The sequence below is a fragment of the Phascolarctos cinereus genome, unplaced genomic scaffold (assembly GCF_003287225.1).
Source record: "Phascolarctos cinereus isolate Bilbo 61053 unplaced genomic scaffold, phaCin_HiC Scaffold_1;HRSCAF=81, whole genome shotgun sequence".
Taxonomy (NCBI): Eukaryota; Metazoa; Chordata; class Mammalia; order Diprotodontia; family Phascolarctidae; genus Phascolarctos; species Phascolarctos cinereus.
Genome location: NW_027555514.1, coordinates 205,891,787 through 206,135,579, shown reverse-complemented (window position 1 = coordinate 206,135,579; position 243,793 = coordinate 205,891,787). Strand labels below are relative to the sequence as shown.

General features: G+C 36.4%; 2 protein-coding genes, 1 long non-coding RNA gene and 2 pseudogenes across 12 annotated transcripts; 2 read left to right on the top strand and 3 right to left on the bottom strand.

Moving 5' to 3' along the window:
* Positions 1–583: 583 nt before the first annotated feature.
* Positions 584–149,755, bottom strand: IPO8 (importin 8). Of its 6 annotated transcripts, XM_020975801.2 has the most exons (25): positions 149,485–149,748; positions 131,173–131,254; positions 120,281–120,437; positions 116,863–117,021; positions 114,396–114,552; positions 102,371–102,460; positions 96,255–96,349; positions 92,766–92,850; positions 79,656–79,790; positions 78,027–78,126; positions 73,669–73,745; positions 73,246–73,362; positions 72,088–72,177; positions 67,880–68,045; positions 65,842–66,002; positions 64,713–64,838; positions 62,546–62,612; positions 52,079–52,204; positions 51,516–51,613; positions 48,716–48,811; positions 33,547–33,767; positions 9,832–10,037; positions 5,410–5,616; positions 3,709–3,825; positions 584–2,626 (listed from the first exon to the last, which is right to left on the bottom strand). In XM_020975801.2, the coding sequence occupies exons 1-25, from the start codon at positions 149,566–149,568 to the stop codon at positions 2,535–2,537; spliced, it is 3,111 nt and encodes a 1,036-aa protein (XP_020831460.1). In that variant the 5' UTR covers positions 149,569–149,748; the 3' UTR covers positions 584–2,534. The 6 variants fall into 6 exon arrangements, 5 of the variants coding, with proteins under 5 accessions (XP_020831460.1, XP_020831463.1, XP_020831464.1 ...); XM_020975804.2 differs by lacking the exon at positions 116,863–117,021; XM_020975805.1 differs by lacking the exon at positions 149,485–149,748 and having other exon boundaries at positions 120,281–120,456; positions 131,173–131,257.
* LOC110200461 (AP-1 complex subunit sigma-1A pseudogene) lies at positions 29,440–29,796 on the top strand (annotated as a pseudogene).
* A 156-nt stretch (positions 149,756–149,911) lies between the features above and the next one.
* LOC144457871 (uncharacterized) lies at positions 149,912–154,157 on the top strand. The gene is made up of 3 exons (XR_013487461.1): positions 149,912–150,298; positions 151,294–151,396; positions 152,747–154,157. It is a non-coding gene; the product is annotated as an uncharacterized LOC144457871 (long non-coding RNA).
* Positions 154,158–167,814: 13,657 nt separating this feature from the next.
* On the bottom strand, positions 167,815–231,126 carry CAPRIN2 (caprin family member 2). 5 transcript variants are annotated; one of them, XM_078156643.1, is made up of 19 exons: positions 230,892–231,126; positions 229,438–229,703; positions 224,496–224,558; positions 219,192–219,278; positions 216,439–216,677; positions 214,927–215,009; positions 209,651–209,818; positions 204,328–204,371; positions 193,386–194,060; positions 191,260–191,382; positions 190,157–190,238; positions 184,710–184,765; positions 184,090–184,182; positions 179,345–179,455; positions 177,710–177,881; positions 176,125–176,307; positions 174,799–174,899; positions 169,999–170,065; positions 167,815–168,754 (listed from the first exon to the last, which is right to left on the bottom strand). In XM_078156643.1, the coding sequence occupies exons 2-19, from the start codon at positions 229,687–229,689 to the stop codon at positions 168,189–168,191; spliced, it is 3,165 nt and encodes a 1,054-aa protein (XP_078012769.1). In that variant the 5' UTR covers positions 229,690–229,703; positions 230,892–231,126; the 3' UTR covers positions 167,815–168,188. The 5 variants fall into 5 exon arrangements, with proteins under 5 accessions (XP_078012769.1, XP_078012773.1, XP_020831486.1 ...); XM_078156647.1 differs by having other exon boundaries at positions 167,815–168,757; positions 176,137–176,307; XM_020975827.2 differs by having other exon boundaries at positions 167,815–168,757; positions 230,892–231,125.
* A 4,115-nt stretch (positions 231,127–235,241) lies between these two features.
* The window catches only part of LOC110200447 (importin subunit alpha-1-like), a 12,503-nt pseudogene continuing 3,951 nt past the window's right edge, over positions 235,242–243,793 (bottom strand).

Sequence of the window (243,793 nt, the reverse complement as noted above, 5' to 3'; positions counted from 1 at the left end):
TTTTTTTCCCCATGGGATTTTTTTTTGGTTTGTGTTTTCTTTCATAACATGAACAATATAGAAACATGATTGTACATGTATTATAACCTATATCAAATTACTTACCATGCCAGGGAAGATTTAGGGAAGGGAGGGGAGGAACAGAATCTGGTGCTTGACATTTTAAAAAAAGAATGTTAAAAATTGTTTTTACATGTAATTGGAAAAAATGAAATATTCAAAAAATAAAATTTAGAAATGAGCTAATAATAATTGACCCTTTACAGTACTTTAAACTTTGTAAAACACTTTACATATTTTCTCATTTGAGCCTCAAAGTATCCCTTTAACATAGGTATTACAGCTATTATATTCATTTTTCAGATAAGTAAACTGAGGTTCTAAAAGATTAAATGGTATGCTCTTAGCTAGTGAGAGTCAGAAGCAGAATTTGAATTTGAACTCTCCATAATCCTAAGTCCAACACTCTATCCCCAATGCTATGTCTATAGAAAAACAAGATAGAATTTTATAAGTAAATGGAGTTTTGAGAACCTACCAAGATCACCTCACATTTAAGAAAATGCTTCGTGTAGAAAAAAGATTTCTGGTTATCAGTCTTCATTTTATTTTACAGTACATTCATAGGTTTCTGCATTTCCAAGGGTAATCAGATGACACTGAATTTATCTCTACTAGTATCTAAATTCCATAACTACCCTGGCTTCAAAAACAAGACAAAGTGATGCACATTTATACACATCTCCCTCCACTATAGTATAGACAAAATACAGCATAGGAAAATTCTGAAATCTCTTGCCCTTTTTGATAATTTATGAAGTCATATTTCTATTAAAAGAGAATTATATTATTGGAAGTAAATAGGATGGAGGGAAGGAATTAAAACACAATAAGAAATCCTTAAAAATATCACTAGTGGAGTCCCCTTTTAAATGATATGAAATACTTTATGTTTATTTCCTGTGAGTAGAAACATTTCCTTTAATCCCTTGAAAAGAGAAGGGTTAAGGAAATAAGAGGGTCATTTAACTCTTTGTACACTACCCTCAAGATATTTCTGTCTGTGACTATAGAATAACAGTAGATTAAAAAAAAAAACTAAAATGCCAAAAAGGCTGTATTTAAAAGTGACAGTAATCAAGAAAAAATACCCTTGATAACTGATGGGAAAGCAAATGTTTCACACAGACAGAAGTTCTGAAAATAGTAGTCAAACAAGAGTTTCCATGTCAATGAATGAAAAAGTCTTCACAGTACTGTCCAGAACTAACTTGTGTTAGAGAGAGAAAACATATATATAGAAAACTCACTGTGGTTATGAGGCCCACTTGTACTTGTCTCTATGGGACACAGATATGTTAGAACATAAGACTACAGTTGACCAATACAGCTAACTCTAGAAAAATATTAACACACATAAAACTAGATTACAGAAAACTGGCTGACATCTGGAACCACATGGAGTTAAGAAGATTGAAGAAAGGTGATGTGAGAAAGAGAAACAGGAGAGAAAATTTAGACTTTTTCTGGCTTTTTTTTTTTAAAGTTAAAAAGTTGTTTCAAAATGTTTTGGACCCTACTACTCTCATAATACAGTTGGAATGATAACGGATTTTTTAAAAGAAATTCCTTATATCCAGAAGACAGTACGCCCAAATAGCATATATTTCTTCTTGGATTTCAATGTGCTTTAAATATAGTAACCAATTAATATAATTAAAACCACATGACTAAATATACACACCTCCTTTACTGTTCACAACACCTGCTACTATCAGCAGCAGTGTTATTACTTTCTGCCAGTAAAATGTTGAGTCCTGAAGCTACCAGGATAATTCTCAGATTGACTGTCCCTGAAAGAAAAATCTTAACCTTCTGAAGCAGAAAAGGGTTGGGGGGAGAGGAGAGTGTAGAGGAAACTGAAACATTCTTTAAAAAGAAACATATAAACTTTTTCACAAATGAAACTTTTATCAGTGCCATGCATATTTTACAAGTCCTGAAGAAATTTCCCAGAGACATCTCTGAGTAGGGCAGCAATTATGTTTTTGAAACCAGAGTGAATTACAACTAAACACCAAACAATAAATTCATGTAGTAAAATGCAGAACAGGAAAACACATAACCAAATCTTACAGTATATGCTTAAAAAACTGCAATGCACTCCATTTTTTTTTTTGCAGGCAATCCATGTACAACAGAAGGCACTGTTATCCAGATATAAATCAACCAATTCTGCATGGCAAAAACCTGAGAAGTGCAATTCGATTCAAACCCACCTTAGTCAATCATCCTTTGGAGTATATAGTTGGGTTTTCTAAATCCAACAATTTTCTTTGATAAAATTTCATACATTACTGTGGCTGTTTAAAATACTAGGAGCAGAGTAAGGAGATAAAAGTGCTGCTTAAGGAAACTGGTAGAGCAGGACACTTAAAAAAGAAAACTCCTCTCATTTCTTCCCCTTAACTCTCAAAAGTCAATAACCACTGTGAAATAAAATCTAATGAAATTCAGTCCTTGCATTTCTTTCTTCAATTGTTGTTAGAAACAGTCCCAAAGTTAAATGCTGAGAGGATGCCTTTATTTTCAAAGGTGAAGGCTCCTTGTTCAATCTTCTTTGTCTCTAGAGTTGACAAAAAAGAGAAAGTAAAAAACAAAGTTGTAAAAATTGAAAATAACCTCCAAATATCCCCTCCTCTTTTTAAAAATATATTTTGAATATTATTTTTTTCCAATTACATGGAAGTCATGAGGACTTCAAATGTTCTGGTGAATTTGACCTCTTTTTTAAAAAAAAAAAAGTCTTATGCCAAAAAATTACCTATATGCTGCTGAACCTTGTAAAAAATATTTACTAAATGATGAGAAAAGTAAAAGCAAGTTTCAAAGCTGTTACATTAGATTTACTCTTTCTATCGTGGTGAAGAATAACAGTAATAATGAACTACTGCTTACATATTTTAGGGATCAATGATTTACAAAGCACTTTCCTCATATGGTCGATAAAGCACAACTATCATTAATGTCTACTAGATTCTAAGTTGTTATAAAAGCAAGGATTGTGTATTACACTTTCAAATTCATCACTACTACCACATATAACACCTTACACATACTATATATCCAATAAATGTTTATTTGAATGAATATGACACTTTCCAAAAAACTTTATAAGATTAATAGGCTTCTAGTCTCACTGAATAATTTAGTAAAAGAGGTACTTCTGTTCAGACTAAAAAAAAATTAGTTTCCTAACACTAAAGGCAAAGTTCCTATTTTCCTTTATGTTCCAAATATTGAAGGAGCATGCTTGTAGCTTGACTATTGTGCTTTTTTGCTATAAAACAGTTCAGTAAAATAGTATTACTTATTACTAACATTTTAGAATTATACTCTAACAATCTCCCTATATATTTAATTTCTCCAGCTCAAACATCTATTTGTCAAGAAAACAACAAAAATTAAGCCCTGAGAACTAGACCATGTTCTTGCACGATAAGATCCTGCACTTAGAGTAATAAAAGTACTCTATCAACACACATATACTACCAGAAATAACTTGTTACCCAGAGTTAACCTCCAGAACATCTAGCTCAGATTCTATCAGTTTTATTCACAAAACAGAATGCAAATTTTTTTTCCAAATCAGAATTAATCAGTCCACCACCAATCTCATACACACTTAAAAATAATTAAACAGCTTACCTGCAGCATTTCTCCGGTGTTCTGCCAATGTGTAAATTTCCTGTAATGCTTTCTTCTGTTCTTCACTGAGTGGTGCTGTCAACAAATGATACCAGGCAGCATCCCGCTGCTGCACATCTGTGAAATGGTGCGGTGGGGAAGGGGAAGCAGCCCCAAAAAACAAAGTGATAAGTTATGTAACAGACAAATACTATTTCATGACTATAGCACTAAAAGAAAATTATGATAGGAAATGTTCTATAAAGAAGTTAAAAGATGCTAAACAACTACATGTTGGTGGCATTCAGGAAAACAATAAACCAGTAAGTACTTTATACGTATCTAATCCATACCTAAATAATAGAAGGGGATATAGGATAAGACTTTCCTAACTTACTTTTCCTCCCCTAACCCTATGTCCCCCTTTGCTGGCTCTACTTCTTCCCTCTTAAATGGCAATGTTCCTCTAAGGTCTAGTACTTAGTCTTCTGTTCTTCTCTACTCTCACCCTCAAAGATCTCACACCCAAAGCTTCAACCATAATCTCTACATAAAATAATTTGTAAATCTAAATTTCTACCCCAAACCTCTAGTCTCACTGTCTCCAATGCTTTTTCTGCTTAGATGTTTTTACATTATCTCAAACTCAGTTTACCTATATTCAAATTCATCACCTTCCCAATCTAAGTTGTAGTCAATGAATTCTCTATTTTTGTCCATACCATTACTTTCTCAATCACCTTCTCTCAAATAACTAGGATAATTTTCAACTTTTCCTTCTCCTTTGGATTTCACACCTAATTCACACTGTTCTTCCTCTAATGTTTCTTATTCCAAAGTTTAGTACTTGATTAATCCATTAACAAGCATTTATTAAGTGCTTATTATGGGCCAAGTACTGTGCTAAGTGCTGAGAATACAAAGAAAAGCAAAAACATAATCCCTAGCCTGAAGGAGCCCACATTCTAATGGAGGAAACAATATGTAAATAACTATGCACATAGAGGATATATACAGTGTATATGGAAGGTAATCTTAGAGGAAGTGTACTAGCAATGAGGATGACCAAGAAAGGCCTCTTGTATCAGGTGGGATTCAAACTAAGTTTGGATGGAGGCCAGAAAATTGAAGAGGTAGAGATGAAGGAGAACATTTTAGGTATAAGGAATGGCCTCAGAAAAGTCTGGGAGATGGAGTGTCATATCTGAGGAGCAAGCAACGGTATCATTGAAATTTAGAGTAAACAGAAGGGGAAAAAGCATAAAAAGACTGGAAAGGCAAGAGAGGGCCAGTGTGTGAAGGTATTTAAATGCCAAATAGGGCATTTCATGTTTGATCTTGGAGACAATAGTGAGCCACTGGATATAATACCGAGTAAGGGGTGATATGGTCAGACCAGAGTTTTAGGAAAATCATAATGCCAACTGAATCAAGACTATGTGAGTACAGATACAAATTTCGATTCTCAGTAAATAAAAAAGGGTAACATTTTTACTATATGCCTTTAAAAATCCAATAGGACATTTTACTACAGAAATGAAAAGTTTTGAAAAGCTTTTAATTGTAAAAGAATCACATACTCCTTGAAAACTGTGGTCTTAGTATAAATGCTCTATACAATGTTTACCATTTAATGGTAAATTATCTTTAAACATCTTTATGACAATCAACTTAAAATTAATACATATTATTTTCCTAATGATTCAAAACATGAGGACATACTTAATAGAGCCTGTGTGAAAAACTGATATTCATCCACACTATCTTCAACATCAAGTGGAGTGCTGAATCCTTCAAGGGCAGTTTCTTCCAAAACATCTTCATCCCAATCATCATCTTCTTCTTCCTCTTCTTCATCTCGTCCTTCATTATTCTCCTGCATTGCTTGACTAGTTTCATTTGTGTCTTCCTCATCGCTTGGAATTTCCTCTGTAAACCCATTCAGTATTTAAAACAAAGTTCGCCCAAAATAAATGCATAACACATTGAACAATCTGAATAATGATGATTATAATAACAACAACAATAATAATTAACATTTATGTAGTACTTTAAAGTCTGCAAAGCACTTTATTATCTCATTTGAACCAAATAACAATTTCAATAAATCAAACCCAGGGAGCCACTGTTCCATGAGGGCTTATAGTAAAAATAATAAAAAACAATTTTTCAAGGAATGGGAATGAGAACATCACATAGCTTGTTAAAACTATACACAGGAAATTATATAATTAATCTCTTAGCGAATATTAAAAATAACTTTTCCCTCCTCCCCCAAATTGTTTCCAACAATTCCTAAATCAGTGATCTATCTAGTTTGATGTTTCTATTTTTAACTCCCTACTTCCTCATACTGATTACTGTAGGATTTCTTTTTAACAAGAGATTCTTTAATGAACTTCATTTGTCTTAAAAGAAACATGAAATGCTTGTGTTGCGTACTTTAAAGAATTAAGTAATAATAACCACCATTTTTTAACTGCATGCTATTTAACTACTAGCTAAGTTGTTCATGAACTGCCTGAAAATATTCAAATTAGAAGGTCACTACTACTACTAGAATGGTGAAAATACAAAAATGCAAAGAAAAAATAAAGTAGTTACCTTTGCGTGGGTTGAAAAGTTAAAAGCTGAATTGCATGTTACCATGGATTGGTTTCTGTTTTCAGTACCAGTCTGTTCATAGCAGTTAGACCAGTACTGTAACTAATAGGAAAGCAGCACTTCAGTCTCAACCTTCCATAAGGTATATAAAATACATATATGCAGTAAATGAACAACATGGACTATTGAAAAAAAAGCCCCACAATGAAAAAAAACCTGGAGATAACCCAAGCTTCAAAGTACCAATTCTGAACCTAGCTCTAAAAATACCACAGGGAAATACCCATGATATTTAATAAACTTAAGTGTAATTTTTGGTGTGAAGAAATCAGCCAAAATAAGCTTGAGCCAAATAGTTAAAAATATGACACAGACACTAAAGAGTTTACAATCAATACCTTCAACTATAATTCCTATTATCTAAGAATATAAAATTAAGAAAAAGAAGCTTAAAAGGTACAAGTTACAGTGGCTGCAAAGAATTAATTGTAAAGAGGCTAAAAAATCAGATTCAGAGAACTGTATACTGTACTAAAAATAGCATTCTCTAGCTTATAATGGCCTGCAATATTACTAAACTCAAAATATACTTTAAAGTAAAACTAATTAATCATTTAATAAGCATTTATTAAGCAAATGTTTTCCTAGAAATGTCAGTCATTGTGGTAGGTACTGGGAAACAACAACAAAAATGGAATACTTCTTGCCCTCAAGGAGCTTGCATTCTATCAAAGGGAATAAGACTTTTGAGGGGAAACATATATATGTAGATACAAAGACTTTTTCTGCATGTGGAAGATAATGCAAAAAAGTCTCCTTTAGGGAGTGGTACTTGACCTGAGCTTTGAAGGAGCTAGGGATTCTAAAAAGATGTTCCTAAAGAAGAGCTTTATAGGCATGAGGGAGATGTGCCAAGGTACAGAGACAGTAAATGAAACTGGTTCGGACAGTTCTCACTTTCCATAAGTGGACCATTGCTCAGAACTCTACAAAACGTGATTTTCACAAAATGTGAATTTGATGGGGAAGGTGGGGTGGGGGAAAGTAGGAAGGAAACTGAGCACCTGCAGAGGGAGGAAGCCAGCACACAGACCAAACACATGCTGGGGGCCAGGGACAGAGAAGAAAGAGCAGAAAGAGGAATATGCTGGAATGGGGCCAACCACCTGGGGGTCTGGCTGGAACCAAGAGGTAGAGGAGTGGGGCTGGAAACATGTGGGGACCAGACGTGATGGGTGAAGAGGGCAAAGATCTTCTACACTAGAAGTATCAAGGCAAACCCAGATCCAGATGCAGTCTCTCCCACTCATCTGTTCTTCTGCTTTCACGTGGAGGGATTTTTTTAAAAAAAGGTTTCTTTTTGGTGGGGAGGAGGGAATAGGAAGCTACAGAGTACTGAGACGAAGGGCAGGAGCTAAGAGAAAAAGCACAGTACTATACAGTAAAGTTAACATACGTGGTTTTCTGGAATGGGGTTTTCTTTCAGAATTCTTTATATAAAGTCAAATTTACATAATATGAATTTACATAAAGCAAGAACTGTCTACATGAAGAATAGCAAGTAGATTAGACTGGAATGTAGAGGGTATGAAGGGGAGACAAAATCAAGCATGAAAAATAGGCTGCAACCATACTGTGAAGGTTTTACGCCAAATGGAAGTCTATTTTTGATGCTAGAAGTAATAGTAAGCTACAGGAGCTCTTTGAGTAACATGGTTAGACCTGTGTTTGAGGACTATCACTCTAGTACCTATGTGGAAAATGAATTAAAGAGAGGGGAAGTCTTTAGGCTAAGAGTGTCATAAATAGGATACAGGTCTAGGTATAAGATAAGGACCTGATCCAGAATGGTGGCCATGTGACTGGAAAGATAAGGACAAATGAGAGATGTTGGGGAAAGAGAATCAGCAAAACCTGGCAATGAATGGACTTGAAGCGTGAAGAAAAAGGAAGGTGGAAGAATGATGTACCCTCAAAAGATACAAGGAATTTAGGAAGAGGGGTAAGTTCGGTATGAACAAACCAGATGAAATAGAGATGTGGTGTTTTTGAGAGGTGAAGTAGTTACACAGTTGCAGTTATCTGTGTTCTCATAAGCTGATGTCACTTGAATTCAATATAGGTTAAACTATGAGTATACTAATTCTTGGGATTTAAAACAATGAAAAGGTTATGGTGTGTTTTCTGGAATCACACTGATTATTCACAATCATGAAAGAAAAGGAAGCAGGGCTTCCCCTTCTTCTTACTCCAAAGAGCAAGCTCCAGGAATCGATGCTTTATCTGTGTGACAAAAAAGGCATCCTCATCCCCACTAAGTACAATACTGCCATTATTTCTCTATCCTCTACCCAACTGAAGGTTGTATCCAATATGGATAGTTCTTCTTAATCTCCCACAAAAGAGGACATAAGAAGAATGAAAGGTCAACTCATTTTGGAGAAATGTGTCACTATATGACAATGAGTGTGAGATCCCTACTTTGTATAATAAAGAGGTTAGACTGGTCTCTAAAATTTCTTTCAACTCTGAAATTCTCAGATTAAATTCTATGGGAGAGTCAAACACCCTTAGCTTAGAGAAGGAATTATTCAATTTCAGGATTAATGTGTGCCTTCAAATGTTTTCCTAGAAATGAATCCTTAAAAACTGACTAAGTAATATAATCAGACTTGTTCTTTGTCTTCTGTATCTATAATGATCTGATTCTATAGGTTCATGGTACTAATTAATATCTCTTTTTTTAAACTTACTATTTTCTCCCAAGTACTTATCCTAATCATTATAATCTGATCCCAAATTCAAAATACACTAAGATAATAATTTTAATGAGTCCCATTTATCATCTGTGAAGATAAGCTAGCTAATGTCCATTTAAAAAAAAAACAGGCATCTCTATTAACTGCCATGATGACGCTTTTGTTTTCAAAACAAGGAGTTGTTTCTTTAGTGGAAGCTGTCATCTCTAAGGATTATAATACATTAAAGCAATCCAATTAGCAAAGCTCTAAAATATGTTGATTTTCTGTCATTGAAAAAAGGCACTATTTTGTTTCTTTATTATAAAAATTTCTGATAATTTAACAATATCCAGTAACTATATTAATGAACTAGATATAAAAATAAATATAAGATTCCATGAGATACAATTAATGGTGAGAAAGTCATTTGACTGATAACAAAGGTTCATGAGGTTATGAGAAATTTACTGTATTTTTAAGGTACCTTGTAGATTAAAATTAAGATTGGAAATTTATGTTCAGTTAATTGTAGTAACAGGGTGAATTAGAGGAAATATGGAATGATAACTAGAAAGCTGGCCTTGAACTTGGGAAGAATTGGGTTCAAATCTAACTTCTGACCCATACTGACTCTGTGATCCTGGACAAGCTGCTTAACTTCTCAGTGCCCTGCACAGTAGTCTAACACTCTAAGTCACTAATAAAAGCAGTCAACATACATTGGTAGAAGTACTTTCGTCACCAGTAGTTCCCTACATAACTGAATCCAAAAGTCCAGGCCGAAAAACAATGACTTTACCATTATCTTCTGCATCTGCCTTTTCCTCTTTAGAATGATCTCTTTGGTCAGTAAGTTGTCTAGTGGTACAGACTTGTTTGAGGCCCAAGAAAAGGAAAAGTATTGAAGGAACAATTTGTCCAGCCACAGCATCGACTGCAGGAGGTCGGTTTTGTAACTCCAGTAAGATGCTCAATCCTATTATACACATCTTCCGGTCATGATGCCTAAAAATAAACAAAATGATGGCATTAGCAATGATTTAGAAAACAAAGTCATTTAAAATGCTATTAGGAAATAAATTCATGAATGACAAAAAATGTCAAAGCTTTAAGAAATGCTTCACTTACCCAAAAAAATGACCCACACTATATAACATATAAAAAGTTGCATGTAGTTCAAAGTATTGTAAACTGTGTCATATCTTTGATGCACTAACAGAGCTCACTATTTAAAGGAAACTTGTACCAAATCCTTTAATACTATTAATACTCAACTCATAAATAATTTATATGTTTACATTTTGGCACAGCAGATTCTTTTAAAGTAAGCATACCTGTATTTGATACAATAAAATTTTTAGTACAATAGAAAGATATTTAGATACTCCGTTGGAATTTATTAAAATATGACTCATCTACATAAAACCAATCACACCCCTGTTCTGCATTTAACCTAAACATGAAAAGCAGTCTCTTAGTGGTAATACAGTACTAAGCATTGCTAAATAGTGTACAGCAAATCTGAGTCACTTGCCATTCTAAACATGAAAAACTTAACCCTGATAAAATAGTCATACAAAGATACAAAATACACATTTAAAATTTTTTATTAAATTGGTATAAAACGACCAAAGCCTAAAGGCTAACAAAACTAAAATAATACGTCTATAGGGATGGGATTGAATCGGACATGTGATTCTATTGTTATAGGGAACTCCAGGTAAAGGAACTTTCCTTAACCAATGCAGATCAGCAATTCTTCCATAACTGATAGCGAGAGTTGATCACAGCACAGAGAGATTAAGTGACTTGCCCAGGCCACACATCCAATATGTGTCAAAAGCTGAGTGCCATTGCCAGTCACCCTGATCTATGTCTTGCCACTGTGCCCTGATGACTCTGAAGGAGAGAATGGGAATGATGACTCTGCACAGCTCTGCCTCACTAAAATCCTATTCACTTCCAAGTCAAGACGTCCCCCTTCTGATGTCATTGATCTTCTTTGAGAATGAAAGACAAACAACAAGTCAAAAGCAGAACTTAAACCCCTGGGTTTCGACACTAGATTCAGACATTAGACTATACAGTTTTGGAATACTATCTTTAAGAAGAGGAAAATAAAAAATGTTTAAAGGGGAAAACTAGAATAAAGTAGAACAGCCAATTAACTGAATACTGAAAGCTTCCTTTATTATTCAATTAACAATTAGTAAAAAATTATTAAATATCTACTATGTGCCAGGCATTGATGAAAGTACCAGGAATTCAAGAACATAGAAGGAAATAATGCCTACTCAAGGGGAAACTAATAATGATATAAAACACCAATATACATAAAATAAAATAAAAAGAATGAAAAATAGAAGATAATATGAAATATCTCATGAGAAAAACAACTGATCTGGAGAAGAGATTGAGGACAGAAAATATAAGAACAGTTGGACTACCTGAAAGTTACAATCAAAAAAAGAATCTTGATACAATATTACAAGAAATTATTAAGGAAAATTGCCCTGAAGTTCTAGAACAAGAAGGTAAAACAGAAATGGAAAAAAATCCACCGATCACCATCTGAAAGAGATCCCAGGAGGAAAACTTACAGGAATATCATAGTCAAGTTTCAAAGCTCCCAGATTAAGGACAAAATATTACAAGCAACAAAGAAAAAAAAACAATTTAAATTCTGTGGAGCTATAATCAGGATCATTTAAGACCTAGCTGCTTCTATATTAAAAGACTGTAGGTGGCACAGTAGATAAAGCTCTGGCCTTGGAGTCAGCACTTGACACTTACTAAGCTGTGTGAACCTGGGCAAATCACGTAACCCCAATGCCTCACCAAAAAGCCAAAACAAAACAAAAAACTGTAGGTCTTAGAACATTATATTTCAAAGAGCAAAAAAGCTGAGGCTACAACCAAAAATAATTTGCCCAGCAAAGTTAAGTATAATTCCTGAATGAAGAAAAAAAAATTAACAAAATGAAAGACTCTCAGTTACTTCTGACAAGATTGGAACTTAATGGAAAATTCAAAATATAAGACTCAGGAGAAATAAAAGGTAAACATTAAAGACCAATTATAAGGGACTCAATAAGGTCAAACCGTTTACTTGTCATATGTGAAAATGTTATCAGTACTACTATCACGGTCATCATTACTTAGGTAGTTTGAAAAAAAAGCTTAAATAGAAATAAAAGTAGGTAGAGAAAGGTAAAAAGGAGCAATTATCTCATACAAATGAGGCATGAAAGGAAGAACTGATACAGAAGAAGCAACTGGAGGGCTGGTAGTGCTGGAAACTTACTCTCAAAGGAAAGGGGTTAAAAAGGGAACAATATATACATCCAGAAAGTTATAAAAGTCTTCTAAATTAATAAAAAAAAACTTTAAAAAGAAAGTACACTTTTAGAAAAGTATATAGATAAAGAATTAGGAAGGTGGGAGATAGGGTAAGGGAGTGACTCTTCCCCCCCCCTTTTCATTATTTTGATTTATCAACAATTACTTCGATAAGCTTTTGAGTTTTAACTTTTTCTTCCCATCCTTCCTTCCCTCCCTCCCCAAGATGGCTCACAATCTGATATAGGCTATACACATACATTCCTATTAAACATACTTTCACATTAGCGATGTTGTAAGGAAGAATTAGAACCAACAGAAGGAACCATCATAAAGAGGAAACAAAACACAACAGAAGAAAAAAAAAACAGCAAATAGTATGCTTCGATCTGCATTCAAATGCTATAGTTCTTTCTTTGCATGTGCATAGCATTTTCTATCATGAGACCTTTGGAGATGTCTTAGATCCTTGCATTACTGAGATGGGCTAAGTCTATCAATGGTAGTCATCAAACAACATGGCTGTTACTATGTACAATGTTCTCCTGGTTCTGCTCACTTCACTCAGCATCAGTCTATACAAGTCTTTTCAGGTTTTTCTAAAGTCTGCCTGCTCATCATTTCTTATAGCACAATACTATTCCATCACATTCATAATACCACAACTTGTTCAGCCATTCCTCAACTGATAGGCATGTCTTCAATTTCCAATTCTTTAGCACCACAAAAAGAGCTGCTATAAATATTTTGTACATGTGGGTCCCTTACCCATTTCTATGATCTCTTTGGGATACAGCTCTAAAAGCGCTATTGCTGGGCATAGCTCCAAATTGTTCTCCAAAATGGTTAGATCACTTCACAACTCCACCAACAATGCATTAGTGTACGAATTTTCCTACATCTTCTCCAACATTTATCATTGTCCTGTCTTGTCATATTAGCTAAACTGATAGGTGTGACGTGGTACCTCAGAGTTGTTTTGATTTGCATTTCTCTAATCAATAGTGATTTAGAGCATTTTTTCAGATGACTATAGGTGGCTTTAATTTCTTCATCTGAGAACTGCCTGTTCATATCCTTTGACCATATCAATTGGGGAATGATTTGTCTTCTTACAAATTAGACTTAATTCTCTATATATTTTAGAAATGAGGCCTTTATCAGAGACACTGGCTGTAAAAATTGTTTCTACGTTTTCTGTTTTCCTTCTAATCTTGGTTGCATTGGCTTTGTTTGTACAAAAACTTCAATTTACTGTAATCAAAATTATCCATTTTGCATTTCATAATGTTCTCTATCTCATGTTTGGTCATAAATTTTTCTGTTCACCATAAATTTGACAGGTAAACTATTCCTTGCTCTCCCAATCTGCTTATAGCATCAGTCTTTATATCTAAATCATGAACCCATTTTGACTTTATTTTGGTATATGGTGTGAGATTTTGGTCTATGCCTAGTTTCTGCCATACTCTTCTCCAGTTTTCCCACCAGTTTTTGTCAAATAGTGAGTTCTTATCCCAGAAGCTGGGGTCTTTGGGTTTATCAACTAGTAGATTACTGTAGTCATTGACAACTTTGTCTTGCATACCAAAACTATTCCACTGATCCACCACTCTATGTCTTAGTACCAAGTAGTTTTGATGACTGCTGCCTTATAATACAATTTAAGACCTGGAACAGGCAGGCTTGCATATCTTTTCATTAGTTCCCTTGATATTCTGGTCCTTTCATTATTCCAAATTAGTCTTGTTATTATTTTTTCTAGCTCTATAATTTTTAGGTAGTTTGATTGGTATGGTACTGAATAAGTAAATTAGCTTACGTAGAATTGGAATTTTTATTATATTAGCTTGGCCTATCTATGAGCAACTGATGTTTTCCCAATTATTAAGATCTGACTTGATTTGTGTGGAAAGTGTTTTGTAATTGTGTTCATACAGTTCCTGGGTTTGTTTCAGTAGGTATACTCCTAAATATTTTATAATGTCTACAGTAAGTTTAAATGGAATTTCTCTTTCCATCTCTTGCTGTTGGGCTTTCTTGGTAATATATAGAAATGCCAATGATTTATGTGGGTTTATTTTATAACATGCAACACTGCTAAAGTTACTTATTATTTCAAGGGGTTTTTTACTTGATTCTCTAGGATTCTCTAAGTATATCATCATATCATCTGCAAAGAGTGATAGCTTTATTTCTTCTTTGCCTATTCTAATACTTTCAATTTATTTTCCTTCTCTTATTGCTAAAGCTAATGTTTCTAGTTCCATATTGAACACAGTGGTGATAATGGACATCCTTGTTATACCCCCTATCTTACTGGATGAACTCTTAAAAAGGTGGGGAGATTAAGGAACAGGAGAGCAAGGTAGTGGTTAGAAGTAAATTAGACATGTGAGGAGGACAGGGTATATAGGGCAAGAAGGATAGGAGGAAAAATAGGATGGAGGGAAATATACAACTAGTAATTATGACTTTAAATGTGAATGGGATGAATTTTCCCATAAAATGGAAATGGATAGCAGAATAGATTAAAAATCTGAATCCAACAATATGTTGCTTACAAGAAACATTAAAAAATGAGAGATACAGAGTTAAAATAAAGGGCTAGAGTAGAATTTATTATGCTTCAGCTGACATAAAAAAAGCAGGGGTAGCAATTATGATTTCAGACAAAGTTAACAGTAAAACAGATTTCATTAAAAGACAGAGAAACTATATTATGTGTCACCAATATTATTCAATATTGTTTTAGACCATTTAAAATAACTGTAGACAGGATAAAATACCTGAGGGTATACTTGCTAAAACAGACGCAGGAACTACATGAACATATTTATAAAACGCTCTTTATACAACATCAAATTTAAATAACTGGAGAAATAAATACTAATTGTTCATGGGTAGGCAACGCCAATATAATAAAAATGACATTTTTACCTAATTTATTCATTCAATGCCATCCCAATTAAATTTTTAAAAATTATTTCACTGAGTTAGAAAAAATAATAAAATTTGTTTGGAAGAACAAAAGGTCAAGAATTTCAAAGAAACTAAGGAAAAAAACATAAAGGAAGGAGGTACAAGACCTCAAACTATAGTATAAGGCGGTAAATATCAAAACTATCTGGTACTGGCTAAGAAATAGAAAGGTAGAGTAGTGGAACAGAGTAGACATATAATATATAGTAGTAAAGAATTATAGTAACCTTGTTTGACAAACAAAGATTTAAGGTTTTTGGATAAGAACCCATTATTTGGTAAAAATTGTTGGGAAAGCTGGAAAGCATTCTGGCAGAAACTGGACATAAACTAATATCTTAAACCAGGTACCAAGCTAAGGTAAGAATGGATACATGATCTATATATAAAGGGAGATATCCCGAGACAATTAGAAGAACATGGAACATATTACCATCAGACTCATGGATAAGAGAACAATTTATAAAGTAACAAGAGATAGAGAGCATTGTGAGGTATAAAATGTATAATTTTGATTACATTAAATTAAAAAGTTCTCGTACAAATAAAACCAATGTGGCAAAGATTAGGAGGAAAGCAAAAAATTGGGGAAAATATTTCACAGACAATCTCTCAGATACAAGTCTCATTTATCAAACGTATAAAGAACTTTGTCAAATTTATAAAAATAAGAGTCATTCCCTAATTGATAAGTAGTCAAAAGATATGAACAGGAACGTTTTCAATAAGAAATCAAAACTATATACGGTCAGGGGCAGCTAGGTGGCACAGTGGATAGAGCACTGGCCTTGGAGTTAGGAGGACCTGAGTTCAAATAAGACCTCAGACACTTGACACTTACTAGCTGTGTGACCTTGGGCAAGTCACTTAACCCTGATTGCCTCACCAAAAAGAAAAAATAAACTATATATAGTCATATGAAAAAATGCTCTAAATCATTACTGAATGGAAAAATACAATTTAAAACACCTTTGTGATATTACCTTACACCTATCAGATTGGCTAAAATGACAGATGCCCTTCAATTGGGGAATGGCTAAACAAGCTGTGGTATATGATTGTGGAAAGAATATACTCTCTACCTCTAGAGAAAGAACTGACAAACAGAAATATGTATAGTATGGTCTTACAAAGACGTATATGTGTGTGTGTGTATGTATATGCATATATATGTATACGTACACATATACATGTTCATATTTAATTGTAGCTTTCTCTAGGTTGGGGTCAGGAGGGATAAAAAAAGTATACACCAGAGAACAAAAGAAAACTTGGAAGAACAGAAAAACTTGCTAGCTTTGAAAACAATGTGTAGTATTTATTACATAGTTTTTAAAAAAATAACAGTCTGAAATAGAAATTTATGGTTTTATGTTGAATCCTCTATATTGTTCTGTACATGGAAATGTTCTTTTTTTTCCTTCATTTTGTATTTAAGTTTATTTAAATTTTAAAATAAAAACTAAATGGTAGGACTCTATTATAGAGTGTAATATCATCCTAATGACTATAAATTTATAAACTATGACAATCAGACTGTACTTTCACATTCTCCAGACTCATTTTATCCCCGTGTCAAGCTTGTTGATCACAGCCTCTGACTGGATGAGCTAACTGCAGAAGCTTCAAACTGGATGAGGTGACTGTGGCAGCTGCAAGCCAACACTCATTCCTGAGGTCTCAAATTACCAACTCAAACCTTCCATCAATTTCTGGTTCCAATTAGGAAACTCCCCTTCCCTCCAACCAAGGGTGGTACTGATAAGTGACTTGAAATATTTCCCTACTACATCTGGTTCTGATTAGGAATGCTACCTCCCACATCTAGTATCTATTCCCTATTTTCAATGAAGCCCATTTTTAATGTATAAAAATCTCCCTGCTCAGAATCCATGTACTCTCAGCAAAATTTTTGCTACTGCTATTGTATGTCTCTCTCCCACAGTTAAGTGACTCTTGCTTTGTGTAGTAGAACCTTTGTCTGCACGTGAGAGACGCAGAGATGGAGAGAGGAAAAGACAGAGAGAAAGAAAACACTTCTCCCCACCCCTGTTACTGTGCCACATAGTAGTAACACTCATGTTTCTATCACGTACTAGCTTCTCAAGTACAATTTCCTGTAAATCTTTGAATGTAAAGCAGTATACTACAAACAGCTGATATAAAACATTTCTTTCAGACTCCCAGAAGTCAAGTGTATACTCAGAACACGTAGAAGTCTGCAGAAATAGTGGGCTCAGATTTAAAGCAAAGTAAGTTGCATGCATTGAGTATGTAATGAATAAAGTGCATGGACTCTTAACTTCTCATACTTTATAACCTGAATGTCCTCTCCTGAGTTCATAGATGATATTTTTCTCTGTAACATGGTAGAAGGGATCATGCTCCTTGAAGGCCCCTCCCTCTTTGGGTGATTTTCCTTCCATATCCATGTTTTTAGTGTATGGCTCTACTCCCAGATGAATGTTTTTTGATTAGCCCAGTCTCTCTGAGTGCAACTGGTCCACTCCTGATAATATGACCAATGTTATCTACCAATGGTGGAAGCTGGGGAAAAGAGAGAGCATAGGAAAAAAGAGAGAGAAATCCTTTCCTCCCTGCAAGAGAGATCTCCTCTCAAGAACTTATCTCCAGTTCTGAAACCAAAATTCTCAATTCTCAGACTCACCATTAGAATGGACCATTTCTTAACTGGCCATTATACTTGCTCAAAGGCCCAGGAGTGTGTATGATTTTCTCAAACAATCAAAAGATGTCTGCTGTTTCATTTGCCTTTTATCACAATGGCCAAACCCTTTTAATTCTCCCAAAATGACCGAGTACTTAATCACAGCTTTTTTTTCACACTGTTAAGTGATTCAAATGAGGTATCTGGACCTTCCATAGATTACATTAATCAAACTAGAGATGGAACTTCCATCTTTTTATTAACTTCAATAATGTTTTATTAACCAGTGCTATTTTGTTTCCTTTAAGACATCCTTTCCTTCCAGGCAGCTAGGTGGCGCAGTGGATAGAGCACCAACCCTGAAATCAGGAAGACCTGAGTTCAAATCTGACCTCAGACCAAACACTTGACACTTACTAGCTGTGTAATCCTGGGCAAGTCACTTAACCCCAACTGCCCTCCCCCCCAAAAAAGACATCCTTTCCTTTCCTTCTATGCCAGCTAAGTAACCCCTTCCCCTTTGAAATTACCTTTCATCTACTTTGTATACATCTTGTCTGTACTTATTTATGTTTGTTCTTCCATTAAAATGTAAGCTACTTGAGGGCACAGACTATTTTTGTCCTTCTTTATATCCCTTGCACTTTACCATAGTATCTGACACATAGTAATTGCTTAATGGGTTCACTTAGTAAAACAAAAGTCATTGAGCTCTTATTAAACATTATATATAGCATAAAAACCATTCATGTATGTTAGTAAAAGGTCAACCCATTCGTAGCTATGTAAATGACATTTTCAAATTCCAGTTTAGATTTCTTTTTAAATAAATTAAATACAGAATGGTATAGTTAACAAAGAAAACCTCAATTAGGAAGATCAGTCTTTGACATATACTGTGTATGTGAGCCTCAGCAAGTCATTTAATTTCTCAGTACCCTGGGCAGCTCTCTAAAAGTCTAAATTTTAGGACACTTGTCTTAGTAGGGGGTGTTTCCTCATTTGGAATTCTCAGAGTCTGGACCACTGAAATCACAGATACAGACACACTCACATAATCCTTCTCCCCAAATAAAATATAATAAAAAATAAAAACAAATATAATTTTATCTCTGTCATGTTTTGAAATATTTAGCAGAAATGTCAGCAAAAAATTTGTGGACTTACATATTCTAACAGTCACAGTTAATTTTTCAGCTGAATGTTGCTTAATCATTTTCAACCTTGTCTAACTCTTTGTGACCCCTTTTGGGGTTTTCTTGGCAAAGACCCTAGAGTGGTTTGCCATTCCCTTCTCTAGTTCATTTTACAGATGAGGAAACTGAGGCAAACAGGGTTAAGTGACTTGCCCAAAATCACACAGCTATTGAGTAGCTGAGGCCAGATTTGAACTCAGGAAGATGAGTATGCCTGACACTAGGCTCAGCGCTTTATCCACTGCATCATCTACCCGCCCTCAGTTGACTCTAAGGTTCTCTAAATGTATTATCACAACACACGCAAAAAGCAATAATTTTGTTGTTTTCTCACCTATAGTTATTCCCTCAATTTCTTTCTTGTTAATCCTTTAGTTAGCTATGTCTACATCTGTAAAAGGTATGTTAATGTCTCTACTACTATTATATTATAATCTAGTTCTTTCTCCAATTTGATTTTCTTTAGATTTAGATGCTATGCTATTTAGATATATCTGAATGTATTTAGATGCCACATTATTAGGTGCATACATACTACATATTGGTATTAATTTATTATCTGTGGCGACTAAATATAATTCCCTGCTTACCTTTTACAGTAGTCCTTTTGCATATAGTAATTCTATATGCAACCAACAAAACCCAGCAAGAAGAGCCAGAAAGAGAAGTTGTTTTCAGAATACAGAAACTACAAAATATTTGAGTTTAACCTCCAAGAATCATACCAGGAATGTATGAATCAAACTATAAAAGACTTTTTGGAGAAATAAAGACAGATTTAACAGATTACTTGCTCATGAGTGGATGAAGCCAATAAAATAAAAATGACAATACTACCTAAATTAACTTATTCATTCAGTGTTAAATCAAACCTCCAAAAGAATATTTTATAAACCTAGAAAAAAGAAAGAAATTCCTATAAAGAACAAAAGGTCAAGAATTTCAAGAGCAATACAGAAAAAAAGGGGAAGAAAGGAAGGGAGGGGTCTGTCAATAGCACATTTCAAATTCTACTACAAAGCTGTGATAATTTGTGATTTGGTAACTAGATGTGGTAGTGCCTTGTTCCTATAATCACTGCTTGGAGAAGGTGAAACTGGTGGATCATTTGAATTTCAGAGTATTTCTGAGCTATGGGCCAATAAAAAACAAATAAAACTAATAAATAAGCCAATAAAATGTCTGTAATAAGTCTGGTGCAAATGTAGTAAGGCTGCAGTATTGAAGGGTCACCAGGCTGCCAAAGGACAGATGAATCTATCCAGACCTAAATAACACAAGTTAAAGCTTCCATGCCAGCAGGTATTGGATCACAAGAGAGATAGAGAGAGATTTGGTACTGCCTGAAAAAACAGAGACAATAAACATTTCAAGTACACAACATACAGAAGCAAACAACCTCAGTAGCATAATGCTTGATAAACCCAAACACCCTAAGTTGTGGGAGAAGAACTCACTATGCGAAGAAAACTGCTGGGAAACTGGATAGCAGTTTGGCAGAAATTAGATTTAGACAAAACTCATATCGTATACCAACGTAAACACCAAATGGATACATGACCAACATATAAAGTCATTATCATAAAAATCAGAGGAACAAGGAAGAAATTACCTTTCACAACTGAATAGGGGAAGAATTCATGATTAAACAAGTGATAGAGAGGATAACTTAAGATAAAATGAACAATCTTAATTATATAAAATTGAAAACTTTTTCAATAAACCAAATCAAAGCAGCTAAAATTAGACAGGAAACAGGTAACTGGGGGTAAGTGGGAGGAGGGGGGAAGAATCTCTACAGCAAGTTTGTCTGATAAAGAAACTTTCTCATTTCCAACATAGATAAGGAACAAGTTTACCATTCACTAATAGAAAAATGGTTTAAAAATAGGAACAGGCAGTTTTCAAAAGAAGAAATCCAAACTATCAACAATCATGTAAAAACGCTCTAAATCACTAAAAACTTAAGAAATGAAAATTAAAGCAAATCTGAAATTTTATCTCACACCTCTCTGACTAGCAAAGATAACAAAAGAGGAAAATGATAAATGTTAGAGGGCCTATGGAAAAACAGCTACAACAGTACACTGATGGTGAAGCTGGAAACTAACTGGTCAAGCCATTTTGGAAATATGTCCAGAAAGTTACCAAACTGTGCACGCTTTTTGACCGAGATCTACTGCTACTAGGTCTATCCCCCAAAGAAATTTTTAAAAAGAAAAAGGATGTATGTGTTCAAAAACATTTATAGCAGCTTTTTTTGTGTGTGGTAGACAAGTTAGAAATGAAGGGGGTATCCTATTGAGGAATGCCTGAACAAACTGTGCTACATGAACATAATGGAATATTCCTGTGCTATAAGAAATGATGAAATACAAAATTTCAGAAACTGAGATCATTACGAACTGATACAGAGTCAAGTGAGTAGAAATCTAGAAAAATTTGTAAAATGCTAACAACATTCAAGAACAAAAATGTAAAAGACTTTAGATCTCTGATCAATGCAATAATAAGCCACAAATCTAAAATGTGAAAATGAAACAAGCTACTCACCTCATCTCACCCAATTCCTGAGAGAGGTGATAAACGTGAATTTAGAAAGAAACATACATTTCTGGACATGTCTAATGTAAGAGGTTATATTTCCAAGCTATATAGATATGAATAGAGGAATTTTCTAAAAAGATATACGCTTAATGGAGAAAAAAGGTTAAGTATATGGACAGATTAATTTTAATACCTGTTAGTTGAAAAAATTTTAAAAGAAAAAAAAACAAGTAGGAGACCTCTAATTCTTGCATGTTCTAAGACTACCTTACATTTTTGTGTTTTTTGTGCTTCAATGTGCTTTTTGCATATATACATTATTTGATCTGTTCCTAGGGACTAATCATGAAGAAAGAGTGAAAGAAAATCAGTGTACCACCTGCATGCTCCATTGGTTTGGGTCAAGAGACCTAAGGAGGGGCAGCTAGGTGGTGCAATGGATAGAGCACCGGCCCTGAATTCAGGAGGTTTGAATTCAAATCTGGCCTTAGACACCTAACACTTACTAGCTGTGTGACCCTGGGCAAGTCACTTAACCCCATTGCCTAGCCCCCCGCAAAAAGAGAGAGAGAGAGAGAGAGAGAGAGAGAGAGAACTAAGGAAAGGCTCCTAGCACATTGAATGGATTCCTTATGAAAGTTTTATAGGAAATCATAGACAAGGGTCATGCAGGATCAGAAGGTATGGATGGTTTGTGATGATTATCATTCCATTTTTGGTTACCTTTTCTGTACAGCACATTTTTTCCTTATAATATACCTACATCTGCCTGTCTCCAACTTACACTAACAAATTCTTACTTCTACTCTTTAAGTAAAGCAAAATAAGTCTAAGCCCTCTTCCACATGACAGCCTTTTAATTTAAAGATATAAAGTCATCATATCGTTCTTAAATATTCTCAGTTCCTTAAATTAATCCTCATATAATACTACTAATGTGGGAATTTATTGTACTTGTCTACACACCTGTTACAAGGTGTTTTTCCTTTTTCTTGTGTAGTGGGGAGGCAGGTAAAGGTGAAAAGGTAAGATAAACTAGGTATATAGCTCCATTCCCCCTCCCCCCAAAAAAGAAAAAATGATAGAAGGAATGACAAGCAAGACAGCTTTGAAAGTTACACTTTGAATATATCATATACTTAAAAAGAAAAATCAAGTTTTATGTAATCAATTTTCAGCTTTACATACGTCTCCTATATATCAATGTATATGGAAATGCTTTTTACATGGCCCTGAAGTTCAGAATAAAAATTTAAAATTAAATTAAAAATATTTTTAAAAGAAATTTAGAATTATGCCCCCCAAAATCACTAAACTATACATAACCCTTGCCCTGCAATATCAGTAATAATTATATACCACAAAGAGATCAAAGAGGAAAGGGTCCTGTATATATAAGTATAAAAGTACTAATATAGCACTTCTTTTTGCTGTAGCACAGAACTAGAAACAAATGGGATGTCCATCAATAGTTGTGTGACTGAACAAATCATGTCATATGAATATAATGATGTATTATTACCACAGTTACAAATGATGAAAGAGATGGTTTCATAGGAACCTGATAAGACTTGCATGAACCAAGGAAGAAGGATGTGAAAAGAATCAAGAGAACAATTTATATAACAATATTATGAAGAAAAACATCTAGGAAAGATTTAAGAACTCTGTGATAAGAGAATTTCTGGTTCAAGCTTCTATGCTAAGAAAAACAATTTCCCAGTGTTGAACTTCAAGACATTGTAGCCAGAAGCTAGAAAGTCACACAACTTGCTGAAGTTTGCAAAAATCAAACTTGGGATACAAACTATAGCTTCAGTTTTGAGCAGGTACTTCCCTGACCTTCCTGATACAGATAGAACCTTCTTTTCCCCTTCTGTTGTTTGTTTCCTCATGTGTAATCCTTTACCTTCTCCTTTCGGTAAAATTTCACATACCATTTCACATATTCACATTCTGAATTTCTACTGAAACTGTTGTTCTAGGTTCAATGACCGTATGTTCAGTGAAGATTGCTCTGAGCATAATAAAACTGCAGCATCTCTGCATCACTGATTCAGTGACTGACAGTAGTACCCTCAGATAATTTTGTCTCAATTATTAATGACCCCAAATGAGACATAATAGGATTGAGTTTTCCAATCCAGTAACCCTCCAGCTTGCAAAAAAGTAGATTTTACCTAGGGAGATTTATAGGCAGAAAAAACAGACTGACTGGTAAAGGTATAATCCTACCTAGAAAACTGCAGAGACAAAGTAGTGTTCTGCATACTTGTGTGTATGATCTTAGTCTCTCTATTGCACCCGAATAATTTATTAGACAGAAACTATTGAACTCTGGAGTGACCAATTTGGCAGTCAACCCAGTGCCCTGACAAGCATGGCACTGTGGTCCAGGAATCAAAAGAAAAGGCTGGGCTGAGAGAGTTCATTTCTTTTTTTTTTTTTAATATAAATTTATTTATTTTTAGTTTTCAATATTCACTTCAACAAGTTTTTGAGTTCCAAATTTCTCACCCCTCCCCCCACCCCAGGATGGCATGCATTCTGGATACCCCTTCTCCTGGTCTGCTTTCTCTTCTATCTCTCTCCCCTCCCTTCTCTTATCCCCTTCCCCTTCTATTTTCCTGTAGAGCAGGATAGACTTCTGTACCCCATTTCCTGTATTTCTTATTTCCCAGTTGCATGTGAAAACATTTTTTTTAAACATATGTTTTTAAAACTTTAGGTTCCAAATTTTCTCCCTTCCTCCCTCCCCACCCCCTCATTGAAAAGGCAAGCAACTCAGTATAGGTTGTACATGTGCAGTTATGCAAAACACTTCCTTAGTAGACATGTTGCGAAAAACTAACTCTATTTTCCCTTAATTCTATCCTGCCCTCCCATTTATTCTATTCTTTCTTTTGACCCTGTCCCTCCCCAGAAGTATTTGCTTCTGATTACCCTCTTTCCCAATCTGCCCTCCTCTCTATCATCCCCCTGCTCTCTTGTCCCCCTTCTCCCCCTATTTTCCTGTAGGGTAAGACAGATTTCCATACCCAATTGAATGTGTACGTTATTCTCTCCTTAAGCCAAATCCTATGAGAATAAGATTCCCTCATTCCCTCTCACCTTCCCCTGTTTCCCCTCCACTGTAAGAGACTTTTCTTTTCTGTTTTTTTTTTGGTGAGATAATTTACCCCATTCTACCTCTCCCTTTCTTCTCCAAGTATCATCCTCTCTCATCCCTTAATTTTATTCTCCAGATATGACCCCTTAATCTTCAACTCACCCTGTGCCATCTATCTATCTATATATACATACATACAATTTTTTTCCTTCAACTACCCTGATACTGACAAAGTTCTCATGAGTTACAAATATCTTTCCATGCAGGAATGTAAACAGTTCAATCTTAATAAGTCTCATGATTTCTCTTTCCTGTTTACCTCTTCATGTTCCACTGGAGTCCTGTATTTGAAAGTCAAATTTTCTGTTCAGCTCTGGTCTTTTCATCAGGAATTCTTGAAAGTCCTCTATTTCACTGAATGACCATTTTTTCCCCTGAAGGATTATACTCAGTTTTGCTGGGTAGGTGATTCTTGGTTGTAATCCTATCTCCTTTGCCCTCCGGAATATTATATTCCATGCCCTGCGGTCCTTTAATGTAGAAGCTGCTAAATGCTGTGTTATCCTGATTGTGTTTCCACAGTACCTGAATTGTTTCCTTCTGGCAGCTTGTAATATTTTCTCCTTGACGTGGCTATTTTCCAGCTCAGTTGTTTTTCCAATGAGATTATTGTTTTCTAATTTTTCATTCTTTTGGATTTGTTTTACAGTGTCTTCATTTCTCATAAAGTCACTGTCTTCCAATTGCTCTATTTTAATTTTTAAGGAAGTATTTTCTTCAGTAAGCTTTTGGACTTCCTTTTCCATTTGGCCAATTTTTCTTTTTAGGGCATTTTTCTCCTCATTGGCTTTTTGGACCTCTTTTGCCATTTGGGTTAGGCTATTTTTTAAGGTGTTATTTTCTTCAGCATTTTTTTGGGTCTCCTTTAGCAAGCTGTTGACTTGTTTTTCATGATTTTCTTGCATCACTCTCATTTTTCTTCCCAGTTTTTCCTCTACTTCCCTTACTTGCTTCTCAAAATCCCTTTTGAGCTCTTCCAAGGCCTGGGACTGATTCATATTTTTCTTGGAGGCTTTGGATGTAGGAGCTTTGATTTTGTTGTCTTCTTCTAGTTGTATATTTTGATCTTCTTTTTCACCAAAGTAAGATAATATAGTCTGACTCTTTTTGCGCTGCTTGCTCATGATCCCAGCCAATTACTTGAGTTTTAAATTCCTTGTTAAGGTAAGAGTCTGCTTCCAATGTGGAAAGTGTACTGTCCCAAGCTTCAGCATTTTGTATAGCTGTTTTCAGAGATACTTGTAGGGACCTGTAAATTTTCAGTTCTTCCAAGATGGTATGATAAGGGGCGAGGTGTTTACTCCTTTCCTGGCTTGTGACCACAAGTACTCCTTTCTGTCTTGTAACTGTGAGGAGGGGCTCCTCTCCACAATGACTACAAGCTCCACCAAGCCAGTGCTCCTCCTCACCCCAGCACTGCCGCCCAGAACTGTGGCCCAGATCCAAACAAGGGCAAAGCAAGAGATTCCTGCCTCAGCACTGGCAAAGAGATCCCTGCAATCCCTGTCTGATCAGCCACTGGATTCCCCCTCAGTCTGTGGGCCAGAAGCTCGGGAAGCAGCTGCCCCCCCCCCCCAGGGCCACGCTCTTGGGGAATGGAGCTGAAACCCCGCCTTCCTTTCTCAGCACTGACAGAAACAGACTTTTCCCACTGACCTTCTAAGTTGTCTTTGGCACTTGTGGACTGAGGAGTCTGGAAACCTCCACAGCTGCCCGCAATTCAGTCTTCTGAGGCCTGCTCCAGGTTTGCTGCGGCCTGTGCACCCACGCGCCCACGCCGCCGCGCATTGTGCTCCCAGCCAGGAGCAATACACCTTTCTGATCAATCATCCAGGTTGTCTTGGGCTGGAAATTTGTTTCACTCTGTCTTTTTGTGGGTTCTGCTGCTTCAGAATTTGTTTAGAGCAATTTTTTATGAGTATTTGGAGGGGTTTGGGGGAGAGCTCAAGCAAGTTACTGCTTTCACTCTGCCATCTTGGCTCCACCCCCCCACCCCACCCCACTGCCCGAGTTCATTTCTTAATGGGAAGGCCTCTTCTTCATTTTTCTGGCTAAATACTTGGGGTAGGACTCAGATTCTTCTAAACCTTGTACTTTCACTGTATTTCCTACAGGCAAATAAGAGAACTGTCTTTCATTTGTAATTATTATATTGTGTTGGCTACTCTCCCAGTCTAAATCCTTGGTAATGTTGGTCTAGTCTGACATAAATCTTGAGTGGTCAGTATGGTCCCTATATATCTAACACAAGTCTAAATTCTGCCCTAAGTAGTCAGTGATCATTACAGTACCCTTCAGGTTCTGTTGACTCTGGTCTGGTTATGGTAATTCTAATTTGTGGCAACAGCCTATAGACTGGGAAGCTAAATTACTCCTGGCTGAATCCATTCCCAATAAGGGAATTCTAGTCTGGTTGAACTCTGTTTAAAAAAAAATATATGGACTAGTAAAGGCCAAAAAAAAACCATTCTTGAGTCCAGGGATGATACCCCTGCCCTTTTATTTATTTTTAGTTTTCAACACTCATTTTTATAAGATTTTGAATTCCAAATATTCCCCTTCCCTAAGACAGCATGCAATTTAATATAGGCTATACATGTACAATCATAATAAACATATTTCCACATTAATCATGTTGTGAAGAAGAATCAGAACCAAAGGGAATAACCACAGAAAAGAAAAAAAGAGAAAATTGTATGTTCCAATCTGTATTCAGACTCCATAGTTCTTTCTCTGGCTGTGGACAGCATTTTTCATCATGAGTCATTTGGAACTGTCTTAGATCATTGCATTAGAGGAGCTAAGTCTATCAAAGTTGGTCATTGTACATTGTTGTTACTGTGTACAATGTTCTGATTCTGCTCACTTCACTCAGCATCAGTTCAGCAAGTCTTCCCAGGCTTTTCTGAAATCTGTCTGCTCATCATTTCTTATGAAACAATAGTACTCCATTACATTCACATACCACAACTTGTTCAGCTATTCCAGGGATGATCTTTTGATTTGGAAATACTGCATACACTTAAGTTAAATATTGAACTTCATATTTTAATTAGCTCTCCCCAGTGTCTGCAATTACTATTAATTCTGATGCTAAACTTGCCTTACCAATAAACAAAGACCAACTCTCACCCTTTAATTAAAATTTTAGTGGGAGATAAGTTTTAATATTAGTCAGGAAAATGGTAAGAACTTCTTCTACACAAAGTTTCAAAGCTTTTAAAAAACTATAACCTCATCTTTATGTTCCTAATTCTGGTAAGACTGGGAATACAAAAAGACAGATAAGTGGGAAGAGATCTCCCTTTGAAGAAATTTATAGTATTGCAAACTAGAGATTATATTTGTGAATGGAAGAGAAATCTGTGAGACTCTCTTATATAAAAAAATATATTTAAAAAATATAACAAAGTTTCATCTAAGGGCTTCTTTGAACTGCCAAATATTAATATAAACATTAGCTCCTCCACTGTTTACTTTCATCTGGACTAGATTGGGGATACTTTCTAAATTCTAATGCAATTCTAGAGAAAGGTATGTGTGTCTTTGTCTGTATTTATCTGTATTTTTAAACCATTCTTTGCTTTACAAAACTATTCCTTATAAGATACTCCCTGTAAGATTTTTACCTTAAATTAGTATCCTGATTACTGTACAATAACAGTCAAATTGGGTTATCATGTACTGCTATAAGTCTAAGAATGACTTATAAGGGTTTCCAAATAACCATTCTCTGTGAATGTATGTTTTCTACATTGTAGGCAGAAAGGACAGCAGAATTATATATGGTAAATCCTTTATAGATCTCTTCTTCAGTCTGCAAAATACTATCTTTCTAAAGTTCTAACACACATATTTAAACACATAAAAAAGACCCAAAGGTGAATATCAGCTCTGCTTCATCTCCATCTCCATTTTGGGAATGTAATTTATATAGATTCACTTTAAGCAAATTATATTATAGTAAAACGACTCATAGGGTCATAGGACATGATACACAAAACTGAAGGGCACTTCAAGGGCCATCAAGTTAAACCATTTGTTTACAAATAAGGGAAATAAAAGTCAAGGAGATGAAGTGTTTTGCCCAAGGTCATAATAGTAAAGTATTCAGAAGCAGGATTTGAACACTGGCACTTGTTTTTCACTGTTATCATTCTTCCTTTGTCCTTAGGCATTCACACTTTTCAGATTTTTGTCAAAAGCACCCCAGTTCACTTAATCACCCAGCCTCAAAAGCTGAATGCCAGTCACAAAGTCACAAAATATTAGGGCAAGAAAAGATTCTAGAGGTTTAGAGACCATAGCATTTAGAATCAGAAGAAGTTGATATTGGATAATATTTTACTGGGACCTAGCTACCAGTTTCTAACATCAAGAATTTCAAGGGCGATGCGCTGTGCCAGAGGCTGCAGGAAATACAGTTCATGCTGCTGTTCAGCAAGAAGGGGAACCTGTGGCTGCAGAAATGGCACCTGGCTATTTCAGAAAAGGAGAGGAAAAAAGATGGTTTCAGAGCTTTTGCAGGTCGTCCTGGACAGAAAACCTAAGATATACAGCATCCTGGACTGGAGAGAACTCAAAGTTGTCTATAAGAGATATGTCAGCCTCTACTTCTGCTGTACCATCGAGGGCCAAGATAATGAACTCATCATACTGGAAATGACCCACCAATATATGGAGCTCCTGAACAAATATTTTGGTGGTGTACGTGAACTTGACATCATCTTCAATTCTGAGAAGGCCTACTTCATCTTGGATGAATTTCTGATGGGCAGTGATGTCCAGGCTACCTCTAAGAAAAGTGTGCTAAAGGCCATGGAAAAAGCAGATCTACTACAGAAAGAAGACGAGTTATCTTGAAGTGCCCTGGAGGAGATGGATTTGGCATAGTTTCCCACCCCAATGGGATATACATTGTAGGGCTGCCATGCCTTGGCAGACATGCCTTGGCTGGTTGCTTCACAGTCCACACATGTTCAGATCCCTTTTCCCTGTGGATTACCCTTTTCCTGCTGTCTCGATTTTTTTTGGAGAGAGCTGTGGACTGATCCCTCAAACATTCCTTCTTTCTCTGACTCCCATCACTTCCGGTTCCTTCACTTTTTCCAGTTTGTGTTTTAGAAATTGGATGGGTAGAGAAAGACTATGATCAAGAAGAGAGGTGTGATGATGTATGCTTCTCTCTCTCTCTCTCTCTCTCTCTCTCTCTTTCCCCATCTTAAGAACTGCCTTCACCCAAACCATATTTCATTCTCACATACACTATAAATATATAAATATGTCAGGTTAAATGGAAATTGTTTTCAGCCTTCCACCTACCTAAAGAAAAATAACATACCTCCATTTCCTCCCCCTCCCTATACCAATCAGCTAGGCCTTCACCCTTTCCTAGGGCAAGAGATCTCTAGTATATTGAGGAGGGGCCTTTCTTTCCTTACATCTCTTATCCCTGTTCCCCTCTTAGAGTGGGTGTGAATCGTAGGGAAGAACACAGCTAATTGTTAAAATCTTATGACTTTGAGGGAAGGGATACAGGAAAGCTTACGCCTGTTGGGAACTCAGTGGAACCCCAAATGCTCTAATTCAGGGAAGAAGGGTATTTATCTGTCTCTGTTTCCTTTCTTCCTGAAATAAAAGGACTATCATTTCTGGAAATAAAAAAAAAAAGAGTTTCAAGGGCAGATTCACAGTAAACTCACAGCTTTACTTTACACCTCATCTTCTTCACATCATTTTGGGCAGCTTTCATGATGATAATGCCTCCTCAAAATTTTTTCAGCCTACTTAACTCAAAAGAACCTTACCTCAAATGTACAAAAAAGGTAAGAAAATGAGAAGAAGGATATAGTTTTTGGGAAAGATAAGTTACAAGGATGTAAAGCATATACAATACTACTAAGTATAAAAACTCATTATTTTACTTAATGGTTTTTAGGAAGTATGCTTTGTGGCTTTTATGTTTAAGTTCCTCAATTATGCTAAAACAAAAATTATCAAATTTTTAAAAAGTTCACTTTTAGACATACTGAGCTTGAAAGAACTGGTGGTAACATTTGACTAGAGATATTCTATAGGCATTTAGAAATTTGTGCCTTGAGCTCAGGAGAGAAGTTGGGATGGAGATGATGACTTGGGAATAATCTGTATAGAAAAGGCTGAAGAAGCCCACAGTGAATGAGATGAAGGGAGAACATTCTGTAAAGAATACCAACAGTCAGTCATCCATGCTGAAAATCACATTTGACTCTTATTCTCTCACTTCTCAAGTTCAATTACTTGTTATGTTCTGTTGATACTACAGAGGCAGTGAAGTGGTGTGTGTAGTCCAATTTGATCCTATGAGAAAATTTTATTCAATTATGGGTATTGTGAGAAACCTCTATTGCACTGTTTGTAACCAGCCCTGCATGGCTGGGAAGCCTGGACCACTTCTATCTGTTGCTTTGAGACTCTTAACAAAGAACCTAAGTTATGCTGACCAGAAACCCAATCAGTTCTGAAGATTAATGCAAGGAGTTTCCTCACAATTATACATCTAAAGCAACCCATATGTCTTATCTACTGTTTACGAGTTTCTCTGACTGAATACAGATACTTGGTGGGAAGTAGGACACCTCTTTTTCTTTTTTTTTTTTTAACCCAAGAATTTTTTATTGTTTTTATTTTACAGCCATTTATGCCATGAATTCATAGGGGATCAGTTCCAACAGCCCAGGTTCCTTGCCATTGGTTCTCACAAAGTGTGCTTCTCTGGGTGGAGCAGACCGGCACTTCAGTTGAACCCAAGTACCTTTTTCTTTGGCTTCCTTTTTCTTCTGATCATTTTCCTTTACCTGCTTCAGGAAGCTATCTCTGATCTTAGAATGCTTAATATGCTCAATATGAACATTAATTCTCTTGGTTAGAAACTTGCCCTTAACCTGTTTGTTTACAACAATGCCTACAGCATGTTGAGTACTGTTATAGACCCTCCAGTCTTGCCATGGTAACATTTGTGGGAAATTCCTTGCTGAATTCCTTGCCCATACCTTTGATATCTACAATATCACCTTTCTTGCATATTCGCATATACATAGCCAGAGGGGCAACACCATGTTTTTGAAAAGTGCCTAGAAAACATGTATGGTGTCCCTCTCCTTTCTCCTTTTGTGTTTGTCATTTTGGTAACTCACTGAAATATGGCAGAGCTGGCAGAAAGCGACACCTCTTTTTCTGATTTCAGGGAATTGTACCTGTTTGCTCTCCCCTCCAACTCAGAAAGCCCTAATCTTTCCTCCAGTTAGAAATCAGATTACCTAATCTTGTATCCTGGCTTATGTCCTGTTAATATTTGCTTTTAATGCATAAAAATCTCTCTTAGGGTCCAATACCAAGCTGAGAACCAAGCCTGGGCCCTATTTGCTATGCAATTGGCCTGTACTGCTTAATAAACTGATATGTTCAGAAGCTCAAACCTTTGTTTCCTCAGTTATTTCAGATTTCACCCATCACAGCTCCCTATCAAGCCTTAGTCACAAAACTGACAGTTAAGCTTTGCCAGCAAGGTTCTACACAATATAAAATGAGTGATTTGATAAAACCTTTTGAAATTTCATTTCCCCTCGCTTTAATAAAAGAACAATTTTGACAGAATCATCTAGCAAAACTCTCTTCTTAGCGAAGTACTAAGAATGAGATGCTAAAAGCTTCAATAATTCCATTCTATAATACTCAATTAGGTCTGAGGTCTCATCAATATCCCTGCCAATAATACACATCATAACCTATCCATGATAGTTTATCATATGTCATTCCTTTGATAAATCTCTCCCATAAGTTCACCACAGGAGTCCACCTCTGTGGTCACATAAGACTTCATTACTTTCACTGACATGAAGATTCCAACGGAGCAGTTGGTCTATGAACAAGTTACATCTCCCTTGCCATATATCAGCCCATCTTTTTCTATCTTTTTTTTCTACCACACAGTTCCTAGATGCTTCCTGTTCTTTTAAGTTTCTCTTATGTTGCAACATGTTCACAATCACTGTGTACCCCTCCATGGTATCACTGTGATATTCAATTTCAATTCTCCAGAGACTATTGTATTTCATGTCTTGTAGTCATACCACAACGATTCAGCACCTGAGACTCCATCAGAAACTTTCTTTTCTCATATTTCTAAGGTGGATATAGGTATAGAAGTCTTTACAACAGCCCCAAGTAATTAACTTCCAGATCTGTATTTTATACCACTGCAGGGCTGGTTGATACCTCCATTAGGCACCAACTCAACCTGGAATGCCTATATTTATATACTTAATAAACTAAGGGACTTTAACGCTTGTGAAGGATTTTCATAATAGCAAATCTATGTTTAATAAATTTAATATCCTAAGCAAAGAGATGAATTTTGTGCCAGCTTGTGTTCTTTCCGTTAGACTATAATAAATGATATAAAATAAATAATAATAAATAATAAAAACTATAATAAATACTATACCCTCCAAAAAAAATAAGATATTAATGGTGCATTAACAGAAATGCACACTATTTACTTGGCTGTTATGCTTAGCAGTCAACAACATGCAATAAGATACAAAAAAATATAAAAATAAGAAAAATACTTACCCAAGGAAACAATCAGTATCATTCATCCACTGATTTATAAACTGTGCAGTTATAGGTCCAGGATTATGTGGAAAATGAAGGCGTTCTAAAGTATGCAAAAGCAGATCAGGGTTGTAGTACAAGGCAGCAATAGCAACCTGAAGACACATGGTACGGAGCTCACTTGTTTTAACCCCTCTGGTTAATCTTTCCAGCACAACTTCTACAAACAGTGGAATGCACTAAATACAAAGCAGAAAATAAAAGATAATAGAGAATTTATTATAAATTCCTATTGCCAAAAAAATAATAAATTAAAACAAAAAATAAATTCCCATTGCCTGTAAAGAAATTAATAATAATAATAATAATAATAATAATAATAATAATGAAAATAGCTGGCATTTACATAGCATTTGAATGTGTGTAAAGTCTTTATATTACCTCATTTGAACCTCACAATAACACTCTGAGGTAGGCAATAGTTACCCATTTTACAGATGAAGAAACCAAGGCTCAGAGTCATTACATGATTTGCCCATCATCCCAAAGCCAGTAAGTAATGAGGTGGGATTTCAATCTAACTCCAAGTTCTGCATTCTATCCATTACAGCATAATGCCTTTTCAAGAATAAATACTATTGGCTCAGATTCTTATCATCTCGTCAAATGCTCAGATTCTTAAAATCTAGCCAATAGCTCACTAAATGTTCAGACTCCTTAAGAGCCTGGCCAATATGGCAGGTGTTCTAATAAACCTTGTCTTTGGCTGAAAGAAGGCTTGGGTCAAATTCTTTTGGGCAGGACCCGCATCTCTTACTCTTGATATTTTGGGATCCCAGCACCCCTAAGACCCTAAACCTCAACATTTTGGTGGCCCACACAGGGAAAACTGCTTAACCCCCAGTTCTTCTCCAGCCAAGACTGGAAGGTATGTAAGCCTTCTCTGCTTCTTTCTTGCCCTGCAGTGGGGGTTGCTCACCAAGCTCCTAGGAAGACTAGGAGGTGCTTTTTGGACAGTTATGAGGCTGTCTCCCACTGCGCCTGATGCTCCCAGGCTCTCTGTCCACTGGTTCGGTTTGAGACCATGGTTCTGGGTACACCTTCTGCAGCATAGAGGACAAGGACAGACACCCTATCCAGAAGCGCATGCCCAAATCTGTCAATTTTCTCGCCACTAGAGAATGGGGAAAACTGCAGATGCTTTTTGGTTCCCTGAGGCTTACTTACTCCCTTCCCTCTAAACCCCTGGATCCTCCTTCATGGAGGTTACAGGGAAAAGTCAGATCACCTAAAAACATTTTAGCAAATTCTGGAGGTTTTGTGATTGATCATTAAGGAGCTTTGAAACACCTCCTTACAACTCTGGTCACTCCCTTCCCTTAAGGCAAGAGGTTATCTATTAACCCCTCTCATAGGAGAAGAGAGTTTCACTCTTTGATTTCCCATCTTCAACCTGGTGAAAGGAAGAAGGGGGAAGGGGTAGCAGTTACAGCATGGGCCCCACTGGCAATGGCTGGAAGCATCACCCAGGTTCAGCACATCACGCTCTGGGTAAATAAGCTAGCCTCCGAACTTGGATAAGCACGTTCTTTTAAAGTTGTAGTTTTAACTGTTAATGATGAGATATTGATTCTCTGTGTAAAGTAATTTGGAAATGCATTTAACAAAACTGAAGTCACCTGATTGGTAATGGGTTTGTTTCAAACTTCAAACTGGCGAACTTTTTGTATCGGTTTTGTCAAGCAACTTTTCATAATTTGGCTACCACTAAAATAATCTGGCTATTGCTGGTTATTGTTTTAATGTGTAAACTTGACAAAAAGCTTGCTTGACTTTTGTCTTGCTGAGAATTTGCAAGTATACAGAAATAATCTCTAACAATTGGCTTTTTTACACCAGGACAAATTTGTTTGAGATGTAAATCCTGGAAAAGTTTTCCTAAGCTATGATTAGTGAAACTTGCTGTTTGAGGTAAAAGCTCATAGGATTTTATTTTGAGTTGTCTGATGGATCATAATAATCCATCGATAATCAATAATCCACCATCTGAGATGGAATGCCACAAGCTACTGAGACAGAATATGATATTGGTGGGAAGTCAGCATCGGGAAAAGATGAGAGGACAATTTTAGCCTTAGTCTAAGATGGAATCCTCCTGGCTTAGTTTCCCCATTATATTTCTTTGAAAAGGAATGCTACCCTATGCCCAAAGGGCTACATAAATGTGCATACCCTTTGATCCAGCAATAGCATTTCTAGGGCTATATCCCAAAAAGATCAAACAAATGGGAAAAGGACCCACATGTACAAAAATACTCATAGCAGCTCTTTTTGTGGTGGCAAAGAATTGGAAATTGAGAGGATGCCCATCAATTGGGGGATGGCTGAGCAAGTTATGGTATATGAATACAATGGAATACTATTGTGCTACAAGAAATGATGAACAGGCTGACTTCAGAAAAACCTGGAAAGACCTATATGGTCTGATGCTGAGTGAAGTGAGCAGAACCAAGAGGACTTTGTACACTATAACAGCCACGTTATGCGATGACTAATATTGTTAAACTGAACCCTTCTCAGCATTACGAGGATCTAAGACATCTCCAGAGGCCTCGGGATGGAAAATGCTGTCCACATGCAAAGAAAGAACTATGGAAGTCGAATCTCTATTACTTATTTTTACCTTCTGTTGGGTTTTGTTTCCTCTTTCTGATGGTTTCTCCTATTGGTTTTAATTTTTACTTACAACTTCACTAATGTGAAAATATGTTTAATAGGAATATAAATGTAAAGCCTATATCAGATTGTGTGCCATCTTAGGGAGGGTGGGGGGGGAGGAAGGGGAAGAAAAATTTTCAACTCAAAAGCATATGAAAGTGATTGTTGATAAATCAAAATAAATTAATAAAATTTAAAAAAAAAAGGAATGCTACCCATCTGGCTATTCCTCATTCTGGTTATGAGGTGGATTTGATACTGCATGGTTGGAAAACTGAATTATCTGAATCCAAACAGAGATAAGGATATTTTATCCTGTCATATCTGGGTTCTGAAGTCTTTTCTGCCAGATTTGTGTCTTCCAGACTACAGGCCGTTCACCTACAGCTGGTAGCAAACAGCAGGTACCAGCCAATGTCTCCCCCATCATTCCCTGGATGCAGCCTTTGCTCCGTTCCAGTCAACCTCCTCTTTGGGACTCCCTTGAGGCAGGCACAGCTCTATGCCCCTTGCCAGCAGGAAGCAGTTTCAAGAAGCCAAGACCTTTGCCTCTTACTCCAAAAGAATCTGGGTCCCATTTGTTTGAGGGGGGAATGATGGGGTTGGGAACTAGACCCCAGAAAGGAAAAACCCTGGACTTTCCCACATGGCCAAATCTCTGGAATTTACCTGAGGCTGTAATCCCATCAACTGGCCTTTCATTGTGGCTATGCCAAATCTCCCAATTCTCTGTCACCTTTAACCTAGCCTAGCTCTCCACTGTCTTACCTCCCTATTGCACTGCACCCCCCTTCCTGTCTCCCTCCCACTTCCCATCCTTAATCCTAGATCTCTCCCAAATCTTTCTATATATAAGGTCCATCTTGTCTCCATTAAGGTGCTCAGATTCTTATAACCTAGCGAAATGCTCAGATTCTCAAAATCTAGCCAATAGCTCACTAATGTTCAGACTCCTTAAGAGTCTGGCCAATATGGTGGATGTTCTAATAAACCTTGTCTTTGGTTGAAAAAAATAAATAAATATTATCATGCAATTATATCTATTATGAAGCATTTTTAACCTTATCATCTAACACATAACATGTTTTAATTTCTCATATCATCTGCACATCTTTTGCCTCTCTGCAAAATAGCTAGGGGTTATTTTACAATATTCATTTGACAAATAAGAAAACTGAGAAACAAAGAAGTTAAGTGGTTTGCCTTAGATCACATGTTTAGCTATCTTTTTCCCCCCACCTCAATAATTATCAACAGTACAAAGACTTTTATACTCCAGATCACAATGAGTAACAGAAGAAGTTACCTAAAACACAATAGGAAAGATAGGACAAAAAAGTATATGTAAAAACAGTTAACAGACATACATCATATATAGCCATTTAATACACATATACAGAAGTCTGGATATTCAAGAAGAATAATTTTCTTAGAAAAGGTTTATGTTTATGAGAACTAAATAGTACACTGAAGGTAGGAGAGACACAAATTAGAGTTAACAAAACAGGCAACTGGAATCAACTAAAATGTTCTGAGAAGAGCTGTGATCAAAGCAACTCAATCAAAATAATTTCTTACTTCATAGAAAATTAACATGCATTTATTAAGCACCTACCAGGTATAAGGAGTTAGGTAATGGGATCCAAAGACAAAGTCTCTAAGCACACTCCCTGCTCCTTCTTTTAGAAATATTAGGGAAACATTTTCTTCAGTATGCTAGTCTAGGCTAGTCAGTATGCTTTTGGATTAATTTGAATGAGAAATGTTATCATTCTTTAACTTTCAATTCCAAAACAATTACCTGAATTAAATCCCTTTCTCTCTAACCACTTTCTTTGAGGAAATTGGGTAAAAAGGTCAGAGAAGAACTTTCTCTCCTTTTGACAGAATTAGGGCAGTGACCAGATTAAAAGTAAAGGATCACTGATTAATTTAACAAGGAAGAATATCTTGTTTCCCAGGCACTGACCAGATTTAGAGTAATGATGTTTTTGGTCATTTCAGTTAATGGAACTACTTCTTGAGTTTACCTTTGACAAACTGGAAAGGAGAATTTTTTAAAAGAATGGTTGAGGGGGCAGCTAGGTGGTGCAGTGGATAAGAGCACTGGCCCTGAAGTCAGGAGTATCTGAGTTCAAATCCAGCCTCAGACACATAAAGCTCACTAGCTATGTGACTCTGGGCAAGTCACTTAACCCCAACTGCCTCACTAAAAAAAAAAAAAAAAGGTCGAAAAGGAATTGAATGATTTTTGGAAAATGGTTCTCTAGGGGTATGCAGAAAGTTAAATATCTATTGTCCTCCATAATAAAGAAAACTCTTAACTGAACAAAACTTAACAAAAACTTAACTTTTAATTTAACAAAACTTAACTTTTACTCTGAACTTTTTCTCAGTCTTGACTGTGGAATCTTGTGCATTGTCTGGTAATGCTATGAACTCTACATAAAAAGCAGTCTTTAGACCTTTTTCTCTATGTAGAAATGTTAAGAATAAGTAATCTAAATTAACAAAAATTGTTTCTGGAAGGTTTATGCTTAAAATACAGAGCATAGTATTTTTTCTTCCACATTGTCCTCAAGTAGATTATATTCTATGATAGGAAGTGTGTGTATGTTTGCATGCAAATATGTAATGGAAAATTGGCCAGCGAAGGTTTAGTCCTTACAGGAATTCACCCTTAATACAGGGCTTTACAGAGTTTGCATATATATGCCTGCTGCCCAACCAACATATAGAATTTTAGGGAGTCAGTTTTCTGTCAAGAATGACTGAGGAGCTAGTACTACATGAAAATGAAGTCCTTCTAGTTGGCTAAGGAAGCAGAAGAACTGATGATGCAATGGAGGCTGGGCCACAACTGAGTATACATACAATAGGTTTGAGCAGGATGTAGTTCTTCATTGGAATCTTTCAAGTGAGGATTACTATGAGCTGCTAGGTTGGGTAAGGCCCTATCTCTAACCTGGCCATCATATGTCCATGAAAGTATGACATCAGTAGTTGAATTTGGTGAGGAGCCCGCCTTAAGAAGAATCCTGTCTGACCCAGCCTAGTAACAAAAACACCAAATCCCATGAGGAGCTAGCCCAAGTAGGCAAATGAACAACTTATCATTTGCCCAGAAGTGAAGTCATTGAGACTCTGCAAAGAAAGAAGAGGATTCCCAGGGCCAGCAATTCAGTTTCCTAGAAGAATGCCTTTGTGCCTTAAGCTTCAGCCCACTTTTCCCAAGAAGCAAATGTGCACCACTGGTTTGGGGGATGTTTTTGTAACTTCTGTCCTTGCTACATTTTGCTACAGAAAACACCCCTTTGTAAAAGTTAATTGCTATCAAGTAATTAATCACTACTGGGGAAGTACACCAGATAAGGCCTCAAACCTAATCAGAAGCCACAATCCATCAGGGTTACTGGCAGGAGGAATAATCATTACTCTCTGGGAATCCAACCTGCTAGTCTAAATTTGGATTGGGAGAGTAAGCCCTGGGGGAGGTAGGCAGGAGGAGGGAAGGGGCACCACAAATACAGAGTAATTTTAGGAATGCACCAGAGCCTAGAAGGATTAGGAGAACTCTCTCAAAGTCATGATGTCCAAAACAGGATTCATTATCTTTCCCTACAAACTCAATCCTCTTCCAAATTTTTCTGTTTCTTTTGAGTGCATCACCATCATACCAGTGGCCTAGGTTTGCAACTGAGGTGCCATATATCAATAGAGAAAGGCTTAAAATGCCAGAATATTATGTATTTGATCCTATAGCCAATAGGGACCTACTGAGTATCTTTGAGTAGGGGCATGCCAAAGTCAGACCTAAGCTTCAGGAATACCAATTTGGCAAATTTATGAAGAGAAAAAGAGACAAAAATCTAGGCTATTAGAAGGTTCCAGCCTTTATCCTGCCTCTGTCTGAACACCTTATCTAAGTATCTTTGAAGTGTCTATGTCCATGTCTTGACCATGAACTAAACATGAAAATCCCCAAAGGTTCTGTCCTAAACCCTCTTCTCTTTTCCTTCTACACTATGTCATTTGATGATTTAATCCAGCTCCCATGGGTTCAATTATCATCCCTAAGCAAAAGATTTGCAGATCATCACATATCCAGCCCTAGTTTTTCTTCTGAGCTAGTTGTGTATCTCTAATAGCTTTTTTAATATCTCAAACAGCATATCCTATAGGCATCCCAAATTAAACACATCTAAAACAGATCTCATTTTTGCCTGCAAACTTTCCCTACTTCTGAACTTCCCTGTTACTATCAAGAGTATTGCCACTCTCCCAGTCACCCAGGCGCAAAACCAGTGTCACACTGGACTCCTCACTCTCATTCAAGCCACATAACTAATTTGTCATCAAATCTTGCTGTTTCTCCCTTCATAAAAAAATCTCATATATAAATGTTGTCTTCTTTCTACTCATACAACCACAACTCTAGTTTAGGCCCTTATCACCTCTTGCCTAGACTAAAGCAATGATTTTAAGTCATTTCACTGCCTCAAGTCTCTCCCTATTTCAATCCATCCTCCATTAAGCTGCCAAGGTGTCTTTCTTCTTCAGATTATTTTCATTTACACTGTGTGTCTACATCTATATTGATATATATCTATGTGTTATATGTACAGCTGGTGCCAATTAGTGTGAATAATGAATCTCCTGAAGTGACTAATGAATCCCATTATTCAAATTCATGCTGCATATTTCCACTGAGCTGGAACCAACAACTACAATTTTTAATAGTGTGAATTCAAATACTTGAGATCATTTCACAAAATTCACTAATTTCACTAATAAGAACCTAGTTGTACCTAGTTATTTACATGCTTCTCCTAACAGAATGTAAGGTTCCCAAAGTTTAGGTCCTAAACTCTCTTTTCCTTCTATACCCATTTCACTGGGTGATCTTGTCAATTCCCATGGATTCAATTATCTTCTCTTTGCAAAGGATTCCCAGATCATCACATATCCAGCCCTAGTCTTTTTCCTGAGCTATAGTCATATATCTCCAATAGCTTTTTGAAAAATCTCAGACTAAATATCCCACAGGCTAAATATCTCAACACGTGCAAAACACATTTCATCTTTCCCTGAAAACTTTCACCACTTCTGAACTTCCTTAATATTATCAAGGGCACTGCCACCCTCCCAGTCTTACCCAGGTTCAAAATCATTATGTCACCTTGCCATTCTCGTTCAATCTACATATATATCTTTGAGGAAAAGGAATGGTTTTTTTTCTTGTTTTATTTTACTCTGTATCTGTCAGCACTCAGCATAGTCCCCAGCACTATAACTTAAGTGCCTAATAAGTGCTTATTGACTTAAGTAGAGAGAGATATAGATGGGAGAAATGCCACGGAGGTATTGGATTTTTAAAAAAGCTACAACCAACTAAATATGTGGAATAAAATAAAATAAAGAGTTGAAGAGGGCTCTGAGGATGCAAACCTGGGTAACTGGGGAAACTGTGGCACTAGCAACAGAAATATGAAAGCTAAAAAGTGGGTTTGGCGGAAAAGATAAATATTCTTTAGAAGATAATGAGTGTGAGGCGCCTACAAGACACCCAAAAGGCAAAGTCCAATAGACAGATGGTGATGGGATAGGACCTCAGGAGAAAATATGTTCAGATATATAGAAAGAGGGAGAGAACAACTATTGCAACACAAATGCCTTTATTTATTAACAATATGAAAGTGGTAGGAAGTAATTTTATTGTAAGGTTATTGTCTTTTGGGTACCTTTCTAAATGGCTCATCCAAACAAGACATTTAATGATGCTATAAGTTTTGAAACACTACCAATGAAAATATGTACTATGGATGAGGAAAAAAAGACAACTATCTGCAACTGAAATTCAAATTTTTTCTTATATGCTTAAGAAAACAATTTTAGCAGAAGAAAATATGAAGAACTTCAAAACTGTTTTAGAAAAACGTGTTTTATCCTGTGTGATGAAAAATGAATGTTTAAAGTAAAAATGCAAACTTGAATTTAAATGTTTTAATTAGGTCAATTTATAAATTCACTAGCAATAGCTAAACTGCTAAGAATTAAAGGTAGAAAAAAAATTCTTGCCTAGATTTGGTTCTTAAGATATTCATATCACTGCTTAAAAGTAGGGTTTTGCAAAAAGTGACAACAACTTCAATGTGAGTAACTTCCAATTTCCCCTATATTTTTTGATTAGTTCTGTTATTATTTCCTGAGCTCAGGAAATTATATATTTTCTGAATAATAATTTTTATTATTGTTTATTTCATGACACAGCACACATGACAGGGGTCTAGATCAAATTGATTCTTCTTACTGCCCAGTACTTGCAGGTTAATAAAAGCCACATACAACTGTATGTAGAATTCAAAAAAGTCTTTCAAAAGCCTTAAAACAGAATAAGATATATTTGACATAATTCAATCAACAAAAATTAAAAAGTTATCATGTGTAAGACTATGAGCAAGATGTTGTAAGGGAAATATATTATTAAGGTAATACTTCTTACCATCATTGCTGGAATCTAATGAAGCTAGACGTGTTATAAGGCAAAATGTCCAAAACTGAACTTTTTTTTTCTTTCCTGCCACAACTAAACCTTCCCCTCTTCTTAATGCCCCTATTACTGTTGAAAGTACCACTCTACTCCCACTCTACTCCTAGTTGTCCAGGCTCACAAGCCGGGTGTCATCCATGATTCCTCACTTTCACTCCCTCCATCCAATCAAATGCCAAGTCTTGCTGTTTCTACCTTTGTAACATCTCTTATATATACCCCCTTCTTTCCTCTGACAGGGACACTGTCATGGTGAAGGCCCTCACAACCTCACCTCATGCTTGGACTACTGCAACAGGTTTCTGTACCACAAGTTTCTCCTCAATCCAGTCCATTCTCCATTCAGCTGTCAAACTAACAAGGCTTGCATTCTGCAAGTCTGACAATGTCATTCCCATACTCAACAGACTCCAGTGGTTCACTATCACCTCAGGATCAAATATAAAATCCCGTTTGGCTTTTAAAGCCCTCCATAGCCTGAACCTTCCACCTTTATAGTCTTCTCACACCTTATAAGCCACTCCATAATGTACTCCATATCCTTCCCCCTCTGCCCAGAACTCTCTAGAAGACATCTCTGCATCCTACCTTCCTTAGGTCTCAGCTAAAGTATCCACTTTGAGCAAGAAGGCTTTCCAAATCCCCCTTAATATAAGTGCCTCCTCTCTGTTGATTACCTATTTGTTCTGTCAATATCCTGTTTGTACACAGTTGTTTGTATATTCTTTCCCCATTAGACTATAAGCTCCCTGACAGTGAGAACTCTTTTGCCTTTCTTTATATCCCTAGTGCTTAGCACAATGCCTGGCAAATAGTAGGTGCTTAATAAATGTTAGCTGACTTGTTGAAGCTTTGTCCATGTGCTAGGTACAAGGTGAAACCTCAGAATTATTTTAACCTGTATTTTTCTCATTATTAGTGATCTCAACAGTCTCTCATATGGATGCAGTAGTTCTTCTGAGAAATATTTACATCTTATCACTACTCTTCTATTGGGAAATAGCATCATTTATTCTTTAGGACAATAATTATATTTTCTAAGTCTGAATCACTTGTCAGTGTTTCCCTAATTGATTATAATGTTTATTACATTATGGCCTGAAAATGATGAATTTAATATTTCTGCCTTCCTGAATTTGAATTCTTTATACATGATCTTTTTTTGTAAAATTAACATATGATGCTGAAAAATAAGCATATTCTCTAAATTTTCCATTCAGTACCTGCCAAAAGGTTATCCTAACTACTTTTTCTAACATTATGTTCAGGTCCTTAATTTCTTTGTTGCTTATCAATTTGTTAGATCTGTCTAAATCTGAAATGAAGTATTCAATTACTGCCTTCTATATGGGTCCTTTAAAAGTCAATTAGCTTTTCTCTTAAGTGTAATTAAATGTTATGCCATTAAGTGCATATGTTACTTCAGTATCTATAGGACCTTCAAGTATGTTTTTTCCCTGCTTGTTCTCTTAACCAGATCTATTTTTAGTATTACTTTATCTGAGGTTATAATAATTGATACTCTTTTGATTCCTATGTCTCATTTCAATTCAGTGTAAATCCTTGTGTTTATGCAAGCCTTATTTGTATAAAGGAAATTATTGAGATTTGTTTTCTAATCAATTGTAATCCTTCTGTTTGAGTTTATCCTATTCACAGTCACAGTTACCACTGTTACCTTTGTTTTTTTCCTTCTTCGAATCTCGCTACGATATTTTGTCTCTTAAAAAAAAAATCAGCACTAGCTATCCATGGTCTATATTGCTTGGAAAAACTGATTTGTACCCTCCTTCCCAATTCAGGCACAAATCAAAGACTCTTTCACAATTATACCCCAGCAGCCTTCTTACCCTGAAAGATCCTTCTGCTTCTGTGGCCACTTCTAAGTGGTCAGGTCCTTCCGGATCTTCCACTTTAAGGAATTGCACAGGCCAACCATGTTCACTCCTTCATTGCTCTCTCAGCTTCATTTCTAACTCTTTGCATTTCTTTTTCTATCAGACCCCCAAACTAGTACCTTTCTCTTTCACTAATTATTCATCCTCCTTTGCGCTGGCTTCTCTAAATAGAATATAAGTTCTATGAGGCCAAGGGCTATATGTCTTTGCTTGTATTTTTATTTTCAGTGCTTAGCAACTGTGTGATAAGCTCAGTAATCAGGAGTAATTTTTGTTGCTTAAGAATATCCCCTCTTGAACCACACTCTTCGGCTTGGACATAATTCTTCCTCCTCCTTAGGTTATGGGTACTTAATACTACAAATATTATTACCATGATATCAAGCAAGGGAATTTCACGAGATTCCCTCTCCCTCTCACCATACCTCTTATCTCTGATTAGCCCAATTTCATAAAAATACAAAATTTCTCCCCTACCCTAGACCTCTCTTTATTTAGAATTTTTTTAAACAAAGGTCAAATTTTTATTTGTTACCAAAATGAACTTTAGATAAGCTGAGATTCAGAGGAACAGTCTCTTCATCCCCTTTCACGATCTAAATCCTGATTATCACCTAGTCCTTTAGAACTATTCAGATCAGTTTTTTCTTACTTTCTTTTGTCCACTTTCTTTGCATTTCAAAGACTCATATCCAGCTATGGTTATCTCAAATGGAATACATGAAAGTCATCAATTCTGTTAAAAACTCTTCCCCCTACCTACTGAGAGTATGTGTGCAACTTTGAAAAACAAATTACTCTTCAGTATAAGCATTTTCCTTTGCTTCCTAATTTCTCCTTTCACTTATTTTTTTTATACTATACAATCCTAGGTAATTCAGACTGAAGATTCTTGGTCTCCCTGCCTTAAATCTCACTATATCAGTCCATCCTCCAAAATGCTACCAACGCAATTTTCCTTAAGCACAAATCTGACCACGTTACTCCCCAAACTCCCCAAACTTCAGTAGCTTCCTTCTGCCCCTAGAATAAAATACAAACCCCTCTTTTTAGTTTTTAAAGCCCTTGCAACCTGTTTCCAACCTATCTTACATCATTCTCCCTCCTACACTGTGCAATCCAGTCAAATGGGCTTTCTTTATTCTTCATACTCTTATTTCCCACCTCCCTGACATTTCCACCATCAGTCCCCTATGCCTGAAATGAACTCAATCCTCACCTGCTTCTCTGGGTTTCCCACCATCCTTCCTTCTGCTCACTTCTTTAAATTTAAAAAAAAAATGCATCAATGATACTCTTTTCTTTTGCTTTTGCTTTTTTGGCTATCTTTAGAGAAGACAGGGTAGCCCTCACATCTTCAAATTACAAATTCAATGAAAAAACCTTGTAACAAATAACACAAAACAAATTCCACCATTGACTGTGCCCAAAAATGTGCGTCTCACTCTGCACCTGGAGTTATTTCTCAAAATGCAGAATCCAAGTTTTTCACAATTTTCGGAAAGTCTAATGATTCTTTTTTGCCTCCATTTTATTTTGTATTTTCAAAAATATTTCTTTCCAATTACATGTAAAAATTATTTTTAACATTTACATTTAAAATTTAAGTTCCAAATTCTCTTTCTCCCTTCTCTCACCTCAATGAAAAGGCTCTGATGATAAAGTCCCTTTCCTGTGTTCCAGGTCAGATTTTTTTTATAGTAGGTACGCAACAAGTTCTTCCAATATTTTCACCCTTTTTTACTTTCTATTATATTTCTAATATTTTTTTTTGTATCATGGAATCTAAAATTCTTTTTACTCTATTCTATTTTTCAGGGAGCCCACTTCTGTTCTACTTTCTGTGCTAAACTATTCTCTTTCCAGTTTCTTCAAGAGTTCTAATTTAATTTTTAATTTCTTTATTTCCTCTATCCACTCTTAGAGTTCTTGTAACCAAGCCATTTTTCTTCATGGCTCTATTTGTATTTATTGTGGAGTTATTCTGTTGGGCTTCATTTAACTGATATCTTTATTAATGTAGTTGGTGTTTTCTTCTGTTTACTCATGTCTCTAAACCCAATCCTCTTTTTTTTTTAAAGTGTTAAGACCTTATTTTTACACTCTTAGATGGGGAAGGTGGCCCTGGTCTTGTCTCCTCTGCAGAATGAATGTCTCTAATGCTGCCCTGCCAGTGTTCCCAATAGGCAATTGGTTCCTGATCCTTTTAGTCACCATCTTCTTCAATACTGATGATCGACAAGTAGCTAGGATGGAATTTGGACAAGGCCCCACCTCCTGCTTCAATCCTCGATTTCTCACTACATGTTCTGGAGGCTCAAAGTGAGTGTTGGGCCAGACTCTTCTGCTTGAGGAATCAGCAGCTGGAAGTTGGCATTATAACCTTTTACAGCTCTTTCAGGTCCCTAAGTATTGTCAACAGGGGAAATCATCCTGGAGTCAGGCCTAATGAAGGACCTTGAGACTTCTTTTCCTATTCTCTGCTTCTTTGGTCCTAAAACAAAAGTACTACCAAAAATTATGCTGGTTTTCCCACCTTTTGGAGAATGCTCAGTACACAGAGGCACTTGGGAGCTTTACTATCTCCATTTCCCTTAGCACTCACCTATTTGGAGGTGGCTTTCTTTCCTGCTACAACTCTGACAATATATTGGAAATTAAACTGACTTCACAGTTCTTGGAGAGCCATACACATTCAAGAATGGCCCAGGTCCCTCTTTCTGGTCCTTGCACAGTAACCTACTGAGATTCTGCTGACTTTAGGCCCCATTTACCAGAAAGCACACTGGCTTCAGTTCCTACTCTCCCAGGCTCCCAGCATGCCCTTAAGTAAAGTACCTGTAGATTTTCTCACCATCTTCTTCAGCAATAACTCTAGATTATGTGAAGATACTAACTAATGCTTTCTTTTTATTTTATTAAAAACTATTTCTTCTGGTGTCTTCACATTCTTCAACTGATCTTTCCTTTACTATTATTATTATTTTACTATCTCATTTCTGAGGTTGAATTAAAATAGTTCCTATTCTTAAAACATCTTTCATGACTAAGATATATTAAAAATTGAGTAATAGGGGGCAGCTATGTGGTGCAGTGGATGCAGGACTAGATTGGAGTCAGGAGGACCCAAGTTCAAATTCAGTCTCAGACACAAACTAGCTTAATAACCTGAGCAAGTCACTTAAATCCAACTGCTTGGGGGGGGGGAGAGGTGAGAAGGAGAGAGAAGCAATCAATAAGAAAGTAAGAAATAAAGAGGGTTTTTGAAATTAGTCATGAAAGATGTTTTAAGAATAGGAACTATTTTAATTCAACTTCAAAAATGAGATAGTAAAATAAAAATAATAAAGACGGGGCAGCTAGGTGGCACAGTGGACAAAGCACCATCCTTGGATTCAGGAGGACCTGAGTTCAAATCAGGCCTCAGACACATAACACTCACTAGCTGTGTGACCTTGGGCAAGTCACTTAACCCCATTGCCTTATCCAAAAAAAAAATAATAATAATAATAAAGGAAAGAGCAGTTGAAGAATGTGAAGACTAGGAATATTGAATATGAAGAAAATATACTTTTTTATGAGACTCCTAATCAAAAAAATCAATATTTTAATCTCCTCTAGTTTTTCATTAATAACTTCTGAAAAGCATTATAAAATTCTCCATCTATCTTTTCTTGACTGGCATATAAGAAAATATTCCAAAATTACCATGTTTTCAATCCTATATTGAACAGCATTTACCACTAGTTGGCCCAAAGAATGGAAAACCTTTTCTACTACTTTTAAAAACAAATATCTGGGGGTAGCTAGGTGGCACAGTGGATAGAGCACTGGCCCTGGAGTCAAGAGGACCTGAGTTCAAATTCAGCCTCAGACACTTGACACTTACTAGCTGTGTGACCCTGAGCAAGTCACTTAACCCCCCTGCCTAGGGGGAAAAAAATTTTTTTTTAAGCATATCTGTTAAGCATGTGATTTTATATTAAAACAATAAAAAGGGTGCTTTTATAACATTCATTACCTGATCAATTCCTCTTCCTTTGCACTGAAGAACAATTACTTCTAAAAGTTTGGCTGCATGACATTCTGCATCTTCTCCTGCATCTCCAGTCAATACCTATAATCATTTGCTACAAATTAGCACATCAAAAAATAATGTGACATTTCAATCAAAACTAGTTTTGAAACTAAAACCATTGCTTTGCCGCTAAAGTTTACCTTCCAACCAAAAGAAGGTGAAAAAAAAAGTAAACATAGTTGTTTTCTTTTTCTATTCTACAGAATCACACAAAATATAAGCAGGCATTTTATATAACAAATTATATACATTATCTAATCTGATCTGATTTTCACAAAAATATTGTGAGGTGAGCAGGGAAAATTAGGAAATTTAGGTTTGAGAAAGGTATAAATGACTTACCTGTGATCACATAGCTAGTAAAATAGTAAATGAAAAAGCTGGGATTCAAACCCAGGTCCTCTAATTCCAATGCTCTATCCACAGCTACTTAACCCAGAAAAATACAGTAATCCCCTACTCACATAGATCAGTAAAAGACATACAAGTGAATTTTCCAAATGAGTAGAGTTTATCCCTTTCAGGACCAAAACTTCTATTTTAAATATTTTTATGGAGCTATTTCTAAGATGCATTATATATTTCTCTTATTAATTAAAATTCAATATCTTCTGAATTATAAATGATGAGTTATAAAAATAAATTTCTGTACAAGGCAGTGACATAAATATGGTTACTGAAGGTAGCAAAGGTAGTACTTAGTTTGCTTTATTTTTCCAAGTAATTGTGCTTTCTAGTCAATCCTTTCTCTTACCTCCCTTGCTGGCTAGGTCTATAACCTAAGAAGAACTTAAGGTTAAGAAATCATAGAATTAAGATTAACACAGAGACCACAGAATTGCATGGATAGAGTACATAGTCTAATGCTCTTATCCATTTTATAGATACTGAGAGAGCATGAGGAACTTGCTGAAATCCCATAGCTAGTTAGCTGCAAACCTAGAATTAGAACTAGAAATGGCTCCTGATATCCAGCTCAATGACTGATCAATCAACAAGCATTTACTAAAGCACCTATCAGGTGTCCGGTACTGTGCTAGGTGCTGAAAATTCAAAGACAAAACTCAAACTCTCTGTCCTCAAAAAGTTCACATTCTATCAGAGTAGACAACACGTACAAAAGTATACGAACACATATACAAAATAAAGACAAGGGTGAATGGGGAAGAGTGGCACTAGTACAAGAGATCTAAAAAGACTTTCACGTAGAAGATAGAAGTTGGCTGGCAGAGCTTTGAAGCACACAAGGGGTATTATAAAGCAAAGGCAAGGAGAGAGTGCATTCCAGGAATGAGGAACAGCCTGTGCAAAGGCAGAGATGGGAAAAGGAATGCTGAGTATGAAAACAACAAACAGTTTGGCTAGAACATAAAGTAAGTGAAAGAAAGAAATGTATAAGCTAGAAAAGAAGATAGGAGCTAGACTGTGAAGAACTTTAAATGCCAGATGAAGGGGTTTACATTTTGATATTAAACATAATAAGACACTAGAGTTTATGAGTAGAGGAGTCACATGGCTTAGATCTACACTCAATGGAGAGAAATGAGGCCGCGAGACCAATGTGAAGACTGTTTTACTAGACCAAATAAGAGGCGGTGACAATCTGAATTAAAGTAATGTCTGTGTGATTAGCAAGAAAGTATCAGAGAGACTACAAAGACAGAATCAATTAACTGTACGAATGGGGTCAGGGAGAGTGAGAAGTCAAGGATGATACCAAGATTGCAATCTGGGTCCCAAAAAAAGGAACCTATGGAAACAGGTAAATTCAGAAGAGAGGTAGGATTAAAGTGAAAAATAAATTCTGTTTTCAATATTCTGTTTTAGACGCCTGGGAGACATTTATTTTGAAATCCTCAACAGGTGATACAGGACTAGCGTTCATGGCTAGATATATATAGATGTGGGAGTCATAAGTGTAAGGATGATCATTAAATACATGGAGCACTGATGAGGACCCACAGAGAAAAAAAGGGTAGAGAGGTTATCTTTGAGTGTGCTTGTTCTATGTGAAATTTTAAAATAAACAGCCCTTGATTCAAATCTCTTTAGAAAGTCTCCTGAATGTTCAGAATGGCTGCAGTAATTAAAACCGATCTCTAATCTGCAAATGCAGGGTGTTATATGAGTGTATGTATATTTTGTAGTATAATTTATACACATATACATATCCATACACAAAAAACACGTACACACAATTACACAGAATGTAAACAAGAGAAGCAAAAGTCACTGCGATAGTTCTAAGAAAGGCCTACTAGAGAACCAAGTGGAACCTCAAACTATACAACTGGAGACAATATGGATATAACCTTCTATAACTTAACATAAACTTATTTTATCATACATAGAGATCTTTAACTGTGTAGTAATTTCTGCCTCACCCTGTAAACACTTGTGTAACCCATTTGCTTTCAATTTAGATATACCTGATTTTTTAAAAAGTATTCATCCATGATTTTGAAACTATGATGATAGTTACAGATGATTTTTACTTGGTACTGTACTATCAGTATGAATTTTCCAAGTTATAAAAACAAATAATGTTTTACGATTTGAAGGTACAAGTTGATGAAAACATGAGGAAGTTGTATAAACTATCAATGCTAAGGATATTTTCAAATAACTAGATATATTTTGGGGGAAAAAGTTTGGAAAGATTACTCTAATAAGAAGCAAAACTGTCAATAACTGGAGATTGGACACTACAATTAATACAGAAAATAAGAAAGGACATTCTTACCTTTCTACACATAGTGTAAATTATCTCTAAATGCTTAGGATTGGATAGTAAAGTAACCGTATCTATAGTAACATAATTATGCAGGAGAGGCATCATGTCTGAAAAAAAGGATATGTCAAAGTCTTACATTAGAACAAAATATTAAATATTCTTATAGATACTATACTTTCATTTTCCTTGTTCATCATTACTTTTCCTTAGAATTATATCATTTTAAACTTGGAAGGGGGCTTAGAAATACTCTTACAGTAGACATAACTGAGGTCAAAGGAAGTTATTAATACCACAAAGTCAAGCTCCAGGAAGACCTAAGGACAGTCACTACTAAGGATATTTAAAAGAAACAATATACTTCCTATAATGTTCACATTCCTGGGACGACACACACTACTTCTAAAGCTCATGAAACCATTTGCCAATAGAAAAAAATAAAGCATTTGTGATCAGAGTTACTAGAAGGAATTAAATCTTCTGTCTGTCTTATTTCTTTCAAACTGCTGTTTGAACGTCACATATGTAGGAATATTAAATTACAAAATAGCAGGAGAAAAAAGTAACTTTACCTGCAAAGTATTCAAAGCAATCCTGCTGAAAAACTTCAAACAATATCCCTAACAGCTGCCACATTTGAGGTGAAATCATCTGGCAAGTCAAACTATATGCCAATGAAAGAATTTCTTCATAAAATTCTAAAAGAGATATGATTAGAAACCGTAAAAACAAATTATTAAAGCAACAACAGAGATTTTGGAAATAAAATATTAATTCAATTACCCATGTCTTTACCCATGCAATATCTGTGAGTATCTCATCTTGTAATTCTCTTAAGTTTACTTCCTTGCTTGTACTATTTCTACAATGCCCTTTATTTTGAAAGGATGTAAGCAACAGTAGGCGAGTTTCTGTTTTTACTTTTACTTTATTATTAGCAAGAATAAAAAAAAATTAAGTACATTTGAAAAATAAAAGGATCGGGGCATCTAGGTAGGGCATTGGCCCTGAAGTCAGGAGGACCTGAGTTCAAATCTGGCCTCAGACCAAATACTTGACACTTACTAGCTGTGTAACCCTGGGCAAGTCACTTAACCCCGATTGCCTCAAAAAAAAAAAGGAAAAGAAAAGAAAAGGAAGTTATCGATCAGAACAAAGTTCCGACTTGGAATTGGCTAAAGGAATTCTTTGGACAGTTTTCTTAGGCTAAAGCAAAATATTCTACATTTCAAACAGTCCTACACCAATACATAATTATATAATTATATATTGCAGTTGTTTTATTTCCACATTTTCCAGTTGACTTTAAAAACTCATTTCTTTGTTGTGTAGCATTTTCTATTAGGACACATATTCCCATGCAGTTTCTCAGTGTTCTGAGAGCTACAGATATAGTTACCAATTTTACCACCAATCAAGGGGCAATATTACCTAATATACAAATAGAAAGCAATAAAGCTAAATCTAATATATTTCCACTTGTGTCACCTAAAATGTCATTAAGTGAGAATTCTAATTGTGACAAATTGAATTAAATTTTGCTCTTTCCAGGTGGAGCCAGTTACTCTAGAAATTCATGTAAAGTCTTCACATTCTCATATTACTTAATTCCAGAATTTGGGCAAAGGTGATACTAAGGTGATAAAGCCACCCCCCAAAAAGTTTTAATTTTGCTCTTAATAGCAAAATAAGACCAAACAAGGGCTGGAAATATAATTTGCTACCAAAGATTTTAATCATCACAAATCTTTTACAGAACACACACACACACATACACATTCCCCCTGAAAGGATTAGTTACCACTCATATTTAAATATAAATTTTTGAATTTGGATGTATAATGCATAATAATTATAATTCAACTAAGGAATATCTTACTTGATTGGAATCTACTATATCAATATGTTCTCAGGTAAGTTCAAACAGAATATTAATTTATTATTACATTCACCAGCGATGAGATTGAAAAACTAAAACACGTAGCACTAAAATGTGAATAAACAAAACATGAAATAAGCAAAATAGAAAAACTATTGGCTGTCACATTAATTATAATATAATTTCTACAATGAATTTCTAATACTTTTCCTCATCTGCTTTCATTTTATTTAATTATAGATTTTTTTCTATCTGGAAAGATTCACCTTTTTTCCCTTCTTCCTCACCCTCCCCCTCTACACTAAAAAAAAAAAGGAAAAAGAAAAACTATTTTAAACAGGTAAAGTCAAGCAAAACAAATTTCCACATTGGACATGTCCCAAAAAAATGTTCATTCTGCTCTCTGCGTCTTTCACCTGTCTATCAGGAGGTGGGTGGCATATTTCATCATTAGACTTCTGGAATCATGGTTGGTCATTACACAGTTCACAGTTCCTAATTCTTTCAAATTTGTCTGCCTCACCACAGCTGTCATTGCATAAATTGTTCTGGTTGTTTACTTTACTTTGCATCAGTTCAAATAGCTCTTCCCAAGTTTCTCTGAAATCATCCTCTTTCATACAATGGAATTCCATCACATTCATATATCAGAACTTGGTCAATTCGTCTCCAATTAATGGGCATACCCTAAGATTCCCATAGTTTATTACTCAAAATAAAGTTATAAATATCTATAGAAATCTTTCCTACATACTTAGGGTTTGTTTTGCTTAGGAAAAATTCCTTCTTTAATCTTCCCTCCCTCTAATTTCCCTTTCTTACTTCTCCCTTTCTTTTCTATAAATAAAAGTATATTCAGTGAAACATATTTTTATACTCAACTGCGTGCATGTATTTTTCTCTCCTTTGAACAATTCAGATGAGAATGAGATTCAAGTGTCATCCATTTTCCCTCAAATACTTCTTCCTTACTTGTATAGATGTCTTATTGCAAACTATAATTATGTGACATAATTTTCTCTAACCTTTCTTCCTTCTCCACCCCCAGAATAGTCTTCTTCACCTTCCTTTTTCTTATTAAGATCATCAAGACATAACAGAATCATTCACAAACCTTCTAATTAGATTTCCCTGTATGAATTCTGATGGTGATAGGGTTCATGGGGTCCATGGATCATCTCCTCATATTAGAATGTAAGCATTTTATCCTTGTTTATTCCTTTATCATCACTGTTCTTTTATGTTTACCTTTTTATGTTTCTCTGAAAACCTGTGTTCCAACTACAAAGTTTCTACACATCTCTGATCTTTTTATCAGGAATGCTTAGAAGCCCTCTATTTCTTTAAAAGTCTGTTTTTCTCCTGGAGATTATACTTGGCTTTGCTTGGTAAGTAACTCTTGACTGTAAGCTCACATCCTTTGCCTTCTGAAATAAGGTATTCCAGGGTCTTGGCTCCCTTATCTTGGTGGCTGCTAAATAGTGTATGATCCTGACTGGCTCTCTGGTACTTAAATTCTTTCCTTCTGGCTGCTTTCAGTATATTCTCTTTTGGTTGTGGTGTTCCTCAGAATTTTCAACTTGAGGCTTCTTTTAGGAAATGACTGGTGAATTCCTTCTATCCACTTTGCCCTCTTTTTCAAAGAAATCTGGGCAGTTTCCTTTTAAGATATCTCTTGTTTTGATAATACCATTTAGGTACTTGACAGCTCTCGCTTTATGTAAGTGGATGTTCTGCAGACCTCTACATAAAATGATTTTTACATAATGCATATTTGCTCAAGACTATGGGAAAGGGAAGGACACAGGAAGGAGGCCTCACACCCCAAGAATATGTGAGAGCAGGGGACAGAGAAGAGGAAACAGGAGAAGAAACACAGTTCAAGGACATGTGAGGAAAGGGGCAGAGAAGCAAGAGCGGGAGGAAGAACACACAGGAACAAGGCCCACCACGTAACACACCTTTGGGAGCTGGACATAGACAGGAGAGGATGGGCAACAAACATATGGAGGCCAAGAGCACACATGCAGACACATTTGCATGCCCAAGTGTGGAAGGACTGAAGACAAATAAACAGGAGAACACATGGGTGGGAGGGTGAAGCAAAGCAACGGTCTCCTCTCACAGCACTGAAAGTCTCAAGCCAAGCTCACTTCTAGTGGCAGTGGTTGTGATCTCCTCCACTCATTCTTCTGCTTTCACTTGGAGGGAGTGTTTTTAGGGTTTGTTTGGTTTTTTTAGTAATTTTTTTTTAGATGGGGGGGTGAGAGGCCAAGGAAAGCCCCACAGAGGGGCAGGAGTGGAGAGAGACAGCAGAGTACTGTGCAGTAAAGTTAAATTTCCATAATGCAAATCAACTTAAAGGGAGAACTGTCCAATGATTAGCAATTTTTTCTTTCCCCTCCTCAATCTTTTTCCCAGGTCAGTTGGTTTTGCTATGAGATATCTTCAATTTTCTTCCATTTTTTCCCAGTCTTTTGACTTTGTTTTAAGATTTCTCAATCGTCTCATGGAGTGATTCATTGGCTTCTATTTGGTCAATCCTAATTTTCAGGGAGTTTGCTACTTGGGCTAGGTTTTCTACCACCTGTGCCAAGGTATCACTTCCTTTCCAATTCTTTCTTCCAAAGCTCTCATTTCTTGTCCAATTTTTTCCTCGACTATCTCATTTCATTAACAAAAGCATTTTAAACTCTTGCTTCAACTCGTCTAGGAATTTGTACCCACACTGTATTTTTCTTAGAGGATTAGTTTGTAGTTTTGGAGTCATTAATGTCTTCTAGGTTTATGTCTTGAGTACCCCTGTCATAATAGCTTTTCCTGATGAGATTTTTGTTTGTTTGTTTGTTCATTCTTCCAGTCTACTCCTTGACTTTGAACTTGATGCTAGCACTGGGTTATGTGCACTTTGGTAGGGAAAGTCTGGGCTGGTCCTTTTGCTATTTTCTTGGGTAACAAATATTATGTAGTTCCAGGATCTCAGAGACAGCTCAGGCTTTCAGTGCTCCCAAATGGTCTGATCCAGGGCAAAGTCTGATTGCTACTTCCCTTGGTTCTCAGCTCTTTAAGTTCCTGACCTGGTTTTGGGTGCCAGCAACAGCAGACTACTGCTGGACTCAGCCTCTGTTAGCTAGATGGGAAGCTCTCTATTTCAGAGTGACAGAATTAAAAACTCTACTTTGATCTGGCATTCCTGTCCTGGTTACTCCTCTTCAGCTTCAGACTAAGCTGGTAGACAGGAACTGATACAACACTCTGTTCCTGGGGTCTGAGCCATACCTCTACTGTTTATTTCTGAACTTGTTCCTCTCTCAGTATACTTCCTAGGGTCTGAGATTGTTGGAGGAGTTATAGTGGGGTTTGTGTGTGGAAAGAGTGAACTGCTCTACAGATATAGGTCTCTCTCAGTATATGCTGGATCTGTGACCCAAATATTGGTAAGGGGTGACAAAGCTATCAATTTGCACCTGTCCCTCTTGTGATGCCCTGTTACAAAAGCTGAGAATACCCTGGTAAGCGTCTGGGACCTCTTCTTGTCCTGGTTCACAGCCTGTCTTTGGGTGCTGATATGCTCTGCACACAGCCCTGTCTCTAATTTGTTCAGAACTCTCTGGCTGCCTCCCTGTGCTGATCTGGGTTGGAAAAATCACTCACTGTTACTTTTTCTTGGATTTCTCCATCAGGATTCATTCTGCCAATGTTTTCTTTATAAACCTCTACTCTGGACCATATTCACGTATGAAAAAATATTACCACTAGTAAAAACAAAAATACTATTAAGCAAATATTTTTACTATGTATTCAATTTTTAAAGAAGAAGAATTTTCCAGGCTATTAACAAACATACTTTAAAATCCTCCAAATCAATAATAATTAGAGAAATTTATTTAAAGCAACTGTGAGGCTTCACTTCACATATCAGACTGGGAAAGATACAGAAAAAGAACACAACAATTGTTGAAGGAGTTGTGAGAAAGCAGGCACACTAACTTAACGTAAACTAAGAATTGGTCCAGTCATTCTAAAAAGTAATTTTAAATTAACCTAGCCAGGACACTTCTAGACCCATCCCCAGAGATCAAAGAAAGAGGAAAAGGAAACATATGTACAAAAATATTGATAGCAGTTCTTTCTGTAGTAACAAAGAAATGAAAACTAAGGAGTCGCTCATCTGTTGGATGGTATATGAATCTAATGTAATGTTCATATGCCATAAGAAATGACAAAATAGATGATTTCAGAGAAAACTGGAAAGACCTGTATAAACTTATCCAGAGTGAACTGAGCAGAACCAGCAGGACAATTTATACAACAACAATGTTATAATACTTTGAAAGACTTGAGAACTCTGATCAATGCAATGACTGACCATGACTCCAAAGGACTAAAGATTAAGTATATTACTAGCTACTTAAAGAGGTGACATATTCAAGATGCAGAATAAGATGTACATTTTCAGACACAGGCAATGTAGACATTTGTCTACATTAACTTTGCATATTTTTAAAGTTACTTTGTACCCCTATCCCCAGAAAGAGAGGAAGGAAGGAAGAGAGGAAAAAAAGGAATGGAGAAGCCAAAAATTAAAAAGAAAGGGTAGAGAATAATTGAAGCATCTTTTTTTTTCAAATGAAGAGAAGGAATATCAGAAAGAAATAAAAGCAGGACAACTCTAAAAGCAAAAAGTCCATACTTTAAAAGAAAAGCAAATTGTATATAAGAGATCTACAGTTTCATATACAATACTCATTTTCCGTTGTTATTTATATAAAGACATATATAAACAAACATTTTGCTTTATATAAAAATAAAGTGGCAATGTTTCCAGTTTTTATAAATTGCTACTTTATCCTTAATTTTGGACATGGCTTAATATTCTACCTTTGTACAAAATTTAAATGCTTTGGAAATAAATTTACCATCCAGAAAATTAGGATGCCGCTATGTGAAATGTTACTTGATCAATTCAATTTTTCCATTATACTTACTTTGCTAAGGGAATTTTGTTCTGTTGTAAAATTTCTATGTACTTTACTTGGTTTTTGCTGACATCTACTGGAATTACAAGGAAAAAAACCAAATTTCTCATCTATTTAAACACACACACACACACACACACACACACACACACACACACACACACACACACAATGGGTGGAACCAGGAAGACCTGAATTCAAATCCAGCCTTGACACTTACTAGCTGTGTTATGTTGAGCACATTACTTAGCCTCTTTGTTTGACAAAGTTTCCTCAGCTGTAAAATGGGAATAATAACAGCACCTATCTCCCAGAGTTGTTGTGAGGATCAAAAAAAATAATATTTTGAAAACACTTAGCATAATGCCTAGCACAAAGTAGGTGCTATATAAATGCTAGATGTTATTATTGTATTAGAAATGTTCATTTTATTTGGTATTAAGGTTGGAATAAAAAATATTTTTTAAATGACCCAAATAAGTAGGTTGACATTGACAGACCAAACCACATTAATTCATCAATCAATCAATCAATTAATTAATTAATTAGTTGAGTAATAAGTGCCCAGCCTTTCAAAATTATTTAAGAAGGCTGCAAAAACTAACAAATATTCCAATCTGACTATCTGGCAAGACAACAGTAACAGAGGAAGTAAGAATATGTATTTCAGACATGGGCAACAGCCAGTGCAAAGGAACGGAGATAGGAGATAGCACATCATTTGTGAGGTACAGCAAAGTCAATTTGCCAGGAAAGGAAATAACGAATAACAAAGTTGAAAAGGTAGGAGAGGACTGGACTTTGAAAAAACCAAGATAAGAATTTTATATTGATCCTAAAGGTAACAGAAACCACTGAAGATCATTCAATAGAAAAATAAAGTGCAAAGCTGCACTTTAAAAAAATCACTTTGGGGCAGCTAGGTGGCACAGTAGACAGGGCTCTGGCCTTGGAGTCAGGAGGACATGAGTTCAAATCCAGTCTCAGACACATGACACTTACTAGCTGTGTGATCCTGGGCAAGTCACTTAACCCCTACCAAAAAAGCAAAACAAAAAACCCAAAAAAAAAAATTATTTTGGCGATAATATAGAAGAAGACAGAATCAAATAGGGAGAGGAGGGAAGAAGACCAATTTGGAGGCTATTACAACAGTAAGGACAACAGGTAATGAGGCCATTAAGCAAAGTAACAACTATGTGAGCGGGAAACAGGACAGATGTAAAAGATGTCACAGAAGTAGAAATGACAAGATTCAGCACATGCAAAATTAAGGAAAAAAATAACACTAAACATACAAATCTGGATGGTCATGTGATTGACATAAATAGCCAAGCCTATAAAAGGGCTGAGTTCGAAAAGAAAAATGAATTCTGATTTGGACATGTTGAGTTGAAGATGCCTGCGAAACAACCAGTTTGAAATGTACAGTATGAAACTGGAAATGTATGACTAGAACTCAGGAAAGATTAGGCAAGGATGAATGAATAAATGAATGAATGAATGAACCATTTCTTAAGTCCTTACTATGTGCAAAATAATGGGCTAAGCACTGGGAATACAAAAAAAGAAAAGAGAGTCCTTGCTCTCAAAGAGCTCACATTCTAATGGGGGAGACAACACATACAGAAGATTTCCACTGTGTGTCCGATGGAAAGATTCCATGGTCCTTAGGGTACAGTGGAATAGTATATCATAATGCTTTTTCTTTAATGTTAATTCTACTGAAAAAAAATCATACCAGTTTCTGATATTGAGCCATTAAGACAGCACCAACGACTTCAGTAACAAAAACTTTCTTTTCCGGATCTTCAGTAGCTGCAGCTGCAAGACCAGTTACCAGGCTTCTCCACAGGGTTTGCTTCCAAGGTTAACGGCTGCAACCACTGGGCAGGAATCATCATTTCTCCAAAGGCTCTTGGGTTCAGGATCCTGGGATGTTGGTCAGGGTGGTGGTAGTGTTTTGATTTGCCTGGCACATGCTGTTTCCTGTTTCTTCCTCAGAATGCCTTGCTGCTTCAGCTAGGTTAGCTTGACTATCCTGTGGGTGGCAACCGGTTGGCAGTTGATGGGAATGAATGGTCCATTCTCTAAAAGAGTTGTTTCCCTACAGGTTAGCTATGAGGGCTGGGATTGAAGCAGGACCAATGGGTTGGGGGAGAGAGGTGGAGTTGCTTCCTCTCCCAGGGTTCTTATGCCTATGTGCTTGCTGGTGTCAAATGGTCAGCACTTTTTGGCAAAAGTGATAAGAAAGGTAGGCCCCTTTTCCACAATGATTTCTCCTCTCAGTGGTGCCTGCAGAGCCTGCAAGTTTGGTGGGTTGCAGTACACTGTCATTCCCAAGGGTCTTGAGCTCAGGATCCTGGGATATTTCCATCAGGGTCTGAGTGGAGACAGTGGTCAAAGTAGTGGTAACAATCTGACTTGCCTGGCACTTGTTTCCTCTCTTCTCTCCCTCAAGATGCCCTGCTTTCCCACATTGTGGGTAGAAATCGGTGGGGATGGTTAGCTCCTTTTACATAAAAACCAGTTCCCAGAATAGTGGCTGTGAAGACTGGGCTTAAAAACAAGACCAGTGGTGTGGGAGGTACTGCCACACCTAGGGCTCTTGTGTTTATCTACTTTTTGGTGGTTGTTGCTCAGCTGTTAATGTTGGTGGCCGTGGATTTATATGTGTGTATACAAATTATATGTGCATTACAGATGTATATAGACTATGTATATATATATATATATATATGGAGTTATATATACACATACATCTGTATCAAGCCATGGAAGCTTATGTGATCACCAAATAAGAGATACAGAAAGAGAAGAGGAGACCCAGTGCTAAGCTCTAAGTTACATCCATAGTTGGAAGAAGTAATATAGGTAATGAACTAGCAAAGAAAGACTAAAGGAACAATCAGAAAGGAAGATGGAGATCTAAGAAATAATCCAGAAACCCAGAGAGAAAAAAGTTTCTCTCTAAAACTTCATCTGAGGGAACATCGACCCCAGACATCATTCACACTCTGTTCAAACTCAGAACAATCCATGACTCTCCAGACAACATTTCCACTTCTGCGTTGGCAGCCTTCTTACACTGGGAATGCTTCCATTCCTACAGCCTCTTCCTCCAAGAGGTTCTTCCCAATTTTCTGAGGAAGCAATCAAGGACAGTCATACTGCTTTCTTTAGACTCAGACCAGCCCATGACACCTCAGATCCACTTTTCAGTTCCCTTTCATGTGTTTTTGCATTTATTGTATTCCCAGAGTCTAGCCCAGTGCCTGACATAAAGTAAGCATTTAACAAATTCTCTAGCTAGCTAGCTACCTACCTACCTACCTAAAGAGGTCTAGAAGGATTAGGATTGAGAAAAAGTAATCACTGATAATTTAAAGACCATTGATAATTTCAGGAAGTGTAATAGCAGTGGAGCGGCAAAACTAGAAATGAGTTTATAAAGGCCTGAGATATGAGTGAGAAAACAAAGTAGAGGGCTAATAACAGTTTTGTTCCCATTTTGTTTCCTTTTGTTTTTTAGAACGTGCAAGACTTGGAACCAAGACTTGGAAACTAAGGTACATCACAATTACTGAAAAACAGGCCACTGGTGCTTCTGTTTTCCTAAAGTCTTGCCCTACTCATATATTTTATTAGCTAAGACTAATTTCCTCAGAATGTCCCATCTGTGTCCTTGATTCTATGGCAAAACAGTCTATTCTCCAAAATTCCAACCCATAAAATCCAGCAAGAACTCCTGCTTTTATTCAGACAGACACAATGGTAAGTTAAAAAGTTCTTGTCTGCCAATAAAGCAATCAAGCAAATAGCTCATTTTCACAGAACTGGAAAGAAATGTATCTGGCATCTAATCTCTTACAGTTTTTGAATCCTGGTAACAATCTAAACATATAAATCTATGTGTCTAAAAAAAATTCACTCAAATTTTAAAATTACTTCAATGAATATATTATCCTATCACCTTTAAGTGGCAAGGTACATTTTAATAACAGAAATCCAATCAGAAAAACAATTAGGAAACTGAATACAGAACAAATGTCCTTTCGTTGAAAGAATGAGACTAAAAAAAGGCACATAAAATGTATTACATTAAATTCAAAAATAGAATTCAGAATAGCTTTCCAAGTATATAAAGAATCTAACTTCTTTTAGGCAATCTTTGAACATACCTATCACATGCTTTTGCAAAACAAGACCAATGATCCGAAGACAAATGCATTCCAACTGCTGAGTTATCTAAAAGTAATCATAAAATAATATATTTTAAAATTTTGCATATGAGGACGCTCATAAACATAAATATACTTACACAAAGAATGTAAACATATAACATATAACTGATCAATGCCTAACATGTGCATTGTCCTTTATTCCCTACTCTTCTCCCCCCCAAAAAAAGAACTTGTTAATATTTCCTTTAACAGTTAAAAGTTCAATAACTCTGGACTAGAAAGGGATACAACTAGATTCTATAACTTCTCTGGGCCTAATTTCGTCACCTATAAAACAAAGATCCTTGCCAGTGATTGTAGAATGGCTAAATAATTTATGATACATGGATGCAATGGAATATTACTGCAGTAAGAAGTGATGAATATGAAAATGACAAAGCAGAAGATATATGAATTAATGCAAAATGAAGAAATTAGAAAAAGGAAAACTATATGCAATGACAACAATATAAATAAAAAGAACAAAAAAAGTGAAATTAAACTCTACATAACCCAATTTGGCCCTGAAGAAAGATAAAATGCACCCTCTCTTTTTGGGGGCAGAGGTAAGTAACTATGGGTATGAAACGCTATATATACTGTCAAACAAAGCTGATATTTTGGTTAGCTTTGTTGAACTGCTTGTTTTCTTCTCTTTCTTTTTTATTCTTTTTAACAAGGGATGGCCCTTTGAGGACAGGAGGAAAGATATGTATCCAGAAATTAAGGTAATGTAAAATCAAAAGACATCAAAAAATTTCTTTAAATGAGAGGGCCTGGACTAGATGATCTACATTTAAAAATATAAATTCTCATGTTATTCAGGGTAATAAGTTTTGGAACAATTCAGTTCCTCATCCTGTTTTAAAAGGACTTATATATAATTTTTTTCCAGATTTCATTTTTTTACTTGAATTTGTTAAAATGTTTGTTTTCTGTTCTAAATTCTTCCCCTCTCTCCATTCACCAGTTGGAAAGGTAAGAAATATGATACCCATTGTGCATCATATATACTTTCAGTAAGGAAAGAGATAAAATAATGAATCTCCAAACTTCTCTATGACTGTAGAGGACACAATCATCTTCTCAGTAATCTTTGAATCCTCTCTTTTTTATCCTTCTTACACAATCTATTGCCGAGGCCTGTCAATTTTACCTTCTTGTATCTCTCCATATTCCCCCTTCTATCCTCTCCTCCAACACCCTGGTGAAGTTCCTCATCATTTCACACCTGGACTATGGCAACAGCCTGTTGGTTGGTCTGCTGGCCTCGAATTTCTTTACAATCCAGTCCATCTTCCACTCCAATGTGATCTTCCCTAAGCAAAGGTCTGACCATATTATCTTCTCTACTCAATAAATTTCAGTGGTTCCCTATCACCTATAGGAACAAATATAACCTAGTCTACCCAATCTTTCCAGTCTTCTTACACATCATACCTCAACCTCATGTATTCCCCAATCTGATGAGACTGGCCTCTATTTTCTAACAACAGATATTTTCATTGGCTGTCCCATACAACTGGAATGCTCTCCTTCCTCATCACCACCTCCTGGCTTCCTTGGCTTCCTTCAAATTCCTGCTAAAATCCCACTTTCTACAGGAAGCCTTTCCCTATCTCTCTTAATTCTACTAACTTTCCTTATGTCGATTATTTCCAAATTATGATGTATATAGCTTATTTGTACATAGTTGTTAGCAGGTTGTCTGCCCCATTAGACTGAGAGTGTTTGAAAGCAGAGGACTATCTTTTACATTTCTTTGTATCATCAGAACATAGCACAGTGCCTAGCACAACAGCATGCACTTAAAAAATATTTATTGTTTGACTGGCATCACAAAGAGATGACTTTATCAAGAGACTAAAACAGAACCATTGAATTCTACTTGCCAAATGTGCTCACAATTTGTTTTAATAAATATTAGATGGGACTTCAGCATATATACAAGCTAAATCAACATTTCAAAGGTGTAAACAGATGAAAATAATTTGTAACTGGTCTTCATTCCTCTTCTTTTTGTTTTTTAAAAATACTCTTCTATGAATACCAATTTTATTTGAGAGAAACCTTGGGAGATCTAATATTTGATTTAAATTTAAATATTAGATTTGAGAAAACACACCTCTTTATGATCTTCCACAACTGTCAAAATAGTGTCAATAGTATGTAAAATTCCCATAGCCATAACAGTTTTGTCCTCTACTTCTTCATATTCATCACTATGAAGAACTTTGCCAAATATCTCAGCCTGTAAAGTAAAAATATTTAGGTACCATTTTAATATTCTTTCTTGTAAAAGATTAGCATATAAAAAACATTTGTCATATGAGGACACGAGGCAGCACTCTTCAAAATTTTAAGTCTACACTGGCCATTGTACCATACCATTTCCTATAGTTACACTAGCCTATCATATTTTAAATGTAGCCAAAATTTTATTATCTCTATCAACAGGGAATATCAGCACCCTACAAAAAACAAATCCTACACACAATAACAAAACTTCCTTCATCCAAACCATTTACCGGAGTTAAGAGATGAACTTTAAACTTCTCTTTTTACACCTTCCACCAGAGTGGGTGAGCACAGAAAGAAAAAGCAAAGAACAGAATGGAAAAGGAGGAGAAATAAATGAATTTGTGATTATCCGCAGACTTAATAATCAGCCCCAAATAATGATGTTAGCAGCAATTAATGTTGTTCATAAACATTTTAAACAATGCCAGAATTTGGGATAGTCTTTATTTCTTTAAAAAAAAAAAACTTATTTCAGTGTTACACAAAAACCTCCAAAAGCAAGTAGCCATTGGGAAGGTCTATAAGCTTAATGAATTTCAAAATTTTTGTTTTCAAAATTTTGTTACAAGGGGAGTAAAAACTTCAAAACCATATAAATACAAAATTAATTTATGCTAACTTCAGAAAAAAATGGAATCGTTTCCCAGCACAATGAGGGTACAAGGCAGCATTTGAATTCTATTTCTATTTATAAACTAGAGTCTATAAACTAATTTTCTGATTAAAACTGGAAACCTTGCCCAAGTTAGAGAAAAAGATCCTGACATAAGAGGGTACCACTATATTGAACAATCATTTCTATAATGACTTTGTTTCTTATTCAGTTACAAGCACATCAATGACTAAACTACAAATTTAGGAACTTAATTTACTCATATTTGGTAGGGCTTATTCTAAAACAACAGAACATCGGGTTCTTGCTTTTAGTCTTGAATGGAGTTCTACTGTCTTACCAAATGCTGGGTCATGTCCACAGCGAAAGTAGCCACCTCTTGACTGTACTCACAGATCATCTTCTGGATGACATTAGTGACATCATCATTTTCTGTCTCTCTAACAATGTGTAATAGTTCCTGCATAACAGGCCTCACATGTGGCTTCACATATTCTTTGGCTAATTCAATTAGACAATAAACAAAATTAGTAAAATTCAAAAATTCAAAAGGAAAGTAAGGCAAACAATCTGACTTCATGTTATCAGTCACTGAAGCAAACAGAAACATTAATTTTATTTCAAAGTCTACTGTAAGAATATTTTACTTCTAGATTCAAAAAGAAAAACCAAAGTAACTAGATGAGATTTTCATTATGCTTTCCAAGTTATGCTTCCCAACACACTCCATTAATCAACTGGGAGGAGAGAGGGATGGAAATTGGAGAAAGAAGAATATGGAAGTTCTGGTCCTGATATGTACATGTACAACACAATATCAGCATTTCCTTATTCCAAATTATTCAGGATTTTCCCTACCAGTCTTATTACCATCTTTCTCCCTAGTTCTAGCCCAACATCAAGTCAATGCCTCGCAGCTAACATTAGTAAAGGGATCAAAAAGATATTCCAGTGCCTTTAAAGAGATGAGGCTGAGAGTGTATGAAGTCTGAAGTTGATTTCAAAGGTTTCTTACAAACAGAACAATAAGCTTTCATCTATTTTTTTAAGAAGTCCTCTTTCTTTAAATATGCTATTCATTAACTAAAGATATCAAAAATCATAATGAAAGGGATAACTAACACAGTGGGGATTGCAGAATCAGAATCCAAAAAAATCTTAACAAGATAAAACACTGGGATGAATGAAACCTAGTAAGAATTTAATAAAGTCATATACTTAAGTTCAAAAAAATCACCTACAAGTACACAGAACAGATAGCAGCTCATCTGACAAAGATCTTGACGTGTTAGTGGACTGTCAACTCAAAATAAGCCAACAGTTTGGACACAGAAGCCAAAAATGTGGTTGTCTTCTCGTTGCTGCTATTCACCTTCGGCTTGTCAAAGACTTCGGAAGTGATACGCCCTCTATACCCTGCCCTGGCGAGAGCTCATTTGGAGAAATAAATTTAGTTCTGGGCACCAAATTTTAAGGAAAACATCAATAAGGTAAAAAGTATCCAAAGGAGAGTGACCAGAATGGAAATCATGAGATCATAGCAAATAACAATTGGCTGAAGAGATGTTTTGTACAGAGAATAAAAGACTTAAAGTGGACATGATAGTGGTTTTTACATATCTGAACATCTTCTATGTGGAAGGAGTATACTGGTTCTACTTGGAACCAGACATAAAAACCTGGAGCAAAGAGAAGACATTTTTAAAAAAGGAAAAAATGGCCTTGATATAATGAAAATCTTCTCTTTAAAAATCTTCCTATTAAAAGTAACTTGAGTGGAATGAGCTGCCTCAAGGGATCAGCTACCCTGCTCTGAAGCTCTTCAAACAAAAATTAGGTGACCATTTGCTGGGTATATTGTAGAGGATGTTTGTTCCAGTATGGATTAGACTAACTGGTCTTCTAGCTCTGAAACTGCGTAATTATATAACTGAATTTTACTAAAAGATTCCTTAGAGATTATATATCCCAACTTCTTTATTTTACAAATGAGAAAACTGTGGTCCAGAGAGATAAAGTCATTTATCATAGGTAACACAGCTTATTAATGGTGTGGTTCAGGCTAGGACTCAGGTCTCCTGCCCCACAACCCAATACTCTTTCCACCACAACATACTTCATAGAAGCACTGAAAAGCATGTTCCACCACAAACACAAAATTCATACTAACATCCTACAGTCTCAAAGTTGTCCTAACTTTTCCTCAGGGATCTTCAGCTACAAAGAGTTATTAGGATGAGAGACTAGACTCATTTCCCAATTCTGAGGTTGGACACTAAGACAAGGGACCCTGCTGGGAGACAGAAGAAAGCATACTAAGAAAACAACTTAAAGGGAAAGAGAGATAAGCAAGTACATTTAACAGATTTTTATCTTACCTTGTTCCTGATTACAAATTAATGACTGAAGAGCTATTGCAGCCTCCACCTTGACAGGCATTTCCTTGTCTTCAATTAGGCTCTTTTTTGTTAGTTCAACTGCATTTCTTAGGTTGAGCTCATTATGGAATTTCAAAGTGCTGAATGAATGAAGAACCCAGCAGGACTATAGTATAAGAAAGTAAATAGGAAGTAATTGTAATTTATCAATTATGTATGTAAAAATTACCTATGCAATAAAACAACCTAGTTGGGGTTGGGGGTGGGGGTTTTCCAGGGAAGAGTTAGTCTTACTTGGTGAACTATTAGAGAATATCTTAAAAGAAATGTAATTTTAGTCCATTCAAAATGCTAGATGCAATAACTATTTAAATAGGACAGGAAAGACAGGTTATCTATCTTAAAACAAATTAATTGTAAGTGGTTGTGTCACACAAAGATTCCTGGTGATAAACTCCAGATGTTTTCCAGTTCCAGGCTAATTCCCCCATGCCTTGCTTTGTTCCTCCCAAGTCTTGCTCACCTGCTACCTTGGTTATCACTGCCAACACCCTGATCTACCCTGGTTCCTCCCTTTGTAAAAAACAATTCAATTTCCAAGCATCACCCGCTTATGCTACTATCTGAGAAATATGCACACCATTTACTTTAGTTTTTCTATGATGTTTTATTGCTAGTAACTACATTGTTTTAAATCCCTGTTTCCCTAAATAAAATGAGGCAAGTCACAACACCACAAAAAGTCCCAAAAGTCAATGCTCATCTTCAGCAAACTGTAAAATGGAGTTATGTCTAAAAATTCTTAGCAACTCTTCTCTTCCCAATACTTATTATCTGAAGATTAAACCTCAAACCACTCTTGTAGAAAATGGAAGCTAAATCAAACTCTAAAGATCTCACACCAAAGTAGGCTGGCATGGCCAATCAGCACTGAAAAATCTGCTTTGTGATTTTATTTCTAGGTGTGGGGCTCATGACTGAAGAAGGTAATTTTCAACCTGATTCTGACCTCAGTTAATTCCATTCTTCATTCCCCTAGAAATCCATCCCTCGGCCTCTCAGAAGTTCTATCCCTACCCTTATCTAACTCAAATTCACTAGTTGCCATATGGGGTGAACACGTAGATGTTATTAATGCTAGAACTGGTCTTCCTCCTACCACTTACTTATAAAGAGCACAAAAGCACCCTATTTTCCCCTGATTTCAAAGTCCATGTAACTTGTTAAATCTCTCAATAAGTTCCTTTTTTTGATATGAGGGTTGAGCAAAACTTGAGCTAATGGATATATCTTAAGCAAAATCCAGTCATGTTTTTTCTAGCTCAAGTTACCAGGTATGTTCACTTTCCCAGGTTCCTTTGCTGAGCAATCACTAGGGTGCCCTTCCAAAGGAGTAACTTCGCACATTCAAAAAAATAATAATAATAATAATAGATAACTTTGAGCAACATTTAAGGTTAATGTGCATTCTGCACATTAGTCCTATAACTATCCACACTTTACAACTGAAGAAACATCTGTTCATAATTTTTATAATTCTAACTTTCCCTCTGCCTTATGACCCCTAAGCCTATCCTTCATTTTCACAATGACCTCCATTCCCATTATCTCTCAGTTTTCTCCCAGAACATCACGATTATATCAGCTACACTCTCTTTCCTTTTCTATCTCGAATACTTAGTGAAACAGTTTAGCTCTCCTACACTAACTAGTCCCTTGACTCCCTCATTCTATCTCTGATTCATTCCTTGCCAAGCCTCAATCTTACACTACTCCCACCATCTGCTACCTTTGCTCCTATTCACATGCTACAGAAGAGATGTGGAAAAAATTTATGTTATACAATCCCAACTGAGCCCTCAAAGCAACAAGGCAATTCCTTTCATACCTCCCAAACTGTGTCACTATACCACTCACCACAAACTCTATTCCAAATTTTTTCATCCCTCCTCAAGTCTTCCATGGCATCCCAGCCTCTAACCCCCTCATCTGAAGACCTCATTTCATACTTTCTTGAAAATAATTGAAGCCATTCTCTAAGAGCTACCTCTTCTTCCCTCCCCCTCAACATCATTCAGATACCTTCGCCCATTATTTCTTCCTTCATTCATAGTTATTATGAAGAGGTGGCCCTTCTCTTTGCTAAGACAAAGATATATGCAACCTTGATTCCATTCTATTCCTTCTTCTCCAGTAGACTGCTCCGTCTATCATCCTGCATGTTTCAAATATCTCCAATCCAACTTCTACTCAGCTTCTGAAATAATCTTCCTAACTCTAGCTGCTCTCCGGCACCACCAGAGTCAAATATAAAATCCCTCACAATTTGGCCCCTTCCTACCTTTCCAGTATTCTGACATTTTATTTACCTCCACATATTCTATGATCCAACAACACCAGCCTTCTAGCTATTCCTCCCACACAACACTCCATCTCCTAACTGGACTTTTTTATCATTTTTCTCCCACACCTGAATTTTCTACATCCTCACCTCTGCTTCTTGAATTTCTTGGCTTCTTTCAAAAGTCAACTGAAATCCTCCCTTCTTCAGGAGGTATTTCCTTAAAATCTGCTACCTTAAATCTGCTACTGACTTCTCTCTGAGATTATCTTGCAATTATACTGCACATGTGTTATACATAGAGTTTCTGTGATTTCAATGTAAGATCCTTGAGGGCAGGGATTATGCTATTGTTTTCCTTTTAATTTCCAGCACTTATCACATGTGCCTGAGTAGTACTAAATTTGACAATGGAGCTAAGAAACTATTACAAATATGGAATAGGGATTACACATATCCTGCTTATGTTCTGAATAAAGAACTTGGATTCAGGAGTGTAAATTAGAGAAACACTTCAGCAATATATTGAAAATACTTCTAAAAATTAGAATGGTTCAAAACTAGACTGAAGTGTCTGATAAGGCAGTACGTTCTAAATTCTGTCTGAATAGTTAGTGATGGGGATAGTGACTAGTGAGGGATGTTTTAGAGAGCACTGCTGGTTCAGATATGGAGTTATTTCTGAGGTCTAAATCTGACTTGTATAATTCTATTCTAAAATTCTAAAATAAGCTCCTTAGGGCACAGACTAGATTTTACTGATCCTAATATACTTTAATGCCTTATGCCCACTTGAAACTTGATGTATAGTCTTGAGCTTAACTGAAGCATGACTCTGAAAAAAGTTAAGGAAGAGAATGCCAAAGACAAAGCCATATATCACATCCCTTCAGGACAAGAAAACCAACCAATGAACAATTAATCAACCTAACTACATATCATCCAGCCCAAACTTAGCTTCTTATCAACAAGAATACCAAATACGCTATGTCTACAACATTTAAGTAACTTAATAGTCCAGTAGCCCTACAAAAAAAAAAAAAGAAAAAAGAAATGAAGTTCACTTTGTTATATAACATGTCCTTAGCAAACCCATTCTGGCTTTTGGTACTGATCAAAAAATCACTGACTATTTTTTTTAAAAATTGTTTTCAATGTTGTTTAATTTAATTACTAGTATTTTTTTTTCATTTAAAAAATCCCACCTAGAAAAAAATTTGAAGAACTAGGAAAAATTTTGCCAAGATGAAGTACAAACTTACTGAAAATGGATACAAAGTTAAATTTAGGTACAAGTATTTATTTTTTATTCCTCTAAAAAACTGCTTGATAGACTTAATTATGAAAATTATAGAACAGTTTCAAAAAAGGGTAATCATAACAAAGTTTTCACATTTATCTAATATCTAACAGAGCATTAGGTTACCAAATAGTAATCATTTATTAATACTGTACCTGTAACAATATATTGAACATTAATAAACATATAATTAACTTACTTTTATATCTGACATCTTGCAAGTATGATTAGAATTAAGTAAAAAATTAAAATTGCTAGAATTAAAACTCATTACTTTCTAGCGTATAGTTTTTATACTTTATGAAAGCCTTTTACTTAATCAGATTTTTGTCTTTTCATATTTGAAAACTCGAGCATTAAGAAGGTCAGGTCTAAGTATGCATTTTAGGAAAATAGTCTTTTTAAGATACAAATTTTAGATCTAACACTGCCAAGATGAAACGGAGTTGAAATTAGTACATTCTAAACCTAGTAATAAACTTTTTCAAGAATAAAGGAACTATAGTTCAGCATTCTGCACTTAGAAGGGGGTCTTAAATAAGTAAAAAAATGCAACCATAAACTTACTCTTGCTCTAAGGTATCCCAGGTTAGACAAAAACAATGGAAATACATGATTTTGCAGCATTAATTCCATTTGGTCCTTGAATATACTCTTCTGTAGAAAGAAAAAAAGGAACTTCCATCATTTCATTTCCTATTTATTTGTATGAAATGTCTTTTATTGGATTCAACTAGATGAATGAATACTACATTACAATTAGATGAAGTCAAAACAAATTTTACAATTTTTAAATAAAAAAATAAAATATCTCAAATGAATTTTAATTGTTTTTTTTAAAGAAAATGCTAGATTTCATGACTGAAAGTCTCTTTTAGTACCCTTCTTTTGGGAGTAATAACTTTTTTTGATAATTTCATAATGAAAGACAAATACACATCATTAAGAAGTTGAGATTTTTCACGGAGAAATAGTGTTTATTCTACTATGTAATAATACTATAAGATTCCTATGGGGAGAAATTAAAGAACAGAGAGGTGTTTGAGGGCATCAATAACCACCTACTGAAAAATCATCTGTAACAGTAAATGTTCATCAATCAATAAAGTTTACCTGCTTTGATTTATTAAAATTTGCAGGAAAAAAGAAAGACTTAGTGGCCATGGAAATTTCTTGAAAATTTGTAAAATGAGGGACTTAGATCTGATGGCCTCTGAGGTTTCTTTTTTCAAGGTATAAGACTTTTTTTTCTGGATTTCTTAAATAAGATTTTTACAGCTTTCTGACACATATAACAGAGGAAATAGAGGAAAAAATTCAACCCAATTAATTTTTTTGCTCTTTATAAGCTCTGGTTTAAAAAAAAAGTTTATAGAGGAAAAGACTGAAAGTGTTATTTAAAATAAACATTCATTGACAAATTTGCTCCATCAAAACAGATAACCAATATTCACCCTAAAAACATTAAGCTTAGGTGTTGGGCAAAGGTTGACTGGTTTTTTTTTTTTAAGTCATGTTTTAAAGTGTTCCAGAGACCACATTTGGTTGAAAAATACACCAGGTAACAAGAACATAGCCACCATTACTTATAATTTTTCAAAAATAAAAGAATCTTTTGCCCTATAAAAAGTTTCAATCTACCAAACCATCTTATTCACTCTCCAATCAAAATAAGAGAAAACTCTATTAAACTTATATTAAGAGTGTTAAATTTAAGATCCTAACCTTCAATAAAATGTCAGCTAAGGAACCTATCACATGCAATGCTCCATCTTTCTTCCTGGGGTCAAAGTTCGGTTCTGTAAGGATTTGATAACAGAATGACATCATTTTGGGCAACACCTGAAGAAAAGAATTATATCAATTTTAGTCTACATGAATTCTAAAATGCCTCTTCACTTTAACATCACTTTTGAAAACCCAAAATTTAAAAGCAGTTTTCATAAAACAATCATATTACTAAAAAATTTATCGGTCTAATACAGACGATACAATATGTTAAAGAATGTAACAAAATAATACCAATAACAATAAACACTTTCCATTCTTCATGATACAAAAACACTCCCAAATAACTGACTTCAAACAATATTTTTCTTTTGCCAAGACTCAGTTAGGAAAATGTTTTAAAATGGATAAACTGCATACCTCTTTTCTTTTCTTTGCTGCAGTATATAACAGATTCTGAGCTGCTGTTGTTGGAGATGCATAATCTTCAAAAACATCTAAGATTTCAAATAATTAAACTGTTAGTATAATAATTTTTTAATCGATATAAAGCCTTATGCAATTACTTTTTACTTTATAACATATTACGAAAAGGAAAATTTATTCTACTTTGTAAGATACTTGCTTTTTATAAAGAAAAACTGAAGCAAAGAGAAGTCTTTCAGAGCAACAGGTACTATCTACTGAAAAAAACATTTGTAACACAACAGAAGTTTATTTATAAAGCTTATCTGCTGGAGGCAGCTAGGTGGCACACTGGATAGAGCACCAGCCCTGGAGTCAGGAGGACTCGAGTTCAAATCAGGACTCAGACACATAACACTCACTAGCTGTGTGACTCTAGGCAAGTCACTTAACCCCCATGGCCTCACCAAAAAGAAACAAACAAATAAATAAATAATAAAGCTTATCTGCAGTGATTTCTTAAAATTAGCATAAATGAGGGCAGCTAGGTGGCACAGTGGACAGAGCTCTGGCCTTGGAGTCAGGAGGACCTGAGTTCAAGTTCTGCCTAAGACACTTGACACATACTAGCTGTATAACCTGGCAAGTCACTTAACCCCAATTGCTTCACAAAAAAGAAAATAAAATTAGCATAAACACAGAAGAATAGTAATCATAAAAATTTACTTGAAATTTAATAAAGCATTCTAGATCATGAAATTTTTGGTACAAAGAATTCTGCCACAAGACATTCAGTAAGAGTAGCTTATACAAGAAAATTATCTAACAAATTTCAAAGTATTTGAAAATGTCCATTATTGTATGTAAAGATACTTTCTCAGTCTTTTCTTCAATACATAATAAGCAAAATTTAAATATCGGTAGAATTCAAAAGCAATCATCTATAGCAAGTCACTGCTGAACACTGGAAAGCTTTCTGCAAACAAATAATTATAATTTATAGTAGAAGTATAAACACAACCCTCCCTAATTGATGAATATGCCAATTATTCTTCACTACAATTAGTTCAACAAGTAAAAATCTATACAAAATCATGGTGACTACAAATTAGTCAAAAAGAATGGAAATAAGGAAGGAAGAAGTATTTTAACCATAAGTAATATACCCAAGGTATGGAGAGGTCCAGACCTGGCAATATAAAGACATGCTTTCAAATCCTCTGACTTATACTAGCTCTGTGAACATGAGCAAATCACCAAGCCTCTTGGTGTCCCAGACCACTCTCTGACTCTAAATCGAAACCAAGTTGCTATTCTAGATTAATAGAAAAAGTTTCTACCCAGGAGTGCTCCATACTGACGAAATCAGAGGTTCAGACAAAATAAGTATATACATACTCAATTCTAACACATGACTAACAAAATATCAGTCAACTAACAGAAAATTCACATATAGCTTCTAAATATATAATATGAAAAAATGATTTAATGATATCATTGCTGGATAATAATGATATCATTAAGGATAAATTAATATTGTGAGGACATATGAGAAGCTAAACAAATACATGCTAACAATATAAATAGATTGTTTTAACCCAGCTTAAATAGCCCATTCCAAAGAGATTTTGGATATTGATGATATTATACCTTTAAAAGGACCACAGAAAATTAGGAAAGCTTTGCTAAAGATAAGAAAAAATCTTAAACTGACAATTAACTGCCATGGGAGAAAAAGGGTCATGATGCACTTTGACAGAACCAAATGAACTATAGTTTGGTGACATTTCTAAGGAAAACTGAGAAAATGTTTTGGAGAAAGACTTTTACCCAGACACAAAGAAATAAGCACTTGGAATAGCAAGTGTGAAATAAGTAGAATGGACAGCAGGCTGTATTAGCAGTTTAGAGAAATCCACTGACCAGCCATTTTCACCTTTCACAAAGAAGATTTGGCTATGATCCCCATCATAAACAATACATTACTTGATAAATCTCATCATCTATAACCACAATGTTTGTTAAAGCCTTTAAGTTGGGGTTGTGAAATTGAAAGGGGAGAAATTTCATGGAATTTTCTTTTGTTTTGTGAAACTCTGTAAGACTTGAAAGAACTCTGATCAAGACAATGACCAGACATAATTCCAGAGAACCAATGATGATGCATGCTACCCACACCCTGATCTGTGATGGTTTGAAGACAAAGAATAAGAAATATATTTTTTGACATAGTCAATGTCTGTTTTGCTTGACTATACATATTTGTAACAAGAGTTTTCCTTTTTTTCTCTCTCCCAATTTAGAAGTAGATGGGAGAGAAATAGTAGGGCTACTAGGGAATACAGTAGCAAAAAGGAATACTTAATTAAGCATTTTTCTAACACAGAAAAGTGAAAAGAAGGAAGTCCAGAAAGAATTACAAACAAGCAAGACAGCTTTGAAAGTCAGACACTAGATTTCTTATCTTTTTAAAAAGGAAGCTAAACATAACAGAAATTCACAACTTTGTTTACAACTGTTACTTTCTATACTACTACCCAATTTTATTTGTCATTTACTAAAATCAATTTTTTTTAATTCAAAAAAGAGTAATCATGGAAAGAAAGTAAAAAAGAGACTGCCATTCAAAAAGCCATTCTGGTCTTTATCAGCAAAAAAGAGTGACAAGAGAAAAGGAGAGAGAGAAAGCCGGGGGAAACAAGGATATTTACCTGTCTGTAAGCCTTAGAAGGTAAAAAAGACCACAAATTAAAAGGTCGTTTTTCATAAGTTTGAGGGTTTTTTTATAGATTTTACTTTATTTTTATGTTTATTTTTATTTTTTAAATTTTGAGCTCTAAATTCCCTCTCCCTCCCCATGCTGCTCCCTGATAATGCAAGCAATGTGATACACATTATATATGTGCATTCAAGCAAAACATTTTCACATTAGCCATATTGCAAAAGAAAACACAGATCCAAAAAAACCCAACAATAACAAAGAAAGTTTAAAAAGTATACTCCAATCTGCATTCAGACTCCATAAGTTCTTTCTCTGAAGGTGGATAGCATTTTTCATCATCATAAGTCCTTCAGAATTATATAGACGTGTCTTTAAAAGGACATCTTCACTTGGAAAAAAAAAAGGATTACAACAGTTAAAAAAAAACCCTAATAATTTAACATAAATGTCAATTGGTAAGAAAATAATCTTGAAGTAAAGATTTGCCAAAGAATATCCTCAGCACACCTTGTGGAATGCAGAACTCAGATCTAAAAATTTTAGAACTCAGATCTAAAACAACTAGTAGCTATCGGGGGGGGGTGTCCTCTTTTGAGGCAACCAGGCCCCAAAAATATATTTCTAGCAATTCATTGTAAAAAAAAGTTCCAAGTATACAAAGTCTCATTAAGATTCTGAGCTACTCTTTTAGTGGTGACAAAGAATTGGAAATTGAAGGAATGTCCATCAATTGGGGAACGGCTGAACAAGTTGTTGTATGTGATTGTGATGGAATACTATTGTGCTATAAGAAATGACAAGCAGGATGATTTCAGAAAAACTTGGAGAGACTTACATGAACTGATGCAAAGTGAAATGAGCAGAACCAGATAAATACTATATACAGTAGTAGCAATATTATATAATAATCAACTATAAATGACTTCGCTATTTTCAGCAATATAAGATCCAAGATAATTCTGAAAGACTTGTGATGAAAAATGCTATCCAAGAAAAAAATGATGAGAGTTCGAATGCAGATTGAAGCATACTTTTTCTTTACTTTATTTTTCTTGGGTTTTTTTGTCTGCGTTTTCTTTCACAATATGACTATCCTGGAGATATTTTTTGTATGACGGGTACGCGCTATATCAAATTGCCTGCCTTTTCAATGTGGGAGGTGGGGGGAAGGGAGGGAGAGAATTTGGAACTCAAAAAATTTTTTAATGAGTGTTAAAAAATTGTTTTTACAAGTGACTACAAGGGAGGGGGAAGGTAAAATATTTAATTAAAACAAGAAAGATTCTGAGATAATCAGGGCAGAGCAGACCAAAAGAAATCTCTGACACCTCTTTAAAACAATTGAAGGCAATAGGAATTTTCAGAACAAAGAATCATTCGATTCAGAAGAGATCATCCTATGTAGGGATGCAAAAGTCATAAACAAGGCAATACACATAAGTTCTCACCACAAAGTTTCCAAGTCTAAGCTAAGTCTGTGCCCACTGCCACACTAATATAACTTTAGGAATAAAATACATAACATCAATTCTATATAATGCAATTTTATGTGTATAGCTAAATAGATCTGTTAATTTAAATAATTTTAATAACTAATCTAAATAACTTCTTTAAAAGAGCAATAGGTGAGAAACAAAACCATCTCAATTACCAAACTTCATTCGTATATATTCATATGGATCCTCTTGCCATAGCTCTTCATCCTCATCTTTATAACACATCACAGTGAAAATCACATCTTCACATATATTCTAAGAGCAAGGAAACCCAAAACAAAAGAATGTAGGCTTGTCTACATTTTGGCAGTATCATTATCATCTTAACATTTATTTAATGTCTTTAGTCCATAATGATTATATATATTTTTTTAAAAAGACATTTGTATTCGCTATATGAAAAAAAGAGATTTGTAAAGATCCACTGACCAAAGGAAAAAAGGCTCAAAAAAGTAGCAAAAAAGTAAAAAGGCTTTCAAAGAGAGAAATATAAAATAATAAATTAAACCAAGAGGGCACTGGTTTTAGACAGGAAACCTGAGTTCAAATTCCCCCTCTGGCATTTGTTCCCTGTGTCTCCTTGAGAAAGTTACTTAATCTTCCTCGGCCTCAAATTTATTTATTTATTACATTATTTAAAAATAACAGGGTGGACTAGATGGTTTCTGAAATCCCTGTCAGCTTCAGATTCTATGATTCCAAAGACCCAAGAGGCCCAAGCCCTGTATCAGTCTCACAAAACACACTTCTGTAGGGTATTAAAGAATTTTTTTATAACTTGAATCAATTTTGAGGCAACATATCACTTCAACTTTGCAATGAAGTACTAAAAAATTAATATCTTCATTGTGAGAGGTAAAAAGGGTGTTAAAAGTATCTTTTTTTCTCTCTTGCAAGAAAATATCGTTTCTTCAGCAGAACAAGTGGGTAAATTTATAGTATAACAGAATAAAGCATAATGTAAAAAATATTTTTAAAAGACTAATATGGTAACTGCAGCTATGCAGATGTGATTTTTATCACAAAAAATATAGCACAATTAATTTTCCCCAAACACTTAAGAAACCATTTTTATGTTCACCATATTAAAGATTCAGAAAATTTTATGGATTTCTCTAATGTTTCTAATCAAGAAAAAAAAATTTATTTGTTAACTAAGTTCCTAAAATCTCTTCCAATTACCCAAGTTATTTATATAGAAAAGAGGATTTGTTCAGAATCTGCCTTATCTCACACAAAGTCACAACTTTAAATACTAGCATTAAGATGAACACCACATATTAAAAACAGAAACTTGTGACTGTCATTACAGAATCACAAAGGGGAAAGAACTTACAAACAGAATATGAAATATTACAGTACCCTCTAAGAAACTTCACTATTATGTAAATAGTAGACACATTTGTTCAGCAGTTTTCAAAATGCTTTTATAATATACCACATTTGATCCTCCTACCAACCCAGCAAAGTAGAGTAGGAAGACATTATCACTTGGCCCATGTTGAAACCAAAATTAAGAAAAGCTAAGTAACTTGTTCAAAGTCATTCAGATGGTACAATCTGAAACTAAAACAAAGATCTTCTGACTCTTGCTCCAGCCCTTTCGCTTTAATATCAATGATCTCAATTTTCCTCTTAATCATATCAAACCATCCCATTTATTTTTGACACTATTAAGCATCTAAGGATATTGAAAATATCTCATATAGAACTTAACATTATCTTATTTGGAAGCTCTAATTTAAGCAGAAAACAAATTTTGAGAATTTTAGGTTGATACTGACCTGTATATGTGGCTTCATCTGTTTCCAGGTTATAGAATGAATTACCCCTTGGTTAAGATAGTTCAGTGTTTGCTGAAGAACACGTGGAGCTACATATTCTTTCTGTCTATACTGGTTTAAAATTTTTAAAAGTACCTAAGAAAAGTTTTCAGGGAAGAAAAAAAAATGTATTATACACATAGACTATAGTCACAGAATTTTAGAGCTAGAAGCAACTTCAAAGACAAGGTATACCAACCCATTCAATTTATAGATGACAAAACTGACATCCAATGAGGTTCAGTGAGCAGCAGCTCAAGTTTGGAGAATGCAGAATATATTCAGGTTTTATATCTCTTAGAAGTAGAAGTACTGCTCCTTCTATTACATATACCAAGTTATTATTGAATTGGCTAAATAAAATAATGTACCCTTAACATAAATGTAGTACGAAAATAGGTGGTATGGGTGTCAAGTCAACTCAAAACACATTTCTTAAGGGTCACTATGTGTAGGCACTATGCTTAAGAAAAGAAAAAAGAAAAAGGCAGTCCTTACCCTAAAGGAGCTTATAATCGAATAAGAGAAGAAAACACCTAAAAGGAAACTGAAGGCAAGATGGGAAAGAAAAGGTAATGGAGGAGAATAGGGAAGTCCACAGTGGAATTAAAAGTACAAAAGTAGTTGGCTTAGGCATTTTCATTAAAATGGAGGTTCTAAGGACCTGACTGAGCAATCCAAATAAGGAATTGAACGTGCACAGTATGATTTATAATCAAATTGATTTATGAATCAAGGAATGAATTCAGTTCATATTATCTTAAATTCTAGGTTTACAAAATCCATTAGTGAGCAAGTCAGCTTCAAGACTCAGGACTGGGTTAAAATAAGTATAATAATAAAACTGGATTTTATTTTTTAAAATAAAATACAGTTCTTTCCAATAGAGAAGATTCTGATGTTTTAATTGGCATTTATTTAAAATTTTGTAAATATACAAATTAAAGAACCAATAAGAAGAATTTATAGTGTCGGATACACTGACATTAAAATATTTAGAGCTATAAGAAAAATAAACTTGTAGAAGTGAGACTGGTAAAATTCCATTATAATAAACTTCAAACAAGCATCCATTTTATCAATTTAATAATCTGCTACACCTGAAACAGTGGGGAACACATTTCATGATACCAAATTCCATGCTGACTTTCTGTAAAAAGAATGTCACTAATGGTACTGCTCATAATGAAATCACATACTGTATGCACAAATTAACATCGTAGGAAGGCAGAATTATTATTAATAATAATTATTATTTTCATTAATAATAATAAATGAGAAATCTAATTAATGAAATGGGAATAAGGACAGTGTTACTGTATTGCAATGTACATAATGGGGTATAAGAAGACTGGAATGGAAAGGGGACTAGGTTATAAAAGGCTCTTAACATTAAACGAGATTTTGTATTTGATCCTGAGGAAATAGGGAACCACTGGAGTTTACTGAGTAGGGGGTGACTTGGTTGGGCAGGTGCTTTAGGAAAATCACTCTGGTGGCTGAATAGAGGATGGACGGGAGTGGGGAGAGACCTGTAGTACAGATACCAACCACCAGGCTACTGCAATAGCTCAGGAGTGAGGTGATAGGACCTGCACCAGGGTGGTAGTAGAATCAGAGGAAAGAAGGGGACATATTCAAGAAATGTTGCAAAGGTGAAATCAAGAGGCCTTGACAACAGATTGAATATTGAGGTGGGTAGGGGTGAGAGACAGTGAGAAGAGTCAAGTATTACATTCTCTACAGTAAATAGCACGTTAGTATTCTGCTCTACTCTGACTACATTCAAATTATCATGTTCAATTCTAGGTGTCACCAAAAATGGATAATTGATGAGCTAGAGAGAACTCACAGAAGGACAACTGATGCCTTGATGGAGGAACCAGACAAGAAGCAGTCAAGGAAGAGGTTTAATAACATCTCCAACTAGTTGAAGGGTGTAGGAGAGAGTAAACTGGCAGATGATTTTATATGGGGGAAAAAAGGCAGAACAAAGGACTTCTCCAGCTATAGTAATGCCGTTGTCTGAATTCAGCCAGTGAAAACTCTATGTAAAATCTGTTGGAGGGGTGGGGTGGGGGGTAGGACAACAACCTGTTCAGCCAAGTAGTATATGTAGGCGGTGGGAGCGATTTTTATTCTGTGTCTCTGGTGAGTGAAGCATTGGGGGCCTTTCCTGAGAAGAAACAAACACAAAGGGAGGAATTCATCCATCCTCAGCCTAAAACTGAGCTGCTTTCTCTTCCTTTCCTTTTCACTCCAACATTTCTCTCTCATATTGAGATGTAGAAGTATGTAGATTGGGGTGATCCTTTAAGCTGGCAGAAAGGCTATTTGCTTACTTTCTAACTGTAAGGTCTGTGGGGGGAATACTTTATCGAACTGACACAAGTTAACATGGATACTGTAGAAGCAAAGGGCAGATGCATTCCATATTTTTTTAAACTAGAAGTTGTATTATTTTAATTTTTCACGAATAACAAAGTTGTTTTTGTTAAATGTTATTGTCTACACACGGCTCAGTACATTTCATCTCCTAAGTCTGAATCACCAGATTGGCTTAAGTAAGTACTGGCCTAAAATAGCTGGCTTTGATATTATTTTGGGGGGAAGGGGGGATGTTATGGAAGAAAGGGAGTCCTGGGTGAGCAAATAACCAGACCAGTACCCTGATTTTCCACAGCTAAAGTACTGTGAAAGACTTAAGGGGAGCCCTTTCAGTAGAATAACTGGAAAGCTCCCATTCAACCTATAGAAATGATGAGTTAGATGCTTGAGGAGCTTGATAGGGAAACTAAACACAGGGCAGAATCAAGTATTCTACTGCTCTTTGTGACAAGCTTTGGAAGACGCATTGCCAACCCAAGGAGAGTAAAGATAGGCAGTTATTTTTTTTTTTACATTAGAGGCAGAGGGCAAATGAGCTTCTGACCCTTAAAGACCATGTCTTGAAAGTGTAAACATGATTAATGGATCTAATAATTACACAAGTGAAAAAGGCAAAATTAAAGGAATAAGAGATTAATAGCTTTCTGGTAGAAAGTATAATTATGCTCTCTGACTCAAAGGTTTCTCAGGTGAATGTATTGAAAATGCATTGAAATGCTGCCAAGACTGGTGCAATAGGGAAAAAAAAAAGAGTATGGATGATAAATAGAAACTGTAGTAGATGTTAGGAAAGCCTTGGTTATAAAAGCTCCAATTTGCCCTCTTACTCACTTTTGCTTCTATTACAACCCAGGCTACTACTTCTCAGGGAGAGACTTCATCTAGAGGGCATTAAGAGAGTAAGAATTTATGCAGTTGAAGGAGAAACTTTAAAAGGCAGTCAATGAATCATGAGAACAACAGCAGAGGTCACGCGGTAATAGTGACAATTCAAAGTATTTGTCAACTGCAAGTTTCATCAAAGTAGACAGCTGACAGATGATTTACTCTTACAAAGTAGGTTCAATCAACTCAAGGCCCTTTATCTGTTTTTAGGTGAATAAAACTGGAAGTTCTGAATAACTGGCCCCATAAAAATGAATTTCCCCTAAAGCCAATTCTCCAGTAGAAGTCAAAAAGAGAGGAGGTTAAATTCTGAAAAACAAAGAGGTTTGGTAGAATGGATTTAAACATCAAAAAAATGAAAGTCCTGTCAATTGGTCTGATCACTTCCTGGCAAACAGAATGAGAAGAAATGGAAGAAGCAGTGTCAGATTTTACATCTTTGGCCTCAAAGGTCACTGAAGATAGCAAATGCAGACATGAAATTAAGACACTTTCTCCTTGGAAGGAAAGCTGTGGCAAATATGGACAGTATAATAAGCAGAGACACCAACTTGCCAACAAAGGTCTGTATAATCAAAACCATAATTTTTGTAGTAGTAACATATGGCTGTGAGAGTAGGACTATAAAGGAAAGCGTATCACCATAGAAGCAATGCTTTCAAACTGCAGTGCTAGAAAAGACTAAGAGACCTTTGGACGGTAAGGAGATTAAGTCAGTCCTGATAGCAGCACCAGTGAGTCTCCTGAGAGTCCAGGAAGATAGATTTAGTCTATAGAGATCCCAGGCAGGGCAATATCACAGGGTTACCTGAAGCAGATTATTGGAAGAATAACTAAATAACAGAAAGAAAGAAACAGACAGAAACAAAGAGACAGAAAACAAAGTCAGAAAGATAGACAGACAAAATGATAGAGACAAAGACAGAGATTACAAGGACAAAGACATCCAAGACACAATCCCAGAAAAGGAAGATAACTCTAAAATGAAATCATAGTGGGAAAAAAAACTGAAAAGAAATGAGAACAATGGAGTTAAGACTTGGAAAGAAAATTCACATCATCACAGTTACCCCAAGTATCCTTCTCCTGTCCCTCCCAGAAAGCCATGCCATATAATAGAATTTTTAGGGAGAGGGGAAAAATCAGCAAAACTAATACACTGAAAAAATTCAAAAATATGTCCAATTTGTACATCTGTGGATCTCCCACATCCAGGAAGGGGTGGGTTGAGGGATGTCCTTTCATATTCCTTCACTTGAGTCCTGCTTGATCTTTATAATTTTCCTTTTACATTTATTTTTGGGATTTTGATATGTAGTTGTTAGTTTCATTTACATTGGTATAGTAACTATGCATATTGTTCTCCTAGCTCTTGCTTACTTTATTCTGCATCACTGCATGTAGATATTTCCATACTTCTGGGTATTAATCAGATACACATCATTTCTTACAGTACTGCAATATTCCATTATATTCACATAGCATAATTTGTTTAGCTATTCTCCAACTGATGGGCTATTCTTTGCTATCACAAAAAGTGCTGGTATAAATACTTTGGTGTATATGTTGTATATTCCTCTTCTAGATGGCTTCTTTTGGGCACAAGCCCAATAATAGAGTCGCTGGTTGAAAGAGTATGGATGTTTTTTGTCATACTATTTGCATAATTCCAAATTACTTCCTGAAATGATCCTACTACTTTAAAACTTCATTGACAATGAATTAGTTAGCTGTGGGAAAACTTTATTATATTGTTTGAACCTAACCCTACATGGCTGGACTAGACCTGATGCTCAGAGACCAGATTTATTTAATGTTTAACTCTGGACCCAGATTATGCTGACCAGAAAACCAGTCAGAAGTAATGACTGATTCAAAGAACGTAAGGAGTTTTCTCCCACTACACATCTCAAACAACGCACAGGTCTTATGCGTAAACTGCCTCCATGCTAGCCAGTCAGTTATTGTTTCCCTGTTCCTTTGTTTGAAACCTATGTAAAGTGTAATTAATACTTGGGGGAGTGGGTTACCCTTTTTCAGATCTACCTTCCACTGGACAGAATAAACAGATAAACAACTTTCTAAATTATTACAGTTTAGGAATGTTTTTTTTCCTTGGCTAATAAATTAGTGTCAGAAGTAGGATCTTTGATGATAGACCCAAGAGGTAGGAACAGATGTAGAAAAGATTCCTCTGCACAGTGAGAATCCAGTGAGTACCCTCATGGTTCAGGTGGAACAATCAAGCCACCCCAGACTAGGTCTTAGGACTGAGGACTCTGGGTGCTCAAAAAAGCTAGAGGGCTGTGTAACTTCTTTTAGCCTAGCCACCCTTATGGGCAAATGAGTAGTAGTCCTCTTAGACTAATCAAACAAAAGTTGGCCAGAGGTGGGGAGAAGGAAAGAACCACCATCCATTAATTCAGCAAGGCCTCCAGGAGACCTTTCTTTTTTTCCTCTCTCTCTCTCTCCTTGTCTCTCTCTTACCTTCCTGTGACTCTCTGAAAATAAACTGGATACCCCCATCTGTGACTTTATACTAGTAACAGCAAATTCAAGGGCCATCATTTGAACCATGTGATCTGCCAACACAGAATCCTTTATCCATTTAGTTTATTGAGTAACTGAGAAAAATTGGTCACCTAAAATCATTCCTACACTTAATCACTTTGGGACAACCCCAGATTAATGAGGGAAACTCATACTTGTATTAATCAATATAAACTGTTGTCCAGGGTCGAGCCGTTTATGGACTGAATGCTTAACTACTGAGTTTGTTCAACTTTTATGACACTGAATAAAACATGGAATTGTAAGTTTTTGCTATTGTTATTTTGTTTTTTTGTTTGGTGAAACTTGTAAGCATACGTCTTCTTTCAATGTCTGGGAAATCTTCCTGTACGGAGCAGTGTCCTTGTTTCCTGGTACCACTCTAAGTCCCCTGCCTTACTCCTGTTACTTACTCAATTTGATCCCTCTAGCTATGAATTGCCATGAATCTGGTCTGTATTAATCCTTAAAGGAATTCTATCAATCCCTTAATAAGATGAGTAGTTAAGGAGATGTCTCCACAGACTCAGGGTACTTTAAACCGTAACTGAGCTATCTGCTTCTATAATTTTGATTCCGCAAGTATAGGAATGTTGGGCTTAAAGATCAAAGTACGGAAATTGTAGGGGAACCTTACTCGATTGTCTAAACCTAGCCTTTCAAGTCTGGGAAACTAAACCTGTTCCTTAAGAGAATAAATTCCTTATACTGACCAGAAACCCAGTCAGCTCTGAAGACTGATGAAAGGAATGCAATTTTTGTCCCACTGTACACCTCAAGCAATACAAGTGTCTTATTTGGAAACTGCCTCTGCACTGGCAAATAAGGTACTGTTTCTTTGTTACTTTGTTTGAATCCTATATAAAGTGTAATTACAGACACTCAAGAGGAATCAGTCATCCTCTTTCAGCTCTCCCCTCTGCTAGATGGCATAATAAACTTCTTTCTAAATTATTCCAGTTTAGGAAAGTCTTGTTCTAAGCTAATAGTGCCTATTATCCTACACTCCCTCCAAAAGGAACTATTACAATATACTGTCATTTTTTGCAAATTTTCAGGGTGTGAGGTAAAATCTCAGGTTTAATGTAATTTGCATTTCTCTTATTAGTGATTTGGTGTATACATGTAGTTGTGCAATCTTGGGTTTTTTTCCAGAAGTGATCTGTGAATTCTTTCAACTGGTACTTCATTTTCTTTGTTTAGAAGTTCTGAGTATTTCTTTTCTACCATATATTACATTGTAGTGTTAAAGGTTTTTGTACTGTCATATTTTGGAGGGAGACTTAAGATCTTCAGGTTATTTCTCCACATCCTGTCTTTGAGATTAGTATGTTTTGCTTCTATGGCAAGCATATTTTATTTTAAAGTGATTGTTTTGTTTTCTTTTTGCTTCACTTCTAAATCAGCCTTCATTTCTGTACATTTGTATTCCTAATCTGTTGTTCTCACATTTGTTCCTGTGGTTAAGAAGCACTATCCCAGATTGCAGTTTTTCTATTCTGCCCATCATGTTTTGTCATAAAGTCTGCTCTTATAATTCTCATTTCTCTTTTAAACCACTCAGGAATAGTATGTTGTAGTTCCATATTCTCTATACATTCAACAGGATCCTCTGTGTCAACAAGTGTTGTCATTTTCTTTACAGCAATTATTCACATAGCTCACTTATGAATTCTGGAGGCCATATTTCCTTAAGTTGTTAATATTTTCCCTGTTGACTTATCTGCTTAAGTTCAAAGTCTTTGAGTTATCTTCTTCCCGGAATCTTTACTACTTTCAGTCTTTTTTTCCTGATTTTCCCCTATTAACTTTCTGAAGGTCCTCTCTGATGGTAGTTTTCTTGGAGGATGTATGTCAAAGGACCTCAGTCACCTCCCACACTGAGCAATTCAAACCAGTTTAGGTCTCTGGAATAATTAAATGATTTTTGGGTAGTCAGAACAGCGCTCTTTCCTTCAGGCTTACACACACACACACACACACACACACACACACACACACACACACACACACACACACACACACAGTGGGTGTACTATCCTGTAGTCCTGTCCCATTTCCTCTGACAAGTTCAGAGACACCTTGCTGGTACTGTATTGATAATTCAGAGCTTTGGGTGCTAAGACGACATGAATTTTTTTTTTGTTTTACTCCTGAAGAGTGTCAACAAGAAATCACACCTTCACAAAACTTACATGAAAACTAGGTTTTTTACAAAGGAATGAACATGCATGTGGAAATCAAAGCCAGAACAAAAAGTTCCTAGTCTTTGCAGAAGTTTTCATTTTTATAATAGCAGAACAAAGGGAGGAGGGGATATAAGGAAGTGGCATAACATGGGAAGGGAAACAGTGCACCAAAGATGGGGAAAAAAGACAAGATTATTCCCCACAGGGAGGATCAAGGTGATGACAAAAGCTGCATTCTTTTCCCTTGGAAACTGCTAGACTATAAAGATAGGAGGTTCGGCTTATCTGCAAAGGACCCCAGCTGCACAACTGCTACCCAGCAGGCATAGACTGGCTGACGCCTGCCTATCTTGCCTCCCAAGGACACAAGAGGAGTCTGGCTTGGGGTGCAACAACAAATTATATCAGCTCAGAGGGTACTTCATCCTTGGCACATTCAGAGTCTCATGCATACTCTGGGTCCAGTGCTTCTGGAAAATATAGAAACTCAAGAAGACAGGTTATGTTGGACTCAGGGCAACAAGGGCAGCAATGAGAAATGGGGGAGGATACCAGGTGATTTCAGAGTCAATTAGCAGAAGTTCATGGGAGGGGTTTTGTTTGCTTGTTTATTTTAATTTTTGTATTGCAGATGTCCTACATCATGGAGACATCTGAAGTTGCTTTATCTTTGGTGCATAATTTCTGTTTCAGATAGGTTTTGATAGGTTGTGGGGAACAAAGAAAATGTCTAGTCCTTTACTGTGTTGCTCACAGGACCCACAAGTCTCCCTCAAGCCTAAACAATGAGACTAGTCTATGTCAGTCTAAGATTAAAATAATCTAACCCTTGGTTCATCCAGGTAGTTACTGCTGCTAGAACCTGATCAATCAGCTGAACTCCTTTATTTGTCACATTTCAAAACTTACATATTTCCTAATCAGAGTCATGAAAAAAGGGACTGCCTACTTGGATCTATGAAGCTTCTACCTAAAAGTCAGTAATGGTGAAAGGTTCCTATGGCTACTTTCAATTTAATTCAACTCAACAAGCATTTACTAAGCTTTTATTATGTGCCAGGAACTGTGCAAAGGGCGGGGATATAAAGGCAAAAAAAGCCCCCAAAAAACAGAACCTACTCAGAAGGAGTGCACAGTCTAAAGAAGAAGACAATATGCAAACAACAATGTACAAACAAGATATACACAGGATAAATTGGAGATAATCTAAAAGTAAAAGCACTTGCACTAAGGGAGATCAGAAAAGGCTTCTTTGCAGAAGATGGGATATTAAGCAAGCCAGAAAAGATATGAGAGGCCAGACAGATGAGGAAGGAGAGCAATCCAGGAATGGGGGAAAGCCAGTGAAAGTACACAAGTCAGGAGATTGGAAATAATAGGAAATCACAAGGTTATGAAGAGCTTTGAATGCTTAACAGGATTTTATATTTCATCCTGGAAGTGATAGGGAGCCACTGGATTTTATTAAATAGGTGGATTACATGGTTAGATCTGGGTTTCAGGAAGGTCTTTTTGACAGCTGAGTGGAGAATGGACTAGAATGTAGTAAGACTTGAGGCAGGGAAGCCAACCAGAAAACTATTGCAATGGTCCAGGCAAGAGGTAATAAGGGCCTGCATCAGCAGGGTGGGAATGAAAGAGGAGAGAAGCTCCTCTTTCAAGAAGTGTTAAGAAGGTAGGACTTGACAACTGATTAGATGGAGGCATGTGAGAGAGAGTGAGGAGATGAGGATGACTCTTAGGTTTTGAGCTTGGGATGACTTTGAGGCAATAAAAATGGAAAGAGTGAAGGGACAGGACACCACTGAGAAGAGATACATCAAAGTACTATAATATACACGACTAACTCCAGGGAAAATATGCTGATAAAGAAAGGAAATAAAAATTAACATCAAAGAAATAAATGGAATAAGACTCAAACTCAATGGCTTAAGTGTAACCTTAAATGTAAATGGATTGGGGCAGCTAGGTGGCACAGTGGATAGAGCTCTGGCCTTGGAGTCAGGAGGACCTGAGTTCAAATCTTGCCTCAGACACTTGACACTTACTAGCTGTGTGACCCTGGGCAAGCCACTTAATCCCAATTGCCTAAGCAGAAAAAAAAAATTTACTAGACAACAGATGATTTCAAAATGCAGCAGTCGGAAATATGCTATCACACAAAGCAAACAAAAATTCACAATGACAAGAGATAAACAGGGAGAATACATTATGCTTAAAGATACCATGGACAATGAAACTATCAATAGGATTATAAGACCATAGATGTAAAGCTAGAAAGGACTTTAGAAGCTATTTAATCGAACCTCCTCATTTTACAGACTTCAACGATTGTGTTGGGTCTTCTATCTGTTTTTAGAAGCTCCTTATCTATTAATTTTTTTTTCCCTATCACTTTCAACAAAAGTCCTTTTTGCTACCATATTGTGGTTCTTCTTGTCCTGGTACCCCTACAAGTCTAACCCAAGTTAGACTTCTGATGGCAACAAAGGGCTCATAAGAAGAGGGATTCGACTTCCAAACAATGAGAGCTGTCCAAAAATTCCTATTCCAAAAGGAATAGGTTGCCTCAAGAAGTAATGAGTTTCTCCTTATTGGAGGCTGTCAAGCTGAGACTAGATTACCACTTGTCATTACCTCTCAAATTCTGTGAATCTTTGGTACTAATATTCTCAGTTCTTAACTGAGAATTCTGGCTAGAAATTTCCTTCACACTATCACAGTTATTAGCAGCTAACTTCTATATAGAATTCAGGTCCATAAAGCTTTTCCCACATTTAATAAGGATTTTTTTACATTATATGTAACAGGGAGGTAGTATGATAAAATGTCTACAGTGCTGGTGTTGTGGTTTGGGGAGCTGGGAATTTAAGGGCATGGAGAGAGTCTGCCTGGAAAGAATTCAACCACTCAAGTCTTCTTTCAGTCAGGGGGTAGTTTACTGTAATGCCAATAGGAGTATGCCTATAGGTGAGATTCCTAGGGAATCTTGTGACTTAATGGGGGTGACAGTGATACTGATATACAAAAAAAGATTGTGAGAAGATCTGGATGGGATTAAGGAGTGGTAAATAGCCTGGGGTAGGCCCAGGTGCAACAGTGAAAGGAATTAAGTGGTAGGAATTAAACGGTACAGAGTCACAGGGAAAGGACTATTAAAAGGACTATTGAGTATCTAGGTGGGTTGGGATGGGCCAAATGCCTAAGGAAAGATGACAGGGACTGAGTTGTGTAGGAAAATTCAGGGACTGCATTGCTTTCAAAGACATGGTCTTTTTCTTTTAGGGATCTACATCTCATCACCCCATCACTGGAATTAAAGTCAGAGGACCTGGGTTTAAATTTTGGCTCTGCCAACTATGTGACCTTGGGAAAGTCATTTAACCTCTCTGGGCCTCAGTTTCCTCATTGAGAACTGATGTAGAAAGCCTCTGACATTCCTTCCAACTCAAAATGTATCAACTACAATCTTAGATAATCTTCATGATAGCCCTGTAAAGCAAGTACTACAGGTACTCCTGTCCTTCTTCTACAAAAGAGGAAATTGAGACAAAAAGAACGTGTAATTTGTCTACAGACATCCAACTGTTAAGTGTCAGAAGTGGGATGTGAATCTATATCTCTTTTGAATTATTTATATTATAATATACAAGAGGAAAAAGGACCAAGACACCAATTAGGAATTAACAAATGCAATGAAATCCAAATGTACCCACTTCTAGCAATACCACTTCTAGGTCTTTATCCCAAAGAGATCATAAAAAAGGGAAAAGGACCCACATGTACAAAAATATTTATAGCAGCTCTTTTTGTGATGGCAAAGAATTGGAAATTGAGGGGGATGCCCATCAATTGGGGAATGGCTGAACAAATTGTGGTATATGAATGTAATGAAATACTATTGTGCCATAAGAAATGATGATGAGGCAGACTTCAAAAAAACTTGGAAAGACTTACAGGAACTGATACAGAATGAAATGAGCAGAACCAGGAGAACACTGTACACAGTAACAGCCACACTATGAGATGACTGACTTTGATAGATTTGGCTCTTCACAGCAACACAAGAATCTAGGACAACTCCAAAAGATTCATGATGGAAATTGCTATCCACACCCAGAGAAAGAAATATGGAGTCTGAATGCAGATGGAAGCATACTATTTGCTCTCCTTTTCCTTTGTTGTTTTGTTTTATTGTTTCATTCTCATGGTTCCTCCTATTAGTTCTAACTGTTCCTTCCATCATGGCTAATGGGAAAATATGCTTAACATGAATGTATATGTAGAGCTTATATTGGATTGTATGCCATGGGGGGGGGGAATGGGAGGGGGGAGAAAATTTAAAACTCAAAATCTCATGGAAGTCAATGGTGAAAACTAAAAATAAATTACTTAAACTAATAAAATAAAATTCAAATGTAGATATTGTCCCTCAAAACAATCATATGCTTGTTTTGTGAAGATCTAAAATAAAATATTAAGAATACCTAACATGTGCACAGATTTTTCCTCAAACTGGGACTCCTAATTTTTTCATTAATATATTTTGCCTCCTATACCTCAAACCTTTTTTTTAAGGCTCTGTCCTTCCTCAACAAACCCCAATTAGTGCTAAATTATAGATGATACTAAAGATTTTTGGCTCAGAGACAAAGAAACTGACTTACATAAAGTACAAGGGAGAGTTAATGAGAAAGCCTAAGTTAGACTGGTGACCAGTTTGGCTCACTGTTTTCTTAAAATTAATCAGATTATAAGTAAGCTCTGTCCTTTTCAGTCCCAAGCCCAGAATTCCTTGAAGGCAGAAGTCCCAAGGGTTCTAGTCATAAAACTGACTGTCTTGTATCTCAAAAGATGTTACTCTAATTTTTATAAATATTCAACAAATATTTACAGATTCTTAATACCTACTTCCTAAGTCTGTAGTGAAGAAAGGACATTAATAAACTTTAAAACACTATGTAAATGTGAGTCATTATCTATTTTTTAAATTGATAACAAACTCAAAGTCCACAACACAAATACTCTTCAATTTAAAAAGTAGAAAGTTTATATTTACCTGTTGGATTCCTACTGCGTAAGTTTTCAAAAAGAATTCTGAAAATTCAATGTATTCCTTGGTCACATTTCCCGGGCTTCCATATCTTAAAACACACATAGAGAAACAGTTTCAATACTTGAATTGTTAAAAGTAAAGCAAGTGTAAGAACTTAATGAGAACAGTGTCTTCCCCATAAAAAGACATCAGTAAATATTTGTTAAATGAAAAAAAATTTCCATATATAAATTTAAGGCTGGTCCTAAGTACAGGTAAAGGTGGACATTTGATTCTTTTGTCACAAGAAACAAAAGAGCTAAGATTTGTCCACAAACTACAAGGATGAAGAAAAGCATCTCTCTCCCAGCTGCTATCTACTATTTGAGTAATCCAAGGTTACTCTCTCAACTTCCTAGATGACTTTACCATCTCAGGGTCTCTCTCCACCCTATCCCCTGACATAATCCTAGAGAATTCAATATACATGCTGATGACTCAAATACCTTTAATTCAATCTCTTCAACTTTCATAGTGACTTCTATCTGCATTCCATTTTCGCCATATACTAGCTTCAGTCACAAACTAAATTTGACTATCTACCAAGATCTGAAATTCTGAAGATTTCTGAAATTCCCTCTAAACTTACATGTCCCTCAGTCACACTGATTGTACCTTCATTTTCATCTGATCTCCAGTCCCTTGACGTATGCCTCTCCCCCATTCTGGTTTCACATCCAATTTTAACCCTATGGTAGGCAACCATGATGATTCACCCATCCATTTTTATCTCTTACTTTCTCCTCCCACACTTTACCATTATAGATCTTCTAATCTTGAACCCTGAATGATTCAAACATTCAGATTTATCCAGTCCTACTCCAGGGATGTCAGAGAAAGTACTGAAACTGTACATACCTCACAAACTACAAATTTTTAAGTTATTTACTATTGTTTGCAAGCCACTTTTCAATTATTTTCTACCTCATTCCACACAATTTCAAAACTTTTCTTCTCAAGGCCTTCTTCCACCCTCTACAGATGACCTAGCTTCCTATTTTACTGAGACAATCACAGCTTTCAACATATACTTTCTCCTCCACACTTCAAAACCTTTCAGTATTTTCACCAATCCTCTCTTCCTCTCCTACTTTCCTATATGAGAAGTGCCCATAGTTCCAGAATGGAATAATCTCTCTTCTACTTAGATCCCTTCACTTCAAACCCCTTCCAAAAGTTTTCATTTCCATAACTCATCTCCCAATCTCTCCAGAATCTTCCATTTCTCTTTATACTAGGCTCTTTCCCATCTGCCTACAAACATTCTCAGCTACACCCACCCATAAAAGTATCTTTCCTCACCCCTTCTCTACCATCAGGCCTCCATCCAATTTATCTCTTCTTATATATACCTAACTTCTTGAAAAAGTAATCTATACATAATATTTCTACTTCCTCAATATCTGTTCTTCAACTTCTTGAAATCTTTTTATTCCCATCACTCTAATGAAACTACTTTCAAGAATTCATTGTTGACCTCCTTTATCAACAAATGCAAGTGCTCTCTGACCTTTCTGCAGTTCTTGATACTTAGTTAATTCTACCTTGTGGACATTTTTTCTTCCAAAACATCATATTCTCCAGGAAATCCTCCTACTTCTCTAACTCCTTTATCTGCTCTCTTTTTTTCCTCTTCTTGACTACCTAATACAGTGTTCCTCAAGGTTCTATCATTAGTTCCTTTTACTCCTCCATGCTCTCTCCCTTGGTGATTGAGCACATACAATCTCCAACAGTGATCCTTCTTCAGAGCCTACACACCAACAACATTACAGGATATCTCTACCTAAATGTTCTACTGGCACTTCGAACTGAATATGTCTGAAATCTTCCTTTTTCTCTATTCCTATCAGTGGCAACAGTATTTACCCAGTCATTCTTGTTTGGAACTTAAAAATTACCTTAGGTTCTCCCCTCTCCCTCACTCCCCACTTTCAATCAATTGTGAAGTTTTAACATTTCTAGCTCGGCAATTTCTCACAAATCCATTATTTCCTGTCTATTCCCACATCACAACATCGGTTAAAGCCATGATTACCAGCTGCATGAACAATTTCATAAAGTTTCATGGACTCATCCTTCCAATCCATCCTTCATACTGTTGCCACATTAACTTTACACAGGTTCACTGATCCAATCACGTCATTCTTTTGCTTAAAATCCTTTAATGCCCAATTTCTTTGAATGTATCCCTGCTATATACCAAATAAAATTCAAACTCTGTAGCCCTCCATAATCTGGAATTACTTGATCTTTCCAGCTTTTTCTAGCCACTCCTTTGTCTCATCTCCACAAGTACTACAGGCTCCAAGCTATACTCTTCACATGCTTACTATTTCCTATTTCTGTGTTTCACTCCATGCTACTTCCTATGCCTGAAATGCTCCTCACCCATTTCTCCCTACTAAATTTCTACGAATCCTTTAAAGTCCAACTTCAAATGCCATCTCATTCACTAAATCTTCCCTCATCCTGTCATTCAAAAATGATCATTACCACCTTGGACACTGTATGACACTAGGTTTGTACCTTTCATATAACAAAACTTTTTGCATTACATTTATTTGTATGTTTTTTATCCCCCTACCTATTGGATTATGAGCTCTATGAGGGGAAGGACTGTCTTACTGAATCATTACATCTCCTCCAGGACCTCTAGTGCTCTACACATTGTAAGCACTCAAAAAAAAGTCTTAAATTGTATTTCAAATAAAATTAGCAAATACTATTTAGATTGATAAAGATAAGAAAGATAAGTCCTAGACTCACATCTGAGGTTCAGATAGCTTTTTTCGGGCTAAGTATCCTTAAGGGACCTCAGGAAAAAAATTTTTTTTGAAGCAACTCTGCAATAAGGTATCCCCTTCTAAAGGTTCTATTACTCCTTTATTTTTCAATCACCTTTCTCCCAAAATATTTCCTCTTATACAAATAGTTATTTGCCATATCTGCTCACAGTACATTTGTGGAACTAAGACATGTTTAAAAAAAAAGTTAAAAAAAATTTTTTTAATCACTTGGTACTATAATATTGTAATAATAATTTCAATTCTCTGTCTTATAGGTTTAAAACCTGAATTTTGCACAAACTTCTGAAGAACACCTTCAAAAGGTTACAAAGTAAACAAATCATTTACAAACTCTAGTATGGAATAAAGGAATTCTGCTCCTTCTTTCTGAAAACTCCTAGGCTGAATTCCAAGAAGCACAGCAATGTTATTTCTATTATATGAGAAGCATACAGAAGTGCCTGACATAAACTGCTGAAGGTCATCAAGTCAAAATCTGTCTACTCTCATAAACACAAGCCTGTTTAGGGAAAAAAACTAGAAGTTACTTCCCTCTGAGATTCCAAGTGACATATAACTTTATGTTCTATATCCCCAAAAGGGAAGAATCCCACAATGAAGGAAACACTATAAGATGCAAATAAAATAAACATAAGAATATTACCTTTCAAAAAGACGAGATACAATGTGTAATGCCCACTTCTTACATTTCCACCATACCAGTTCAGGTCTATCATCTTCATCAATCTGTAAAGTCTCCTAAAAGAACAAAAGAATGTATCAATTCTTAAGTATCTATTTGCCAACCCCTCTGGCAAGAGCTGGAGATATAAAAATCATAAGCATAGATAATAGCATACAAACTTCTGTAATAGGTTAAACTGAGTCACACTGAACTACAATCTAATTTGGTTTTATTTTACAGATCACAATAGATTAATATATCAGGATGGATTTTGGCTAGATAAAAAACAATGTTATCACCTTCCCTTGTCTATAATCCTTTACAATCTAGTTCTAGCTTACTTCTCCAAACTTATTTTCTTTCACACACTCTATGATCCAGATAGCCTAGTTGCTATTGTTCATATACAACATTATATCTCTTATCTCCATGTCTTTGTACAGGCTGTCCCCTCCCAAACCTAGAATGAACTTCCTCCTCATCTCTGCCTCTTAGAATCCCCAGCACTCTTCAAAGTTTAGTTCAAGTAGCACCTTCTATACAAGGCCTTTTCTGATAACCACCCAGGACTAGTGATCCCATCCCCAAATTATATTGTATGTAGTGTGTATTTACTTGTTTATGTACATGTTGTTTCCCATCAACAGACTCTAAGCTCTAAGTGCAGATACTGGCCCTGCACATAAGAAAAATCAATGTTGCCTAATTTCCTTCCATATTCAAAAGGCATTTTGCCAATCTTTTGGCTACAATGACCCAAAACCAAAAACACAGGTATCTATATATGCACACAAAATTGCTGTTCAGTCATGTCCAACTCTTTGTGACCCAACAGACCGTACCATACCAATACTGTCCATGGGTTTTTTCTTCACAAAGATACTGGAGTGGTTTGCCATTTCCTTCTAAAGAGAGGATAAGTGACTTGCCCAGGGTCACACAGCTAGTAAGTGTCTGAGGCCACATTTGAACACAGATCTTCCTGACTCCAGATCCAGTGCTCTAACCACTAAGCACCTAGCTGTGCACACTATATAATATAAAAATGCTAGCGATAGCAATAATAGAATAAATATAAATTTAAAAAATAAGTATAAGCAGAGGAAAAACAAGATTGCCAATTATTAGAGATGAAATGAACATTTACTTAGAGGATCTAGGAAGTCAACTAAAATATGAATGGAAACATCAACTTTACCAAAGTTACAGGATATAAAATAAATCTACATAAATTATCAGAATTTCTATCACCCACAAAATCCAGCAGGAAGAGATAAATTCCATTCAAAATAATTATAGAATGTATAAAATATTTCAGAGTCTACCTACCAAGACACTCAGTATATAAATACAACTATAAAACTGTTGAGGTTTAGGGGTGCTGAGACCCCCAAATAGTGACGCAGGTATTGCTTCGAATGAATTCAACCCAAGCCTGACAGCCAAAGACAAGGTTTATTAGAACACCAAGAGGTGGACAAGATCTTAAGGAATCTCAGCATTGGTCAGACTTTAAGGAATCTGAGCATTTGTAATGCTCGAGCAGGCCAGACAGAATCTGAATGATTTAAAGGTGGCAAGATGGACACATATACAGAAAGACTACAGGAAGATCTGGATGTCATCTAGGAATGGCCAATAGCTTGGGTGACTGGGAGGTAACACAGAAGGACCAGGTGCCCCAGGAAGGTGCCAGGGACCTGGGCCACTGAGCAAGGAGTGGCTGTATAAGGTACGGCCATACCTACTAGTTAAAAGGATTACTAGGATGGGTCAATGCCTCAGGTGAAAGCCAGCCAGAAACTGGGCCAAGTGGGAAAGCTCAAGGAAGTTGGGGGGGGGGGACGGTTTTCTGGGCCTATACCAATGCCTATATATACATCAAAACCCTCTTTACAAAAACAGACTTAAATAAATATTAATTATTCATGGAAATCCTAAGCCAATATAAGAAAACAATATTGCCTAAATTTATTTGCTCATTGAGTGTCATACCAATTAAACTGCTAAAGGATTACTTTATAAAGTTAGAAAAAATAATGAAATCTATCTGCAGGAACAAAAGGTCAAAAATATCAAAGGAAATAATGAAAAAAGTGGGAATGAAGGAGGCTTAGCTAGACCAGATCTCAAAAAAGAAAGCAATTACTACAAAGCAGTTATCATTCAAACTTCTGGTGCTGGTGGAGAGGAGTGGGAGGGGGAAAGCAAACAAAGCAGATTTGTGTTTGGGGGGAAAGGGGGAACCCATTTACTGCTACTTAAAACATAGACTGATCAGCAAAACAGATTAGGTATGCAACATGCTGAAGCAAACAGCAACAGATAAACTCAAAGACTCCAAATACGGAGACAAACAAAAAACTGTTTAGAAAACTACAAAGTAGTCCAGGAAACTTCAGTCAGGTAAAGACCAACATCTCACAACAAATTTTTTTGTTTTTTTCTTTCTTAAAGACCAGCCTTAACCTCAAACCACTCTGGCTCTCCTTGATGGTTCAACAATAGGTCTCAGACCAAGCCTAACTAGATCACTGTTTGGGCCCAGATTGGCACAGAATGAATGTAAATAGCAATTGTTTTTGTTTTGGCCAGAAATCCTAAGAGTCTCCCCCTGCCAAGTAATTTTTTTTTAAACAGGTAAAGAGAAGCCATTCTCTGCCTCATATCTTATTAAACCTTAATCACTGAATGGGTGTTGCCTCAGTCAACCTGAGACCTGTTAAAGACCTTGGCTTGAAAATGCCAAGGTCCCACTGCATCCTGGGCCATCTTCAGTTGTCCTGATCTATATCTGGCCACTGGACCCAGATGTCTCCAGAGAAGAAAGTGAGGCTGGAGACTTTGTACAGCTCTCCCTCACTAAATTTCGATTCACTCTCATGGAATCACCTCTCTGATGTCATGGTCCTTTGGAGAACGAAGGCCAAACAACGACAACAAGAACACCTCAGAACACACACCAAGAAAAGCTACAACTGTATACAGGCCTTAAACTCCATATTCCAAGCTCTGCTCGTCTTCCCCTTCATGGAAAAAATGTCTTCTCCTACCTTGTCCCCTTTCCACCCCCTCTCCAATAAGTTGATCAACTGAAATCTCATCATCATGCACTAGACTCTGATTTTGATACTCAACACCTCAACTCACCCTCAGTCGCCAATCTCCCCTCTGCAGGGCTGGAGAGAAAAGCACTAAACTGCTCCCAAAGTCTTCCTAATAAAAGGAGCCTTAACAATCTTTCTGGTGACTCCATTTTCCAACAGCAGACCTGCTTGGCTTTGACTCCATGGAAAAACATGCCTCCAGCTGAGAACTTTTTAGTGTCTTACACACACACACACACACACACACACACACACACACACACACAACCACCACCACCACCACCACCACCACCACCACCACCACCACCACCACCACCACCACCACCACCACCACCACCACCACCACCACCACCACCACCACCACCACCACCACCACCACCACCATCACCACCACTTTAAAGCTTCTTTTTGTGTGCTGTCTTCCCCTACTAGATAATAAACTCCTTGAGGGCAAGGACTGTCTCTTTTTCTTATCTGTGTCCCCTGACACTTAGTAGGTACTTAATAAATGTTTATTTGATTGAATATGAAAGGTCAAATCATAAACAAACTAGGAATCAAGGAAGAAATGTTTGTCTTTCCAAACTACTGGCAGGGGAAGAATTCACGACCAAACAAGAAATGAGGGGATCACAAATAAAGATAAAAGGAACAATTTTGATTATATGAAATTAAAAAGTTTGCACAAATAAAACTAATGCTGTTAATATTAGTTTCTTTTTTTTTTAGGCAAATGGGGTTAAGTGAATGCTGTTAATATTAGAAGGGAAACAATTAACTGGAAGGAGGGAAAGAATCTCTGTATCAAATTTCTCCAGTAAATATAACTAAGATACAAAAGGAATTTATTCAAATATATAAGAACAATAACCATTCCCTAATAGATTTGATCAAAGGATGTGAAAAGACAGTTTTCAAAGAAAGAAATCCAAGTTACTAAAAATAAATAAATAAAAAGCGCTAAATCATTAATAATTAAAGAAATGGAAATTAAAGCAACTCTATCATTCTACCTCATATCCTTCCATGAGATTGGCAAAAATGGCCAAAAAAAGGAAGATGACAATTTTTCAAATAGCTGATTGCTTTAATTTTTAAGGCACAGGTACTTTTAATGCACTGATGGTGGAACTATAAATTTGTCAAGTCAATCTGGAAATCAATTTAGAATTATGCCCAGGAAAGATACTAAACCCTTTGATGCAGCCTGACCACTACTAGGCCAATACTCCAAAGAGTTCAAATAAAGACAGTTGGTACCCATCTCTATGAAAATACTTAAAACACCTCTTTTGGTGGTGGCAAAGAAGTGGAAATCAATTGTGTGTCAATCAATTGGGGAAAAGCTGAAGAAATCATGGTATATAGATTATGCATAGTAAAAAATGATAAAAGGGACAGTTTCAGAAAAACCTGAGATGATTTGTACGAGATGATGTATTGTGAAGTAAGCAGAATTAGGAGAACAATTTAAACAATACCAACACTGTAAAGAAAATTAACTTTGAAAAACTTAAGAACTCTGGTGAAAGCAATGACCATCACAACACATGGGTCTTGCCCAAATGAATTCGGCCCAAGCCTTCTTTCAGCCAAAGACAAGGTTTCTTAGAACATCCATCCCATTGGCCAGACTCTTAAGGAATCTGCACATTGCTGAGCTATTGGCTAGATTATAAGAATCTGAGCATTTTAATGGAGACAAGATGGACCTTATATACAGAAAGATGTGGGAGGGATCTAGGAATGGCAAAGTGGTTTGAGGTGACTAGAGGAGGGGTCTCAGGGAGATCTGGATGGGATTAGCCAGTACGCTGGGGTGAACAGATTGCCTGGAACCTGGAAGACATGGCCAAGGGAGAATGGAGTCTAGATAGGATTAAGTGGCTGGGGGCCATCTGGAGGTAACAGACAATGGAGGGCTAGATAACAGAATTGGGAGATTGGGCATAGGCCATAATGAAAGGCCATTTGATAGGATTACAGTCTCAGGGGAACACCAGAGATTTGGCCATGTGGGAAAGTCCAGGGTTTTTCCCTTTTTGGGGACCAGATCCCATTCTCATCACATCCACTACCCATCTACTGACAGAGACTGGAGACAAATACTAGACTAAAGATACAGAATAAGAAATACATTTTTTTTAGGGGCAGCCAGGTGGCATAGTAGATAGAGCTCTGGCCTTGGAATCAGGAAGACCTGAGTTCAAATCCAACCACCTGACACTACCTGTGTGACCCTGGGCAAGTCACTTAACCCCAACCGTCTCACTAAAAAGCAAAAAAAAAAAATGTGTGTGTATATATATATATATATACATATATATACATATATATATATATATATATACATATATATATATATATATATACATATATATATATATATATATATATATATACATATATATATACACATACACATACATTTTTGGATATGGCCAACGTGGGGATTTATTTTGCTTGGCATGCATATTTCCTTGTAACATCTATGTGTTACAAGGGTCTTGTTTTTCTTTTTCTTTTTTAAGATGTTAAGGGATAATGGGAGAAAAAGTAGGATTAGGGATAGAGCTCCCCCACACTAAAAACAGAAGAGAACAAAAGGAAGATCAGAAGGAATCACAGACAAGCAGAACAGCTAAGAAAGTTACATGATGAATTTACATAAAAAGGAAAGCAAGCTCTAATGTAATAGATTCACAATTTTTACATACAATTCTCTCCTTATGTTTTGCGATGTATATGGAAAAGCCTGTTTTACTTGATAATTATTAAGACCAGAATAAAATTAAAGTAAAATGGAAAACAAAAACACAATACCACACATTATGACACGAAATAGCAACATGGGCACAATCATCTTTGAACAAGTTCATATTTAAAATGAATACAAAAATTTTTTACTCAACCAAAATCTGTACTCAGCAAGCACCCCAATTCCCAGCTATAACTAATTTTCCTCAAGGAAAAATCAGCCTTACTTACAGGGGGAACTATTCTATCAATAATAGTGCGGAAGATCTCCATCCAGTGCATCATAGTTTGGTTGTTCACCAACTGAAGTGGTAATGCATACTAGGAAAGAAGACAATGAAAAAATACGTAAGCTAATGTTTTGTTATGAAATATTACATTTCACTTAAACACAGTAAAAGTTCATTCATCAATAAGGAATAGAGTACTCCACAAGAACAAATTTTCCAGATAATGCTGTAAAAGTTTTAGGTCACTGCCAACATTTTTTTTTATTATATTGTTTACTGCAAATCTTACTAAATGGTATTTTACCCTGGCCTTCTTTTTTAAAATGGGTATGCTAGACATAATATAACTTTTTGATAATGCTTTCGTGTTGTATAGTACTGATGTCTTAATGTCTCTTCCTCTGCTTTCCCAGTCACCATATCTTCTTCTGCAGCCTTTTCCACTCTAATTTGTCGCAGTATAAAAATTCAGACAATGAAGATTATTAGAACTGCAAGCAAATTAAGAGTCAAAACTCAGTGCTGGATTTTCCTAGAAACTACAGCATAAAAATTCAATACAGAACATGGCAATGACAATTTTGCCTGCTAAAAAAGCCTTTAAAAAAAACCTTACAGGGCAGGTAGGTGGTGCAGTGGATAGAGCTCTGGCCTTGGAGTCAGGAGAATGTGAGTTCAAATCCAGTCTCAGACACATGACACTTACTAGCTGTGTGACCTTGGGCAAGTCACTTAACCCCAACTGCCTCACCATAAAGCAAAAAAAAAAAAACCAACTTACTTCCTGGTTCGCTTCTAGGCTACTCACTGTTGGTGGAAGTCTAAATTCCTGAGGAAGTCTAAATTGCTGAGAAGTGGCATTGTGGTGCACATAAAAGTGAAACATGTTTTGACAAAAACATATTTTTGTCCAGAGTAAAGGTAGATCCCTGATAAGATGATAAGAGGAAAAATACACCAAATAACTTAAGTATGCCAGGCTATGTTATGTAACATAAACATACATAAATGTATATATGTATTTATGTATTGTATATATTTATATATACACACATATTTATATACATATATATGTGTACACACACACACACACACACACACACACACACACATTCCACTTTCCTCAGCAATTGCCTTTTCTATCCAAAAGATACCAAACCTAAAACACAACAACTACAGCTTGCTTTCTTAGACTATTATAAGGGCAATGAGACAGAAATATTCTGCAACTTGTCCAAAATTACTTGTCATGCATGAAGTCAGGAACAGAAAGAATCCAACTCTCCTGGCTTAAAAACATTCTCTCAGCTAGGATTTAACTGACCAAGCACAGTCAAAACAGAACTTGCAAACGACATTGTAAGAAAGAGGACATTGACAAGCTCCATTTTTGTCCAAAATTCATCCAGATCCCTGAAAGTCTACAAAAACAATCACTATGCAAAACCCTTGCCAATCAATATGTATTCTACCTTTCCCTGATGACTTCATTATTTTTTTAAGAGTCCAATATCCCTATCATCTTGTTCTAGATGGAACTCTTCTACATAATAGACCAAAAGAAAGGGTAATGTTTTAAGGCAGAGAATATTAGAAAAATGACACTCTAGATCCTTTACTCTGATAACTTTAATTCTGAACCAAATATATTTTTCTATTCATTGTCACTTTCTTTTTCCCTTCTCTTTCTCTAACCAAGATACCCAAAATAGGTAGGGGAGAGGAAAGTAGCCAGTAGAGTTGGTCAGGGTTCATGACACTGAACTAATCTGGTTGTGCCCCAAAAAGATTTTATGTAAGAAAAAAGACCATGCCAACTAGGAACTACATTGTCTTATCTTTTCCCTTAAAAATGAGCAAAAATAAATTATCACACCAAAAATACTTTATGTTATTAGGTATCTCAAGTAAAACCACCCTGACCAGACCATAAGACCTTGGAGATAAGGGATCAGGTCTCATTTAAACATTTTTTTTTCAGTACTGTGTGCTCTACATGGTTAATGCCTAATAAATTTTTACTCTTGTTTTATCAATCTGTTCTACTAAACAAATTTCTGAAATGCAAACATTATGCCTAGATTCAAATGTCAAAAGACCAACCATCAACATGTTATTCAAGATCCCCAGCTTCTGTTCTCTCTTCTTCTGACACTTTTCATACGTGTCGTCTCCCCTATTAAAATGTGAGTTCCTTTCTATTTGTACCCCAGTGCTTAGCCCAGTGTTTTGAAGCTTCATCCATCCATCCATTCATCCATCCATCAGACCTCTGAGTAAGAAAGAAGGCTCCTTCTCTCAAATATTTCACACAATTGTAATTTATAGTAAAACAATACAATATAGAACACAAGTAAAGGAGCAAAGCACAAGCACAGTACTTAATGACATTCAAGGAGGGAAATTCTGGTTAAAAAGCATCAGAAAAGGGGGAAGAGGGTCAAGAAGAACTTTGAATGTCAAACAGGATTTTATATTTGACCCTGGAGGTAACAGGCAGCCAGTGGAGTTTACTGATTGGGAGACAAGGGGGAAGTGACATTCTTTAGGAATGTCACTGACAGCTAAATGGAGGATGAGATCTGGAGTGAGGAGAGACTTGTGGCAGGCAGACCCACCAGCAAGCTACTGCAATGATCCAGGCATGAGGTGATAAGAGCTTGCAGCAGAGTGGTGGCAATGCCAAACAAAAGGAGGGGGCTTATGCAAGAGATTTATGAAGATAGAAACGACAGGACCTGGCAACAGATTGGATATGAGTAGTGAAGAATTAAGACTGAAACCTAGGTTGTGAGTCTCAGTGACTAGGAGGATAGTGGTACCTTCAATAGCAACAGGGAAGTCAGGAAAAGGGTAGGGTTTAGGTTTTGGGGAGAAAGATAATGAATTCAGTTTTGGACATGTTGAGTTAAGATGTCTATAGACACCCAGTTCAGATATCCAGTAGGCAGCTAGGAGGGGAGCTCAAACTGAAAGTCAACAGAGAAAATAGAATGAGATAAGCAGATCTGAAAATCATCAGCACAGACGTGATAACCGAATCCATGGGAGCAAATAAGATCACAAAATGGTTAAAAAGGAGAAAAAAAGAGGCCCCAGGACAGAGAACTGGGGGATAACCAAAAACTTTTAGGAAGTTTTTTCTGACATCAAGCCTAAATCTTCCTCTTCTTCAACCTAAACATTCCCAGTTTTGTCAACCAGCCCTTACACATGGCATGATCTCAAGGAGCTTCACCATTCTGCCCACCCTTCTCTGGATGCCCTACTTCCTAAAATGTGGCAGCAAGAAGAGAACACAATACTCCAGATGTGGTCTAACAAACTCAGAGTACAATGAGGTCACCTCCTTATTCCTGGACATTACGTATAATGCAGCCCAAGTTTGCATTCATTTTTATTTTTTGTTTGTTTTTTAGGGCTATACCACAATGCTGACTCATGTTGAGTTTTCAGTTCACTCAAATCTACAATGCTGCTTTTAGACAAACTAATCACTGGCAACAGTTCCCTCATTCCTAAGTAGCAAGGTATCCTGAGAGAAAGATAGAAGGCAGAGTATGACCAGAGGGTCAAAATATTGCTACCAACTCAAGTACTACCTCCTCTTAGTACCTAATGGAGTCATCACAAAACCCACAAGCCATGATCCCTTTTTCAACCCAGACCCTTGCAACTGGGGGGAATTAAACCCCATGGATAACTGCCCTATCAACTGTCTTTGCCAGTCTTGCCGCCCCTGCCTCCTTAGAAACCACAACTACTGGAGATCCACAAAAGAAAATTCTCAGCACTCAAGTGATTAGCACTGTGAAATCAATCATTCAATAAATAAGCATTTGTTAAGTATCTACTATGTGCCAGGCAGAATGCTAAATGCTGAGGACAGAAATGTAAAGAAAACCTTAGGGTTCAACCTCAGAAATAAGAATAATTTTATCAATGGAAATAATACTTAAGAAGATGCTTTTTAGCTACATACTAAAAACCACTAGCCCTTTGCAGCTGTCCTGCAGCCGACCCTTCCTGTATGAATTTTTCTTGCTGTTTAATTATTTTTCAGTCGTATCTGATTCTTAATGACCTCTTCTGGAGTTTTCCTGAGGGCAAAGATACTGGAGTGGCTTGCTATTTCCTTCTCTAGCTCATTTTACAGATGAGTAAATTGAGGCAAATAGGGTTAAGTAACTTGCCCAGGGTCACAGGGTAGTATCTGAGGCCAGATTAGAACTCAGGAAGACTTGTCTTCCTGATCCAGACAGAGTTCTATCCACTGCATCACCTAGCTGATATCTCTCTGTTTATCAGCTCTTTGAGGTCAGGGGCTGTATCACTTTTCTATAAATATCCACTACAGATAGTACAGTGCTTGGCACAAAGTAAACCCTTAACAATTTTTTAAACTTATTCGTTAATTCATCCATTCATTTTTTCAACTTCTAGCTGCAAAGTCAATCTTACTAACCCAACTGCAAGATTTTGAATTTATCACTACTAAATTTCATCTTAGTGGATATTGAATATTAAGTTTCAACCACAGTGGATATAGAATTAACCTCAAACTCAGAATAACTTGTGTTTAAGTCAAGCCTTTGACACATTTCCAGCTGAAATATCCGGCCGAGTTAGTTAACCTCTTAGTGACCTAGTCACTCTCTAACACTATTAAGTGGAAGAAAAGAAGTCAACAGGGATTGGTAGAAGGAGTAACTGTAACAATGAAATCATAGGTCCATTTCCTATACCCTAAATTTCATCTTATTGAATCTGTCACAAGGTTATCACCCATGAAAATCTTTTTTGTGGATCCTGATTATCATTCAGTGGGCCCACCCCACTTTGTGTTAACACAAATTTGATCACATGCCATTTACATCATTATACAAGTTATAATAAAATATATTAAACAATTCAGGGTCAAACAAAGCACTTGAAGCAGTACTCGAAAGACCTCCTGCCAGCCTGACCTCAAACACTTAATGACAATTAATGGAGTCTGTCAATTTACCAACTTTTAAACCCAATGAATTGCACTACCCTACCTAAACCACATCTCTACATCATTTCCACAAATGACATAATTTATTAAAAGCTCTGCTAAAGTCTACATAAACTGTAACTAAAGTAGTCCCCTAATCTACCAGTTCAGTGACTGTGGTAAGAATAACATTCTAAGAACTTATCCCAGGCAAGGCATGCTAGCTTTGCAACCATCCTAAAGGTTATATTGGCTCAGAAAACTAAGGCTCAGACTACGGATGTAGCTTACCAGTATGATGAACAGAAAAAGGACAGTACAGGGCAAGAACTCTCTCCTGAGGCTTTGGACAGCAAAACAGCAGAATGACTAACACAGAAAAGCAGCACTCCACTTCATTAACTTCATATTCAACAATCATCACTTCCTGCTCTGCTCTGAACACCCATCCTCTATTAGAGCTAAGTAAATTTCCTTTCACTAACCAGTAAAAGGACTATATTTTATTCCAATTTTAAACCTGAGATAGCTAATCAGCCTGGTCAAATGTGAACTCTCTTATTCACCGTGGTCTATGATAAAAACCCTGTCAAAAAAAGAAATAAGGCTAGTCTGGCAAGACCCACTTTTAAGGAGACCCATTTTAGCCCTTTTCCAGTTGTTAATTACCCATCTCTATTACTCGCTAGAATTTTGACAACAATTTAAAGTCAAGCACACAGGTCAATTCTTTGCAGACTCTTCTCCAACATTTTTTAAAATCATGCAATAGCTCTCATTTGCTTCACATCTTTCAAAGATCATGGACAATAATTCAACAATCACATCTGCCACTTCTTTCAACATCAATGCATGTAGATGGGGAGCCAAGATGGCAGAGAAAAAGCAGGAAGCTGCCTAAGCTCTCCCCAGTTTCCCTCAGAAACAACGTTCTGTTTAGAGTGATAGAATCCTCAAAAAGGCAGAGTGGAACAATTTTCCAGCCTAGGATAACTTATAAGGACTTTAAGAAAGGCCTGTCTCACTTGGGTAAGAGAGGAGCTCAGCCTAGAGCTGGTAGTGTTCTGGTAAGCCAGCAGGAGGCTCTTAACCACAATCACAGATCAGCAACCAAGGCCTCACAGTCCTGGGACACAGCAGGCCAGCTGTGAGGCTTCTAGCTCCAGGACAGCAAGCAAACTGCCAGCCTCAGGCATAACAGGCAAGACTAGACTGGGCCACCCTAGGGCAATGGGAAAGCTGCCAGCCCCAGAAGGCCTGACACAGAAAGCCAGTTACCAGACCCCTGGCCCCCAGTGGAATAAGCTTGAGAAGAGTGCTCTTGGTACCCCAGGAGCAGAGCTCAACTTTAAAAGTCACAAAACAGGCTAGACAGTGGAAAAAAAAACAGCACTGACTTTAGAAAGCTATCATGCTAACAGGGAAGATCAAAACACAAACTCAAAAGAGGACAACAATGTCAAAATGCCTACATATGAAGCCTCAAAGAGGAATATGAATTGGTCTCAAGCCCAAAATGTCTTCTTGGAAGAGCTGAAAAAGGACTTTAAAAATCAGAGAGGTAGAGGAGAATTTAGGGGAAAAAAATGAGAGTTATGCAAGAGAATTATGAAAACAGAGTCAATAAGTTGGAAGAAGAGGGACAAAAATTGATGGAAGAAAACAACTCCTTAAAAAATGGAATTGGCCAAATGGAAAAGGAGGTATAAAAGCTAAGTGAAGAAAATAATTCCTTAAAAATTAGCTAATGAGACAACAAGAATCAGTCAAACAAAATAAAAAGAAGGAAAAAAAGGAGAAAATGTGAAGTACCTCATTAGAAAAACAACTGACCTGGAAAAGAGATCAAGGAGACATAATTTAAGAATTATTGGACTACCTGAAATTCAAGATAGGAAAAAAAAAAGAGGGTCTATACAGCATCTTTCAAGAAGTTATCAAGGAAAACTGCACTGATATCCTAGAATCAGAGGATAAAATATAAATTGAAAGAATCCACCAATCACCTCTTGAAAGATCCCAAAATGAAAACTCCAAGTTCTAGACAAATTCTAGAACTATTAGCTCATGGAGAAAACAGTGCAAAGCAACCAGAAAGAAACAATTCAAATATCAAGGAGCCATAGTCAGGATTACACAGGAATCAGCAGCTTCTATATTAAAGGATCAGAGGGCTTGCATATGATATTCCTGAAGGCAAAGGAGCTTGGATTACAACCAAGAATCAACTATCCAGCAACACTGAGCATAATCTTTAAGGGGGAAAAATGGATATCCAATGAAATAGGGGGACTTTCAAACTTTGCTCATGAAAAGACCTGGTCTTCAAATACAAGACTCAAGAGAAGCATAAAAAGGTAAACAGGAAAGAAAAAAAAAACATGATATTCAATACGGTAAATTTTTTACATCCCTACATGGGAAGATAATACTTGTAACTCTTAAGAACCACATCTCTAAAAGGGCAGTTAGAAAGACTATACATAGACAAGAGGGTGTGGGTATAAGTGGATTTGATGTGATGATATAAAAAAAAATTAAAGAGTGAAAAAAAAAGGACTGCACTAGGAGAAGACAAAAGGGGAGGTAGAATGTGGCTAAATTATATCACATGAAGAGGCGAGAAAGACCTATTACAGTAGAGGGAAAGAAGAGAGGAGTGAGAATTGTCTGAACCTTATTCTCATCAAATTTGGCTCAAAGAGGGAATAACACACAAGTCAGTTGGGTATAGACATCTAAGACCTAACTTACCCTATAGAGAAAAAGGAGGGGAAGGGAAAAAGAACAGGGGAATAAGGGGCTGATAGAAAGGAGGGCAGACTGAAGGAGGCAGTGATCAGAAGCAAAACACTGGTGAGGAGGGGGACAGGGAAAGGAAAGAAAGAAATATAAATGGGAAAAATAGGATGCAGAGAAATACACAGTTAAGTACTTATGAAACTGTGAGTGTGAATGAGATGAACTCTCCCATAAAATGGAAGCAGACAACAGAGAGGATTAAAAATCATAATCTTACAACATGTTGTTTACTAGAAACACATCTGAAGCAGAGTAAAGGTAAAAGGCTGAAGCAGAATATATTATATGTTGGCTGAAATAAAAAAAGCAGGGGTAGCAAATCACGATCTCAGACAAAGCAAAATAAAAAATAAACTTGCTAAAAGGTACCATACACAATGAAATAATATTAATACGACACATACATGCACCAAATATATGCACCCAAATTTCCAAAGAAGAAGTTAAATAAGTTATAGGAGGAAAGAGGCAGTAAAATTATACTAGTGGTAAACCTCAACCTCCCCCTCTCAGAACTAGCTAAATCTAACCACAAAATAAACAAGAAAGAAGTTAAGGAGGTAAAAAGAATTTTAGAAAAGTTAGATAAAATAAACGTTTGGAGAAAATTTCTCAGTGGTATATGGCACCTACACAAAAGATGACCAGGTATTAGGACACAAAAAACTCATAATCAAATGCACAAAGGAAAAAATATTAAATGCATCTTTTTTCAGATGATGATGATGCAATAAAAATTACATGTAATAAAGGGCCATGGAAAGACAGATTAAAAATTGGAAACTAAATAATCTAACCCTAAAGAATGAGTGGGTCAAACAACAAATCATAGAAACAACCATTAATTTCTATTTTTTTTTCCATTATATTTGAATTTGTTTTATACTTAAATTCAAAATAAGAAAAGGGAAAAAATTGCCATTTACACAACAGAATATAAGAGAGGATTCAACATAAATGAATAAATTTCCATTTCAAGAAAACTAATACTATATATAAATGCAACATATCATATATTAAAAGCTGTCCATTTTTTCTTTGCTTCCTTGTGTTTTCTTTTGTATTCTACTATGTGCTTTTCACTTTATATTTTCCCCCTTCCTCCCCCAAGCCATGAAAGAAGGCATGGATACACAAATACTAATACACACACACACACACACACACACACACACACACACACACAGATATCCCTAAACATACCCATATATACACACTTACACTCAAATGCATATATGTAAGACCGTATTATGCTTATTTCCACTTGTCATCTGTTTCTCTGTAGGTGAATAACATCTTCCTTCTGAAGTCCAAGTCTTTCCATATTTTTCTAAGTCCAGCAACTAAACATTTCTCATACCACAACAATATTCAGACCCAATTACATTCTACATGAGAGATTGTCTATTTTAGTTTTTTTCCCAGTTTTTCTGCATTCCCTCTCTATTCTTGGGTACATAGGTTTTATTTATACAGGAAAATTTTAATTTAAAATAATCAAAATTATTCATTTTATACTTCAACACTGCTCTTACCTTATAATATGGTTTAATATCTAATTAAATTCTACTTCTGGCCTTTACTTCATATATTTCATTTTTATAGTATGTCCTAAAAGCAACATACTGTTGGACTCAAATTTTTAATCTATCAGTTTCCATTTTATGGACAAATTCATCCCATTCACATTCTAACTATAATTACTTCTTATGTATTTTCCCCCTTCCTTTCTTCCTCATCTTTCTCACCCTATTCCTATCCTCCCTCACTTTTCTACTTTACTTCTACCTGCTTATTTGCCCTCCTATTCCTTAATCTATCCCCCCTCCAAGAATCCATTCCTTATCCTCTCCCTCTACCCTATTCCTTTATCCTCTTATTTCTTTCTGAATTTAGAATATTTTTATACTCTTCTAGACATATGTGTATGGTTTCCTCTTTAACTCATTCCCCATGAGAGTAGGGTTCCAGAACTACCTGTCCTCCTCCCCCATCTAATTTCTCTGTATCAGTTCTTCCTCTCACATTTCATTTGCATGAGATAACACTTTTTGCCTTTTCCTATATCATTTTGCTTTTTTAGAATCAAGTCATACTCAACTCTACCCCACTCTTTCTTTTGAACTACCTAATTACTAATGACAATCTTAAGACATACAGTTTACATTTCCACATATAAAAAATAAACAATTTGTCCTTATTGGGTGCCTTGAAATTATTTCTCTTGGATCTCATATGTCAAATTTTCTATCTAGTTCTGGTCTTTTTGCAAAACAAATCCTGAAAGTCTGTCAATTCATTGAGTGTCTTTTTTTTGTTGTTCAGAATTATACTTTGCAAGACATGATACTTTCAGCGATAATCCCAGTTCTTTTACTCTTCGATATAAAGTGTTCCAAGACCTGTAGTGTTTTAGTATAGCCACTGCTAGGTCTTGTGTAATTCTAATTGTGGCTCCGCCATATTTTAATTGTTTTTTTCTTGTTTCTTGTAATATTTTCTCCTTAACCTGGGAGTTTGGTAATTTGGTCATGATATTTCTCTAAGTTTTCTTCCGAGGATCTCTTTCAGGTGGTGATCAGTGGATTTTTCCTATTTCTACTTTCCCCTCTTCTTCTAACACTTCAGGACAATTTTCTTTAATTATTTCTTGTATTATTGTATCAAGATTCTTTTTTTGATCATAGCTTTCAGGTAGTCCAATTATTCTTATGTTTTCTCTTCTTGATCTGTTCTCCAAATCAGCTGTTTTCCTCATATGATGTTTCACATTCTCCTCTTTTTTTTTTTATTCTCTACATTTTGTTTTGTTATTTCTTGGTTTCTTATAACTTAACTGGCTTACCTTTGCCCAACTCTAATTTTCAAGGAGTCATTCTCTTCCTTAAGATTCTGGATTGGGGCAGCTAGATGGCACAGTGGATAGAGCACTGGCCCTGAAGTCAGGAGGACCTGAGTTCAGATCCGGCCACAGACCAAACACTTGACACTTACTAGCTGTGTGACCCTGGGCAAGTCACTTAACCCCAATTGCCAAAAAAAGAAAAAAAAATATTCTGGATCTCCTTTTCCAATTGGTTGACTTTTTTTTTCATAATCTTCCTGCTTTTCTTGGATTGTTCTTACTTTTCTTTAAAAATTTTTCCTCAATCTCTCTTAATCTGGGCAATTTATGTTTTTGTAACTGTTCATCCATTTCACTTACAGTGTCAGATTTCTTGGCACATAGTTGTGCAAAATGGCTCCTAAATGCTGCTATAATTTTATCTTCAGTGGTAATGAATCATTTTTTATTTTGATACTGGTAATTTGGTTTTCTTCTTTCTTTTTTTAAGTCAAATTAACCAAAGGTTTATCTTTTTTTTTCATTAAAGCAGCTCTCAGTTTTATTTATTAGTTTAATAGTTTTCTTTCAATTTTATTAATCTCTCCTTTGATTTTCAGATTTCTAGTTTGGTGTTTAATCGGGGATTTTTTAGAAAAGGAAGATTTCAAAGAAACCTGAAAAGACTTACATGAACTGATATTGACTGAAGTAAGCTGAACCAGAACAACATTGTACACAGTAAAATCAACACCATGTGATGATAAACTATGATAGACTTAGCTCTTCTCAGCAATACAATGAGCCAAGACAATTCCAAAACATTCATGATGGAAAATGTATCCACATCCAGAAAAAGAACTACGGAATCTGAATACAGATCGAAACACTATTTTCACTGCATGTATGGGGAGGGGGGTCCCCCTTTGTTTTGTTTTCTCATTCACAACATGACTAATTTGGAAATATGTTTAAATAATTATACATATATAACCTATACCAGATTGCTTGCCATCTTGGGAAGGTAGGAGGGAGAAAAATTTGGAACTCAAAATCTTATTAAAAAATGAATGCTGAAAATTATATATGTAATTGGAAAAAATAAAACACTATTTGCAAAAAATATATATCATGTATATAGTATGCCTGGGCCAATGACCTGAATTCAACTAGGTGATCTCTAGGTAATTGGCTCTTTACATATCTTGGGTAGTAATCCTCTATAAATCTCTTAGATTTAGCAGAGTATTCTATCCCCTACTAAATTGCAAGTTTCATAAGGTAAAGCATTGATATATAAATTTTGCATTTTCCCCAAAGCCTAACAAAGTGCTCTGTAAACATTAGGGCTTAATAATCAGTAGAAAGTCAAGGTGCTTAATAAATGCTTGAATTTAATTGTCCTCTGAATTGGAGCCCTACCTGAACAAGTGCATAAAAAATTTTTAGAATCTGCTTCTGAAGTAGTACAGAGTAATGGGATGGATCAGGAAGAAGCTGGATAATTTGCTGCTGAATTCGAGGTAAAAATACTTGCATTGCTGCGATAAGAGGTTCTCTTTCCTCTGATTTCTTGTATCTATATGGACACAAAAAGGGAAGGAATGAAAAAATACCATAAATTTTAAGCAGAATCTAAGATAAGTATAATGATATTTTTAAATAAAAGAGAAAAATAATGCCCCAACATCTCTCAATATTTTCTAAGAATATCAACATTAATTATTCATTACAACCTTTCCTTTTTTGTAAAGATAAATAATTCAGCTGATATTCAAAAGCCTTATTCTTCTCTCTCCTTGATTCTTAAGATGCTGGGTGATACAGCAGATAAACAACTGGACCCAGAGTGAGGAAAGACCTGAATTCAAATCCTGCCTCAGACTATGCCTCAGCTATGGGACTCTAGGCAAATCACTTACCCTCTGCCTCAATTTCCTCATCTATAAAATGGTGATAATAATGGCGCCTCTGTCATAGGATCATTGTGAGGATAAAATGAGATATTTGTAAAGTGCTCTGCAAACCTTAAAGCACTATATATAAATGCTAGTTACTGTTGTTGTTGTAGCTATTGTTGTTGAATGTAAAAATATTTTAAGTGAAACATCACTGAAAGCATTCAGTGGAGAGATTGCCAGAACTGGAGTCAGGAAGACATGAGTTCAAATCCAGCTTCAGACACGTAGGCACTGTGCGATCCTGGACAAGTCACTTAATCTGTTTACCTCAGTTTCCTCACCTGTAAAATGGAGATAATAATACTACCTTCAGGTAGTTTTCAAGATCAAATGAGATAATAATTGTAAAGCGTCCAATATGATGCCTAACAGGTAGTAAGCGATACATGAAATGTTAACTATTCAGCTATTATATTGTTATTCAAAATCTTGGCTTATGTTCTCCAACATGATTTTGAAAGAACTTTGGTGAGATATGTTCTCCCTATTCCTAGGTATAACTACATCTTTCATACAGATATTTATATATATATTACTTCAAGGAATTATTCATGTTTTTTGAATTTGTTAAGTTCAAGATATAAAAAGAAAAATTTTAATTTAAAAAAAGGTATCTGGGGAGCTTATTTCATAATTTATCTATAGAATCCTTTAAAATGATAAAGCTAGGGGTAGGGATTTGATCACTAATTTCAGTGAATTACCGGGTGAGGAAATTCTATCAATGAAGGTCAATACTTCCTGAGGGATAAGAGTACTGTGAGGATAAGTGATTTATTTACGCAAGGTCACAAAGCTACAATTTATAAGAGGCAGAACTTCCTACCTTTAAGCCCCTCTGCCTTTCCAACCTTTAAAGTGCTGTTAAGTGCCCTTAGTGACAGAAAATTATTCTTTCATCTTACCTAGAGTCCATTATAATATAATAAAAACCCAGAAAAAGTAATTTCCATGAAATAAAGATATTTAAATTGTACAAATCATATATTTCAGTTGTCTCAAGAATAATCTACTTTGTTAAAATTACCGTATAAATCCAATGCCTCTTGTTTTAATTTAAATAGAGAAGTGACGTTAACCATCATTATCATCATCTCATAGGTTCATAGATGTAGAGCTGTAAGGGACGTGAGGTTGATTCCAATCTCCACATTTTATAAATGAAGTAACTGAGGCTCAGAGACATTAAGTTATTTGCCCAAGGTCACAAAGGTAGCAAATGGCAGAGCCAGAATTTGAACCCTGGTCCTCCAATTTCAAATCCCATCCTATTTTTACTATATACTTTGCATCTTTTATTTATAAACTTAGAGACTTCAAATCTGAAAAATGCTCTCAATTTCTAGGACTAGGTTTTAATTTAAAGGGAAAAAAAAAGTAGGCATGAGAAATCTGTTTTTTTCCACAGTCATTTCTTCACTTTTGTAGTATGTATATCTTATTCTGTTAACATGATTTCAAATACCCTATAAAAATGTTTGGGAGACACTGTGGTATAGTAGTTAGGAAGCCAGCCTTAATGCCATGAAGATCTAGGTTCAAGTACCAACTGTGATACATACTGGCAATGTGACCCTCAGCGAGCCATTTAAACCTAGTACTTTAGCTTACATCCATTCTCTCAGTATTTCCTCAACCAAAGTTCTCTATATTAATGAAACCACAAGTCTAATTTCTATCTCTATCCCCCCTCTATTCTTATAAAAAATCTTAAGGAAAAAAGGTTATCCATCCTGACTAGGTAGAATATGTGTGGTTTTTAATTTTATTTTGCATCTAAAAAAATTCGAATGGCTCACTTACACAAAGGAATGAACTTATCTTGAGACAAATAATAAAACTCAACTTGCTAATCACCCTTATTCAATATTCTTTAACATCAATTGAACATAACTCCTGTAATCTTCTACTGAGAAATCTCCACTTACTCATATGTCTTCACAAGCTGATATAGACATAATAAGCTGCCAAGCCAGCTCCCACTGCTTTGAGATTGTAAGTAATAGCCTATCTTGTCTACCACCGCAGTCCAGTGACCAGGAAAATCATGCTTAATTATGGCACGGAGACACATTGTTAACTGGACCCTAGGAGGTAACAACAAAAACAACAACAGAAAAATACACCACCACAAATTTAAGTATATTTGTCATATTTCAGAGATGTCTGCTATTTTATGAAAAGACAGCATTCAAGTTCCCACATACTCTTTTTCTATAGGTGTAAATCTGGAGTGAAAACAAGAATACTTTAAGACAGCCTCAACAACATGACTCCCTGAAAATGAGCACCACATATAGGAAGCAATTTCCAAGGAAAAAAACATTTCACATTATCCCTCTGACCTATAAATTTATTTGACATTGCATTGATGCATAAAAATTCTAACAAATAACATCAGATATTATATGGAGCAATAACAAAATACCACCTAAGCAATGGCAGGTCATTTTCCCCCTATTTGTATACCTAAGTATAATAACTGGCATTATTAGGAAGATCTAGGGAAACTCCAACAATGAATAGAGTAGTTTGCCTTGAATAAATCTAGCCTAAGGGAAGTCTAAGAAGTAGTTCAAATAGCAAAAATCAATATATGTCAGGACTTCTTATCACCCAGAAACTACAGACCTACAAATAGGTGAGGTGGTTTTTAATTGTCTAAAGTCAAAATGGATAGGTCAATAATGATCTTCTTAAGGTAAAAAAATGTGAGGGGTAATTTAAAAGGTGTAATGGGAAAAAAAGATTTCTATAAGTAATCAATATTGATCAAATATTTACATGCTTACCTTTGAAAAGAAGAAATACTTATATAAAACAGTGACAGAAAGTAACTAGTAGCTTGATTAGGATCCACTCAATATCCTCTAGTGTCACCAACTCTGGGAATTCTTCTACAATATTCTTCATAATTAAAAATAACTAACATTCTGTATCATACTTTTTGTTTATTTGTTTGTTTTTTAGGCAATGGGAGTTAAGTGATTTGCCCAGGGTCACAGTGCTACCTAGTAAATGTGTGAAACCAGATATGAACTCAAGTCCTCCTGACTCCAAGGCCAGTACACTATTGACTGTGCCACCTAACTGCCCCTACACCATACTTTTAAGGTTTGCAAAGTGCTTTACATATCTCGTTTATCTATGAGGTAGGTGCTATTATTATCCCTATTTCACAGATGGGAAAACTAAGGTTTAATGACTTGCCTAGGGCCACAAAGCTAGTAAGTATCAGAAGTACAGTTCAAGTTCAGGTCTTTCTACCTCCAAGTCTAGTATTCTATCCACATTATACCATCTCACTGCCCTGAAAGGGGAATATGGCATTATTAGGAAAAAATCATGGGATTTGGAATTAGGGACCCAGATTTGAATCCCTAGTCTATTACTTTCTGCTTATGTGACCTTGTGCAGGTTACTTACCCTTTTTGGGTCTCAATTTCCTCATGTGTAAAATTAGGAGGCTAAGGTAGGTATATGCTAAGGTCCTTTCCATCTGAAAATATTATGTTATTCTGGAAGTAGGTTAGAACATATTTTTCTGAGGGGCCACTAGGTAGCACACTAGAAAGAGCACCAGGCCTGGAGTCAAAAAGACTCATCTTCTTGAGTTTAAATCTAGTTTCAAACACCTACCAGCTGTGTGACCCATAGCAAGTCTCTTTACCTTGTTTGTCTCAGTTTCCTCATCTATAAAATAAGTTGGAGAAGAAAATGGTAAACCACTCCAGTATCTTTGCCAAGAAAACTCCAAATGGGGTCAAAACGAGTCAGACATGACTGAAACAACTAAACAACAACAAAAACAGGAAAGTTTGAGGGGGTACCAAATCAGTGGTACAAAAGAGATCTAAACTATTATTAAGTGGCAAAAGCATACCTCAAACATCATAGCATCTACTCACCTATTCCTATACTATCCTCTCATTAAATCAGTTACATTTATTGTTTTATGTTCAATTTTTTTTCTACTATTACCTCCTCCATGCTGCCACACCCTAGTACTTCTTATCTTGAGCTAAACAAAGTTCTTTACCGAAAGAACTGTATTTCTATACATGCTAAAGTTATATTACTTTCCTCTTCTTCCCACCATGTCGAAGGTTGGATGTCTGAGATGTATGAGACCATGGATTACATCTGGGAGATGTCAGAATAAAAAAGTTAAACTCTATGCTACAATAAGGGTAAGTAATTCATGACATTTAAGGTAGCAGTCTATCACTACCACTGTAGTCTTTTTCTCCTTCCTCTTCTCTTTTCTATTCTCCTATTCTTATTTCTCCCTTTGTTTCTTTTCTCTAATTATACTTCATTTACAAGAGAAGGTAATGTTTTGTATCTAGAAATACTATTCAGGATTAAGGTAAAATCTTAGTTCTAAATAGTTTATAATAGCTTTTCTATAATGCTATACTATCTCTAATTTCTTTGGCTTCTCCACTCTACTCTCAGTAAAAATTCGGAAATTGTATCATCATGTAAGATTCCAATCAGACTCATCAGTAGCCTCTGATAAAGGGTAGAGACACAAAAGCCTACATTTAAGGAGAGAGGAAATATGTCATTTCCCACCCAGCTGCACTCTTTTTGCACTTCACCAACCATGTCCTCAGGACTGGTCCTTCTTCCTCCTCTCATTTTTCAGCTTTCTTTTTATGTCTTCCCCTATTAGATTGCAAACGTTTTCTTTGTTTTTTGTAATTTGCATCCCCAACACTTAGCATAGTACCTGGCACATAGTAGGCACTTAATAAATGTTTATTGGCTATTATTAACTATCCCTAACTCCCCTGATACTCTCACTTCTCCAAGAGAAACCTAGTCTTATATACTACTGAGCTGTGCATACAAAAGAATGGAAATTGTGCTCATATAACAAATGAAGAATACATACACATATACAAAAATACACACACACATATGAATTGAAAAGTTGAGTGCCCTAGGAGTAAATTTCCCTGTAATGAAGAAGATAAAAGAAAAAAAAAAGGTAAAAACAGAATAGTACAAAGTTAAGTGAGATTAACTAAAACAAAATAAGTTATTTACATATTTGGAGTTTCCATTATTTTATTTAATCAAGAAGGCATTTTGCCTTAACTCTCTTAATGAGAAAAAAAAAGAGATAAAAAAGAGGTAAAATTCTTTCTAAAATAAACAAAAGATAGGAAATTATCTGAGATATAAGAAAGTAATTTATGAAAAAGAATGAATCCTTATTCACTGCATTGTTTCTTTTGAAAACCAAAAATCATTATCTTTATAACTGGATTTTTCCCCCTATAAAAACCAAATATTTATGCCTCTTATTGATATACATATATAGATAGTGTAATGTACCTCACTAAATCTGGAGACCGAATTATTCCTTCCACAATGTTATCTCGAATCTGCTGGCGATCATTTTCATGAATGTTGAATGGAAATATTGCTTCTCCCGGAGGGGGTTCTCGATCTGGCCAGTACTGTGTCACCATGTTCTTCAGGTAAATGGCAGCTGAGTTACAGAAAAAATCCTAACATAGCACCATGGAAAGGATGGATTTAATTCAACTTTACAAAGTGTGAAAGGCTACGCCATTATGTGCTGACCACGAAGCACAGTGAAGATGGCAGAGAATATAGTTCTAAGCAAGCAACCAATAGATGGGAAAATGTATAAAAAAACCAAAGACTTTTCTTTTAGCAATTAAGGTACATTTTAGTTAAAAGCATTCTGTCACTCAAGACTAAGATTTTCAGTGACCAAAAAAACTTATTAGTATCAAATGTGTGCCTTAGACTGAACATAAGGTGGTCTAAACCAAAACTGCCTAAATAAATCTATCATAAGAGTCACACTGCTCATAAAAGTTTGACAATAATGAAATGGCAATGAACCAAAAACTGAATTTTAATTTTCCAAGATGGTATGTAGGTCATTTCTCTTCACATTATTTAAATAACTCTTTGAAACACATACAAGTAAGTTTTTTATGACTGTAATTCCCACTTAACAAATCCTTCACAGACCAAATAAGTATCAACTTTGACATTTCAAAAAGATAACAGAAAAAGAAACATTTTAATAGAAATGCCTTGCAAAAACTAAAGACTTTTTTATATCTTTTAAATCTTCTATAGCCATTCAGTTCAATGTTTAATAGAAAGAAGTCTTAAAGCATCTTTAAAAAAAGAAATATAACAGGTTTACTAACATTGGCCTAGTATTCTTTAGGTAGACTGTGAAAGCTTCTTAGTCTTTAAAGAGTTTACTAAGTAAATATTAAAAGACATTTTAAATACTTAAGTCAGTTTATAAGATAATTCATGTGTTTTATGGGAATACAGATATGAGTAGGAAGATCATCACCATTCCCTAACCCACAATTTAGCCATGAAATTAAATAGTACAAAATGTACTAATGATACCATATCTGCTTTATACAGAAGCTATTTTTATCTTTCTTATTAACATCACCTCCTATAACATTCTGTTGATTATACAGACTTGGCATAGGTTTATATGGCTCCTCCATTCCTTTTGAACTTCCCACTTTGAAAGTCTGTTCCACCTATGAATTCATTTTGATAGAAACACAAATAAAAGAATATTTTATTAAAATGGCTACATGAGAAGTGGATAAAGTGTCTTCTTTACCCTAGTATGGTTCTGACTATGTAATTCAAAGTGGTATCATACAAGATATGATGTGGTCTAACATGGCGAACAATAAGTAAACCTATTTGAATGACACAAGTAACTAATTAGCCTTCTAAAGTGAACGTAGGCAAAACCCCAAAATACCATCATAGGCTTGTTTTTTCATAATTAACCATCTTGCCCTTGTAATAACTGAGAGTCAAAAAAACAAAACCTATAAACAAATATTTTTATGTGGTTTACAGGACTGGTTCTCAAAAGATGTCACAGCCCATTAGTGCAAATATGTGAGTTTCCTCACTCTCCCATAGTATGACACTTGAGCAAAAAAAGCCTGAGAATCACTATTCTATAGTATAATACAATCAACATACACAAAAGACACACTGACTAGTAAATGATTAAATAAATCTCTAATAAATAACTCATTTTTTACACATAATGGTCATATGACTCTGGGCAAGTCATTAACACTTTCAGTGGTCCAGGCAACTTTCTAAAAGTAAAACTTAGCACTTTCTCAAAGTGTTAATCCATATTATGAGGAGTTTCCTTAAAAAGAGTTCCCTACACCTACAAAATTACAGGTCCTATCCAAAAATGAACTCAATATAATACTATGAGAGACAACTTTTTATTGCAGCTATCGCCAATTCTAAATAAGTAAAATAAATGGAAATTGCCACCATAAGTAATTGAAAATCCACCAATCATCCAATAATTTCATTCTGTTCAAATGCCCATATTTCTATAAACTTTTATGAAGTTACACTAGTATCTTACACAAGATACACAAAATAAATTAATATTCAGGAATCATTCAGGAATGAGGCAGAACTGTGCACATCAGTGAATTTTCATGATACCTCAAACAAATAAATCTTATCAATTTCAGAGTTCCCTCAAACAATGTAGCAACCTATCTACACCACTATGTGCAACTCTTATGTTTCTACATAAGTTTACCATGAAGGTTCCTTTCCAATATATTCAAGGGCTTCCCAGCTTTCTCCTGATATCCTGAGAACACTAGGGGAACACTGTGGCTATTCAAATGTCATCCCACGACATCACCATATGACCAGGCTGTCAACTTTCTAATGGCATCCTTTACTTGGTTATATGTTGCATCTTGTCACACCCACTACAAATCTCTTCACTGCTCTCTCTATGTGATATTCATTTTAAATTTTAATCAATTAACCAACAAGGATTTATTAGGTGCCAGGCACTCAAGATACAAAAACAAAAATTAAACTGTCTTTGTCCTTTAAGGAGCTTACATTCTATCAAAGGATACAACATGTACATAAATAAGTAAACAGAAAAATAAATACAAAGTAAATTTTTGAGGGAGCGGCATTAGCATTGGGGTGAAGGAGGACCAAGAAAGATATCACACAAGTGTTACTTAAGCAAAATGTCTTCAGTGACTATTGTATTCTATGTCTCACTGACACACAGAAATGACAGTAGAATGTTGATATTAAAAAGATAAACCCAACATTCACACTATATAACAAGATAAAGCAAAATGGGAACAAATTATAAGAGCAAAGAAAGTCTACCTGTCAGATCTATGGAAAAGGGAAGAATTCATGACTAAACGAGATAAAGAGCATTACAAAATATAAAATAGATAATTGTGATTACATTAAATTAAAAAGCTTTTGCACAAACACCAGTGTAACTAAGATTAAAAGGAAAGCTAGGAAACATTCTTTACAGCAAGTATATCTGATAAGGGCCTCACTTCTCAAATATATAGAGAACGAAGTCAAATTTATAAAAATACAAGTCATCTCCTAATTGATAAGTGGTCAAAAGATATGAACAGGCAGTTTTCAGATGAAGAAATTAAAGCCATCTATAGTCATATGAAAACATGCTCTAAATCACTATTGATTAGAGAAATGTAAATCAAAACAACTCTGAGGTACCACATCACATCTCTCAGATTGGCCAATGTGATAAAATAGGAAAATGACAAATGTTGGAGAGGATATGGGAAAATTGGGACACTAATGCATTGTTGGTGGAGTTGTGAAATGATCCAACCATTCTGGAGAGCAATTTGGAACTGTGCCCAAAGGGCTATAAAAATGTACATAGCCATGGGCAGCTAGACAGCCCAGTGGATAGAGCACCAGCCCTGAAGTCAGGAGGACCTGAGTTCAAATCTGATCTCAGACTAAACACTTGATACTTACTAGCTGTGTGACCCTGGGCAAGTCACTTAACCCTAATTGCCTAAAAATAAAAAAAACAAATTTTTAAAAAATGTGCATAGCCTTTGACACAGCAATCAGACTTCTAGGGCTATATCCCAGAGAGATCATACAAATGGGAAAACGACCCACATGTACAAAAATGTTTATAGCAGCTCTTTTTGGGGTGGCAAAGAATTGGAAATTGAGAGGATGTCCATCAATTGGGGAATGGCTGAACAAGTTATGGTATATGAATGTAATGGAATACTATTGTGCTGTAAAAAAGGATGAACAGACTGACTTCAGAAAAACTTGGAAAGACTGATCTTTCAGCACCAGAATGCTCTGATGCTGAGTGAAGTGAGCAGAACCAGAAGAACGTTGTACACAGTAACAGCCATGTTATGCGATGACTAATATTGATAAACTTAAGCCTTCTCAGCAATACAGGGATCTAAGACATCTCCAAAGGTCTCATGATGGAAAATGCTATCCACAAAAAAAAAAAAGAACCATGGAGTTTGAATGCAGATTGAAGCATACTATTTACTATTTATTTTCTTCTGTTGTGTTTTGTTTCCTCTTTTTTGATGGTTCTTCCTATTGGTTCTAACTCTTACTTACAACATCACTAATGTGAAAATGTTTAATAGGAATGTATATGTATAGCCTATATCAGATCATGCACTGTCTTGGGGAGGGAGGGGAGGGAAGGAGAGGGAGAAAAATGTAAAACTCAAAAGCTTATGGAAGTGATTGTTGATAATTCAAAATGAATTAAATTTTAAAAAAATCATAATGCCTTATTATTTTCTGCCTTACCTGATATTTATGAACATAGGGTGATTGTTTGGTAAAGTTATTTTTGTTATTATGTCTTTTAAGAAATCATGAATTATTCTGATTAAATATGGACAAGATACACCTTCTCAAAAAAGTCTTTGAAAAAGTTTGTTGAACACTAATACATTGTTGGTGGAGTTGTGAAATGATCCAACCATTTTGGAGAATAATTTGGAACTATGCCCAAAGGGCTACAAAAATGTGCATACCCTTTGATCCAGCAACAGCACTTCTAGGGCTATATCCCAAAGAGATCAAACAAACGGGAAAAGGACCCACATGTACAAAAATACTCATAGCAGCTCTTTTTGTGGTGGCAAAGAATTGGAAATTGAGAGGATGCCCATCAACTGGAGAATGGCTGAGCAAGTTGTAGTATATGAATGTAATGGAATACTATTGTGCTATAAGAAATGATGAACAGGCTGACTTCAGAAAAACCTGGAAAGACTTCTATGGTCTGATGCTGAGTGAAGTAAGCAGAACCAAGAGGACTTTGTACACAATAACAGCCACGTTATGCAATGACTAAGATTGTTGAACTGAACCCTTCCCAGCATTACGAGGATCTAAGACATCTCCAGAGGCCTCGGGATGGAAAATGCTGTCCACATCCAAAGAAAGAACTATGAAAGTCGAATCGCTATCACTTATTTTTACCTTCTATTGAGTTTTGTTTCCTCTTTCTGATGGTTCCTCCTATTGGTTTTAATTTTTACTTACAACTTCACTAATGTGAAAATATGTTTAATGGGTATGTAAATGTAAAGCCTATATCAGATTGTGCACTGTCTTGGGGAGGGTGGGGGAGAAAAATTTTCAACTCAAAAGCATATGAAAGTGATTGTTGATAAATCAAAACAAATTAATAAAATTTTTTAAAAAGTTTGTTGAAAAAGATGGTGCTTTGTTCTACTCAATTAAATGCTCTTTTCATAATCAATGAACAATAAATACAATGGATTTTTTATCATTTACATTTTTCAACATCATAGATGATGTAGTCCACTGCTGAATATTGTTTGAAAAACTTCTACTGGTTCCCTAATGATACACTCACATAGCATGTCCCTAATGCATATATAAGTGAAAAACTGAATGGAGACTGTATGTTGATATGAAAGTAGGTATATAGGTCAGTAATTGTTGATATTTTCTCACTCTTTTTTTTCCCCTAGGTATAAGGTCAGAGATTTTTTTCCCTATGATTTTGGTATCTTTAATCTCCTTTCAATATCTTGCAAATGCCTCAGTACCCTCATAATTGTATGTCTTCCATATATACTTGATGCAATCTGATTGCTTTTTCCACTTTTGTTCTCATTTGTGTCTCTTATAAGCATATATGGTACATGATATTAGGGTATAGGTATGGTGGTTTCACTGTCCTTCAAGATAAAAAGTTTGTACAGCTATATTTACATATCTTTTCCATCTTTCTTATATTTGTCATCTTCCTTTCATTTTCAACTTTAAATGCCCTTGGGATGATTTTAAGGAGCTGGATCTCTTGCAAAATTTTCATTACATTGGCTTTACCCTCCACTATTTCCCTCTACTCTGAGATGATAATCACCCATCATCCTTAATTTTCTACATACAAGTTTATAAACCCAAATTGCCTTTGGCAGCCATCTCTCTCCATTAGAGAAGTAAACCATTTGATCAATGACAAAAGCAATTTCTGGCCTCTTTTGGTCTTCTCATTGTGATAATAGATTTCCAGCAATTAAACAGCAAAAAATAATCATAATGAGTGTTAATGTCACTTCTTATGTCCATTTCCCACTACTCATTTTTTTTCCATTATTATTGAAATTTAACATGGGCCCTCTCTACAGCAAAGCAATCCCTTTACACTCTCCATAAACTATCTCACTCACTGGGGCCATCCCCAGTTGTCCTGATCCATATCTTGCCACTGGACCCAGATAGCTCCAGAGAAAAAAATAAGGTGAGTGACCTTGCTCAGCCTTCCCTTAACTTAAATCTAATTCACTTACAAGCCATGTCATCATCTTCCTGATTTCATGGTCCTCTTCGAGAACAAAGGACAAATAACAACAACAAACAAATATATTAAGGAAACAGGTACGAGAGAGACCAAAGACTTATAAACTACATAGAAGTCTCACACTCTCTACTTTTATATCACGAACATTTTCTTCAAGAAAAGGATTGATAGGCACCTAACATAAGTACCACATAGCATATAACAAATGGCTTTATATTTTAACAAACAGAAAAAGAGTTATTATTGATAGAGAAGTTATTCCTGAATCAGTACAGTCAGACCATCTACTTGTCAGGGAAAAGAACTGAAATAGTAAAAAATAAAAACATGCCTGATCAGAAACAAACTAGAGCTGGACAAAGTACCAGCTTCATGGCTTTTATGGCCATCGGTGACTACAAATGGCCATATTGGCCTGGGTGTGAAGTTCTCCAAGGAAGTGGTCACAGCTATTTGTAGTGCTATCATTCTGGTCAAGCTGTCCATCGTTCCTGTGAGACATGGCTACGGGGGGGGGGGGGAACAAGATCGGCAAGCCTCACACAGTGCCCTGCAAGGTCACTGGGCAATGTGGATCAGTTCTGATGCACCTGATCCCTGCCCCTAAAGGTACTGGCATCATCTCACCCCCTGTGCCTAAGAAGCTCCTGATGATGGCTGGAACTGATGACTGCTACAATTTGGCAAGGGGCTGCACTGCCACTATAGGCAACTTTGCTAAAGCTACCTTTGATGCCATCTCCAAAACATACAGCTATCTAACCCCAGACCTGTGGAAGGAGACTGTGTTCACTAAATCTCCCTATCAGGAATTCACCAACCATCTTGTGAAGACTCACACTCATGTGTCCGTCCAGAGGACTCAGGAAGCTGCTGTGGCAAGCACATAGATGTTTTTTATAAACAAATTGAACTATGCCTGCTTAAAAAAAAAAGTGGAAGATGCCACAGAACTAAGTGGTGCTGTGGCCAAAAAATTCACTATCAACTCACCAGTATGCTAGTGATGAGTCTCTTCATACTTAACTGACCTCAGAAAATGGACTCAGTCTGTTGCCAGAACTGAACTCAGAGCCTCTTCAACACTTATAAGTTGCCAGAACTTACATTATACTCATTGCATAGCCCTCAAGATTTCAGAGTGCCCTTCACGCCATGAGAAGGCATTGGGAGTGGACTTTATGGAAAGATTTTTTTAAATGCACTGCATATTTCTCTGGCTTCTTAAGTAGAATATATTAAATAGAATCTAATACATTCCCTTGTTTTTCTTGACAACTCAGTGTAATTATTATGAATGTCAATTACTATACCCTAATGTAGAGGGTTGTTTAGATATATAGGATTGTTCCTGATGCTTATACCTCATTTCTATGCTTTTAGGTGTTCTGTGCTTTACTGCTGCAATTTTCTATTACACCCTTTGCTGTCATTAATATGCATGCTGGCAACTTGATTACTACTTTTCATTTTTCTCCTTCTTTCTCTTTTTCACTCTATTTCTTCAGTTTTCAGAAATCACTTAACTAACCTGGTTATAACTGTAATCTAAATAAAAAATAAACTCACAAGAACCTAAAAGGTTATTCTATAAGTAAATATGATAGTTTTGCCATTGATTTTGATTGCTAAGGGTCCTATTATTCTTACTTCCAGTTTTCAGTTGTATTCTTGAGAAGGAAAATAACCATATAAATAAACTGTTACTGTAGATCAGTCATGCTAAACTCAAATAGAAACAAATCCCTGCTGGCAGCATGCTGACTTAGCCACAAATAAATATTATGTAGGTTCTTGTATTTTTATTTATTTTGTTAAACATCTCCCAGTTACATTTTAATCAGGTTTGGGTGCACTGTACTTGGAAGTTTTTGCAGATTGCTTTTAGCCATGAGTTTAATACCTCTGCTGTAGACTGACTTTTAGCTTTACTCCCTCCCTCTAAGTCTTCTTATTAACAGGCAGTCAAATAAGCAAAAGGAAGGCAGAAAAAAGGAAGAAATTAAAGCCCACGTTAATAGATCCTATGACTGAAAATACAAATTACTCCTTTTTATTTAAAACTAGTTTAACAGACAGTATACTTCTATATACAAGTATCCTTTCACTTAATCCATCCAACCTCCATCTTACATACATTCTTATAAAAGTTTCCCTTGTTATGATGGGAAGAACAGTAAATTGATTCAAATGAAATTCCAAAACCATTTATCTGCTATTTCATTCTGTCATTCTATTGTCTTCACGTTAATAGAAACAATCAAATCCTGGTCATCCATACCACAAGAAGAAGTTCAAGGGTAGAGAGTCCTAAAAAGTTCACTTCCATTTAGGTCAAAATATGTATGACAAGATTATAATTAATACTATTTATAAGGCATACATACCTTTCTAATATTAAAATTAGATTATTTTAATCTAATTTAATCCAGTATTAAAAGTGTATTCCCTAATCATTCACTAAGTGAATAATGGGAAAGAAATGGATGAGGACAACAGTAATTTGCTGGTTAGCTATTCAGTAGGTAAAAAATTAAGTGTGATATATTTTGCAGAAGAATATGCCTACAGAAGAGTAAGGCAACTACATGGTTCAGTACATAGAGCATTGGGTCTGGAATCAGGAAGACCTGAGTTCAAACCTGGGCTCAGACTATCTGTGTGACCCTGGGCAAGTCACTTAATTTCTGTTTGCCCTAATCCACTGAAGGAAATGGCAAACCACCTCAGTATCTTTGCCAAGAAAACCCACGGACAAAATCAGCGTGCTCTGGGTCACAGAGTTAGACACAACTAAACAAAAATATGCATTTCTGCTTAGTATTTTTACAGCATCACTTCATAGAAACTAATTCCCCATAACTTTCAAGCTATCCTTTTTGAAATACCATATACCAGGAGTGGGGAACCTACGGCCTGAAGGCCACATGTGGCCCTCTAGGTGCTCAAGTGCTACCCTTTGACTGAATCCAAATTTCCCAGAACAAATCCCCTTAATAAAAGGATTTGCTCTGTAAAACTTGGACTCAGTCAAAAAGCCACACCCAAAGAACCAGAAGGCCACAAGTGGCCTCGGGGCAATAGATTCCACACCCTTGCCATATACTATGTTAAAAGTACAAATGATGTGTTTGCCAAGGCTTACAAATGTACTTTTGTGCACTTTCTATAACTTTGTTGCCATCACATTCACAACTTATCTATACGCAGCAATTAAAAGCAAACTTATAAAAGTTTACAACAGTTACAGAGGTACACAATACAGCGGGAAAGAGCACTGGGCTCAGAGACTTAAGATCCAAGTATGAGTTACCCCTCCAACACCTACTAGTTCCATTACCCCATATATATGCCAATTAACTTCTCTGGGCCTCAATTTGCTCATCTGCAAAATAAGAATAATATGTGCTTGCATTATCTACCTTACAATTGTGAGGAAAATGCTTTTTTAAACATTCAAGCACTAAATAAATCAGAATTACACTTATTTCAGATCCTGTGACAAAGGTAAAAAACCTCGTTCTGGTGAGAAAGTTGTAATCAAGCTACAAAACATGCATCCTATAGCTAGCAAAAAATGAACAGCAAGTAAAAACAGAAAGTAAAATTGCTATTTGTCTTTCCTACAACCTAATTTTGTAAAAGCTTTAAAATTTAAAATAAAGACTCTGAAAATCCTATTTATTTGAACAATGCTAAAATGGATATCACTAAATATGATGTATCTTTTTTAAAAGCCAACTTAAAATAAACTACTCATGTTATCAGTGGTTTCTACACCTCCATTCTTGGCTTTTGTGTTGTATGGAAATGAATCAAGCGCTCTCAGACACTAAATCGCATTTTGTTATCACTTATAAGGAGTCAGTAATCTTAGAGGCAAGTCTTATATAGCCAGAAAAGCAGTAGGCTCCTGCTCTTTTATCACCCAGTTATGACTCACATTTGTTACATGTTAGATTTATATCTAAGGATAAGACTTTAATCAATTCCACGTGGCAAAGCCAAGGTATATATGTATACATACATATTCACATGTAAAGTGGAATTATTGCACACAAATATAAATGTATATAGGATACCTTATACACATACACAAAAATCATCTATTCCATGCATTCTATTTAATTTGCCATGAGAAAATGCAGAGAATGTGGCTGGAAAGGGGAATAAAAGAGGAAATAGCTAGAGAAGAGAGTGGCAGAGGTATAGAGCCACAGAAAATACAAAAGGGGAGACAGGATTGTTAGGGGGAGATGTAATCATTAGTGACATGTTTCTGACACTAACAACAATATCTTCTTCCTGACCCAAATTCTGAGTACTGGCTGGTACCTTTCTATATATTCCATTGAAAATAAAAGTGAGCTATTAAGCTAATAGGACTATTTCAGAGTTGCTTCTTATTTTCCTAGAAAAAAATAGAAACTAAGAAGTTAAAATGCCATTTTTAGCTCATTTTTACCTATAGAAAGCCATTTTAATGATTTGTAAACAGGAAAAAAAAAGAACAAAAACTCACCTGCTTGACGTACTGGGAATTCAACTTGGTCTGAGACTATAATCTGAAGTAAACTGGGAGCAAAATTGATAATCTTGTAGGACTGAAATTACAAAAGAAAGATCACATAAAAACATTAAACAATGCAATTAAATGGCTAACAATTATTAACATATTTTCTGATTTTTTTTGTATAATTAAAGAGAGTATAAAGGAAATTCTTTAAAATGTGGGCAGAGGGCATTATGAATCAGTTTCAAGATCATCGTACAGCATGCTTAACTCTTGTTACTCTCAATGTGTGATCTCTGTCCAACACTCAAAAAGTTGATATGCAATAGCTGATAAAATTAAACCATATGACATACTGGTGCCTTAAGTGAAATCAAAAGACATAAAGAAGCTGTGATTAAATGGAAAGGTGGTTCGGGTTCTCTGTAGAGAAGCTAATAAAGAAATCGGTTTCATCAGGAACTCCAAGCGTTTCATGTGACATTCAATCTTCTCTCCTTAGACTGCTCATGAGGAGCATAACCAGAACACTGTGAGAACTCTATTAGCTAGAGTTTAACAACTGCAAATATTAACCACAATTAAAAACTGAAAAGAGTCTAAAAATTGCCCTAGCCAACAAACTCTTTTACCTCCTTGCTAGGAAAAGAAATGGTGGCAGGCAAGGGCAACAACAATTTAAAGTAAAAAACTCATTTGCAAAAACATTATAGAAAATGACAGATCAACTTCAAAAACCAACAAAGAACCAACAGTTGAGAAAATAAACAAAGTATTTATCTCAGATTCACCTAAACACATTAGCCCTAGAACATTTAGTACTGAGAAGGTATGGAGACAACAAAGATGTACAAAATGAAAGCTAATCGTGATCCATTCTTGTTGTCAACACTACTGGGACAATCCTACTTTGACATTATTTGACAATATGTCACACATACCACGCAACTAACCAATGAAAAAAACCCATAATGAAGGCAATGATTTTAAAGGAGCTCAGAGACTGAGTCTCAAAAACTCTCAAGTAAGGCACTATTAAAAAATAAGTCCAAGATTATGAAAGGTGGGTACTTTTACAAAAACAAAACAGAAAGGTCTATACTGTGACATTAATTTTGATACCCCCTACTCAAATCAATCAGCATTTACTCAATTTATTGTTATTTGATGGGTATCAGTAACTGCTTTAGTGAATTAGGCAGAATAGGATCAAGTTTAAGTTAGCTGTGTATGTTAATGCTGTTAAGATAGTTATATCTGTTAGGACCAAATAACCTATTATTTATTACTGACATCACTGTAGATTATAGGATAAAATCAAATGACTGTGTTATAGAAAAGCATGTTACATTTAACCTTAAGTTTGCTGACTTGCAGCATCAACACCCCTCATCCCTATGAATCACTGTCACTCTTCCATTATGACCTTTCCTTTCACCCACCATTTCATTATTTCTTAGGATACCACTGACCAAAACACAGGATTTTTGATTTCCTATGAAAACCTCTACTAAGCTTGTTGACAAAGTGGTTAGGATGGAAGAACATGCACCTCAACCACTCACAGAGTTCTGTTTCTGGTGTTAATCAATCATGAAACTGGATTGTCTCGTTCTATTTTTAGTGCTCTCCCATGTGTATAATAGTAGCTAGCACTCAAGGAAAGGAGTCTCTGATTTTGAGGAAGATCTTGGACCCAACTGACTAGGGACCTCCAGACTCCCTAATAAATTGAAAATGCTTGGAGTGCTTCAGTGTCCTTTTGTTGCATGTTACATTGGAATTTTAGGGTCACAACATGGAGATAACTAAACCTATATGAAATTAACCAATTATATATAACAATAAAATAGGAACTTACATTTCTGTATCATTTTAAGATTTTTATAAAGCTCTCTTCTCACAACATTCTGAAGTCAACAGTATTATAATAAAGACTCCAATTTATATTGTGCTTTAAGATTAACAATAACAATAACAGCTAACATTTCTATAGCACCTACAATGTGCCAGATACTGTGCTAAGTATTTTATAATTCTTACGTCATTTGATCCTCACAACCATGGGAGGCAGTTGCTATTATTACCCCCATTTTACAGATGAGGAAACTGAGACAAACAGACTAAGTGACTTGCCCAAGGTCACACAGATCATAAGTATATGAAGCCAAGTTTAAACTCAGATCTTCCTAAATGCCGACCTTGTGCTGTACCCCTTGTGCCACCAGCTGTGTCTACCACCTTGGATAAATCACTTCACCTCCCTCTGCTTTAGTTTCTCCATCTATAAAATGAAGGAACTGACCTTTAAAGATCTTTCCAGCTCTAAATATGTGATCCTATAAGAAACTATTAGCAGCTACCTAATCCATATGCCTGCCTTCACCTCAATAAAATCTTTTTTTTTCCCTTAAACAACTTTTCAGGGACAGCTAGATGGTGCAGTGGATAGAGCACAGGCCCTAGGTTCAGGAAGACCTGAGTTCAAATCTGGCCTCAGACACTTGACACTTACTAGCTATGTGACCAGGGACAAGTCACTTCACCCCACTGCCTCACCAAAAAAAAAATTTCATTGACATTTTGTTATTTACATCACCATAACACCCCATGTATCCCTCCTTTTCCACTCCAAAATAGCCGTCACATATGACAAATAATATTTTTTAAGAGAGAAGAAAAAAAAATCTGCACAACTGAGTGACACATGAAAAAAGTCTGAAAATGAATGTAATACCTGTAGGCCTCCCACCTACAAAAAAGGGAAGTTGAGGGTGTCTTTCCTTATCTCGTCATTTAAGTTCCATTTGATCTTTATGATTTGGTTATGTTTACTTTTTATTTTTTAGTGTATCACTGTTCTTTCCATTTAAACTGTTGTAGTTACTGTGTATATTGTTTTCTTGGCTCAGCTTCCTTCACTTTGTATCAGTACACATAGATCTTTCCATGCTTCTCTGTATCCATCATACACATCATTTCTTACAGCACAGGAGTATCCATAGCATTCAGGTAGCACAATTTGTTTAGCCATTCCCCAACCAACAGGCATCTACTTTGTTTCCAATTCTTAGCTATTACAAAAAGTACTACTATAAACATTTTGGAGCATATGAGGACTTTTTTCTTGTCAATAGCCCAGTAAATGGAGTCTCTGGTTCCAAGGTTATGGATATTTTAGTCACTTTATTTGCATAATTCCAAATTACTTTCCAAAATGGTTGTACCATTTCACAGCTCCATCAACAATATATCAGTGTGCCTATTTTCTCATAATCCCTCCAACATCAACTGTTGATATTTTTCTGTCTTTTTTGCAAATCTGCAGGGTATGTACCTCAATAAAATCTTTATGAAAATAATTTTTGTACTCACTTAAGGCATCCTCAATGAAAACATGAGAAGGATATCAACTCTAAATGCAACATCATTAATAGGTAAATTTAAATGCACAGGTACAGCCTAGTCCATAAATCATTAATTATGCTCAATGTAACCTATCATAGCATAGAAAAGTCAATGGCTTGGGAGTCATGAGACATAGGTTCTAGTATTAGCTCAGCAAATTAACTTTCCACATGACCTTGTGAAATTTACTCAACCTCTCTGGACCTCAGTTTCCTCAAGACAAGATATAGTTGTTTGTATGTTGCCTCCCCATTAGCTAGCATTTTTATACTGCCTACTATGTGCCAGGCCCCATGCTAACCTCTTTACAAATAAAAATCTCATTAGATCATTACAACAACCTTGTGAGATAGGTACTATTATTATCCCCATTTTAAAGTAGAGGAAACTAAGGCAGTGTCTGACGCTGAATTAGAACTCGAGTCTTCTGGACTCCAGACTCAGCATTCTATCCACTGTGCCAACTTAGCTGCCTATGAGCTCCTTGATATGAGGGAATAGCTGTTGCCTTTCTTTGTATTGCCAATGTTTAGCACAGTGCCTGACATATAGAAGGCACTTAAAATGTTTGTTGACTGAACTAAAAAAATGACCAAAATAGGGAAAACAAAAGAAACTGAATATTACATTTCAGAAAAGAAAAATTTCAAAAATTTGTGAAAATAGTCACAGAAATACAAATAGAAATATGAAGAGCCTTAACAAGAATTTAAGTTTTTGTTGCTTTTTTTTAAATGTATAGACACATTTTGTTTTGACTCAAGATACTTCCCAATAGATAACTAAATTTACAAACTACTTTCTCTAGAGGGAAAAAGTTAAACTTATCAGTTTTTCAAAGAAAAGGATATATGTCCTTGAATTTTGACATTATGGCACTAACATTTATCACTGTTTTTGAACAGTTTTATGCTACTACATGATGACTTTACTTCAGTAACTGCATATTGTTCTTTTAACTCTGTTTTGTTTATTCTGTATCACTTCATATACCCCTTCTCATACTTCTCTAAATCATTCATGTCATTCTTTACAGATAAGTAATATATGTTACATTTATCTGCCTAAATAGAGACAGACTGCCCAGCTCCTGCATGCACCATTAAAAACCTGAAAGTGGTACCAAACTTAAAGATGATCAAAAAAATCCAATGAGAAACTACACAAGTGACTTATTCCACTTCAGATACACAAAAAGGCAGCCAAAAGCCTACAAGAAATAGGTAACTGCCCTGCCAGCAAAGCCAGGGCAAACGCAGGCAAACAAACCAGCATCCTACCAGTCTGAAAGATATAGCCTGACTAGGTGCCCAGAGGCAATAAAGACTGAAGGTCCAAATATAGAGACAGCTAAGTCAAATTTATAAAAATAAGAGCCACTCCTCAATTGATAAATGGTCAAAGGATACGAACAGGCAATTTTAAGATAAAGTAATCAAAGCTATCTATAGTCATATGAAAAAGAGCTTTAAATTATTTCTGATTAGAGAAATTCAAATTAAAACAACTGAGCTACCACGCTATACCTACCAGATTGGCTAATATGACAAAAAAGGAAAATGATAAATGTTGGAATGTGGAAATGTAGAAAAGACACTAATGCACTATATTGGTGGAGTTGTGAACTGATCCAATCCTTATGGAGAATAATTGGGAACTACGTCCAAAGGGCTATAAAACTGTGCATACCCTTTGATCCAGTAATACCACTGCCAGGCCTATATCCCAAAGACATTAAGAAAGATAGAGGCAATCACCAAGGATAAAACAGTTTCAATTACATGAAATTAAAAATTTTTTACATACACAAACTCAATGCAGATAGGGGAAACTGACAATTAGGAAAAAATCCTCATACCAAATATCTCTATTATTTCAAATATATAGAAATCTAATTAAGTATATAGAACCAGAAGCTATTCCTCTTAGCAAAGTAATCAAAAGATATCAATAAATTGCTCTCAAAAGAAACCTAAACTATTAATAACATAATGCTATAAGAAATGCAAATTAAAATAACTGAGGTTTCCTTTCACACCAAACAAAATGGCAAAGATTACAAAAGATGGAAATAGTCAATGTTGGAGCACACAGTCCCAGTGGGTGCTTATTAAATGCTAGCTGATATGCCCAAAGGGCTATAAAAGTGTGGATACCCTTTGATCCAGCAGTACCACTACTAGGTCTACATCCCAAAGAGATCATAAAAAAGGGCCCACATATGCAAAATATTTACAGTAGCTCTTTTTGTGATGGCAAAGAACTGGAAATTAAAGTGATGCTCATCAACTGGGGAATGTATAAACAAGTTGTGGTATATGAATATAATGGGATACTACTGTGCTATAAGAAATGATGAGCAGAAGGCAGCTTTCAGAAGTGAGCAGAGAACACTGCATACTGTGTGATGATCAACTATGATTGACTTAGCTCTTCTGAGCAATACAGTGATCCAAGGCAATTCCAAAAGACCCATGATGGAAAATGAATGGAATCTGAATGCAGATTGAAGCATACTATTTTCACATTTTTGTGTGTTTTTTTCCTTTTGCTCTGTTTCTTCTTTTACAACATGACTAATGTGTAGAGAAGTTTTACATTATTGCACACGAATAACCTATATCAGATTACTTGCTGTCTTGGGAAGGGGAGGAATGGAGGGAGGAAGGAAGAAAAATTCGGAACTCAAAAATATTTCAAAAATTGAATGTTGAAAATTGTCTTTATTTGGAATTGGAAAAAATAAAAAAATACTACTGGAATTGAATTCTCTCTTTACAACTAAGTCTTCTGCATGAAATTTGGACAGAACAAAAGTACAAAAGCCAAAAGACTTCTCTTTTTCACAAATTTTCCTGCTGTTATCTATTTGGCTATCTATGCTGCTTTAATGATTTCCTACTTAAATTTCTAAAGGTTGTATTTTCACTATGTCAAACTTAACTTTCGTCCTGTCTTCTCTTTTCTGAATATTACTGCCACCTTTACCTTCATTCATCAGTCTCTCTGATTCCATCATCTGATGATTCCATCCAATCAAGATTGGAACACACATCATTCCCTGGCTCATATCACTAAAACATTTTGCTCTTGGTGTTTTTCCTTCTAAGGATATTTTTATTAAAAGGTGGGGGGGGAGGGACCCTGGGGAAAAAAAAATCACATTTCAGGAATGAATGAATATATCCATATATACTGTTATCTATCAGTATTACGAATTCCATGAAGCCACGGCTGAATTAGGAAGAAGCTTTATTAACGACCTGGGAAGGCCAGGTGTCCCATACAAATGTGTGAGAGCACACATGTGAGACCATATGTACTGACAAATGTGCACCTTTTTATTCTCTAGTCCCCATTCAAATTTCCTTCCCCTGTTTCCCCATTCCCTGGGTACTATAGAGGTTATTGCCTATCCCAAGAGCCTAATTTCTCCACAAATCTCTGCCCCTAATTACATCACCTACTCCCCACAATGCCTCAACCCCAGCCCTTACTTGGGAACACCCCTTTTTATGTTAACCTCAGAACTGGTTTTCACACCTGTTAGTCTATTCACCACCAAAAGTGTTTTCTTATTCTAATATAACTCCCTTTGTTCAACTTCCTCCTAGCCCTCAGACTGCATTCCTTTCTACTACATTTTTTGTGGAAAAACTACTTCTGACTCCAACTTCTGACTGAGTGATATGCAGAAGCAACATCCATATATCCCATACATACATACATACATATATACATATATACACGCTTGTTGACACCTTCACTGACCTCCAATCCCTCAATCCTTTAGAACTATCCCAGGGGAAAGGATTCCGGAAAGACGGTGGAGTAGGTCAGAAAATTTCCAGCTCTCAAGTTTTCCTCCACAAAAGAGATAAAATAACGCCTCAGTGTGAACATAGAGAGGTGAAAATAAATAAGAGTGGGGCAGAACAGGGGTCCTCCTGGGACAAACCCAGATCAGAAGAAAAATCCCAGTAGGAGGTTTCCGTGAAGAGTAAACACCCCCAGGCTAGGGACCACTTAAACAACAAACTGCAAGCCCGGTAGTTAGTTGGTTTGGGAGGCTGCATTGGCCCCCACCCCACCCCCACCCCCACCCCAAATGAAGGGAGCTGGGTGGCTGGGATGGAGAAGCTCTAAGGAACCTCTGCTGACAAGGAACACCAGACCCAGCTGTGCTGTGGAGACATGGTGAGGGCTAGAAGGAACCAGCACAAATCTGTAAGTGAAGAAGCAGTGGGGTGGGGCAAGAGGCCACTGGCTGTGGGCACTTACAGCAGGCTGAAGGTCTTTCATTTTGAGTTCAAACTCGGGGCGGGGGGAAGAACGGAAAAGGATCTGAGGGCAGAGGCACTATCACCCATACCCCAGGACTAGATGTGATTATAAAATCTAAACTATTACCAAAAAAAAAAAAAAAAGCACAGGCAAAGGAGAAAGAATCCAACCAGAGAGAGCTATTATGGGAATAGAGAAGACTCAGGTTCGTCTTCAGAGGCGTATACTAAAGCAAAGAAATACTCTTCTGCCCCAAAAAGTAATGTCAAATGGTCACCTACCCAAAAAAGAATTCATTGAAGAACTTAAAAAAGGCTTTAAAAAATCAAATGAGATTGAGGAAAAACTAAAAAGAAAAACAAGAATAATCCAAGAAAAACAAGAAGATTATGAAAAAAAAATTGGGGAAGTAAAAGCCAATGAAGTTATAAGAGATGAAGAATAAATATATATATAAAGAAGGAAAAAACAGAAGAGAATGTGAAACATCTCATAAGAGAAACAACTCATCTGGAGAAAAGATGAAGAAGAGAAAACATAAGAATAATCAGATTAACTAAAAGCTTTGATCAAAAAAAAAAGAATCTTGATACAAAAATACGAGAAATAATGAAAGAAAATTGTCCTGAAGCATTAGAACAATAGGGAAAAGTTAGAAATAGAAAAAATCCACCAATCACAACCTGAAAGAGACCCTATGAGGAAAGCTCACAGGAATATTATAATCAAATTCCGAAACCCCCAGCTCAAGAATTGCAAGCAATAAGTAAAAAACAATTTACACAGGGTGGTACCACAATTAGAATCACACAAGACCTAGCAGTGGCGACATTTAATTAAATTTTATTAAATTTAGTTAATTTTAATTTTAAATTTAATAAATTTATTAAATTTAATTAAATTTAATTTTTAAAATTGACATTTAATGAATTGCCAGACTTCCAGGACTGTTAAAAAAAAAACCTGAACTCAATAGAAGATATGACACACAAGAGTCAAGAGAAATATAAGGTATAAGGTACACGCCAATGACCAATTACAAGGGACTCATTAAGGATAGAATGTTCACCTTTTATGTATGTAAAATGTAAAACCTATGTCTAAGATTGTTATTAGTAATTATGTAGCTTATAAGAAAGATTGGAGTATGAATATGATACGACTTCAAAAAGTAAAACCGTTCAAGAACAACTAAAAAAGTAATTATCTTATACAAAAGAGGTGGGAGAAGAAGAACCAATATAGAGGAATTAAACAGGGGAGGGAGGTTGTTAGTTCTAGAAACCTACTTTCATAAGAAATGAGTTCAAGAGGGAAAAATACATATACATGTAGAAGAATATAAAAGTCTTCTAAATTTAGAAAGAAATAAAACTCTATGAGAATAGGGGGAGGATAAAGGAGGGATCTTTAGAGGGGATAATGAGGGAATAGGTTAAAAGGCGATATAGAAAGGTGTTTAGATCAATGGGAATGGGAGGATAAGGGAGGGATTCTTTAGAGGGAATGGCCAGGGAATAGGTCAAAGGGATATGCAGAAAGATGTTTGGATGAAGGGGAACAGAAAGATAAGGGAGAGACTGCTGGAGGAAGGGTAGGTTAAGTAATAGGAGGGTAAGGTAGAAGTAAAGTAGAAGAGTTAGGAGAAATGGGAAAAAAGAGATACACACAAATATAAAAACAAAGATTAGGAGTAGAATCTCTTAGGGAAAGTATATGTTTGTGTACATATGTATGTATATAGATACATATCGATATATATATATATATATAGTATGTGTATATATCCATATCTACAGATGAATATAGACACCCTTAATTGTAGCCTCAGGGTAAGGGAAAGGTAGAAGGGGGGAAAAAGAACAAAATAAAAACTGTACAGCAGAGAACAAAAGAAAACCCACAAGGAAGCAAAACTTTCAACATAACATTTAGTGTTTAATATATAGGCTTTCTTGAAATGGAAAAATTATTGCTATATATTCTGAATCCTCTCCTATGTTCTGGTGTGCACATGACATGTTTTTTCTTTTCTTTTATATTTAAGTTTATAATGTTTCTTTTTCTTTTCTTATGTATTTTAAGTTTTAGTATTTCTCTAAAATTTCAAAAATTTTAAAAAACTATCCCAGCCCACAGTGATAGTTCTAACCTGCCCTGACTATATTCTTCTCCTTTCTCAATCTTGACAAGGACAGTAAATCAGTTCAATTCTACATTATCCTCCACTCTTGAAACCTATACCTCCTTATTCTATTACTTATGCTTGGCCAAATTCCAGCCCTGGATTACTCCCACCCATTTGCATGCTGATGAACATGCTAAAAGAAATCATGAAATCATGATGACTGAGTCCACTACAAATATAAGTTAGCTAATTTCAACCAGGCCCTCACTGCAGTAAGGCAATCGTGCTATTCTTCCCTAATTGATTTCCTATCACACTAACCATAGCAGCTGCTCTAAATATCTTCTCTCCTCCAACGTCCCATACAACCCAGGCTCCACAAAACAATGGAGGCTATTAAATAAGATCTTCTCCCCTCAACTTCTTCTCACAACCTTCTGATATCTTCACCAACTCTCTCCCCCTTCATTCAAGCTCTGACGATAAGGTAGTCCTTCTGCTTACCAAGGTCAACACCTCTCTATGTACCCTTGAGCCCATCCCTTTCCATCTTCTCCACTCATTGCCCACTCTCTAATCTTCACTTTTTCTCTATCTGCTGGATTCTTCCCTACTTCATATAAACATGCCCTAATCTTCCTCATCCTAAAATTTTTTTTAAAAAAACTTTGCTAAATCCTACCATTCCTAAATGCTATCATCTCAACCCTTCTACTCTTATCAACCAAATTCCTTGAAAAAGACATCAATACATGGTGCATCTACTTCCTCTCCTCTTACTCTCTTCTAAACCCACTGAAATCTGCCTTCCAACATCAACGATCAACTGAAACCTCCTATACATGCTATATATACCTATTAGAATATGAACTACTTGATGTTTTGCATAACTGCACATGTACGGCCTGTATTGACTTGCTTGCCTTTTCAATGAGGGTGGGTGGGGTGGGAGGAAGGGAGAAAATTTGGAACCCAAAGTTTTAACAACACATGTTTAAAAAAAAATGTTTCTACATGCAACTGGGAAATAAGAAATACAGGAAATGAGGTACAGATATCTATCCTGCCCTACAGGAAAACAGAAGGGAAAGGGGATAAGAGAAGGGCAGGGAGAGACAGAAGGGAGGGCAGACTAGGGGAAGGGGGTATTCAGACTACCTTGGGGTGGGGGGAGGGGCAAGATGGGGTGAAAATATGGAATTCAAAATCCTGTGGTAAAAATAAATTTATATACCAAAAATAAATTTTAAAAAAAATGCAAAGAAAAAAAGAATATGAACTACTTGAGAGCAGAGAACTAGCTTACTTTTCTATTTGTAAGAAGGCAGGCATTGAGTATTTATTAAGCATTTACTATGATAAGCACTAGGGTATATAAAATACAAGCAAAAATACAGTCCCTACCCTTTCAGAGTTTACATTCTAACAGAAGTCTAAAGAAATTAAGTAACTTGACCAAGGTCATCTCTGTGGTATTAAGAAGAGAAAGGATTCAAACCAAGGTCCTCTGAGTCTCAAACTTAACACTTTTTTATGGGAGAATATGAACAATATTAGCACATGCCTTCAGGCATGGATAAGTTGCAAGTTGCAGCCTGGAGTCAGAAAGCACAGATGCTTGCAAGTACTGAAGTTTACACACTGCAGATATAGTCCTACAATTCACAATACTTTTTTACAGAACAACATATTCTGTCACATAAAAGTCAGCCAAGGAGCACTTATAAAATGACAACGACAACGACGATGACTACTAGCTATTATGTAGTGCTTTAAGGCTTGCAAGGTGTTCTACATGCTAACTCATTTAACATCTTCACAGCAACCATACTGTAAGGTAGGTACTATTATTTTTCCCATTTTTACAGATGAGACACAAAGAGCTTATGTGACTTGCCCAGTATGTGTCTGAAATTGGATTCAAATCTTCCTGACTCGAGTTCCCAACTCAATCCACAACAACTATTTGTGTCACAGGCCAGATGAATGGTGTCCACACCTCTCCTTGGACCAGGCCACCTTCTGAGAACTGAGGGCTTGCAGACCCTTAGAACTAGCTCTGAAAAAAAAAAAAAAGGAAAAGCACCAAGCAGGAATGAAAGCCTCTCTTGGAGAAGGGTGAAAGAAAATGAGCCTAGAGATATATGTTCTGCCTGCCTTGCAGCCAGACAAATACAGCTCCTCACCACATGTGGTCCTTCTCTCCACTTGTGGCATCACATCCTTACATATGGGTGTTCTGTCCATTGGAATAATTTTTGGTTGCTTATATATTTTTGTATTGTATTTTAGGGATTGGGGGCTAGATTTTTTTTCTAAAAGCTGGAATGGGGGGGCGGAGCCAAGATGGCAGAGTGAAAGCAGTGACTTGCTTGAGCTCTCCTCCAAACCCCTCCAAATACTCATAAAAAATGGTTCTAAACAAATTCTGAAGCAGCAGAACCCACAAAAAGACGAGTGAAACAAATTTCCAGCCCAAAACAACCTGGATGACTGATCAGAAAGGTGTATGAGCATGGCTCAGCGCTGCACAGGCGCGCAGGCTGCAGCGAACCTGGAGCAGGCCTCAGAGGACTGAATCTCTGGCAGCTGTGGAGGTTTCCAGACTCCTCAATCCACCAATGCCAAAGACAACTTAGAAGGTCAGTGGGAAAAGTCTGTTTCTGTCAGTGCTGAGACAGGAAAGTGGGGTTTCAGCTCCATTCCCCAAGAGCTGCTTCCCGAGCTTCCAGCCCACAGACTGAGGGGGAATCCAGTGGCTGATCAGAGAGGGACTGCAGGGATCTCTTTGCCAGTGCTGAGGCAGGAATCTCTTGCTTTGCCCGAGTATGGATCTGGGTCACAGTTCTGGCAGTGCTGGGTGAGGAGGAGTGCTGGTGTGGTGGAGCTTGAGTGGCTGTGGAGAGGAACCCCTCCTCACAGTTACAGGACAGAAAGGAATTTGTGGTCACAGATCAGGAAAGGAGTAAACACCTCACCCCTTATCATACCACCTTGGAAGAACTGAAAATTTACAGGGCCCTACAAGTATCTCTGAAAACAGCTGTACAAACCCCCTAAGCCTGGGACAGTACATTCTCCACACTGGAAGCAGACTCTTACCTGAACAAAGAGTTTAAAACTCAAGTAATTGGCCGGGATCATGAGCAAGCAGCACAAAAAGAGTCAGACTATATTATCTTACTTTGGTGAAAAAGAAGATCAAAATATACAACCAGAAGAAGACAACAAAGTCAAAGCTCCTACATTCAAAGCCTCCAAGAAAAATATGAATCAGTCCCAGGCCTTGGAAGAGCTCAAAAGGGATTTTGAGAAGCAAGTAAGGGAAGTAGAGGAAAAACTGAGAGAGTGATGCAAGAAAATCATGAAAAACAAGTCAACAGCTTGCTAAAGGAGACCCAAAAAAATACTGAAGAAAATAACACCTTAAAAAATAGCCTAACCCAAATGGCAAAAGAGGTCCAAAAAGCCAATGAGGAGAAAAATGCCCTAAAAAGAAAAATTGGCCAAATGGAAAAGGAAGTCCAAAAGCTTACTGAAGAAAATACTTCCTTAAAAATTAGAATAGAGCAATTGGAAGATAGTGACTTTATGAGAAATCAAGACACTGTAAACAAATCCAAAAGAATGAAAAATTAGAAAACAATGTGAAATATCTCATTGGAAAAACAACTGACCTGGAAAATAGATCCAGGAGAGAGAATTTAAAAATTATTGGACTATCTGAAAGCCATGATCAAAAAAAGAGCCTAGACATCATCTTTCAAGAAATTATCAAGGAAAACTGCCCTGATATAGTAGAACCAGAGGGCAAAATAGAAATTGAAAGAATCCACAGATCTCCTCCTGAAAGAGATCCCCAAAGGAAAACTCCTAGGAATATTATAGCCAAATTCCAGAGTTCCCAGGTCAAGGAGAAAATATTACAAGCTGCCAGAAGGAAACAATTCAAGTACTGTGGAAACACAATCAGGATAACACAAGATTTAGCAGCTTCTACATTAAAGGACCAGGGCATGGAATATAATATTCTGGAGGGCAAAGGAGATAGGATTACAACCAAGAATCACCTACCCAGCAAAACTGAGTATAATCCTTCAGGGGAAAAAATGGTCATTCAGTGAAATAGAGGACTTTCAAGCATTCCTGATGAAAAGACCAGAGCTGAATAGAAAATTTGACTTTCAAATACAGGACTCAAGTGGAACATGAAGAGGTAAACAGGAAAGAGAAATCATAAGAGACTTATTAAGATTGAACTGTTTACATTCCTGCATGGAAAGATGATATTTATAACTCATGAGACCTTTGTCAGTATTAGGATAGTTGGAGGAAAAAAATTATGTATGTAGATAGATAGATAGATAGATAGACAGATAGATAGACAGATGATAGATGGCACAGGGTGATTGAAGATTAAGGGTTCATATCTGGAGAATAAAATTAAGGGATGAGGGAGGATTATACTCGGAGAAGAAGAAAGGGAGAGGTAGAATGGGGTAAATTATCTCACAAAAAAAAAACAGAAAAGAAAAGTCTCTTACAGTGGAGGGAACAGGGGAAGGTGAGGGAATGAGTAAATCTTATTCTCATAGGATTTGGCTTAAGGAGGGAATAACATACACATTCAATTGGGTATGGAAATCTGTCTTACCCTACAGAAAATAGGGGGAGAAGGGACAAGAGAGCAGGGGGATGATAGAGAGAGGGCAGATTGGGAAAGGGGTAATCAGAAGTAAATACTTCTGAGGAGGACAGGGTCAAAAGAAAGAATAGAATAAATGGGAGGGCAGAATAGGATTAAGGGAAATAGAGTTAGTTTTTCAACATGTCTACTATGGAGTGTTTTGCATAACTGCACATGTACAACCTATATTGAGTTGCTTGCCTTTTCAATGAGGGTGGGTGGGGAGGGAGGAAGGGAGAAAATTTGAAACCTAAAGTTTTAAAAACATGTTTAAAAAAAATGTTTTCACATGCAACTGGGAAATAAGAAATACAGGAAATGGGGTACAGAAGTCTATCCTGCCCTAAGGAAATAGAAGGGAAGGGATAAGAGAAGGGGAGAGAATAGAAGAGAGGACAGACTAGGGGAAGGGATATTCAGAATGCATGCCATCTTGGGTGGGGGAGGGGGAGATGGGTGAAATTTGAACTCAAAAACTTGTGGGAGTAAATGTTGAAAACTAAAAATAAATAAATTTATATTAAAATAAATAAATAAATAAATAAAAGCTGGAATGATTTACTTTTTGTCTTCTGCAGTTTTCATTTATTATTTCTTGAAATATAAATCTGGGGGCAGCTAGGTGGTACAGTGGATAGAACTCCAGCCCTGGAATCAGGAGGACCTGAGTCCAAATCAGGCCTCAGACACTTGACACTTAACTGCTGTGTGACCCTGGGCAAGTCACTTAACCCCATTGCCTAGCCAAAAAAAAAAAGTTCTATATACATATATATATATTATATATATATATATATATATATGGAAAAAACAGGCTTTTTAAAAAATTGGTTTTATGACTAATGTGAAAATAGGTTTATGAATATATATGTAGAGCCTGTGTCAGACTGCAAGCCGAATTGGAGTGGGGGGAGGGGTGAGATGGAGAGAAAATTTGGAACCCAAAATCTCATGGAAGTGAATACTGAAAACTAAAAATAAATAAATAAATAAAATTAAATAATTGGTTTTAAAGAACTCCAAAGGAATCCAATGTCCATTGTGTTTCAAAAGGAGCTACCTAACTAGTACTTTAAGCCCAAATCACTGTGGCTTTCATTGAATGACCAATAATTGTTGTTTGTTGATGCTTTAGAAGAGGCCCAATGACATCACCAGGTTATATCTAGACTTGCCTGTGAATTGCATTTAAGTGTGGCAGAGTTGCACAAAGTGGCCCACAAGTCACTGAAGTTCGGTGGCAAGACAAAAGTCAGGATGCAGTACATGACACTAGCATCTCTGACGTCTGATCAAGCTCTATACTTCAGCCACCATAATAAGGCTGAACAAATTGGAACAAATTGCCACTAGGGGAAGTCTTCACATGCTTGGGGTAGACATCCCTCTAACTCTCCAAATGGTTTGAGCCCTAAGCCCCCAGCCCAAGCCTCAGTGGCTCATTGTTTAGGTTCTAATGGCTTGGAATGAGTATAAATAGCAATTGTTTTCTGTTCTGACCAGAAATTTTGCAGGCTTTCCTCGGTCAGATATTTTTGTGATGGTAAATTAGGTCACCTTTTGTCTCAATTCTTACCTAGCCCTTAGTCAAGGAATGGGTTGCCTCAGATAAACTGAGGTCTGGGAAAGCCCTTATTTAAGAAGGGCCAAGGTCATCCACTGCATCCCAGGCCCCTGACTTCTGTCTAACACTGGGCTTAGATGACTCTGGAGTAGAGTGTGGATACCAACTTTGCACAGCTCTACCTCACTTAAATCCAATTCACAAGCAAAGTCAAGAAATCACTCTCATGATATCATTGGATCTCTTCAAGAATGAAGGTCACACTCACAATAGAAAATGCTGTCCATATCCAGAGAAAGAACTAAAAAAAGAAAGAACTAAAAAAAGAAAGAAGGTCACACTACAACAAACAAGATAATATACAGAATAAATTGGAGATAATCTTAGGGAAGGCACTAACATTAAGAAGGAAGTCGAAAGTATTCTTGCAGAAGGTGAAATTTTAGCCGAATTTGGAGGGACGCCAGGAGGGGACTACAGCCAGTGAAAATGCCCAAAGTAGGGGCAGCTAGGTGGCGCAGTGGATAAAGCACCGGCCCTGAAGTCAGGAGCACCTGAGTTCAAATCTGGCCTGGGACCAAACAGTTGACACTTACTAGCTGTGTGACCCTGGGCAAGTCCCTTAACCCCAACTGCCTAAAAAAGGGGGGGGGAAAGGTAAGAAAATGCCCAAAGTCAAGAGGTAGAGCATCTTGTGCAAGGACACAAGGAAGCCAGTGTCACTGATTCACAGAAGTGGGTGTATAGGAAGTAAGGTGTAAGAAGACTAGAAAGGTAAGAAGGCCAAGTTATGAAGAGCTTTAAAAGATGTTATAGTTGATCCTGGACATTAAAGGAGCAACTGGTGTTTCTTGAATAAAGTGATGACATGGTCAGAACTTTAGGAAGATCAATTTGATGGCTGATTGGAAAATGGACTGGAATGGGGAGACTTCAGGTAGAGAGGCAAACCGACAGGCCACTGCAAGATTCTGGGATAATATCAGAGTAGAGAAGATGTGGACCGGGGTATAAGATGTCAGCAACGTGGAAATGACAGAACTTAGCCACAGATTGGTTTGAGGGGGAAGAAGGTGAGACTCAGTGAGGATTTGAGGATGACACTGGTGCTGTGAGCTTTGGTAATTAGGAAGGTGAAGATGCCCTCAGGAGAAATAGGGAAGTTTTTAAAAGGACAAGATTTTAGGGAAAAGAAAATGGGTTCAGTTTTGGATGTGCTGAGTTTCATATGTCTACAAGACATCCAGTTCCACAAGATAGTTAGTGATCAGAACTGAAAGTCAGGAAGGATGTTAGGGTAGGAAAATACATCTGAGATTGATCTGCATAGAGATAACTGAAACCATGGAAGTGTAGTAAGGAAAAAGAGAAGGCCCACTACAAAGGATTGGGGGGGACAACCTGGGGTTAGGATAAAAAAAACAATCAAGCAAAGAAGACTAAGAAAGTTTGGTACTGCAACGTTAAGAGGTATCTCAAAGAGGTGGTGAGAAAAACACAACCGGAGTTTGGTAAGGTAAGAAATTTGAGGAAAGGTAACTCCAAATTTAAATCTTTCTTTGGGAAATGGTCAAGGCCACTTAGGATAAGCAATAAACAAAAGAAAACACACTCTTCTGGAGTACAGAATACAGACTACTGACAGAAGTCTATGGAAGAAATATGTCAGAAATCTCCATCAAACAAATCAGATTACTTGATCAATACCAATACTCCATTAATAGGGCATACCGTTAAAAAAAAAATTCTCTTCTGTCCCTCTGGGCTCAAGTAAAAACTCAGCTAATCGGAGACATTATCACCGCAAAGAATCAGAGAGTAAGCGGGCAAGGCTGTCTCTAACAACACCTAGAAAAGGTGTTCTGGTCTGGAGACCAGAAGCTGGACTCAGATTTGTGTTTTACATCTATTTCTCCACCCATACTCCTGGGTTGGAGAGGTGGAATGAGCAGAAACTGCAAGCAGCTAAGCACTTCGGGGTTTGGAAAAAGCTGCTTTTGGCTTGACCTACAGACTGGAAAAGACAAACCAGGTGGCAGGAGGAGCAAAGAGAAGAGAAAGGAAAGACAGGGAGCCCAGGACGGCTGGACAGGTGTATCAGCACACCCCTGCCTCAAACACTGGAAGGGGGGGGGGCCTGACGCCCGAGCCGAGGGTGGGAAGGAACAGGGTACCAGGAGGTCCCGCCGAGCGACGAGGAAAGGAAGCGCCTCAGGAGGGCCCTGAGGGCCTGGGGACCCCCGTCCTCACCTGGTTAAGCTCATTCTCGGCCGCGATCCGCAGTTTGGGATCGATGGTGCCCTTCAGCGCCTGGATGATCCGGTTGGGATCCATCTTCTCCCTCGCTCAGGAAGCGAGGGCTCCACCTCCACCTTCTCCGCAGGCCTGCGCAGCGGAGGGGCTGGCAACTTCGTTTTAGTAACCTCCTGCCTCCTCCCCCGCCTTTGTCCGGTCTACCTGAGGCCCAGCTTCTGGCTCCCGGCTCCGGCCGCCCCCACCAGAAACTCCTCGCAACGCGGCGCTGACTTGCTAATCCCCTTCTTGCCTCCCTCCCCCCACTCCCTCAACTCCCTTTCCATTCACCGGTTTGCGACAGCCGTGAGGGACGGGGGAGGGGGTGGGAGAGGATGGAAAGGAAGAGCTGCCTTCCTTTACGGCAGCCGCTCTCCGCTTCTCCCTTCCTCCTCCTCCCAGGGCATGGTACCACGCAGCTCGGAAGCCTCCATCTTGTTGTACGGAAAAGAGCTTCCCGCTAAGAAGGGCGCTCGAGCTCCGGGAGAAGGAAGACATACCCTACCATCCATCCAACCCCAGCTTCTTCATTCGTTGCCTGCAGGCTAAATTCCAAGTGGGGCACGTCTTGGGTTCATTTAATGGGAGAGGTGCAGCTGCCTCAGTGGTCGTGTTTGACCCTAGGAGTTAGAAAAGAGGAAAGGGCAAAACGGCCTTGCGTCCATCTCTGGGTTTTGACAGTGGCAACGAACTGTTTTTCCTGACTATAGTTCCAGTTTGAGAGATCCGAGACTCAGTTCGTCTCCTATCTAAAGACCCTAAAGAAATTCCGGTAAATATTTAACAGCCAGCTGGGAGGGGGCAGGGGAAGTAATGAAAGTACTCAGGAAACACTTTGGGGTTTTTGTTTTTGTTTGGTTGGTTTTTGACACGCAACACTTTGAAGTTTAATTCACATTATTACCATTTCCTCCTTCGCTTTGTTAAGACAACCGACCAAACGACGGATCAAGCCGTGATTAGGTTTTGGCGATTTCGAAGTGCAAATGCTCTCAGGGAAAATTGAACAATCACCCCTCCTGAGCCAATCTGAGCTGGTTCCAGCACCATGCCTCTTCTCTCAGATGGGACTTGTGAAAAATCCCTGCATCCTCTCGGATAAAAATGCAAAGTGTAGGAGCTAGTTGTAAAACTTTATTGTCTTTGTGGAAACTAGATCAGGTTCAAAAATAAAGGTAAAAGGAGCTGAGTCCCAGTGAAGTCATTGGCAAGAAAGAGGAGTTCCTAGGCCATTTAATGAAATAGTGAGTTATTCAGGAGTGAGGAAGTGTGGCCTTCTAGGTCCTTGGGTTCAGCCTTTTGACTGAGGCCAAATTTTACAGAATAAATCCTTTTATTATGTGTGAAGTTTGGATTCAGTCAAAAGGTGGCACTCGAGGACCTAGAGGGCCACAAGTGGCCCCAAAGCCTCAGCTTTCCCCCACTCCTGAATGGTGGTATAGATTTGGTTAATCAGATTTTAGTTCAATCCTGACTGGATGAGAGAAGCTATAGAAAAACTAATATGTTTGATGAATTATTTAGTTTTCTGTCCTACCCTTTATTTAATGATTGATTAAAAGTTTGTGTGATTTAAAATAATTTAAAATTTGTTGAATATCCTTAAAAATCGCTTCTATTAGGATCTCCTGAATTTAATATAATAAAACTAGTAAAGTCTTTGTTCACTTTAGTACAATTTCTGCCTGTCAATGAAGAAAATTAATTTCAATATTGTATCATTTAATTATTAATATTAATTTATACTATTCCCTTCTCTGTTCAAAGGCCATCTCTTATACTAGTTAACAAAGAAAACCCACTCAGTCCAGTCCAGCTGAGGAAACATCATTCCTGCCTCTCCCAAGAAGACACTGTTTCTGTTTGCCTGGTAAAACTGAGTTAGTCAAAAGCTATCAAGAGCTACTTATTTGCCCTTGTTCCCTACCTTAGAGTTTGGGATGCCCTAGCTCACAAAGGAGAAAAACAGACAGAGAGGTTTGGATCAGGATGGCTTTCTTTGCCCAGATTGCTAGAGGCTGCTAAATCTCAAGACCAGGCCTTGTTCCTCAGATGACCTTACCCTCCACCCTGCCCATGATGAAGTAATCAAAAGGCATTGAGAGCTCTTAACCCACCTCCTCCTTAAACACCCACAGATCAGAGTTGCCATTCACTTGTCAGGGGAAGTCCATATCAGAAGGGGAAACAAGGAGATTTAAAGTGACACAAGACACTGCCTTTTTGTCTTTGGTCACCAAGAGAAACCACTGAAATCAATTTGATTACTGGCTGACCTAATTAATAAATTGATTTTTATACCCAGAACTTTGTCTCTCAGGATTTTATTCGAGACATCCTGTCAATAAACACTTACTAAGTGACTATATGTGCCAGGCACTATACTAAGCCATGGGGATACAAAGGTAAAATACAGTCCTTACTCTCAAGAAGCTCAATCTAATTGAGAAGACAAAATGCAAGCAATTGTGTACAAACAAGCCAGATATAACAGAGAAATTGGAAATAATGAACAGAGGGAAGGAACTAGAATTAAGGACTACCATGTAAGGCTCCAAGTGGCTGGGTCCCCTATCCTTCATTGTGAAAAGTTCATTATAAAATGTTTTCATATGTTTTACATTTTTCTTCTTTTTGTTGTCCTTTCATTTTCATCCTTAAATGCCCCTGGAATGACTTTTCTTATTTGGGCCTCTTACCAAACCAACATTTACTAAGTGCCTACTATGTACCAGGCATTGTGCTAAGTACTAGGAATTCACAAAAAGGCAAAAATAGTCCCAGCCATCAAGGAGCTCAAAATCTAATGGGAGATAACACATGCAAACTAACATGTACAAACAAGATATTTCCAAGATTAAATAGGAAATAATCTCAGAGAGAGGGCTAACATTAATGTAAAAGGGCCTGCCTGGGCATGAACAGATCTCCTAATATGGAGGCTCTCAATGTCACCAACCATATGTGTTGGTGTAGCCTCCTTTCATTCATTACCTAGCCGAAAACACTATGTCTTCAGAAATGCCCAGACTGGACAGTCTCCTTCCTTTGGGCACCTTCCTGTTGACTTCATAGGATGAAGATCACACTTCATCCATAGTGTGGGTGCCATGACTGAACCAGGGAAGGGAGAAGAATTTTATTCCCTTTCTCCCTCTTTTACTCTACTCTAAGAAATGGTCCTAGGAGTGTTTGTTTCCATTGTTTTGTTTGTCCTCAGTTTTAGGTGCCAATGGTGAGTCCCACTGGACCCAGAAGTTTCAGCAGGAAGAATGTTTCGTCAAGCCAACCAGACCAAAGGGAAACCCTGGAGATTTTACCTGGGACTTTAGTACAGTGATGGGGTTGAACATGGAACTGGGACTGTGTGTTCTATAGTCATGGTATCAAATAGAAATGGGACCACTAAACCTTACCTAAGGATCCCTGCCCATTGCCAACTTATTGACTTAGAAAACTACAGGAGGTGGAGCCAAGATGGCAGAGTTAAAGCAGTGACTTTGCTTGAGCTCTCCTCCAAACCCCTCTAAATACTCATAAAAAATGGCTCTAAACAAATTCTGAAGCAGCAGAACCCACAAAAAGAGAGTGAAACAAATTTCCCGCCCAAGACAACCTGGATGATTCATCAGAAAGGTGTATCGCGCCAGGCTGGGAGCACAGTGCAGCCCAGTGTGGGTGTGCAGGCCTTAGCGAACCTGGAGCAGGCCTGAGAGGACTGAATCTCTGGCAGCTGTGGAGGTTTCCAGACTCCTCAATCCACCAATGCCAAAGACAACTTAGAAGATCAGTGGGAAAAGTCTGTTTCTGTCAGTGCTGAGAAAGGAAGGCGGGGTTTCAGCTCCATTCCCCAAGAGCGGGGGGGGGGGGGCAGCTGCTTCCCGAGCTTCTGGCCCACAGACTGAGAGGGAATCCAGTGGCTGATCAGACAGGGATTGCAGGGATCTCTTTGCCAGTGCTGAGGCAGGAATCTCTTGCTTTGCCCTTGTTTGGATCTGGGCCACAGTTCTGGGCGGCAGTGCTGGGGTGAGGAGGAGCACTGGCTTGGTGGAGCTTGTAGTCATTGTGGAGAGGAGCCCCTCCTCACAGTTACAAGACAGAAAGGAGTACTTGTGGTCACAGGCCAGGAAAGGAGTAAACACCTCACCCCTTATCATACCACCTTGGAAGAGCTGAAAATTTACAGGGCCCTACAAGTATCTCTGAAAACAGCTGTACAAACCCCTGAAGCTTAGGACAGTATATTCTCCACATTGGAAGCAGACTCTTACCTGAACAAAGAGTTTAAAACTCAAGTAATTGGCCGGGATCATGAGCAAGCAGCACAAAAAGAGTCAGACTATATTATCTTACTTTGGTGAAAAAGAAGATCAAAATATACAACCAGAAGAAGACAACAAAGTCAAAGCTCCTACATCCAAAGCCTCCAAGAAAAATATGAATCAGTCCCAGGCCTTGGAAGAGCTCAAAAGGGATTTTGAGAAGCAAGTAAGGGAAGTAGAGGAAAAACTGGAAAGAGAACAGTGATGCAAGAAAATCACGAAAAACAAGTCAGCAGCTTGCTAAAGGAGACCCAAAAAAATACTGAAGAAAATAACACCTTAAAAAATAGCCTAACCCAAATGGCAAAAGAGTCCAAAAGCCAATGAACAAAAATGCCCTAAAAAGAAAAATTGGCCAAATGCAAAAGGAAGTCCAAAAGCTTACTGAAGAAAATACTTCCTTAAAAATTAGAATAGAGCAATTGGAAGATAGTGACTTTATGAGAAATCAAGACACTGTAAAACAAATCCAAAAGAATGAATAATTAGAAAACAGTGTGAAATGTCTCATTGGAAAAACAACTGACCTGGAAAATAGATCCAGGAGAGAGAATTTAAAAATTATTGGACTATCTGAAAGCCATGATCAAAAAAAGAGCCTCGACATCATCTTTCAAGAAATTATCAAGGAAAACTGCCCTGATGTACTAGAACCAGAGGGCAAAATAGAAATTGAAAGAATCCACAGATCTCCTCCTGAAAGAGATCCCCAAAGGAAAACTCCTACGAATATTGTAGCCAAATTCCAGAGTTCCCAAGTCAAGGAGAAAATATAAAGCAGCCAGAAAGAAATAATTCAAATATTGTGGAAACATAATCAGGATAACACAAGATTTAGCAGCTTCTACATTAAAGGACTGCAGGGCATGGAATATAATATTCTGGAGGGCAAAGGAGATAGGATTACAACCAAGAATCACCTACCCAGCAAAACTGAGTATAATCCTTCAGGGAAAAAAAATGGTCATTCAGTGAAATAGAGGACTTTCAAGCATTCCTGATGAAAAGACCAGAGCTGAATAGAAAATTTGACTTTCAAATACAGGACTCCAGTGGAACATGAAGAGGTAAACAGGAAAGAGAAATCATAAGAGACTCATTAAGATTGAACTGTTTACATTCCTGCATGGAAAGATGATGTGTTTATAACTCATGAGACCTTTGTCAGTATTAGGGTAGTTGGAGGAAAAAAATTATATGTATGTATATGTAGATAGATAGACAGAGGGCACAGGGTGAGTTGAAGATTAAGGGGTCATATCTGGAGAATAAGATTAAGGGATGAGAGAGGATTATACTCAGAGAAGAAGAAAGGGAGAGGTAGAATGGGGTAAATTATCTCACAAAAAAAACAGAAAAGAAAAGTCTCTCACAGTAGAGGGGAAACGGGGGAAGGTGAGAGGAAATGAGTGCATCTTATTCTCATAGGATTTGGCTTAAGGAGGGAATAACATACACATTCAGTTGGGTATGGAAATCTGTCTTACCCTCCAGGAAAATAGGGGGAGAAGGGGACAAGAGAGCAGGGGGGTGATAGAGAGGAGGGCAGATTGGAAAAGAGTGTAATCAGAAGTAAATTCTTCTGAGGAGGAACAGGGTCAAAAGAAAATAGAATAAATGGGAGGGCAGAATAGGATTAAGGTAAATAGAGTTAGTTTTTCACAACATGTCTGCTATGGAAGTGTTTTGCATAACTGCACATGTATAACCTATATTGAGTTGCTTGCCTTTTCAATGAGGGTGGGTGGGGAGGGAGGAAGGGAGAAAATTTGAAACCTAAAGTTTTAAAAACATATGTTTAAAAAAAAGTTTTCACATGCTATATTGGGAAATAAGAAATACAGGAAATGGGGTACAGAAGTCTATCCTGCCCTACAGGAAAACAGAAGGGGAATGGGATAAGAGAAGGGAGGGAGAGAAAGAAAAGAGGACACACTAGGGGAAGGGATATTCAGAATGCATGCCATCTTGGGGTGGTGGGAGGGTGAGACGGGTTGAAAATCTGGAACTCAAAAACTTGTGGAAATGAATGTTGAAAACTACAAATAAATAAATTTATATTAAAAAATAAATAAATAACTGGATCGTCTGATCTGTAGTGTCCAAAGATAGCCAGCCTGATGAGCGTTGCAGGTAAAGTCAGTAGTACAAAGATGAGATTTCATGTAGAAGATAGATTTGGCCTATCCTGTTGGGTAGGATAAAGTTAGAATCAATGGGTGGCAGCTACAGAAGGCAGATTTCTGTTTACCGTTTGGAGAAACCTAACAATTGTGATTCACCAAAACTGAAATGGACTGCTTCGAGATAGAATTGACTTGATTTGACTCAATTCAACATATATACATTTATTTGTTCATTTATTTGTTTATAACTTTTAGAAAGGGTTTTTTACTGAGGTGATACAGTAAGAGTAGTTACTATAAAATATCTTCCCAAAAAGTTCAGGTGCAAATAGGTTCAAATTTAGAGAGCTCCTGTGGAAAAGGAGTAACTCACAGCTCCCTTAATGAGATACTCAAAAAATTCCCCTTAGATATAATATAGTTTTATGTGGGGTTCTTTGTAGAGCTGTGAATATACAGACATGACTATTAGATATTTTGGTGGCAATGCTAAGACCTCAGTGGGAAGACAGGGAGTCCTAGGGGCCTTAGCGGCAGCTAGGTGACACAGTGGATAAAGTTCTGGGCCTGGAAATCAGGAATACTTACCTTCCTGAGTTCAAATCTGGCCTCAGATACTTACTAGCTGTGTAAGCCCGGGAAAGTCACTTAACTCTGCCTCAGTTTCCTGATCTACAAAATGAGATGGAGAAGGAAGTGGCAAACCACTCCAGTCTCTTTGCCAAGAAAACCCCAAATGGGGTCACAAACAGTCAGACATGACTAAAATGATTGAACCTTAAGTTCATGAGGTTTTCCTTTGGTCAATTAGTTTGGAGGGATGAGGAAGGAAGGAAGAACAATTCCTAGAAGGGTTTATTTAGCTGGAACACTCTCCTCTCATTCCATCACTGGAATCTTTATTTTGGCTTGTTTGCTTGTTTGTTTTGGGTTGTTTTTTGGGGGGTTTTTTTTGGTGAGGCAATCTGGGTTAAGTGACTTGCCCAGGGTCACACAGCTAGTAAGTTTCAAGTGTCTAAGGTCACATTTGAACTCAGGTCCTCTTGACTCCAAGGCCAGAGCTCTATCTATTGCCACTTAGCTGCTACTTGGGATCTTTATCTTAACACAGGTTTATTATGCACCTGCCCTCAAGGAGCTTACATTCTACTTGAAGAGAGTATTAATAATCAAAAATCACCTGAAGTATGGAATTCAAACACTCCCCCAGAGGTTATAAGAATAGGCCTAATGCAAGGACCAAATATGAAAATTCTCAAGAAATGTCTTTGGAAAATATTTCCAACGTGCATTAAAAGGTGCACATAAAGAATTTTGACTCAGCAAGGGAAAGAACCACTTCTTGTTAGGGCTGACGGAGGATATAATTGGTAAGACATCTGAGTGATGTGAGATGGGGAGAAAAGAGGAAGCTCTTGGTAAATGGCCTCCAGTTTTTTCCAGCTGAGACAGATTGGGGAGAAGATATCACAGGAGGCTTGAGGAGGAATAAAAAGGTTTGGAAGTCACTGTAGTAAGCAGGATGGTGAATTGATTGGGAAGGTATAAAAGGGTTGTCTTACTGCAGTGAGGACCCGGTGAGACTATGTAATATAAATTTGCAGTGGATGCGGTCATCATGATTTTGTGACTTTTTCCTTAAGCTCTGTTCAGCTGCACATGAATAGGAGCAAAGGCAGAGTATGATTCTTTAGCAAGTAAGTAAGTTGGTTGGACCTGTATGGAAGATGGATTGGAAAAGGAAAACACTTGAGGCAAGAAGACAAATTGAGACAACATTGCAGTAGGTCAGGTAAATGTTAATAGGGGCCTAGTTAAGGTTGTTAGTAGAAAGGGATGGATGGAAAAACTTCGCCTAGCACGGGCTGACTGGGGGGTGTTCCTGAGGTGGCAACATTGTTGGGAAGTGCCAGTTACCCTGAAGAATGCCCACTACTCAACTGACTCCATTCCCTCACTTTAGTCTGGACGGCCCTCCCCACTCCCCCACTCCCCAAAGGTCTGAAAGATGTCTTCTGAAACCTGTGGGTGGATGCTGGGTCAACTTGTTGAGAGGACTCAGGAAAGCCTTTTATTCATTGTAAACTCATTTGTAACATGGGGGGAGGCAGCTAGTGGCAGCTAGGTGGAGCACTGTATAGATTGCCAAGCCTGGAGTCAGAAAGACCTGCATTACAATCTGGCTGCAGACTCTGGGCAAGTCACTTAACCCTGTTTGCCTTAGTTTCCTCATCTGTAAAATGAGCTGGAGAAGGAAATGGCAAATCACTCCCATATCTTTGCCAAGAAAACCCCAAATGGGGTCATGAAGAGTGGGACACAACTGAAACAACTGAAGAACAACAGATGTGGAGGAGTGGCGGGAGTAGTGCTAGAATTGTTAGAGCCTTGGTAGAAACTGCTACATGGTGGCTGCCCTCTGCTGGGGTTCCTTCTGAGAGCCCAGAGTCAACTCCAGGTCACGATGAGGAAAAAGATGACACACTCTTCACTAATGGAGGTGGTACCTCCACTTCTTGACTTTTACTAAAACTATTCTTTTAGATATAAAAATTTTGCTATTAAAATTAGCATGTTATTGTAAAAATGTCTTATTTTGAGGGGCAGCTAGGTGGCACAGTAGATAGAGCACCAGCCCTAGAGTCAGGAGGAGCTGAGTTCAAATCCGGCCTCACACCAAACACTTGACACTTACTAGCTGTGTGACCCTGGGCAAGTCACTTAATTCCAATTGCCTCACCAAAAAAAAAAAAAAAAAGGAAAAGATGTTGATGTTGGGAAAGATTGAAGGGAAAAGGAAAAGGCAGAGGATGAGATGGAAACAATGAACATGAACTTGGACAGACTTCAAGAGAGTAGGGTATAGAAGGGCCTGTGGTTCATGAGGTCAAAAAGAGTAAGACATGACACAAGGTCAACAAATTATAATGGTTAAAAATACTAATAGTTAACATTTCTGTAGCACTTACCATGTGCCAGATACTGTACAAAGCACTTTACAATTATAATCATTTGATTCTCACAACAACCTGGGAGGCAGGTGCTATTATTGTCCCCCCATTTTACAGATGAAAAAATAGGGCCACAGCTAATACATGTCTGAGTCCCAGTTTGAACTCAGGTTTTCCTGAGTCTAGGCTCTGTGTTCTATCCACTGTACCACCCAGATGCCCATGATAAGCTACAGGAAAAGGCAAAACATATCATCCCAATGTTAGACAAATTCAAAGGGCAGGAGAACACAGAATTTCATGTTACAGAATTTCATATTTTACCAGCTTTGTTTATTCACTGAATCCTCATGTATAAGTTAAGTAGCCTAGGGAGATAAATTATAGCCAACCTGCAGGCACTTAACAATTCAATGTCATCAGAATGTTACATCACAACTAAATAAAAATTACAAGCACAGGAATTTTTACACAGGGACTTGTAGTGTGTGCAGTTAGATTCCAAGATTTAGAAGAACCTCACATAACCAATTCAATTCACTCCCAAAATGCAAGTTTCAAAGAGTTGATGCAATTACAAAGGCCAGATGGCTAGTAATTTCAGGAGATCACTGCCTTTATGGAATATTTTCTTATTCAGGATAATTTGCTTCTTTCAGAGAAAGGTGACCTTGATTAATTCATTCCATGAAGCTTAGTCATAAAGCCCCTATTTCCAAAACATCTTAAAGTTTAAAAGCATATACTGTGATAAGATTTAAAATACTAACAATTTAGTAACAAATGTCTAAGGGTCACAAAAGAAATCAAATTTCATGGCTTTATGTGAACTTCACCCTCACTCCATTTTCCCCAGGTGAAATAATTATGATTCTTCCCTCTCAGGAAGCTCCAATCATTTTTGTTTTGCCTTCTTCTGAACTGTCTTTACACAGTATTGTACACTGAATATATTGTTTAATTTCTTCATGATTCTTCAATGACATATAGCCTTAAATAGCAATGTAGTAAAGGTGGGTTTTACCAATTCATGCACTGCCACCACGAGAGCCAACAGCTTTGAGTGCCTATCCAGTAAGTCACATTGCACCTTTCATCACCCCTCTGCTACTTCATCCCCAGCAAAGATATCTTAAAGTCAATTTTAATGATTTCCTCTAGACTGGAAGAATTTTCTAAACAAGAGGCCATGGCCTCCATGAGAATGGCCAAAATTACTAGATATTTTTGAGCACAATTCAAATGTGCCGATCAAAAATCTCTTACTCTGTGCAAGGCACTGTGCTGAGAGCTGGCATATAAAGAAAGGTCAAAACAGTCCCCACCCTCAGGGAGTTCATATTTTAATGGAGAAAACATAATTAGGTACATAAAAGATACATGCAGAGTAGCTAGGAGGTAATATTTTAGGGGAAGGTACTAGCAGCTAGAGAGTGGGTATGTGGACCCAGAAAACCCTCCTACAGATTTCGTCATTTAAGTGGAATTTTGAAGGAAGCCAGGTGAGGAGGGAAAAACATTTGTGCATGGGAAGAGAGCCAGTGAAAAGGCAGTGTTGTGTTCAAGTAACAGCTAAGAGGCAGGTATTGTTTGATTGTAAAGTATACAGAAGTAAAGACTTTGAAGATAGGAAGAGGCAAAGTTGTGAACTATTTTTAATATCAAATGGAGGACTTTATACTTGATCCTGAAGGTATTAGTGTCCACTAAAGTTTTACTGAAGAGGTGTTGATATGGTCAGACTTGCACTTAAGGAAAATCAAACTGGCAGCTGAGTGGAGGATGAATTGGAGTGGGGAAAGACCTGAAACAGGGAGACCAACCAGAAGTCCCCTGCAGTAGTTCAAATGAGAGGTAATAAGGGCCTGAACTCAAAGAAAAGGAGACATATAAGAAGGTAAAATTGACAAGATTTGGTGATTGGAGATTTTAGGGTGAGAGTGAAGAGTCTAGGATGACATCTAAGTAGTGAGCCTTGGCAAACTTATCCTCAGTGACAGAAGGTAAGTTGGAAGGAGGAGAGGGTTTTTAAATAGAAAGATGAGGTCTGTCTTCGGACATAGTGAGTTTGAGATAACTATCAGACATCCAAGATGTGTGAATAGAACTCAGGACAGAGATTAAGTTTGGATATGTAGATTTGGGAATTATCTGGACAGAGATCATTGAAACCATAAGAACTGACTGGATCACTCAAATTAAGTAGTAGAATGGAAAAAGAAGAAAACCTAGGACATATATTTGAGTGTACCCATAACTAGGGCATATGACATGGATGAAGATATAACAAAGGAGACTAAGGAGTGCTCATGAAGGTAGAAGGACAACTAAGAAAGAACAGAGTCATGAAAACCTAGGAAAAAAAAGAATGTCTAGGAGAGGGTGATGTCAAATGCTGCAGAGAGTTCAAAAATGGGGCTTGAGAAAAGGCTGATTTAGCAATTAAGAAATTTTTGGTACATTTTTTCCCCCAGTGAAAACAAAGTTCAAATCAAGGACAATAAAAACAAGACAAACATTACAAATTTGTTCCAACTAAACAATGACTATACTTAATATGATATGGTCAGCATGTTTCAAATATATAAAGACACAATCTGCCAATCAGCATGGGCTTACATGAATTACATGGTCATGCTACTTTCTCCATTTGAAAAAGACCCATGTATAGAGGGGCAGAGCCAAAATGGCAGAGAAAAGGCAGGGACTACCCTAAGCTCACCCAAATTCCTCTCCAAACAACTTTAAATGATGCCTCAAAAATGGTTTCTGGAGTGGCAGAACCCACACAAGGATAGAGAGAAAACAATTTTCCAGCCCAAGACAATTTAGAAAGTCAGCAAGAAAAGTCTGTCACACTAGGATGAGAGTGGAGTACAGTGCAGAACAGGCTGTGCCAGTGCAAACATTGGCCCAGTAAATCAGCAGCAGGCCTTGAGGGCAACTCAATCAGGAGTGGCAATGGTGGCCTCCAAAGCTCTAAGGCCATAGATGGTAAAAGAGGTTAGACAACTGGTCAGAAGGAAATAACAGGGGTCCCTTTGCTGGCACTGGGTGCAGGACTCTTGTGTTGCCCATACTTGTATCTGAGTCGCAGTTCTTGGTGGGTCACAATCCCAGGGCAAGAAGGAGCACACCAGAGCTTGCTGCAGCAGGGAAATAAGAACTCTGGTCACAGTTCCAGGGTACAAAAGAGTGTTTGTGGTTGTTAACAAAGCACAGACCAGCAGAGCAATGACCACATCTCTCTTTAGGTCAGGCCTACACAACATACTGCCCTTGGGCCAAATATTGTGCAGGCCTGCTTTAGATGTTGGAAGAACTGAAAACTTAAGAACCCCCAGAACTAGCTCTGAAAGCAGCAAAAAGAAAGGTCTGAAGCTTGGGCCAGTACCCCCCTCCACCTTGAGGAGCAGAGCCCCACTTTAACATAAAGTTCAAAGTTAAGAAATAGGCTGGAAAAATAAGCAAGCAATAAAAAAGAACTTGACCATAGAAAGTTACTATGGTGAAAGGAAAGATCAAAACACAAACTCAGAAGAAGACAACAAAGTCAAAACTTTCAAAGCCACAAAGAAAAACGTGAATTGATTTCAGGCCCAAAAAAGACTTCCTGGAAGAGCTCAAAAAGGATTTTAAAAATCAAACAAGAGAGGTAGAGGAAAAATAGGGTGAAAAAATGAGATGCAAGAAAATCATGAAAAAGAGTCAACAGTTTATTGAAGAAGGCACAAAAATATTGGGGGGGAAAAACAGCTTAAAAAACAGAATAGACCAAATGGTAAAAGAGGCACAAAAATGCACTGAAGAGAACTCCTTAAAAAGCAGAATTGGCCAAATGAGAAAAAGATGTACAAAAATCCACTAAAGAAAAGAACTCCTTAAGAAGTAGAATTGGCCAAATGGAAAAGGAGGTAGAAAAGCTCATGGAAGAAAATAATTTCTTAAAAAGTAGAAGTGAGCAAGTGGAAGCTAATGACTCTATGTCTCATAAAAAACAACACAACAAAGCCAAAATAATGAAAAAATAGAAGAAAATATGAAATATCTCATTGGAAAAACAACTAACGTAGAAAATAGATCAAGGAGAGAATTTTAATATTATTGAAAAAACCTGAAAACCATGATCAAAAAAAGTACCTAGGCATAGGGTAAAATAGAAATTGAAAGAATATACCAATCACCTCCTGAAAGAGATCCCAAAATGAAAACTCACAGGAATATTAGAGCCAAATTCCTAAACTCCCAAGTCAAGGAGAAAATACTACAAGTAGCCAGAAAGAAACAATTCAAATATCCTGGAGCCACACTCTGGATAACACAAGATTTAGCAGCATGTATATTAAAGGAACAGAGGGCTTGGAATATGATATTCTGGAGGGAAAAAGAGCTGATTAAACCAAGAATCACCTACCCAGCAAAACTGAGTATAATCATCCGGGGGGTGGGGTGGGGGAGGGAATGGATATTTAACAAAACAGAAGACTTTCAAGCATTCCTGATGAAAAGACCAGAACTGAACAGAAAATTTGGTTTTTAAATGCAAGATTCACAAGAAGCAGGTAAACAGGAAAGAGAAATTATAAGGGATTCAATAAGGTTAAACCGTTTACATTCCTACATGGGAAGATGATACTTTTAACTCCTAAGAATTTTGTCATTATTAGGGCTGTTTGAAGAAGTATGCATAGACAGAGGCCATAGGTGTGAGTTGAATGTGATGGGATGATACCTAAAAAATGAAATTAACGGGTGAAAAGAAGGAATGCACTGGGAGAAGGAGGAAAGGAGAGGTAGAATGGGGAAAATTATCTTAAATATAAAGGAGGCATAAAAGAGCTTTTAGAGTGGGGGGGCGGGAAATGGAAGAAGTTGGTGGAAGGTGGGGGAGTTGGCCTGTAAATCTTACTCTCATCAGAATCGGCTCAAAGAGAGAATAACATACATACTCAGTTGGGTAAAGAAATCTATCTTATCCTACAGGAAGACAGGGGGAGAAGGGGATAAGAGAAAGGAGAATGGGCTGATAGAAGGGTGGATTAAGGGAGGCAGTAGTCAGAAGCAAAACACTTTTGAGGATGGATAGGGTAAAAGGAGAAAGAGAGTGGGATATACAGAGACAAAAATAAGGTAGAGGGAAATACAGAGTAATCACAACTGCGGAAAAAAAATTATAGCAACTTTCTCTGATAAAGACCTCATTTCTCAAATATCTAGAGAACTGAGTCAAATTTATAAAAATAAGAGTCATTCCCCACTTGATAAATGGTCAAAGGATATGAAAAGGCAGTTTTCAGGCCAGGTAATTAAAGCTATCTATAGTTATATGAAAAAATACTCTAAATCACTATTGATTAGAGAAATGAAAATTAAAACAATCCTGTGATACCACCTCATACCTATCAGATTGGTAAATATGGCAGAAAAGGAAAATGACAAATATTGGAGGGGATGTGGGAAAATTGGAACACTAATGCATTGTTGGTTGAGTTGTGAACTGATTCAACCATTCTGGAGGGCAATTTGGAACTATGCCTAAAGGGCTTTAAAACTATCCTTTGACCTAGCAGTACCACTACTACATCTGTATTACAAAGAGATTTTAAAAAAAAAGGAATGAACCTATATGCACAAAAATATTTATAGCAACTTTTTGTGGTGGAAAAAAATTGGAAATGCTGGGATGCCCATCAATTGAGGAATGGCTGAACAAATTGTGGTATATGACTGTGATGTAATACTATTGTGCTATTAAGAAATAAGGAAGATGCTCTCAGAGAAACCTGGAGAGACTTACATGAACTGATACAAAGTGAAATGAGCAGAACCAGTAACATCGTATAATGATCAACTGTAAATGACTTAGCTATTCTCAGCAATATAATTCTGTAGGACTTATGATGAAAAATGCTATCTGCAGAGAAAATACTAATGGAGCATGAATGAAGATCACAGTATACTTTTTTTTTTGTACTTTATCTCTTGGGGGGTTTTTTGGTCTGTGTTTTCTTTCACAACATGGAAATATGTTTTGCCTCACTGCACATATATAATCTATAGCAAATTATTCACTTTCTCAAGGGGAGGATAGTTCCAAATTGCCCTCCAGAATGATTCGATCAGGTCACAACTCAACCAACAATGCATCATCTTTTGGCAATAAATCAGTACCTCCCCACCAAAAAAAAAAAGCCTCCTGTAATTTTAAACTCTGAAATAACTCAGTTATCAGCTGTAATTTTCAATAATTAAATTCTAATTGTCTTTAATTAAAAAAACTTCATGAGAAATACATAAGCAGTTTCAGCTGAAACTATTACAAGCAACAACTAGTTTAAATAGTGGAAGTATAGTAACCCTAAGTATATACAAGTCCAAATCCAAAAAATACAATCCACTCTATCATTGGGATTCAGAAGTACTGGTTGTTGAAAGCCCACTGTATTTACTTTGCTCAAATGCTGTGTCTGAAAACAGCGCAAGATATCATATTGATATTCCAAAAGGGTATGTGCAAAATGTTGGCAAGCCAAGAGACTTTCCAGATAAATTTGGATCCTTTTAATAAGCAAAGAACTAATTTCCAAAGGATCTGTCAGTGGCATCAAAAGGAATGCTTACACAAACTCATATGTCTAAAAGTCTTATTCAAATGGAGTTTTTCAAGTTGTTATGAGAGTAATCAACTTTATAAAACTCAAGTGAAGAGAATGTCTTTGTAAAATTGTGCCAAGGGTGTTCGAGCTAAAGAAATTGCCATTTTTTTCTTAGTGATTAAGTGGAAGCAAATTTATTTCTTGACAAAAATTTCCTCCTTTAACTTGTATTTTGTGGATATTTTTGAAAAAGTGAGTACTGTAAACAACTTCGACATTCTTATTCATACTATGATCCAGAAAGATAATCTAATTGTATGAAAATGTTAGAGATATAGATTAATTTATCCCAAATTTTTTAAATCTTTCTCAATTAAAAAAAAATCTGTTCTGCAGATTAGATAGAAAATGTGTATGATTGATTTGACCAGTCTGCAGGAAGCAATTCTCATTTAAATTACCCAAGTATTTTAAAATATGAATGGCTAAGGAACACATTTGCCATGAACAAATGATATATCTAATTTTACTCCTTCTGAACAAAGATTAACTGAATTATCCTGTGATAGTATACTGAAACAAGTATATGAACCTGATACTATTATTTTGGCTAAGGGTGAATAATCTGGTTTAAGCAAACAAATTGATACAAATTTTACAACCATCTAGAATATTTTTGTTGTAGCTTTTATAAAGATATCAGTTCAATTAGTGGGTGAGAAAGTACTGAGTAGCAAAATTAATGACACATTTTGAAAAATTTGCAGTAAAAAAGCAAGCCGATATTGATGTGATGAAATTTTGTTATAAATATACAAATCATATTTTCCAACAAATCTATTACATCATTTTTGTATACTTAAATTTTAATAAATTCTTGATTTTATTTGAAATAAAATGTAGGAAAAGTCATGAAGGAAATGAAAATGTTTGGAAATCATTAGTATGTCACATAACTAACACTTAATGAACAATCTCCTTTGTTTTCTTTTTTTGAGGCAATCAGGGTTAAGTGACTTGCCCAGGGTCACACAGCTAGTAAGTGTCTAAGGCCACATTTAATTTTAGGTCCTCCTGACTCCGGGGCCAGTACTCTACTCTACCCACTGTGCCACCTAGCTGCCCCTCCTTCATTTTCTAAAATTAGGAATCTCAAATTTAGAAGAAAAAAAATGGCTAGAAGATGCTCAAAGAACAAACCAAACATATTTAAGACAAAAAAGGAGAAATATAAATTTAGTCACCTAAACCCCTGGAGAGTTAGATATCCCAAAATCTCTATCAATTGGAAAAAGCTACTCAATTCCCACTCACTTCTCTAATTATTCCAATTACCTACAGAGCTGACTTTGAAATCTTTGAAAATGAGATGGGTTCTACAATACAAATCAGCCTTAGGGTCATTCAAAAAAAAGCATGACTATATTGGGAAATGAAAATAATGTAAAAACAAAAGAAAATTGGAAAACCTAAGAAAATTGAAAACTGAGAAGCCCAAGCAGCCTTTATACATTTTTGGTCCATTCCTAAATATAGTTATCAAAGGTACTGATTTGGGGCTTACAAAATAGTAAATGTTTTTCCTATAAAAAGGATCCAGTAGTTTAGCATGTGATTATATTCTCTATTAGAGAGAGATGAAGAAGGAGAGATTTCAAGGCGTGGAGGAGAGCCAGTGAAAATGCATTCTAGAGATGGAGTACCTTGTATGAGAAACAAATAACTGAATAGCAGATTATGTGGAAGAGATTAACATATAAAAAGGTAGGCAGGCACCCTGGTCATGAAGGACGTCAAAAGCCAAATACAGAATTTTATATTTGTTATTAGAGGTGATAGGGAATCACTTTAGTTTACTGAATAAGGAGGTGATATAATCAGACCTGTGCTTTAGGAAGATTTTCTACATGAAGAGTACACAACACTAAAGAATCACTACTGGGAGAATTAGTGATTTGACCAATAATATGTAAAGCATTAAGCTTTGCCAAATCAACAATATTGTGATGTAGGTAGAACAAATACTGCAAAATGAGAAAACAAGGTCTGAGAGGTTAAGTGACTTATCTGTGGTCAAACAGCTAGTTATTGTCTTAGGCCTATTAGGTTAGTGGGTCCATGTGTTTTATATATGAGTTGGAAGTAATGCTCATTAAAGACCCATCAAGAAAATGAGAAAAGTCAACTGCAATACCACATTTTACCCCAATACATGCTCCCTGTGGTTATTTAATAGTTGCATATGGATTATCAAGTCTAAAACAAGAGTATATTTTCAATTAAGCAGCAAAACTACAGTGCATATTACAGTTTTATTGAGGCACAACAAGGCATTGTAACTTTACTCAACTTGAGGCAATCAGTGTAGTAAGCTTGAACATTGATACAGTTTTAAAGATTCATTGCAAATAACATACATTCACAGCTTTACTAGCAAGGCTGCATCACAATTTATGAGGTGCTAGATCAATGCTGAGTTAGTAATTCAGGATTTCACTTAGGGAGGGCAGGGAATGGGAAGATGAAAAGAAAAAAGAAAAAAGGCATAGTACCTCCTAATTCCTCCAGAAATAATATTTTTCCTGAAATCATCATAAGTGAATGGTCAATTTCTCCTTTGATCCTTAATCATAAAGAACTTTATCTAGTATAAATCTATAGTAGGTTTCAGTCTTGATAAAGGAGATATCCTGAAAACGTAGAATATTTCCAACTGCTTCCATAAATCGCTCCCCTATGCAAACGTAACCATATCTGGTCTCCCTGGAATAGCTGAAGAATTGCATGATTACTAGCAGTTTCATGGTCTGGAGCACCATCATTAGCATAGGCCGAAACTAAAACTTCTTCATTCTTCATCAGATTGACATACAGTGGAACATTCACTGCCAGCTTTAACATGTGAAAGATGAAAACATAAGTGCCATTCACTGGACAATTAAATCTACCAAGCTGAAGGTCAAAAGTTTCTCCCAAGTTGTTCAGAAGAAGATCAAACACAATAGGCTGGTCCAAAGTTCCAGGGGCCAAATTAGAGGTTCTGGCTGCTGAGAAGGCAACTCTCATCTGCTGGGGAAGAGGATATACATGTACTGGCAAAATGGTGGCTGCTGGACTTGTCACTGGCACATCCACAGGGGTCATGCTACGAGAGTCTCCCTGTCCAGAGTCAACACTGTTGAAGGTTTCATTTTCTCGTTCTGGACTGTTCACCTGAGAAGAATCACTCCACCCTGCTACATAGCATTAGGAACATTGAATGTTTTGAAATGAGGCAATTAGCTTTAAATTTATATTTAACATTAGTTGGCTACAGTTACATAAACATTCTGAACTGAATTCTGCAGTTCTATAAATGAAACATGTAAGCATACCTATGATAGAGTGGCTAGACTTTGAAGGACAATTATTTCCTTAGAGCAAACATTATTCTAGATGGCAATGTTTTTATACTGTTGCATTTCTATATACTGGTGTGCCACAGTGATTTAACTCATCATTTAAGCATCCTTCAGTATGGAAGACAAAACCAATATGGAATCTTGTGAACAAGAGCTGGAAGGAACCTTTAACTGGTCTAGACTTTTCAATTTACCAATAAGGGAAATGAAGACAAAAAGAGTTAAGTTCCTTATTCACGGTCACACAGCTAAGTGATTATGTTCCCTTTTAGTTCTAAATTCATGATCCTACAATTGCTAACTGAAAGGAAAACAAGACCTACAAATTTGGAATACAGGGTAAATAACTACTCAGTGCTTAGTGCCAAGAAAAATGATTATTTTCTTATTATGTTAATAACCAATTTTACATATGGGACTCAAAGGTCCTCTTTTTGCTTTCTCACTCAAAGTTTCTTTCTTTCTTTTTTTTTTAAATTAGGCAACTGGGGTTACACGACTTGCCCAGGGTCACACAGCCAGTAAGTGTCAAATGTTTGGTCCGAGGCCAGATTCGAACTCAGGTCCTCCTGACTTCAGGGCTGGTGCTCTATCTAGTGCACCACCTGACTGCCTCTCAAAGTTTCTCAAGGGCATTTCTGACCTTGCCCCCAAATTTACCCCACCCAGACCATCTTATCTATGTAGAATTATGACCATAACTCTACCATTGTTCAACTTAAGTAGGACTGGGTGGAGAACAGATTCTTTTGTATAGATTTCAGGAAGCAGAATGATCTGGGAGCCTGACAAGATCAAAGTCACATCCCCCAGCCCCTCATTACAAAAAGCCCACCCTTCATTATAATATTAATTCTCTCATTAATTGTTAACCAATCAGAGTTGATTTTCACCCATCAGCAACACCCCCTTTTCCAAAGGTACTTAAGCATTCAGCAATCTCCATGCAGATTCTTGGGTTACGGAGAGAAACCAATGAACTCAATTTATTATTTACTAACCTTATTAATATATCGATTATTAATTACCCAGAAACTCTACCACTTTTCATCTGTCTCAGTTCCATGACAACTCACCTCTTGAACTTGCACGGGAACCACCAGAGAGTCCTCCTCGTTTATAACACTGCTGGAAATTAGTATCCTAAAAGGAATATGTCACAATGTTGATCTCAACTCTTATATTAGCTGTCCATCTGAAAACAGTTAATGTAAAATAGCAACTTGTCTCACAACCCGAGAAGCTAGCTTGTCACCCTGTCATAGTCATAGAAATGGTTATAACAGTCCTTTGTAAGTTACCCCAAACCATAAATTTTACCTTTCTGTAGCCTGAGGAAAACTAGCCTCTCAAGAGGTCAAGATTTCATATTTGTACACATAACAAACATATAAATCTACATACAGATATCTATATCTATACACAAACAAATGCATACATAAACATACATATTTAAAGTAGGTACTTACTTCAGAAGCAATCTCTCTCTTTCAATTAAGTATTTAGTTAATTTGTAATTAGGTAATGAGTAGTTAAGTAATTTTACTCTTTCAAAAATAAAAACAACATAATACTCTTAAAAAATTAAATTATATGCCACCTTCACCATGGTGAGGGTCAGGGGAGGATTCAAATTTTTTGAAGGCAGAGCACAAACTAAACAGGCTTCAGGCATGTATCTAGTGATAAGATGGCATTTCAAATGAAAGCCAAACTGAAGAAACATGTGGAATGTTACACAAAGACCTTTAAAACAGTTTTAAAAGAACCCAAGGATACAATTATGTCTTCTATTTATCAGAAGTGTTAAATCTGATTTATTTTTAAATGTGCAAAATGTTATCTGTTACAGGTAGTAGATCTAGAGCTAGGATCTAAGCTGCAGGCACTTTAGAGATCACCTAGTTCAGCTCTCTAATTTTATACGTAAGGGAATGGAGGCCCAAAAAGATTAAGAGGTTTATTCAAAATCACACAGGTAAGGGCCTCAGATGAATTAGGAACAGAGTATTCAAATGATACACATAGATGAAAAGTAAGGTCCATGCTACAATGAAATCATCAATGGTCAAGAGAAATAATGTTGGAAGATTGCTAGATTGAGAATCAGAGGACCTGGGTTGGGATCTCAGTTCTACAACTCATTAGCTGTATGACCTCACACAAATCATATACCTTTTCTAGGTGACAGATTAGTACTATTAGTTCTGCTACATTCCTAAACCCATTCTGTATTCTCCAGGTTTTTACAAGAATGAGAAAGGAAGATGCTGAAGTTGACTTTCTCTACTGACTCCTTCCAATCTTCATACAAAAATATGCTTTGTCTCCACAACCCTAAAAATCTTTCCCTTCAACCTCCAATACCAGTTAGATAAAAAACCCCAACTCTCATCCTGCACTACTAAACTTCTTTAAAGAGTTATTTTACAGTAAAAAAAGTACACTCCATTTTTCATTACCCAATATCCCTTCGACCCCTTACAATATGGCTTCTTTTCCTACCACTAAGATTGTACTCTCAAAAGCTCACTAAATGAAAGGCATTCTTCTAACTGCCCCCTTCCCCTTTTCTTGGCTAATTTTTGGCTACCCTGTCCTTCAGAATGCTCTTGTCTCCTTGACTTCAGAACCACAAATCTCATTTCTCCTCTGAACTGTAGTCCTTGACTGGCTTTTGTTCTAATTCCTTAAGTCAGCTGGGTCACTTTTTTAAAAAATACAAAACACTGGAAAATTTTTGTCCTTCTTTTTTCAATTAACAAGCATTTATTTCCTCTCTCCCTTTGCACATGCACTACTGGAAAAGAAAAAAGGCAACACCCTTGAAACAAACATGCACAGCTAAAAAAACAACCCACAGTTGCTATGTTTAAAAATGTGTCTTATTTGACATCGAGTCCAACACCGGACAGGAGAGAGGTAGCAGGTTTTATCATCAGGCCTCTCGAATCATGCTTAGTAGCTCATCAGATTTAAAGTTATTCAAAATTTTTCTCTACGTGGCATTGTTTACATTTTTCTCTTGGTTCTATTCACTTCACTCTGAATACAAGACTTTGCAACTTTCTCTCAAACCACACCTTTTTGTTATAATATTCCATTACATTCTTATGCTACCATTTTGTTCAGCCACACCCCTGTTGATGGGAGCCTCTTTAGTTTCCAATTCTTTGGTACTACAAAAAAAAGAGTTACTAGAAATATTTTTACACATGTAGGTCCTTCTCCTCTTTGATCTCTCTGGTTTATTGACTTAGTAATGGTATTTCTGGGTTAGAAGGTATACAAGCTTAGGCACCTTGTGGACATAGTTTCAAACTGCTTTCCAAAATAGCTGGAACAAGGGGCAGCTAGGTGGTGAAGTGAATAGAGCTCTGGCCTTGGAGTAAGGAGGACCTGAGTTCAAATCCAGCCTCAAGACACCTAACACTTACTAGCCGTGTGACCCTGGGCAAGTCACTTAACCTCGATTGCCTAAGGAAAAAAAACAAAAAAATAGCTGGAACATTTCACAATTCTAACAGCATTGAATAATATGCCCATTCCCACACTGCTTGTATATTTGTCATTTTCCTTTTCTCTCATTTTTGTTAATATAATGGGTATGAAATAGAATTTCAGAGTTCTTTTAATTTCTATTTTGCCAATTATTAGTGACGTGAAACATTTTTTATATGGCAGCTGACAGCTTGAATTTCTTCCTTTGAAAATTGCCTATTTATATCCTTTGACCATTTGTCAATTTGGAAATGGTTCTTATAGTTCTAAATTTGTATTAATTCCTTATAAAACTTGAATATGAAAGCGGTGTCAGAAAAATTTACTACAAATTATTTTCTCCGAGTTAACTGCTTCACAAAGGTTCTGTCTTTTCAAAAAGGAGAGGGAGGGTTGAGAATTAGGGTTAAGTAACAACCATTCACTCGTTAATTATCATGGCCTCAAATCATCATCTCTCCACAGATAATCCCCAAATCTGTCACCAGCCCTAATTTCTCTCTCAAATGTCAGACTCATATCTCCAAATTCCTCTAGAACAGGTCTACCTAGGTCCCAGAGGGCAGCTAGGAGGCACAGTGGATAGAGTGCCAGGTCTTGAGTCAGAAAGACCCACCTTCTTGACCAGCCTCAGAAACTTAGTAGCTTTGTGATTCTGGGGAGGTCACTTAACCCTGTTTGCCTGAGTTTCCTCATCTGTAAAATGGGCTGGAGAAGGAAATGGCAAACCTATCCAGTATCTGCTAAGAAAACCCCCAAATGGGGTCCAGAAGAGTTGGACATGACTGAAACGACTGAACAACAACTTATGTCCCACCAGCACCTTGAAATCAATATCCCTAAAGCTACACTTATATTGCTCCCTAAAATCAGTCCCTGACTACGTTCATCATTTCTATCACTAGGACCACTAATCATCTAGTTTTCCATATAGGAAAACTGTAGTAGTATCTTTGGATGTGGAAGGTAAGAGAAGGAGGAAAGAAGTGAAAGAGACAATTCTGTTGATTCTACCAAGCCCTTGTTACCACTTACAAGATTATTGATATGGCTTCCCAATAGGTCTTTTTGTCTTCTTTCTCTCTTCTCTATAAAAATCACTTCTTAACTTCCTAATACTGCTAACTTCCTTTATACGTATATTTGATATTAATCTGCACCAAACTTTTCAATGGTTCTTACTTAGTTGTACCCTTTCAAGTCCAAACTCTTTACTCTGGCATTCAAAGTGCTCCGTAATTGGGCACCAGGTGCCCACCTCCAGTCATCCTGATCTATATCTTGCCACTGGACCCAGATGGCTCCAGAGGAGAAAGTAAGGCTGGTGACTTTGCACAGCCCTCCCTCACTTAAATCCAATTCATTTGCAAGTCATGGCATCACCTTCCCGATGTTATGGTCCTCTTTGAGAACAAAGGACAAACAACAACAATAATTGGGGACCATCCTGCATTTCCAGATGTCCTTATTTCACATCTCCACATACTCTATTTATCAAACTGGACCACTTGCTATCTCCCACACACACTCCCTCTGCCTTTAATGTCTTTGCTTATTACATTCCCATTGTTTAGAATGCTTGTTTAATTCTTACTCATCCTTCAAAACCCAATCCCAAAGCCACTCCCTTTAGCCCAACTCCCAAATTCCAGTAGTAATGCCTTTTCCTTCCACAGAATTCAGTAGAACTGTATGCTTCTCTTATGAACTTTGCTATAATACAGAAGAAAATGTGATGAGAGTAGAGAATGCCCCTCCTCTCCTCCTTCCACCAATGCACATAATAACCTATGACTTATGAGAGGAGGTTCTAGGGAGTTTCATAAAACACACAGGGTTAACTGACTTGCCAGAGTCATGTAACTATAGAATCAAAAGTAGGCTTTGAACCTAAGCCTTCTTAAATGTTATTCCAACATTTCACAATGCTTCTATACTTAGCCATTTAAAACTTTCACATACTAAGCTCTAAGAGGGCAGGGCTTAGAAAATTAAACTTCTGTGTTGCAACTTCTTTATGTATAAAATAGGGTTTATATATGTGCAGGAGAAATGACTCAAGAACTGTTGTGAGAAAAGTACGAAAGTTTTAATAAAATATTACATAAGTATTTTGTCTTCCTCAGCATGTAGTCTAATACTTTACATATAACAGGCCCTTGATAAACGTATGTTGGCATAACCTAAAAATAATGTTTTGTTGTATAGGATTTATATTCTGACATATCTGAAGAGATTTGTGTCAAGTTGTCACCCCAACACACCTTAGTATATTTAGAAACATTCCATTCTTGAGAGATGGCTTTTTAAAAATATTCTAGTGTGGTTACTATTTTAATCCATCAACAAGTGAACCACTATGTATCTTCCCTTACCCTTTGGGAATATGGTGTTCCAGGATATTCTCTAGCTTGGAATTGCAGGTGACTATAACTGCCATTGGCAATGACAGGGGATCCTCTGTAAGTATCAAAACCTAAAAAATTAAAAATTAGCATTGTTAGACTTCTTAAAATATCCTTTCCTTTGCTGAAAAGACTTACCTTAGCTTTTAAATAATATATTATTTTTACAGATTTAGATCTATCGTCATAAATTGACACAAAAGAAAATAGGATGTTTTATGTTATCTAGGGATAAAAATAGGTTCATTAATAGGTGAACGAATAAAATAGGTTCATTAATCTAAATCATTTGGTCAAATCCAGGCCCCTTTTCATATGGTCTCTCAGCTAAGAACAGCTTTTACAGTTAAAAATACAATAAATCTTTATTTAAAAATGTAAAAACCATTCTTAGCTTCCTGGTCAGCTGGGATTTGGCCCATTGGCTATAGTTTGCCAACTCCTGATTAAATCACCAAAAAATTTCTTGAAGACTCTCAGATTGCTGCATATGTTATACTCTGGTCACTGAGGCTACTAGGTTTACTTATTATACAAAGCAAAAGGTTTTTCAAGAAGCAAGAATCAGCAAAGAATTTGATTTCTCATAGAAGAGAGACAAACATCTATCCCAGAAAAATACGGGTAACTTTTCCTGTATTAAATAATTTAATCAAATGTTTTCATTCTATAAAAAAATTAAGGCTTGCCATACATGCTTTAGATACATTATAAACACTCTTCTAAAAGCAGAGGATATTTAAAGAACTTATAGTTTATCACATATGATAAAGGTACATGGTAGAGAGGCAAAAGTCAAGATAATCTGAGTCTGATAAAATCTATGCAGAACCATTAGGGAGCAAAACAAAAGAAAAACTAGGCAACCAAGCACCTGATCATTAGGAATGACTGAAAAAAATTAGAGTATATAAATGTAATTACACCATAACAGTTAATTATGAAGAATTCAGAGAAACTTTTGGGAACATTCCTTCAAAGTAATGCAGAGTGACAGAAGCATGAGAACATACATAATCACTACAACAATGCAAAAAACCCAAACAATACAAAACATCAGAACTCAAATCAATGTAAGCCTCTTGACTCCAGAAAACCAATGAAGAAACAAACCTCTTTCATCTCAGTAGATGCATAATGGGCCCTAAGTGGTAAAAGTCTGAGTTTATTTTGTTTAAAGGTATTTTGTTATAAGATAGTGTTCTTTCAAAGAAAAGCAATGACAGCAGTTAAAAAAAACATAAAAAATACAAAGACAAAAAATGAAGCATAACAGAAACTTATTTAAAACCATACCTTTATACCCACCAGGCGAGCGAAAGGAATTTGTCAGTGATCTCCCACCACGAGTACATCCTCTAATAGATCCTCGGTTACTAAGATATGATTGGGTGGATCTGGGGAACACATTAGTCTGTGCAGGATAAAAGGCAAGGCTACCACTGCTTACTTGAATTGCTCCATCAGGTTGACTGTTTGCTGCATAAGAAGAGTGTTCAAGAGTTAAGAATCAAGAAATGTCAATATTGTTGCTGAATTAAAATTACTGAAAGGGAGAAAACAAAACAAAAACTGATAACTCTGTGTGTGTATATGTGTCTCTATCTGACAAAATTCTGGTAATATAAATGCAATTACACATCACAATCAGATGTAGCTTGGGTCTTCCTGACTTCAATTTCAACATTCCATATAACAAATAGTTTAGATTAAAAAAAATCTTTCTAAGGTAGGAAAGGCCAATGCTAATAAAACCCTTAACCCTAATAAGCCCTTAACAAACATAATTTAAGTTCAAAGTTTTCTTAACTTTTCTGATAGAGCAGGACAGACAGGATAACATTTCAAAATAGCAATCCCATCTTTAATATCGCTTCCCAATATTATACATTGAAAATTACTTTTTTTTTCTTTTCAAGAAAATTGAGGTTAAGTGACTTGCCCAGAGTCACACAGCTAGTAAGTGTTATGTGTCTAAGGCTGGATTTGAACTCTGGTCTTCCTGACTCCAGGGCCAGTGCTCCATCCACTGTGGCACCTAGCTGCCCCTGAAAGTTCTCTTAATAGGTTTTTTCCCTCCCTCATCCTAAATGGGTGTCTGATTTAAGAAAAAAAAAAACACGAAGCATAGTATGAAAATAGGCTAGCTATATAATAGATTATCAGTAACTGCTTTCAATAGCCAGCATTCATAAAGTACTTTAAAGTTTCCAAAGAACTTGACAAATATCTCATTTGATCCCCCCCAACAACCATGGGAGGTAGGAGCTATCATTATCCCTTTTTCACAGATGAGGAAACTGACACAGACAGAAGCTCAATGACTTGCCCAGGGTCACACTTTCAGACATACTTGAATCAAACTGCCAAATGACTGGGTTCATACACACTAGCAATTTGCAATCTCTGAGACCTCCAATGAGTTTGGCAAGAGTACTGTTATGTAAGTCATAAATGAGAGACTGCACAACAGCAAACTGAGAGCCAGCCTCAGTCAGAAAGACCTGGGTTTAAGTCCTGCTTGACCCGTACATAGAATGTTTGACTATAAGCCAATCTCCTAACCTCTTACTGCTCAAAGCAAGTCTAAAATTTAAAGTTACAAATAAGTTGGGAGTTTTCATACCAGAAATCCCCCATCCTGATAAAAATCCAAGTTTTCTGGTCTGGATGAAACATAAAATAAAAAATTATAAAACAGCATTGCACCTAACTAAATGAGAAAGAGTAGTGGTATTTTCAAAGCACTATAAGGTCCCTCAGGGTAGATACTATCCTGCTTCCTTTTACTTGCGTTCCCAGGACTTAGTACAGTACCTGGGATAGAGTAAGTCCTTAACAATTGCCTTTGCCATCCATTCACATTCCAAGTCTTTCTTACCAGTCTGCTCTTGGGAGAGAGTAGTTTGTCCCACATGTGTAGATGGCAACTGGCACTGCGGTGCTGTCTGTGTGCTTGCTGTAGTGTAACTTTGATTATATCCACTTGAATAAGGCAAGTCTTTTATCTCTTGTTCTTTCCGTGGAGGCAAAGGTGCACTCACATTGAATACCTTAGAGAGGCAATTGCATATTTTGAGTGGTTTGCAATTTTTCTTGCAAGAGAATTTCACTGAGAGCTATCTAAAAAAATTCCCCAATGTTCAATACTTGAGGGTAGTTTTAGATTCTTTATAGAATCTTTATAGCATAACCCAGGTAGTGAACACACACAAAAACGGCTAACATAAACAAAACATAAGATTTCCATTTACTCTAATAATTTATTTCGTGTATGGAGAATGACAGATATGTTTTCCACACTGAGGAATCCTTTACTGATTTACTCATTCCCATTCCCATCAGTGTTTATACCCTAGTAGTCTACATTTACTTTCTTGCCTGTTCCTTTAAATGATTAATATACATAGAAACAATTAAGATCTTTTGTATGTCTACCATGCTCAAGACATGGCAAGAAATAAAAAACAGACAATCTGTACCTATAATTTGGTTGAGGACACAAGGAATATGAAGAAGATAATACGTAGATAAGTAGTACAGAAAGTTAAACAAATTCACAGGGGAAAAAAAAAGTTCAATGGAGTTAAAGAAAGCTTTCTATGTATGGGTTTGACATGGTCTAGGAAGTCTTCTCAGAAGAGATGGGCCTTAAGCTAGAAAGGATTCAGACAGACAGATAGACAAAAGAGGCAGCTGTGGCAAGGCTCAAAGAGACAATGTACATGGCATATTCAGGAGACTCTAAACTGTATTGTATTAGAGGCTTCTGATTTTTTAAAGAAGTCATAAAAAAGGTAAAAAATGAATTTGGTGCTAGCATGCGAAGTGCTCTGAAAGTGAGGCTAAAGAATTTGGATCTCACCCTAGTAGTACGAGAAAAACAATTTTTCAGGATCTGGTGGTGGGCTGCTAGGTGGTTCAGTAAATAAGAGTGCCAGGCCTGGAGTCAGGCCAGGAAGTGAGTCGGGAAGACTCATCTTCCTGAATTCAAATCCAGCCTCAGACACTAACCAGATGCATGATTCCAGGGAGGTTACATAACCCTGTTTGCCTCAGTTTCCATCTGTAAAATGAGCTGAAGAAGGAAATGGCAAACCACTCTAGTATCTTTGCCAAGAAAACACCAAATGGGGTCACAAAAAGTTGTGCACAACTGGAAACAACTGAACAACAACAAAAATCTGATGGTAATCTTCTCAGATTTGCTGTCTCTGTACCCTACTGATTTTTTTTTTAATCAGCAAGAAGGAAACAGTGTTCTGGTGATATTAGGTTTGAACTCTGATATACTCTTTTTTAATATATATGTTTAGTATGAAGATTTTTCATGAAATATTTTGATAAATGCTACAAGCCCCAGAAAAAGAGATGTTTTTTCATCCCACTAGGGATAACATATAGCTTAAGTATAAAGGAAATTAAATAAACATCATAGTAACATGAACCCTGAACCATGAATAAATTCCATCCTTGCTGTCTGCATAGTTTGAAACGGTGCTATATTCATGTTTACCGTACTACTGCTTGCTGGAGGTGACTGGAAGACCTGTTCCTGGGAAGCTTGTGACATGGGGGGATTTGCAGAAGGTAGTGAAGTTAGCTGCTTACTTGGAGGAATTGCTGCCTAGGGAAGAAAAATGTTAGGGTTTTCAGCCTGTGATCCATTATATACCACAAGTAGTTAGCTTACACTAAACCCCAGATTGTCACAAGTCAGCAGACTGGGCAGGATGATATTTGGACATAGCCAAACAAAAGATTAGCTTGTGCTTACAATTCAAATCTTGAATGCTGAGGATGCACACTAGTGCTTGATTTGCAGCAGCATGCTGACAAAGGGAAAAGTGTCTTAATTGAGTGCAGGCCTTCCATCAATTTAGAAGATTAGCAGTTGAAAATGCAGCTAATTCACTCTTAAATTTATTATTTTCCAATTAAAACCAATTCAAAATTTGTAAAATTTGGATTTAATTACAGTTCCAGAAAACCCTAAAAATTTCAGCCAATTTTCATTTTCAAATGCTTGTATTCAACAATTTAAGTTACAAAACTGGGGAGAAAGCGCCAGAAAAGTTAAATAAGCCTATTTTAATAGTCAATTCTTAACAAGCCAAAATATTTATCAGTCCATACAAGTGAAGAAAACAAATTATAAAACAAAGGGTTTAAAGTAAATCACACAGTCAGCTACAGGTAAGTTTAACTATCTCTTAACTAGGCATGGTAGCAAGCTTCATGTTCATATTCAGTAGACTATCCACTGCTTAGTAAGACATCATACTAAGAGATGGATCAGCACCTTAAATGAAAGATGAGTTTCAATTCGGCACCAAAACTTAAATATTATTCTAATTTTATTTGGAATATCATTTTATGTGTTTTCCAGAGACTTGCTCTAAAAGAAACTGTAATCACCAGGTATTATACTATGCAAAGAAGCAGTTACCTAGAATTAAAAGCATTTCCATCATTTTGTCAAAACAGCACTCTGACAAAGATAAACAAGAAGGTAGCAGTTAACACGGTGTAGCTAATAGGGTGCTAGATTTGAAATCAGAAAGATATGGGTTTAAATCCTGCCTCTGACACCTAACTTCTCTGTTATCAGTTTCCTCATATGTAAAAAAAAATGCAAATAATACCTGTAGTACTTATCTTAGACTGTTTCAGTGAGATTTTACATAAACGGTTTTGCAAACCTTTAAGTACAATATTGATGTCCATTATTACTGTACCAGTCACTGAGAGAAACAGAGCTACAATAAACCCTCCATTTCAATTCAAAGTGACAAGAATAAATACTTTTTTCTCTAAGTAATCCTAAAGATAGCACATACATTAAGGAAACAAGTCAATTCCTTATAATCTTTCGATTCTTTTGCCTACTATTTAGAAGCTTAAACCTAGTAAAGACAAAAACTTTCCATTCTTATACACAAACTAAAAGCAGTCAGAGTAATGTAGAAAGCATGCACATTTTTAAGTGCCACTTCACAATTTATTTTTAAAAATAAACACTTATATCATGGTTTTCACCCACCCCCTCTAGAAGCCTAAAGACAACAGACAAATAATGTAGAAAATTTTGGGGGGAAGAAGGAATAGTTCTAGGCCCCTGACACATATTCAGGACTACTATTTCTGCCCTTAAAAAAGTCAAAGTAACATTGCCATGCCTCCTACCCCTCAGTGTCTCTCAATATGGGAATCTTCCTGGATTCCTCACTATCTCCCCAATCTTCCATATACAACAGTTTCCAAGACATGTCGATTCACTTTTGCAACATTTCTCAAATATGTTCGTTTCTCTCCTCTGACACTGCCACCTCTTCAGTGCAGGCCCTCATCACCTCACGCTTGGCTTACTGCAACAAACTGCTAGTGGGCCTGCCTGCCCCAAGTGTCTTCCCCATTCTAACTCATCCTCCATTAAGACACTAAAGTGATTTTCCTAAAACACAAGTTTGACCATGTCATCCCCTTACTCAATAAACTCTAGTGCCTTCCTATTTCCCTCCAGGAACAAATATAAAATGCTATTTTGTATTCAAAGCACTTCATAACCTAGGTACCTCACTCCTCTAATTCCAACCCCCTCACCCCACCCCCACTGGCCAGTCTTCTCATACCCTACTCCCCAGCATATACTCTTCAATCCACTTATTACGGCCTCCCGGCTGTTTTACCAACAAGCCATTCTGTCTCTCAGCTCTGGACATTTTTGCTGGCTATTCTCCAAGCCTAGTAAGCTCTACCTCTTCTACTCTGACTACTGACCTCCCTGGCTTCCTTTCAGTCTCAACTAAAATCCCACCTCCTATAGGAAGCCTTCCCCAACCCTTCTTAATTCCAGTGCCTCACCTGTTAATTATCCCTTATTTTTAGTTTGCTTTGTATATATTTGTTTGCATGTTGTCTCCTCCATTAGATTTTTAAGCTCTTTGAGGCCAAGAACTATCTTTTGTCTATTTTTCTCTCCCCAGTTTATCACAGTGCCAGGCACACAGTAGGCACTTAATAAATGTTTACCAACTGAGTGTTCAGATATTCAGCAATGTAAGTGCTCAGCACAAGAACAAAAAGATTAGGCCAAGACTACTGAAACAGCTCCATTTTGTCCAGTCAAAGAAACACTTCATCTCTTCAAATCCAAAGACTTAAATCTACCCCAGTGCTCACGAACTTAATAACATTTTGCTTAGTCACACCTAAAATTTCTAAAAGCTCAACCAGAGTTGCGTGAATGAGTATACTTCATCAACTTTTTATCCTTTACAGTTCTTTATACCCCTCCCCTTTTTTTTTTAGGCAATTGGGGTTAAGTGACTTCTCTATCCACTGCACCACCTAGCTACCCTTTATAATTCTTGAGCATTGAGTATTAGACTCCCCTGGAGTCTAATGATGGAAACAACATGTAAATAATTAAGCACTTTTTAACCTTTACAATTCTTGAACATTGAGTATTAGACTTCCCTTGAGTCAATGATAGAAACATGTAAATAATTATGCACAAACAAAATATATACAAGATAGATTGGATATAATCAACAGAAAGAAGATACTAGTATTAACACATGCAGCATTTTTTATTTGGGTTGGAGAGGAGATTCTGAGTCAGAAATGAGTAGTTTCAATAGAATCATATGTTCAATGCATTTTGGGGGAAGGGTCTGAAACAGAGCTATAATTGATTAGAACATGTGTGTGTGGGGGGGTATCTATAGTCTTGAGCTTGTTATCACCCCAGACTTTTTTTTCCAGCCAAAGACAAGATTTATTAAAGATCCACCATATAAGCCAGACTTGAGGAATATGAGTACTGGCTAGATTCTAAGAATCTGAGAAGTGGCTAGATTATAAGAATCCAAGCACCTTAACGGAGACAAGATGGACCTTATACACAGAAATACTATATAGGAGGGATCTAGGAGTGGCCAAGTAGTCTATGAGGTAATAGAACTCCAGGGAGCCTAGATAGGACTAAGGGTGGGAAGTTGCCTGGGGCCACAGGAAGGTCAATAACATCACCCCAGATTTACTGCCCAATTACACTGCACAACTTTGAGTTCATACCTCCCAATACAATAGGTGAACATTTTAAGGCAGAGAAAGGCATGGATGGACTACATGTGGACCAAAGGGGAGCCTGACACCTTTGAGATTGATTACTCATCTTATTGTCTCCATCATTAGACTGTGATCTCCTTGAGAGCAGGGACTATTTTTTGCCTTTCTTTTATTGCCAGCACTTAGAAGAAAGCCTAGCACATAGCAGGTGTTTAATAAATTTTTACTGTTATTCTGAGTAGCCACAGCAAGTTAAGGCACCTGACAGAACTATATTCCAGTATAGCAGATAATGGAACCTAGGGAATAGGGCATGTTTTCCAATTATGAACTGATTAAAACTAAAAGGTCTTAGTTCCTGTAACTAGGTATGACAAGAGCTTAAGTACCACAGTCCTCACTGTCTTTGCCTATCTTTAGCCTATCTACAAAGCTAAGAGTTAAAATTAATTAATAACCTATAAATATATCTACAAATCTGTAGTTACTGCATATATAGTAGTAACCAGAGCTTAGGAATATGACCTTAAGTCTCACAGAGAATGTAAACTACCCTAAGTAAATGTAAACAGAAAAAGAATCTCCAACGATACCATGGGAAAACTTGCATGTGACCTTGGACCATCCCTGGTTATATGCCTTCTTTATTTTGTTTCTATGTAACACCTTCACCTGGCCTGGAGTTGGTTGGAGGATCTACAATGTTACTTTGGCCTATTGCCACCCAGGACCTAAGCTAACCAAATCAATTCCAACAAAAACTATTAATAACCAAGCTGGTATAAGCCCCTTTTTCTTTGTTATCTCAATATTCTTTCAGATAGTAGGCCACCTTAAAATTGGCAGATTGTACAGATCTACCCAATTACACTGCACACCTTTGAGTTCATACCTCCCAATAACAATTGCTTTATTACAGGCTGAGTCTACTTTCCAAATCAAATTACTATTTCATCTGATTAGTTATTTAGCATTTATTCCTCATTCTACCAAGGCAGAAAGGAGGCTAGCTTGACAAAAATAAAGCCAGGCATTACTCAACACATTAGTCAAACGTAACTATGGAATTATGCAATTAATTGGTCATTACAGTTTATAAGTAAAGATCAGCCCTGTTATTGCTACCTTTACTCAGTGACAAAAGTAAAGCTAGTTTTGCTTTATGATCAGAGTCAATATATCTTTTACCTGAGGAGTCTCTAGCTCTGTTTCAGATCCAGAAGAAGCTTGATCAGCAATCACTAAAGAATTTGTACTATGCTTAACAGGAGAAGCAGCAGCCTAAAGAAAGGAACACAAAAGGGTCAAATTGAAATATAATTTACCGAAAGACACATTTTTGCCATACAAGAGGAGCTTTTTGGTAATGAGTATGACTAAATCAGCAGTAAAATTATAGCACCCACAAAAGTCTGTAAAGTACGATTAGCTCAGGAACTACACTCTAACATCTCTCCTTGTTCTAAAACGATATTAATAAGCAATAATTATAATAATAATAATAATAATAATAATAAGTACTAATAAGCAAGTTATGCATGGAATACTATAATTCAGAAGGCAACTCATACTTATTCCTTTCACTACCAATATATATTTTACTCTATCCCAGAATCACTTATTCCAAGATAATTTATGATAATTTCCAGTGGTAATCAAATTTTACATTACCACATCTTTGACATATCTCTGAGTAGTATATGGAACAAGGGTTTCTCATTAGGAGCTATTTAAGTTATGTGTTCTTAGGAGGTCAACATTAAGAGGACAGATTAAGTGACTAACAACTCTAGAGACTAAGAACTTACTTGTAATGGCTCTTGAAGAAAGTCATTTTGGTTAGGTAGTTTCTGTTCCATGGAAGCTGCAAAATATATAAGTAAGCTAATGTTAAAAGGAATGAGATTTTATTTCTTCCATCTCTACAAACTAGGTAGCAAGTCAAAGCAGGTATTGGAGAAAGTACTAGTTGCAGTTGAGTTACAGCATCTAATGTTCAGTTCATTAAGGGTTTGCTAACGTATTTTTAAAATAAGAAGTTGGAGAAAGATTTGCCAAAAAGGGGAGAAAAGATACCTGCTCCCACTGTTGCACATTGACACTACAAGGATTTTAAAAACAAGGAAAGAAAGTAGTATTTTGAACTTTCATAAAAAGAGCTAAGTTGTTAACTACAGTATATAAACCTCCTCATTTCCCCTATTCTAATATCTTTCCCTCAACCCTGCTATCACCCCCCCTCAAGTTATTGTCTTATTTCTTCTCCAATACCAAATGTGTAGTGACAAAAAAAAAAAAAGGGAAAAAAATTCTGGAACTATAATCAAATCAACTGTCATCACTACTGGAAAGGGTCAATATAACTACATTTATTCTAGCCTTAAAAAACAAAAAACAAATTCCAAGCTGCACATTAAGAGATTCAGTCTCACCTAGAGACTCCTGCTTCTGGGATAAGAACTCACTATTTGACAAAAAACTGGAAAAGAGTATGGCAGAAACTAGGCATAGACCAAAATCTTACACCATATACCAAAATAAAGTCAAAATGGGTTCATGATTTAGATATAAAGGCTAATACTAAAAGCAAACTGGGAGATCAAGGAATGGTTCACCTGTCAGATTTATGGAGAACAGAAGAATTTATGAACAAACAGGAGACAGAGAACATTATGAAATGCAAAATGGATAACTTTGATTACATTAAATTGAAAAGTTTTGGCACAAACAAAACCAATGCAACCAAGATTAAAAGGAAAGTAGAAAATTGGGAAAGAATTTTTACAAGCATTATCTCTGATAAGTGCCTCATTTCTAAAATACATAGAGAACTCAGTCAAATTTATAAAAATACAAGTCATCTCCCAATTGATAAGTGGTCAAAGAATATGAACAGGCACTTTTCAGATGAAGAAATTAAAGCCATCTAAAGTCATATGAAAAAATGCTCTAAATCACTATTGATTAGAGAAATGCAAATCAAAACAACTCTGAGGTACCACATCATATCTATCAGATTGGCCAACATGACAAAACAGGAAAATGATAAATGTTGGAGAAGATGTGGGAAAAACTGGAACACTAATGCATTGTTGGTGGAGTTGTGAAATGATCCAACCATTCTGGAAAGCAATTTGGAACTATGCCCAAAAGGCTATAAAAATGTGCATGGCCTTCTACCCAGCAATAGCACTTCTAGGGCTGTATCCCAAACAGATCATACAAATGGGGAAAGGACCCACATAAACAAAAATATTTATAGTAACTCTTTCCGTGGTGGCAAAGAATTGGAAATTGGGGGGATGCTCATCAACTGGGGAATGGCAGTTGTGATATATGAATGTAATGGAATACTATTGTGCTATAAGAAATGACGAGCAGGTAGACTTCAGAAAAACCTGGGGACTGACGCTGAGTGAAGTGAGCAGAACTAGAACACTGTATACAGTAACAATCACATTATGCGATGACTAACTTTGATAGATTTACCCCTTCTCAGCAATGCAAGGATCTAAGACATCTCCAAAGGTCTCACAATGGAAAATGCTATCCATATCCAGAGAAAGAATTATGGAGTTTGAATGCAGATCAAAGCATACTGTTTACTCTTTTTTTTCCTCCTGTTTTGTTGTTTCCTCTTTCTTGTGGTTCCTCCTATTGGTTCTAATCCTTCCTTACAACATGACTAATGTGAAATATGTTTAATAGGAATGTATATGTAGAGCCTATATCAGATTGAGCGCCATCTTGGGGGGGAAGGGGAGAAAAATTTAAAACTCAAAAGCGTATATGCAAGTGATTTCATTGAAAACTAAAAATAAATTCATAAAAAAATTTAAAAATGCTTATTGAAGTTTTTTCAAAAAGAGAGATATTCAGTCTCATATATAATCCTTTTTCTGCTCCTTTATATAGGGAAATATTTATGCTTGTGAGGTTTATAACAACAAAAAAAAGTGAAAAAAATAAGAATGTAAGCTTGAAGGTAGAAACTATCCTACTTTTGTATTTGTGACTCAAAGTTCGGCACAGTTCTTTGTTCGCAGCAAATACTTTATGGTTTTTCATTTATTCATTATTCACACCTTTAATAATCTGGCTTCTATCCCTACTATTCTGAAATAGCTCACTCCAAAGTCCCTTGACCCTCCTTATCATTAAAGCAAAGGGATTTCCCTCCTCTCCCTCCATCTTCAAATCTCATCCCCATTCTTCCCCATTCATCCTCCACCTACTTCTTGGTACTGTCTTCCTTTGGCTTCAATGACACTATACTTTCATGGTTCAACTTTCGACCATCTCTTCTGCTTTGCGCTGATAACACATCTATCAATGATCACTTCCATAAGCTTTTGAGTTTTAAATTTTTCTCACTCCCTCTTCCCTCCTCCCTTCCCAAGATGGTGCACAATCTGATATATGCTATACATATACATTCCTATTAAACATATTTTCTTGTTAGTGATGTTGTAAGGAAGAATTAGAACCAAGAGGAGGAACCACAAGAAAGAAAAAATAAAACAAAACAACAGAAGAAAAAAATAGCAAACAGTAAGCTTTGATCTGCATTCAAACTCTATAGTTCTTTCTTTGGATGTGGATAGCATTTTCCATCATAAGACCTTTGGAAACATCTTAGATCCTTGCATTGCTGAGAACAGCTAAGTCCATCAAGGTCAGTCATCACTCAACGTGGCTGTTACTGTGTACAACATTCTCCTGGTTCTGCTCACTTCACTCAGCATCAGTCCATACAACTCTTTACAGGATTTTCTGAAGTCAGCCTGCTCATCATTTCTTATAGCACAATAGTATTCCATTACATTCACATACCACAACTTGTTCAGCCATTCCCCAATTGATGGGCATCCTCTCAATTTCCAATTCTTTGCCACCACAAAGAGATGATATAAATATTTTTGTACATGTGGGTCCTTTTTCCATTTGTATTATCTCTTTGGGTATGCTGATAATACATCTTCTTGACCTTAAAATGTGGACATACTCCAAACTTCTGTCCTACACCCACTTCTCATTTTCCTACATAATCACTCCCTTGGTGGTCTCATCCCTTCCATTCTAGGGATGAGAATAGCATCCTGTTCCTTCAAGGCCTAACTCCAGATGCCACCTTCTCCATGAAACCTTCCTTGGCTGGTTTCTGACCTCTCCCTCCCCTACACCCAGGGGAAAATGCTGCTTCACTTTCTCAGATCACTTTGCCTAGGCCTCTCCCTTACATCATTGCAGGCGTCTTTCCCTTTCATCATCATTATTATATTGTACTTTCTTCAAAAGTGGGACATATGTTATATCCAGGGGTGTGCATGAGCTGACTGTACATTATAAATCAGCCTTGAATTATGGTTTCATTGATAGTCCAGACCTAAGAGTGATGGAGAAAATGTTAACGATGCAGATTAAACTTCAAATGCTGATGATTCACAAATCGACTTATCCAGCCCTAACCTCTCTTCAGATTTCTAATCTCAGTCTCCATCAGCCTTTCAGACATTTCCAATTAGATGTTCAGTAGACAGCTCTCTAGTAGTCCAGTTGATTTTAAACTCAACGTGTCCAAAACTGAACCCATTATCTTTTCCACTGAATCCTCCCCCTTGCAAACTTCCTCTGAGGGGACCACCATCCTCCCAGTCACCCAGGCCTACAACTTTAGTGATATCCTTGAGTCTTAGCTTTCACTCGCCAAGGCCTTTTTCATTTATGAAACATCCCTCAAATACCCTTATCTTCTCTGCAGGCCCTTATCTGGTATGGTATGGTATTGGTATACTCCAACTCTGGAACTATTGTAATCGCCTACTAATTGGTTTCCCTGGCACAAGCCCCTCCCCTCTCCAGTCCACCATCCATTCAATCAATCAAATTGACCTTTCCAAAGCACCACTGTGTCATTCCCACGTTCCAGTGGTTTCCTATCACCTCCAGGATCAAATACAAAATTCTGTTTGGCATTCAAAGCCCTTCATAACGCAGCCCACCCTCACACTCCTACCTTCCAAGCATCTTAAACCTTATTTCTCCCATGCCCCCCATGTATTTGGATCCAGTGATACTCTTTGCTGTTTGAAAAACAAAATAGTCCATCTCTCATCTCTGGGCATTTTCTTTGGCTCTCCCCTATGCCTAGAACACTTTCCTTCCTTGTCTCTCCTCCTGGCTTCCTTCAAGTTCCAGCTAAAATCTCACCTTCTACAGGAAGCCTTTATCAATCTCTCTTAATTCGAGTGCCTTCCCTGTGCCCATTACTTCCTATTTATCCTGTACATAGCTTATTTGTGTATATTTGTTTGCTTGTTGTCTCTCCCATTAGATTTTGAGCTCGAAGACGGAATCTTTTACCTTTCTTTGTATCTTCAGCACTTAGCACAGTACCTGACATAGAGTAGGTGCTTAACAATGCTTACTGACTGACTTAAATGTGTTGTGTATATATTTCTCTCCCCCATTACCCTCAGTAAGTTATTAAACATTTACCAACACACCTCACTGGACTTCGATGACTCTGAAGGAGAGAGTGAGACAGATGACTTTGCTCAGTCTCACTCACCCATATCCAATTCATTCAGAAGTCAAGACATCACCCTCATGATGTCATTGGTCCCCTTCAAGAACAAAGGATGAACGACAGCCAGCAACACCCCTGGTTATACCCATGTCATAAAAATTGGAATCTGAGTCACTTCGAAAAACCAAAGTTCAATGGTATCCAATTTTACAGATTATAAGCTTTCAATACATCCAATATTTTGGCTAAGCAGGTTTGAAATCTGTACTAGGTATATAAAACAGTTTCAACCCACCCATAATAATTTCTTAAGGTCCTAGGGATACAAACACAAAAATGAAACAATTCTTGCTCTCAAGAAGCCTGCATTCTAACAAAAAAAAGTTTCACATGTATTTTAAGAATTAAAATCACTGCTAGTATGAAGGCCAACTTGACAGAATATGAGAATATGTACTCCAAGAGAAGCAACCGGGCAAAGCTTCAAATATTGCCATGCTTTATCTCTAAATTATATAACAGGTTGGTATATTCCAAGAAGTAAGTTATTTTAATTTATTCCCTAAATGTTTGTTCCTACCAAATTTCAAAAATCACATAAACACTGGGCAGGTACAAATTACGAGTCAGTTTGGAGTTCCTTCCAATTTGGCAGTATTTTCCAGCAGAATCAATCTTTAGTGTGAAAGGGGGACTGTAACTAAAGATTTCAGACTGATTACATACCTTCAGGACTATCTGGAATAACTGAAGGCAGCTGTGGTGAAGGAATTGCACTTGAAGGCTTGTCAAAATCCAAAACTGATTCCTTAAATTCACCATTTAAAAAAAAAGGCAAAATTAAAGATTATGAAGTAGGAGCAAAGATTATAATTCATTTAAAAGCTCTGTTACCAGCAAGGAAGCCATAAGCTCAAACCTGCCTGTGGTTACTTTTACGATGCATAATATTTTTATTTGTAAGCTGTAGTAAAAATATTAAACTGAGATCCTCCTACAAAAAAAAATTTAGGCAGCTTTTTTAAATAAAGCAGCTGCCAAAATAATTGAAGCTACCTTCTACAACTATATGAACAATTCTCACTTGGGGGGAAAAAAAATTCAACCAATTTCCAAAGCATAATCTTTACATGAGAATATCTTAGCCCTCATTTCTGTGTGGTAAGCCTTTATTCAAGTAAACTAAGAGAAACTCCAATTTATTTTGTCTCAGGCACATAATAGTTCATGTTATTGAGTTGATGATACCCCTTAAACTTGAATTCTCTCTTTCCTCCCTATACCAATCAAATCCAGCCATTCCCTTTCTCGTTTTACATTCAATGACCTTAACTTTTGAACTTCTACGATACTTATCTGACACCACCTGATTTAGCCTAGAAAATCTAGGCTTTTACATAGCTTGATCCAACACAGTTTGTTTTCGGCAAGGCAGATAGGTGGTACAGTGAATAGAGTACCAGACCTAGAGGAGGGAAGACCTGAGTGCAAATGCTTCCTCAGATACTTACTAGCTATCTAACCCTGGACAGGTCATAAAAGAGGAGAAAAAATAGCACCTACATCTCAAGTACCTTGTTGGAAGGATAAAATGAAATAATACTCCTAAGGTGCTCTGCAACCTTAGAGCACTATCTAAGTGCTAAATATCACTACTATTATCTCCCCAAATGAGCTATAAGATATTTGAAGACAGAAACTATCATACTTTTAAATCCTAAACATTATTGAACACACAGTGCATACCCAATTTTGTTCATTTGAAGTAAAGTGCTGACAAGCAATTGTTTTAATGGCCCTACATATTAAAGAGCCACTTAGATTCTTACCTGCATAAAGTTATAAGTTCCCTGAATCTGAGTCATCAGATCCTGAAGCTTTTCTTTCCTTAGAACTGAATCACTTGGAGGGGCAGAAGGGGTATCTGCAGACTGATTCAAAAGCTTAGGCACCTGAAAGGGAAGTCCATAAGGTAGAAGAAAATGCAATTAAATTTTTCTATTAAAAAAATCTTTGCCATTAAGTTACTAAGAAATAATTTACAGTAACATTTCACATCCAGAATCACTAGGAAAAGGGGACTTCACAAGTAAGTGTTCCCCTATCTTTGAAATTTTTAAGCCCTTTTAGATGGGCTCAAAAGTATATTATATTGCTCTCCATAATCTTAAACACAAGCACCATAATTTAATCTTATTCATGATGACTTAGTGTCATCGATGCCATACTGCATAGTACAATGATGCCACTCAAGGGCTGATGTGTATATGCCTAATGACTCATGTAGAAGTGACTGACCAGCTAACTATAATGCAGCCACCGTGTACCATTTAGTAATTGAGAGCCAAGTCCATAAATATGGATTTTCACTTCCTAAGTTTTTTTGGTTCTTTCCATGCTCTAGGAAGTTAAGGTTGCTGTATAAAGTAATCTCCAGATCATCAAAACATTGCCATATTTCACCTTCAAGTTCTACCCTTAAGTATAGTTACACCTATTACTATATGTATTCTGGACCTCAGGCTGTCTATGAGATGAGTTTGCCAAACATATGGGCCTTTCTGATGTCTCAGGAAGCAGATAGGCCCCAACACAAAAAGCCATCCTTATACCAAATTCCATTCAAGAGTAAAACAGTGGTAGAAAGAAGCCACATATAAAGATTCTGATTTTATAAAGAAAAAGGGGGAAAAAAGGTTAACAAAGATATGCTTGAGAACTATGGTTAAGTTTTAGTTTTATAAACACTGGCATAAAATCATATTGTAATTTAACTTATCTGCCAAATTTAGTTCATAAAATACAAAAGAAGAGCAACATTCTGCAGAGGCAACCTTAGAAAAGTAAGGTTAGTGATCATAACATTTTTTTAAAAGGTAGTGCAGGACAAATAAATCAGAGCTGTGGCAATAATTCTGCCACCAAGATACCCTTTCCATCAGACAGATGTAAGCTGGGGGTCATTTATTCATTTTATTCTATGCTTGAATATGTCCAAGGATCACAAGGTTGCAGAGAAAAACCTTGGTTTGAGTTCAACTGTAAGCAAGTCTTTTTTGAGGTGTAAAAGACTGATCAATACAAAAAATTTTATATCTTTAACAAGGGATATATATTTTGCATTGTGGGCAACACAAATGATTTAAAACAAAAGGATTAAAGACACAATAACCCATAGGGATCACAAAAGATTCACTAAAACCTTTCACAATCCATTATAAAGCTTGAACTTGAATGAAGGTATAAATTCTCAATAGCTAAATGTATAATAACAAATAATCAAAACTGTTGGCTCACAAGTGTTTCCTTGGACATAGCTGCTCTTTTTCCCCCTCACTCTATGTTCTCCTATGCAACACTGCTAGCTACTCTATGAATTATCTTTATACCTACTGTTTCACCTCTGAAGGAAACATTTCTATTTCTACCATATCCTAGGGCAAAATTCAAATTTGGATCATATCTTAGCTACCAAAATGTCTTATCTTAACAAATATATACAAACTGGTGTTGGGAAGCCACATCAACAAACATAAGCATGAAAGTGAAGCAACAGGATTAACCATACCAGGTCATTCTTGTGCCTAGAATATTATTTCTAATACAAAGTTTTCGTTATTCCCTAGTGTTTGTGTACATTACCTACTTTTTTACTTTATGATTATGTTGCTATCTGTGTTCTCAGTTCTAAAATGTAAGAGTCACCATTTCAGTACCAGTAACTGTGACTTCAGCACCAAGTTAATTAGCTAGTTTGCACATGAAGAAATTTCACCTCAAACTGAAGTAGCTAAAGACAAATGGAATATTTCAAAGGTAGCTGGATCTTGTAAATAAAAGACAAAATTAAATCTCTTTTGAGCTATTTTGGCAAGGGTTATAAAAAGGGGTCTCAATATAATTAGATAACAAGTTCTCTATAATGCCAACAGAAGAATAATGCCCATCAACTCACATCTTTGGATTCTGAATCATACTTTCTGGTCATCAGTTGCCCATTCATTACAAGGCTTGCGGCTGGAGGTCTCCAAGACTTTGAAGGAGATTGTAACTGCTGTAGTAAAGCCTGTTTTTGACTCTCAACATTGGCTTCCCATGGCTCTGGAATCTCAGGTGGCTTTGTATCTTGCTCTTCATGAACTGAAGCTGGCCAAGACCTAATGGCCTTCTGTTCATTCTGTGCAGGAGTCCAAGATTTGGAAGTCTGTTTCTTTGGCTCCAACTCTTTCTGCAGAGGAGCAACCCAGGGCTTTAGTGACTCTTTTTTCTTCTGTTCCTCCTGACCACAGACCGCATTAGATTTAGGAATGTCTTGTTCCCATGTCCCATGAACTATGTTGGATTTAGAGATTTCTTGGGTCTTCTGTTCTTCCTGAAGATCAAGAGTAGCAGATTTTGGACTCTCCTGATTATCCTGTTCTGGAGTTAACACAGGTTTTGCAGTCTCCTGTTGCTTAACAGAATCCCAAGACATCAGGGACTCCAGCTTCTTCTGCCCTTCTAAGTCAGCAATCACTTCCCAGCATTTTGTAAGATTTGGCTTCCTGGTATAATCTTCTTTCCAAGATTGCTGTCCTTCTGGTTTCTTGCTTGAATACTCAACTTCAGACAGGTAGCGTCTGTTGAGAAACTAAGCCAGAGAAGTCCACTTATGCTTAAGATATAAAATTAGGAAGGTTATTTATTTGATTGAATAAATGTGCCTGTTTTTGCCAAGATCTCTTTCACTATGCTACAAACAAAATCAGAGCAGGCAAATGGACAAATAAAGGAGGAGCATGATATAACAGCCTAAGTAGAAGACACTGATAGAGAAACTGAAGAAAGGGTTCAGAAAACCCTATAGTCCACAAAAACAAAACTATACCTATTTGAGGACTACAGATCACGTCCTAGGTCTTACTTAGTAGTTGTTGCCTTTGATTGCTTAAGGAAAAAACAAAAGACCAGAAGTATCTTTACACTTCTTTGATGAACTCTATTTGGCTTACTGTATTCTACATAGGAAACTACATAGTAACTTAGTATCTTACAAGGAAAGAACACTGTGGCTTATGACTTACTGGGTTAGAGTCTAAAGCATTTGTGTATTATGAACAAATATGATTGATACTAAAAACTAAATAATGGTTTAGCATTTAAAAAATGCTTATTGACAAGAACAAAAACCATATGAAGACACCAACAAAAGATACAGAAAAGGTTTTTGACAGAAGTATGACAATCATTCATGTTTTTCAAAAAACATAGAAGAAAAGGATCTTTCTTTAATATTATAAAAAACATTTATCTAAAACCAAGTACTAATATGATTTGTAATGGAAAAATGCTGAAAGCTTTCCTAGCAGGATCAGGAGCTAATCAATTCTGTCCACGCTCACCAATACTTTTTTGTCAAATAACTAGAAATGCTAACTACAGTAATAAGAAATTAAGAGAACTAGTGTAGGGAAAGGAGTCAAAATTATTACTCTTTGACCAAGACATTAAAGTTAACTTTTAAAAACCCTAGAAAATAAATCAAGAAGACCCCAAGTAACAGCATCAGTAAAACAGCACAATATTTTTAAAAAGCCAAACATCATCAGCATTACTAAGAAAAATCTAGGAGAAATAAAAAAGAATCCATTTAAGATACAACCCTTCTCCAAAACAAAACTAAAGCATAACTAAATATCCAATACTGATGACTAGGTTATACCAATATAAGTATTATTTAAGTTAATCCACAAAACTAATTCTTATCTAATTATCAATTATTTTAAAAAAAGTTAAAAATCACTCAACAGATTTTTTAAAAAGCAATATTCATATGGAGGAACAAAAGGTCAAAAACATCTATGCAAATAACAGGGAAAAAATCAGGAATGAAGGGATTTGGCATTATTTAGTTCTTAAGTTATATCATATAGCAGTAATTACTGTAACTATCTCCTGAACTAAAAAAAATAGAATAGACTGCCTGTCGTTCTAGTCTTTGACAAGCCCTAGAAAATGAAATACTAGGGAAAGACTTCTTTCTTCAAGAAGTAGTGAGAAAACTAGACAGCAGTTTGGTGAAAAATAAGTTTAGACCAGAGTTTTAAATACTATATTGCACAAAAAATTCCAAATGAGTAAACTAAACATAAGGAACCAATTTATTCATTCAAGAGAAAGAATTTGTAAACTTGCAACTTGAATTTGTAAACATGACAAAACACACAATAGATTATTTTGACTATACAAAAATTACAAAACTTTTACATAAGTAAAATGTACCTGGAAAAAAATATTTTCTCCAGCCCATATCTTTGCACAAAGCATCTGATAATTCTGACATACATAATACACAGGGAACCGATACAAATTTAAGATTGTGAGTCAGTCTCCCTTAGCCTGTGGTCTAAGAGTATGAACACAGCAGTGTTGTGTTTTTTTTTAAGTGGCTTACTGTTTTTAATTTTTAAAACTATTTCCCCCAATTACATGTTAAAACAATTTTTAGCATTTTTTTAAAAAAAGTTTTGAATTCCAAATTCTATCCCTCCCTCCCCTCCCCCTTTCCTGCGACAATAAGCAGTTATAGGTTATGCATGTGCAATCATGTAGAACATTTCCATACTAGTCATTTTGTACAAGAAGGCTTGAATAAAATAAAAAGAATTTTTAAAAAGTGAAAAATAGCATGCTTCAGTCTGTGTTCAAACAATATCAGTTCTTTCTCTGGAGGCAGATAGTATGCTTCCTTTGGGAATGTCTTAGAATATTGCTGAGAATATTTAGTCATTCATAGTTCTTCACTGAACAATATTGCTGTTACTGTGTACAACATTCTCCTGGTTTTGTTCACTTCACTATGTATCAGTTTATGTAAGTCTTTCCAGGTTTTTCTGAAATCATTCTGCTTGTCATTTCTTATACCACAATTCCATTACAATCATGTTTAGCCATTCCCCAAAAGACAGGCATCCCATGAATAAGCAATTTCAAAAATAACTCCCTGTTGGAATGGATGCAATAAAACAAATGTATTGCTAGTTGGTTCAACCATTTTGGAAAAGAATTTGTAAGTTACTCTTACCATAGGTTTGTACCAAAAGGATGTTATTTATAGACAACCAGATTTTATCTGTACAAAATTACTCATCTCAATACTATTTGTAACTGAAAAAGATTAGAAACAAAGTATATGACTAATGATTAAGAAATGCCTTAACATATATTATATGGGAATATAATGTTATCACTGTGTCATAAGAAAGATATATGAAGAATTCAAAGAAATTTGGGAAGACTTAAATGAACTAATGCAATAACCAGTGCATTCATAAACCAAAGCAACCATAAAGCCATATACAACAACATTAAAGAAGTGGAGTTTAAATGGCAACAAAATTTATATAAAATATGATGACATATAAAATATGACAAAGTTAGTGTTTACTTTCACAAATGGAAATGATTCAGTAAAAATCAAAATTGGTCCAGATATTCTGTAGTTCCCTCACTTTTATCCACCTAAGAATGTTCCATGAGGAAATATCTTGTATCACTCTTAGATTCTGGGCTTTCAAGATTAGTATTCTACCTTTACCAGAGCATTTACCAGTACCAAGTCAGTGGTCTCCAGGGTACATATGGATGGGTGTTTAACATTCTTAAAGAGCTGCATTTTTATGACTAAAGCCTTGGCCTAAATCTCCTCAAGCCTTACAAGTCAGCCAACCACAAGGTAGTGAACAGAGGAATGCCAAAGAAACTTCTGACATCATCATTCTTCAAAACAAGTTTAAATATCAGAATTCATACCATAACTAAACAACCTTCCTCTCTCACCATGGAAGAGAGGTCTGATTCCTTCCTAATGCTCCCTATACAGTGGAAGAAAATGAAAATAAATCTTAAGACATCTATCTGTCCTCTATAAAAAACTGTATAATACCTACATGTCTCTACTGGACCCATTTACAAATCTAAACAACATGCTGCTAAACCTCTAGTTTTCTTATTATACCCATTTGTTTGAATCTCTTAAAATCAATGTAGATGATAGGCAAGTTAGAACTTCTAAGGTTGGCTTCTCTTTATCACCTCAAAGAGGTAAGAAATACATCAAATAAAATAAAAACAAGAGAAAGACAAACATCATTAAATGAAAAAAAATTCTACAGGGGAAACAAGTAAATTGAAGTGACATGTAAAATAATTTAAGAAATAATGAGGTAAACAGAGGAGAATCAGAAGGCAACAATTTTATTAAAATCCTCAAAAAAGGAAGAGTATACAAGAATTACAGCCATTAAAAATCAGAGCTCTTAAAAGGAAAATTCAAAAAGGAAAAAATGATAGTTTAGGGGGAAAAAAATGTCAGAAAATAAAGCCATAGGCTGAAAAACAGTTGGTGCATCGATGCAGAGTCGTAACCAAAAGTAAAAACTATAGCAGGGGCAGGTAGGTGGCACAGTGGATAGTACACCAGCCCTGGAGTCAGCGTTACCTGAGTTCAAATCCAGCCTCAGACCAAACACTCAACACTTACTAGCTATGTGACCCTGGGCACGTCACTTAACCCCAACTGCCTTAAAAAAAAATTGACTATAGGAGAATCTTTAAAACGCAATAATATGCATAGAAAACAAAGTAAACATGTTGAAATAGCTTGAAATCTTATACTGATTTGGCTTGGAAGTCCCACCTAATCAATAAGGTCATTAAGGGAACAAGTCAAAGTCACCTACAGACATGGTTGATCATAAAATAGTATTCTAGAAGAGAAAAGAGGTACAAGAAACTTAATAGTTCTTGAAATCAGCAAACAACAACTAAAGGTTGTTAAAAACAGAAGAAGGGCAGAGGGGCTCATGATCTATAGGAACCCTGCCCACTTCTATAGGCATTACAATAAACTGCCTCTTGACTGGAAAATGGTTTGAGTGAGTGAATCCATTCCAGGCAGACACTGCCTTGTACCCTAACATTTCAGAGTTCCCAGCAACCCCAAACTGTGTTGTCCAGGTTCCTGGCAACCATAAACCGCAACAATATTATCCCCATTTTACACTTGAGGAAAGTAAAGCAATCAGAGGTTATCCACTTCAATTCTTTGCTGCTACAAATGGTTAACAAAGACAGAGACCAGAACAAGGTAGGTGAACTATTCTACTATGATCTGTCCTGATCAGACCATATTTGGGGTCATGTGGTTGGTTCTGGGCATATTTGGAAAGGGTATTTATGATATGAAGTGCCCTCAAGGGAAGGGCAACCATGAAGGTGAGAGGACCAGACACCATGCTGTAAGAGAAAGATTGGTTGAATGAACTGGGATCATTTAGGCAAGAGAAGGCAAGAGTTATCAACAATAATTGTTAACGCATTTGAAAGACTGTTCTACAAGGAAGAGGGACTAGGTTTGTTCTGCTTAGCTTTAGGGGGACAGAACTGAAAATAACTGGTGGAAGTGGCTGATTTAGGCTCAATATAAGGAAAAGTTTCTTTTCTTTATAACTTTTTTTAGGTGAGGCAATTGGGGTTAAGTGACTTGCCCAAGGTCATACAGCTAGTGAGTATCATGTGTCTGAGGCTGCATTTGAACTCAGGTCCTCCTGACTATAGGGCAGGTGCTCCATCCACTGAGTGATGTAGCTGCCCCTAGAAAAAGTTTCTTAACAATACGTGCTGACCAAAAGAGGGATGAGTTGCCTGGGGAGGTACTTGTTTCTTCTTCACTAGCAGTCTTCAAGCATATGTGGGGTGACTACTGGTTGAAATTGTTGGAAAGGATTTCTTATTCTGGGATGAATTGTACTAGATGACCTCCAAGGTCTTTTTCTACCCTGAAATTCTACAATGCTGATTCTCTTGGAAGTAGATGCCCTATTGACCATGGAAAGACTGCACCAATTGTGGTAGTTAAATGTCATAGAATATCACTGCTCTGTAAGAAACAATGAATATGCAGAATTCAGAGATACATGGGGAATAAAGACTTATGTGAACTGATACAGGGGTAAAATAAGCAGAACCAAGAAAATGACATATACAATGACTGCTGCAATGCAAACAGAAATGATAAATGAAAATTGAATATTGTGCAATTATATCTTGCTAATAGCCATACTTTTTTCCTCTCTACAAGCACCCCAGACCTCCTCTATCGTGTCTCAGCTCTTCACTCTGAAGCTTCCCTCCAGCTCCAGAATCCACCCATAAGAAGTACCTTCCACACCGGCAGCCTCTCCCTCCAATTGGATGGTGCCTCCTAAAACCTCCATTTAAGGAGAAAGGCCAGCCCAGGCAGCCCTCTGCCTTCTCCAAGCTGCACACTTGATGTTTTTCAGTCTCCCCATCCCCTGAATCTTCCTTTTATGTATTTCCTTCTCTCCCCACTCCTCTAGAAAAATCTCCTTGAGAGCAGGGATTATCTTTCTATAAAGAGTTTACTCTTCTGAGAGTTCTCTATCGCAATTAAATCACAGTTCTAATCCCAGTCTCCATCTGCTTTGGTTTTGTCTCCCCAGTTCCTGACACACAGTGGGTGCTTAATAAATGCTTTTTGTTTCCTTAAAAAAAATTATAGTAGTAAAACTACAATAAAGTGATCATTCTGAGACTAGGGGTAGCAACTCTGAAATGGGAAAGGGAACCATTTCAAGTAAAACAAGCCACACCAAAATGTACACACATATTTTTTAAGTGAACATGATTCAATAATTTATGTATGCCTACATGGAGAGGGGATGAGGAAGCACGTCTGTAGGAAAGGGAGGAAACTAGGATAGGATTATTGTAAGCAAAACAGGCTCTGGGTACTTAGAGCTGATTTTTTGTTTTCATATTACCCTCATTTACAAACATATTCCATTCATTCCCCTCCTCAGGGGACCATTCTTTGCAACAAAGATTAAAAAGAGAAAAATTATTTATGCAAAACCAATTAACCTATCAACTGTGTTTGACAACTCCATAGCCATTATAACCCACCTCTGCAAAGAAAGGAGGATGAACACTGATTTTAACATTTTTTTTAATTTTTAGAGGGGAAAAATAGTTATAACATCAAATATTAATGGTGTAAACCCAAAATGTTGGAGGGTTGTAGAAGAGACTAGAAAACAGTAAACAACATCTTGTTCTATAAAAGAAACAACAGACAGTTAAAATAAAATGAAAGACTAAAGTAGAAAATACTAAACTTCAGCTGGATTTCTTTTAAAAAGAAGGGGCACAGCCACTTTGGACAAGCCAAAAATACAATCAAGAAAATCAAGAAAATTACAATGCAAAGCTACCAGAAATGAAACAATAGCAATATGAAATTTATATGCACTGAATGCCATACCTTTTTCTTTAAATACTTAAGAACTAACTGCATTACATAAAGACTCCATTTAGAAAGATGTTCATTGGGCACTTAAATGTAAAAGAAAGAGAAAAATTATATCTGAAAAAAAGATAATTGTAATTATTGCTAGCATCATATAAAGCCCACTATGCTAATAAGTGTTTTACAAATATTATCTCATTTGATCTTAACAACTTTTATAACTGAGGAAACTGAGGCAAAGAGAGGTTAAGTGAATTGTCCCAGGTCACACAGCTAGTAAATGTCAGAGGCCATATTTAAATTCAGGTCTTCCTGACTCCAGGCACATTACTCTACCTACTGTGCAACATAGCTACCTCAACATAGACCTTTACTGATCACTGAATAGAAATCTTTGGACACTTATTTTTTTAGAGCCTTGATAAAAAAAAATAGATCATTGAACAATCACATGAAAGATAGCTCCAAATTACTAAAAAGTACAAATTAAAACAACCCTAAAATTTTATCTCATATTCAGCAAAATTAAGACATTAAAAATATTTTGAAATAAAAATATTTCAATGATGGAGAGGCTGAGAGAAGACAGGAACTAAAAATACATTGTTGGTGAAACTGTGAAATGGCCTAATTATTTTGGAAAGCAATTTGGAACCATGTAAGGGGAAAAATAAAATGGCCATGCCTTCTGATCCAGATGATATGTCAAGAAACAAGGTCCCATATGAAGCAAAACATTCATAGCAGCACTTTTTGTCGTATCAAAGAGCTTTAGTTAAAGTAAGTATGCAAGACCTGGGTAATATCTAAATAAATCCCACCTGTGATGCTCACTGCCTCTATAGAAAAGTCATTGTAAATGAAGGGTTTGGATTTGACAGCACTTAGGTCCGTTTGCCACAAGAAACAATAACTGAAGAATTAAGGGAAACATGGGAAGATTCATGAAAACTGATACAGCAAGCAGAACTAGGAAAATACATATGGATTTACAACATAAATGCAAAGAAAATAATGAAAATTTCACATAATGACCAAGTTTAGCTCTAAATAGAAGAGTTGAAGCAACATACATGCTTCACCGAGGAGATAAGAGGAAAACTAAATGTAGGATGTGGCATGTGCTATCAGGTACAGCTTGTGTATTGGTTGGTTTTGCTGAACTTTTTCACCCCTTTTTTCATCTTTGTTACAAGGGAAAGAAAGCACAATTCAGAAATGAATACAATATAAAAATAAAAAAGGTAATAATAATGGGCTGTGGGCTAGAACAAAGATTTTCATAAATGAAACAAGGAAGACATACTAAAAGTATTAATGGGATCATAAATACTGTGTAAGAACAAATCATAAAAATTAAAGAAAATAATGAGAAACACAAAAATCTGTGGTACAAAGTTAAAGATATCCTTAATATTTCCACTTGAGAAAAAGGGAAAAGAGAGCTCAAAGCAAAACTGACAAAAGATAAAGATTACTGAATTGAGCCTATAACAACAACAACAAAATCAAGTCAAAGAAGTAAATATAATTGAAAACAAAAGACTTTAGTTGATAAAAATAAAGTTGGTTTTGAAAAAGTCAATAAAAGAGGCCACTAGGTAAAAGAAAGAAAAACTAGATTGCCAAAAATCAACTCTCAAGGGTAGAGAGATAGGAAAATCCTGATACAGATGGATTTACAAGTAGATTCTAGAAAATATTTAAAAAGCAACAATTTCCACTACTGCATAAACTGGTTGAAAGGGGAAGGGGGAGGGAGAATGAAGGTACCTTACTAAACTCCTCAGACAAATATGGTTCTGCTAGCTAAACCAAGAAAAGAAACCAGAAAGAAAACCACATATTCAGTAATGAATACTGACATAAAACTATTGATTAGCAAATAGACTAAAGAAATATGTTTAAACAAATATTTACTATGAACAGTGAATTTGATCCAGGAACGTTGATTGACTTATGGTTTTATGGAAAAATGTTAACTGTAGTGACGAGATGAGAAATTGAGGCAATATGCACAGAACTAAAACGAAGCAAAATGATTTTGCTTGGAGATATATTTACTTAGAAAGCCAACAACAAATGGAGGGAAAAAGGTTCCATTTAAGATAATAAAATGCATGAAAACATCTGGCAGTTAACCTACCAAACCCAAAATGTACATAAATAAAACCGCAAGCCAATTTATGTAAACAAGAGAGACCTAAGTTGGAAATTCTATTTTTATTCACAATTGGGCTATGCAAATACATTAAAAATGATAATACTCAAAGTACTCAAGATTTAGTACCACACCAAAATTATAAAAGGAAAATTTTATAGAATGAAGAAGAGTATGAAAGGAGAGCAGCTTAATGCTACGATATCACAAACTACAAAACAAAATAGTACTAAATAAAAGAAAAAAGGAAGACCTAAAAAAATGCACAAAGAATCTAGGTTTTTTTTCAACCACAAAGAACACAAACTACTCTGGAAAAATCTTCAATGGATAAGAGCTGTTGAAAAAGCTGGAAAGTAGTCCAATTGAAAGTTTTAAGCCAGTATCTTACAATATATATGTCACAATAAATCCTAAGTGAATGAATGATCTACACAAGAAAAGTTGCACAATTTTTAAATAGCAAGAAAAAAGAAGACAACTACAGGGCATAGTGGATGGAATGTTAGTATCAAGAAGACCCAAGGTTCATAATCTGTTTTTGGCAAGTCAAGGTCTCTCAAATCCAACTTCTTCATCTATGAAATGGGGATAATATCAGCACTTATAAGCTCACAAGACTGTAGTGAGGATCAAACAAGAAAATACATGTAAAAACATTTTGCAAACCTCAAAGTGGTTTTTGTTAGTCATTTGTGCCTTTCTTTGTGTGATCCCATTTGGGGTTTTCCTGGCAAAGATACTGGAGTGGTTTGCTATTTCCTTTCCAGCTCATTTTATAGACAAGGAAACTGAGGTAAACAGGGTTAAATGACTTGCCCAGGTTCACACAACTAGTTAGTGTCTGAGGGTAAATTTCAAATCAGGAAGATGAGTCTTTCCGACTACAGGCCCAGAGCTTTATCTACTGTGCCACTTAATTGTCCTCTCAAAGTTCTAAATGACAACTAATATTATAATCAGATATGGGTGAGAAGGGATTATACAAAACAGAATCTCAACTATATACATTTAAAAATTTTATTTTTTCCAAAATAACAAAAATCTATAATATTCTTTCCCTCCCATCTCCCCCACCCCTGAAAGAAGAGAAAAGAAAAGAAACTCTTACAACAAAAATGCACAGGTAAGCAAACAATTCCTACATTGGTCATGTCCCCAAAATATAGGTTTCATTCTAGAATCTGGGTCCATCACCTCTCTGTCAGGAGGTAGATAGCATGCTCCATCATTGGTTCTCTCTGGAATCACATTAACTAAAAAGCTTTTACACAAATGCAACCAGAATCAGAAAACACATGAATTACAAAAAAAAAAGAAGAAAGTCTAGTTAGAACTCTGTCCCACCTTTAAATGCTAATCATTAACACTGTCGTGAGAAAGATACTCATTAATTACATCAGTAAAGCTCTTTTCAGTATCTCTTACCTCTTGTGGTTGTATCTCAGGCTGTGTATGTTCCATAAGAGATTCTAGGGAAAAAGGAGAATATGTTAGGTGAAATTCACACAAAGATTTTTTTTTTCCTACACTGGATCACTAACAACTATTTCTTGTACTAAAAGTATTCATAAACATAACAATGTTTTTTACTTGTCACAATATATGATCCAAAATCATAAAGTGGTCCACCACTAGCCTTTACTCTTTATGGTACAGGTTTTATGTTTTATGATGAACTTAACTTGGTAGTTTTCATTAAAACATGGCTAAGTCATATTCCCTCCTATTGAAAGATGAGTTTCCTCATTAAGCCCTCATATCTTCAAATACTTACTATGGGGAGTCATAGCACAGGTCCCACAAGAAAAGGCACTTGGCAAGGGTATCCTGGAACCAGCTCATATTGGTTTGCATAAAACAACTCTTAAATTTTCAGTGTGAGCATTTTTACCTTAGAAATCAGCAAACACTACAAATCGAGGCTTCATTTATTGTACTGATTGTGTACTCTAGACTTAAAGTGGTAAAGAAAACATTAGTAGTGCAGATTAAGCTTAAGTGTGGGGTGTATAATTTTGTTGACAAAGTCATTAAACATTTACCAGCATGATCCTGGGTTAATCCAAGTAAATAACAGCTATAATCCAAACAGACAGAAGCACCAGTAGCATCTCCCAAACCCAAGTGGGGGCCAAGGAAAAGTATGGCACTGAGTTTGGATGGTAATGATAAAAGAAAGAACACAAGAGGTACACCTCCTTGGATTATAAAAGAATTCACCCTTTCCTTTCAATAAAAAAGTTCATTATCTGTGTCAAATAAGAATTGTGCTTTTAAGTTGATCATACATCAGGTTAGAGGAAAATTATTTCCATAGATGCATAAAAAAACTTCTGACAAAATACAACATTTATTTATGCTAACCATAGCAATAAGGAACAAAAACAAAAAACAAAAGGTAAAAGCTTCGATCTTATAATAATTGTTTCCTTAACCATTCAACATCACAGTAACATGTCTATGTTCTAACCAAAGAGGCCAAAGTTGCTCAGTTCTATGAAGACTTACAAGAGATTTCATCAAGAAAATTAGAGATATCAAGGGAATATTTCATGCAAAAATGGGCATGATAAAAGTCAAAAATGGTAGGGACTTAAAAGAAGGAGAAGAGGTTAAGAAGTGGCAAGAACACACAAAAGAACTATACAAGAAAGATCTATAAGAAACTATATAAGAAATATCACCAATAACCTATAAGCACAATGGTGTGGTTAGTGATCTAGAGCCAAACATTCTAGAGAATGAAGTCAAGTGGACTTTAGGAAGCATTGCTAACAATAAGGCTGGGGAAGTGATGGAATTCCAGCTGAGCTATTTATAATTCTAAAAGATGATGCTGTTAAAGTATTGCCCTCAATATGCCAGCAAATTTGAAAAATTCAACAGTGGCCCCTGCATTGGAAAAGATCACTTTACATCCCAATCCTAAAGAAGGGCAATGCCAAACAATTTTCAAATTACTAAATTTTTTATTATGCTCATTTCACACACCAACAAAATTATGCTTAAGATTCTGCAAGCAAGGCTTCAGCAACATATGAACCTAACATTACCAGACACACAGTCTGATTTTTGAAGAGGCAGAGGAATTAGAGGTTAAACTGCCAACATTTGCTGGATTATGAAGAAAGCAATGGAGAGCCAGAAAAAAAAAAACTACTTTTGTTTCACTGGCTACACTACAGCCTGTACTGTGTGGATCACAGCAAAATGTGGCAAGTCCTCAAAGAGATGGGAGTACTGTTTGAAGGCTCTATTTTAGAAAACGGATACAATTTCTAATGGCTATGATGGTACAAGTTCCATTGGCCTGAGTAAGGCACCCAAGGATCTAACTCTAAACTCAGAGAATATGAAATACATGAATGAAGAGGGTATGATATGGGATACTGCATACTTTGGAAGTAGATTTGGAATAACAATGTTTGCAATGCAGACTGTGCGGAATGAAAAATAAATCTACAAGTATGGTGATGATTTTAAGTGAAATTGTGGGTCACTTACTATTTGAAACAAAACAAAAAACTGTACCCCATCTTCTCATTACTGTCCCCAAATATTTTTCTCTAAATAAAAGCAAATACGCTATTCTTCCCTTCTCACCCAATCCTTCAAAATACTCTATATCCAAATGTTTGATTGGCTCATTCTATGACTTAATGAGAACTCAAAATATGAATGAAAGGGATGATAGAACTGTTTCATTGACATAGAACCATATTAACAAGAAGTATTAGGTTGGAAGAAAAAAAATCATCTTACTTGTCTCCTAAGGAGCCAGGATACAGGTCAAGAAGCAACAATTAGAACTGAACATGGAACAACTTATTTGTGAAGGTGATTAGGGAAGGAGTATGACAAGTCTGTGAATTGTCACCTTATTTAACTCATATGTGAATATATCATGAAAAATATATAATGAATATTGAATGGGGAAAGGGGTGAAGGGAAAGAGAGAATTTAGAACTGAAAATAAAGTAAAATTTAAAAGAAAGAAAAAAAGAAAAAGGCAGAAGAAAGGAAGGCCCACAGAATCATCAATGAAACTGAGATGATTAATAGTTAAAAGATGGTAGGATACAGCATAAATTCACAAAAATCATTAGCATTTCTACGTAGTACTAACAAAAGCCAGGGAGAAATAAGAGAAATTCTACAGAAAGCAGCTATAAATACCATGGACAGCTGGGAGTTAACAAATTAAGATATATAAGATTTATATGAATATAAATATATCATGCTTCACAGAAATAAAGGAGATAAACAACTGGAGAGATTTCACTGTTCATAATTGGGCTATATCAAAATAATAATTGCCAATACTAATTATAATACAGATTTAGTAGTAAACCCAAATTAACATGGAACATATTTTTAAAAATTAATTCTGAACTTAAATACTATGCTTTTCTACTATATTCTCATCCAGGGGCTCTCAGGACTACTTTTTATTCTTGCTGCCTCTGAACACAAGATACGTACATCTTAAAGGCTACATACGTCCCGTCTCTGGTCATGTTGACACTCACTTTGCCAGAGGTGTACCTTTCCCTATTGCCTGTGGTCTTCTAACTGACTTTTTGGCAGGTCTGGGGCAGAAGGCATTTGCTATAATCTTTAATTGGATTTCTTTATTCTTATGCAGTCTGGTGAGAACTTTAGGCTTTTACTGAAATAGGTATGTGGGAGCAGGCACACAGATGGAGCTGTGTTGGTGAAGATGTGAACTAATACCGCTGTTCTGGATTTCAGTTTGAAATTACACAATAAAAGTGACTAAACTATCTATTCCTTTTCTCTCAGCAATTCCACTATCCTGCATATAGCCGAAAGAATTAAAATAAAACATACACATGTATGAGGCAGCTACGTGGCACAGTGTATAGACACTGGGCTTGGAATCAAGGAAGACTCAGCTTCCTGAGTTCAAATCCAACTAGACACTTACTAGTTGTATAATCCTGGGCAAACCACTTAACCCTATTTGACTCAGTTCCTCATCTGTAAATGAGCTAGAGAAGGAAATGTGAGACCACTTTACCAAGAATCTTTACCAAGAAAACCCCGAATGCAGTCAGGAAGAGTCAGACACAACTGAAATAATTGAACATATACAAGTACATCAAAATATCCACAGCAGCATGCTTTGTGGTAGCCAATCACTAGAAACAAATAAGTGCCATTGAACTCGGGAATGGCTGAAAAAAACTACAGTATATGAATGGAGTGTTCTTGTGAGACAAGAATTAGTCAATATATGGAAACATATTTATGAATTGATACACAGGAAAATAAGCAGATTCAAGAGGATATACACAAAGACTTCAACCACGTAAGTGAAAAGATGACTAAAAAGAAGTTGAACTCCATAAGGGAAAAAAACAAAAAACGTCCTGGAAAACATATTTTTTTAAAAAAATAGCTCCTACATGGGTAGAGGAACAAGAACTACTAAAGTAGAATATTTATATTGTCAGACAAGATTTCCGTACTGGATGTTTTTGCTTATTTTTCTTTGTCACAAAGGAAGGTTCAATCTGGAACAGGTGATGGGAAATAACCGACATAAAGACAAGAAGTATCACTGAAATTTTTAAAAGGAAAAAGTACCAAATGAGCTACACAATTCCCAAAGAAATAAAAAACAGTAAGGGAACAAAGCAAAAATATAATCAATCCAATTGCCCATATGGTACAGGAAAGAAAGGTTATTTAAACGGTGATAATTTTAAGATAACTAATATTATGTTTTCCAAATCAATTTTTCTTATCAACAAAGTAATAAAATGCTGCATTTTTTTTTTCTGCAAGGCAATTAGGTTTAAGTGGCTTGCCCAGGGTGACATAGCCAGTAAGTGTCAGGTGTCTGGTCTGAGACCACATTTGAACTCAGGTCCTCCTTACTATCCACTGCACCACCTAGCTGCATTTTAAGCATTTAGAGTGTTACTAAAATGTTCTTTGCTTTCCAGAACTCAAGAATGCTACACTACTCTTTTGAAAAATATGCACATCAAAAAAGAATTTGTAGGATGAATTATAACCATGAGTTGGAATGAAGTAGACACATTACAATGATTAACAGAAATTATACTGCATAATTTTGCTAGACTGCTTTAAACTGTTAGTGGTAATTATGTATATGTGATCTGAAAATTAAGAATGTATTTCTGAAAGAAATAAACCTGGATAGAACCTGGGACCTATTATATAAAACGCTTTTTATAAAATACAAAATACATCATCATTTTATAATTGAGTTTATAAATTTTGTGTTATTTTATGTTTTATTAAAGACTTGCTTTGTATTTTTTTTTAATGAAGGGAGGTGTGTTTTACTACTTCGAAGGAGATGGGATTATCCCATTTTAAGTAATATTTTGAGGTTATCTGTTCCCTGTCAACTTTTTCCAGGTTCTACTATACTTGAATTTGGACAAAACAAAAGTCTATAATAGAATGATTCTACTAATAATTTTTAAAACTTCTTATTTTAATCAGTGTTTTCCAAAAGCAACATAATTCAGCATTAAAAGCATAACCTAGAATTTCTTTTAAGGTTCCCAGCCTAAATAGCATCAGTCTAGCATTAAGACAAGTTTTTCCTAAATAAAAGGCTATCCAGCAACAAGTAAAGATTTCCCTGATTATGGATAACAAATATGTACAAGTGGCTTAGAAAAGGCTAGATGATTCACACTGATTAGTATAAAACACAGAATTAAAAATTCTACTATTCATAGCAAACCTGATTCTTTAACAGATTCTGTCTGTAATAACTGTTTCTTCTCTGATTTTCCTCGGATTTCTTCATCCAATTCTTCTTTTTGCTTTATAATGTTGTTTCGGGGAACTGGAATACTTTCAAAATAGCCAGAGGTCAGCAGTTTAGACAATAGATCCTTCATGTGTTTGTCTAAGAAAGAGGGCCATTAAAAGGATTAGAAACCTTGCAACCTTTAGTTTGCAAACACACACACACTCATAAGATATGGGCACAGTGAAATTAAAAAAATAAAAAACAAAAAGAATTGTAGTTTAACCTCAGATATGACAGAAGCCCATTTTTCTTCTATAAGAAGAGGCAGGTATTAGAACAAAACTGGTAGTTACCTAAGAACTAGTCCATTTCTATGCCATGCAGAGTTTCATGCACAAAAACAGAATGCAAACTGGTTTGGCAAATCATTTAACCCAGGCTCCTATAACATGATGGACTAGCTTAAGGATTACTAGTTGGTCCATTATGAAATTGGAGTCTACCATGAGGCACAGCTCACACAATCCGTTCTCTATAAACTCTTACCCAAAGTCATCAATCAAGCACGTACTACGGGCCAGGCAATGGAAATACAAAGACAAAAACACAATATGCTCTTCCCTCAAATAATTTATATTCTATTAAAAAGAGACAACATACAAATATCTACAAACACACACACATGTATATGCTTTCATATGTAGGGTAAACTAAGAAGAGTGGCAAAGAGAAAACCCAGAAAGGCCTCATGCAGAAGATGGCAGTAGCTAGTGAAGGATGGAATGGAGCAGGGAAAGGATTGAAGCAGAGGGACCGATTAGAAAGCTACTGATCTAGTAAAAAGGTGAATAACGCCTAAACTAGAGTGGCAGCCATGTGGGCCGAGAGAAAGAGATTCAAGGGAGAGATGCTGAAGACCAAAAAATGACAAGTTTTGGCAACTGATTGGATCAGGGAGAATGAAGCATCCAGGATGATGACCTTGTGAGGGACTGGAAGGAAGTTCTCCATTAATTCTAATGGAAAGAATTGAAGTCATTATGTGAAATAGTATATAGAGAAAAAAGAAAGGGATCCACAACAGACACGTGGGAGAATGCTCAGTTAGTGGCATGATAAAACAATGATGTGTCAAAGGAGACTAAGGTATGGTCAGAGAGGTGAGAGAATAAAGAGAGAACAGAGTGGCCAGTGATGAATACTGAAAAGAAGTCAAAGCATGAGGATTCAGAAAAAGCTAGTGGAGATGGCAATTAAAACATCACTGGCAATTTTGGAGAGAGCATTTTCGGTTGAATAATGAGGTTAAAAGACAAATGTGCCAACAGTGACAACGGGTATATAGATCTTTTTCCCAAGATGATCTGGTTTTCTTTTCTTTTTTTTGACAACTAATTTTAGTTTTCAACATTCACTTCCACAAGATTTTTGAGTTTTAAATTTTCTCCCCCCTCCCACTCCTCTCCTGAATCCTGCCCCAAGAAGGCATATTTTCCTATTAGTCATGATGTAAAGAACAATTAGAACTAATGGGAGGAAACAAGAGAACGAAGCAATAAAACAAAACAACAAAGGAAAAGGAGAGCAAATAGTATGCTTCCATCTGTATTAATAATCCATAGTTCTTTCTCTAGATGTGGACAGCTATTTCCATCATGAGTCTTTTGGAGTTGTCTTAGATCGTTGCATTGCTGAAAAGAGCTAAGTCTATCAAAGTCAGTCATCCTACAATGTGGCTGTTACTGTGTACAATGTTCTCCTCACTTCATTCAGCATCAGTCCATACAAGTCTTTCCAGGTTTTTCTGAAATCTGCTTGCTCATCATTTCATACAGCACATAGACCACAACTTGTTCAGTCATTCCCCAACTGATGGGCATCCCCCCTCAATTTCCAATTCTTTGCCACCACAGAAAGAGCTGCTATAAATATTTTTGTATATGTGGGTCCTTTTCCCATTTTTATGATGTCTTTGGAATACAGACCCAGAAGTGGTATTATTGGGTCAAAGGGTATGCACATCAATTTAGTATTCTGAGAAAATTTAGAAGAAAAAGGTTCCGGAAGAAGGTGGGGCCCCTGAACTAAATCTAAGGTCATTATCTGTGGCCTTCACTCCTATTCACATGCTGCTAAACAAGGCTGGAGAAAATCACAAAAGCATAATGACTGTTTTATTACAAATTTATGTTACATAATCTCAACTGAGCTTTCACTATGGCAAAGCAATCCTTTTACACCTCCCCAAATGACTCACAATCCCATTCACCACAGTGGTTTTTCCAAACATTTTTATCCCTCTTAAAGTGTAATCCAGTGATGCAGACATCCTTGCTATTCCTCACACAAGATCCTCTATCACCTGAATCAGTGGCTGTCCCCCATAATCTGGAGTTTTCAGCTTCCTCATCTCTACCTCTTGGCTTCCTTGGATTCCCAGCTAAAACCATATTTACTACAAGAAGCCTTCTTCAATTACCCTTAATGCTAACTATCTTTCCTCTGAGATTATCTATAATCTATCCTGGATATAGCTTGTTTATACATGGGCACATTTTCTCCCCATTAGAGTATGAGCTTGTTAAGGGCAATGACTGTTTTTTTGGTGAGTTTTTGGTTTGTCTTTTTCTTTTTTTTTTTGCCTGTGTGTGTTCCAAATACAGTGCCTTACATACAATAAGCATTTAATACTGTTGACTGACAACAGAATCAAGCAACTTACTATCACATTACTTAATGACAAAAAACCAAAGTATAGCTAAATCTATTATTCTACTACATGAGAAAGACTGTGTCTTTTAAATAAACAAAATGGATTTTAAAGTAGTGATTTATAGCTAAGAAGCAATACCTTATTTTGTTAGAATTCATGACTATAGTTCCTAACCCCACCTAGAAGTACTTTCTCAATATGCAAAAGATGTTAACTGCCTACACCTGTAGCTCCAATTCTGGATTTATCAAGTCCTAAGATGTCACCTGAGGCAAAGAAATGCTAAGTGATTTATTTACCTTCACAAAGTTAATGTATCCCAAGGCAGCATTGGAACCCAAGTCTTTCTGAATCCAATCCCAGTGTTCTAAACACATATCACAGCTGCCTCTATCACCCTTTAAAGAGGTACTGTATGTTCTTTTTAAAGTGATTAGCAAATTTCATTTAAAATAACTTTAGACAATATAAAATACTTGCTAAGACAAACCCAGGAACTACATGAACAAAATTACAAAACACTTTTTAAACAAATAAAGTCAGATCTAAACAACTGGAGAAATATTGATTTCTCATGGTAGGCAGAGTCAATATTATTTTAAAAAACAATTCTACCTATATTAATTTACTTATTCAATGCCATACCAATGAAACTACCAAAAATTATTTTATACAACTAGAAAAAAAATAACAATTCATCTGGCAGAACAAAAGGTCAAAAATATCAGAGGAATCAACAAAAAAATGTGAAGGAAGGGGGCCTAGCAGTACCAGATTTCAAACTGTATTACAAAGTGGTAATCATCAAAACAATTTGGTACTAGCTAAGAAAAAGAGTGGTGGGCCAATAGAATAGATTAGGTACACAATAAATACAGTAATAAATTACCATAGTAATCTAGTGTTTGATAAACACAAAGATCCAAGCATTGTGAGAAGAAATAAGTATCTAAGAAAAATCGCTAGGAAAACTGAAAAGCAATTTGGCAGATATTAGGTACAGACCAATATCTACCACCATATACCACGATAAGGTTAAAATGAGTACATGATTTAGACAAAAAGGGAGATATCATAATCAAATTAGGAAAGCATGGAATATCTTTCCTGTCAGATCTATGAATAAGGGAAGAATTTATGAGAAAATAAGAGATAGAGAACATTATGGTATGTAAAATGGATAATTTTGATAACATCAAATTAAAAAGGTTTTGCACAAACAAATCCAATGCAGCCAAGATTAGAAGGAAAGCAGAAAAGTGGGAAAACATTTTTACAGCAAGTTTCTTTGATAAAGGCCTCATTTTTCAAATATATAGAGAACTGAGTCAAATCAATAAGAATAAAAGTCATTCAAGGAATTAAAGCTATCCACAGTCACATAAAAATGCTCTAAATCACTTTTGATTAAAGAAATGCAAATTAAAACAACTCTGAGGTACCACATCACCACCTATCAAATTGGCTAATATGACAGAAAAGAGAAATGACAAATGTTGGAGAGACTGTGGAAAAATTGAGATGCTAATGCACTGTTAGTGAGTTGTGAGCTGATCTAACCCTTCTAGAAAGCAATTTGGAACTATGCCCAAAGAACCATAGAACTGTGCATACCCTTTGACCCAGCAATACCACTGCTAGGTCTGTATCCCAAAGAGATCATAAAAAAGGGAAAAGGAACCACATGTACAAAAAATATTTATAGCAGCTCTTTCTGTGGTGGCAAAGAATTGGACATTGAGGGGATGCTCATCAATTGGGGAATGGCTGAAGAAGTTGTGGTATCTGAATGTAATGGAACACTATTGTTCTATAAGATATGATGAGATTTCAGATGAGCAGATTTCAAAAAAACCTGGAAAGACTTACATAAACTGATGCTGAATGAAGTGAACAGAACCAGGCCAATATTGTACACACAGGAACAGCAACACTGTACAACAACCAGCTTTGATAAACTTAGCTCTTCTCAGCAATGCAAGGATCTAAGACAACCCCAAAAGACTCATGATGGAAAATGCTATCCACACCCAGAGAAAAGAACTATGGAGTCTGAATGTAAACTGAGGCATACTATTTTCTCCTTTTTTGTTGTTTTTTCTTTCTTGTGGTTTTTCCCTTTTGTTCTGATTCTTCTTTCACAACATGAAAGGCGAAAATATGTTTATAATATGAATGTATAAGTAGAGCCAATATCAGCTTACATGCCATCCTGGGGGTGGGGGCAGAGGGGGAAAAATCTGGAACTCAAAATCTCATAAAAGTGAATGTCGAAAACAAAAATAAAAAAATACATAAAAACATGTGCATACCTTTGACCTAGCAATACCACTACTATGTCTATATCCCAAAGAGATCAAAGGAAAAGGACCTCAATGTACAAAATTAGTTATAGCAGCCCTTTTTGTGATGGCAAAGAATTGGAAATTTATGGGATGCCCTGATGCCTGATGAGAGTTCTGATCCTCCCCACATTTTAAATATTTAAGCTTAATACAAAACTTCACAGAATAAAGTTTGTAGGCATCCATCAAGCAGAAGAGAGACTCACATGTTGTTCCTACCACTGCTTTCTCACTGCCTTCCAAGAGGTCCCAAAAGTAGAGTGATGACTGTTCCATCTGGTCTTCAATACTGAAAATGAAAAGGCAAAAATAAAGCAACTTAAGAAGCGTGTTGTGGCATTGACACATTATAAATTCCTATCCATATATAGTCAAAGTAATTTTATTTCCAACAGGAAGGAAAACTTAAACTTGAACTGCTAAAGCTGATTAGCCACTTAAGATTTCTAATTCAAGTTAATTTCTGAAACAACCTAACTTAAAAAAAAAAGGCAATCTTTAGGCTAGGGACTTTTGATTGCCAGCATTCATTACACACATTTACCACAAGGAGCTATTATGAGACAGACAAGTTTAAAATTATAATTTACTGATGCTGTATTGTCAACTCATGACAACTGATGTCCAATAAGAGAAATTATACATTAAGTTCCATTATGGATTACTTAAGGGCCCTTCACATGATATTTAGGCAGATAAAAGTTTTGTTTAGTCTAGGGTAAATATACATTTACACACTGCCTGAGCCTACATTCAGTAGGGAGGGAAATGGACAAACATGTACTGGTGATAGCATGGGGAGCCAGTGTGTCTAACTGCAAGAGGCTAAGAATGACTGCATTTTATAGCTTTCATATACAGATTTAGATTTCTTAGAAATCAAATCTCTCACAGATGAATTTTAAACCCACTTTAACAGAATAAAACAAAAACCACCAAACTTTCTAAAAAAGAAAAAACGTTTATAAAGATTATTGGTTTAAAACAAGATGGCAAATATGGATAACTGGAAGGAATGGTGTATTGGAGGAGAAAGGAAGAAAAAAATATTCAAAGAGTCTAATTTGTATAAATCTGCTCTTTGTGCTTTGATACTGGGTTAACTTATTTAGTTTTTACCTGTAGGATGATGGCAGAATACCAAGTACTTCTTTTTGAAAGTTCAATTATTTTGGAATAAGCTAAATTTTGCTTACTCTTTATTCAACAGCAGAGAAATAAGGATGTAAAAACTCTGGGGTAATAAAAAGACCATGCTTTTACCTTAACAACAAGTTTTTCTAATATCCTCAAATTCAGCAGTTTTACATTAAGGTTAGACTGATCTTTGAACAATCTTTTTAAGAATCAGTGCTACAAAGAATATATGAGAAGGGAAGACAGCTAGGTGGCGCAGTAGATGGAGCATCAGCCCTGGAGTCAGGAGGACCCAAGTTCAAATCCAGCCTCAGACACATGATACTCACTAGCTGTGTGACCCTGGGCAAGTCACTTAACCCCAATTGCCTCACAAAAAAAAAGAAATCAGTGCTACAATATTAGAATATATGGCTAGTTAAGGAAAGGACTAGTTTCTTATCCCAAATTTACCCCTTCCAAATACTCCAGCTCTCAATCATAGGATTTGCTGTTCTTCAAAGTTGTTTCTAATTCCCAAATATCAATAAGGTAAAATGAAATTCGTGTCCCATTTTAGGAGAACATTTTCATTACTGTACCTCAAACTCTCGTTTCTCTCAGGGCATGTGAGTTTTGAAAACTTAATGAGGTAGTCTAGTTCTCTTGAAGGCAAATACACTGCACCATTCAAGCCACCTTTGAAGTCCTCTTGAACATGTTCTTGTGTGAAGTTCTGTAAGACATACTGAACTTGAAATATAGTCCGGAGCTTCTTTTTCTCGGCCTCAAGTTTTATCATGTGCTCTCTTCTCTGAGCCTTCTTTTGGGCCTTCAGGAGCTATTAAAAATAAATTCTTATTAAAATGGACTGTCAGCTATACCTCCCAACTAGCAATTTCATATACAGAAAACTAGGCTTATAAGATTTAGAATTAAAAAGGACTTCATATAAGAGCTAGTCTACTTCCTTATTTTACAAGCCCAGGAGATGAAGACTTATAATAGCAGAGCTAGGATTCCAAATCACATTCTTTGACTTCAAATCTAGCACTTTCCCTACATGATGCTACCTTTGTCCTATAAGCCACTGAAATTGTACTCTTAGAACATCTAACCCAAAACGGCTAAAGATTCTCAAATCTCATGTGACAATTAAAAAAGGTAATAGAATAAGTAGCCAATTCTAATTACGCCAATTTACAACTAAGTGCTTTTAAACCTACCAAATATGTACTTATTAAGCACTTACTATAAACCAGGTACTTTGCTGGAGAGCTAAAGAAAACATCAAAAACAGTCTTTTGTCTTTAAGGAGCTTATATTCTAACTGGGGAGAAGATAAAATTGGAATATATAAAGTAAATACAGAGTAAATGGAAGGTAGCCTTAGATGGTAAGGTACTAGCAGTGGAGGGGAGGAAAAAAGGCACCTAGAGGAGGTTGTGCTTGAGCCAAATTTAAAAGGAAGCCAAAGACTCTAAGAGATCTCTTAAAGATGGAAGTTAGAAAGAAGAACAGATAAATGTTCTACTACTATTTTTTTGATACAAATAGGAAAGACAGACATAAAAATGTAGAAAAAACTGAGACAAAAAGAAGTTAAATTACCTAAGATTACCTGGTTAGTGGCAGTGTTAGGACTAGAACCCAGCCTCCTGTCAGCTAACACTACTACTATTCTATCATCTACCATGAGGAGAATTAGTGAAATACACAGTTAATCCTAAAATGGTGACCCACTTTTATCAGAGTAACTTAAAATCAAAATTATATATGTATATATGTATTATTAGTACACAATATATATACATACTACACATATACACACATACAAATATTAATTCTTAATACATATTTTGCTTTTCATGCTCCATACAGTAAAAAGGCTAACATGAAGCTGCAAAGAAAAAAAAGACCAAGGTGAGATATAAAAATGGTCAGTTCCAACCAACCAGATGACTTATTTTGCAATAAAACCTATATGAACTTGTACCCTAAGGCATCATTCCATAGAATTCTGCCCCCTGAAACTGTCATATCAAATAAGCAAATCACACTAAACAATAGTTTTACTTTACTATCTTGGTTGGTTAATCACAATGTATGATCGTCTAATGGAGAAGATCAAAGTACAGATTAGCCAGATGTATTTTAACCCACCAACTTTTTTGGTCACTGGATGCACGATAACGGGACACAATCAATCTGTCTCAATATACAGGGATAGAAGATTACTGGTGATTTCATTCATCTAGGAAACTTCTGGGCAAACCAACTCCCTCTACCAATACAATTTAGCCTTAAAGGGTTTCCTAGAGTAATGAGAAATTAAGTGACTTGCCTGGGCTCATGTTGCCAGTATGTCAGAAATTAGAATGCAGATCTTCCTGACTTTGAGGCCAACTCTCTATGCACCATGCCATTCAACATATACTATATTTAAAATAATCAGGTCCACTGACTTCTGCCAAAATATCATTACAGGACAGTAGAAAAAAGCCCAGCAAGTTTAAAGAAACAAACAAAAAAGGTTTGGAAGAATCTGACAATGAAAGAAAAGCATTGATGTTACTTGTTCAGGGTCTAAAACCCAAATATCTTGTAGAACAAACACAAGCATGACAATTTCTAGTTTGCATATATCCACCCATTATATATGGATACAGGGTTTAAAAAAAAGTTTCCAACAAAACTACAAGAGAATTAATACACAGCTAATTTTAAAAATGTAAATAAAAATATGCCTAATTGAAATAATCCTCCAAAGATACTGATATATAAAAAATATATCTATACCAGGTGAACATTATTATAAAGTTATCTTACAAGTGAGCTATAACGTCCACCATTACCTAAAACAAAAACAAAACTTAATAGCAAACAAATCAAGATTTTACTATTAAGAACTGAAAACTAAATAGATGCCCATTGATTGAGGAATAGTTCAAAAATCATGGTTGCAATCCATAAATGTAATGGAAGATGACTGTGTCACAAGAGATGAACAAGGGATGAACATGAAGAATTTACAGAAGATTTATATGAAATGATGCTGAGTGAAATAAAAAGGTCCAGGAAATAAACAAACAAACAAATAAATATACATACACACACACACACACACATATTATATATATATATATATATAATTACTACAATAATATAAAATAGAACAATAGGGCTTAAATAAGGTTTAAACCAACACTATTCAATTATACCGTGCTTCCAGAGAAGGGTTGAGAAAATGTACCATCTTTGTAGAGGTGAGGATTAAGGGCTATGGAATATTGTATACACTACTGATTTTCAGTTACCCTATTCAAATTGTGTTGCTTTTCCTGAAACGACTTACATCTTGGCTGAGTCCAGAAAAAGTTTTTTGAAGCTCCTTGGCAAATTCCAAGTTATGTAATACTTCTTCATACTTTTCTACTGCCTCCTGTAAAACAATTAAAAAGCAAATATTTAACATGCATGTAGCTATGTCAAAATAAGAGCACTAGTCAGTTTACTTGTCTCAAATCTGAGTTTTTAACACTTCTTGCTAAGCATGAGGACAAACTGGCTCATGGAATCCTTTCTTCCATATGTACATTCTTAGAAGTGTGACACATTAGCTTAATAGCTGCCTCATTCCAAAATACAGTAGCATTAAAAAAATGTCATTAGGAACCATTTGCCTATTATTCTAGCACCTAACACTTAGGACACAGAATTTTCTCTTCCTAATCCAGATCTGAATCAGAACAACAAATATTCAATACTCCAACCATTTTATAAACAAAATTCCATACTGCTACCATAGCTAAAAGAAAATATATGGAGTCCATTAATCAACAAGTATTTATTATTAAGTGAAAACAAGTATTTATTAAGGCACAATAAGTATTCATTAAGGCAGAAGGGATACGAACAAAGATGCAAGGATCCCTACTGGAAAAGGAATTTACATTCTAGGGGAGATAACAAGAATATATATAAATACATGCAGTGTAAATATAAAGTGATTATATACAAAGTAGTTAAATAGAAGGCACAATAGAAGGGAGAGATGATACAAGCAGCTGACTAGGGGAAGGAATCTGAATCAGCTACATATACTTCATGCTTGAGCTGCATCTTAAAAACAAGGAACTCAGAGGTGGAAGTAAAGAGGGACGACATTCCAGTCATGGGGGATGGCTAGTGCAAAGAGACAGGAAATGGAGTCCTGTGTGAGGAACAGAGAGGCCAGTTTGGCAGAAATCAGAGTGGGGGAAGGGAATAATGTCTAAAGAAAGTGGAATAATAGGTTGGTAAGAGGTTTTTTAAAAGCTAAATGGAGGACTTGATATTTGATTTTAAGAGGTAATAGGAAGCCACGGTTCCTGGTTGAGTGGAAGAGTCATACAGTCAGATGTGAGCTCTAGGAAAATTACTTTGGCAATAGCATACAGGATGGAATTGAGTGGGGAAAAACTTGGAGCAGCTCAACCAATTAGGAAGTTGTTGAAATAATCTAGGTGAGGGGCAGCTAAGTAGCTCAGTGGATGGAGCACCAGCCCAGAAGTCTGGAGGAGCTGAGTTTAAATCCAACTTCAGGCATTTGACACTTACTAGCTGTGTGACCCTGGGCAAGTGACTTAACCCCATTGCCTAGCTAAAAAATCATCATCATCATCATCATCATCATCATCATCATCATCTAGGTGAGAGGTATATAGAAGGAGGTCTAGATAGATAGATAGGTTATTCAAAATGCAAGTGAAATCTAGTTTAGCTATTATGTTCTCCTGAAAAGGTCACTTTAATACTGTGTTTTGTAAGACATAAAGCACTTTTCATGCAACAAATAACCTGTTAGAGAAGTAGTACAGATATTACTACCTTCATTTTACAGCTGAAGAACTTGGGGCAGGCTCAGGGATGTTAAATAATTTGTCCAAGGTCCAATAGCTTAACATTACAAAGGACAACACTAGAAGAAATCCCAGTTTTCTGACTGAATTTAATGTTTCTACAATGTGCATGATCATAGTAGCTCCTTCAAAGATTTTAAATTATTCAAAGTATTTCTGCAGAGGAAAAAAATTATCTTCCAAGAACAAGATACGTTTTGTGATATTAACTAGTTACAATAGCACATTCAATTCAATAAGATTTGAGTACATGTTATGTACAAGACACAAAAAAAACCAGGATATTGACTAGAAAGATGACACCTGACCATGGCAATTATCAAAACACTAGACTTGAATATCAGGTTGATTCATGAAGCCTTAAGTAACTACATTTTAACTTAAATGAATGTTATGAGCCTAACTAAACTGTAACTGCTGAGATTCATTCCATAAAGCCTGGTTTTTGAAGAACTATCCTCCTAATGTGCTTATGGGCACTTAGGATTTTTATAACAGTTAAGTACTATAATTCCTTTGAGAATATGAGTTGATACTGTTTGCTGGAGAATGTATATACACACATGTACAATACATATACCGCTTTAACATACTTTTATTTTATTATTGTATATTATAATATCTAAAATATTTTTAGGTGCAGGAAGGGCATTGGTGATTTGAAGAACAGGGAAAAAAGCAGAGTGGTAGTAAATGAAACATCATCATCATCATCATCACAGCATTTATAAAGCGCTTTAAGGTTTACAAAGTTCTTTACATATGTTATATCATTTGATATTATAAAAAAAACCTAGGTAAATAGGTGCTATAATCAATCCCATTTTACAGATGAGAAATTGAGGATAAGAGGTTAAATGACTTTTCCAGGGTCATACAATTAGTGTTTGAGACAGTATTTGAACTCAGGTCTTTCTGACTACAGGTCTAACATCACCTACACCACCACCTAGCTGCTTAAGGGAGAGGATTCATGCCTGATGAAGCCTGAAGGAAACTTCGGACAATAGATTTGCTCAGTACCACAGTAGTCTTAAAGTATTTGAAGGGCTATGACATTTAAGCAGGTTTACACTTATTCTTCTTTGTCCCAGAGTTCAGAACAAGGAACAATGGCCAGAAATTACAGAGGTAGATTTTAGCTCGAGGTAGGAATAAAATCTTTCAAATTATTAGAACTATTCCAAAAGTGAAGGAGTTGCCTTAGACAGTAGTAGGTTCACTTTCACATATCAGAGGTCTTTAAGCAAACTGTAGATGGCCACTGCTAGATACAATGTAGAGGGAATAATTGTTTAGGATTTAGTTTAAGCTTCTGTGGTTCTGTGGGTTTCTAAGTAATGTGAGAGTGGTTAGAAAAAAGACATGAGAAGCTAATTAAAGGGAACGAAAGTTGAAAGAAAGCATAAAGGCTAGAATGAATAGCCAATTTAGAAAAAAAAGCTTTAAATCAAGAAAGAGAGGGTAAGAGTATTATGTTTAGAATTCAGTTTGAAAGACTGAAGTCTTACCCTCTTTTCCTTCACTACGTACTAAGTCTATTCCCTTTATCAAAGTCTAATCAAAAGACTACAATAAATTCACACTACAAAGCTACTAAGATGAAATGAGATATTTGTAAAACATTTAGCACAGTTCCTGAGACATAGTAGGTGCTATAAAACAGTTAGCTATTATTACTAATCTTTTTTTTTCCAAAGAATATATTTCATAAAAGAGAGGGGCCATTTAGTCCAAATTAAAAACTTTAAGTTACACAAACTGGATAGCCTACAGCTGAGAGCTCTATAGACCCTTCAGCTATCTGGAACCTGGGTTTTGTCACCTTCAGAGACAAAAGGGTTAGTTTATGGGGCAGCTAGGTGGCTCGGTGGATAGAGCACCCGCCCTGGATTCAGGAGGACCCGAGTTCAAATCCGGCTTCAGACATATCAGACATATAACACTTACTAGCTGTGTGACCCTGGGCAAGTCACCCTATTGCCCAGGAAAAAAAAGGGGGGGGGTTAGTTTAATGGGCTTTAAAGTTGATCCAACTCTAATTCTGCAGTTAGAACAACTGAAGCCCAGAAAAAAAAAGTAAAGCAATTTGATCACACCATGCAGCAAAGAACAGAGCCAAGAGTTGAACTCTCAACTCTAATTCTTCAAAAGCTCTAATTATAGAGAAGCAGGGGGCTTGCAAGATACCCTAAAAAGTTGACTTCAATCTCAACATGAGTGAATTTGGTATATCTTCCTCACAATCCGAGCCCCCCATATCCCACTCCCCAAAAAGCATTAGGTCTAACAGTGTTACAGAGCAGCAGCTTTGGGCTCAGGATAAAGTGAAAAAATTGTAATAATTAGTGTTTTCTAGCAGCAGAACATGTTGCCTCAAAGTAACGAGCTCTTACTAGGAAGGGGAGAAATATATTTGGAAACAACATCAATAAATAACATTGTTGTAAAATAGTATATTCTCCATTCAAGTAGAGCAGGGCTTCTTAACCTAGGGTCTGTAAACTGCATTTTAAAAAAAATACATTTTGTTAACTATTTACATACAAATACAAGTGTTTTGTTATCCTATATTTTATGCATTCTAAGAATGGGCCCACATAGACTGCCAAAGGAGTTCATGACACAAATAAGGTTAAGAACCTCTGAAGTAGAGCACAGATGACAACTAGTGTCCATAAGGTTGTAAAAGGGATTATACCAAGTAATGAGTCGGACTAGATAATCTCCCAAGGTTCCTTCCAATTCTGATTCTAAGGTCCAGTAAGCTACACCACATAGATGACTACCTCCAGTCTATGTATAAGCTGCTTCTAGGGAGACCAATTAATGGAGATATTCACCCAGTATAGAATTCAGGCAAACTGCCAAGCTAGTTTGCCAGCTGCTACAGAAAAAAGACAATTTGACCTACAGTTAAAATGCAGAGTGTAAGAAGGGGTGGAGAAAACCCGGAGTTTAAGCAAAAAAGCAGAGACAAATTACTATGGCAGAAAGAAGGGCAAATAAAAGCCTAACTAGACATGCCAGTGACCTGAGAAAGAGAGCAATGCCTTATCTTTACTTAATGCACCTTGGTATAAGTGATCAAAACTAAGTTAAAAGACAAGTACATAAACATATCATACGCACTTCAAAATTCCTCCATAGTAGAGAATTTGCATAAAAGAACCTCTTTAGGTACTAATGCCACAAAAACGTACAAGGACAGGGAAAGTCATTTGAAGCTAAGTCATTATTCTTCCCTCATTTGCTCTAGTGATGATGGCAAAAGGAAAGAAAAAATTACTCAGCAAAAACTGCCTAGGAATCCTCTTTTGGGGCTGCCCTGGGTTTGTTTCCTCATGATCCTATCTTTTTGATAAGAAGAGTTGGAAAAGAAAAGGATAGAAACTTTATTTCAACTAAGATTCAGGTGTAGAGCTTCAAATTAAAAGACAAAATCCATTCAACACTTTAAGAAGATGCATAGAAAGTTGGCTATCCTCCAAAACCCAAAGGAGAAGAAGAAAAAGAATTACCTTGAAGCACTTGCCTCTCATATTCTGTACCCCAAATAACTAAGTTATTGATAGAACCTAATAGCAAGTATACTTAAATCTCAGAGACATGAAGACTCAATGAAACCTTTACTCTACCTGCTGTATCTTCATTTCTCTTCCCCATTCTACAAAGTCCTTAGCCCTATCAAATACAGAGGTTTTTTCCTCTTAAAAACTGAAAAAAGCAAATTTTCTAGAGGATGACTATCTACTTACCAATTGGTCTGAATTGAGTGGCTCTCCATTTTTCAGGCGATCCTTATAATCTTCTAGTTTGAGCTACAAATAGAAAAACTTTTAGTTTGAAAAAAGTTAAGTTTGAAGATTAAATGTTTCTAAATAAAGTCTACTTTCCTGCTATGTACAAGACATTTTGATAAAAGCTGGGAAAACAAATGAAAGACGACAGCCAAGTGTTTAAGCATCTCATTGAATGTGGGCCAGGAGATATGATGGTTTACATACGCATACAAATAACTGGTGTATAGGGTAAAAATGCAATAAGAGTGGAGCAAAGATTGAGCAAAAGTGCTCTAAGATTTGAGGGAGAGAGAATTTTCAGCTGTGAGGAAGATCAGAAATCAAGATAGGCATCATAGAAGCAATAACACCTAAAACATTCCTTAAAGGAAGGATTAACAAGCAAGTATAAACAGTAATATATATTAGGTTTGGGTTTAGCTGAGAGGGGCAAGGGAAAGGAGAAAAATGGAAATGGTTTTCTGCCTGTGTAAATGGATAGTAGGATGAGGCTGGCTGAGTGGCTAGCATTCCTGGTTGGTTAGAACACAGAAAACATGAAGGGAATAATGTGAAATAAAGTTGGAAGAGCATGTTGGAGCCAGATTATGGCTGGTCTTAAGTGACAGGCTGAGGAATTTGCATTTTATCTGGGAAGCAACAAGGATCCAAGGAAGGTTTTTAGCAAGGAAGTGACATGATCAGACCTTAGCATTAGGAACATTCGGGCAGCTATGGAGATGAATTATAGAAGGGAATAAGAGAAGACAGATTAAGAAAGTATCACAATAGTTTGGGCAAGAGGCAACAAGGGCCAGAACAAAAGCAGTTGAAATGGAAGTTGAAAGGAAGGGTGCACTTAGTAGCTGTGTGACCCTGGGCAAGTCACTTAACCCCACTGCCTAACCAAAAAAAAAAAAAAAGGAAGGGATGAAGGTGAGAAATACTGTAGTGACAGAATTGAGGGGACTTAGCAAGGAAATAAATATGAGGAATAGAGGAGAGGGAAAAGAAAAAGTCAAAGATGAATAAGATTGAGTGGTGGTCACAGCCAAGTTCAATTTTGTATATACTGCTTTTGATGAGCTGACAAAACACACAGGTATGTCTTGAAGGCAGCTGAAGACAACAGAATTGATCTTAGGAGGGAAAGATTTCAGTTGTTTATACAGATTTGACCATCATCTATCTAGACTGATATCTAGCCATGGAAATGATCCTGAAAATTTCCCATGAAACTCAAGTTAAATTTAAGTTGCTCATCTGTAAGATTAGCATTTGATTACGGTAAGCGAACTAAGACATTTGCTAGTTAAAGAATTTATTAAAAACAAAACAAAACTTGGTAATACTGAGAACTCCAGAAATGCTACTATTTCAAAGCCTCTATAATTACAGCAAGAGGTGGGGAAGGGGAGAAGAAAACATATATCTGTTTAGTCAAATTGGGTAAATTAAACAGCTATTATAAAATGAAAAAAACATCTATTCTTAAAGAGTTTATGATTTAGTAGTATAAGCTATGTTTAGTACTGGCACACATATAGGACTATATTCCTAAAATAGAATCTTTGAAAGAAGGAAAAAAATTAAACATATGCTGAAAAAATAATTTATTATAGAGGACACTTTGGTTTTACGCACCAGATCTGGAGGGAGGCAAAGGCAAGGGAGAAGAAATATAATGTATATTCTAATCAAAAATATGAAGTTGAAGTGGTACAAAGGAGAGGTCCAAAATATTATGAGCAATGGAGATCACTTTCAATTAGATAAAGAATCAGCAAAGAAATTTATCAAGGAAAATTTCACAGAAGTAGGGCACCTAAGCTGGCATTTAACACAAAAAGGTTATCTAAAAAAGGTCAGAGTTGAGGGTTGGAGAATGAGGGCAGAGAAGAGGAGAGTTCATGCTAGGTACAGAGAACAGCACAAAGTGGTCATCCAGAATAGGACAGAGGAGTAGTCAGCTTGGTTTAAACCAAATAATAGCTTATCATGCTTTAAGGCTTGCAAAAGGCTTTACATATGTGATTTAATTTGTTTCCCACAATAACCCTCAGAGGTAGGTGGAATTATTATCTCCATTTTGCAAAAGAGAAGCTAAGTGACTTGTCCAGGGTCACACAGCTAATTAAGCACCTGAGGCAGGATTCAAACTTGCGGTTTCCTGATTCTTAATCCAGTGGTCAATCCCTTATGCCCTCTCACTGCAAAGGAATAGTATTGGAATGCTAGAGGGCTTTAAGCACCATAAGGAGTTTATACTATACTTGCAAGGTAACAGGGAGTCACTGAAGTTTGTTTTTTTTTAATTAGAGGGAGTGATGTAATCAAAACACTGCATTAGGAAGCTTACTTTGGCAGCTAAGTGAAGGCTGAATTAGGGAAGAAAAGCAATTGCATGAAGACAGACCAGTTAAGAAGCTAGTTCAAGTTCAAGTAAAAAGTGGTGAGGTCCTGAAGCAGGATTGTTGTAATCAAAATGGAAAGAAACAGATGCTATATTATGGGAAGCAGAATCAAATCAACAAGACCTGGCAAACAAGTGAATGAGAGGTGACAGAGAGAGAAAAATCAAAGATATTATTTACTTTTTGGGTGACTGGAAAGATGGAATACTGTCTTCCACCAGAAAGAGAAGTTGGTGTAAGGGTAGAGGTTAGAAATAAGGAGTTCAGTTTTGTAAATACTGAATTTGTAATGCCAGCAGGACATCCAGATACAGAAACCTAGCAGATTTTTAGAAATATCGAACTATAATCTTGAGGAGATATAAGGGCTGGAGATAAAAATTTGGAGGTTTAAGAGCCTAGAGATGGTAACTGAAGCTACAGTAATGAATGACATGCTAGAGAAAAGGCCCTAAGGCAAAAGTTTGGGGGACACCCCTATGAGGGGCACGACAAGGAAATGGAACCAGCATAGAAGAAAAAGAAGAAATGGTTATAGAGGCATAAATACAACCATGAATGAAGGTGTTTAGAAGGAATGGTTGTTAAGAAAGAAGTGGTATCCCACAATGCCTTATGCTTTGTTGAAGTCAAAGAGGAGTGGAGAAAGATAAGGCAAGAAGACCACAAGGCATTAATTTTTAAAAAGAATAGTTTCAGTAAAATGATAGGAATGTGTCAAATTGAAAAGGGATTAAAAAGTGAGTGTAATGAGTATAACCTATTTTTTCTAGAAGTTTTTTTGGTAGAAGGGAAGTTTCCGGTTATCTTTTGTGATAATGAAGGTAAAGGGGTGGGAGAGGAAGGATAGGCACATCTGAGCACACGTTTGTGGACTGAAGGGAATGGAGATTGAAGAGCCATTAGAGAAAATGGATGATTGATAGAACAAGGTTATAAAGAAAAAAGGGTGTCATGAATATAGGTACAGGGGTTAACCTTGGCAAGGAGGTTCACCTCATCCTCTAATATCAAAAGGAAGAAGAAAAGAAGCAGATGACAGTGAGAAGTGTTTCAGAGGGATAGGTGAAATGAGGAACTCATACCATATCATGTATTACCTCAAAAGGGGAGAATCATTTGTTGAGAGTAATTTAAAGTCAGGTACTTAGAAGCAAGGTTTGGAACAACCCACTGTTCAGGATAGAGGGCATCCAGTACTATGCTTATATTAGCTCAATTCTTTGTTGTTCGCTTCAACTGTACCCTTTTCGATGTGCCAAGTACAAGAGTTATAACTTTCATACTGAATTTTTAAAAAGCAACACATGAAAATAGCACTTGGGCTGAATCTACTATAATGTGAGAAATGATAAATTTTTGCTGTTAAGTGTATACACTGGTACAATGATAACCTCATGTACTCACTGTCAAGCACTTGATGGTAGTCCTATAACATTATGTTAGCTTACACACAAATCTAGTTAAATGAATTTAAAATTATGTAGTATATGCTCAAAGGCCATCACTCTTAAGTTTCCAGTATACAGCAGACATTGTACACCATTTGCATAGACCATACTATTGACCTATCATCAATATGACCTAAGCTTTTTGTATCCAGTAAAGTTGAAGAATTTGTGCTGATCCATTCATATTCATACATTGCAAAGTCAGATCAGGCCCATTCTGTGGCAACAGACATGCTACAAGTAAATGGCTCTTCCAAGTACTAAAAAAACTATGACCACAAAAACTAGCTCCACATTAGCCCAATCAGACTTACCATTTGAATAACACACCTACACACACACCTTCCACAAAAACAGCTCCTAAAGTTTTCAGTAGAACTTGGTTTCACATTTATATTCCAATATTTGAAATTCAGGGCCATAAAACCCACCCAGTGGGTACCACCATTTTAGAATACTCAGAGGGAATCACTAATAATTATTAAATAAATAAAATTTAATACATGAAATACTATTTAATATTAGCCCCATAACTCAAAGAAATTAGTTACGACATGAATTTGGAATTTTAACATCAACCTTTGTAGTCACACTAGGCCCACATTAAACCTTTCACTTTCGATAAGCATCTCTAAGATTTACTTCTTGACCACGTCATCTTTAAGCTATAAATTAGTATTGCTGGAATAGTGTATCATTCCTCAAGCTTCCCATCACTGCTGCAGCTGTACTGCAATAACTACTGCAGAAAGAAGATAAACAAACAAGGCATGGGGTTTTCAAGTTATTAGTATTCCTTCTCTCTGAGTAATGCCCCTCTCATTTAAAAAGAAAAAAGATAAATGCTCTAATAAATCTCTAAGCATTTAGACAACAGCATGCAAAGTAATAGTATAAAGCATAAACTCTTCAGCTAAACTGATAACAAATAATTCTAAATTTTGCTTTGCACGCACACTAGATCTTGATTCTATTCTTAGAAGGTGAGGTGTCTAAGTTAAACACGAATTTTTTGTTTTGAAACATCCCACCTAACAAAATGAAAAAAGTTACCTTCTTTTTTTCAATATTTCTAATCTTGTGTTTGAGACATATAAGTCCATTATCAATGTAGGTCTCATAGGCCTGGGAAGAAGTTACCACTGAATTGAGAGCAGACCGCAGGGGGCTCAGGGGAGGCTGGCTCTCCCCACATTGGCTGTGATTCACTTGCTGCTTGGCTGATTTCATATTCCCCACTTTGCTCTCCTCTGAATGGCCTGAAGGTAAGTGGCTACATAAAGAGAACGAAGAAAGCAGCACCATTGAAATAGATGTAGCTAAAATAAGGGAGTGAGGGAAGAGAGATAAGCATTAGTACAAATAGACATAAGATAGGCACAAATTAGAACTAACAAAAAAAATCTCTTACCACAGAACAAATCTCTAACCCCATCCCCTCTAAATTCTTTATTATTGCCAACATTCCCTCTCCCCAAGTTCAAAGCCAAGTGAAATGCCCACTGCTGAATCTCCTCCCACTACTCTTTACCATAGTACCTGGTGCCAAGTACCAGTCCGACACTAGAGATTATTCATGAAAAAAGGACAAATGTCCACACTGGCGATGATTCCAGAAAATTGAGCTTTTCCCTATAGTCAGGCAGACAGAACTGCAAATCGAGCCACTGAAAAGGCCAAACTCGAAATACTTTTCGTAGACATCTCACATGCCAAAATTTGCAGGACTCATCCCCGTCAGAGACTTGGAAACAGCTCATTTTAATTCTCTAAAGAAAATGCTTCCCATGCAACTTCCAAGTAGTTAAGAGCTAAGATTAAAACATCAAGAAGAACCTTAGACTACCGGTTTGCACCTTCACCTCAATTTTCCGTAACTGACGGAAAGTACCTTTGCAGGAATGCAGCCAGCCCTGGGATGCTACACCCTAGTCTACATAGGCTTAGGACCAGGCAGACCTCAGAAGCGCTGTTGGTTATGTTTTCCTTTTTACTAAACTCACAAACTTTCACAGGCTAATACTTACACATTCATCTTTAGTTAACAGCCATCAGCTGCCCATCCTTCTTTCCCTTGTTAATAGCACTGCCAGGTGAGTTTTAGTTTCTCTTCACTAACTATCCCCACTCCCTGAAAAGCCTCTCCCCCACTCCAATCAAGTGCCAGGCAGAGACAGGCTCAGCCTTCAGTAGGTAACTCGATCCCCAAACCTAAAAGCTTTGGGTACATGGCCGGGGGATAAGCAGGCAACGCCCAGCGCCCTTCCACCCTTCCAAACGTTCCCACCTAGCAGACAGTGGCACAGTAGCATGGAGTTTTTCCAGTTACAGGAGAAAAGAAAAAACGAAAAACCTTGCCCTTGACCTCCTCTCGCCACAAGGCCTTCCCCTGCCCCTGCGTCGCTGCTCCCGACTCCGACAGAGGAGTAAAAGCCGCAGCCGCAGTTGCGGCTGCCACCCCCGCAGCGGCTGCGGTCCGCTCCGCCGCAAGCACGAGATGCCCTCACCTCCGCACCCCGAGCCTGAGCCAGCTGCAGCGCTGGAGGCTGAAGCTCCGGCTCCCAGGCTTTCCCCTCTGGCGGCTGCCGACGCCAGTCGGGCTGCTCGGGAGATACAGAGATGCCTAACACCTCTGCGCTCCCTCTCCCCTTCTCGCCCCTCTCTCCCAAAGTCGGAGGCGCGGCGGCCGCAGGGCCGCTACGCCTTACCAGCCAAGCCAAGCCCAAGCGAAGGCTCAGGCCCGCCCTCTCCAGCGCAGACCTTTTATAGAGCCTCCCTTCCTCCCCCACCCAGCGTTAGCTCGCTAGCCCAAATAGTTGCTCCTCCCCTCGGCCCAACCGCCGAAACCCTCCCTTCTCCTGCGTACCGATTCCCACCCCGGCGGGCAGTGCAACCTTTCTGAACCCCCAGCGTGGCCCGGTTTTTCTGCGGAAGGTCTTCGAGTGGGCAATAGGTTATTCTCAAAATACCGATCTCACACCCGTTCTGTAGGAGCCCTTCAGCAAGGCAATAGGTTCTTCTTGAAAAGGGAGGGAAAGGGTAAAGGAGAAAAACCTGGAGTTAATTCGGCTGGAGAGGCGCGTTCAAGAAGTGACTGCATTTCAGTGGAGAAGGACACACAGACTGGCCCTTTAAATACTGTCCTTCAGGGCAGGGATTTTGTGTGGCATCCATCCATGGCATCCATTATCGAGCATTTATCAAGTGCTATATGCTGTACTAAACAAGCTACTTTGGACTAAAGAAGACTTGAACCTTCAACTGACCCAGGTCACTTTCAGCATATTAGGTAGTTAGTTATCTAGGACTGCGGTACAGTTGCTGATCTGCACTGGGAGAAGGAATTTCCTTATAGACACTTTCCCTGAACCCCATCTGAGGTCTCTAATGTTCCCTTACTCCATTTTGGGGTACTAGAAGCTGTATGATCATTATTTCCCTTTCCCCTCCTCTACACTTCAATGCATGAGCTACCTGAACACTTTATATTCGCGAGTGAGTATATACCTTAAAGAAGTTTGGAAATTAACTTACTTATGGGTCCTCAGGACGGTGACCTTCCCAAAAGAAAATGTCAATTAAAATTTAGTGAATGAATGCCCACAACATTAAAGCCCTTATTCAGGCTATAGTGAATTAATCTACAGATTATTACTGTAATCAAATAAATGTATGGTAAGCCTGCAGAAGTCTGAAAAAAATACATTTTCAGCCTGGTAAAACAAAAAAGTGAAAGAATATTCTTCGTTCAGTATGTACCTTTTTAATTTTAATCTTGAATCTGGTGCTTTAAGATTTTCTAATGGGAAATAAGAAAAATGTTAGCTACATTTAATAATTCCACTTGACAGATTTTATTAAACATGGTCAGCAGCTACTCCTTTACATTTAGAAGATCCTTTACAAATAAGATTAATTGTGAGTCCTGGATTGAGGAATTAAGAAGTATTTTAGATAAAAGATATAAACAGAGAAAGTTCAAGAATATAATCAGGGGAATAGTGATCAGTTTTGAAATCTTGTCCAAAAAATACAGAGGATGTTATTTAATTCAACATTCCTTTATATTATGTTTTGCCATTGATAACCTTACTTTTATAAGATTTTGTATGTGTTTTGCAGCAGTAATAATTTACACTAATGTTTCATTTTAGTAGCAAGTCCCTGAGTGCATATGTGGCTTAATGGAGGGACAAACCCTAGATTATTCATTTTCATCATCACTCACAGCCAGAAGAAGATAAACAGATGCTGCAGAATGTGAGAGAAGAACACTGTGCTGTTTTCCATGACTGCACAATAAACAGGGGCCATAAAAAGAGAAACAATGAACATGACTCCTTTTGTTCAGTAGGCTGGCCTGGATTTGGCAGGATTTCTATAAATAGAGGCCCCATAGTTTTTTCTTGAACTATTTTCAATTCAATGCAACAAACATTCATTAAGTGTCTAGCATGTACAAGTCACTGTGAAATGCTGAAGATAACAAACAGAAAAATGAGAGTAGCCCAATTCTCAAATATCTTATATTCTACTGGATAAACACAATATTTTAATCCAAAATTCAATCCAACAGGCTCAATCACTGGGGACACAAAAACAAAAATAAAAATTGAGTCCCCCAAAGATCCAAGTTTTTGTAACAAGAATTCAGTATATTCACAAAAATTGTTAAGAAAACTGGAAAGCAGTTTGACAGAAACTAGGTATAGGCCAACATCTCACACTGTGTGCCAGGATAAGGTCAAAACTGGTACATGATTTAGACATAAAGGGTGATATCATAAGCAAATTAGAAGAGCATGGAATATTTTACCTGTCAGATTTATGGATAAGGGAAGACTTTATGAAAAAAAAAGAGGTAGAAAGCATTATGGCATGTAAAATGGATAATTTTGACTGCATCAAATTAAAAAAAGTTTTGCACAAACAAAACTAATGGAACCAAGATTAGAATAAAAGCGAAAAACTGGGGAAAATATTTTACAGCAAGATCTGTGACAAATGTTTTATTTCTCAAATATATAGAGAACTGAGTCAAATTTATAAAAACACAGGTCATTCCCCAATTGATAAATGGTCAAAGGATATGAACAGGCAGTTTTCAGAAGAAGAAGTCAAAGCTATCTATAGAAATGTGAAAAAATGCTCTAAATCACTTTTGATTAGAGAAATACAAATTAAGACAACTCTGAGGTATCATGTGACATCTATCAGATTGGCTAAAATGACAGGAAAGGAAAATAACGATTACTGGAGGGGATATGGAAAATAGGGACACTCATGAATCAGTTAGTAAACTGATCTAACCATTTTGGAGAGCAATTTAGAACTATGGCCAAAGGGCTATACAATCATGCATACCCTTTGATCCAGCAATTCTAGGTTTGACCCCAGAGATCAAAGAAAAAAGGAAAATTCTTATACTCTGTGTAAAAGAATAGTTATAGCTGCTCTTTCTGTAGTGGCAAAGAATTAGAAAATGAGGAGATGCCCATCAACTGGGAAATGGCTGAAGAAATGACGGTATGTGATTATGATGGGATACTATTGTGCTATAAGAAATGATGAGCAGGATGCTTTCAGAAAAACCTGAGAAGACATATGAATTGATGCAAAGTGAAGTAAGCAGAACTAGGAAAACAGTAATCCAATACTGTATGATGATCAACTGTGAATGACTTAGCTATTCTCAGCAATACAATGATCCAAGACAATTCTGAAGGACTAATGATGAAAAATGTTATCCACCTCCAGAGAAAGAACTGATGGAGTGTAAATACAAATTGAAGCATACTTTTTTTTTACTTTCTTTATTATTCTTGGGGTTTTTTGGTATGTGTTCTGTGTTTTCTTCTGCAACATAATTAAGATGGAAATATGTTTTGCATGACTGTGCATATGGTCTATATCAAATTGCTTGCCTTCTCAGGAAGAGGAGAGGAGAAGGGAGAGAGGGAAGGAGAGAATATGAAACTCAAAATTTTAAAAAAGAATGTTAAAATTTTTGTTTACATGTAATTGAGGGAAAAAAATAAAAATTAAATATGTTTTTTGTTTAAAGAGTCCCTACCCTAAAGGAGCTAATGTTTGATTTGAAGGGTATGCCAAGGCAGGAAATAGCATGTTGATTCAGGCAGAATAGACAATAGTCTATATGATGGTAATATAGGGAGTGTGTGAAAGGAGATAATACGAAATAACATAGGAAAAGTAGATAGGACCTAAGTTGTAGAGAATCTTAAATGACTGACTGAGTAGTTTGTCACCAAAGATTTTTAAATAGTATAATGAAATAGTCAGACCTGGGCCTTGGAAGATTATTTTGGCTATTGTATGGAGCAGTAATGTCAAACAAATAGAAATGGATCCTGCAGGCCACATATTGACTTAGAAAACCTCAAATTAACATGTGTAATTGTATTTTTATTTATTTTGTTAAGCATTTCCCACTTAAATTTTAATCTGGTCCCAAAGTTTTCTGTGTTTTGACACCTCTGGTATGGAAGATAAATGAAAGGAGCCTGGAAATGCGAAAAGCGATCAGGAAGCTGTTACAATTCCAAATGACAAGAGCTTGAAGTAGGACAAATACTCTGTGAATTGATAGAAGGAGACTTGTTCACTGGTGACATGAACAGTCTTGGGACATCTTCCAAGTCTGAAGAGCCCTGACTCTTGACTTTTTATGCCTTTAGGTGACCAGAAAGCCATGGCAATATAGTTACGGGCTACCAGGAAGCTGCATCAATGAAAATGTGGCTTGAGCCATAGGCCTCTAAGTCAATCAAATCCTGGGAATAGCCTTTTAGGGAAACAACAACAACAACAACAACAACAAAACCCAACAGCCTGATTTACATAGGGGAAGGAATCCTGATAGTGAACCTATCACAGAAGGAAATTCCAAAACAACATTTTGATCTTTCTCTGCAAAGAAATGCTTTTTCAAATAAACTTGAGGAAGCCTTATATAATATTTCATTCTCACAGAACTAAACAGCTTAAATTCTGTCTAGTCCTTTCCATTCTTAGGACATACAGTTTTTCAGATTCACTAAGTTTTTCAGCAGCCAGAAAAATGTTTGAAATTGTATCCAGAATAATCAAAACAATTTTTCTATCTTTTGCAGTTAAAAGGTTGATTATAGATTTCAGAATGTTAATTGTTCCCCCACTTAGCTATTTTATGACCACCCATAAAGCTCCTTTCTGTGACTTTGAGACTCACTTTGAACAAATTCCAACCAGGTAAGGAAATTGTCTATGATAAACAACTTGGTTGGTTCTGATAGCCATTATGTTTGATATTGTCCATGCAGCCTCTTTCTGGATGTTGGTTTGGGGGGTAAATTCATTACAGTCTGAGTTTGTTCATATGTCCCAGAAACAATTTTTCCTATAGCCATTAAGGAAGGAGTAGAACTACTGATAATTCACCTGACCCTACAAGTTTCACTGTCTATGGCATTAACTCCCATTTTCACCCACTTCAATCCAGCCTTTAGGACCATCCATGAGGTAGAAAATGGCACAACAGGTATCTGCCACAACTTCTGGATCATAATGATGTAGGAGCTGAACTAAAGTGAGAAGAATTTGCTCAATACTTCTACTGAGTGAGCAAGGTCAATATAGGATAAAGATTTGAATGTGTACATGTAATATATAAATAAACACATGCTGATAATGATATATCAGGAATTATAAGCAGAGTGAGAAAAGGGGTCTATTGAGCTATACTTGATAATCAAGTCTCTACAGATTGAATCATCACCTATAATGTCTCTTAAAACTCATATAGCCTGTTCACTGGTTGAGCCCAGGACAGGCAATAAATACAAGCACAGGACACATATGTGATTACTCAACTATAAGAACAGCTTGGCTTCTGTGTAGTATGGATAGATATCAGTTCTGAGATCTGGCCCAACTTCTTCCAAGGGAGGCTGTGATTTCTACCTTAATAAGGAGCAACCCGCTTTTGTAGGGAGAAGATAGTAGTTTTGTTACCTGCCTTGACCTATCTCTAAAGAGGGTAGTAGGCTAAAGTATTGTCATCCCTGAAAACAAATGACCAACAAATCACAGAGTTTTTGTAATTGCTGTTAACTCTAAAAATACCAAAGAGCTCACATAGGTTATCACAACCACAGTTAACTTTAAAAAATAAATAAATAAAACCAAAGAGATAATAGTGGGCATAAGCAAAAAACTTTCTTTACTCCATTGGAGGGAGAAAGTAGACATATGTGCCAGGGCCTCCTCTAGTAGGAGATCTGCTTTAGTGTGGGCAAATCTCAATACGTACCCCAATGGCTTATGCACTGAGCTGCACCCCTGACAATGAAAGGTAACAGCAACAGTGAGACAAATTTGATTCACAGCAGGGCTTCATGACTGAAACATGGGTCCCGGAGATGCTTGCCAGAGCTCAGAGATCATGTATGCTGGGATTTTTCTGTGGCTGAGTTCATCTAAAGGGTGAATGCAAAGGACTGTTGTTATGCCAAGCTCAAGGCACAGCTAGTTTGCTGAGCCTTAGCCCTGGGGTGTCTCCTAATAGTAAAAAGAAAGGAGTAAAAAGAGAGGGTTGGTCTTGGCATGGGGATCCTGACAATATCTGTCCACCACAACTCAAATATTAGGGGTGTCATATCCAGAATAAATACCACTTTTCCTGATTGCTCTCGAGGGGAAAAGGTGAAGGAAAGGGAATAAGCATTTATTAAGTGCCTACTATGTAACAAGCATTGTGCTAAGCACTTTATATTATCTCATTTGAACCCCACAACAACCCTAGGAGATAGATGCTATTATTATTATCCCCATTTTATAGTTGAGGAAATGAGGCAGATAAAGGTTAAGTAATTTGCCCAGGGTCACACAACTGATTGCTCTCAAATGGAGGGTACTTACCTTACTGTTCTGAGTTTATACAAATAATCATCACAAATAACTATTAAACTTCTTTATAAAAATAAAAAGTAAATAGAAATCAGAAAAGTTATACAGATTAGCACAGACCAAATAATGCACAAAAGTAAATGAGCTCTCACTCTAAGAACAATATATGATTTCAGCTCCACCAAGAGGAGAACAATGGAAGGGAGAGGGGAATTGTTCTGCTCTTAGCCTTCTCTAAGATTGGAAGCTCTGGATGATTAAGGACATTTGGGGAGGTTGGCTTTTTTTTTTAACATTCTTGTGGCTTCAAAGCATTCTAATAGCGAATTTTAAATCTGTATTTACCTCTCTCAAGAAATCTCTTTTCCACTCATGCAGGTACAAAGTATTGGAGCTTAGTATTCTCTCATTCAATCAGAAGTCATGTCTCTGTCCATATACCCAGCATACAAGTTACAGGGCTGTTCCTCAGGAATACTGCCTAACCTGAATGGGCATAGAAACTTCATTCTTCTCCTAAGCCAAAACTTTTTGCAGTCCCTTGCAAAAAAAATAATCAGCTGGAATAAGCTTAAAACCTATAATTCTACAGCATAAACACAAATATCTTCACTTTAAAACAAGGGCAATTTTCCTAGCGTCCTTGCAATGAAGACAAGGGAAACAAATGGACAATTAAAGTACATGGACTAGACATGGCACTTTACAAAGCATTTTTGGTTTTGAATTGAAGAGTTGTGTCTGACAATTCATGATCCCATTTGGGGTTTTCTTAGTAAAGATACTGGAATGGTTTGCCATTTTCTTCTCCAGCTCATTTTACTGATGAGGAAACTGAGGCAAACAGGGTTAAGTGATTTGCCCAGGGTCACACAGCTAGTAAATGTCTGAGGCCAGATTGGAACTAGGAAGATGAGTCTTCCTTATTTCAGACCTGACACTCAACAGAGTATCTCAGACATCAGCCAATCAACTGGGGAAGACTGCCTTGTTAGACCCTGGAGGGTCTAGTTGAGATTACATAACAAATTTCATCTACAGCCAGGTCCCAATTAGTGTGAATACCCAGAGGTAGTCTCATGAATTCAGATTTGAACTATTCAAAGTTATAATTATGTAAAATATGGTAATTAGCTTCAACCTAATGGAAATCTGTAGAGCTAATTCAAATAATGCAATCTTTTCAGGAGATTTGTTGTTCATGCTACTTAACTGTATTCCAAACTTCTCAAGATAAATGAACTCATTTGGAAGGCCAATGGTCACAAATTTAATGGATTAAATCAAAGTTGCAAGTTGATAGTCTTGCTAATTGAAGGTCTATTACCAGAACATCAACAGGGCACTAAATGTACAATTCTAGCTGATTTATGCTGGGGAATTGCTTATCTTTTATCTCAATATTCAAGCAAGTGTAACCAATAAGGAATCATTCCATCACACAAATACTAAAAGTCAATCACTTCTCAAAAACCTGTTTTCTCAACTATAAAATAAGGGTTGAACTAGATGAATTCTATCTCTTCCAACTTTAAAATTCTATGATTCCATTGAGTCAATGCTCCTGTGTTTTTTTTCCTATTAATTTTCTTAACATCCTCAATGGGAAAACTTTTATTTTGTATACTTTATATTCATATACTGTATATTTTTATTTTGTACACTTTATACTAAAAGCCAAAGATAACAGAAGATAAAAAGTTATAATGAATAAAATAGGGATGTAACTTCAAAATATTTTTGGTGGTATTCTCCAAATTGTACCCAAGGATCAAATTATAGAGATCTAGGGTATACAGTCTCTTTTACATTCTTGCTTCAATGTCTCCCCTTTTTGGACATAGGTAAAGGTCAATTTTGAGGTATTCCAATTATAAGATAATATCATCTCAAATTGGCAAGGACCTCTAAGGCCATTTAATCGAACTCCTACCTGAAATATGAATAATCCTTATAAAAGCCCTGACAAATAGTCATCTTGCCTCTACTTTCATGCCTCCAGTGAGACTAGAAAGCATTATTTTTTCCTGTTTGTAATCATTAGTACAACAGCATTTGGAATATTGTTCTGATAAATGTGTCACCCAGATAATGAGTATCTGAGACAAAATTTGAATCCAGTTCTTTCTTCCTGACTCCAAAGCTAGTATTCTTTCCATTATACCATACGTGCCTCTGCAATGAAACTTCTCATTTTCAGTCTGTGACCACTTAACTTCTTGGAACCTCTGCTTCCTTGTCTACAAAATAGAGATAATAATAATATTACTACCTCTCTTGTTGTGACAAAAGCACTGTGTAAAGTGTAGTGATTTGTCACTGTATAAATGTGAGTAGTTATCTTGTATGATGACTTTGGGGTTACTATGACCTCAACATGGGTTATTTAAAAATATGACTAGTATGTGAGCTATACTCCAGGCAATGGTACAGTCTTAGATATGTACCTACTAGATTGCCTATGAGGGGGTGGAGAAGGTCTCTTGAACTCATAATTTTGGGAATTGGCTAACAATAAGTTATTTGTGATGCTAATGAAAAAACACATTTCATATCCGTTATTTTAAAAGTAAAATAGACTTATTTTGCATATGATGATAAAGACCCTAAAAGTAATGTGAAAATTATGAATTTGACTGAAAATTAGAAACTTATTTTCAATCTCATCCATAAAATTAAAGCATTGCCTTATTTAATTTCCAAGGTGATAATAGAGGAATTAAATTATTGCCCATGCTCAATATTTGTGCAAATGCTTTGCAAATTACCTACTTGGTAATAAAAACATGTTGCTTATCAATGATCCATTTAATATAGCTGCTTCAAGTCAGCATAGTCTACAGATTACTGGACAAATAACAGAGAGATTTAAAATCATTTAAAATTTTGTATTTTTTCCTTTGCATCCAGGACAACAAAGAACTATCATCCTTTGCTTGTTTATTTTAAACCAACCTACTTGACCATCTGGAGGCAGCTAGGTAGCTCAATGGGCTTGGATTCAGGAAGATCTGAGTTCAAATGCAGCCTAAGACACTATATGTGTGACCCTGGGCAAAGTCATTTAACCTCTTCTTGCCTAAATCTATGGGAGAAGGAAATGGCAAACCACTCCAGCATCTTTGCCAAAAAAAGAAAATAACAACAAAACCACGGACAGTATGGACTATGGGGTCATGAAGAGTTGGATAGGACTGAACAACAACAACAACACTTAACTATCTATAACAAAAGAAAGATTCAGCTATATACTCTTATTTAGATTGTCTGTTTTTATAAGACTTTGAAGACATTTCTCCACTGGTCCTTAGTTTAAAGAAAATAAGTCAAGCAAGCAAGAGAAAAGAGGTAGTATATGAGAGATGTTGTGAATGTAGAAACAGCAACTGATTGGATACATGAAGTAAGGGAGAATGAAAAGAACAAACTAATTGTCATTATGTCATTATGTGTCATTATGTCCCATCATTGTATTGTCATGTAATATGTCATTATGAACCTGAGGTCCTGGAAGGATGATGATGCCTTTGACAGAAACAGGGAAGTTTGGAAGAATGGAGAATTTAGATTTAATAATGACTTCAGATTTAGACTTGAGTAGAGACAGGGACAGAAAGAAGAAAACAGAAGGTGCCCAGGAATGTCAACTATTGCAGATTCTGGTAGACTGATGAACTAAGGGCAGGGAAATCAATTTCCCTCCCCAGGTTTATGGTAAGCACATTCTATTGTATTGAAAAATAAATAGGGGAAGCTAGGTGGTGCAGTGGTTAGAACACTGGCTCTGGATTCAGGAGGACCTGAGTTCAAATCCAGGCTCAGACACATAACACTTACTAGCTGTGTGACCCTGTGCAAGTCACTTAACCCCATTGCCTAGCCAAAAAAAAAGAAAAGAAAAGAAAAAAGAAAAAAAAAGGATGGACTTGGATACAGACTATTAATATTTCCTAAGAAAATATAACCAATATAAATCTAGTTAATACCACAAGGAAGATAAAACTACATAGAAACCATCTTAGCCAGCTAACACTTAATGTCCTGGCCAAATAGATAGATAGAAGCAAAAAGCAGTACCTGGTTAGAATATAAACTCATTTTCAAGATCTTAAGCAAAGATTATGGTTGGAAATTATGAAAATTATTACTTCATAAAATAGCAAGAAGACATAGACAAAAAGACAAATTTGCAGAAAGCTTGGTGAGAGATCCAATTAAGCTTTCTCCCCCAAAATATTTAAGGTTGAAACCACAAGGAAGTCAATGAATAGATCCCTGACAAAAAAAAATGAACAAAAAATATTTTTAAAGACTTCTATAACCTCTCTATCAATGATCAAACCATTACTTTTGGACTAACAGATCCAACATATTTTATAAGGATGCAGAACATGATGAGAACAAATATACAGAACAGGTCAACAATACAGAAAACACAATGTTGAGGGATTGATTCTTGAGATATCTGAAAGAGGTAAAGATACTAAACTCCTGATAGGGGAAAAAAAAAACATGGACCTTATTATAACCCAAAGAAGTGACCCCTTGGATAGAGCTCTGGCCAGGAGTCAGGATGACCTGAGTTCAAATTTGGCCTCAGTCACTTAACCCTGATTGCCTTACCAAAAAGGAAAAAAAAAGCTCACTGTGGAAAATAATTCCTTAGAAATTAAAATGGAGGGGGCAGCTAGGTGGTGCAGTGGATAGAGCACTGGCCCTGGATTCAGGAGGACCTGAATTCAAAGCCAGCCTCAGACACATAATATTTACTGGCTGTGTGACCCTGGGCAAGTCACTTAACTCCATTGCCTAGCCCCGCCACCCCCCAAAAAAGGAAAAAAAAGAAAAATTAAAATGGAGCAAATGGAAGCTAATGACTCTATGAGAAATCAAGAAATTATAAAACAAAACCAAAAGAAGAAAAAATAGAAGACTATGAAATATCTCACTGGAAAAACAACTGACTTGGAAAATAGACCCAGGAGAGATAATTTAAAAATTATTGGACTACCTGAAAGCCATGATTTAAAAAAGAGCCTACACATCATCTTTCAAGAAATTATCAAGGAAAACTGTCTTGATATTCTCAAACCATAGAATAAAAAATAGAAATGGAAAGAATCCACTGATCACCTCCTGAAAGAGATCCTCAAAGGAAAACTCCTAGGAATATTATAGCCAAATTCCAGAGTTCCCAGGTGAAGGAGAAAATATTGCAAGCAGCCAGAAAGAAACAATTCAAGTATTGTGGAAACACAATCAGGATAACACAAGATTTAGCAGCTTCTACATTAAGGGACCTTTGGAATATGATATTCCAGAGGTCAAAGGAGCTAGGATTACAACCAAGAATCACCTACCCAGCAAAACTGAGTATAATCCTTCAGGGGGAAAATGGACATTCAGTGAAATGGAGGACTTTCAAGCATTCTTGATGGAAAGAACAGAGCTGAATAGAAAAATTTGACTTTCAAATACAAGACTCAAGAGAAGCATGAAGAGGTAAACAGGAAAGAGAAGCCATAAGGGACTTGTTAAAGTTTAACTGTTTACATTCCTACATGGAAAGATGATATTTGTAACTCATGAGAAGGGGAAGGATATAAGAGAAGAGGAGGGGGTAACAGAAGGGAGGGCAGATTGGGGGAAGGGATATTCAGAATGCATGCCATCTTGGGGGTAGAGGGAGATGGAGAGAGACTTTGGAACTCAAAATCTTGTGGAAGTGAATGTTGAAAACTAAAAAGAAATTAATTAATTAATAAAAATTTTTTAAAATTCTAAATTTAATGAATACCAAAAATTAAAAAAAATTTCACATACAATGGAAGCTCCCTGTTCCCTCTCCAAATCTTGCAATGAAAAAATAAATAAAGATCATCTTTAATAAATAAGTATAGTCAAGGAAAATAAATCCACATGTTTGACATGTCTAAAAATGTATGTCTCAATCTGTACCTTGACTCCATGGCATCTCAGTCAAGAGGTAGGTAGCATGTTTCATTACCTCTGTAATTGGGGCTGGTCACTGAATATGTGGCCTTTAAATTATGTGTGAGAGACATAATTTCAAGGTAATTTAATCATTTTATTAATAAAGCTAGCATGTTTACTAATAGAAAGAGGTCCTTCTGAATACCAAAGACCCTCAATGGTGGTAGGCTCACAGTTTATTATACCCTTGGAAGAGTGGGTGTTCCCGAGGGTGGCAATCAACTCTGATTGGTCAATATGTAATAAGAGAGAATGAATATTATAATGGGAGGTAGGCTATATTAAAATGAGATTCTTTGGGGTATGTGATTTGGATCACCCACATCTTAGTCAAAAAGACTTATCAATTTCCATATCACCTGTCTGATAAAAGGGAGAATCCACATTTTCCCAGGCCTTTCTGAATAAACACAATGAGCAAAAATCTATCCCTTAGCCTAAACTTAGCATTTCTTTACTGTTAGCCTAAACTTAGCACTTCTTTACTGTTTTTAATGAGATCTTTAGT

Coding starts and splice junctions, on each gene's coding strand:
- IPO8 (XM_020975801.2), bottom strand. CDS start 149,568: ATGGATCCCAACCGGATCATCCAGGCGCTGAAGGGCACCATCGATCCC. Junction 131,255..149,484: donor CCGAGAATGAGCTTAACCAG/GTGAGGACGGGG, acceptor TTGTAATTTCAG/TCCTACAAGATTATCAATTT. Junction 3,826..5,409: donor TTTCACACAGGCTCTATTAA/GTATGTCCTCAT, acceptor ACCATTTCACAG/ATGTGCAGCAGCGGGATGCT.
- CAPRIN2 (XM_020975827.2), bottom strand. CDS start 229,689: ATGGTGCTGCTTTCTTCGTTCTCTTTATGTAGCCACTTACCTTCAGGC. Junction 184,766..190,156: donor TATTCCAGATAGTCCTGAAG/GTATGTAATCAG, acceptor TATATTTTGCAG/CTTCCATGGAACAGAAACTA. Junction 176,308..177,709: donor TCTCTCCCAAGAGCAGACTG/GTAAGAAAGACT, acceptor CTTCTTATGCAG/CAAACAGTCAACCTGATGGA.